The following is a 279,814-nucleotide window of genomic DNA, read 5'->3' as shown; positions in this document are numbered from 1 at the left end:
GAGTTTCTGTGCACAAACGTGTGAGTGTGTGAGGAATGAGTGTGGATAGGTGTAAAGAGTAGATCTTTGTTTTCAATAAAAGGACATATATAGATATCAAAATAGAAAAATCAGGAAATAGAAGTAAGACAGCTATTTAGACATTAAGGAAGTAAATACCAGAAGAAACAGCTGAAATTGTTGAAAGTGGCTGCCTCTGGGAATGAGGGATCAGCAATGGGGAAGAATGGGACAGATAATTGTTATTTTTCTTGATGAGCCCTGTAGAACAATTTGATTTTTTAAATCATAAACATGTATAACTGGTTTAAAAGTTAATTTTTTTTTTTAATCCTCACCCAAGGATATTTTTTCCATTGCTTTTCAGAGAGAGAGAGAGAAAGAGAAACATTGATGTGAGAGAGACACATCAATTGGTTGCCTCCTGCATGGGCCCCAACCGGGGTATGTGCCCTTGACCAGAATCAAACTTAGGACCCTTCAGTCCGCAGGCCAACCTCTAACCATGGAGCCAAACTGGGTAGGGCTAAAAGTTAAGTATTTTTAATTAAAGAAACAAAGATATGCCCAGAGTTCACCCATCATCATTGTCAGTGTCCTTCACTGGACGCTTCTCTCTACCAGGTCTCTAAATAGTAGAATGCTCAGGGCTCTAGCCCAAGTTTCTTGTCAAATTATACCCTCTCCTTTGTGGCTCTAAATACACATTTGCACTTTACTACCTCTGGTCACCATCCATTGGGAAGAAGGAGTCGGTCGCAAAACCCTGTTTATATACAAGGATGCTATGAAATGTAGTTTAACTGGATGTATAGGGAGAGGAAATGGATTTTAGTGAACATCTGGCCAATCTCTGTCCAACTTTGGTAGAATGCATTTCCATGAGGGCAGGTATATGATGATAACTGTATCCCATGGATCCCTCATCCATTTCCACAGAGCAGAGTGATCTGGATCAAGTTTTCCTGCTGCCTAAAAGCCTTTAAAAGCTTTCTACTGTACTTAACTTAAACCACCAAACCCTCAACCCAGCCTAGGATGTGCATGGTCTCGGTTCCTCAGATGTGCCAAGCTCTTCTTTGCTTCATAAGTCCTGCGCAGGTTGTTACCTCTGCTTGGAGTATTACTCAGCCTGATTTCTCTTTTCACAACCTGACATTTAGTCATCATGTTAGTCTCAGGTCAAATGTTGCTTCATCCAAAAGGCCAGTGTGGTAGGCAGAATAATGGTCCCCAAAGAAGCCTGTGTCCTAATTCCCAGAATATGTGAATATTTTAGGTTACATGACAAATGAGAATTAAGATTGCTGGTGAAATTAAGGGAGTTAATCAGCTGACTTTAGGAGGGGTTATCTTGAACTATTTAGTATGCCCAATGTAATCACAAGGGTCCTTATTAGTGGAAGAGGGAAGCAGAAAGGTCTGAGAAGAAGCTACGACTATGGAGAAAGGTTGGAGTGACTTGGCGTGACTCAACCAGTCATTGTTGGCTTTGAAGATGGGAGGCAGCCATAAGCCAAAGGATGTGGACGGCCTCTAGAAGCTGAAAACTTGAGGAAACAGATTCTCTTTTAGAGCTACTAGAAAGGAATACAGCCCTGCCGATGCCTTATTTGGGCAGAATGAGTCCCATTTCAGGCTTCTGGCCACTAGAACTGTAAGATAATAAATGTGTGCTGTTTTATGCCACCAGGTTTACAGCAACAATAGGATACTTGTCCACCCTCCCAGACTCCCTGTTTGCCCCATCTCCCAACCATGATAACTGGGTCTGCATCTAATTTTCTCTCTCAGCAAGCCCTCTATTCTCCCCTTGCAGGCCCAGAGCTCACGCAGGTCCATGTCTGGGCCTTTTGAGGCATGCTCCTGGGATTCTGACCTTCACTTCTCCCCATAAACACTCAGGAGTGTGTTGAGTTTTTCTCCCCAATTACCTGGTACCTGGTGAGTTGACGGCAGAACTGTCAGACAGAAGGGTGAACCTCTCCATGAAAATGACTGAAAGGGCTCTGCATGCCTGGCTAACTCCTCTCCCTCCACAAGAATTCAGTGTGAGGATCTTGCATCCTACTCGTAAGGACTTAAAAGTTACTTATTCTCAGTTTCCTTAAAAGTAAAATCATGGTCATACTTTCTTCAGAGGGTTTTTATAAGAATTACAGGAAATAAATGAAGTAATGAGCACAGTACTCTGCATAAAGGAAACACTATTGCCGTTGTTAGTATTACCAACATCATGATCATAATTCCAGTCTCTGTTCATGTTATATAAAAGGCCCACTGCATTTAGGTAAAACCAGCTTTGCTGAATAGGTACGAGTCTAAAATTAAAGCCTTTAATCTTTCTTAGTGGTTTTGTCCTAAGGTTTAGATTTGGCACTTTCAATTAACTTTGAGTGAATATTACAGTTTCAAAATATACAACACAAACAGCCCAACAGGATTACTTGCTTGCTTTTTGGCTAGTTAGATCTATGGAATACTAAGAAAATGAACCAAGACAAGAAATCAACAGGGAAACGCAGACCTTAAATGAATCACTAGACCTAATGGATTTAATTGACATTTACAGAACATTTCACCCCAAAGCAGCAGAATACACATTCTTCTCAAGTGCACATGGAACATTCTCAAAAATAGACCACATGTTAGGGCACAAGGCAAGTCTCTACAAATATAAGAAGGCTGAAATCATATCAAGCATCTTCTCGGATCACAATGCCATGAAACTAGAAATCAACCACTGTAAAAAAACTCAAAAATATTCAAGCACATGGAGGCTAAATAGCATGTTATTAAACAATGAATGGGTTACCAAGGAGATAAAGGAAGAAATCAAACACTTCATGGAAAGCAATGAAAATGAACAGAAAACAACCCAAAACCTAGGGACACAGCGAAAGCAGTCCTGAGAGGAAAATTCATAGCATTACAGGCCCATCTCAAGAAACAAGAAAAAGATCTAATGAACCATCTAACACAACAACTAAAAGAACTAGAACGAGAACAGCAAGAAAAGCCCCAAGGAAGCAGAAGGAAGGAAATAATAAAAATCAGAGCAGAAATTAATGACATAGAGACTAAAAAAACAATACAAAAAAATCAATGAAACCAAGAGCTGGTTCTTTGAAAAAGTAAATAAGATTGATGCACCTTTAGCCAGACTCACTAAGAAACAAAAAGAGAAGACCCAAATAAATAAAATCAGAAATGAAAGAGGCAATATAACAACGGACCCAACAGAAATACAAAGGATTGTAAGAAAATACTATGAGCAACTATATGCCAACAAATTGGACAACATGGGGGAAATGGACAAATTCCTAGAAGCATACAACCTTCCAAAGCTGAATCAAGAAGAGGCAAAAAACCTGAATAGGCCAATAACAACTAATGAAATTGAAGCAGTAATCAAAAGACTCCCAGCAAACAAAAGTCCTGGACCAGATGGATTTACAGGCGAGTTCTACCAAACATTCAAAGAAGAATTAACACGTATTCTATTCAAACTATTTCAGAAAATTCAAGAGAAGGGAAAACTCCCAAATTCTTTTTATGAGGCCAGCATCATCCTAATTCCAAAACCAGATAAAGATACTACAAAGAAAGAAAATTACAGGCCAATATCCCTGATGAACATAGATACTAAAATCCTCACTAAGATACTAGCAACCCGGATCCAGCAATACATTAAAAAGATCATACATCATGGTCAAGTAGGATTTATTCCAGGGATGCAAGGCTGGTACAACATCCGCAAATCAATAAATGTGATACACCACATAAACAAAATGAAGGACAAAAATCATATGATCATATCAATAGACACAGAAAAAGCATTCGACAAAATCCAGCACCCATTTCTGATAAAAACTCTCAGCAAAGTGGGAACAGAGGGATCACACCTCAACATAATAAAGGCCATATATGACAGACCTACAGCCAACATCATACTCAATGGGCAAAAACTAAAACAATTTCCATTGAAAACCGGAACAAGACAGGGATGTCCACTTTCACCACTCTTATTCAACATAGTACTGGAAGTCCTTGCCATAGCCATCAGACAGGAAGAAAACATAAAAGGTATCCAAATTGGAAAGGAGGAAGTAAAACTGTCATTATTTGCAGATGACATGATACTGTACATAGAAAACCCTAAAGACTCCATCAAAGTACTACTAGATTTGATAAACGAATTTGGCAAGGTAGCTGGATACAAAATCAACATCCGGAAATCAATGGCATTCTTATACACCAACCATGAACTTTCAGAGAGAGAAACTAAAAAAGCAATACCATTTACCATTGCAACTAAAAAAATAAGATACCTAGGAAGAAACTTAACCAAGGATGTAAAAGACCTGTACTCGGAAAACTACGTGACACTGAAAAAAGAAATAGAGGAAGATTTAAACAAGTGGAAGAAGATACCATGCTCATGGATTGGAAGAATTAATATCATTAAAATGTCTATACTACCCAAAGCAATTTATAAATTTAATGCAATTCCTATGAAAATACCAACAGCATATTTCACAGACCTAGAACAAACATTTCGAAAATTTATATGGTACCAAAAAAGACCCTGAATAGCTGCAGCCATCTTGAGAAAAAAGAACAGAGTGGGAGGGATCACATTACCAGACTTCAAACTGTATTACAAAGCCATTGTAATCAAAACGGCCTGGTACAACAACAGGCATATAGATCAATGGAACAGAATAGAGACCCCAGAAATAGACCCACGCCATTATGGTCAGTTAATATTTGACAAAGGAGGCAAGAGTATCCAATGGAGTAAGGACAGTCTCTTCAATAAGTGGTGCTGGGAAAATTGGACAGATACATGCAAAAGAATGAAACTAAACCACCAACTTTCACCATACACAAAAATAAGCTCAAAATGGATAAAAGATTTAAATGTAAGTCACGAAACCATAAAAATCCTGGAAAAAAACATAGGCAGTAAAGTCACAGACATCCCACGTAGTGGACTTTTCACTGAAACAACTCCTAGGGCAAGAGAAACAAAGGAAAAAATAAACATATGGGACTACATCAAACTAAAAAGCTTCTGCACAGCAAAAGAAAACAGCCTCAAAATACAAAGGAACCGCACGGTCTGGGAAAACATATTTGCCAAAGATGAACCTGATAAGGGGTTAATTTCCAAAGTGTACAAAGAACTCATAGCACTCAGCAAGAGGAAGACTAACAACCCAATTAAGAAATGGGCAAAGGACTTAAATAGACAGTTCTCCAAAGAGGACATACGGATGGCCAAGAGACACATGAGAAAATGCTCAATGTCGCTAATCATCAGAGAGATGCAAATTAAAACCACAATGAGGTATCACTTCACACCTGCCAGAATGGCTGCCATCAACAAATCAACAAACGACATGTGCTGGCGAGGGTGTGGAGAAAGGGGAACCCTAGTACACTGCTGGTGGGAATGCAGACTGGTGCAGCCACTATGGAAAACAGTATGGAGGTTCCTCAAAAAATTAAAAATGGAGCTGCCATTTGACCCAGTGATTCCACTCCTAGGAATGTATCCTAAGAATCCTGAAACATTCATCAGAAAGGATATATGCACCCCGATGTTCATAGCAGCACAGTTTACAATAGCTAAGATCTGGAAACAGTCCAAGTGCCCATCAGTAGATGAGTGGATCAAAAAGCTGTGGGACATTTACACCATGGAATACTATGCAGCTATAAAGAAGAAGAATCTTGTACCCTTTGGGACAGTATGGATGGTCCTGGAGAATATTATGCTAAGTGAAATAAGCCAGGCAGCGAAAGACAAATATCACATGATCTCACTTATACGTGGAATCTAAAGAACTTAATAAACTGAGTAGAATAGATTCAATGACATGGAAGCATAGTTGAGACTGATGAAATGTCAGAGGGAGAGGGGAGAAGGGGTGGAGGGGGAGATAGTAACCAAAGAATTAATATGCATATATGCACAACCCAAGGACACGGACAATGGTGGGGAGAGGGACTGGGAGGGGGGAGGAACGGGGGGAGGGGGAACGGGTCATTGGGGAGAAAAAGGGACATCTGTAATACTTTAAACAAAAATAAAAATTATACATATTAAAAAAAAAAGAGTTGATATAATAAAAATTTTTTCCAAATAAAAGAGAAAAAAAAGAAAATGAACCAATTCAACATGATTTTTAAAAAATCAATATGAACCTTAATTGTAATTGTCTAAATTTTTTTTAGTCAAACATTTGACTAAATATTTTACTAATTTTCTGGGTTGCCTCCATGTAAACACTGCCTAAGAAAATCACCAGACTAATTTTGCTCATGAGAAGCAAAATTAAAAAGGCAAGCTGCAATCTCCAACAGATAGAATGACTTTTTCCATGAAAAAGGATTTGGGGAACTGTAAGTGATCTGGGACACCTAATGCTGCAAGGCACAACAGGTGACTTCTGTGGGATAATTTTAGGCAGAGCGCTCTGCAGCAGGCTTCTTAGGTGTGTAAGGAGGTCAGTGCCCTGGCCTGTGGCTGTAGAAATGGCCTAGAATGTTCAAGTACATTCACAAAGCAAAGGGGCACAGCAAAGCCAGGGCTGACACTGTTTTTACCATTGGAAAGTTGAAAACTTATTACAACTTTATGAAGGCCATGTTCTCAGTTCTTGGAACTTGTCCTTGCTTAGCACAGAGACTCTGAACACAGCCATGACATTTTCATCCTGGTAACATTTGAAGGGAGTCAGGGAAGCAGGAAGGCCTGAGGTTGTCAATGTTTAAATCTGAGCAGTTCCGACAGGACCATTTATGTCCATGTCTTTCAAACTTGTTAAACTGTGACTCACATTAAGAAACATATTATTGCCTGGCCTGTGTGGCTCAGTTGTTTGAGTCCTGTCCCTTGCACCAAAGGGCCTTGGATTCGATTCCTGGTCTGGGCACATACCCCGTTTGCAGGTTTGACCCCCAGTTGGGTCGTATATGGGAATCAACCAGTTGGAGTTTCTCTCTTCTTCTCCCTTCCTCTCTCTCTAAAATTAATTTTTTAAAGTATCAAAAAAAAAGAAAGAAATATATTATTCTGCATCATGACCCAGCACACACACACACACACACACACACACACACACACTACTGAGGCAAACATTTCAGGAAAGAATACTTACTATGACTGCAATGTACTCTGATATTTATTATTCCTGTCTATTTCCTTTTTTGTTCAGACTATTCTAACCAACAGTTTGAAAAATATTGGTTATAAATGTCAAAGCAAATCATACTCTTTTTGAGCTATTTGGTTATTTGAGGGACCTAAATGGCCCTCTTTTTTTTTTAATCTCCAGAGTTAGAGAAGGCGAGTGGTAGAGAGGCAGCCAATGTTTGACTGCAACACTTTCTAAGTCTCTTATGAGACGGCAATACCTGCCTTGTGCCTTCATGGGACTGTGTGAAGAACCAGTGAGTTGAGCCTGTGACTGTGCCAAGGAAAGGTAAAGGGCTTTGCAAGTAAACGTTGCTGTTCAGGTTGAATAGTGACTGGCTATCTGATAATTCATCTTGAGGCCTTAACCTGGAAAATTCCTGTTGCAGCAGGGGGTGAATTGAAGAAATTCTGTTTTCCTGTCAGACCAAAGTCATTCACGGCCTTGTACCTGCATCAGTTTGGTCATCATCTGTTGTTTTTGTGTGAATTTAACTGCTAAGCCATAATAACATGGTTAAACTATAAATCTTCAGCAAACAAGCAGCTTCTCACTGAGCTTCTGCAGCTGAGGGACATTAGAAAGTTGGGAGAGCAGGAGGTTTCTGAGAATTGGGAGACTTGCTGGGTAACATTTAGTCAGGAAGCTATGTTTTTGTTATGTAAAGTCTACAAAGAAGTTTAGGTCCCTAAATCCATAGCTCCTGAGTGAGCCTGGCGGCTCCATCAGCAGCTTTGTCGACATGTGGGGCCAGGTTCAAGGATGCTGGTTCAAAAGCACATCTGTTGGGTCTGGACAGAGGTGATGGTTGCACAACATTGTAAATGTGCTAAATGCCAGTAAATGTGTGAATTTCATTTTTTTTAATGGGGGAAAAAATGTTGTTTCATTTGTTCTATTTTTCTGGCACTCTAGATAATCAAAGCAGAAATTTTTTTTAGAGCTTTAACTTTGAGCAAGTGAAGATAGAAAGGCAGATGACTATAAATAGTAAAACAACTGTAATTCAAAAAATTTTAAATGGCCAGTTTTACATGGCTCAGCAGATAGCCTCGAACTGAGGGTCCAGGACAAGCCATTGTTTCATTACCGCCTCTGCAATGTCTCTAAGAGCCTACGTCCCCACAACCTCACCTGAGGTTACCAGGAGTGGCAATACATAGTCCATCACCCGTCACACTCATGGACCAAAGGAGCCACTACCGGGCTGGACAGAGGTATGGAGTGGCCTTGAGCAAGCGTCTAACCCACAGAGACAGCTCCGGTGAACCATGAAGACTGTCCAACAGATGCTCTCCTGGGATGTTCCATACAAGACACAAGGAGGAAGTCTGCTGGTGACGACAGGAGCTCCTGAGGCCAAATATCTGAGTCACCATTACGGTGGAGCCCCAAAGCAGGGATTCACAATTGCGGACGCTGAGGCCTCAACTACCAGGTATTGTTGTGATGATGTGACCAGAACTGCTATTGAAGTAATGGGGCAATGACCTCATCTGGACCACCTTACAAGGCCTGACCTTGTAGCCTGAGACAACTTTCCAACTCTTGGGAGTAACCTGAGTGTCTGTGCTTTGACACCGGTAAGAATCTAATTTACATATAAGTGCCACAAAAGGAGGCAACCAAAAGGATGTGGGCTACTCCCCGCTTCCCTGACGAAGGCTGGTAGGGCTACTCTCAGGTGTTGCTAGGGCTTTGCCAGCCTCCACTGTAGAAGCTGAGACAGCGAAGTACTTCCTTCCCGGTCCTTCTGCAGCTAAGTGTGGCCAAGTTACAAGTTCTGGCCAGTGAGACAAAATGGAACTCTTGGGGTACAAGGGGAATGTCTGAGGAAATGTTTACTTCTATATAAACGTGTTACCAGCGAGATGACTAGACCTCGGTTCTTGTCCTCTAGAAGGAAAGATTTCAATCAAGAGACAAAGTGCAGCAAGGCAAGCAAGAATTTATTGACCATAGCAAAATACACTCAGGACAGTGAAACAAGGAAGGGCTTAGAAGAAGCAACAGGAGAGCCTGGGCTGGGTTGCTCTGGCTCCCTGGGAAGTCAGAGAGAAGTGGTCACAAGTTCAGGGGGTTAGCCCAGGATAAGCTGCCACTGTCCATTGCTCCCTTGGTTGTAAGTCTCCTGGGGTCCCTTAACAAATCACATGGTATTCATCCCACAGTACAATCCAATCATTCTAAATGCCTCTTATACAAACACTGGTTTTAAAAATTACTTTGGGTTTTGTTAGGGAGAGGCACACAGTGTACCCAGCCTCTGCACAAGTCAGTGCCCAGGCTCTTCCGAGGTGCCTGAAAGGGAGAGATTTCTGCTTGAATGTGCCTCCTCTTGAACAACCACCGCTGCACATGGTGTCATGCAGGAACAATGGGAAAACATTCTGTACATAATTAAGCACATTTAATCATTACTTAGGTGAAAGGGAACTATTCTAGAATCAATGCAGCCCTACATACAATTATCAGGGAATGATTCTTAGAGAAACACAATGCTACACACATATTAAACGTCTTCCCAAAATGTTCAATATATTTGTGAGCTAAAGAGTGCATACTTAGCCCATATAACATGAACTCTAAGTCAAACACTCAACAAATACTGATTAACTAATAAATTTTTCTGCAGAAGGCAGAACAAGCAGCAGCCACATTTCAATCCTTTGCTTGTGCTAGAACTGATAACAATGTTGTGTCGGATTTCTCTCATCATCACTTCCTTCCCCACAGGCCAAGACCAGTTCTTACTTGATGTTTTGAGTCACACAAACATGCCTTCCTCTTAGAGTGGATAAATGCCAAACTTGTTCGCTTAGCACCACAGAAGGGTTTTGAACTGATAGAAGTCTCTATATGATCAGGAACTCTTGGCCTTAACTTGGATTTTCCAGCAGCCTGGGAAAAATTCTGCAGCCAGAGCTACAAGGACCCACATTACACCATCACCCTTTCACCTATTTACCTTAAAAAGGTTAACTAGACCTTTACTAGGGCATATCGATCTATTCAAGAGAATGTCCTCCACACTTTGATGTCTCTTTCCCAAGTATTTTTAAAAAAATAGTCCTGCATAAGCAGGATGACCCTTTACCCAAATATGTTTCCTTTAATCAGAATTCATGGAAAAATCAAAACTAATGATTAGAGCCCTGGCTGGGTGGCTTAGTTGGTTGGAGCATTGTCCCTACACCAAAATGTTGCAGGTTCAGTTCCTGGTCAGGGCACATACCTAGGTTTCGGGTTCGATCTCCAGTCAGGGAGCCTATAGGAGGCAACGGATTGATGTTTCTCTCTCTCTCTCTCCCTTCCTTTCTCTGAAAATCAATAAAAACATATCCTCCTTTGAGGATTAAGAAAAAACTAACAATTTGACAAATTGGTTTGTGTGTGGTATCTACTGTTTTCTTTCCATTTATGCTATAAAGAAAACAAATCTTTTAAAAAATATATATATCTTTATTGATTTCTGAGAGAGGAAAGGAGAGGGAGAGAGAGATAGAAACATCAATGATGAGAGAGTCATTGATCAGCTGCCTCCTGCACACCCCCGACTGGGGATCTAGCCCGAAACCCAGGCATGTGCCCTGACCGGGAATCGAACCCTGATCACCTGGATCCTAGGCTTACTCTCAACCGCTGAGCCAAGCCTGGCTGGGCAAGAAAAAATCTTGGTGTGATGGCCAGACGGCTTTTCTAGTTGTGACATATCATGCATAGCATGATGTAAGTGCTTAATAAATGTTAGTTAAATTCTAATCAGTAAAGCCAACCTGGATATTTTGAGAATTGTCCTCTGTCCTTCATTTTCTGTGAGAATCGCATGGAAATAGCATGAGGAGTTGTTCATGAGGGATGTCTCCAAGTGTGCACTTTATACTTGCTCTCACCCACTAAGAACGCAGTACCTTACAATGAGCCGTCACGGCTGAGCCTCCAGCAAGAATAAGAGGAAGGTAAACCGTGGTATTTCCACGGCCCGCTACAGGAGGGGCAGGAGGGACGGAGCAAGACTCTCCTAATTGGGACAATGGGATTTTCTATTGCTAATTGTGTCTGACTGCAGTTTGCAAATTTCACTTCCTTTAAAGATCCATATTCATTTAATTCTCTGATCCAGAAAACTAGAATTGAATTTCCAGCCACAAGTGTGTATCCTAAATATTGAGTCTTGCTTCCTTTTGTGTTCAGTAGAGAATAAAACAGAACAAGAGAAAACATGCCCAGGAAAAAAAAATGATAAAACCTGTTCAGAGGGCCAGCTAAAAACAGAAATGCCCATATTTGACCACGAATCTTATGTGCAGCTTTGGAAAATACATATTATTTCCTCATTTTGTTCATTTATATACTCACGTATTCATGCTAACAATTACCTATTAAGTGCCATGCTGCATACAAGGGGGAAAAATGCCTTTGCCTTGACTGATTTACGGTCTGATGGAAGAAAGAAAAATAACCCCAAATTACATACCAGTCTGAATAGGCTCTTGGAAGGCTTCCTGGGGAGAGGACACTTGAGTTGCCCAAGTCTTAGAACATGAATGTAGGTTACACAGTTGAAGAGCTCGGTTAAGACAGTGATGGTGGGACTGGGAGAGCAGAGGCATGAGAGATGAAGGAGGCAAGAATCCACAGAGGGAGACTGGCTGCCTGGAGGTGGAGGTGAAGCGGTGGAGCCAAACACCTGGGTTCATGGCTTGTGTCCAAAGGTGTCTGGTGGCACCACTCCCAGATCAGAGACTGTGGGGAAAGGGGCAGGTTAGAAGTAGAGGTGATGATTCTGTTTGAGATGTGCTGGCTTAGGTGTCTAAGAGACTTTACTTGGAAGTGTCTAGGGTTTCCTTTGCTATAGGTCTAGAGCTCAGAAATTAGGTAGGCACTAGAGAAGAATGTAGAATCACTGAAGTTACACAAGCAATAGCAAAATACGTAGCTCTGGCTGAGGGCTCCTGGGGCAGTGAGAAGAGGGCAACGGGGAAGGACCCACCTCAGGAGATGCCAACTTGGAGACGTGAGCCGGAGAGCATGTGGGCAAGAGATAGTGCCCCAGGAAGGAGTGGCCGACACATCACTTACCAAAAGGACAAATGAGATCAATTTGGGGTGGAGGAATATCACCTTTTCTTATGAGAAAGATGTGAAGGACCAACATAAGATAAAGGGATGATTTGGAGAGGAAGAAAAAGGCAAATTATAGTGCCAGAGACACATTGAGGGTGAGATTACTGACAGTGTGTGTGGCACATACTCAGGAGTCTAACGGCATCACATCATGGAGGCCTGGGCAGGCTCTGTCACTAACAAGCCGGGTGTGATCTTGTGTGTTTGACCATCTTCAGCAAAGAGGTGAGCCTGGGTGACCTCTAAGTTTCTTTCTTCCTCAGAGATTGACTCCCTTCACACAGATGGAGCCCCAGCCCTCTCCCCAGGTAACCTTCTCAAAGGGTCAGGGAAGCAGATTAGAGGGTGGGATGAGGTCTATGCACAGGGGTCTTCCACCCAAAAATAATCTGGAGCTCCCGGTTTCCTGGTTAGAAGCCCTGGCCTAGCAGGGTCACTGCAGTTAGAACCCAGGGTGTGACACATCCTGACTCAGGCCCAGACCTGTCGGCTTGCAAAACTGAGGAGTGGCTGAGTTCAAGCAGAGATGCATCGGTTTCCACATCCCTCTCAGCTTCTCGTGACTGTGCCACAAGCTTGTCCCAGATCTTTATCCTGCACATTGTGCCAGGTTCCAGCACAACAGGGGGCTTTCTGACCATAAAGTGAAAGCAACTGACCTATTTTAGAGAGCTCAGGGCTGCTCTATCAAAAACTAAGCCTTTTAACATTCAGCTATTGAAGTGATCCACGCACGTCAAGCTGATCACTTTGGAAGAAGTAATTCAAATGATTTACTCACAGTCCCATACATCCATCTTGGATTTTGGTGCCTCTGTTCACACCGTCATTTCCCTCTTTCCCCCTGAGTCAGAATTGAAGGCCCAGTCCTCTAGGAAGCCTCCCCAAGTGGCTTGTTCACCATTACATCCCAGTGGCTAGGAATAGTAGGTTGTGAATGAATGTTTTGGTTGGAACTATTACTTCAGTAATTGATAGCATCAACCACCAACCTATCTTGGTACTTCTCTTGTGTTATTTAACTCTTCATAAGTTTATAGCTTATCTCTCACTTCTATTGTTGATATCTTGTCGTCCTGCTTCCCTTCAGCATCAATGAGCATAGTATTTTGTACATAATAGCTGCTCAATATTCTTGTCTGAGAATCTAGAATTTTGCTGAAGAGCTTCCTTCTCCTGAGCTCCCTCCAGATTGATCCTTACTCTGGACCTGTTGAACCTCTGCCTTTAAACACTGCCCTCCAGTAAAATTTCTCATCTCCAGAGAAACCCAGAACAGTCCAGAGAAACCAAAGATTCAGAAGGGCAGTTAAATGCAATTAAGATTCCTGGAAAAATATTCTAATAATTGAAGAAAACACACTGAAAATAATTCTTCCAAACTGGAAAAGTTCTGAGGCCAAATAATTACAGTTGACCCTTGAACAACATGGGTTTGAGTTGCGGGGTCCACTTATATGAGGATTTTTCCTTTCCTTTCCTTTCCTTTCCTTTCCTTTCCTTTCCTTTCCTTTCCTTTCCTTTCCTTTCCTTTCCTTTCCTTTCCTTTCCTTTCCTTTCCTTTCCTTTCCTTTCCTTTCGGAGGGAATGGGGAAGAGGGAGGAGAGAGAGAGAGAAACATCGATTCAAGAGAGATATATCAATTGACTGCCTCCCACACACACCCCAATCAGGGCTGGGGATCTAATCTGAAATCCAGGTATGTGCTCTTGACCAAGAATCGTATCCGCAACCCTTTGGTGCATGGGCCAAAGCTCTAACCACCTAGCCACACCTGCCAGGGTGGACCTTTTTCAATAAACATACAGTCAGCTCTTCGTATCTCAAGATTTTGCATTCTCAGATTAAACCAATAGTATTTTTGATCCACTGTTAGGAATCTGCAGCTGGGAATTCTCATATGCTGAGAGCCAACTTAAGTTATACTCGAGTTCTTTGTATTGTAAACTGAATCATTAGGTGCTATTAAGTGAGAGGTGACTTTGGTATAAGACAGAGATAGAGCTGAAAAAGGCAGTAAAATGCAAAGGCTGCAGTGGAATTCATCTACAGAGGCCATCCTTTTAAAGATTTCCAGCGAATTACTAGAAAACAAAGTAAGAGCATACAGTTTGAAAGACTGAGACTAGGAATACACACACTACACCAGGCAAAATGTGACCTGGAGGAGGATTTTATAGGACAACTTTGACAGCATTTACCACTCTGTGTCTTCTTCTGTGCGTCTTTTGTTAGATACTTCAGAATTAACCTCAGTAAGTGTTGTCGTCAGTTTGGGCTGCTATAACAAAATATCATAGACTGGGTGGTTTATAAACAACAGGCATTTATTTCTCACAGTTCTGGAGGCTGGAAGTCCAAGATCAGAGTACCAACATGGTCAAGTTCCTGTGGGAGCTGTCCTCCGGGATGCAGACTGTGTCATCACATGGCAGAAAGAGGGCACGATCGCTCTGTGGGGTCCCTTTTATTATTTATTTATTTATTTATTTATTTATTTATTTATTTTTAAAATATATATTGATTTCAGAGAGAGGAAGGGAGAGGGAGAGAGAGTTGAACATCAATGATGAGAAAGTCGTCATTGATCAGCTGCCTGCTGCACGCCCCACACTGGGGATCAAGCCCACAACCCCAGCATGTGCCCTGACCGGGAATTGAACTTCAATGTCCTGGATCCTAGGTCAATGCTCAACCGCTGGCCAGGCTATGGGTTTCCTTTTATAAGGACACTAATGCCATTCATGAGGCTTCCAACTGCATGAACTAATTAGTTCCTAAGAGTTCCACCTTCTAATACCATCACACTAGTGGTTAGGATTTCAACATATGAATGCGGGAAGAGGGGGATACAAACACTTATTCTACTGCAATAAGGATCCAATTTTTCTGACTGCTAAACTAAATAGGTCTGATTGTCAAGAATTCAGTGAACTGCCCAGCCGGGTGTGGCTCAGCAGTTGAGCATCAACCTAGGATCCAAGAGATTGTGGTTAGATTCCCAGTCAGGGCACATGCCCAGGTTGCAGGCTCGATCCCTGGTCGGGGGTGTGCAGAAGGCAGCTGGTCAATGACTCTCTCATCATTGTTGTTTCTATCTCTTCCTTCCTCTCTCTGAAATCAATAAAGATATATTTAAAAAAAAAAAAGAATTCAGTGAACTAATAAAATATGGCTATTCGTATTTTAATTAATTATAAAATACACAGTTTAAAATTTACTTCAGCAATTGACTCTTGGGCTCACAGCATATAAAATAAAGTTACACACTTTATTTTATTTAATACTTAGGCAACCCACGGGAGGCAGGAATTTATTATTTTCTAGACAGAGAAATCAAGGCTCAGGATATAAATTCACCCAGCTCCCTGATAATCACTGAACTTCCTGTGTAGCTTTGCTTTGTGGGAGAGAATGCCCTGAGCAGTGAATACAAGTTTCCCATCTACTCCATATTTTTCGTTGAACATATATGCAGTGGTATTCTGAATTTTATATATTAGACTCCTCTGAGTTTGTTTTCAAGCCTTACAAACAGAAAGTGGTGACCACATGAAAAGCCCCTGCTCCAACCACCACTCCCAACTTTTCTTCAAAAGCCTGTTAGAACTGTACAAAAAGACATCGAACCTGGACTGTGCTCAAAGGCATCAAAGGCCTTGAATAGTGGTGTCTGGGGGTTGGTGGATGGCATTAATTACTCCCATTCCCTTTCCCGAATGACACAGGAAAAGAAATTCTGATAACCCTCTTGGTATTAAACTGAACAAGAAAGGGCATCTTTCAGTCAATTGCTCCAGACCACTGCAGAGCTCTTTCATGTCTCTGAACTCCCTACTCTTTACTTATTTTCCTTAACTACTGACCATGGTACCGCATTCTCAGCCCATCATCTGGCCCGCAGTCCTGTTCCTTTATGCTGTCCAAGTCAGGCCTCTGTCCTCACCCTCACCTCCATCACCATGTCCTAATGTACCTTCCTCCTCTATATCTCCTGCACGCATCCACTGTGTCCCCCTCCCACATGTCCCGCAACCAGGCAACCATCATCCCCTACCTGCACTGCTGTAACAGGCACCCGCTGGCCCCCCACTTCCAGGCCTGCCTGATGACCTTATCCAGTCAGAGAGAAAACCTGTCCATCTCTCTCCCCTTCCTTGTTCCCTTCTGCCTTCAAAAGAAAATCCAAATGCCTGAGCATGGACCGAAGGCCCTTCTTGATCCAGCTCTTGGCTTCGGCTTCTGTTCCTCCACACCACAGCACGCTGGGCTTGGCTTTGGTAAAGGACCAGCAGTTTGCCACATGTGTGGTACTTGTGGCTCCCTGCGTTTGTGCTGGTGCTTTCTGCCTGGCCTCCGCCCACTCCTTTGTTTTGCTAACTCCCTATGGTAGGTTGTTTACAAAACTGCACCAGTCATTCCCCTCTTGATATCCAGGTCCCTTGCAAGATGCCTCTGCAGCTTCCCTCATCAAGAGATGGAGTCAATTTCCACACCTGCTAAATCTGGACTGACCTGGGACTTGCGTTTACCATCAGAATGTGCTGGAAGTGTATTGTGAGCTGGAGCCTCAAGAAGCTTCCAGCTTTGTTCACTTTCTTGGATCCTTACCCAACCAATCACTGTGTGAATGTGACCTTCACTTTTGGATATAAGTGAAACAACATAAGCTGAGGCTTGGGATATGATTTCCTATGTCGTTCCTGAGGTGTTGGATAGAATAAGCTAGAAGTTCCAGGCTTCCCAGCAGTGACAACCTCCCCACAAGAACATGCCTCTTGCAAAGGATCTCCTTCATTCCTCTCCAGAAGAGCAGAAGAAACACAGAAGCACCTGGTACATATCCCCAGTTCCTACTTTGTGGATGTGAAATGCCCAGGATGCTGTAAAATCACTTTAGCCAAGTGGTAGTTTTGTGTGCTGGCAGCTCCACTGTCCTTTGTCAGCCTACAGGAGGAAAAGCCAGGCTGCCAGAAGGAGGCTCCTGCAGAAGGAAACGGCATTAAAAGCAACCCAATGAGTGGGGAACCACCCCAATAAACACATGGATGAAACGACAAATTGGGAAGGAAAAACAGGAGGGAGCCAGACAGATACACTTTTTCCTCCTTTATGAACTACTTTGAGGAATATTCCTCTTTGCAACCCTCTTTGTGAGTGGATGTGCTGGAAGCAACCTATTGTGTCTTTTCACAGCTCACTGCAAAGCAGAGGCCAGGACAGTAACATATCTCAGAGCAAATCTAAGTATCTTTCCTTTCTTCACCCTTTATCCTTGTGATAGCAGATAATCCAGGATAATTGCCCATTTCAAGATCTTTAATCACACCTGCGAAGTCTCTTTTGCCATGCAAGTTAATATCACAAATTCCAGGAATTAGGACTTTGGTATCTGGGAGGGGCCATTATTCAGCTGACCACAGTACCTAGAGTCCTTTTGGACCCATATATATTCACCCCAAAGTGTGACGAACCAGTTACCCCTCAGAGTTCTCAGCAATAAGTTTCCACCACAGTATCAGGCCCTTATTTCATTTTTAAATGAAAAGCCAGGTTTATAATGTAATTCATTGTTAACTTGGACAGATATTCTATCCCATCCTCTCATTGTTTAATAAATGAAGCCTTTAAGAGTTCAATTTCCTTTAGTTATGACAACATGAAATAGACACTTGGCAATTACCTAAATAATTTGAGCCCTGATTTTGGATGTCACATGCTCTGATTTTATCTGAATAGGCTCTTTATTTTACCTAATCTCTATTTCCTTTTGTGCTAGCTCGGCCAACTGGTTCTGAAGCAATAACTTTCCATGGTTTTTAATTAGAAATTGGAGCTTAATACACACAATTTATATCACATTTATATTTTTTTGTTTGGTTGTTTTTTGTTTTGTTTTTTATCCTCACCAAAGGATATTTCTCTATTGCTTTTCAGAGAGAGTGGAAGGCAGGGAGGGAGAGAGAGAAACATCATCGATGTGAGAGAGACACATCGATTGGTTGCCTCCTGCAGATGCCCTGACTGGGGCCAGGGATCAAGCCTGCAACCAAGGTACGTGCCCTTGGCCGGAATCAAATTCGGGACCTTCAGTCCAAGGGCCAATGTTCTAGCCACTGAGCATTTGGTGGTATATTTTAAAAATATATTCTTTCACGCCCAGCCAGGCATGGCTCAGCGGTTGAGCATCGACCTAGGATCCAGGCGATCAGGGTTCGATTCCCGGTCAGGGCTCGTGCCCGGGTTGCGGGCTGCAGCCAATCAATGACTCTCTCATCATTGATGTTTCTATCTCTCCCTCTCCCTCTCCTTTCCTCTCTCTGAAATCAATAAAGATATATACAAAAAAAAAATTCTTAAAAAAAAATATATATATACATTCTTTCAGATAGATGAGGTGTTTGTTCATTCTGTGGACACATACTAATTTTAGTGATGGGCCAAGTACTCTACTAGTGCATGCAGCAATGAGCAAATCAAAGTCCTTACCCTCTTGGACCTTTCACTATGCTTAGGAGAGACAGATAATAAACAAAATACAGGTAAATAATGTCAGGTGAGACATGTTATAAAGAAAATAAAGACAGATAAAGAGAGATTGATGGCATGGTGGAGCGTGGAGTGCCATGCTGGATGGGTGGCCTGGAAAAGGCATATCTGAGAGGAGACTGAATGAGAGCACAAGCTTAACATCTCTGAGATAAGAGTAGAGAGAACAACACGTCTAAGAATTTCAGACACTGACAACAGAAAATGCAATGGTCCTGAAGCAAGTGTGCTTGGGCTGTTTGAGGGCTGGTGTAGCTGGAAATGGAGTGATGGCAGATGCTATAGACTGAATGTTTGTGTTTCCCCAAATTCATATGTTGAAACCCAATCCCCAATATGACATTAGGAGGTAGGGCCTTTGGGAAGTAGCATTTTCCCAAATGTCACGAGGGTGGAGCCCTTATGAATGAGATTAGTAACCTCATAAAAGAAACCCCAGAGCCTGGCCAGAGTGGTTCAGTTGGTTGAGTGTTGTCCCATGGACCAAAAGTTCACCCGTTCGATTCCCTGTCAAGACACGTGCCTTGGTTTCGGGTTCCATCCCCAGTAGGGAGCAAGCAGGAGGCAGCCAATTGATGTTTCTCTCTCATGGATGTTTGTCTCTCCCTTCCTCTCTCTCTGTAAAATCAATAAAAAACATTTTTTAAATACTATATAAAAAATAAAAAGAAAAGAAACCCCCAAGAGCTCCCTCACCCCTTCTGCCATGTGAGGACATAGTGAGATGGCCACCTCAAACTAGAAAGTGGGCTCTCACCAGATACTGAATTTGCCAGTGCCTTATGTTGGACTGCCCAGGCTTCAGAACTGTGAGAAATAAATTTCTATTGTTTATAAGCCACCCAGTCTATGGTGTTTTCTTTTTCTTTTTTTTTAAATCCTCACCCAAGGATATGTTTTTATTGATTCTAGAGAGGAAGGGAGAGGGAGAGAGAGAGAAAAAATGTATGTTTCACATTGATTGGTTGCCTCCTGTATGTGCCCTGATTGGGGATTGAACCCAAAACTTGGGTATGTGCCCTGACCAGGAATCAAACTCACGGCCCTTCAGTGCATGGGACGACACTCTAACCACTGGGCAACACCAGCTGGGGCTATGGTAGTTTCTATAGCAGCCCAAACAGACTAAGTCAGGAAACAAGGTCAGATAGCTAGGGGAAGATTCTACAGACATTTTTATTTCTGAGCCTAATACCATCCTACTCTCTCTGTTTTAAAATTCCTTTAGTTTGCTTAGATTTATTTTATCACACTCCACAATAGCAGGACATGTGTAGGGACTATGGTTGGTAACTGGTCACCATATGGTTTGGATTAGCTTTGGACCTACCTCCATTATCACGTATCTCACTACTTTGTTTTCTCTGTGCACTGAAGTTATATGTACCTGTGTCATCTCTGCTCAGCTGACCAGGACTGTGGGCTCCTTCCGGTAGGGTCATGTCTGCTTAGGTGTACACCCTCCACACATGCACCAGGCCTGTTTGTGCTAAGTAAGTCTCCACAAAACTGGCCAACTAAAAGGTGAAACAGGCTGCTCAGCTTCTCCCAGCTGTGTGTCTTCATGAACCAAATGGCAATACAGAAATGGAGTATTTGCAAGGCCCATATATATGCCATCTGCAAGAGACCCACCTTAGAATGAAAGATACACATAGACTAAAAAGTAAAGGAATGGGAAAAGACGTGTCATGCAGGTAAAAGAAAAGAAAAGGCTGGGGTAACAACACTTATATCTGACAAAATAGACTTTAAAACTAAGGCTATAGTAAGAGACAAAGAAGGACACTACATGGTGGTAAAGGGAGCAATCTAATGAGCAGATATAACCCTCGTAAACATCTGTGAACCCAACATAGGAGCACCTAAATATGTAAAGCAAATCTTGATGGACATAAAGGGGGAGATTAATAGTAATACAGTGATAGTAGGGGATTTTAACACCCCAGACATCAATGGATAGATTCCCCAGACAGAAAATCAATAAGGAAATGGCGTCCTTAAATGACACACTAGATCAGATGGATTTAATAAATATCTTCAGAGCTTTTCACCCCAAAGCAGCAGAATATACATTATCTTCAAGTGTACATGGAACATTTTCTAGGATAGACCACGTTAGGACACAAAATAAGTGCAAAATTCTTGGAATGACTTGTAGTTCTCCAACCTGCTGCTTCAAGCTGCATGCTTCTTTCTCTTGCTATTCTCTTGGTTTAGAATATGCCTTCTCCATTTCAAGTTTCTATTTGTCAGGCCTTCCAACTAGCTCAGATATCACTCCAATAGAATTACTCACGTCTATCCTTTCTACTACTATTATGTCTATGATTTCTTCAAAAACTCTTCTTCTTTTTGCTTGGAACATGATTGTTTGCTTGTTAAATTCTTCCAGGTTACTTCCTGTTTCTGGTGTTGCTTTCATTGCTGATATGTGCAAAACTGGGAATGTTATGTGTTTACTCTTCCCAGCACCTCAAAGTCTTCTGAGGTTAGGAACAATAGAAATCTACAAACATATATAAAAGCTGATATTATTATATATAATATATATATTATTTCAAGTAACTAAAGAAAAATCAAGTATTGTCATGCTGTTGCTGTCACTGAGATGGGCACAGCCCTCTCCTGCCCTCTTTAAAATTCTTTAAAATAGGCCAAACAGATAAGCTTTGCTTTTCAGTTAAAAATTAAGCAGTTCTGTTGTTCTCCTTTTTGGATGAATAAAGCAATCATTTCCCACTTCCTTCTCGAATTTCTACCCCAGGCACAAGTTCCCAGAAAGTGGGTTCAGGGTGCAGAGGTCAATATATAAACAACATAGCTACACACTAAAAATTGCCTCTTCCAACTGACACCCATCCAGGGGCTGGTATGTACTAGGGCACCAAATCTCTGCCCTTTGGGTGAGCTTCCCACAGCAGCCTGCCAAGGAGCTTTCTGCTTACCTGAATATTCATCATTCTGGACGCCCTTCATTCCATACTGAAGATCCAAGCTCCCATCTGGCATCATTTTTCCTTCAGCCTAAAGAACTTCCTTTAGCATTTCTTGTAGTGTAGGTCTGCTGGTCTTGTAGTTCAGGTCTTTTCTTTTTTTCTGAAAATGTCTTTATTTCACCTTCATTCTAGAATGTTAGTTTCTCTGGATACTGAATTCTGGGTTGACAGGTGGTTGTTTTTTCTTCTTCCAGCACCTTAAAGATATTGTTCCACTGCTCTCTGGTCTCCATTGTTTCTAATGAGAAGTCAGAGAATTTTTGGATTATTGTTCTCCTGTATGTAAGGTGACATTTTGCTCTGACTGCTTTCAAAATTTTTCTTTCTTTCTATCTTTGCAGTTTGGCTGCAATGTGCCTAGGCATAGTTTCCTTTTACTCATTCTACTGTTTCACAGATCTTTTGGTTTCTATAAATGTTTTCCACCAAACTTGGGAAATTTTCAGACACAGTTTTTTCAAATATTTTTGTTCCATTTTCTCTCTTCTCCTCCTGAGATTTCTATTACCTATATTATAGCCATATGTGCTCAGGATAGGAGCCCTAAAAACTAAACCTACCCAGTGTCAGTCCCTTTGCCTGTGAGTATTGACTCCTTTCCAGTACCATCCTGCTTTTGTTCACGCTCAGTGCTTTCAAGGTCGTTTTTCTATTCCCCAATATTTATCGCTACTGTCTACAGAGGGTCAGTCTGATGGAAGGTCACCTACCTGGCTATTATCAGAAGTGAACCCTGTTTGGGATGTTTAGAGGATAACCCCCATTCACTCCCCCTCACTTCCTTCTGGCCTCCCAGGAAGTTCATCCAGTTGGTGTGAAAACAGAGCTTCCCTACCTGAAGAGTCCTAATCCTGGCAGTGGTCATGCAGAAAAAGACTCCTGTTATTCTCATGTAAATATGATGCAAAAAATATGATGTTAAATAGCTCAGTCCTGAATCCACCCATTCTAAAGTCAAAAGGATTAAGATTCCAGAAGAGGCCTGGCCGGGTGTGGCTCAGCGATTGAGCGTCGACCTAGGATCCAGGAGATTGTGGTTCGACTCCTGGTCAGGGCACATGCCTGGGTTGTGGGCTCGATCCCCAGTCAGGGGCGTGCAGGAGGCAGACGATCAATGATTCTCTCTCATCAGGAGACCATCATACCCCCATATCCCACCTTCCTCAGAGATGGATTACAAAGATCAAATGAGGTAACACATGTGAACATGTTACAGAATGACATTATTCTACTGTGAATCCCTGAAGGTCAAAGACTTAATTCTAGCCCTAGCCAGTTTGACTCAGTGGTTAAAGCGTCAGACTGAAGGGTCCCGGGTTTAATTCTGGCCAAGGACACGTACTTCGTACCTCAATTGCACACTCAATCCCCTGCCCTGGTTGGGGTGCATGCGGAGGCATCCAACCAATGTGTTTCTCTCACATCAGTGGTTCTCTGAAAAGCAATGGAAAGAATATCCTCGGGTGAGGATAAAAATAAAAGACTTAATTGTAGTCCCTTGGGCTTGGCATGTAGCAGAGGCTTTGAAAATGTATGACTGAATGAAGTAAATCTAACCATATTCTTTCCTGCAGTGTGTAGGGAGCTCTGTGAGAGAATTAGCCCCTCAACCACATCCCAAAGGAAGGAGGGTCTGCTTTTCTGTCTTTTAGAAACCCAAAACTGAAGGCATTTATTTGTAACACCCAGAGTGAAACACAATCCTAATTGACTAGTGTCATAGGCATGCTGCCCAGGATGCTCCCCACCTCACCCCAGCAGCCCTTCAGGAAGCCTTGAAGAGGTTGCATGAGCCCACCAAGTGGGAAGCCAGATGGTGACACTTAATAAACAGGAAAGAGAAAGGGATTCAGCATAAACTATGACAGATGTTTATACAAAAGGAAACTGGGTTTTAAATTCAGTAGGAATAGGGACCTCAGAACTAGGCAGGCTACCAGTGTCCCCTTAAGAGGTCAGCACTGAGCTAGGAGAGGCTGCTGGCAGAGGAGGTGGGGCCACACCTGGGGAGGAGGGCAGGACTGGGCTAAGTGGAAGGTAAGACTCGAGTACAAATAAAAGCATGGACACAGGAAAACTAGAGGCATGGTTTGGAAGGAAATGAGATGGAAGCCTCCATTCAGCCTTCCCTGGCTTAGTGCCTCGTGTGTGAAATGAGTAAAATAATACCTACCTCTTAAAGTTATGCAGCTGTTTTCCAAAAGTCACCCTCTCCCCCTCACCCAAAGTCCTCTCCGCCTCTGTGACATTTTTCCAAAGAAGGGGAAAAGTGGCTCCCTGTTTTAAGGTAAGTCCTGGGGCAGGAGCTGGACAGTCAGGCTGAATAAGCCCAGAACTGCCCTCCTGCTTTCTCCAGGTTCATCTCCCCTCCCTCTGTTTCCAGCTTTTGTTCCTGCTACCAGCCTCCTTCCAGTTCTTTGAATGCTCATGGAGCTCCCGACTTGCTTTTTTTCCCTGCCCATATCTTGGTGGTTGGCTCTTTCTCATTGTCCAGGTCTCTGCTCAGATGCCACCTTCTTGAAGGGCCTTTCTGTACCCTCAGCCTCAGTTCCCTTGTTCCCAGTCACTTTCCAGTATATCACGGCTGTTTTTCTCAAAGTTTTTAACACTTTCTGAAATTATCTGATTTACTCATGTGATTGTTATTGTCAGTCTGTCTCAGTTCTCAGCAGAATGCAGGCTGCATGAAAGCAGGGGGCTTCTTTGTTCATTGCAGTATCCCCAGTGCCGGGACCTCTTTGAAGTCTTAATAAATATTTGATGAATGAATGAATAGGATAAGGTGAGGATTACATGAAATGTGCTTAAACACTTGGAGCGTGCCAAGCACTCTTAATGGCCTTTATTACTGTTACCATCATTTCTCTTTTGTTCCAAGTCTGATCTGTGGGATAATGCAGGAAGCACTGATTTTTTTCAAGCAAGTCCCCCTTCTCTTCTCTGGAAGACAAAGGCAAGACCTGAAGAGATTCACCACAAAACTTCCAAAGGCAGAGCTGAGTGCTATTGAGAGCACAAGCCCATGGCTTTGTGCTAACCAGCTGTGTGACCTAGGGTAAGTCTCTCAACATCTCTGAACCGGTTTCCCCATTTGAGAAATAAATGGGATTCATAGATGCTGCATAAGGTCCCTTCTAACAAAAAGTGTCCATCTCCTCATACTCTTCTTGACTGCCTCCTAGAAGAAAAGCGAATAAACTAAAGATAGGCAGAGGCAAAGGCAGCCTGGAGCTTCCAGAAGCAAATATTGTAGCCAGTTTCCAAACGACTGGAAGGGCAGTATCCTTCCTACGGACGAGGAGACCCAGGGGAGGTCTCAGAACTCTGCTCTGCCTTTGACTCAGAGCTGAGACTGCCTCGCTTTGAATACTTACGATTAGCAGCTTTACACTGGGCTATCCTTTCATCTTTAAAATAACCTTACAAGGTTGCCCTAGCCCGTTTTGCTCGGTGGTTAGAGCAGCGGCCTGCAGGACCAAAGGGTCCCCAGTTCGATTCCCAGGCAAGGACAGGTGCCTCGGTTGCAGGTTCGATCTGGCCCTCTCACATTGATGTTTCTCTTTCTCTCGCCCTCCTCCCTCCTTTCCACTCTCTCTAAAAAATCAATGGAAAAAGATATCCTTGGGTAAGGATAAAAAGCATTATAGCTCCATCTTTATTATCTCTATGTTATGGGGGGGCGGGGGTTGCCAAGGAAGGTTACACGCCCAAAAACCGGCTACAAACCAGCAGGCTTGGCAGTGGGAACCAGATTTGTCTCTTCCTCACCTCTTCTGCTCCCCGACTCACGGATGCGAATTCTCACCGAGGGATCCCAAACCTCTTGATCATCAAAATCAGCGGGAACAGCGCGAAGAGGGTACAGGGCCCAGGTCCTCCCGAACCAGAATTGTTGTGGGTGCCTCTCAGGTATCTGTATTTTTCAAAGCTCTCCAAGTCCCAATGATACTCAGCCAGATTCGGAAACCACTGCATTATACTGGGTTCCGAAGCCACGTGGCAATTGGAAAGCGTCCCGGATTGTGCTAAAACCTTGCTGCCGTCAATCCGAACGTCATTCTGCTCTCCCCGCGCCCCTCCCGGTGGAGCTGCGCCCGCGCCGAGCCCGCCAGAGGCATGTCTCTGCGGCGCCCTCTGCTGGACACGCCGTAGAACCTTAACGGCAACCAACTCTCAGCCGGGAAGCAGGGCCATCAAGCCACTGTCCCCAGCCGCTTTGTAGAATCAAAAACATGTAATACAGCGAACACCCCACTGATGTGGAGGTGGCTACTACTAATACCCGCTGACTGAGAAAATGCATAGTGATCATATTCTATTAATAAACAAGTGAATTAAGAATTTGCTTTTAGAACAGTACTAGCCACACACTTGGGGAGAAAAACACAGCATGGCTTATTTAGTAGTTTGGCGCATGCCTGGGTAAAGAGTTGCTTCCCTAGAACTTGCCCAGATTTTATTCATCTAGTCCTTTTTTTTTTTTTAAGTTTTTATTTTTATTTTATTTTTAATCCTCACCCGAGGACATGCTTAGAGAGAGGAGAGGAAAGGAGAGAGAGAAGCATCAATGTGAGAAAGAAACATTGATCATTTGCCTTCCATAAGTCCTCCTCCCGGGAATCAAACCCCTAACCCAGGTATGTGCCTTGAGCAGGAATCAAACCAGCAACCTTTCAGCCAACTGAGCCACTCTGTTTTTGTTTGTTTTTTCCCCAACACGTATTTACTGAATGCCTAGTAAGTACCAAGCAACCGTATAGGGCAGAACAAAATAAAAAACTCTCCCCTGGTGTTTATAGTCTAGTGATGGAGACAGGTATTAAATAAACAGATAAGTGTTTACTTACACATAGTAGTGAATGTCATGAAGGAAAAGAACTAGTTGTTGTTATTTTTTTAATTTAATTTGATTTTTTCATCACTATATATCCCCTCTATGCCCTCTTCCACCTCCACACCCCACCCCACAATCACCACACTGTTGTCATGTCCATGAGTTCTCTCTCTTTTTTTCTTTTTTGCTCAATCCCTCCACCACCACCACCCCAGCACCTTCCCCCCACCAGAACTGTCTGCCTGCTCTCTGTCTATGAGTCTGTCTCTATTTTGCTTGGTAAGGAACTAGGTTTTGAGAGCCCTGTTTTATGAAGGATGGTCAAGGAAGGCCTGTCTCTGGAGCTTTCTTACAGCTAACATCTGAAATTTGAGATGGAATAAATCATGGAAAGCAGAGAGGGGATCCCAGGTGGCTTAAAGAGTTCTCATCTGAGGCACTCCCAGTAAACTATCTTAAAGCTAAAATCTGAAATTTGAGATGGAATAAGCCGTGGAAAGCAGGCAGGTGATTCCAGGTGGCTTAAAGAATTCTTATTTGAGACACTCCCAGGAAGCCAGGGTGGCTGGAGCATCCTGATAAGGGGGTTGTGAATTGAGATGAGGTTAAAGAGGTCAGGTTAACAATAAGCACCTACTATGTGTTAGGCATTGTTCTACTTGCTTTATACGCATTGTCCCATTTTATCCCCACCAGTCTTACGAAGTAAATAATAGTCTCATCTTCTGAATTGTATAGATGAGAAAATTGAGGAACAGAGAGATTATTTTGTCCAAAGTTCTGTAGATAGTAAGGCAGTAAAATTAGGATTTAAACCCAGGCACTCATTAACCTCTGAGAAAAAGACACCTCCTCCTTATTTTCTCACACATGGGAGGAACTGGCCCAGCCTCATAGAGAGATTCACTGTCAAAGTCTAGGCCAGTGAGCAGGGAGCCCACACACTTAAGTCCATTACTCTACAGTAGAAAGTAGTAGGCACACCCTGAAATAGAAAGCTGTCTCAACACTTTCCCCATAACTCTTCAGCCTAAGAGTCAACAGCTGCAGATGTCCACAAACCTTTGTGAGAGGAACTCTACTCCGAGGGCGGGTGGGGCTAAGGCATTATTAGTCATATTCTTGTTGTCATTTCCTGTGGTGGCTTTCTTTTTTTATCTTTCCCTGCCACAACCTCTGATTTCACCCACTTCTCTTTCCACTTTATTATCTTCCCCCAGAAAGCATTATGATTTTAGCAATCATTTTGTCCCCATAATCACATGATAATAATATTTTCATTATTGATTAATATGCTGCTTAAAATTTTCTTTCACATCCATTTTGTGTGCTTGAGAATTGCTGCCATAAATGTTTTATGGTTTTATCTCCATAGCAGGGAGAAAGGAAAGATGAATCTTCATCCAAATGCCCAACTCACATACAGGGAGTTGCTCTTCTATACAGAGTGGTCTCCAGCTTCCAGCCTGACAGCCCAGAAAAAGGAGTAAGAGTCATTGGAGAAGGTCTATCATTGAAAAAAACTATCATCTTTTTAATTATAAAAGTATATTTTACTGTAGAATTGGGCTTCTCAATTGAGCATATGAATCACCTGGGATCTTGTTAAAATGCAGCTTCTGATTTGGGAGGTCTTGGGTAGAGAAGGAGATCATATATATATATATGTATGTATATATATATATATATATATATACACACTCATATACACACACACACACACATATATATATAGTTAAATGTTTTTTATTGGTTTTTAAAGAGAGAGGAAGGGAGAGGGATAGAGAGAGAGAAACATTGATGAGAGAGAAACAGCATCGATTAGCTGGCTGCCTCTTGCAAGCCCCCTACTGGGGACTGAGCCCACAACCTGGGCATGTGCCCTGACCTCCTGGTTCCTAGGTCAACTCAACTACTGAGCCACACTGGCTGGGCAGAGATGCTATATATATATTTTTTTAATATGTTTTTTTTTTATTTCAGAGAGGGTGAGAGAGAGAGAAACATCAATGATGACAGTCATTGATTGGCTGCCTCCTGCATGCCCCCTACTGGGGATCGAGCCCGAAACCCAGGCATGTGCCCCCACCAGGAATTGAACTACGATCTCCTGTTTCATGGGTCAACACTCAACCACTGAGCCATGCTGGCCAGGCAGAGATACCGTATTTTTAATAAACTCCCAGGTGAGGTTGCTGGCAAATGGACTACATTTTGAATGTCAAAGATTAAGCGAACTAACAAACAAAAAAAAATAACTAGAATAACACAAATCAACTGTGAATTTGTCTCCTAAAATGGCACATTCTGCTTCCCATTCATGCCTCCATGCTGAAATAGTTCCAGACTCCTGGGTTCCTCCCTAACAGCACCCAGAGAATCTAGAAAAGGAACAGATCCAAGTGATGTGTGAGAGCCTCTAGGGTGCAGGAGGCTGTTTGGAATGGTGGGTACAGGGTGGGAGAAGCGGGCAGTCTAGTCCTGCTGCTGCTTGAGATAACTCCTGCTTTGCCTCCTCAGGTGAGTCAGATGCAAGGATCCTCAGGTTCAAGGGAGAAATCTGTGCATGCCAAGAGCCTGACTGGGTGAGAAGCTGAGTCAACAGGTAGGGCAGACCACACCCAAGGATTTACTTCTCCACCCTCCCCTCCAAGGCCTAAGGGTGAGGGATTGCATTCCAAGGGATGCCTCCTCCTAAAACTCTCCTATCTACCTGGGAGCGTTAAGGGAAAGCCCTGATCTTGATTCAGGAGTGAGAAACTATAATCCTCTGTACTTAGAACTTTCCACCCTAGGGTGTATCCACCCTCCCTTATCTCCTCACCTCCACCACCAAAAAATGTACACTCACTTCAAGTGAAAAAATTAAAATGAAAAATATAATAATCATTTCCAGAGCTTCTGTATCATCCCAAACTGAAACTGTTATCTACCCTCTCTTTTAAAAACTGTATTAATTGGAACCATTTTTATAAAAAAAAACACACCAGCCCAGCCGGGCGTGGCTCAGCAGTTGAGCATCAACCTAGGATCCGGGAGATCGGGGTTCGATTCCCGGTCAGGGCACATGCCCGGATTTTGGGCTTGATCCCCAATGACTCTCTCATCATTGGTGTTTCTGTCTCTCTCCCTCTGCTGCCCTCTCTCTGAAGTCAATAAAGATATATAAAAAAATTTTTTTTAAATAAAAATAAATAAAAAAACCCCACAACACTTTGCTGCTTCTATTATTTGGAAAGGCAGGATAAGTGCTTGATGGGGATGGGGCACAAGGGGCAGCTTTGGGGCTGCTCAAACCTGTTCCATTTTTCAACTTGGGAAGTGATTACAAGGATGTTTGCAGGGCGGTGAGACTATAGGAAGCAGGGGGAGGAGGAGAAGGAGACAGGAGAGCTAAGCAAAAGAAGAAAAGAAATTTTCTACTACAAAAAAAACACATGATAACTTTATGCAGTTCCTAAAATGAATTGTGATTCTATAGTCATAGAAATAAATAATTAAAATGAAAAGGAAAAGTGTCTGCCGGTTTTTGTAGGTGGATTTAGACAGAGATCTATTTAAAAGCAGGCAGGAAAATGTGTAAAAGAACTTCTCAGAGGCCCTTCTGGAGCAAAAAGGGAGATTCTGGGGTGCTAGTGGTGATCTGTGTATAGATCTGGGTGCTGGCGGCATGAGTGTGTTCAGCTTGTGAAAAATTATTGGGTTGTACACTTACAATATGTGTGTTTTTCAGTATGTATATTTTACTTTAATAAAAACTTTCCTAAAAACTTAAAAGTCCCTTCTGCTGTTCAGACTCTACTTTAGGGAAATACCCAACCCTTATTTAGCCTGCTAGAATTATACGAATGCGTGCTGACGTGTTGAGCTGGAATTAGAGTCCTTTCCGATCATTAATTATCCATGAAATGAAATTAGACCTGACTCATCAGCCTGCTTATTGACTGGAGGAGGGAGACTGTGATGACTGCATCTCCAATGTGTTGGGCCTGGCAGTGGCTCGGCAATATCCACACTTTGGCCCACCTCACAGGACCCAAGAATAGCTGCGGCTGCTGACAGTGCTGAGTCTGCTTCCAATGAATGGATCTAAGGTGGGAGTTGACTGGATTTAAGATGGCCCACTGTGACAAGAAATAGAGAAAGGAAGAAGAGGGGAGAATGAAGAGAATCTAAATAAAAGGGCATCTACCTCATGCCTGTTGAAATAATGACCTTCGAGCTATAGGCTCCAATATTCCTACAAAGCATAAATCACACTAATTTTTATTTATCTACAAAAATGAAAAGGAATACTTAAATGAATTTCCCCTTAAACTTTCTGATCTTATTAACTGAGATTAGGCCTACATTGAAGGAGGATATATTTTTTTAATGTTTTTATTGATTTTCTTTTTTAGAGAGAGAAGAAGGGGGGAGAGAGAGATCGATGTGAGTGAGAAACATCAAGCAGTCGCCTCCTGCATGTCCCCTACTCGGGCTCGAGGCCAGGCATGTGCCCTGACCGGGAATTGAACCAGCAACCTTTTAGTACATGGAACAACACAACCAACTGAGCCTCACTGGCCAGGGCTGAAGGAGGCTATTAGAAATAAGTCATATGAAACCCATTATTAAATTTATTGTAGGAGCACTTACTGATGAGGGCCACTGGAAGAAATGCGTTATGTGTCTAATTATCGGATACTAAAAAAATTCCTAGAAAAAATGGTTTTTCTTTTATTTCCTCCTAGCCCCCGACCTTTTTTTTTCAGTTGCTAAAAGCTTCTGACCAAGTCTGGAGCCCACCTCTATGGACTGTGCAGGACTTTATGACACCGTTTGATACCTTCCTTACTACTGGCTTCATCTTACTGTCTTACTCCCATTTTCAGGTTGCACCAGTTGCCTCATTAATTTTTGAAGGTGTTATGTGCTACACAGAACTCCATAAGCTGCTACCAATAGTTTTCAAGCAAGGCAAAGTATAAGAAAAAGAAATATACTCTCCAAATTATATTATCTCTAATTGCCATACCAGCGTGCTCTTCACTTAAGAGTGGCAAGTAAAAGATAAGCTATCTTCCTCCTGCACGTCGGCGGGCATCCGCTTATCCCTCCTTCGATACCCCCTAATAAGAACTTGCTGTCATTTTTAGCAAAATAGTTTTTTAAATTTTTTAAAAATGCATAGTAGCGCGTGTGCACACGCACGCACACACACACACACACACATCCTGTGCTTACTAAGTGATCAGAAAACCCATTACCTCCCAGCCACACAATTTAGAAAGAGATCTCAGCTGCCTCCCAGAGTTAGCCACTGTTGTCAGTTTGATGCACATCCTTCTAGACTGTCTGTGCTTTTACAAATATATACACATGTCCATAGTAGTATACTGGTTTTATCATGTGTGTCTGTGCTAAATGAATGGTATGATGTATGTGTTATGCTGTTCTATAACTTGCTTTTTTCACTTAAAAACATGTCTTAGAGACCTTTTCCTGCTCCATGGGAAGAGCTCTTTTCTATGTTAACTTATACAGACAGCCTCTTCTAGTCACTAGCTTCTGGGCTTCCATCTTTATTTTTCAGTCAATAGTATGGCCAAAAATCTAAATTGCTGGTCATAAAGGAATTCAAAAATCGGATCACACAAGGATGACTACCTCATAGGCTAGCTGTGCTGGAATATGATGCTAAACCTGTATTGGTTACTATTATGAGTCTTGGTCTGCAGTTCATTCATTGAACAATTTTTGACTGTCTATTAGTCACTGTTCCAGGCACTGGGGATACACCTGTGAGCAAAAAATAAGAATCTCTACCTCCATGGTGCTTACATTGTCTTGAAGGGAGACAGAAGATAAAATAGTAAGTAAAGAAATACTACGTTGGTTGATGATAAGTGCTACACAGTAAAATTAGGGAGAAAAAAATGGGAATTTCCAAGAGGAGACCAGTGGTTGCAATATTTAACAGTGGCCATAAAGGATCTATATAGAAGGTGACAATCTCAGTGAAATTAACCTTTAGTGTGTATAGAGTTGATAGCTTCTTTTTCAGAGAGAGAGAAAAGAATTAAAGTGAGGTGTTTTCAGCAATTTCTTTCCCATCATTCAGCCCTCCGACAGTTGGCTCACTCTCCAAAACTTGACTGTTGAGCAATTCCCTTAAGAGGGGTCAGGACGATCACACTTCTGTCAGTCTACAGACAGTGCTCCAGAAAACTGTTCTTTTCTCGTTCTGGTTTCCTTTACCAGGAACTTGTGGGATTTAACCTGTGGGATCTGGGTAGCTAGCGTCAGAATTGAATTGAATCATAGGACATCCAGCTGGCGCTGTAGAATTGGTTGGTATGGGGGAAAAAGCCACACATCTGGTGTCAGAAGTATTATGCGTGAAGGTAAAGGAAAACACAATGTGTTTTTCCTTAGACACCTTCACAGAATTATCAGGAGTGAGACCACTTGGAAGTATATTTTCTTAACAACATAAAGCTATTTGTTTCAAAATGAATTCTCATCATACTGCGACAGTTTTTGAGAATGGTGTAAAACTCTACATCTATACTAAAAGGTAGGACAAAAAGGGGCCAATAAAAAATTTTATATGCATGTTCATATAAATTTTGGGTGTTCCAAAAAAATGTATATACACTTTAACAGCTGCTAGCTCAACTGATGTTTCTTTCTTTTCAGATTTAATCCATTGGAATGAATAATTATTCAAAGTGTATATACATTTTTGGGGATGCCTTGTATACTTATATTGTACATATGATATATAAGGATATACATGACATATTTATTTTTGTAATTATATTTACCTTTTTACATTATATATTTATATATTATAGATTTCAGATTATAAATTTTAAATATATACTATATATTATTTTTACATCATATATATTCTTGTATACATTTCTATAACTTTAATTCTTGGACTTTTGAACAAATTCCTACACATATGATATTTCAAATAGAATTAAAACTTTGTTCTAAAAGCCATTATAGCCCGGCCGAGCGTGGCTCAGCGATTGAGCGTCGACCTAGGATCCAGGCGATCAGGGTTCGATTCCCGGTCAGGGCACATGCCCAGGTTGCGGGCTCGATCAATGACTCTCATCATTGATGTTTCTATCTCTCTCTCTCCCTCTCCTTTCCTCTCTCTGAAATCAATAAAGATATATTTTTTAAAATAAATAAATAAATAAATAATAAAAGCCATTATACATTATGCACTAGTGTGCCCTATGAGAGCTAAAAAAAATTACTTCCTTGCCTGGCTGATGTGGCTCAGTGGTTAGAGCGCTGGCCTGTGCACCAGCGGGTCTCTGGTTCGATTCCCGGTCACGGGCACCTAACTAGGTTACAGGTTCAATCCCCGGCCGGATCAGGGCCAGTGCAGGAGGCAACCAATTGATGTGTTTCCCTCATATCAATGTTTCTCTCTCCCCCCATCTCCCTTCCACTCTCTCTGAAAAATCAATGGAAAAAAATATCCTCCAGTGAGGATTAACAACAATAACAAAAGTACTTCCTTTTCCAGTTAACATTCCAGAGACCCCCTGCTAAAGCAGCCTTGAAAAATAACTGGCCATGTAGCTGAGGTAGTTAAGAGCATAGTCCCAGTACACCAAGGTTGCGATTTGATCCCTGGCCAGGGCACATATAAGAGTCAACCAATGAATGCATAAATAAGTGGAACAACAAATTGATGTTTCTCTCTTGAAAATCAATCAATAAAATTTTTTTTTAAAATAAAGTTTTTTCTAAATCCTTTCTTTACATTAACTCCAATCACAATTTCTACTATGAATAATATATTATGAAACTTCTGAAAAAAACTGTATACATATGCAAACAGATGTATATTCTTTTCCTAAAAGGGATACTGACACTATTTATACTACTGTGTACCTTGCTTTGTTGTCATAATGAAATTTGATTATCTTCAGGACTTTTCTTTCGAAATCCTAAATTTTTTTTGATATTCTAAAATTGAATTGGGTTCCTATTATAAGCTGAATTCCATGACTGTTATGGGGAGTGGTGGGCAGACAGACAGGATGTGCCAGGAAAGGAGAGGTCATGTAGAAAAGAAGAGTAAGCCTACCAACAAGTTAGTAATCTGGAATGGTGAGTTAAAAATATAGGAAAATAACTCTACTATTCATTCATTCATTTATGTGATGAATGACAAAGTGCTTACACATCTGTTATGGGACGCAAGGGGTTCCTGGCTTGGGGTATTCAAGAACCAGATATGATAGTTATTAGGAGGTTTTATTTACTTGCAGCAAGTCACATCCAAAACTCTGTCTCCCGGAAGGAAGGCCTAGCCCTTTCCTATATACACTATTTGATTAATTACACACTGATTTCTTCGAAGTTGGCTACACTTATCTGGTTGGGTTCTTTTCAAGCTCATATTGTTTACAGCTGCTTCTGCAAAATACTGTTCCACATTTTAACATTTAGCAAGAATAGCATTTTGTAAGAAGGCCCAGACCATAAGACCCTTGTCCTATCTAACAATTTCATCCATTCATTCAACAACTGAGTCAGGCCCTGTTCGAGTGCTGAGGTACAGCAATTAACAAAACAAAGCCCCCACCTCATAGAGCTTAAATTATAAAGCTCTGCTGTCCAATAAAGTTACTAGCCATGGGAATTAAAATTTAAATTAATTAAGCCCTGGCTGGGTGGCTCACTTGGTTGGATCATCATCCTAACACCAAAAGGTTGCAGGTTTGATTTTCGGTCAAGGGACATAACTAAGTTGCGGGTTCGATCCCCAGAGTGTGTATAGGAGGCAACTGATTGCTGTTTCTCTCTCTCTCAAATCAATAAAAACATATCCTCATGTGAGGATTTAAAAATTTAATTAAAATTAAATAGAAGTAAACATTTCGTTTCATAGTCACATTTAGCTACAGTTCAAGTCCTCAATAGTCACAAGCAGCTAGTGGCTACTGTGTTGGACAAAGCAGATATAGAACATATCCTTTGTTACAGGAAGTTCTTTGAGACAGCTCTGCTGTAAAGGAAAGAATCTTGCCTTGTAATTTGACTAGAGCAATGATTTGTTATTAGAGTACGAAGGGTCTAGGAAAAAAGAGAAATGAGAATTCATTAACTGTCTCAAAATGAAGGGTTCAGATCACACACCAAGAATAGTCCAGCTTAGCTGGTTCATTCCTAATCACCTGTCACAATTATATACAGCATTCCAACTCCCTTGCCTAATTCCTTAATAATCTAACCACATTTTCTGTAACTTGGCTGACTACTTTCTACACTACATCTAACCAGTTAAGAATTTCTTATGCTACATTACTGGTATTCTGGTTTGCAAATCAGTCTAATAACTTTCAACCTGACCCCCAGTGAACAAAGTGAACACCTCTACACTGAGAACCACAGCAGGGACGTCTAGCTGCTTACATTTTTCTTTAACAACAAAGTCCTGATTTTATTTGGTATGGCAATGAGCCAGTGTCAATGAGCTAGAAGACTACAGTTTGTTACCGTCCTTGCAACTAAATGCATCCTTTTGTAATTTGTTCATTGGGGATTCTAGAATAGCTCCTCAGAAGGGAAACACACAGCTAGAACGCACCCCATTGGTCCTTCCCCTGTTGTGACTGCCTGCAAGATAGGTGTGATGAAAAAATTTAAAAAAAAGATAGATGTGATGGTTCCATTTTGACTCCTCCATCATCTCATTTTGAGACAGGCTAGTAAGTCAGGCCAAGCGGAATAGGGAAATGGAGACAGTTAAACAGCAGTTTGCGGCCATCTAGTAAATTCTATCTTCCCTAAACCAGGGACACTTAAGAGTAAATGGTTTACACTTCTCCTCCCCAACCAGAGGGTGAATAGCTTGAATCACCCTACTCAGGAAGACAGACAGCAGAAATCCCATTAGTGCCATTTGTCAACCACACCCAAGGACAGATGAATTAACCTCATTTAGGTATATCAGCATAAAGCTGATGAATATTCTATTAAGGTTCTCCCCTAAAACCTCCCCTAAACACCCAGACTTTAAAACCCCTCAAAATGTGCTCACTCCTCTCCTGGAGCACACCTGTGCCTTTCCCTACCGCCATGCATTTCCCAAACTCTAAGGGACTCCGCTAGGCTTGCAACCAGGGCAGCAATGGGCAGTGGCAATTCATCCAGGGCAAACCGTGTGAACCTTCCCCACTGTCCCCTATTCTCTGACTTTAGTGAGCCGAAGCAGCCCAGCCTAAGCTTATTTCCCCAGTCCTCCCTTCCTTGTTTCATTGTCTCCAGCTTTAATAAACATCCTCTAAAATTCACCTGTTCTGAAATTTTTCCTGCCAGGTCTCCTTTTCTGTAACAATTTCACTGTCCTGTGACCTGCTCTTTCACAAGGGATGCTCTCTCTTTGTAAAATGCTTTATTATTGGATTTAGGAAAAATTCTTAATGTGTTATAGTTGCCTGATTCTTTGATATACTAGAATGAAATTTTCTGATAGTTTAACTTGTTCACAATCAGGACCTATGTGCTGACTCTAACTTCAGCACTTTTCAATGTGGCTGTTTTTATAAAGCTTGAAGCAGTATCTTTTTTTCCTCATTCAAAGACATTTTCCCCCCCATTGCTTTTCAGACAGAGTGGACCGGGAAAAGAGAGAAACATCGATGTGAGAGACACATGCATTGGTTTTCTCCAGCACAGGCACCTGCCCTTGGACGGGATCGCACCAGGGACCCTTCAGTCCACAGGCAGACACTCTAACCACGCAGCCTAACCGGCCAGGGAGCAGCAATGTTTTCAACTGAACAGAAACTGGAGAGAAGAGCACAAAAACATACGGATGGAACGAGTTCTCAGGTTTCATATAGGCTTAAGCCCTCTAAATAGGGGAATTCAGGTTGTCTGTTTTTCTTTTAGTCCCCAGTAATTGGACCTAAAGTCCAAATACCTGGGCAGGTAGGAAGCTCCCTATTTTTGTGTTTAACCCTCTAGCGCCTGGGATGTAATTTAAACTTCATCTTCAGGTGTCAACGTACCCTTTCTTCTGACAAAGGGCATAAGTCATGACCAAGTGCAAAACAGATAAAGCTCTTCAGCTGTTTACCTGAGGAACCCGCAAGCTTTCAAACTGAGACGGGAGAGCTGCGAATACGCCCGACACCGCCGCCCTCCCGCCCCGAAGACCTTGGGCCCCGCCCCCGAGAATTCCCCGGGCGGCGGGACTCGGCTCCGCCCCACAGAGGCGTCGGAAAATTCCAGCAGGGGCAGCCCTTGGGGCAAATGTGAAAAGTTCCCCGAGGCCCTCGGAGATCTCAGAGGCTGGTCCAAAGCCTCACCCTCGGCCATCTTCCTCGCGGACAGCCTCCTGGTCCCCCAAGGCCTCAAGGGCGCGAGCCTCCACAAATGTAGCCCCTACTACGCAGCATTACAAAGTGCTCTGGAAACCTGACACTATTTGCTCTCAAAAAGGGGCAGGAACTTGCGTTGGGCGCCGCGTGGGGCGGAAGCTTGAAGACCCTTCAAGTAAGCCCCACTCAGGGGCGGCCCCGGGCCCCCTTCCTCCTCCCTCCCGGAAGCGCTCCGCGCCCCTCCCTTCCCCACTTCCTACCCCGCCAGCCCCGAGAGGCGCGGCAATGCGTCCCCAAGCCAAGTCCCCGGATGCTAGCCTCCCGCCTCCCCGCTCGGGCCCTTGCTGTGGCCCCGCCCCGACGCGGCTCTGCGTGCCACGTCACCGCTTCCGGCGCTTCCGGAGGCGCAGCGGACGATGACGTAGGGGGACTTGCCCTCTATATGAGGTTGGGGAGCGGCTGAGTCGGCCTTTTCCGCCCGCTCCCCCCTCCCCCCGAGCGCCGCTCCGGCTGCACCGCGCTCGCTCCGAGCTCCGGTCTCCTGCTAAGGCAGCGCCGCCGCCGTCGTCTCCCTCCAGCCGTCATCATGATCATCTACCGGGACCTCATCAGCCGTGAGTCTTGACTGCTCTACCCCTGCTGTCGCGCGCGCAAGGGGTGGGGGTGCTGGTGGGGGCGGGGAAGACGGACGCCGCAGCTGTCTGGAGCCTGGCGGGTGCTCGCGGCCTTTCTGGGAGCTAGGAGGGGTCGGTGCCTGGGGCACGCGCCCAGGTCTCGAGCGCCCGGGGAGGGGTGGGGACCGCGTGCGTCCGGACAGCGCGGGAAATGGCGCCGGCGCCGGGCCTCTGGGCCTCTGGTGACGGCAGGTCTGTGTCTCCGAGCAGATGATGAGATGTTCTCCGATATCTACAAGATCCGGGAGATCGCAGACGGGCTGTGCCTGGAGGTAGAGGGGAAGGTGAGTCCTCGGGCCTCGGCAGCGGGGAGGCAAGGCTGGGCAAGCTCGGGTTTCCGCCGCTCCCCCGCCCGAGATTGTGCAATTCTCTCCTTTGCCTCCTGGCGGAGGAGACGCTTTCCGGGCTCGGGTTTTTCTAGAAAAGTGGAGGCGGAGCTGAGCCTGGAAATAGGTCCGCCGCCTGGGCGCCCATCCTCCCCACGGTCTGTCCCAGGCTGGGTGCGTTTGCGGTGTGGCATCGCCAAGCCCTTTAGTGTTTGCCCTGTACGTACTTGATCATCAACCCAACAGCCTACAGAAAACTTCCACTTGGTAGTAATAACTCGTTTTCGTTCCGGTCAACAAAAAGTTCTTGGGCTGGAGGGGTCATAAATGTTTTCAACAAGAACCAAAAACAGCTGGTGGGAAGGTGATGGATACATGAACTGCTGGTGAAAATTTTTTTGGATGCGTTAATGCTGTCAGAATGTCTTGCAACTAAACTTCTGTTTCTTAATGCAGATGGTCAGTAGGACAGAGGGTAACATTGATGACTCGCTTATTGGTGGAAATGCCTCCGCTGAAGGCCCCGAGGGCGAAGGTACCGAAAGCACAGTAGTCACTGGTGTTGATATTGTCATGAACCATCATTTGCAGGAAACCAGCTTCACAAAGGAAGCCTACAAGAAGTACATCAAAGATTACATGAAATCGTAAGTGATCTTGGCACACCCAGCTAATATCTGGAATCCTATAGGATTTAGGGATTGGCTAACTTTGAGATTCTTGAGCAGCAGGCATACTTGTGGGGAGGCCTTACTGTTTTATTTTTGTTTTTTGTTCATTTTGGTTAATCCTCACCTGGGGATATTTCTTCTATTAATTTTTAGAGAGGGGGGAGACATGATTGGTTGCCTCTGCATTTACCCCTAGGGGCTGGGATTTACTGCCCTTGACTCTTAACCCTTAGGTGTGCAGGTGGAGGGCTCTAACCATTGAGCCACACCAGGCAGGGTGGGGAGGTGTTATTTTTTAACTGATAAACTCACATGGGTGTCAACTTTTCAACAAGTAAACTAATGTGAGCATACTGGAGGAGCAAGTGGTCTGGTTTTAGCTTTTTAGAATCATACTTTGGAAATAAGTTAACTGGGGTTTTGACACATCCAGTGAACTAGTTACTTTGCTCAGTGACAGCTACTTGCTGTTTTCAGTGGGTTTTTGTTTTTACTTTGGGTATTTACTTAATACAAAGTTATTTTGCTTAGAAGTCAGTACTTTAACCTATTAATAAAATATTGTTTTAGAATCAAAGGGAAACTTGAAGAACAGAGACCAGAAAGAGTAAAGCCTTTTATGACAGGGGCTGCAGAACAAATCAAGCACATCCTTGCTAATTTCAAAAATTACCAGGTAAATATATACCTTAAATATTTGGATTAAAGGATTGCATAGTTTTAACTGTGAGGGCATAAAATTAGTTAATTGATGCAAGTCTTTGTAATTAAATTGTGGATATTTTTTCTGGGCTTTTGAGCAGTTTGTAATACTTCATGGATTCAATTCCAGTAGTACAGGCTGTAGACAGTAGCTTTCCCTGCTCCCAAGTGAGTTCCCACATCTTGTCTTCTGATTTCAGAATCTCATCCCCACCCAGGTGACATTTACTAGTTCTTCCTCTCATGAATTGCTTGTCAACCTCCTGGGTGGTCTTCCAATTTCTTTATAATTCAGTGTGTCTCATTGCCACAGGAGCTTTTTCCAGTAGACTTGATCTTTTCCTGTTGGAGAACTTAAGTGACTTCCCTTACTTCTAAGACTTAATGAAAGAAAAGCTCCTCACAATCCCTGAAGTATTCCTGTATTTCTCTGTTATTTTGGTCATTATTAGTGCTTTAGTGAGATGATCAGATAGATGTTTGATTAGTGAGCATTTTCCTCCGAGGCATCAGAGCCTTGACTGCTGAAATTCTCTTGATCAAATCATGGTGTTCTGGGTCATTTTTTATTGTTTTATTTCAGTTTATTTTGATATGGCGCATCTGTATATAATGGTCTAATTCTAGATGTTATTTGCTTCCTAAGTTCTTTATTGGTGAAAACATGAATCCAGATGGCATGGTCGCTCTGCTGGACTACCGTGAGGATGGTGTGACCCCATATATGATTTTCTTTAAGGATGGTTTAGAAATGGAAAAATGTGTAAGTACACAGAAGTGGGTCAAAATCTGTAATGTAAAAATGGAGACATTTCAAGTGTGATTTTTATGTCATGCCACTTAGATAGAATGGATTCTGCTGCAGTCCTTTTAAAATGTGGGAACGGGTCTTGTTTTTCTTCAGGGGTCTAAAGAGGGTTTTATGTAAAAGAATTTTATGGTGTAGAATCTTTGTAGTCTACAGAAAACTTACTATATCAACCCTTCTCACTTGAGTTTGCTGATAATTGGCAGTTGATCATTGAAAGTGTTGATGTTACCAGCTTTTAGTAAATACTGATACGCAGATTGCTTTAGTAAAATTAAATGAATGTCTTCTATGCAAGGAACTACTGGAAGCAGTAAAGAAGTGAAGGCATTCATTATTATCCTCGCCTTCAGAGGCTTTCATGTAAATTAGGAACAAGGTAAACTTAAGGCTACACTGAACAAGATTAGAGGCAAAAAGACTGTCTTAGAGCAGTACAAATGATTTGCCAAAAGGAATTACTCAGAATATCCTAGGGTTTTGTAAGTAAACCAAAGTGTGTGAGTGGGACTTTCTTCAGAATGAGGCTTTTCTGGAAGATGTGCTGCCTCTGATCTGGTAAGAATGGTTCTGCATCCACTGATAGACCTTGAACAACCTGTTGTTCTTTTGGTTTGCACTGGGATGCGAAAGAAAAAAATCCCTGCGCTTTCTGTCTGTCTTTGTGGCGGCCCAGATTGAATAGGGGATTACATCTGCAACTTAGAAATGTTATGCGCTTTCATACTGGGAAAAGGTACTAATACAGTCTTCCTTTCTTTACAGTAACAAATTTGGCAATTTGGATCTATCACCTGTCACCATGACTGGCTGCTGCTTTTCATCCACACACCGGGACGAGGACAAATGGGACTGATGTTATCTCGAGCTCTTCGTTTATTTTGACCTTGATTTATTTGGAGCGGAGGCATTGTTTTTAAGAAAAAACATGTCATGTAGGTTGTCTAAAAATAAAATGCATTTAAACTCGTTTGAGAGAATGCCTCTTAGTTTAATACATTTTAAAACCCATCCTGTATAGCGTTCCTGGAGAAGCTAGCGCCTGGTTGTAGACCGCTACCGTAAAGCATATAGACTGTCTTCAGATAACTTCTGCAGTGGAAAATACTTCTGAGACTGGAATATAAAAAACAAGGATCTAAAGTCTTAATTCTGAGTTGAAGTAAAGGGAAAGACCATGCTCACAGCTGAGCCAACATCTGAAGTGGATTCCTTAGACATTTCATCACCTACAAACAGAAGTAGTTAACTGGAAGAGATTACCAAAAGAATAAAAAGACTAATACAGCTGGAAGCAAAGTATTGTCTGAGCTTATTTATCATGTCAAGTTAGGACCAAGTTCTGTAGAAATCTAGGTCTCCTGGAATTGTGATAAGCTTTTGTCAAACTTCATGGACTGGAGTTGGCAAGCTGGCTTATCCTGCCACCTGTTTTGTATGACTTTAAGGTGGTTATGTTTTTAAATGGGAAAAATCAATAGCTTACAGGTTTTGAAATCTAATTTGGTGTCCAGCTTTATCGGAGGACGGCCATGATTACTTGTTTATGGATTGATGGGCTGTGGCACTGCGAGAGCAGAGATGAGTGATAAGACTTTTAGGGCCTGTAAATCCTAAAATAAATGTGGACCTTTGCAGGAAAGGTTTGCTGGCCCCTGCTTTTAAAGGTGAGGTTATAGATGGAATGTGGGTTGGCTGGTGGGCAGAGGAAAAAGGAACTTGTGTCACTATCTGAGGAAGGTTGTGGGTATAGAATGAAAAGGCGTCTGATCTGGAACAGTTACTGTCTGCTAAGGTTTCATTGCAGGTGCAAGAAAAGTGTCCTCACCCTTTCTGATTATGGCCACCACCAAGATTGGGGGAATACAGTGAAATGAAGTTTTTACAGTTCAGAAATTACCTTGTAAACAGTTGGAAAGTCTTTGACTGAAAAAGAATGTAATGTGTGAGTTTACAAGAGAAGTTGGGAAATTATTCCCCTATGCCTTAGGGTTAAAACTAAAGGTAAGCCAGTGATTTTTTTTAAAACCTGGTCCTAGGACATCTGAACCCAGGGAAAATCCAGTGTTTTGGCAATCTGGAATGTGCCCTAGTGATGTGCAGTTCAGAATTTGAGACTTGTTAATAAGATTGGCAATGCCCACTGGTGACTGGAAGCAAACCAAATACTGGGAACGGGTGACACTGATTTTAAGCATTCTGATTTCTGGCATTAAAATGTAGAAAGTACCGTTCACTAGATTGGAGAGGCCACTCACCCTCTCTGAAACATACTAATGGGGAATTTTCAGGCAGTGGTCAAAGATGGTAACTCGGTGGTGGTAGAGGTCTTGAGGTAACATCTAAGCTGAAACTAGTGAGCCAGCCATGTTGAAGCTGGAAGAACAGGAATAGCAATGCAGAGGCTGTGTGTAGGAAGTGAGTTCAGGCAGTTGCCTAAGTGCTTATTTTGTATCTTTCTAGTTACTCTGTTGGTGTATACTTTGTGTAATCAGAAGGCATACATCATTTTGTCATTGATGCTAAGTGATAACAGGCATGTTGCTAGTCGCCTGTGGCTGTTAAATATATGGAACACTATTCAGAGAAAGGATTTGTTTTCACAGTGTTGTCTAGGAAAGCCTGTAATATATTTGAGGGCAAGCATTCCAGGCAAAGAATAGCAAATGCAGTCTGAAGTGGAGCGTGCTTGACATGTTCTGGGGATAAGGTGGCCAGTATGCTGGACACAAGGTGGCAAGAGAAGTGAATGCATGAGGAAAAACCAGGTCATGCAGGAAAGCCACAGAGGGCTTTGAGCAGACCTAAAAGATCATATCATGGCTGCTGGGTAGCTGGGTAAAAGCAGAGAACAAGGGTCTATCAGTATTGTTAGGCGAGGTGATGTAGTTTACTCTAGGGTGGTGGTTGTGGAAGTCATTGGAAATTAAGAATAGAATTTACCCATGTGTTAAATGAGGAGGGGGAAAAATAGATTTAAGAGTAAAGCCAAGTGTTTTGTCCTGATCATATGGAAGAAAGGAGTTAATGTTGAGATGGGGAGGACAGTGAGGATGAGAAGTCAGGAGTTTGGTGTTGGACAAGTTAATATGAGGTGCTGATTCTTTTTTTAAAAAACATTTTTATTGATTTTTAGAGAGAGGGAGAGAGAAATATCGATGTGAGAGAGGAACATCCATCTGCTGCCTCCTGCCAGGGACTGAGCCCACAATCTGGGCATGTGCCCTGACCAGGAATTGAACCAGCATCCTTTTGGTGCATGGGACAGTGCTGGACCAACTGAGCCACACTGGCCAGGGTGGGATGCCAGATCCTTTTATGTTGTTAATCCTCACCCATGGATATTTTTTTCACTGATTTTTAGAGAGCGGAAGGAAAGGGGAAAGAAAAACATTGATGTGTGAGACACTTTGATTAGTTGCCTCCCACACGTGCCCTGACCAAGGCCAGGGATTGAACCTGTAACCCAGGTATGTGCCCTTGGCCAGGAATCCAACCCATGACCCTTCTGTGCACAAGCCGATGCCCTAACCACTTGCCCACACTGGCCAGGCCAGATGCCAGATTCTTGATGCAAATGAATTGGGTAGGCAGACATAGTTGTCATGGGAGGAGAGTGGAGAGGTCTAAGCTAGAGACACTGAGATACTGGGAAGATGTCAATACATGACTCTTGAAGCCAGGACACTAGGTAAGATTACCTAGAGAGGGGATATTCTCAGCTCTCCAACTTAAAGGCTGGTTAGCGTGATAAACCAGCAAAGATTATTAAGGAACTGTCCCTGAGGTAGGAAAACCAAGGGAGTGGCCTTCTGGAAGTTCTAGTGGACAGTGTTTCAGGAAGGGAAGCAGTCAACAAGGTTACCTGTTGTGAACTGGTCAAGATGGTAAACTTTTAGAAGTGCTGAGTAGGAAAGAAAGCCTGATTAAAACAGGCTCAAGAGAATAGCAAATTCACAGGCAGCATATTGCCCATAAAATGTCATAATGCAAGTACTTTTTAAAATATAGATAGATATATATCTTTATTGATTGCAGAGAGGAGAGGGAGAGAAAAACATTGATGAGAGAGTCGTTGATCAGCTGCACGTCCCCCACTGAGGATTAAGCCCCACAGCCCGGACACGTGCCCTGACTGGGAATCAAACCACAATCCCCTGGGTCCTAGGTCGATGCTCAGCTGCTGAGCCACACTGGCCAAGCTGAATCACCTTTTTCTTATGGTCTATTTAAATCGCCAGTAAATGGCCTGACTGGCGTGGCTCAGCGGTTGAGCATCAACCTAGCATCCGGGAGATCTCGGTATGATTCCCAGCCAGGGTTGCGGGCTTAATCCCCAGTAGGGGACGTGCAGGAGGCAGCTGATCAATGACTCTCATCATTGATGTTTCTGTCTATATCCTTCTCCCTTGCTCTCTCTGATCAATAAAAACATTTTAAAAATAATAAATCACCAGTAAATGTGTTTGTGAATTCCATCATCTGACCTGCAGGGTTAACCAATAACTACAAATGAAACTGCTAATGATAGCAATAATGGTAAAATTTCAAGAAGAGCTGCAGAAACCTCAACCAACTTGAAAACACCCCGATAGCACCCTAAAGTCCTGAGCATCTGTGTGTATGAGCATGGAGCTGAATGACCTTGGCTGGCAGAACACTCAGTAAAATGGAACTCCAACCAGGAGGTCTTGAATTAATAAAGACCACATCTTAGTGATTGGTAATTTACACTTAGTAGGTCACTGCTACACAACCCTTAATTATATGGTAAAATATGGCTAACGGCCCCCTGCTGGGCTACAAACATTTCTGAAAAAAAGCTTCAGCTTTGTGACAATTAGCACATTTGCAGAGACTGCCCATAAGAACTGAGCCCAACTTGATTTCTTGGGGTATATTTATGATCCTCTGGGGCTATATTTGGACCATACTTGAAAATCACTGAATTGAAAGTCAGTTTTGATGCTGCATAAACATGTAGGCTACTTATTTGGATATTTAGTCCTTTTGGTAACATAATCCATTATTCCAGCGGAAAAGTCCTTGACTACAGTGTTAAATATACACACTAAAGAAAGGTGCTGTATACCTTCCACTGAATTACTGTTAGCTGCTATGACAGCCATCTCAATAAACAGGTTTTAAACTTGGAGTTTACAGATGAAAAATAATGCTGGCAATTTATATTGACCCCACTGAAGGTTCCTCATACACTGGCCATAAGAACCCCAGTGGCTGTCCATTCAATTCAGGGAGACTAATGTCATCTGTGAGCCTAGGGGAAGATTCTTTACAAAGTCAGTACTTTTTCAATGTTTCCCTCAATGACTTATACCCCACCCCATACACTTGACATCTCCCTGTGTTTATGCTCGTGCTTTTTTCTGAGCTTTGAGGTAGAACACTGAGACAAGAATGCCATAGGAAGGTTTTTGCATGTATGAGTCAATTTACAGATGGAGAAATGAGAATTCCAATATCAGTTGACTTACTCGAGGTGTCCTCTGACTGGGAATGGACAGACACACAGACCACAACAGCTAGTTAAGAATACAGCATTTTTTGCCCTGGCCAGGCACTTAGTTGGTTGGAGTGTCATCCTGAACACCAAAAGGTTGTGGGTTTGATCCCCATGTGAGGCAACTGATCAATGTTTTGCTTTCTGTTTCTCCCTTTCTCTCTCTCTAAAATTAATAAAAACATTTCCTCAGGTGAGGATTAAAAAACATTATAACAAAAAAGTACAGCATTTTTTAAAACATATGTTTTTATTGACTTTTTAGAGAGAGAGGGAGGGGAAGGGAGAGAAAGAGAGAAACATCAGTTGCCTGCTGTACACACCCCTACTAAGGACCAAAACAGCAACTGTGCCCCAACCAGGAATTCAACCAGCAACCTTTTGTTTCACAGGATGACACTCAACCAACTGAGCCACACTGGCCAGGGCAAGAATATAGCATTTTTAATAGTACTGTAGAGCTACTAGAGTTTCTAACATTTAGTTTGACACCAGAAATCTAATCAGGTACTTTGTGATTTTCTTCATGTGTAAAGACAGCAGATAAATCCTAGTTATCAAATGCAGCTGGCACATGACCCTATCTATAGCCCGCCAGGGTTATAAAATTATTCTACCCAGTGCATACTCTACCATTCCCTACGCAGCTAGTAAAAATTTGGCAAATCGAAGAGAAAGTTGGTATTTTGTGGACAGAAAGGAAAAATAATTTACAAGACATCCTGAGCTAGGGGTGAGGTAAGGTGCCTTGGCTTCAAAGGGTCCTTGTAGGATGATAAGAGCAGATGTTTAGAGTTAGAAGTTCGCCCTGCCCTACAGACGGGTAAAATGAGACGATCTCTAATAATTTCTTATTAGGGCAAGTCCTCTAATTCAAGCTCATGGTAGCTAGGGAGCAGAAGTACCTCTTGAGCCCACAGCTGAAGTTGCCTTTGGCTCAGTCCTCACACCACAGAAGCACATCGTGGGGTGACTTGTTCTAAACCCCCACACATGCAATTTCCTTCTAGAGTACATGAATTTGGAAGTCTCCCTCCACTGCCAATCTGTCATTTAAGTCAAATACCCGAACTAATATTCAATCTGGGGGGAAAAACTGGCAAGTGAAAGGGCGAAAATTATTGCACATGAAACTAAAAAGAAAATACCTCTTGACTACCTCACTGTGGTGGAAAAATGAGTATTAACAGATGGCGGGTATAGAATTGGAAGCTAAGTAAACTCAGCTCCTGGTGTGTGGTGCGTTCTGTCTCCTTCATTACTCCCAGCCCTCCCTTCTGCCCAGCCGCCTCCGTGTATTAACGAGAGGAATCCTCACTGATGCCATGGGCTGGGTGTCGGTGCCCTTGGTGATCTCCATAATATTAGCAGGACAGTAAATACCAACCGCTGGCATCTGCTAAGAGCAAAAGTGACCAAGCTTTTGGAAATCGGTTAAGTAGTGTGCAACCTGTTCTGCTCTGCTCCACAGATGAGGAGGAGGCCTGGCTGTGAGTGTGAGAGCAGCAGAGATTTCAGCATCACAAGAGCAACGTGGGAGAGGCAGTTACTAAAGCTATAGTTTATGGGGTGCGAGAGGTGTGCAAAACTCCTTCCAGCTATGGCTTAGCTTCCCCTGTCAGTTTCCTGTGATGATTTCGCCGAGTATTCTCTTCTAACCCGTCCGGTTGCCTGTATCTGAAGCCTCTCTCTGCTCCCCCACCCAGACTGCAGATCTGATCTTCCCCGGCACCGCACAACTCGCCTCTCCCCTTATTTCCTCCTGCTTTGGGGCTCGCACAGGGCCGGCCCCACGGGCTTGCAAGCCGAGCCACTGCCCCACACGTAGAAGGGCTGCATGCTTGGATTAATGCTCTGCTTCACTGTCTTGAAGTTCCTAATAAAAGGGCTCGTTGTTTTCATTTTGCACTGGGTCCCACAAAGTATGTGGCCAGTTTCAAGTGCGCGCAGAGCTGCATGTGAAAGGGGAGTGTGTTTTCTGTTAGAGGTTGGTACTTGGCAGGCTGGAGCAAGGTAAGGTGGTCAAGGGAAGTCGAGGCAACTTGTTGGGCAGTGAAGTTCTCTGTGCAGGTAATAGGCAGTTGACCAATAATCAAATTCACTCATATAAACTAAAAGCACAAATATAAGCTTTGAATATATGGATTTTGACATTTAGCTCTTCTCCAAGGGAGAAATACGAGAATAGCTGCAGACTCTAAAAAGGAATAGGAGAGTCCTAGGGGTTGAGCACACTCTACCAGACTGCCATCAGACAGATTTTGTTTTATATATATATATATATATATATATATATATATATATATATATATATATATATATATATATATTTAATCCTCACCCAAGGGTATTTTTTCCATTGCTTTTCAGACAGAGTGGAAGGGAGAGAGAGGCATCGATGTGAGAGGGACACATCGATTGGTTACCTCCAACACGTGCCCCAACTAGGGCTGGGGACTGGATCAAGTCTGCAACCAAGGTGAGCCCTTGACTGGAATCAAACCCGAGACCCTTCAGTCCGTGGGCCAACGCTCTAACCACTGAGCCAAACCGGCTAGGGCTTTAATATGTTTTTATTGAATTTAGAGACAGAGGAAGGGAGAGGGAAAGAGAAAGAGTAACATCAATCGGCTGCCTCTAGGCATGTGCCCTGACCGGGAATCTAACCCGCAACCTTCTGGTGCATCGGATAACACCCAACCTCCGAGCCACACCAGCCAGGGTGCTCAGACAGATTTTGTTTTTTTCTAAGTTATAGCTAAGTTCCCTGAGCACACAACTCAGGGATGACCCACCTGATGGAATTACCATTTCAATAGGGCTATTTATCAAGAGGATGTTTCCAAATTGCCAGCGGTGGCACTGGGCATTGCGCATTTAATCTTTCTACTTTGTATGTAGGTACAGAATTTGGGAGGATGCAAATGGAAAGCTATTTTTAAAAAAATATGTTTTTATTGATTTCAGAGAGAAGGGAGTGGGAGAGAGAGATCGAAACATCAATGGTGAGTCATTGATTGGCTGCCTCCCGCACACTCCCCAGTGGGGATCGAGCCCACAGCTGGGGCATGTGCCCTGACCAGGAATCGAACCGTGATCTCCTGGTTCATAGGTCAACACTCAACCACTGAGCCGCACTGGCCAGGCAAAGCTTTTTTTTTTTTTAGGAAGAAACTGACCACTTCCTTCAATATAAATTTATAATGAAACTCTCTACAAAGCCCTTCATACCTAGGCCACTGGCATACTTGTTCAAGCTTACCTGCCTCTCCTTCCCATCCACCCTCACTGCCAGTGAAACACAGACTCTGACCTGTTGCATTAGCTCTTCTCTCTCCTAAAACGCCCTCTCATTCATCGCTACACAACAGCACCATGTCTAGTTTATCGATTCCTCCAACCATCCCATTTACCTTCACCCGTCTCTGCTTTCCTGAAATCACTGAATTCCTTGTCTTTGTGTTACTGTTATTTCTGAAAGTAAGAATTTTGTCAGTCTTCCTTCTTTGCCAGGGGCATTCAGTAAGGATTTGCCGATGGAGTAAATAATGAGGTTAGGCCTGGCTGGGTACTCAGTTGGTTAGAACATTGTCCTGATTGATACACCATGGCTGTGGGTTCAATAACCAGTCAGGGTGTGTGCAAGACGCAGCCAATTGATGTTTCTCTCTCACATCAATGTTTCTCTTTCTCTCTCCCTTCCTCTCTCCAAAAATTAAAAAAAAAAAAATTAATTAATTAAAAAATAAAAAGAATGAGCTTTCACTGGTTCTTGAGATGCTTTGGGCCACAATTTTCCCTGTGTTGTTTCTGTTCTTTCTGAATGCAGTCACTAAATTTGGAAAAGTGCATAATCAGACAAGAATGTTTCACTCTGAAGAGCAGTATCTTCTACCTGAAGTGCTTTTTGCACAAGCTATTTGTCCTGGTAGTCACTAATGCAGTTAAAGGTTAAGGTACCTAATCTCAAAATAATGCAAAATGCTCCTCTTCTACCTTAATTGTGAAATTAATGTCTGCAAATACTTAGCTTCCCCTAGTGTCTAAAGTTAATTATATTGCTCTTTGCATTTGCGACTGCACAATAGGCTTTTTCTTATCCTACTCTAGATTCCAGAGTTATATCCAATGTGTGATTCCATAGTGGGAGATGTGGCCTTTTGCTGAATCTTGAAGAACATACCACCCTTGTCTCATCCCTGGCCATGCTTCAGAATTACCTGGTATGATTTTTAAAAATACAGATGGAATTCTTCGCATTCCTCATTACAGACAGAGGAGTTCCTATGTGTTAAGTCAGAAATTGTAAAGAACCTGAGATTTTACCCTATTTGCAAGCTAACAAGTTAACCTACCATAGTTTCATATACATTCTCTGAGAGATAATTCATTACTCAGCAACAACAGCAGCCACAGCAGCATCTTGCACAGATTTCCATGCTCAGCCACGGCGGGGTGATGGGAAGGCCAGGTGTCCCCTGTACATGCAGTGGGGTAGCACATAAAAAAAAACCAAGTTGGGAGACTCTGCACTTATGAAGTTGCGAACACATCTGCCCACCCTTCCATCTGGACCGGGACATTACACACCTGGAATGTAAGCAAATGTCTGGGAGGCGCAGAAGGTATCTCTAGTTTATTACCCTGAGATGTCTCTGGGGAGGTACATCTCTAAGTCCCTTTAAAGGAATACCTGTCTCTAGGAATGTTTATCTAAACCGAAAAAGGTTTGCTATTCAAATATAAACTTTGCTCAGAAGGCCCAGGCCATGCAGGAACAGGAGGGATTCCTGGAGGATTGTTTTCCAACAGCAAATCAATAAGGAAAAAGACCGGCAACCCTATAGAAAAATGGGAAAGGGTTATAATCAGTTCACAGACAAGGAACTATAAATATATAAAAAGATACTCCATCTCAGAATATAAGAGATATAAATTAAAATTGCACTATGGTACCATTTCTGACTTATCAAATTGCAAAGATAAAACATTTTGCTATCCCTCTGTTGTGGATGCTACAGAGAAACAAGCTCTCCCAGATAACACAGGTGGGGATATAAGTGGGCAACACTGTCATAAATGCACATAACCACTGCCCCAGTCCTTCCACTTCTGGGAATTTATCCTATACAGATAAACACTGTAAATGAACTGATTGTATAGAAAGCTATTCTTTGAAGCAAAAGATTGGAGATATGTGTTCATCATTGGAGGGCTGTTTGAATAAAGTATGGTTTGTCTTAACCCATTTGGGCTTATATAACAAAATATCATAGACTGGGTGGCTTAAAGAACAAACACTTATTTTATTTTTGTATTGATTGATTGACTTCTGGGGAAAGAGAGGAAGGGGGCATTCATTGGTTGATTCTCGTACGTGCCCTGACCGGGGATCAAAACCATAGCCTTGGTGTATTAGGACAGTGATGTTCCAACCAACTGGGCTACCTGGCCACAGCTAAACAACAAACTTCTGTTCCTAGCAGTTCTAGAAGTTGGAAATTGAGATCAAGGTGTCAGCATGATTGGATTCTGATGAGCGATCCACTTGCTAGTTCACAGACAGCGGTCTTCTCACTGTGTCCTTATATGGTGGAAGGGGCCAGGGAGCTCTCTGGGGTCTCCTATAAGGGCTCTAATCCCATTCATGAGTGTCCACCCTCATGACCTAATCACCTCCCCAAAGCCCACCTCTCATGCTATCACAGTGGGTGTTAAGATTTCAACATATGAATTTTGAGGGGACACAAACATTTGGTCCATAACAGGTCTTGTGTATATTGAAACATTCTGTATATTGAAATATTACGCAGCCATAACAATGAAGAGCTCTTTACGTACTGCTGTAAAATAATCACCAAAATCTATTTTTATGTGAAAAAGCAAAGTGCAGAATAGAGTGTTTAGGGGAGAACAAGAAAAAGAAACTTTTTGCTAATCTATGCACAGGATGTCTGGATACATAAGGAAAGAAAATCTCTGGAAGGAAAGAAAACACTCCAGAAAGGAGGCATTTCACTATATGTCTTCTGTCATTTTGAATCATGTGAATGTATTACCTACTCATCAAATGAATTCAGTTTTTTAAATGCCAAGCCCCACATCACACCCACTGAATCAGAAAGTCTAGTATTTTAAAAGTCCCTTTGGGGATTCTGCTGCTTGTTGGGGGTTGAGGAACCACAATTGTAGCAGGGACCATGGGCAGGAAGTGAATTTATTAGATAAGTAAACAGCCAGCAAAGCTGGTTCCTGTTTGTAGTTGCTGCCCTCTTGCTAGAACAAAATATAAAGCTCCAGAGTGGGAGTCTTAAAAGCCAACAAATGCTCCCACTCAGTGCTCAGGGCCCTCAACCTACATCCCTCTTGGCCAACGTGTCCTGAACACTGCAGTTCTCCAGGTGTGGCCTGGCCTCACTTTCCACGTGCTATAATGCAATAGTATTGAAATACACCCTAAACTTACTTTTTTTGGTCACAATACCACACAGGTGACTCTTATTGAGCTTCCTACCCACTAAACGAAGTCTTCTGTCATGACTGCTGCTGCAAACCAGGTCTGCCCCTTCTGGACACTGGTGCAGCTGGGTCTGGGACTCACACCCAGGAACTACGCTGTGACACCTTTTCTCACTGTGCACCAGGTGTTTCGGCCTCTGAACTGTGCTGTACATGTTTTCATTCTTAATTCTTTTTTCCTTTTTGAAGTTCCACTTTAAATCTGCTAAAACAAATGAAAGATGCTACCATTTTGCATCAATTTGGCAAACATAAGAAAAAAGTCATTATTTCAATTTCTGGAAGAAAGCATGTGGAATGAGTGACATTTGAAAAATCTGGGTTCTAATTAAAGCCCCAGCTGTGAGAACTTGGGAACTGTGGCATCTTAACTTCCCTAAGCTTCATCTGGAAAACAGACGCTAATGCATCCTTTGCTGGATGACTCAGTAAATGGAGGCTGTGCTAGGAGTCCCTTTACCATTGGAAATTCTTAAAATTCTGGTCTCTACTGCGAGTCAGGCATTAAGTACAGAATGTCTGTTTGCATTCTCTGGCTTATGCGTAGCTCTGAGAATATGTTTCAAGAATCTACTTAGCCCATGTGCATTACCTACTCCCTGGTTGCTGTCCTCAAACCCCACTTTCACTCAGAATCTCTTTGGCATCACACACGTAGTGGTTTGATGGACGGCTGGCAACAGGGGTCTATGGAGTAAACCCTGGATGTGGAGCCACAGGGTGCTGGCCCACACCCCCAAGGTCCCAGAGCCCTCATCCAAAATGAGATGATTGCACTGATCACCCCTAGTTTAATCTCTTGGTCCTTCCCATCTTCTATAGATGTATGTGTACTGAGCCTTTACGGCCTTTGGTTCTCTATTAAAACTCATTGGAGTCACTCTGAGATTTCTGTTCAGGACTAACAGGTGGTTAAGGTGGGAGCCTAACACCTTCCTGTACCATGGGATCTTTTTCTCTCTGTGCCCACATTCTTTTTGTTTCCAAACACGGAACATTGAACATGCAGAGTTGCTTCCAGCCTCGAAAGCTGGTGCCCTTTTCCTTCGCCCATTTCTGGAAGAAATGCTGGAAAGGTGGATGAAAGACCCACCTGAGCCGTGGCGCCTGGCCTGGCCGCAGATGCCCGACCACAGGGCTTTCAACAGGCACCAGACTGGGAAGAGGCCGGACAACACGTGCCCAAGGCCTGGATGCAGAATGAATACCTTCGGGGTTGGATGATGCTAAAGACATCCTAGGCGACGATACTGACACCCCCTCCTCTCTGAGAATCTGAGATCTAGGCCGACCCAGACTTAGAGTGCTGCAGGAACGGGAATTTATGTACAGAGAAGAACCCTACCTGCAGGCAGGGCTCTCAGGCCCCGGCACGACGATTGTCAACAGGTTTTATGGAGTAAGTAACGTGGCCAAAACGGACAGAACTGGAATGTTTTCAGGCGTCCCCTCGCAGAGGCCAGAGGCTGTGTGACAGCATGAGATGACAGGTGAGGCCTTCCAGCCTTGAGACTGGATGGCTTCTCGTGATATGGTCGCCGTGTGTCGTTTCCCTTCTTTACGCTCCGGCCTTTTTTCTCTGCTCTGACTTCACTCTGCCCTGGCGTTCTCGGATCCTGCCTCCCTGCCATTGAGATTCTGGTTCTAAGTGAAGCTAAAAACTAGACCAACCTCACTTATATCTATCACGGGCAGATTTTTTTTTTTTTTAAATAGTCATTTTTAAATGGCAAAGATGACTCCAAACTTCAATGTGGCTGGGTTGAAATGTTTTGGAGTTGGGATATGTGGTAAATGAATTAACTGAGCAAAGGCTCCCGTGGCCTACCTGTATCCCTGCCCTTTGCAAGGTGGCTTTGTAGCTTTTTCCACCAACAGGTGAAATCTGTTGCCCTCCCCTCCACCACTATCCTGTGACTTGCTTTAAGCATGAGAATAAGGCAGAAGTGTCAGTGCGATATTCCAAATTTAGGGTTCAAGAGACCTGGAGCACATCTTTCCCGCTGGGAGCATTGCCTCGGCCAGGAGAGCAATCCTGGGCTAGCGGCTGTGGAAGACGGGAGACCAAGTGGAGAAGAGATGAGGCCTGGTAGCTGAGATCATCCTAGAGCAGCCAGCACCGGACCAGGGATTGAACCCAAAACCTGGGCATGTGCCCTGACCCGGAATCAAACCGGCGACTTTTCCATGTACAAGACGATGCTCAGCCAACTGAGCCACACCAGTCAGGGCCTACGATGCTTCTTGAAAGTGATTTTCAACATAATCTGGACGTCACACAGCTATCAGTGCCCAAGAGGAGGCCAGTTTATGTAAAAGGTGCCAGGAGGTAAGGCGTGACAGACAGCAGCCCACCTCAGTTTCTCTCTGTTTCATGACTTAATGTGAAGAGACCACCTTGTTAGCACGTGGCTGCGTGTTGAGGGTCTGTGGGGAACATTGGGGAGCATTGTGGAAAGAGTATACAGAGAAGCTTCTGGGGTTAGGAAAAACCAGAATATTTTCCTCATATTTATATTATGTTTTATAGACTGAAATGCATTTTTACATAATTTATAGCATTTAACATGGGCTAAAAATCTCAAAAGAGGTTATTTGGCTGCCCTCACGGAGTAGTGAGCCTGGACCCCAGCAAAGTGGGAGACCTGTGTCATAATTTACCAGTCCTCAGGAAGATAATCTGCTCCATTAAAAGGACCATTTAAAAAATAATAATAATAATAATCAATTGTCTTTTTGCCCTGAGACTTTGTATTTGTGCGCCTTGGATGTTCTGCACTGTCACCACAGGCTGGGTATTGCTGTGCAAGGCAGCAAGGCCCAGGGGGCGGATGCGGTTATGTAACAACACAGTGCTTTGTTAGGCAGGAAGCCCAAATCCTGTGACAAGAGACAATTCTGAGATATCCTAAATTAAAGAGACAAGAGTGGTTAATCAGTTAACAGCTGTGGGCCAAAACCAACAAAAGATTACTTACATTCCCGAATGTGTGTTAAAACGTTGAATTAACTTCCAGGTGGCTATTTTCTCAACGACCAGGTGCCAACGCATCTTGCTTAAGCATGAACTTTTCAGACTGTTGCCAACAACCAGTCCAAAGAGCACACTTCTTCCTTGGGGACTATGTACCTGTTCCAGATCTAGGCCTGCTTCAACATCTCCCACCCCCTTTTTTTATAACCAGTGTAAATTCTCTCCAAACAACTTACGTGTTTCTTCCCCAAACTCATGGTATGAGAGAGTCCTGTTAATCCAGGACAGCAGACATGTTTGTCTTCTCCATCTAGCCCTGCTGCTGGTGGTTTAAACACACCCCGGGTCCCAGTTCTTTTTCTGGCTAACATGTGGCTCAATAAACTCTTTCTTTTAGAAAAGCTTGCGGCCAATGAAGGTTTTTAACATGTCACCTACCCCATATGGGAGTTATTATTACACAGTGACATTTCCCTGCAGTGTCTTGTAACAATAGACTTTCCTTTTCCTTCTTAGATTTCTTTAAAACATTTCCCTTTTGTATAAATAACTTAAAAATTCTGAAAGTAGCTACAGCCTTCCAGGTTATGGCAGAAGGTTAGCATAAGAAGAAGAAACCTTCAATTTCCCCCCCATGATTTTGTTCTTCATTTATTTAATAGCAATTTAGACTTCGACCTGAATATAGTACACGGTTCCGGGAGGACTGCAGGAGTCTGCAATCAATAGGGCTGCCATTAAATTCCCATTTTAACCCTGCTTACCCTGGCTGCTCACACTCCTTCCCTATTTCCACTCCTTGGGCAGCAAACCACATGCTTCTTAACAGTCAACTTTTAATTAGCTCGCCCACTCTTTTCCCCAATAATCTAACCTACGCTGTCAGAGAAAAATCTTGCCTTGCATTGTTCTGACTCTAGTCCAGTGCTACCCAAGCTATCTGTGGTAGAGGCTGATTTTTTAAAAATTTCCAATCTGTTGTGGACTGGTAACTTTTGTGAAATACAATAAACATGATTACTAGAAAAGTGAATTAGAAAATCAAAAGGAAAACACTCCTGTGTGTCTCCTCTACTCTTAATCCTTTACTTCACTTCTGACGCTTCTGATCACCAAATGTTGTGTAGGTTTTCTACCCACCAAGCAATTCTCTGACACCAGTTGTGTGTCCTACAATTCAACTTAATTCCGACACCATCTACCTGGAGAGAGTGTCAGTTCCCACAGGTTGGGCGCTCAGTCCTACAAGACTGACCACCCCACTTCAGATGCCAGAAGCAAGCCCAGGTTACCTGTGCTTCTGGCCCACTGGCAGTAAAATCAGAGTCCCCCCCCCCCCCTCGGGTTTGATTAATTTGCTAGAGTGGCTCAAAGACCTTGGGAAAACATGATGAGACAGGTTAATAAGAAAGGAGGAAAATTCCCAGTCAAGTGGAATAAGGAAACTGAGACAAATGGTTGAACAGAGGGCTGGGACTGCTGAGCAATCAACAGCCAGCTGATAAATCACAGGACCCTAGCCTCCCTAACCAAAGATACCTAGGAGCAGGTGGTTCAAATCTCCTTAGGGAAATAGGTAACAAAAACCAATTAGAGCCAGACTAATCCAAGATAAAGGCAAACTAACCAGAAAATGACCCCTGACCCCACTATACGCTTATTTTGATACATCAGCGTACTAAAAGGCACACCTGGCGATCTAATGCGTATTCTGTTGCGATCCTCCCCCGGGAACTCCCCTAAAATTCCCACCTACATAAAATAAATAAACCATCAGGACAAAGGATGCCAGCTGGCGCTTTTCTTTGAGCAGGTCCGCACCCCTGCCCTTAGGCCCGCACCCCTGCCCTTAGGCCCGCACCCCTGCCCTTAGGCCTGCACTTTGCTTTTTCTGTCCTAAGCTATGTAAGGCCCCCCGAGCACTGCACCCAGGGGAGCGATGGGCAGCGGCGCCTCATCTGGGTTTCCCTCCTCATCCTCCCCAAGGGCCCTTCCTTTGCCTCACTGTCACAAGCTTTAATAAAACTTACTCTCATTTTCACCTGGATTCATGTCTTGAAATTTTTCCTGCAGGAGTCAAGAACCTGAAGGTCACCTGCCACTCCAAAGGTCCCGGACTGTGCTGGGGCAGGGCCAATCCCCTTCGCAGAAGCAGTGCAGTGACAATTTTACTTCCTAGATTACCGGATTGTTATAAAAGGACAGGATTCTGTTAACAGCCAGATGGAAGAGATACAAGGCAAGGCGTGTGGGAAGGGGAGCTGAGCTTCCACGCCGTCTCTGGCGCGCCACCCTTCCAGCATGTCGATGGCATACTGACCTTTTGAATCCTCACCCTTTTGGGCTTTTTTGAGGCTTCATGAGATAGGTATGATTAATTGCATCATTGGCCATTGGTGACTGAACTCAATCTCTAGCCCTTCTCCTCTCCCCAGAGGTCTGGGGTGGTGGGCTTAAAGTTCCAATCCTCTAGTCCTGTGTTTTTCTCCCCTCCCCCACCAGCTCCTGTCACAGGTAGCTTTGGAAAAGTCAGTTCATTAATATAAATGTAGGTGTGGTTGAAAGGGGCTTGTTATGCATTAAAGAAAAACACAGTTCACCTTTATCTTCTGGAGCTATTTCAGGAGCTGTGAAAAACAGCCCCTAATGCTCTTAACACTTAGGGAAGAAATTACAAAGGTTTAAGGAGCTATGTGCTGGGTCCATGGATGAAGAACAAAATATGTATTTCTTATTATAAGCCACAATATTACAGGGGAAAAACAAAAACAAAAACATACACAATGTAGTTTTAAACATTTTTTATTATTAGATTTTTAGGTTATTAGATTTTATTTTTATATTCAACAAATATAAAATTATTCTGTCAAATGCCTTAAAAAGTTTTTAAACACTTACTCTCAATTCTGCCCCAGACTGTGGGCCACATATTGAGTAATTATGCTCTAGTCAGTACTGGCCTGAACTTTATCTAGTTTTGAATTCTGAACCTTACAACCCAATCATTCCACCCTCTTTTCAAAAACTGGCAAACTATTTGGCTTGACTTTCAAACCTGTACAAGTGTCCCCAATGTACTTTTATCAAATTTTATTGAGGTATAATAATTTACATACAACCAACTACATACATTTAAAGTGTATAAGAAAAACTAGGTCCCATAAAACCTAGATTTATCTTCAGAATATATCCAGCTGATGACCACTTCTCACTACCTTCAGGGCCAACACTGGGGCCAAGCTACTGTTATCTTTCCCCTGCCCTACCCATGGGCTAACTGCTTTGCCTTGTGTCATCTTCATTCTGCAGGCGGAGTGAGTCTTTAAAAATCTAAGTGCCATCATGTTACTTTTCTAGCACACCCTCCAACAACTCTGCATCTCACTGAGACTAGAATCCCCATGTCATACTCTGTCCTAGGAGGCCCCATGTGATCTGGCTCCTCTCCTGTGATTTCATCTCCAGCACCTTCCCTCTTGCTCACTCAGATCCAGTCGTCCCTCAAACATCCCCACACACTCCTGGCTTTCAGCTTGCTCTTCCCCAGATTTCCATGTCGCTTACACTCTTATGGTCTCAGCTCTTTTATTGTAGTCTAGCGCTCCCATTTCAGCCTTTACAAGGGCTACTTTGAAGATAAGCAAGAGCAACAAAATTTGGTAAACAATGACCTCTTCCCCTTCTCCTGGCTCTTTGTAAACTTTGTAAAAGGTTTCCGCCCGTAAAAATTCCAGGGAGTAAATTCCAGGGAACAGTTAACCTAGAAAATTAATGAACGCTTATCTTAGCTTCTTGTCTGCCGCTTCACTAGCCCCCCACCTGCCCCCTTAGCCAAACAGAATGTGGTTTTTGCCTTTATATTCTCCCTGCGAAGCCTGTTCGGGACTGTGAGTCTGTTTAAGGAAGGAGCCTCTCGTAGCTGCCGGCTTAATAAATTCCAAAGGCTCAATTCAGTCTCTGTGAATTAATCTCGCAAAACCTGGGTATAACACTATCAGAGAGGCCTTTCCTCACCAATCATCTAACCTAGTAACCCCATCACTCTCTATCCCTTATCCTGCTTGATGTAAACAAAACAAAGCTGAGGCTTTGGCTAAAAATAAATGATAAAGATTTCACCAAGGGTCTTAGGGTTTGCAACTATGAAAACATAGTAGGCAGAAGTGGTCAAAAAAGGAAGAAAAGTTAAGAGTCCTTATAGTAACAAACAATAAAAATGACCCCTGAATGTACAGTCTGAAGAGTCTTTATAGTAAAAAGTGCATTTTTGAGAATAATCAGTTCTGCATTCTTAGCCCCGGACAGTTATCAGTCAGATGTGGGACAGTCGGGATGATGGATGTCAGGTGGGGGGTGTGAGCAGAGCGGATCAAAGGGGTATCTGGAGGTTTGGTTTATATCTAGGCATTGATTCAGGACTGGAAAGTTTAAATCCCCAGTCTAGTTAAAACAGGAATAGAATCGTTTCCGTCTGCCTTAATCTACTTAATTTTAGTAATTTAGCAGCTTGCCTATAGTGGCTCCATTTCATTTCTTCACTCCATTCCTCAGATATTACCTCTAGACGTGTTATATATGTATGTGCTACTGTTTATCCCTGTCCTGTACTCGTTAGAATATAAGTCCCACAAAAACAGGGACATGGCCTTAGCGTCTAGAACACTCTCTGGTGGACACTTCATGGCGGGCACTTAATAAATATTTGCTGAATAAAGTACAAAACAAGAACTGAGATCTGAAAAGAATACGGGCTTATATTAACAAGAGTGGTGACCTTATGGAAAATTTACTTTGTCTAAAAAGACGAAATGCCAGGAAAGGCCTAAAATCCATATTTCTGTATAGCAGATGGGCTTAAGCTCCGCCCACCCCCAACTTTCTCCAGGAGTGAAGGGCCTCACTCGCCCACTGCTGCCCGCCTCTAGGAGGCGCTCATTTCAACACATTTGTCTGGAAAACAACCTTAATTGTGACATTTAAAGGTATCTATCTGCGTGCTTTTTGGTGTAGTGTCTTCTGGGAACATTCAGTGAACACACGCAGACTGTGCGGAGTGGCCTGTGGTCTGTAAACCCGCCCCCAGCCCCTCGATCACCTTCGAGAAAATGCGAAGATCGCTGCTCGGACCCCCGCCCGCAGCCTGGGAGCGGAGGGTTTCCGTCCGCGACCGGCGCCCGCGCGCCGCCAGGGGGCGCCAGAGCCCCGTCTCCTCCCCGCCCGCCCGCCGCGGGGCCCCGCGCGGGCCGCCCCCGCCGGCCGCGGAGAGGAGCCGGCGCCCGCACACACCGGGCACCCCCGGGAGAGGAGGGGCTCGGCGCCGCCCCACTGACAAGGTGGTTTCTTGGCCAAAGCGGGCGCTGGGCCAGCCCGGACGCCGGGGTGCGGCCCGCTGCCGGGGGCTCCGGGACGGCCGTCGGCCCCAGGCCACTGCCTTCAAGAAGGCAAGTGCTGCTCAGCGGGCGCCTCCGTCTTCCTAGCCTCGCCTCCGCCGCCTTTTCCTAGCAGAAGGTACCGAAACTTGTCACAGAAGAAAAAAAGGCACCTGATCAGCATGCCCATCTCCCCCCCCCCATCCCCCCGTCACGGGACGACGACAAGCAGCAGCGCGCCCTCCCCAGGGCGCGGGCCCCGCGGCTGCAGCGACTGTATGAGCGGTGGCGGGGGACAGAGGACACGAGTCCCTAACGGTGGACAGCGCGGGCGCTCGAAGGGTCCCGCTCCGGCCCCGCCCGCAGTCCGTGGGTGTCAGATGCCGCCCCGAGGGCGCGCCTGCTGCGCGGCGGCGGCTTGGAGACTCGGAAGCGTCAATATATCCATTTTGGGAGCAGTTCAGGGAAAGAAAAGGGGAGAGGGCCAGGAGAAAACAACTATAAAGAGCATCTTTCTGGGATAGTGAAGTTTCCTTCCTAACCGGGAGGACTGAACAGACATTCTTAGAGCCTGTGGAGAAGAGCCCAGACTTGGCGTGTTGCTTAGCAACATAAAGTGTTAATAAAACCATTAAGGTGAAAACTTACAATAAAAGAGGTGGTACAAAGCTCATTATTGAATGCTTGATGGCTAACTGGGGAGAGAAGTAGTCTTGCTTCCAAATAAATCTGCAGAAAGATACCAACCATTCCTTTCAGAATGAATGGAAACGGAGCCCTTGGTACATTAAGTTCAGTCTGATTCTGCCACCAGTTCGGGCCTGGGCACTCGGAGATGGCCACAGTGATTAGCATGAGCTTATTACGAACTTACTCTTTCTGAAGATATTAAGTACCCACTGTGCAAAGCACAGAACTGCCTTTATTTATATGAAGCTCTTCATACATACATCCGCTACCACCTTTTTGTACCTTGTTGTTTTGCCCTCTCTATTCCTGCCCTTCCCTACCCCGGAGAAAGGCAACGGCAGGGAAGGTGATGCCATGGGGGGGGGGCATGGGGAGGGTAACGAAACTGAGAGTTAATGCCTGAAATCTTGTCCTAGGTGGCTTCTGAAACTAGCAAACATGAAAATATAAAAGGAGTTGAGTCAGTCATGAATATGCTAGCTCTCAAGAAAAATTTAACAAACTTTGCAAGCACTTCTCCAAGACTTCCCAGGAGAATTAGGCTAGACGATGAGAGTTATGATTTTATTAAAATTTCTACAACCAATAACCACAACCTATTAGTTATATCACCAAGGTATAGATAAATGGGGGAAGAAATGGAAAATATCTGCAAATGCTTTAAAAAAAAGTATGGTGGTAAAGCTTTCCTTTTTGGAAATCATACTCCCAGCTGCTGTATCTATAGTATATGTATAGAAAAAGAACTTAAATTAAATATGGTCACGTACTTAAAATGGTCCTGGTAATACTGGTTTGTAGTTCACTGGGAGGTCAGCAGAGGGTGCACAAGTTTGCTTCCTACAAAACTCCAAGGTAAGCTGCCCTTCAAGACAGTGAGACTCAGCCAGTGGTGGTTTCAACACTCGGAGGTCTCCTTCCTGGAAGGTGGCGTGGAGACACAGGACCGACAACCTCCCTACCACCGGTATGAATTAGAAAGTGGCTGGGCTAATGCTCGTGTTGGATTAGGAAAATCTTGTTTTCAGTTGTGATTTGTTGCTTCTTTTCTCTCTCAACTTGTCCACATCCAAGGGTTCTCACAGTGCTGGGACACAATGACAATCCCTGGAAAGGTGTAATTACAGCCTAAGGAATATACAGGTCTAAGTGGGGGGATGTGTACACCCACATAAGAGCACAATAAGTAAAATCAGCCCTACCTAATCACAGGAAGTTTGTCATATATTCTACAAGTTACAAGCTCTGAATATACTCAAATTCCTTTTTATTTTCAAATACATATCTGAATCTCTTTCACCTTGTTTACTGTGACTCACTGTATTATCTATTTCTGTGTTAGAAATAAGCCTCTAATTTAGTGGTTTAAAATAACAATCAACATTTATCTTGCAGTTTCTGTAGGTCAAGAATTCAAGCACCACTCAGCCAGGTGGTTTTTGCTTGGGGCCTCTAATTATGAGCTTGCCGTCAAAATGTCAGCTGAGTCTGCAATCATCTGAATGTCTGATTGGGCCAGAAGATTGACTTCCAAGCTGCTCACTCACATGACTGTTGGTAGAAAGCCTCAATTCCTCGCCATGCGGACCTCATCATAGGGCTGTTTGAGTGTCTCCACAATATAGCAGTTGGTTTTCTCCAGAGTGAGCCAACAGAAAGCAAGGTAGAAGCCACACTATCTTTGATGACCCAGCTTTGGAAGCCACACACCACCATTTCCTCAATATCCTAATGGTTACATAGGTCACCCCAATTCAATGCGGGAGGAGACTGACTACCCCAGGGTGTGAATACCAGGGGGTGGGGAATCTCAGGAGACCCTTTTGGAGGTTGGTTACCACTCACCTTTTTTCAAAATGCAAATTTAAACCTCCTTTCAAATGTACATTTTACCTTGTTTCATATTTTTCTTCCTGTTTTAAAAATGTATATTTGAGCCACTTTAAAAATGTATAGCAGAAGTTTATTTTCCTATGAGTAAAGGCCTCCCTCTTCTGCAGATCAGAAAACAGTTTCTGAAGAGGTATGTGTTGGGATTTATGTCCTATCTTTAAAGTTGTCCACTTTCTGCCCTAGCTGGTGTGGCTCAGTTGGCTGGAGTGTTGTCCTGTACACTGAGAAGCTGCGGGTTTGATTTCCAGTCAGGGCACACACCTGGGTTGTGGGTTCATTCCCCGGCTGGGGCACGTATGAAAAGCAACGAATTGATGTTTCTCCCTCTCCCTTCCTCAAAAAACACATCCTTGGGTGACGATTAAAAAAAAAAAAGTAAAACTGTCTACTTTCTGATGGGGAATGTTTTTGTTTCTTTCTGCATGCAGAAATCACATTCTAGGACATGACAAGTTATATTAAACAATACAATTCAATAGAAGTCATTCAGGAGTTACTGGTCACTTTGCTTCATAATTAACAATCCCAAGACTTTTTTGTGTGTGACCTGACACTAGCCATCCCTTGAAAGGTCACAGGAATGATTCTTATATTATCTTTTGATAATACAAATGAGGGCTTCTAAGGCAGAGAGGTTTTAAGCAACCTCAGAATGGGAGAAAGGCTGGAAACTCAACACTTCTAACTCACAGTGACCTTGGATGACATTAAAAAGTTAAGAGAAGCCCTGGCTGGGAAGGTCAGTTGGTTAGAGCATCGTCCTGATACACCAAGGTTGCAGGTTTGATCCCTGGTCAGGGCACATACAAGAATCAGCCAATGAATACATAAATAAGTGGAACAACAAATTGATGTTTCTCTTTCTCCTTTCCTCTGTCTCTCTAAAATCAATTTTTTAAAAAAGTTAAAAGAGAAGGGCTGACAGTCATTCAGCAGAGAACCTCCACTTTTGCAAACAGCAGAGGCAGTGCCCAGGCATCAAATAGCTATGTCACCGATCTCAACACAGAATGGATGCTCCAACAATCACCAGGAGAGTTGCCCTTGGCTTCAGAAACACACCAGAGTATGATGTCCTTTGTAATGACCTTCAGTGGGAAAGGGCCTGAAAGGATAATGTCAAATTTCTTGACACAAAGAGAAGCTTAACAAACTTCCAGGGAATCCAGCTGTTTCTTTTGAGGATGAATGGAGGCTAAAAGCAAAGGTACTCTCCCAGCACTAAGGCTCCACAATTTCTATACAAGACCACTAACAAAGATCCTTCGGTGGAGAATGAGGGTGCGTTGGGGGTATGCCAAGTTCCACCAAATCTATCTGTCGACATAAGAAACATCCAAACCTGTAAGAATTTTATGAGCTTATCTGAGCAAAACTGACAATTGCTGGGAAGCAAAATCTCAACAAATTGAGAAAATGCTCTGGAAAATGTCAGTTTTACCATTTATTTTGTTTATTTTCTTTTTTTCTAAGAAATTACCTGGGGGAGATAAGGGAGGCAGGGGCTGTGAGTGCAGCATAGCAACTGTGGCAGGATCTAGTTTACAGGTAAAGCATAGCTTAGGGTGATCCCTGAGAGCCATAAAGGCTGAATGTATGGGAACTCCGCCCATTTCCCTCCCTTGGGAACAGCAAAACAGGTCTAGCTGCAAGACAGTGTTAAAATTAATGGTGCCAATGACTCACCAAAACCTCACCATTGCCCAATTTATACTGGGGCCAGGTCATGTTGCAAAAGATTAGCCTCCTTTTCTTTCTTTTTTAAAAAAATATAGTTTTATTTTTACCTTTTTAACAATATATTTTTATTGGTTTCAGAGAGAGGAAGGGAGAGGGGGAGATAGAAACGTCAATGATGAGGGAGTCATTGATCGGCTGCCCCCTGCTGGGGATCGAGCCGATACCCAGGCATGTGCCCTGACCTGGAATCTAACCACGCTCTCCTGGATCACAGGTCAATGCTCAACCGCTGAGCCACGCCGGCTGGGCTAAAAATATATTCTTATTGATTTTAGAGAGAGGAAGAAAGAGGAATAGAGATAGAAACATCGATGTTTTATGAGAGAAACATTGATCGCTGCCTCTTGCACGCCCCCTACTGGGGGATCGAGCCCAAAACTCAGGCATGTGCTCTAGCCCGGGATTGAACCATGACCTTCTGCTTCATCCACCAAAGTTCAACCACTCAGCCCCACTGAACGGGCTAGCCTCCTCTTCTTGGGGGATTCAGGGTCAAATTTCTCCCAGTTGGTGGGTATGTACCCCATTTGGGTATTCTGAAGCACTGTGAACTAGTTCCCCATCGAGAATGGCAAGAAGGACAATGCGAGTCATAGTACCATATGCTAGCGGCGGAAAAACGGCACCAGGTGTTAACCTTGGTTCAGCAGCCTCAGCTCCTGAGTTCTGGCTAAGAGAAGAATTCAGAACCAAGACTCAGGTTATAAGAGAAGTTTAATTAGAAAGTCACAGAGGTAGAAGTGAGCCATAGAAGAAATGGGCTCAGGAAACTAGTTAGAGAGGCAAAGAAAAGGCCCTTGGAGTTTAGGAGAAAGAGAAAGAAGGAAAACGTGCCCAGGGGAAGAGAGTGGGCAATGGTGTGGGCCTGCTCCATAAAGAAAGCTGCACTGGGTTTTCCATCTTGAGGGTGTTTATCTGGAGGTCTCAGGAGGATCCCGATAGAATATTCATCAGCTTTCCAGTTGTGTCCTTTCAGGGTCATGGTCTCTATGGATTGGTCAGTGCCAGAGAGGTGGTGGTGGGGGGTAAAGGGATGTCATTAGTCAATGCAGCTGGTCCTGATTTCAACCATGGGGTCCCTTATCTGGTTTTGCTGCTTTTCTGGGCCTGGAGCTGAAACACAACTGACACCTCTATGTATTTGAACCTTGTCCTGCAGGCTTAATGCTTAAGGGCTATTTTCTGGCCCCCTTCTTCATTGGCCCTCTAAGTGGGGGGGGGGGGGTCTAACTTACATGACTAGTGACATCCAAGAGGAGGAAATGTCAGGGGAGGATCGGAACTGCATGGTCAGCCATATGCTAGGGGAGGAAAGGTCACCCTTGGGTCTAGGTCCCAGCCCTTTTGCCCACTGCTAGTACCTGGGGCTTTCCACCCTGGTGACCTTCCGTACCTGGCCTATCGTCCTTGCTCCGCTCATGCCTGTTTAGATGTTGCTGGTGGAAGTGGGGTGCTTCCTGTATCCTGAGAAAAGCATTTTCAGACACTCACAAGGGAGGATGAGGTCTGGTGGTAAGATTTATTTGGGAGAAAACAGACACGGGCCTCAGGTTTCCAACATCCCATCTCTGTCCGTCCCACCTGGGAAAAGTCCAGTCTTGTCTTCATCAAGCCCAATACAAAGACCAGCGTCCAGGGAGGGATTCTCTGCCATACGAAAGCTCAGTCCAGTTCCGCTGTGCCCGGGCCAGCTGGTGCTGCTGTACCCAGTACCCAGGGCTGGCCTGGCGCCTGCTTGAGGCCTGTGTGCTGGCTGCGTGGAGAGAGCGGTGCAAGCACGTGGGGGCGAGTACGCATCACCGGGCAAGAGAGAAAGGCTTGCCTGTCAGGCTCGGGGTATGCTCTCTGAAGCTCGGGGCAGACCAGACAGCTTCTTCAGACTAACCCATCAGCCTTCCAGGCTTTCCCAGGCTTCTGACGGGGTCCCTTATCCAATCCAGCTCTTTTCCCAGGCTACACCGCCAGGCTGCCCTGGCCACCACCTGGGCACCTACGGCGCATGTGCCCACCTCCCCACTCTGGGCGAGTAGACTCAGAGGCTGGGAAGGGTCCTTCCTCCCTATACAGGGCAGGGAGGGGTGTTAACCCCCTTTCTGGGCCAAGGCTGTGATCCCCTGGGGGGTGTGAAGCTGTAGCTTCCTGGTTAGGCAGGCTACGCTCCCTGGTTGATTCTACTTAATAATGTCTGATTCCCTTTGCTCCCTTTATTAATATCTAACTATGTACACTAACACAACTGCCTACCACATAGCTACCTCTCTGAAGCATAGCATGGCATTACACGGTACTTTTCTCTTTAAAAAATTGGATACACTCTCTGGGAAAAATTAGGGCAGTAAGAATGTGTGATTCCCCCAAATTTAGATCCTCCACATGCTGGCATTTCAGATCCCCAGGACCAGGGCCAGGTTCCCACCTGCTCGCAGTAAAGCCAAGTCTGCCAGCTGACAAGCCCTGCCCACGCACAGAGGGCTCCTCATCAAGTATCAGCTCCCTCACTTAGAGAACACGAATAGGTAAGAATCATCAAGGCAATCTTCAGCACAAGAGAGAAAGACCAAGATGAAGAACCAGAGAACAGGCACAATTCAGAGGCAAGAGAGAGGGGTAACAACAAACAACAACAAAACCTCTAATTAGTAGAGAACGAAATTCACAAAGGTAGAGCGACTATAAAAGATGAACATGATGCCATGAAACAAAAATCAAAGGACAGAGCTTTCGGAGATGAAAAACTTTTAATTACATTTCTTAATTGAGGGGGATGGGGGCAAGGGGAAAAAAGGGGGAGGCAGAGCATCTGTAATACTCTCAACAATAAAGATAAAAAAATAAAAATCAGGGCTGCTAAGGAAAAAAAACGTAATTGAAGGAAAATAATTGGAAAATGAAGATGTGGAAGTCTTTCAGAACAAATTTTTATTTACTTACTTTAAAAATTGCTTTTAGAGAGAGGACGGGAGAGAGAGAGAAAAAAAGATTGATTGGTTTCCTCTCGCATGTGCGACTGTGGATTGAACCCGAAACCTTCATATGTGCCCTGACCAGGAATCTAACCCACCACCTTTTGGTGTATGGGACGACGCTCCAACCAACTGAGCCACACTGGCCAGAGCGAGAACAAATTATTTTTAAAAATATTTTTATTCATTTTTAGAGAGAGAGGGAGAAAGAGGAACACCCAAGTGAGAGCAGAACATCAATTGCTGCCTCCTTCATGCCCCTCACCAGGGAGTGAGCCCACAACCTGGGCATGTGCCCTGTCCAGGAATGGAACCAGCAAGCCTTTGGTGCACGGGATGATACCTAGCCCACTGAGCCATGCTGGCCAGCGCAGAACAGAACAAATTTTTTAAAAGGCAAAGGAGGGAGTTGAGAGAAAAGATTAGATAGTTAAAGAATCGATCTAGGAACCAACTTCTGACTAATAGTAGTTACAAAAAGGGAGAACCGAGAAAATGGAAAAGAAATTATAAAATAAACATAACAAATAAAGATTTCTTTTCATCTTCAAAAGAAATGCAATATTGAGTGTCCAGCCTATTATATGTAAGAAGACCCATGCTAGGATACATGCATCTTAGTATGGGTCACATTTAGTGAAATGTCAGAACACTAAAGAAAAATAAAAAGCTCCAAGGAAGCCCTGGCTGGTGTGGTTCAGCTGGTTGAGTGTCATCCCCTGCACTGGGAGGTTGCCAGTCTGATTCCCAGGGAGGGTACATGCCTGGGTTACAGGCTTGATGCCCAATAGGGGGCATACAGGAGGCAGTCAATCAGTGTTTCAATGTTTCACTCTCACATTGTTTCTGTTTTTCTCTCTTTTCCTTCCTCTTTCTAAAATAACAAATCAATAAAAAATAAAATAGTAATATTAGTCCCATGTATCGGTATTCTTCTAGGCACTATTGCACTATTAAATCGTTTAATCCTTACAACAGCCCTATGAGTGGGTATTATCATTCCTATTTCACAGACAAGAAAACTGAGGTGGTCACAGCCAGTAGATAGTAGTAGAGCCAGGGCTGAAACTCAGGCATTCTAGTTCTAGAGCCTGCGCTCTTTTTAGAGCCTTCTCCAGCAATTTTGGATGGTTAAACAAAATGGCTCAATGCCTTAGTATTTCTGAAGAAAATGACTTCAACATGGAATTCTATGCCCAGCCAAATTATCAATGAAGTATGAGGGAGAATAAAAACATTTTCAGACATTTCACACTGAGAACACTTCTATATATCCTTCTTAGGAAGTAATTTGAGAATGTAATCCCTAAAAATGAGGGAGAAAACAAACAAAAGATAATAATAGAAGTTCCAGGATGAGAGATGTGCAATTCAGTTTGGAGAAAGATGTCTAAAGGTTCTGGATGAGAAAGAGGAAACCGATGGAATTATTTGGCATTGTTGAGAACTTAAAAAAACTTGAACGTATGGTAAACATACAGAAAGGGGAAAAGGCAATTTTAAACTCCGGGAAAACAAAAGCTATAAAAGAATGTCATGGTCTAGATAAAAAGAGGTTGAAAAGGAGGATGGCTGTCATTTTGTTAAGCCCTACTATGTGCTACAAGTATTAGCTCATTTTATCCCCAGACAATGCTACTAGATGCAAATATCACTATCATGCAGACAAGTTTAGAGAGGTAGGTAACTGGCTTTGGGTCACACAGCTGTAGTAAGAAGCAGAGCTGAGAATCAGACACCAGATGTTAACCTCTATGAAAAGACTTAACCACCCCATGGATGATTTTTTTCTGCCTCTCTAATACTTTCCCAATTTTCTACAAGGGACAGGCATTCTTCATTGGCAGGGTTGGAGAATCAAATTAAAAATTAAACAAATTGCCCTGGCCGGGTGGCTCAGTTGGTTGGAGCATTGTCCAGCACACCAAAAGGTGGCGGGTTTGATTGCCGGTCAGGGCACACACCTAAGTGGTGGGTTCAATACCTGGTTGGGGTGCGTACGGGAGGCAGCTGTTTTCTCACATCCATGTCTGTCTGTCCCTCTCTCCCCCTTCCTCTCTCTAAAATCAATGAAAGATATCCTTAGGTGAGAATTAAATGAAAAAAATTTAAATTACATCCTGGCACATTCCTATAGGAAGGTTCTAGGTGGGAAGTTTCTCCATGCAGCTGCGCATAGGGACTAGCCTGGTGCTGGGGAGGGGCCAGAGACCCGTGGGAAGGTGGGGGCTGGGGCTGGGGAGACAATGGAGCATAGTAGTAGAAGTTGGGGACAGACAGGGAAAAAAAAAGCTCTGAGGACCCAGATACAAACACAAGGACCATGGAAGGGTGAAGGGAGAAAGGAAGGGGCTCTGTCCAGGCCCTGAGTCCAGCTTGATGTGGGATCGTGGCCAGTGGCTGCTCACTGATGCCTAACTCAGACCCTCTGCCCCAGGCCGCCCACTGCCTGCTGGCTGGATTCCTTCCGTTCAGGGACTGAAGGGCAGGCACCTGGAAAGGACTCATCTCCCTCTGTAAGGCCCATTTCCTCCAACAGAGGGAAGAACTAACCTTCTACAAGAGCTGCTCGGCATGAGTACAACAGCTAGATCAGATTAATTTTTTAACCTGCCCAAGACTCCCTCAGCCAGGAAACAGCAGGCCCCAATTCCCCAAACTGAATTAAGGGAGACAAAGGTTTGCTCTTCCCAGAAGCCCATCCAGAGCGCTCTGGGGCTGAGGTGGGTATGTGTGCCCATGACTCCTGTGTAGTTTTGGCACGTTAGTGTGAAGCGGGGAAGTCATCCTAGGGGGGCCATTTCAGAAGGGGGCATATTTCAGAAGGGGATATGGGGGGATGTTTTCACACTATTTCCACCATGCCTAGGCTTTCTGCATCTCTCAATAAAAATATCGTCATCAGCAGCATCTACCACCACCACCATCTATCTGATGATTTCAGTTCACTGCCAAACTCTTCCAATCTCACTCTTCTGGCCCATCTCTCCCAGTTCCCAGAACTCTCACCTCCACGTCACTGACTCCAGATCTCTAGTTCCACATCTTGAACTTTTGTGCTGACTGCAGTTCAGACTTGTCGAATTCAAATGGAATTTGTCAGTGATTTTCTATATTAATCCATAGTAAATAAATAAAAACCCATCATCAGCATTTCACTTTGGACCTTCATTCCCCATATGTTACTGATTATCTTTTTCTTCAGAACATCTTAGTTCTCAACTTTGTTACTTATCACTTTATTCACTGAAGAAGTATTCATTAAATGTCTTGTGTGTCAAACACTGTGCTAGAATGGTCAAACACTAATTCCAAATTCTAATTTGGTAGGTGGTCACATTTCAGTGGGAGGCAATATACATGTGGCCTTCATACATGGCAGCATGGTGTCTCCCCCTTCACCTATCCCCTCTTACACCCCTGCTGACGGCCAGGCCAGGCCAGGCAGTCTGAGCTTCCAGAGCAGTTCCAATCACACAAAGTCTCCCCTAGGGTGTATGAATCCTAACAGTGCCACCACTGCCTAATTCTCACATCTCCCTATAACCTGTTACTCTAGCACCATTTTTTGAAGAGGGGAATTTAAAGTATCACCAAGAATTCTCACTAGTCCCCTTGATCGTGTTTGCTAGCAGGGTGACACCACCAAGGAGGAAGACAGGGCTCTAAAAGCATGGAGATTTTAGACAATGTAGAGGGCATACTAACACTAGTCCGGTAGGTTTTGTAAGCTCAGTACTTGTATTAAACCAGTCTCAGAATGTGTTCCGGAGAGCATGGCTTAGTTCCTTACTGGCAAGCCTTCAATACATTATAACACTGTAGAATGAGTGTGCTCAGAGAAATGGGCCTATAAACTCCACCACTGCACTTTTATCCCTTATATTAGGTCCATGGGGGCGGACTGTTTTTGCTTAAGCCAGTTTGAATTTCTGTAATTTGCAACTCAAAGGGCCCACACCAATAAAATAACACTTGCATATTATTTTACAGATTTAATGTACTGTTTTATTCTTACAATAAACAATGTAAGGTAGGCACTTTAGTAGTACCATTTATAAGGAAGAAGAAATGAAAATGCAGAGAAACAGAGGCTGTCCCCAGACAGCTAAAATGTGAGCCAGCATTCCTGCCCTAGAACCTTGCTCTTTTACTCAAACTCCCTTCACCTGTACAGGAAGTTTTAAGTGATCTCAATTTTTCTGAGTGGGCGTGGTTCACCTTGTTTGTACATGATAAACTGAAGTAGTTAGGAGTTATGTTTTCAATAGTCATTAACTTGAGTATTTCCACAGCCTAACTTCTTTAAGTCTTTCTTTCAAATTCTGGAATGGGCCTGAGCTAAACATTTTGTGAGACTCCCAACTTCCCTTTACACAAGTAGTCAAAAGCCTCCAGGTAACTGCTAACTTCTCAGCCCAGCACAGCCTCCCTCCCTCCTTTCCTTCTTCCTTCCCCACTCTAGAGGAATGAGCTGTTTCTTCATCTATTAACATCTCTCTGTAGCCAAGTGTGGGGACTGTGCCAGGTGCCAGGAAAACTAAATGAAGCGCCTGCAGGTCTGACTGATGGGGCTTCTAAATTTCCTTTGTCAGGTCCTGGAAAAGACACTTAGAAAACAGTCCCCAGGCTGATCCCACTACTTGCTCTCCACTGTATAATGCTGTTTTCACCATCTCCAGCTCCAGGTCAGTGTGTTTTCAGCCCGCATACTGGAATTGCTATTCACACCAATTTAAATTAACTTGGCAAGTCCGTCTTCATGAGCTGCGGCATTACCACCCTCTCCAAGCCCAAAAGTAGATCCTGTGTAGGTGTAGTCTCTACTTTGATAAATAACAAAGCTGTGCACTCATTGCAGCTGAGGATGGGAGGCAGCAAATTGTTTGCAAAATAAGATTTAGTTATCATTAAAAAAAAAAAGACCTGGAACAGTCCTCAGAGCAAGCTGGTCTAAGGTATAAGAAAACAACTGTTACACCAAAAAAATGTGCCCTCTTATCCAGTGAGGTGAGTGTCTAACCAGTTCAATGTCTACTTCTTGTATCACAAAAGCAAACAAGGCAAAAACCCAGTAAGAACTCTGAGCATCACATGCCCTTCTAATTTTCACCCTGTGTACCCCAAAGCGAGGACTTGCGGTACGATTCAAAGTGCCTGCCTTCCAAGGAGTTGACCATGAAGAAGCGTTTTCTCCATCTATTCTTCATGTTCTTATTGTCTCAAATGTAGAAGTCAAACCTTGAAGGGAAAGGAAATTGGAGTAGACCCTAAGAATGGAGACCTAAAATCCCAGATGACAGGGCTGGTATTTTCAAGGGTAAGTTTATGCTCACAGGGTGAAAAGTACTCCCTCCTCTCAGTTTACATTGGGACACTCACCCTAATGAGGAACCTAATCAGGAACTGACGGGGGGGGGGGGGGGGAATCCAGGACTGGCTATGTGGACGTGGACAGAACTGGCTTGTCGGCTCTGGTGGCCCTTGGGTGGGTGGGCTGAAGGGGGTGGGGGTGGGGAGGGGAGAAAGACCTGGTCTTGGGGCACCTGCACCCACAGGGTTCTAAACCAGTTAGCAAGGGCTTTAGGACCAGCCAATATTTACATTTGTTTTATGCCAAACTGGAGTTACTATTTGGTCTGTTTGATTACAACAATGGCCATTAGCCAATATTGGATTTCCTAGGTCCTAAATTTTTCATCCCTGTTAATGGCTTTTAGCCATTTCCTGTGAAATAGCCAGAAATAAAAGATGTGAAATGCAAGTTACCTTTATCATTAGTGACAGTAGCTCTAGAAAGAACGTCAACAATAAACATTTATTAAACGTGTACTATGTGGCAGGAGCTGAGCCACTTTACAAACTCTTCTCACAGCACCCTCCCAGTCCCAGCTGGGGATAAATACTCACATCTTTGGGCTTCAGATGAGGGCAGGGACTCCTCACAAGGAGTCCAGGTCACACTGTTAACATGGATTCATTCTGAGTTCTCAGTGCAGGCTATGGGGTGTGATATGTAAAAGGAACATACCACCGTGTTTTCCAGAAAAGCCTGAAAATTTCCTACAGGCTGTTCATGGCCAGAAAAACACACCCACTCTTTATTAGTTTCTGGTTGAAAATTTGGTAAGTGCAATTGTTTCCAGATCTGGCTGATCATCAGAAGTAACTGTGGAGCTTTATAAAAATATAGAGGTAGGGCCCCCTCGCAAGGGATATGTTTCCGTTCTGTCAGGTAGTGCCTAGCAGTCTGCACTTTACCACCCCACCCACATGGTTCTGAGAACCAGACAGGCCGAGAACCCTGAGGCTAGAGAGGGCGCTGGCTGGGAGTGCGCGCACCATCCTGCTCTGCACGAGCAGGCGGCGCGGTGTGAACGGTTTACCTTTTCTGCGCCTGTAGAATAGGGACAGAAATCACTATAAAGTTCTCTGAGATGCCAGAAGTGCTTTTTCAGTACACATTAGCAAAGCGTAAGTTTTAATACATCACCTCAACCTTGTTAGAACTGGGAATCAAATACTTTTATATTGTTGCCGATAATATGTGTATAATGGTAGATTACTGTTGCTTTTACTGCAATTTAGTCTTTCTCATCTTATTATGCACCCAACACATGAGTCCTTTATATGATGAACTTGTATATAAGCATGTTACTCTTTTCTTCCACTGGTTGAGCATTCTCTGTTCTTCTGTATCTACCTGGGAATCACTAGAGGACCTTTTCCTCATAGTTTTTACTATTTCCTTGAAATTCACTGGTGAACCTTTTCCCAGTACTTTTTTTAAAATGTTTTTATTGATTTTTTTATTGAGAGAGGAAGGGAGAGGGATAGAGAGACAGAAACATAGATGAGAGAAACATTGATCGGCTGCCTCCTGCATGCTCCCTGTTGGGGATCAAGTCCACAACCCAGGCATGTGCTCTGACCAGGAAATGAACTAGTGAACTCTTGGTTCCTGGGTAAACGCTCAACCACTGAGACACACGGGCTGGGTCCCAGTACTCTTACTATCTCTTTAGTTGTGTGTCTCTAGGCACAGACTCTTAACTAGAGAGGAATACAATGGAACGATGCCCTGATGGTTAACAAAATGTGATTTAAGAATATTTATATTCCCAGATATGCATTTCTGAGTAACTGGCTCAGTTGGAGGGCGCTGTGGTCACTTTCTGGAATGCTCCTTAGACCTAAGCCCTTCCTTGGGAACCACTTCTGCCCCCTACAGCTATAGCACCACTGGAGGGGGCCTCTGTGGCCATAGGTACTTTTCTCCACTGGTCAGATTAGGGGTAGACACCTGACCTAAAACAGAAAGCAAACAGATTCTTCTGGGAAATCTGTAGATGAAATCCAGAATTAGTCAGCTGTGGGAAGCTGAGCTGAAAAGTGATACAAAATTGAAGGCAGAGCTGGCACCGTTTCAAGGCAAAGCAAAGTGCATGCTGAAGTTATGGGGGAACACGAACCTTGCAGAGCAAGGGAAGCCAATCTGCAGAGAACAATAAGAAGCAGGTGCACAGAGGCAGGCCAATGACAAGGATCAAGCGGTCCCTGAGAGAGGCAGGGAGCAGGGGCTAGAACCTGCGAAGGCTGTCCTTCCTGCCTCTGAGCCAACCAGAGTGGATTTCTCCTTCTTACAACTGAAAACCTTGAGTAGGATGGAGCTGGGTAGAGATTGGGTGATAGACAAATATTTCTGGGTGCACATAAGAGTGTGTGGAAGCAGGTGGGAGCACAGCAGGGGGCAGGTGATGTTATGGAGTCAAGTAGTGAATGTTTTTTTCTGGAATACACATGCCTGTCTAGTGCCTGCCATCCTGCCCACAGTGGGATGCTGATGCGTATGACTCAGCGTGAGTTGTAGCTGGGCCCTGTGCCATGTGTAGAAGCCCCCGACTGAGAAAATGAAGCAAACCTCTTTCCAGTCTCAGGATGGGCAAGACTGACAGGCAAGCCTGGGCAGGTCTACGGATTAGAATTATAGAATCTTAAAAAAATTTTTAAAAAATATTTTTATTGATTTGAGAGAGAGAGCGAGCAACATTGATGGGCTGCCTCCTGCACACCCCTACTGGGGATCAAGCCGGCAACCTGGGCATGTGCCCTGACTGGGAATCGAACTGGCGACCTCTTGGTTCATGGGTCAACACTCAACCAACTGAGCCGGGACAAATTACAGAATCTTAGAACCAGAAGGATATTAAAGATCATCTTCACCAGCCTCTCAGCAAGTACTGATACTCTTTCCTGCTGAACAGCCCCTCTCCAGCCACTTCCCCTAAACCACAAATTTCTCCATCCCAGATTACCGGTGATAGAAGCTGACTAAAAAATCTGGCAAACGTAAATACATATTCAACATGATGGAGAATGGGAACCCCAGTTCTAACTTCCTGGCTTCTTCACTTGTCTTTTTTAGTACATGTGATGCTCTAGCCTTGATCAACATACTCCAGTTTTTCCATGATGAAATCAACCAATCAGACCCAACTGAAAAGTGCTTTAAAAAAAGGTACTTAAAATAATCCTGTTTTTCTCTTCTGGCCTTTCCCAGTTGATTATTTGGTATTCATTTGCCACTGTATGCTATGTGAGACTCCACACGCAGTGGTGTTTTCATTTCAATATACTAAGTTTGCAGGCTGAGGTCTATGGACTTTCAGATGAATCTCTGTGTAGGTGGTAACAAAATGTGATTTCAGAGCTGACTGTTTGACATTTTTAAGGTTTCACCTGCCAATGCTGTCTGAAGGTGATTAAGGGTTTTATTTTCTAAGAGGATATAAAGCTTGGTGAGTAATAAGGACTCACTACCTCCAAAAGCTGCAGTTGAACAGGCCCATCTGCCTGCGTTCACTGCAAGGCTGGCCCAGTTGCTCTCTCAGATCCTGGGCTCCATGTCAAGATAAGGCAGGAGACCTGAAAGAGTGAATGCCGTTGGGCTAGCAAAGCTAGCAAACGCTTCGTCTCAGGCTGACTTGAGTTCTAGCTTTAGTTCTCTGCAGTTCCACTGTGACAGGGTCAAGAACTTACCTTGATTTTCTCTGCTTTGAAAACAGCAGATCTCTTACTTCTCTACTACTGTAGGAAATAATTATTCAAAATTGCTTTTTCAAACATTTAGCAAATCAAAGAAGTGATATTCGTTTCCCCAATTTATTGTGGCAGTATGACTCACTCCATTTTTGGCTTTGTGGACCCTCTCCCAGTGGCTGTAATTCAAGGCCTCCATCTCTATACACATCAGGCACTTTCTTCCCTTTTGGAGATGGAATGTACCTGTTAATCCTAGAATTTCTCAAGGCAACAGAACAGGCTTCTAACACTGTGAACAGGCCCTGACTGGTATCTCACCTTGTTCCCTGACAAGCAATCTGCAGACACCTAGGCAGTGTGGTGCAGGAGGAGGACGGAGTCTCACCCGGCACCCCTGGCTTCCCCACCCAGCACCTAGGGTGGCGCCTAGGATGCAGCAGGGTGAAATTCAATAAAGGTCTGATGGAGTGCAGTCTATCCTCTCAGCTTACATTTTCTCTAGGGAAAGGTTCTTTCTTAATGGCAGGACATTAGGTATTCCCTAACCCTCACGCCCAATGGGGTAGACATGGAGCAATAAGTGTCATTGGAAATGAAGAAGCATGTTGCCAGTAGGGGAATAATAGAATTATGTGCATCATTTTGAACTTGTGTATACAACTGAAGGAGGTTAACCCTGCCTATTAGCTCCTCATCTATTCCACCTGGGCCCATGGTAAAATTACCTGACCTCCAAGTTGTTCCATTAGACTGTGAGTCTAGCCACACTCCTTTACTACCGAGCTCTATCTGTAAATATACCGAAAGTGTGTGTGGACTCTCACTCCAACTACCGTGTGAAGTAAGGCTGCTCCCTAATGCCCTTGCACTTGTTCTTTCTGTAATTCTTGCCTCTTAGTGAAATTTTTAGGTCCTTTCAAACCCCACTTCAGATACCAACTCCTCTAAGAAGGCTTTCCTGATTCCCCAAAGATGGAATTAAGCATTTCATTCTCTGTGCTAGTTCCATATTTTACAGTTTGTATATGTTAAAGCTAATACTGATAAAGTAGTTTCGATGTGTCATGGTGTTCTAAGAGCATTACATATATTGACTTATTTAATTTTCACCACAATTCTATGAGACACATACTCTTAATATTCCCATTTTGCAGATGAGGAAACTAAGGCACAGATGGTAAACAACCTGCTCTAAATCACAGGCTTTCAATTCAGGTAGATCTTAAAACATTTGGCCATCATGTATTTCTACTGCTGCACTTAACACACTATGCCGCCATTTATCTGTTTCAAAGTCCTCTTCAATACTGTGAGTTTTATTTGTTCAGCTCTATGTTCCCACACTTGGCAGTCCCAAGCTAATGGACTTCCTGTGTGCTCACTAAGCCATAGCAGATACCCTCAACTATGACCAGCCAAGTCAGTAACTTTCTCATGAGCCTGGGATTAAATATTCACTGGCTGGTCTAGGATGTAAGTAAATCAAGTACATTGGCCATCTGCAATCATTTCTGGGAAATAGCTCATCTGAAATCTAGAGCAAAAAAAAGGAACATCATTCCACAAGTAAGAAACTCCAGAACCGGAACAAGAATTAGAAACCAAATCTCTAAAGTCAAAACAACACAGGTAGAATCCAGAATCAATTCTTTTTGATTCAAGAATGGTAACTCTTGAGATTCTGCTATCCATTAGTTAGTAAGGAGAAGTCAAATGTGAGAGAGATATGTAAATTATATCTCAATAATAATAACAACTAAAACAACAACAACAAACCCAAACATGAGAGACTCTGGGCAGGTAAATTACAGCTGTGGAAAATCAGCAGCTAGCGCCCATGACCTACAGACACATAGGTAACAAGTGCCAGCACTCCAAAGTGCTGTTCTGGGATCTGAATCTTGCTCTGACCCTGACTACTATATGACCTTGGTTTTTTAACCTCTTAGCACCTGAATCTCTATAAAACAAGGATAAAAAGAGAACCTATGTCGTAGGGTTGCTGTGAGGATTAAATGAGTTATATGAGTCAAATCCTTAGCATAGTGCCTGGCACACAGCAAGGGTCCAATAAACACAAGCTATTATTCTTCCTGATTACTAATAAAGTAGGCAAAGAGCTGGTAGCATGTAAGGTACATTACCAGAAACACCCATAACCTTTATCCTTGCTGCCTGGCACACAGTGGACATTTCAGTGGATGAATTAATGGCCAAAGTGTTTTTGTTCAAGGGAGAAACTAGAATGGCAATCAGAAGTAAGGCTTAAATGTCACGAGGACTAGCCCAGCAAACTCAAAATTTAGCATTCTATTAATGATATCAATGTATTATAGACAGCCACTATATGTATTCATAATAGCAATTCTTAGGCATTATATAAATCCTTTTGTGTCTTATAAATTATCAATAGTCAAATTATATTCAAGGAAGTTTAAAAATTAAGTATATATTACTGCATTCAAACACTTTAAAAACTGGAAATCTATGTAGAGTCTAAATGGCAACAATGAATTAACTGGGATATTTTGACTGATTGCAACACTAAGTTCACACTTAATTACTCATATGGTATTGATACCCATCTGCCTTCTGTATTTCCCACTAGACTGTGAACGCCTCTTATGCCTCCTGCTTTAGTATGCACTGTGCCTGGAACATATTCATGGTCAATAAATACCTGCGAAATAAACAGCCATAGTGTCCCATGACCATACCACACCAAAGTTTTTAGTCTAGCAACATATTCTTTTGGTGTACTTACATTTCCACAAAATGATAAAAAATTTGTATCTTCCTAAGGCCTTATAAATACAAATTTCAACATTTAAAAATATGGTATGCTTTACATGGAACAGACTGATAAATCTCAGCTCAGCAGGAAGGCAGGATGCGGGAGTGGTTGGGGAGAGATTAATCAAAGAATTTATACGCTTATATGCATAACTCATGGACACAGTCAATACTGTGGTGAAGGCGGGGAGGGGGAGTATCAATGGGGAAAAAAAGGGAGGAAAATTGTAATACTTTCAACAATTAAGATAAATTAAAAAAAAATGGGCCCGGCTAGGTGTGGCTCAGGGGTTGAGCATCGACCTAGGATCCAGGAGATCTTGGTTTGATCCCCAGTGAGGGGCGTGCAGGAGGCAGCCAATCAATGACTCTCCCATTGTTGACGTTTCTATCTCTCTCTCTCCTCTCTCTCTCCCTTCCTCTCTCTGAAATTAATAAAGATATATTAAAAAATAAACATTAAAATAAAAAAATTTAAAAAATGGTATGCTTTAAGAAAATCATTCTTTAAAACCCTAAAATTTAAGACTAAGTGACTTTACAAAATCTTCTTTAAACTGTAAGCTAAAACATCTAAAAAGTCCTTAATTTAGATGATTTCTAACAAAATCAGATAAAAGCTGTTAATTTTTTTAAAAGATTAGTTTATTAGTTTTTAGAGAAAGAGGAGGGTATAGGGATAGAGAAACATCGATGTGAGATGTAACATTGATCAGCTGCTTCCTACACGCCCCCTACTGGGAATCAAACCGGTAACCTCTCGGCACATAGGACAAACGCCCAACTAACTGAGCCACACTGCCAGGGCAAAGCTGTTAATTTTTTAATAATAAACCACTAAAGGCTTATACTGCTCATCTATCAGATGTTACATCATACTATTGTTGGGGATGGTGGTACCTGCTCAAAGGAAAAGTAGTAGGAAGAAGAACGAATTGGAGTATGTGAAGAAAAACCAGGTTCAAAAGCAATCTCTGACACTTTCTCTTACACATTATGAAAATGGTATTAGGCTCAGGAACCAGCTCTGGACACATCAGAATGAAAGCTCAATCAAAAAGAGAAGCAGCTTATCATTTCCTGGACTCTTACACAAATGATAGGGAAGATGGCCAGTGTACTGAAATGAAAGGAGTGTCTGCAGTAAGTGAAGTCTAAACATAAGGCAGCTTCCCTTTAGCTCAGTGCCCCACCCCGCTGTCACATTCCACTGGGCTCCTTAAGTCCTATGGGAGTCTAAAAGAGTCCACTCTAAAGTCACACACCCTACCCAGGTACCTGAAGTATAAAAGGAATTCAAATTTTAGCAAAAGGATCTTGACTTTAAAGGGGGGAGGTTAATCTTCATCTGGTGGGATGTCTAGATGTCTGAATTCAAGTAGGGATGCCAAAGACAAACTCCCTCTCTTACACAACTCTGTCTGGGGTCTGCACCATTTTCCTGGTTTGGAAGTGAGACTGGGTGCCAGGGGAGGGCAGATTCTGGGAAAGTACACTCTGGTGCTCACTTTGCTCCAAGGGTAGAATCCTCGAAAGGGGGATCATTACTTATGAAGGTAGGTATGTTGGGTAGGGAATGGTTGTATAAAATGGATATCATCTCTCAGCACTATTTCTGAGGATTCAATGAGATATTTAACACACTGTCAGGCACACAGGACCTGAAAAGTGTTTACTTTTATTTCACTGATATGTACCAACGACAATATGCTTTAAAAAAAAAATTTGTTCGCATACCATTAAGAACTTCAACTCTGCTGAAATCCAAAAGAGCTGCTTACGATACAACAGAACAAACCCTGTTTTCTTTTTTAAGATATATCACTTTAGAAGTTACTGTGGTAACATGTAATTTCAAATCTTTCCAATGCCCAGCAACCATAATCTTACTACATTTTGACAGTTAAAACATCCCATGTGCTGGTTGAGTTGAACAATCTCATCTATTAAATATGGCCTTCCTGTCCTCTTATGATGTGTCATCTTACCAAATGTATATCAGCCTTCCTCTCAATCCCACAGAGGTTTACAGGGTTTAGGATTTCTAATTCCTGATTTTTGGCCGTCAAAAGCACGTTTATCAGAGCAAGAGAGTCCTGAATTAAAAGAATATGGAAACCCAGGTGGAACGGAGTCTCTTCCATGACCAACAGCCATATTTTAGTACTAAGAAAGCTGTTCCAAAAAATTAATCAGGAATGACACCAGTCTACCACATAGATTAGCTATCCTATTGAAAAGGTAACAGGTGTTTAAGAGATTCAAACTAAGTGTTTAAGACGCAAGCAGATACTGTCAGGTGTGATGAGGAAAAGGTGAAAAAACCCCCAGGTTTGTAGAAATACCAAAGCATAGCTTTAAATGACATATAGCTCTGCCCTGGAAATGCTCCATCTGGCAGGCACTGTCACCACAAAAACAAAAGGCAGGGGTAGAAGACACAGGTGTGTTTCAGGGATGTCCATACATAAAAAGACAAGATATATGCTACAAATCAAGCATGAGGGGCATCCAGAATTCCCAGTTCTATACAGATTTACCACACCATTATCCATCTGCTTCTTGACACCGAGTCTCAAATAATTAGGAACTGGAAGGAAATGGGAAAACAGATTTTGTTCCTGTACCAGAATAATGTAGGATAAGACAACTAGAGGCAGGGCTGCGAATGGGATCACCTTTCTTAATCAGCATGTTACTTTATAACAGGAATGCAAGGGTAAAAATTTTCCTAGTGCAATGGTACTCAACCTCAGCATTCTGGTGTTCTGTTAAAAAAATCAAATAATACAGAAAAATATTTATCTCAATGAAGTTTTTTCCTTGATTTGCTTTAATTACAGAATCTCTTAATTCCCAACTCCTAATCCCATCATGAATAATCTGGTTTAATACAAGTCTATAAATAAATTTGTTATTTCTTCTCAAAAAAACACTTAAGTAACTTTTTAAGAATTATTGTTTAAAAAATCTACCTAGAGAAATTAAAGTATCAGTCATTTTACCCCTATAACAGATGGTGCTCAAGTTCAAGTATCAATGCTGTATGCTTAACACATCACCCTTAGTTGTTCTGTTAGCAAGCTGGCTTAGTCTTCTTAATCACTCTTTTCTTCTCCTTGATAATGTCTGTACTCTGGCTTCAGCTCCCATGTGTTTTTGTGGATCCCTTTTACATTTTGAATACCAATTTCTTTTAAGATTTCCTTCAGGTACACCTAAACAAACAAAACCCAAAACAAAAATTTTAATCAACATAAAACATAATTTTAATCAAGATGAAATTATGAAGGCAGAAAACAAAATTTAACATAATACACCAAACCACATTTATAAGAAAAATTATGATCCTGAAAGTGTGACATTTCTCTATAAAGAGGTCCAATAAACTGCCTTTTAATTCTACACATGCAATATAATGATAACTGTATTCAATATATGATCATCTGCATTAAAGGGGTTGGAGGTCCTAAATGCCACCAACCTGAGAGCTAAAAAAGTCTAGATGAAACTACACTAGAAAATTACTGGTGCCCAATGTTTATTAAGATGACACTGAACACCAAGTGTAATCTGCCCCTGAATTCAGTGGCCTCACTCAAGCACTTATTTCAGTCAGAAAGGGTTATCCTTAAACCAGTCATTTCAGAAGCATATATAAAAAGTGACAAATATTTTTGGAATAATAATATTCTATGAGGCAAACATATGATAGGTATCCAGAATTCTGTTTTGAGGTGAGTTTTCAAACTTGCTATCAGGACACTTATTTTTCCTGTGTAATAAGAAAAGTCATTATTTGTGTTTACTACTATATCTTGGCCAAGCTTGTCAAGATAGGGTAAGGGACAAGAAGTGTAACAGTGTGGTGATTGCCCAGGGTGGGTTGGGGGGGCTGGAAGGGGGTTCCAGGAAGAATGGAGGGAGTTGGAGGAGGGTATAGGAGGGATAAATGAAGATGGACAGAGGCTTGATTGGGGATGGTGAACACACAATAATAGTATAGAGATGATGTGTTGTAGAGTTGTGCACCTGAAACTTGTATAATTTTGTTAAGCAGAATCATCCCAATAAATTCAATAAAAAGGAGAAAAAAAAAGTGATAATAAGACATGTTAAAAACCATGAGGGCTGCAGCTTTCCTGTGCTTGGCTCCTCTGAAGGAAAGAGGTAAGTGATAATGTAGGGCAGAACTCTCAATAAACTCAATAGATATTAATCAAATGATTACTATATTCATGGAAATGATCGCTATGATAAATGTAATACTAAAGCCTACCTCTGCTTGCCAATGCCTAAGACCAAAAAGTACCAATTATAAACCGACCAGTATAAATTATAGTACTGTACCTCTTTCTTGGAGAAGTTAATTATTTAAAAGTGATTTTTTTCTGCTACAGAACCAATCCAACAATTTTTGTGTGTATACTTCAAAGAACCAGTTACAGTATTATAGTGACTCATCCCATTGATGAAAGATGTCATACTTTTTTATTGAAATGAGGCACTAATTAGAAAAATGGCTGACAAGCTCTTACCTAGATAATGTTTAAGGCAGTGCCCTTCTGGAGTGTGGTGCTATAGTACCTGCATCAGGACCTCATGGGAAGCCTGTTAAATAAACCTAATTTTAGGCCTAGTGAATCAAAATCTCTGTGCCCAGGCCTGGGAATCTGCATTTTCAAAAGCCCCTAAGAGACTGATTTAACCTAAGTTCCACAGGACCTGCTTCAAGGATTCTCTCAGCTCTAATACTCTAGGATATTTGAGTCCCTAAAGTGTTCTCCGGAGCCTCACCACTGCTGGAGACTGTGTTAACCAACATAATCTAACAACACCCTACACTGGTATAATGCTCTATAGTTTATAAAGTCCTTTCATTTAGGGATAGGATGTTACCTAGAACTAATAGCTGATTAGCACTGGAACCACACACGGGTTCCTTATCGGGCCCTGGACAGGCTTAGTTCTCTACGGCTTGAGCAACCTTCCCATTCCAGTGGCCAGGCCCCAGCAGGTGGCAGCAATGAACCAAATGAGGCCCGGGTTTCTGGGGAGGAGGCCTGCTTGCCTCCCACACCTGCAGTTGGCTTTACCAAAGGACCCGTGTGCATGAGTAAGCAAAAAGGCTTGAGACATCCAGGTCATGTGCAGGTCTGCCATCTGCCACTTCAAATTACATTTAAAAAATGGGACACTTCATAAACTACTTTCTAATTAAACAGGATTCATAAATGAAAAATAATGGGTGGGCACAAATGATTTTCAGTTTAGATGCCAAGGATGACATCTTTGTAAAATTCCAAAGAATGGTTTATTGTGAGACTGGCTAAGACCCTGTGCACAAACAATCATACAACTGTGGATGCTTTGCAATAGGCCAAAAGTAAAAAAAAACAATCACCAGGAGCATTGTGGTTGCCTGATAGAAGTTCTTTTTAAAAAAAAAAAAAAAAGTTTTTATATATATTTTAGAAAGAGAGGAAGGGGGGGAGAGAGAGAGAGAGAGAGAGAAACATTGCTGTGAGAGTGAAACATCTATCAGTTGCCTCCAGCACACATCCTGACCAGGGACTGAACACACAATCTGGGCACGTGCCCTGATTGGGAATCTTACCAGCGACCTTTTGGTGCACAGGGCAACTGAGTCACACTGGCCAGGGGTGACAGAAGCTCTCTTGACTTCAAGTCTAGTGCACCCATTTATAATCTAGATATAGAACGAAAAGCCTAAAAAGGGTTACACACAAAATATTAAGTAAAAATTCAGTTGTTTTCATGTGTAGTCCACCTTCATTTTGCTAAACTAGTATATTAAAAGGTTATGGAGTATTTTGTTTTTTATGAAAATGTCACTCTTCCTTTTTTACAGTAAGAAAGGAATGAGATATTCAGTCTGTCAATTTGTTAGGTAACAAGACAGGATTAGGGTCACATTATCTAGCCATGGTACAGAATTCTTTTTTTGGGGGGTAGGGGGAACAAAAAACTCTGGAGTTTTAGAATGTTCCCAAATGCAACCTAAGACCATTTAACTCTAACTAAATGAATTAACTTGCACAAAACATTGGCAGAAAAGTAGTAGTAAAGTCAGGAAAAACAAGGACAGAAAATCCCTGAAGGGAAGACACAAAGGAGAACAGTGAGATCGTATCATTCCTCTGTTTAAAAACTTTCTGTAATATTTTAAACAAAAATAAAATTAAAAAACAAAAAATAAAAATAAAAAACAAAAACAAAACATGTGTTCTAAGACAAGAAAAAAAAAAAATTTCAATGACTTCCCCCTTGGCCTACAGGCTAAACTCCAAACTTTTTAGAGGAACCTAGTCAGCTCTGCCTTTTACCTTTGGCCTCATCTTCTAATCCTTCCCTTTATACATACTTGCCATTTCTGTGTCTGCTGGCTTCTAGTTTCTACCATATGCTGTTCCCTTTTCCTGTAATGCTTATCCCCTTCCCTCAAATCTAAACTCCTCTTTCAAGTTCGGCAGAAAGGTCACTTTCTCCGAGAAACTTTCCCTAACAGTCCCAGCTCGCAACAACATAGCCCTCATAATATATTATAATCCATTATTTACATGTCTCTCTTTCCCATCAAACCATGTTCCTGTTATAGTACCTGCCTGCACATTACAGAGGCTCAGCCACTTATGCTGAATGGACAGGGTGTGCTAAGAGCAAACAAGGGAGCTAAGAGAACTGGAGAAGGAGGTGGTTGAGGGGACATCACTTAGAAGGTATAGAATAAACTAAGCTAGCTCTAGTTCTGTTTTCATTTTTAGAATTCAGGCTCTAATTAACTTATAAAGCAATGACCCAGTTTGAGAAAAGGTGACTGATTAAATTGTATCACCTGAATTTGAATGACATTTATTACTAAAATTTGTATTACAGTGCTAAAATATTGTTTGAGACAAAGCTAACTGAGGAGGAAATTTTAAAGGTTCTAACAGGATTGAAGATTAACTTTCCTTTTTAAAAATTCACATATTCACACAAATACTTATTTTAGCACTTACTATATGCCAGGTAGAGAAGTACAGTCAGTTTTTATCCTCACAGAGTTCACAGTTTAAGATAAGGATATGTGGGGTGGGAGACTGAGGCATATAAACAGGCAATCAAATAAAACAGGTGCACAGTAATAAGGACGTGCACATGGGACATTATGGGAGCACTGAGAAGGGGCACCTAACTGAGTCAAGATGGTAGGTTCTTTGAGAGTGTATATTTGACCATTTGAATTGAAAGGCAATTCTGTGCAGGGATCAGGAGAAACTGTTCTCCTCTCACTTACTCTAAACATTGACTTTTCAATTTAATCTTTTGACTGACTACTTCTATCTTAAACAAAGAATTCCAGAACTGAGTAGATCACCACTACATCACATAGGGTCGGAGAGATTTCACACTGCTGGCTCCACAGTGCTGCAGAACAAGATTTGAATAAACTGGCTGAGGTCCAGCAGTTCTTCATCAAAGGGATGTGTGGGAGAGTATTTACAGTAAGTCCGCATGCAGAGAAAAAGGGATAGAATATTACCGCTTTCTTGGAAGGAAAAGGCAAAGGACATGCTGAACCAAAGAAGTCAAGTGACAGGATGTGGTTTGCATTTGTGAGTCAAGATACAATTGTGGCGGCGAAAAAGGCAGAAATACACAGATCGAATCCCTAATTCCCCGCCCCCCCCAAGATCAAGACAAACCTATGCAGAGTCACAAGGCATAGGAGCCTATTTCGGTGTCTCTTTCTCCTTCCTTCCCTTCCTCCACCCTGGCCACTTCTTGTATCATGTTTTCCTCTACTGCTCTGCCAACCAAATGGAGGATTTATCTGAATTTCATTTTGTGAGGAATTTCAGAGTTAATTTAAGCATTGCATAAATAATAATAAATTTACTATATCTAAATTCTTAGAAGTTGATAAAAAAGATATAACTTTGATAGGAAGCTGATCACCAAGTAATACTGCTTTAGGTAGTAAGCCAATAACATGACCTTACTAGACTTCTAGTCACAAAATGTTCCCAAGAAGGTTGGACTGAATATGCGATAGACAAATCTACACCAAAGACAGCACATGTTAATACAGTCACAAAGGGCCTGGCCAGGCGTGGCTCAGCGGGTGAGCGTCGACCTAGGATCCAGGCCATCGGGGTTCGATTCCCGGTCATGGCACATGCCCGGGTTGTGGGCTTGATCCCCAGGAGGCAGCTGATCAATGACTCTCTCATCATTGATGTTTCTATCTCTCTCTCCCTCTCTTTTCCTCTCTCTGTAATCAATAAAGATATATTAAAAAAAAAAAAAAATACAGTCACAAAGGGAAACCACCATACACTTCTTATAAAGTGACCCAAGGGCACAAAGGGCGTTGCCAGCTAGTTCTGTGATAATGTCAAAGTATCAGTTCATGCTTATATGATTTTTGTGTGACTGACTATGACCCTTTTAAGCAAGGTCAACAGAACAGAGAACTTACTGATGAAGGTGTTAGTGGCTCCAAGGCACAAAATTCTTTCATTAAAAAATAAACTACACTTTAGGCATAAGCTGTGAAGAAAGACAACATAGGTTTTCACTCCTGTAAATATAGAAAATTGTGAAGAGGAGAGGGAAGGTGATACTGGGGACGTCTCTGGAATATGAGTCACCTTAGCATTTTTCTCCTCTTTTCCTTCTTTTGGCTTCACCTCTGCTTTCTTACTAGATCCTGCTCCCTGTCTTCCTCTCAGGGTCCCACTGGCTGCATTCCTTTCTTTGTAACACTCTTAAGAAACAGACAGATGATGGGTAATAAAATGGTCAAGGTACAAACCCTATCAACTCCTGCCATACTTTATGGCTTAATCCAAGTTCTGAGAAAACAATGATTTCATTAGTATTTGTATGCTGGTAAATCATCTTTCTTTTGTTGTTGTTAATCCTCACATGAAGATATTTTTCCATTGATTTTTTAGAGAGTAGAAGGGAGAGGGAGAGGCAGAGAGAGAGAAACACTGATGTGAGACACATCGACTGGTTGCTTCCCACACTCACCCTGATGGGCTGGGGATTGAGCCTGCAACCGAGGTACATGCCCTTGACCGGAATCAAACTCGAGACCCTTCAGTCCTCAGGCCGATGCTCCAACCACTGAGCCAAACTGGCTAGGGCAATCATCTTACTTTTAGTAACACTTCATCTATCTGGAATCGGCAAAGTTGTTTGCATATTTCAAATACATAAAGTTTACTTCCTTTGAGCCAAAACTTTTAATTTTAACTATATTGCTTAATGACATGCTTTCTAAATTATATTAGTTTATTTATATGCTGAACATAATATAACCTTAGAATAATGTAAGGTATTCCAAAGCTGGGATATGATGGCTTCTGAGAAAAAAAATAGTTAATATTGAAACAGTTAACAGGGAAAATACAAAAAGAGATATCCAAAACTTAATAGATGAAGAAAAAAAAATATAAAAAGCTCCTTTTGGAATTTAAAGATGATTTCTTGCATTTAGAACCATGGCAACTATCTATTATTACATTTGGTGTGACGTATAGTTTTAAATGTACAAAATATCTTTTCATAGTTATTACTATCTATTTGAAATGTTGATAGAAACTAAATGGCAAGCAAAGAGATTCTGTAGGTATAGATTTTATCAAGAGAGAATTTTCAGTAAATTACCTAGCACTCCCAATGATGAAGCATTATTCACCTTAAAATATTTGGAATAGGGAGTAAAGATTTATTTTAGGGCAATAGTAGATAAAAGTTTTTGCTGGCTAAGGATTAAAGAAGGACTGATGACCATCTGGCAGTCCCTCAGGTTAAAAAGAGTTACCAAAATGATCCAGCAATTCTACTCCCAAGAGAAATAAAAACATATGTTCACACAAAAACTTGTATATGAATTGTCAGAGGAGCTTATCATAATAGTGAAAAAGTGAAAACAGGTCAAATGTCCAGCCATGGGTGAATGGATAAATAAAATGTTACATATCCATATAATGGTATATACTAATTGGAAATAAAAAAGAATGAAATACTGGCACATGCCACAACATGGGTAAAACTTGAAACATTATGTCTAAATGAGAGAAGCCAGTCATAAGAGAGCATATATTATATAGTTCCATTTACATGAAACATCCAGAATAGGCAAATCTATAGGGACAGAAAGTAGACTAGTGGTTGCCTAGTTGACTAGTAGAATAAGAGGAAAAGGGGAGTGATTGCTAATTGGTACGGGGTTTCTTTCTGGAGTGAAGAAAATGCTTGTGGTTGATAGTTATACAACTCTGTGAATATAATAAATCCACTGAAATATAACTTTAAGAAAGTATAACTAGCCTTGGCCAGTTAAGCTCAGTGGTGAGAGTGTCGGCCCATAGACCGAAGGGTCGGGGGTTTGATTCCTGGTCAAGGGCACGTACCTGGATTGCAGGTTCAATCCCCGGGCCCAGTCAGGGTGTGGGCAGAAGGCAACCAATCAATGTGTCTCTCTCACATCGATGCTTCTCTCCCCCCCACACCCCGAAAAGCAATGGGAAAAATATCCTTGGGTGAGGATTAAAAATAATAATAATGATAGTTTAGTTTCTAGACCAGTGGTTCACAAGCTCTTTGAGAGTCCTAGGCCCTCTATGAGAACCTGATATAAACTATGGATCTGTTCCCCAGAAAAACCCATACCTTTTTGCATATATTCAAGAGGTTACTACAACCCATAAATTAAAGAAAGCTCTATTATAAGAGATTCAGTGAGTAACACCACATAAAAATGATCTGAAGAACCAAAATTGAGAGCATTACTAGTTATTCCTTTTCTTTGATGCAAGATGAATAATAAACTTTAAAAACATGCCACTGCATGTCAAGGCAAAGGAATTCTTTCACTAGTCCTTTCTGAATGTCCCTCTACCGATGTCTATTTTCATATATATATATATATATATATATATGAATATATATATTTCATATATAAATATCATATATGTACATATATATGCATGTGTGTTATTCATGAGAATATATTGTTTGCACTCAGAGTTTCTGGATTGACTTTTTCATATTTACATAAAACACAAGGATAAACTTCATTAAAATCAGAAGAAACACAGCTTAGCTAATAAATTATTCTATTTCAATTTTTTTTTCTAGCTTGGAATGCCGTTTCTGAGGCTTTGATGCTAAAGGGAGTGAAGTCATTAAGATGAGTTGATAATACTGCAGCATGAGCACTTTCCTGCTGTTTATTAAAAGAAACTGTATCTTTTGGAATTTAAATTAATTCCTTAATGAAAGAGTAAAAGGTTGAAGTACATGAGTAGAGAAATCTCTGCAGAAATGGGAAACTGCACAATCAATACTGAAGTTTCATAAATCATTTGCTATAGCTTTGAATAAATTGGAAAAAAATGTACCAACCCTTTGATAAGTCATGATTTGGTTATGTTAAAAAGTTTTTGCCTGGCTGGTGCAGCTCAGCCGTTGAGCATTGACTTATGATCCAGGAGATCTCGGTTTGATTCCGGTCAAGGCACATGCCCGGGTTTTGGGCTCAATTCCCAGCAGGGGGCGTGCAGGAGGCAGCTGATCAATGACTCATCATTGATGTTTCAATCTCTCTCCCCCTCTCCCTGAAAAAAAAATATTTTTTAAAAAGTTTTAAAAAATGATTATTTATAGAACAAACAAGATTTTGAAAATATCAATTTATTAAATTTTCCCTTAAAAAAATGGAGAACAGGCAAACCTACCTACGGTCTCAACAAGCATCACGAGGCAGTACTGCCAGTTTAAAAGGACCTAATGCTAGTGCTAGGTAGATTCTGATTTTTAAAAATCCACTGGAGAATAGCCCGCAAGGTGGAAATAAACTCTCTCACTGTGACAAACCAGTATGATTAAAAGAATATGATTCTTCTGAGACACATTTGTTTTTCCAATTAAAAAAAGGAATTGAGCTTTTCTGGAGGCAGCTAGGAGAACAAAAGAAAGACCAGAAATGATATAAACAAAGACTTCAGGCTTAATGTTAAGAATCAGTCAAAAGGATGGTAAATCCACCTTTTCTTTATATGAAACTATTGATATTAGATACTTAAAATTCAAAACAATAAAACTCATGTTCTAAACAAGAGAAGCTGCATCAAGACATCTTTTCAGCCATTAGCATAGGTGCATAGGAACTCACAGATGACATACCTCTCTTCAGTGATGCTTTGTTAATGAAGCAGGACACATTTAAAGGATCAATGTGAGCATATACATACCACAGGCTGTTTTGTGATGTCCACCAAGTCCTTAAGATTATAATACTGATGTTTCTCAAAAGCCGAAAATAGCATGTCTAAAACATATTGTTTATCAGCTCGAGCTCGTTTTCCATCTTCTTTCTTTTTCCTTTCATATTCAATCTATGTGCAAAAAGCAAAAGAAATAAAAGCATCAATTCAACATGCTCACTCTGAAACACAGGCATTTTCTTTTTAGCCATCAAAATAACTGTTAGATTTTAAACTGCAAGGTAGCAGGTTTAAGAGCAGTGGTTCAGAACCTAGGGTCCTCATTGCTCCCAGGGCGCCTCAGATCTTTAAGGCTCTAAGAAGTCTTAGATCAGTATTAATGCTGACCTATAAACCATTTTCACTATTTACTATATTTAGCTTTATGTAATGTGTCCATTTCTCCCCAAAAAGGCTTTCTTTGCCAAAATTCTATCAATTCAGTGTGGCTACTGGTTAGCTCATATCAATCAGAAAGTCTAACTTGAAGTTGTTCTGTTTTTGATTACCCAAAATACATGAAGTATATCCAACAAATGCAGTTTAGTACGTGACATCTTTCAAAACTGAGGGTCTTAGGGGCAGGAAGAAGGTTAAGAGGCTGGCAGATCATAGAACAGGTTCTCTAGGAAGTGACAAGTTTGTGAAGCATTGGTAAAAAACCAAGAGCGTGGGCAGTGACAGGAGGCCATTTCTCACCCCAACTGTGTGACCTCCCTGAACTTGTTTCTTCTATAAAATGAAGTAAACAATGGCACTAAGGGAATGTATGGACTTACTTCTAGTGTTACCATCCAGGGACTTGTTCATTTGTAAAAATTATTCTTTTATTGAAAACATGCAGACTTTCAGTTGATTAAGCTTTAGTTTTCTTAGAAACACTTCATTTTGATAAGGCACCAGGAACTTGTCAGAAGAACTATATATAAACTACAGCAGCCCACCTGGTAAATAAAGCATTGGCAGGTGACAGCTGCGAGAGAGCAATCTGCTATGCATCCACTGGAATAACTATAATCTAGGTGCTAGCTTCCAAAGTCATGAAATGCAGTTCAAAACTTATAATAAATTACTGCATAAATTCCAGCCTCATACAGTTAGGCAGGCTTACTCTCTCTATTTTAGCAATAGCGATTTGTTATCAAAATGATAAAATTTAGTTCCTACTGATGTTAAGACTAAAAATTTATCTTATAATCAGAAATTTTCAAATTAGTGGCAAGAGATAAGCATGACAACAAAGAATATCTGTCTTTCAATTAAATAAAGTTAGAAACTAGACAAAGAAAAAGGTCTAACAATTGTCTTAATTTTTTTAATATGTAGACCTTGAGGGCAAAAAAAATCTATTCATCTCAGGAGGTAGGGAGATAAGACTGAGGGTTTTTAAATATACAAACTTGCAACAAGTAGTAAATAAGCTACAGAGATCTAGTGCACAGTGTAATGAATATACACAATATTGTACTATAATTATGTAATATGATAAATATCACTAGGCCAATCACATTACAATATATAAATTTATCAAAGTAACACACTGTATATCTTAAATTAAAAAGAAATACATCATCTCTTTAAAATATTAAGCATGGACCGTGTATGGGCTTTGCACTGCACTAAGATACAGAACAAATAAGATAGCCTCTTATAAAATTATCCCTTTCTTGGGGATCATATATTAAAATGTATATAGAGGACCTTGAGCATTTTAAATGTAGTAATAGATCACAGAGCTACCTATGACAAGATCATGATGCTGAAAAAAAAATGCACATGCATGACACAGACTGTATGGCTGGAGAGGAATGAAATCAAGCCAGTCTCTACATTTTCTGGGTGGAAAGAGCATAAAAGAAAACAACTCTGGGCAGCTAAAAAGGATTTATTAGAGAAGAACAGAGGAACGAGAAAAGCTAGAAGCAAGACTAGAGAGAAGAGATCACATAAACCTATGACCAGAAAGAAAATCCAGTCTTCCCAGTGTGGGAAAGATGAAGAAATAGATGAAAAAAAAATGCATTTAAGGGCAAAGGCAGAAATACAGAGTCTGCCCCAATTCAGCAAGAAAGGAAGCTGCAAGGGGCCCAGAAGGGATAGACCTAAGGTCCATTCAAGAAAGAATTATCTTTCTCTAGGATCAAAAGAAGGATAGAACTAAGAGAATGGCTGTATGATGGAGAAAGAAAGCGTGATAGACAGGACAAAACCCGTAAGTCCAAGCACGAGGGTCTTTGGATATCATGGAATGCTTAAGGGATTAATATTTTAAGCCTGGTTTTACAGACCAATGACTAAAATATATCTATTTTCCCTGGTTACAATTGTACTTAGTTTACACCCTGAAATCCCCTTCCACTGTTGCACTGCACTTGAATGGGTTTACGTTTTATATTGTGATGGACAGTCTAGAAAGGGAGCCTGCTAAAAAAGTAGGAACAAGTCTGGACCAGGGGATGAAGCTGTTATAACCCTTTATTCTGGTCAAGTGTGGGAGAAGGAAAACTTAACTTGGGATCAAGAAAACAGAGGGTGAGAGAATCAGACTAAAGAGGGCAAGCCTATTCCTTTCTCACAGGCTTGAGTGGGACGTGGAATTTCACTTAGCCAAAGGCCATTAGTTCTCAGGAAAAACAGAAAGGAAGAGGGGACCTAGCAAAAGACCAGTGTTAGGCTTTTGTATTCTCTGTTTGGAGGCACAGTTGCGTGATATTGTCTGCCCTCCCTTCCCAGCTTTAATTTATGCTGAAAGAAGAAAGAGTTAAATTCAGGAAACATGAAAGAGAAGTGATGATATATTCAGCTTCCACCCTAAGAAGTCTCTGTCTTATGTAAAATGACTGGGGAAGCTAGGAAGATTAATAGAAAAAAAATGTTTTCAAATGAAGAAACCTGCTAATAAAGCAAGAGGGCCCACTTCAGAGAGGGCTGACATGCTACTTGGCAGCAGAGAGAAACACTTTTAAGTGTTTGTTATTAAGTTGTCTCAAACCTAGAGCCACATGTCAGACCCAAGAAGGCCTGAATCAAAGGTAAGAATTTAAAATAAGTTAGAAAGAAACATTAAAATCAGCCCGGCTGGGCATGGCTCAGCGGTTGAGCATCGACCTGGGATCCAGGCGACTGGGGTTCGATTCCCGGTCAGGGCACATGCCCGGGTTGCGGGCTTGATCAATGACTCTCTCATCATTGATGTTTCTATCTCTCTCCCTCTCCTTTCCTCTCTCGGAAATCAATAAAGATATATATATATATAAAAACAACAACAACAAATAAATTGGTCTCAAACCTATAAAAAAAAAAAATCAAAGCTGAAAAGATAAGATTAAGGGTCAGGTTAAGCTGTGATTAGCAAGGTTAATAAGTAGTGAGAAAAGTACCAAATTCTACCCAGATCTTTATTCTTTTAATCTTGGTTTACATGCTTCAATCTCAAAAATACTGCATTAATGTTGGTGTTTTCCTACTTTAAATTAGGGAAAAACAGGTCAATACCTAAGGGCAGTGCAGCCTAACTTTACTTTGACTAGTGAAATTAAAACACTTAAAAGTATAATCTGAAAACCCAGACATATTAAATAATAACAGCAATGACAAAATGGAAATTTTCCTCATTAGAGAAATGTAAGTACTAGAAATTTAACCTTATGTTTATTTGAAAACAAAAGTGAAGTAGAACATCTCTTTAATGCTTTCAGGGCCTACACTATGCAATAACCTAGAAAAGATTGTTTTACAACAAACTTTTTGTACTACAGCATTAGCTAAATCTTTTTTGATAATTTCCAAGACAGGCTCATAATCCAAATTCTGCTCTGTGGTATCAGGTAGTTCCAATGTATATGTAATTATAAAAGGGACTTAAATGACTTCCATAATCATTAAATTACTAAGTTTATACTCGGGACAAAACTAATGTTCCTGAGGTAACTTTTCTTTTAAAATCTAAACATAGTAGAAATGATAATATTTTAAAAAAATTTTTTTATTTACTGATTTGAGAGAGGAAGTGTGTGTGTGTGTGTGGGGGGGGGGGGGGACTTGGTGTATAGGGATGGCATTCTAATCAACTGAGCTACCTAGCCGGGGCAGAAATAATAATCTTAATATTGTACTTACAACTTTGTACTACAAATAAAATTGATTCTATAAATAAACTACAAATGATATGAACTATTTAGAAGGCTACAGTTTGAGAATGTTATTTCTTCTCTTTAGCTCTTTTCCCTTTGGGCATTCTGTTTTGTACTGGTGCACTGGGACACTGGCATTGTAAGAAAATAGTACTCAAAGCAGTCAGATATCTAACTTGTTAGCAGCCACCACAAAATATTAGGACAGTTATTAGACTAGAAAAAACTTTTATGTGACTTTCATCACCAAGATTTTATCTGCCCTTAATGACGACAGATCACTGTATAACCAGCTGTATAGAAATGTCAATTAAGAAAGAAATTTAAATGTCTCCAGTTACAAATTTTTATAATCCAAAAACCCATCATACACAATTTTACTTTCACAAGAGAAAACAAATTATTCAAGACTAAAATGCAACTAAATGTTTAAAATCCATTGTGGATGTGGTATACAGATGTTCAATAGTCATTACTGAAACCTCAATCACTAAAATTATAAATGCCACTCACTGCCAATTCACTGCCAATTACAATATTATAATACAAATGTCTGTAAATTCTAGATTGTTGTTTGCAGAAATACTTTGATTGCTTTGTCAAGACAGTCTTTGTGCAGGCTTTTAACTTTTGAAGCAAACATGACAGCCTTAATTATCATGATTTGCATTTTAAATCCTTATGAAAGATCCCTACCCCCAATGCTTCTATTTCTACCTAGTGTGTGAAAATTAATTCTTTTTAAGAGTCGGTCAATCCTTGGTGCACAAATTCAAATGGACAAAAGCATGTAGTTTACTTATACTATAGTACAAAAGGCAAATACTGCTGAAAGGCCTTTATGATATAGTCCTCCAGGCATCTATTTTAATCAGCAAAACTCCATATTAATACATATAACTAAAAGTAAATAAATAATAAATCTCCCAAGCCCTCCAATAACCTTAATTCTGAAGACTAAGTTGGTTGCCACATTAAAGGAACTAGAGTATACATAAAAATGAATTTTCTCTCTAGTTTCCGGGTACTTGCCTCAAGATTTTATGTAATAATTCTATTCCTTCCAACAATAATTTTCTAGTTAATATTTTCTAGGAGAGATAAATCTTTGTTTCAAGCTAAGGCAGGGGTGGCATGAAGGGCAAGATAAAGACAAGAAAATATTCCTTTTTCTTTTCTTTTTTAAAATATATCTTTATTGATTTCAGAGAGAGGAAAGGAGAGGGAGAGAGAGAGAGAAACATCAATGATGAGAGAGTCATTGATCGGCTGCAGCCCGCAACCCGGGCATGTGCCCTGACCGGGAATCGAACCCTGATCGCCTGGATCCTAGGTCGACGCTCAACCGCTGAGCCACGCCCGGCCGGGCAAGACAAGAAAATATTCTTTTTAAAAGCCTCAGGTTTGGAGGAAAGAAACTTCCTGGTATCCCCCTAGGTATCATTTTTGCCCCCACCCCCAACAGGAGATGGCATACAGAACTATAAAAAGTCCCTGTCTCACCCTGGCCGGTGTGGCAAGCTTCCTAACAACAAGAGCTAATATAATTAAGGTCACACACACACACACACACACACACACACACACACACACACACACACACACACACGCCAAGGGTCTCTATGTCAGTTATTTTCGACAAGTCTTCAGCTCCAGGCCTTGGGGGATGGTGGCAGTGGGGAACTGCAGGCTACACTTCCAAGACTCCCTTGCCAGCTGGTTTCCAGCTGGGGTTCTGCCAATGGGAGAAGGAAGGCAGGAAGCAGAGAGATTTTTTTTTCTTTCTTTGTGCTTGCGGGAGCACCTCCAGTAGCAATAGCTTCCTGATCTCTAGTAACCAACCCTTTTTCAACTCCACCCTTTCGATTCTGTACTGATTGGCATACCATTTATAACCGATCCCCTACATTAAATCCTTTTCTCCTTGAAATATTTAGTTGTTTTTGTTTCTATGATAGACGCTAACTGAATCATCACTGAAGACAGAAATGACAAGCCAAATTTAAAATGGTATTGATATTTTCCTTTTGGAAGGGCCAAGTTCTTGTCAGACTGGATTACATCATAAAGTGACTGACAAAGAGATCATTTTAGAAGTAAAAGAATGTCAGTTTTTCTACTTTCTTGTTTACATATATGTGCTTTATAAGTATTGTCTTTAATCTATAGTTTCTTTGCAGAAATCTTTTAAAACCATTTGTTCGTTTTTTAGGTTGAGTTTAGCTAATAAAAGATATTACAATCTGTAAATTCCTGAATTTAGCGTCAAAATAAAAAGTTGAAAGCAAATGTAAATGTGAGCTGCTGAAAGCACCACTATGTGGTACAATTTCTACCCTTCTGCTGAAAACTGACTAGCACAGGGACTGCATATGGATGCCAGGGTCACTTCACATAGTAAATATTTCTAAAACTCAACTTCTTTCCTTTATTAGGTGAAAAACAAGATAAATACAAGTTTAAATATTTCCCACTCCAGCACTCAATGGGTCCTCTTGTAAATCCTACTTAGACAATGTATTATTTCCCAAAGTTTGTTTTCATTACTTCAAATAATGGGGGGGGAGGGATTTAATATTAAAATGTTTGCCAAGTGCAGGATTAAACAAATACGTAAAGGTTCCAAACATTAATATATTAAATGCAATGTCAATTTTGAAAAGGGGCAGGGGAATGTATAACCAGAATCTACAAATTCCTTTAACAAAAAATCCTTTTCACACAACTTTTTCCCTTTAAAGAGATTCAAATAAAATTAATGTTTCTTTTTGACCCAATAAATGTTTTCCAAATGGCAAGTATGTAGGTATTATATCCCACAGAGTTCATGAACTAAAGAGATGAATTTAAATGTAATGCTTAGAACAGCTCCATGTACAAATGGGTACATATATACCCATATGTGTCACAGGTGGGCGGAAAGTTTCTGGGGGTGAATGCAAGGTGGTTTCTTTCTGATCGAATGTAGAGATATAGCTTTACAAATACATATAACATTTTCCACCCCCCCTTTTATTTTTGGCACTCATTTTCCCTCTTATTTTTATCCTGAAAATGTATTCAAAGAACATCAACTGTTAAAATAAAACACTGGGATTCATGTTTACATAGAGTTTAAATTTTTTAATTGAATGTCTTAATTATACAACTTCTAAATCATTCTTGTTGAACTATGTTGATGTTTCACAATCTTTTAGAAAAATAAATATCCCTTTGTGTTAAGAATAACAAAAAGTTTTATACTCTTCCTACAGCTGGTATTATACTGTAATACTAAATATGCTTTTAAAAGCTATGCAGGTACCTCCATCCACTCTAATACACTCCCATGGAAAAAATTACTAAACATTCAAATAATGCAATGTGGCAGGGTACAGTCTTTGTTTTTGTGTAAAGAAAATTTTAATAAAAATTACTATATGACCCATTACTATAATTACATTAGCATAATGACTCATCTACACTATGACAACCTTAACAAAGGTTGATGTCATGAACTGAAAAGTCACTTAATGTTTAAAAGTCTTTAAAGTGGATGTTTCAGCTTTATATCCTAACAAGGAGTTCAGAATACAATGCATTCATATTTTATTAAAGAAAAAAAAAGGAGAAAAGGAAAGTAAAAACATTCTCAAAATATGACATCTGGAACCTATCTTCTATGCCTGCCAGGTAAAGTTATAGTGCCAGTGTCACTAAGAATATAAACTAGGGAAAAGGTCAGAGACTTCATACTAGCAAGGTGCCAGCTTTGACTGACCTAAGAGATTTTTCTTTTGCTTCAGAAATTATGGTCTATAGCAGTATAACAAAAGTGATTCTTGCAGTGGAATTTAAAAGAAGAAGATTATAGCAGAGACATACCCTACTGGGGTCTGAAGAGGCACTTAAAAAACATCTGTTGTTGAGAGAACACAAATCTTAGATAATTGTGGCAGGATACTGTCATGGCTAGGTACTAAAATGCTTCCACAGCTTTCTTCCCTTCCCCAGTGTAATAGGCAGTTAGACAGACATGAGCAGAGCAAGGACGATGGACCAGGTACAGAAAGTCACCAGAGTGGAAAGAAAGCCTTGGCTGCCTAGCAACAGGCAGAAGTGAGAAAACACGGACCTCGCCCCCAGGCTGATCTTTCCTTCCCTAGCATATCCCTGGTCATGTGGTTTGGACCTTTCATATCGCTGGTCATGCAAATTAGACTTCCTGACGTTTCCTCCTTAAAGATAACATCTAGGCCTCAGTTGTATTTCAGCTCTAGGCCCAGAACAGCAGCAAAACCAGACAAGTGACCCTGTGGCAGCCTCAGGAACAACTGCACTGACTAATGACCCCCTGCCCTGGCAATGACCAATCACTGGAGACCAAGACCCTGAAAGAGCATACCTGGAAAGCTGATGAATATTCTATTGAGACTCTCCCCAGAGACCTCCAGAGAGAGAGAGAGAGAGAGAGAGAGAGAGAGAGAGAGAGAGAGAGAGAGAGAGAGAGAGAGAGAGAGAAAGAGAAAGAGAGAGGAATACTTTCATGCAAAGAACCCAGCGTACCCTCTGGAGAGCAAGCCTGTGACATTCTCTTCTCCTTCTCTTTCCCTCTAAGGGACCCGACATGGCTGGCAACCAAGAGAGCAATGGGTAGGGGCAGCTCCTCCTGGGCTAACCCCCTGAACCTGTCTCCAAGGCCCCTTTTCTGACCCAGCCTAGGCTCTCCTTGTTGCTTCTTCTAAGCCCTTCCTTGTTTCACTGTCCTGAGTGTATTCTGCTGTGGTCAGTAAATTCTTGCTTGCTTTGCTACACTTTGTCTCTTGATTGAAATCTTTCCTTCAAGAAAACAAGAACCAAGGTCTTGTCATCTCACCAGTAACACCATCCAACAGAAAAGCTTTACTGCCCACTGTAACAATTCAAACAGTGTATATTCACTGTGTCAATTCAAAACATTTTATAAAGAAGAAAATTAGGATAAAAACGGTCTAGTCCTATCATGCAAAAATAATGACTGTTAAAGTATTTAACTAATCTTCATTTTTGAACATTTGTTTCCAACCTTTTCCTATCTTAAATAGAAATAAATACTTTTGCATATCCATCTTTGGGTACTTGTCTTTCTTACTAAACTTCTTTTGTGAAAGGTTCTCTCTCTTTATAGCTTATGGAAAGTAAGGTCTTTATTGTCCTCACTGTGATAAAAACATACAGGAGTGGAAACTGTATATAGAAGGTTGGCCCATAAATGGAAAAAAAAGCACAGTCAGGGGCCACAGGAGAAGCACACTAACAAAGAAAGGTAAAGACAATTAAGACCTATAATATTTTACACTTCTCTATGTTCACTTGGCTTCAGAAAATTGCATGTATTCACACTGAAGAGTAGAAAAGATGAGAGGACAAAAAAGTAGATTTTTATCTACTTGTCTCAATCAAGAGATAACAGAAAAATACATCTCTTGGATAATCTGACAGTTCTGTCTCCACTTATCTTTGCCTCTCCTTTTCTTTAGTTTACATTTCTCCTAAAGCATAACCAGAGGCTATAAAATTAAAGTTTGGTTGGACACAATTGAACTTTGATTTGCTTTATTTAATCTACACAGTGTAGCAATTTTTAAAATTTGAATGTGTTTAGAAGGGGCATGTGCACTCCAGTTCATCACAGTCCCTAGGATTTTACCTTCTTAAATTTCAGCATTCTGCTCATTGAGGATGCTTACCTGGCCCTGCAGGCATTTGCCACCTCTCATATAAAATAACTGTAAGAAATTCAACTATCGCCCGGCCAGCATAGCTCAGTGGTTGAGTATTGACCTATGATCCAGGAGATCGTGATTCGACTCCCAGTCAGGGCACATGCCTGGGCTTCAGGCTCCACCCCCAGTAGGGGGCATAGAGGAGGCAGCCGATCAATGACTCTCTCATCATTGATGTTTCTATCTCTCTCCCCCTCTCCCTTCCTCTCTCTGAAATCAATAAAGATATATTTTAAAAAGAAAAAAAGAAAGAAATTCAACTATCATAAAGTAGTGGTTCAAAAACTAAATAAATAATAAAGAAAAATAAAAACAAAAGAAAAAAATAAAGTAGTGGTTTGGGCCACTCTTAAGAAGTTTATTATTTCCTAAACTTAGTTTTAAGAAGATCTTAAGCAACAAAGTAGGACACAAGATATCAACTGTTCATTGCTATTTGATTTAACTTAGGCTTCATTTTATTTTCAGAGAATCATAACATTTTTCCTTACATTACAGGTACTTCAAGACCCAAAACCCTTAGCTCTGTTAGCATTGCTAATAACCTGCAGCAACACAGCATGCTGGTTAATTGAGAGTAAGGCTCCTATAACAGGCTAGGGTTCAACAGCTGGACTGATTAATTACCAGCTGTGTGTCCTCAAGTAAGCTAACCTCTGTGTGTCTCAGTAACTTCATCTATAAAATGATAATACCAGTAGTTACTTCACAGGGTAATGTGTCACTATTTATGAGACACTCAGAACAGTGCCTGGCACAAAGTATACATATGTATACAATATATGTGTGTACTGTACATTATAAAAAAAAATACATATCGTATATATGATATGCTTCAATAAAAAAGGTTTAAAAAACATTAGGCAGTCCTCACTGTACATGGTAGTGTGAGACTGTAAAAATGCCTGTGAGCCCGGCTGGGCGTGGCTCAGTGGTTGAGCATCGACCTAGGATCCAGGAGATCAGGGTTCAATGCCAGGTCAGGGCACATGCCCAGGTTGCAGGCTTGATCTCCAGTGGGGTACGTGCAGGAGGCAGGCAGGCAATGACTCTCTCATCATTGATGTTTCTATCTCTCCCTCTCCCTTCCTCTCTCTGAAATCAATAAAGGTATATTTAAAAAAAAAAAAAAAAATGCCTGTAAAAGCTGAAACTATGCAAAGCAATCTTAATAATCAATGAGAAAAATTACCATTGCTTTGTGACCTTTAAATTTTTGGTCAAAATGTTAAAAACTCTGTTATAAAGGTACATAAAAATGAAAAAAAGTAAAACTATTATTTATTAAGGACACCATTATTTAAAACATTGGAAACACTGAAAAATAAAGTGTTTTATTTCTTTGAAAAACTTATCAAGAGGAGTTTAAACAGTATAACTGAGGATACAGAGTGAACATCATTTCTAAGCTTAACAAACTGTCATATGCCTTACTAAGTCTGGATAACTCAAGCACCTGATAGCAAGGTCTATGATATAGAAAAGAATAAAGATATAACATAATGAAGAAAGACAGACTTACATTGTATTGATGATTGGCAACAGGTTTGTAATTGGTTGTCACAACTTTGTCCAGTTGTTGTGATAGCCGTACAGGTTTAGAAGATTCTTCTATCTGCAATCTGAAAAACGGAAGGCACTATTAACAAATTCACTTGTTTATTAGAGTGAAACCTGAAGAGTTATTCCTAGAATTCTTCTTACTCAAGAACTAACACTTTATAAAAAGTAACCTCAGAAGATCTACCAACCTTAATGTAGTACTTCAAAACACACTGAATATATGACTATAATGTAGAAACCAAACCGTAAGCTAAATATACAATCTCATATGGTTTTATAACTTTCTTCTAATCCTATACTGTATAGTCAAACCTTTACTAAAACAAAGAAGCTAATCACCTTTAAATTTCTGGGGGAAAATATCATGTAAAAATGAATTACCTTAAATGATATGGCCTAAAACTAATCAAGTTATTATTTCAAAACTTCTATTCACTCGGTAAGAGATAAAGAGATAATAAATACATTGCACCACTCAGGGTCTAGTGGCTGCTTTATTAGACAGTGCAGATATAGAACATTTCCGTCATCAAAGTAATTTCTATAGGACAGCACTGGTCTATTGTAGGAGTCCATCTAAATTAAAATATAACTCAAAATATCACTTTGAAAACAAGCCAAAAATAAACATATGACACTGTACAGCATATTACAAAACTTAACACTTAACCACTATATATATTCAAGTAGCAATCTTAGGTGATTTTGTTTTGGAATTTCATGACTCCCAACTTTACCATTTACTTCTTATTTTTAAAATTACATTAATTCATTTGGTGTATCAGCACAGTCAATCTAAAAAATGTTTTAAGGGGGAAAAGTACAGTTTTCCAAGGTGACTATGTTTAAAAAACAACAACAAAATGTATCATTGTACCTTTAGATTTCTCATCAGTAAGATATCAGAATACAAGAATATATATAAAGTAGTATAAGAAAAAAATTGTCAAACATATTTAGCTAAATTATAATTGAAGAGTAAGAATGAAATAAAAAGTATTTGTGGACAAAAAAGAAGTCTATCACTAATAGATCCTCACTGAGAGAATTACTCAAGGATTTCTTTTAGTAAGGAAAATGAACCCAAAAGAAACGAGTGGGATGCAATGGTCAGAGCAAAGAAATGGTGAATCATGTCAAAAATTGACTACTCAATAAATACCAAAAAAGTAGGTGTTTTTTTATTTGTTTGTTTGTTTTTATTAATCCTCACTTGAGGATATTTTTCCATGGATTTTAGAGAGTGGAAGGGAGGGAGGGGGAGAGAGAAAAACACTGATGTGAGAGACACATCAATTGGTTGCCTCCTGCACAAGCCTTAACCAGGCCAGGATAGAACCTGCAACCCAGGTACGTGCCCTTGACTCAAAATCGAACCCATGACCCTTCCGTGCTCGGCTGATGCTCTAACCACTCAGCAACGCCACCCAAGGCAGAAGGTGATTTTTTAAAAAAAAGAAAATGATACTAACATGAAAGTTGGGAAGGAAGAGATTAGAATAAATGCATTTTAAGATTTCTATATGTTTTCTAAATTTTCACCAATAAGCATCTCTTACATTTATACTCAGAAAAGGAACTTTACTTTCTTAAAGAAAAAAAATTAGTTCTTGAAAGGTTAGCTTAAAACTATAAAAATGTTGGTCCCTTAAAAGCAATGCATGTTCAGTGTGGCTCAGCAGTTGAGTTGACCTAGGAACCAGGAGGTCAGAGCACATGCCTGGGTTTCAGGCTCAAACCCCAGTAGGGGGCATGCAGGAGGCAGCTGATCCATGTTTCTTTCTCACTGATGTTTCTATCTCTCTGTCCCTCTCCCTCCTTCTCTCTCCAAAAAATCAATAAAGACATATTCTTTAAACAAATAAAAATAAAAGCAATGAATGTCCCAAGATCCAAGATGGCAGAAGAGGAGAGGAAATTTGGACACTGACATGTACAGAGGAAAGACAATGTGAAGACACAGAGAGAATGACTATCCACAAGACAAGGAGACAGGCCTAGAACAGATTCTTTCCTCATGGCCCTCAAAAGGAATCAATCCTGCAGACACCCTAATCTTGGATCCAGAACTGTGAGAAAATAAATTTCTGTTGCTTAAGCCAAATAAATAAATAAATAAATAAATAAATAAATTAATAAATAAATAAATAAATAAATAAAATACATGTTTAACATCATATATTATTTTAGTTGAGTGGGACTTTAAATTCTTTTTTTTTTTTTTTTTAAATATATCTTTATTGATTTCAGAGAGAGGAAAGGAGAGGGAGAGAGAGATAGAAACATCAATGATGAGAGAGTCATTGATCAGCTGCAGCCCGCAACCTGGGCATGTGCCCTGACCGGGAATCAAACCCCGATCGCCTGGATCCTAGGTCGATGCTCAACAGCTGAGCCACAGCCGGCCGGGCAAGGGACTTTAAATTCTTTAGTTCAATAGAATAAGAACTGAAAATAATTTTCATTTAAAATTCCTTCAAAAGCACAACTTGCAGCTTTTATAAAATTCTTATTACTTAATTCCTTGGATGAAGGTTATTATTGATTTGCTTCTGCCTAGTCTTAGGTATATCAAATTACTCAGGAGATATTAGATATCTACCAATTGCTTTTTAAATTTGAAATTTACTATAGGTTTTGTTTTTACTTCAAACCCAAATTCATATAATCATTTCTGCATTGAAATATAAATATTTTAACTCTTCTATTTATAAATCCATACCTATCCTTTAAATACATAAAATGATTATTTTATAAAGTAGAAGTCTGCAAATGTCGATAAAAACTTACTGTATATATAACCATAGGTCAAATGTAACTTTGCTTTTCATGTGACAAATACACTTTCTATGATCCAAGAGGAAAGCCAGAGGTCTAGAAGGGAGATGTCCACTCTAAGATAGACTTGGACTTACAATCCTTCAATGGCCTCTTAATTGTTCTCAGATGAAACAAGCTTCTTCACATGACTTGATGTCCCTCTGGGATCTAGTCCCTGCTTATCTCCCACATCTGCATCAGGCTGCAGCTGTGGCATTACCAGATTTTAGAAGAAGCCTCCTGCTGGCAATGATCCAACAGGTGTTTCCTGGGTGCCTATCTCTGCCAGGTACTGGGTTAGAGGTTGGGAATGCTGAAGTGAAGAAAAGATTTGTTCTAGTGGAAGACGAACATTAAACAAATGCTTATCTATAACCAATTAATTGCAGTACTGAAGAGAGAGGGCAGTGGGATGATGACAGCTGATTGCATGCTGCCATGAGATAAAAATTGATGCTAAGGTGTGTGTGCACTTGAAGGCAAGCTGCACCAGGACTACTCATGCTTATAAGATGTCAGGCAAGAAGACTGGGTGAAAATAACTCCTCTAAGCTGATAGGATGTCTCAAAGTGACTAAGAGAAACCTCTAGAGAGAAAAAAGTGGAAACATAAAGGAATGTTTAAGAAGTGTTAGAACTAACATCTATAACTCCTTAAGAAAAAACATTTGAAAAACATATATAGCTAAGTGGCAGCCTTTTCCTGAACACCACTTTGTGTTCTAACCTTAGCCCTATCCCCTAATGCAATCAGTTCTCAGGGGTGTGGCCTCTCTAAATGGTAGTCTATCTGTTATGCTGCCACTAAATCATCTTCCCTGTTTCAATCATCTCACTCCACAATTTAATATTATGAGATATTTAAAGAGGGAAGCATATACTAACTAGCTCCTTCCTTCCACATTAAATGATTGTTCCCATTACTTCACAATTTGAAAATTCCTCAGGGTTTCTGTATGTTTAGGTGTGTCTTTATAAATGGCAGCTTATTCTTGTCATACTCTTACACTTGAATTTACCTGCAGCCACTGCATCCTGACTTCAGGTTCATGTGGCATACTTTCAATTCTAATGCAACCGTTTTAAAAGCCAATGCCATCATCCAGAGTGTCATGCCATTTTTATCCTCAAAGTATTTATTAATCTTTAAAGTATATAAAGAAATACACTGAATTAACTTTTGAAAAATAAAGAGCTCATATAAAAATTTAACCTTTTTACTATACATTATACATTTGTTTTAATTAAAAGAGGATATCTTATGATTCAAAACTCAAAAGGTTAATCTATGGACTGAAAATATGACATATTTTTAAAGAATTAAACCTTAAAATACTTTAACTAACCTTGAATAGTTTAAAATAATTTAGCAGGTTTCTTTACTTAACACTAAATAATTCATTTAACATTATTTCATGAAGTGTCAGAACAAGTTGCAACTCTATTTCACCACTGAACAATGCACTAAAGAAAACATCACTGACCTCAACAAGCCTTCAAAGTGAAAATAAGGTTTAGCTGGGCTTGTACAAAATAATATAATTTGGAAATATTTGGTTGAACAGCAAACTACATAGTGGGTTGTACAGGCTGGACTGGGAGCACGTGAAAAGTTTCACTGTTCTGGCCATTTAAAAAATGGGTCTTAACTTTTTCAGAAAAATTTGAAGTGTGGTGTTATTTTCAAGAAACAGTAATAGAGACCCTGGCCCAGTATCTCAGTTGGTTAGAGCATTGTCCCAATATGCCAAGCTTGTGGGTCAATCCCCAGTGAGGGCACATACAGAATACAGCAATGAATGCGTAAGTAAGTGGAACAACAAATCGATGTTTCTCTCTCTCTTTCCCTCTTATCAACAAATAAAAAAAAAAGGAAAAAAAAAAAGCAGTAATAGAAAAATAATATTCTGTGATTATTTAGGTGCAGCCAGGCCTGTTTTACCTTTGTTTTATAAACCACTTAAAAAAAAAAAAAATCATTTGTGCCCGGCCGGGTGTGGCTCAGAGGTTGAGCATCGACCTAGGATCCAGGAGATCGCGGTTCAATTCCTGGTTGGGGCACATGCCCGGGTTGCAGGCTCGATCCCCAGTCAGGGGCGTGTAGGAGGCAGCCGATCAATGACTCTCATCATTGATGTTTCTGTCTCTCTCTCTCCCTCTCCCTTCCTCTCTCTGAAATCAATAAAGACATATTTAAAAAAAAAAAAATCACTTGTAATTACCACTACCACTTCAGGACAATTTATAGTATTATAATATACTTCCACATTCTTAGAAGGTTAGGACTCATTGAATTAATAGTCTTTCTAGAATTATTATTTAAAGAGTCAGTTTATCTCTTCTTCTCAACAAAGAAAAAGCTCAAGGGCTACATAACTAAGAGCTTTCTGAAACACTACTAAAATGACAACTATTACAAATAACAACAGAGGTTTAAAGAGCACTTACTATGTGCTAGAAACTGTGTCAAAAGCTTTACCCACCATCTCAATTTTACCCTTTCCTCATATTAAGCAAAAACAGAACTGGAATTCAAATCTTTGTTTAACCTCAAGTTCAAGCAGTTAATCTAGACAGTCCCTAAAAGTATACAGCCCCTTCTATACAGTTTTAAAAGACCAAAGAACACAATAAAATCTCTACTTAAAATCTCATTGAGTTTAGTTCAAAATAAGTAATTGTCCTCAACACTCGTCAGCCTGCCACAATTAGCCCAATTCTACACACACACACACACACACACACACACACACACACACACACATACACATGAGCACATTCTCTTTTACAATACTGAAAAAAAGATTCCTATTCCGTCAGTGTCACTAGTCATCAGGCTTTAATCACGGTCCATAATACCTTTATCAAAATTACTTAAAGGTCTTCATTATACTTTAAAATTTATATACTATACTGGGAATTCAAATTATTTAGTATATTTTGGAAATATAAAATTCCTGTAAAAAAATAAAAAGTAAAATTCATGTTAAAAAAAAAAAGGAAGAGTATCATAGTATCCCCCAAATATTTTAAAGGATGAACACTGGTAAGATCTAACAAAATGGAAAAAAAGCCAAATTCTATTGCTCTAAGCTATTGGCAGACTGAGAAAGAGAAGTCTACGAACTTTAGCCAACAGATTTTTCATTTATCTCATTGGCACAGACAGTACCTCTCATGTAAAAGTAATTCAACAGATATTTGTTAAGCAAAACGACTGATACCTTTTTTTACTGGACAATTAGATTACAAGGGAAAAGGCCGATTCCCGATTTTATACAAGTAGACTATTTTCATGCCTAAGCAGAAAACCCTAAGTAATACTACCTTGCTAATCTGATTATCAACTATAGAATTAAACAACTATAAAAAACACCAAACAACAAATGTTTCCATGAGCAACTGCCAATGCAGGAGTTACTCTGAATGTAAATATCATTATTTTAACATTCATCTATCCTTTGTGCTATAGCTTTGATTGCAATATAAGCTATTCTTAAAATGACATGCTTCACAAAAGACTGTATTGTCTTAAGACTCTGATTTCATTTTTGAAAGGGAGAGAGTAAAGCAACTGAGGAGGTAAACAGTGCCTCCCAAGGGGGAGAAAGGAGCTGATATCTGAGGGTGAGAGAAAGAGAAAAGTTTCATGGCAAAGAGAAGCAGGAACACAGTAGAGCACTGGGGCTGTCTGTGAGAGAGAGCAAATACACACGGCCCAAGATCAGATAACCAAAAAGAAAATTTCAGAAGACCCAGCTTGAGAGCAGGTGGAAAGAAAGCTTAGAGAAAGGCCAAGTGAGGTAATAACCAGGCGCACACTGAGCTGATTTACTAATATGAAAAGGTTCTGATGGTGCCTAGTTTAAAACAGTGAATTCAGCCCAGGCGGCGGGGCTCAGTGATTGAGCATCAACCTATGATCCAGGAGATTACAGTTCAATTCCAGGTCAGGGCACATGCCTGGGTTTCGGGCCTGACACCCAGTAACTGTGGGCTTGCAGGAGGCAGCCAATCAATGACTCTCTCAGCATTGATGTTTCTATCTCTCTCCCTCTCTCTTCCTTTCTCTGAAATCAATAAAGACATATTTAAAAACAGACAAACAAAACAAACCCAATGAATTTATAGAAAGTTTCAAGATTTGGGGACTAGGACAAAGAGAGCTTCTCAGAGGAATTGTAACAGTATTTTAACCTATTAGAATGTGGATTTAAGTGGCAATAAAAAAATTTAGGGCTTGCAACTGATAAGTAATCAAATTATATCCTTATCTGGCAGAGCTACTGGAAGGATTACAGACAGTAAATATTAAGTTTCTTGGACAACAGTTTCTTACAAATATTTATTGTTTATAGGCTTCATGAAAACAGAGACCTTCCCTATATCCCCAGGGCATGTGATATAAAGTGTTGAATAAGGGGGTGGGGAAGGACCAGAAGAAAAGTTTTAGGCTGTATATAATAAGAGATGGTAATTTGGTTGTCAAATTTTATGATTTACAGTAATATATGTTAACATTTACATTTGACATTTAAAAAAAGAAAGTGTAAAATGTATTAAGGTTTAATTTTCACTTTGTAAGAAATACTCAATAAAGAAAAATACTCCATTATCTCCTTGCACTGTTCAATATGGTAGCCACTAGCAAAATGCAACTATTTAAATTAATAAAATTAATAAAATTAAAAACTCAGTTCCTCAGGCACACCAGCCACATTTTAAGTGCTCAAGAGCTACACGTGGCTAGCTGTTACCATATTGGACAATACAAATGAAGAACACTTGTATCACCACACAAAGTCCTATTGGACAGTGCAAGAGAATCGCAAACTCAAATGTCTACAGAGACCTGTCAAGTAAAGCAGAATGTAACAGTGAGAGGTAAGGGCTGTGTTCAACTGGAAATGGAGTACCAACTAATAGTTATTCAGTCCTATTTTTAGGTGAAATAATTTATTAAATACTGCCAACTAATTCAATTTAAAAAACAGGCAACTCCCCCCCCCCCCAAACCAAATCCCCTCAAAACTAAAAACATACACCAGCTATACCAGGTCACTAGGTGGCGTCCCTCTGATCTGTATATCTACATCTCAGGAGTTTTGTTCGTTTTTTGTTTTAAGCAAAGCAGCAGCAAAGAATAAAGAATTATTACTAAAAGTAGGAAAGTCACGACACAATTGTGCTATACCCACTGGCACCGAAACTACAGTTTTGTTGAAGGACCAACAATTCCCTCCACTTCCAATCTCATGCTCCCAATCCAGAGGAGAATCCATGCTCTGGCTGACAAACTCTCCTAGATCGCGCTCAGACTAAGAATTGAAAAATACCTTCTATATAACACAGAAATGTGATCGTTTTTTACTTTTTATAGAACTAGCAATTTCATGTGATTCAACCTGATAACTCCCTCTTAATGAAAGACTTAATACTGAGTTGAATTCTTCTATATGAAAGTAATATAATTTAGATAGGTAATTAAGTTCCCTGTAATGGTGACTTACCCATGATCATATACTTTGTCAGGGACAGAGAGGGAAAAATATTCAAGATTCCTTGTCCACTGCTCTTCACTGTAATTGCATCTTAAATATAATGAAGCAATTCAGACATCTTCTCAAGTTGGTAAATGTAAGTATCCCAATTTAAAATATTTATAGCTATTTAAGGAGACATTATGTCCAAAATATGTCCATTACAATAGCTGACAAGGTGTTCAGAAGGGGTTTACACCCAGCAAGGGAATGAATATTCACAATGGACTTGATTTTCTCCCAGATTTTTGTTAGAAAAATTTTGGTTAGTTTTTGTTAGCCCCCCACAAGTTTTTGGTATGTGTTGAGTAAGGTGAAGTAAATGACAGTGTAATGAAGACTTTTATGTGTTTTGTTTTTGTTTTTCTAATTACTGCCTAACTTCTGATTTTCATTGAAACAATGTAAGATTCAATCCTTTATCAAATTTTCTCTTCTTCGGGAAGAGTACATTGCCAGCATTCCAGAGAATTTACCTCCATCAGCTAAACAACAAAAACTCTACTCGACAGTCCAAATAAGTATCTGATTTCATAGCCAGAATACTTTTACTATCTTATGTAATTTCCTTTTCTTATATTCTTTCCTTATGTAATCTAATTATGATCTTGAACTCTTAGTGGGTATCTTTAACTGAAGCAGTAGCAGTACTTCTAAGTCACCAGCATTCTGGTTGCATGCAAGTACAATAGATGCCCAATTGGAGGAAGGAGACAAGGAAGGGCATACACAACAATTGGTTCTTGTGATCTGGGAAGCAGCAGGATATCTAAGGTTTGCATTGCCTGAAGTTTTGGGTCAAATAATTATAAATTTTGGTCACCTGTAACTTATTCATTGCATATTTTTTTTCTTTAGTCCAGTCAGACATGATTTCTTGTATCATTTCATAAAAGCAAACTGTTTTTCACCTTGCAAAGTTTGGATTCCAATATAAGTGTGTGAGTGACAGGGAAGGGGAAGTATGAGGGGGGCAGGAAAGAGATGGAAGAAACCCTTTGCTGATTATGCTTTTTGTGTTAATAAAATACTCTAGTCACTATTTTAGTACAGGCATAAATAAATACATAAGGAAAAAATGTTTAGTTGATCAGGGACCAATTACTACTTCTCAATACATGACCAAGTAGCTAGCTATTCTTTATATGCTAGAACTGACATTACCCTAAACTCCAATGGATGATGAATGACAAAAAATACTTAAGTTTCCTTCTTTAAGAACCTTTCATTTTATTTCCATCCTCCAAACTCCAACAAAAGTAAAAAGCCTAAATAATATGGTTCCCAGGGATGAAAACAAAAGCATATCTATCAAAAGAGTCAGGAGCCCTGGCCAATGTGGCTCAGTTGGTTGGGTGTCGTCCTGTGCACTGAAAAGTTGCTGGTTTGATCCTGGGTGGGGGGCGTGCAGGGGACAGCCAATCGATCACACTGATGTTTCTCACCCTCCTTCTTTCTCTCCCTTCACCCTCCTCTCTCTTCCTCTTCCTTCCCCTCTCTCTCAAAATCAATAAAAAAATCTCTAAAAAAAAAAAAAAAAGGACCAGTAATATTCATAACAAAAGAGGAACAAATAAATATCTTTTATATTCAGATTCATGCCGATAAATTTACATTTTAAAAAATCAGAGACAAAAGCAAACCTATGGCATACAGAATGACCTTGAATAATGCTTAGTCTATAAAGAATGTACCTACGGCAGGATCTGAAACCAGCCTCTGGTTTTAAGTTCCAGTTCTACCACTAGGTATGACCTTGGTCAAGTTAATCTATCTCTTTAACACCTTGGTGCCCTCAAGGGAAAAAATGAGGATTAGAACAACAGAAATAGGTGAGATAATCTTTATAAAACACTTAATGAATGGCCTGTCCCATAATATGCATTCAGTACATTTTAGCTATCACTGTAGTTATTGTTATCACTCAAGTAGCCACACTGAACAGAAATGGATGGGAATTATTTAAATAAACATAACTTTTATTAAATATCTGATTTAATAATTAAATTTTAAAACCAAGATTTATAGAATCTGTGTTTTAAGATTCTGCTGGGGGACATTTGGCTACAACAGATTAAAAGCACTTTCTTTGAGCCCTGGCCAGTGTGCCTCAATTGGCTGGGTGTTGTCCCATGCACTAAAAGGTTGCCAGTTCAATTCCTGGTCAGAGTCATGCCTGGATTGGGGGCTTGATCCCCAGTAGGGGGTGTGCAGGAGGCAGCCAATCAATGTTTCTCTCTCCCTTTCCCTTCCTCTCTAAAATCAATAAAAACATTTTGTTTTATTTTTATTTTTTAAAAAGCCCTTTGGATTTCTTCTGATGTTTTCAAGAATACAAAAATTTATTTCTAAATGCCATTCAGCTTCAGATAAGGCATATAATGCTCATGGAAGTGCTAATTAGAACTAATTAAATTAACTACAGCACCAAAAGACACAAAAACATTGTAGCTTACAGTTTTGGGTAAACTATATATATCTAATTTAAAAAATTTACTGAATTTGAGATGTAGGCAAAATATTTTTGGATTAATACTTAGGGCATTCAAATCAATATCTCAAATATGACTTTCAACCAGTAGCGACTAGAACATGCACCTGAATTTAACAAAAGTAGAAAAATGCACTTGAGCAGAACATGTCCTTAAGTTATACAGATAACTCATAACCATTTTTAAGCAGTCTCAAAAATGACCTTTCCCTATCTTCCTCATCATATTAATATATGATTAAAGGAGGTTATATAATTTTCTTAGGATACAGGGTCACCTTCACACAAATTGCATGGTGGGTGCAACTGAATCAAGTAATTTTTATTCCTCTCCTTTCCTTTAATGTGAACATCTATTTTACTTTGTCTAGTGTCCCTATTTTTCACCTCCTGATCTTTTTAGTTGATTTTCTCTAGATTTTCTATAAAGCTCTGGATTATTTCATATGCATTATTTTTCCTCAATGGCCAAATAAACTAATGCCTCCAGGGAACATTAAACAAAACCACTTAGGCCCATTTCCACCCAAATCCCTAAAGATTAGTTTAGATTTTTACATCCTCTAAATAGTTTGCCCAACACTTACCTATACCAACTCTCAAAAGCTTCTGTGTGTGTAGTGAGGTAGAAGGGTCAATGTTGACAGCATTTAGAGATCTTCTTGATACCACCATTTCACTTCATGTAACTCAGATTTCATCATCTATTTTTTCTCCCAGATTACTTTCATAAGTAGAAAATAAGTTTTACCTAAGTAATAATTCTAGGGTCTCCCACCCAGCTAAGTAACTGGCCTCCTCCTGCTTTCTAGCTGGTTCCCCATGTACAACAAAATCCCACAATGATGTGTGGCTCAGAGGAAAGACTGCATGAGAGAATTGCAAGCTAAGTAATAATCACTGTGGCAGTTCAGTGTGACATATGGGGACTGCCAAGCTCTTGAATATTCTCAAATCACATCATATATGTCTTGATCAAAAATATTTAAGAATTGGCTAATTTCTGTAAAAAGAGTTAAACAAAAATCTAGATAGTGTCATTAGATATAAGACTGTTCCTTTCAGTACCATTTTTCTATTTTTGTAATTTTTAGCTTTATAATTTTTATGGTAAACAGTAAGATAAATATTATAGCAAAGGCATGAGGCAGATAAAGAAATTAAAGTATATGAACATAATTTCATAAAATTCCCATTCAACTTGCTGATTTCACTAGCATTTAAAACTGCTAATAACACATTAGAAATAAAACCAGCCTGACTGGTGTGGCTCAGTTGGTTGAGCGTCGTCCCATACACCAGGTCACTGGTTTGATTCCCAGTCAGGGCACATGTCCAGGTTGCGGGCTCAATCCCCAGTGTGGGGTGTGCAGGAGGCAACAGACTGATGTTTCTGTCTCTCTTTTCCTCTCCCGCCCTCTCTCTAAAATCAATTTAAACACAACATATATAAAAAATAAGAGAAATAAAGATAGGGACCCTTTTTCCCCCTCCTATGTCTGTCCTAAGAAACCAAGAAGGAAACTCAAGTTAGGCCTTTTACTATGCCAAAGTGATGAACTCTAGTGCAAGGCTTGTAAGATAAATAGAATGCAAAAATCTTTTCTTTACATTAAGAACTAAAATGCATTCATAATTTAAAGCTGAAATTTGGTTTTGAGAGTTAAAGTCTCACACAGATTTTACATTTATGGATAAAATTCTTTCAAATTAAAAAAAAAGTTCTAGAAATAACCATTAATATAATAAAATTAACAGTTTTGTAACAGCAATACTAATGCTTATAGGTTCATCATATTGATAAAATGCAGAGGATAATTATTACACTAAGATTTTATTGTTTTACAATTTTGTCAGTTCATGTTGCCAGTCCCCTCAATAACATTCAACTGTAACTACTTTTTTGTAAGCTCCCCAAAGTGCTTATCCACTGACTTATTGATAAACAGGCTTCTGGTGTGATATCATTTGTTGCAGCATTGTGCAACAGTGACATGAAGTTACCAGGCCAACATGCAAATTTTCTCTTATACAGAGCCTATGGATAGATTTATTAATAACTGAATATATCGCTTTATCAATTTAATAATATAATTTTCTTGCTATTAGTAGAGGGAAGAAGGCATTATAGAACTGTTTCAGTTTGATTTAAGTATATAAAATATTACCTGGTTCAATTTGAACCTAGGTTTTTTATACTGGTCTTAGTATAAAAACAATAAACTTAGCATGTAGAAAAAGGGTTTCTAAACAAGATCTTGGTATAAACAGCCCTGATGCTTTATAGATTTAGATTCTGTGTTACTTTATTTGCATTGCTAGCGCTACTTAAAAGCAGCTTTATCTTTTATTCACTTACTTAATAGCCTGTAACTCCTGTAAAATGTTGGGGATATCAGGCTATTCTTCATGTACCTCTGGTTAGTCACAGAATGACTTTTATTATGGGCAAAAGAAATATATAAAAATGTATTCTGCATCATCAACATGCATGAATGGTACAAACTGTTATATAGGCTACTTACAGCCATGATGCATTTTCGAAGAGTGATGGACAAAATCTATTTTATTCTGCTAAGCTGTTGATATGATATGGATCATTTATCTTTGTGCATGCTGCTTCTGTAGACATCTTTAATGAGGCTGAATACCAGAAGGAAGATGAGATTGAATACCACTAAGAAAGCAGGAACTCCTATATTATTTTTTCAAAAGCTGTGGTAATGGTTTTACACCAAGCTCCTTCCCTCAGTTCCTGCTAGTATGCTAGCTGAAGGCAAAGGCAAAGTCTGTGCCTATGGAACAGTCCGAAGTAACATGCTCAAATGGCAACTGGCCGTACAACTTTTCTTCTAGCACAACCCATTCAACTGCTTAGTTAGGCGGGAGCAAATGAGAAATTATGTATATGTACGTATATACACTTGAATAAGCACGTACTATCTAAAACATGCCCGTTTTTCCTGGTTCAGTATTTAGAGCCGAGGAAGAAATGAGTAAGGATCAGAATGAAAATCTAGATGACTAACCGGAAGTGGGCTGTGGGTGTAATGTACAGGAAGGGGTTAAAAGCATGGAGTGTTTGATAAAAGCAATTTAGGTATAAAATAAACTTGGTGGTTTAAAGTGAGTCTTTACATGTTTAAAACAGATGGTACAGAAGTAAATAGTCTTTACATCACTTAAGACTAGATCAGATTCTTGAAACCGAACTCTATCACCATAAAAAGACCATCTTCTCCAAATAATGCATATTAGAAGATGGTTATACTTACTATATATTATCTGAAGAAAACACATTTTAAAAAATGAAAAAAGATTCATGTAACTGTTAGTTTAAGTAGTGAATAAAGGAATTTAAAGTGAGTGTGTAGGAGGGGAAATGAATGCCATAATATAGGTCAAGGAGGCTAACCTAGCAGAAATTAGACAATAAAAGACTAGAAAAATTACCGTGATGAGAAGTACTTTGCAATTTTCATATTTATTATATTATAAATCAAAGGCTTATAATCAGAATTATTTACAATGGTTTAAAGCTAAGCACCTAAGATTATTAAGTAGCCCCAACTGCTAACCTTCTCATTAATTTCTCTTACTCCTAGAAATATTTAGGTTAGTATTAGGAGGACATGAGCGGAGCAAGGAGGATGGCCAGGTACAAAAACCCACCAGGGCAGGAAGCCCCGGATGCCCAGCAAGGGGCAAAACTGGGAAAACAAGAACCTTGCCCCCAGGGGAACCTATCCTCCCCTAGCATATTACTGGTCATGCAGCTTAGACCCCCTGAGTGTTTCCTCCCTAAAGATAACATCTAGGCCTCAGCTATATTTTAGTTCCAGGCCCAGAAAAGCAGCAAAACCAGACAAGTGGTGCTGTGGCTGCCTCAGGACCAGCTATAGTGATTAATTAGGCCCCCTGGCACCAAACAGTCAGTGGACCCTGAAAGAGCACACCTGGAAAGCTGGTGTATATTCTATTGAGACACTCCCCTGAGACCTCCCCTAAGATTTCCACCTGCAAGAAAGAGATAAATACGCTCAGGACAAAGGGGAGTGGGCTGTGGGTTTAATGCACAGGAAGGGGTTAAAAGCATGGACAAAGGACCCACTGTGCACTTTCCACCAGGAGAACACACCAGCATCATCTCCTTTTCCCTTCTTCCCTCCAAGAGGACCCCAGGAATCTTGCAACCAGGGAAGCAATGGGTAGTAGCAACTCATCCCAAGCTTACCCTCTGAACCTGTCTCCAAGGGCCCCTTCTCTCTCTGACTTCTCAGTGAGCCAGAACAGTCCAGCCTGGGCTCTCCTGTTACTTCTTTTATGTTCTTCCTTGTTTCACCGTCCTAAGTATATTTTTGCTGCCATCATGGACCTAATACCCTTTGACTCAGTGCTGTGTAGCTCTTCAATTTGGATATCCCAATCCCCCTTTCCTTAAATAGATTTAATTTCTCTTTATTTACCGTCTGAGATGGCTGTTTAGGCTGCCTGCTCACCACTGACCTAACCCTGTCAGCTAGAGATTAAATAAACTGTGTATGGTGATAGCAACAATGTTCCCCTAGTCACCACTGTGATATATACTGCAAGTATAAATCATTTTTCCAAATTAAAATTTCTTTCATCCTATGACTATGTGATGGGTGGGAACAAAATACAACAGTGGGATCAAACAACTTCTAGTCAACAAATTTAAAAATACCATTCTGCAAAATTCCAGTTGCCTCTGAGTAGAAATCAGAATTATTAGCTGCATATCATGTCCAACTGTAGGAAGCTACTTAAAGGTACACTAACCAAAGACACTGTTGCTACGGTAACTAAGCAAATACAGCAAATGGCTACTTCATTAGTGACTCCATGAAACTATAAATGCTGAATAGATGGGAATAATCTGGCAGTACGTGGCCACCAATGTGCACTAAGATTCAGAGAGAATTTCTGAAAAGATAAGGTAAATTTTAATAAGTTGTTTTAGCAACCTTCAAAAATTAAGAAGAGAGGTTCTGGTGCTAACTAGAACCAAATCAAGCTGGAGGAAAAACTTAGAGGAGTGGTTAGGCTCAAGGGAGAGTGCCCTGCTTAGGAGCAGGTGCTGTGGTGCTGATATTGATATTAAAGATGGAAAGTCATTTAGATTGTCATTTAGAATGGTGAAGAGAGAAAGAAGGACTCCCTACTGATTCACTGCTTCAGACTTTCCACTGTAAATAGGCTTTCAGGCCATATGGTCTTGATTTTTCTCCATCAAGAGGGGTGAGAAAGATTTCTGCATGTTTCAAACTGGAAGAATTTAAACTTGATATTCAAAAAGAAAAATAAAAGTTGGACATAAACTTCTCTGATAGAGACAAAAAAATTAATGCTAGAATTAGAAGACGGAGGAGGAGGAGGAGAGGAAAGGAGAGAGGGGGGAAGGCAAAAAGGGGAGGGCAGGGGAGAGGGAGGAGAGGTGAAGAATAAGTGGTAAAAAGATTGTTACTCAGGCTATAAAAGCTCATGTATGCCAAACTAGGCTATTAGGGGTCAGCTGTTAAAACAGGAACTACAAGAAAGAGTTCACTTTAATATAAAGATTAAGTCAGCAGCAATAAGGAGACTGAACCAGGGTGGGGAGAGACTAGTGTCGGGGAACAATAAAAGTGGGGTGAAGAGAAGCTACGCAGCACAGCTGAAGGGCAGAATGGCGAGTTCTGTATGTAGGGCAATGAACTCGAAAGGGCTCTGGACCTAATATAAGACAGACCTAGTGTCAGGTACTGTGGGAGAAACCAAAATGAAAAAGCTACAAGCTGGTGGAGGAGTGGGCAAGAAAAACAGCTTCTTGAACTTCTGAGGATTCCTCATCATTTCTGGAATTTGTCACTTTCCTTTCTAGCTCTCACCCCGCCTTTTTCTGCAAGGTAAACTCCTCCCTGGGCCATCACCTCCCCAGCAAAGCCATTCCTTACTCCCTAGGTGGTTGCTCCATTTCCCACCTGCCTCACTCATCTAGAGGACTACAGTACTCCCACAGCTACCTATAAAGTCAGTGCTGCAAGCACCATGTTAAAAACGAAATATGTTACTCAATTACATTCCACCTAATACATTTTATTATCTGTCAAGGACTGTATTAACAACTGATTTACACTTTCAAAGTCCATTAGCAAACACTATAATGGAAATCTTCAATGAAAGCAAATGAAGGCAAGACTATTAGAGAGAAAACATAACTCAAGCAAAAGTTTTGTTATACTGTTTTCTTAAAGCAGTTTTATTGAGGTATAACTGAGGATACTTAAAGTGTACAATTTGGTAGGTTTTCATATATATCTGTGAAACTCTGTTATATTTGTTTTAGAAAAACAGCCCAGACTTACAATCTAGATTCTTCTGCAGAATTTTGTTTTCCCTGTGGAGAAATCAATAAGCCCAAACTGAATATATATATTTTAAAGTTATTCTCGATCTTCGATAAATAATCTCAGGAATTTAAGGACACAGAAGTTTTATTTTACATTTTTCACAGAATGGTAACTATGAATATATATATATTTATATCAAACTGCTGCCAGTGGAAATCCTGTTCACGGGATCACAAGAAAAGCATTCCACAGACCCACACATGGGAGGTTATGGTGTGGCAAGATTTATTGTGATGTAAACAGAAGGCTGCCCCTGTGTGCCATCTCTGCCTGTCCCACCATGGAAAAAAATTCCATCTTGTCCTCAAGTCCAAAACAAAGGCCAGTGTCCAGAGTCTGTTTCACATTAAAGCTTAGTCCTTTGGAGCTTGCACGGTCTGCTGTGGGCCCCAGGTGGCCACTAGACCTACATGGTTGCACAAGTTACTGGGCGAGAAAGAGAAAGGTTTTGTTCCCTGGGATTGTATTATCTTGGGCTTAGGAAGGACCAGGTACTTTTTCAAAATAACCAATCAACTTCACAAGCTTTGGGGGGCTTCTAATGGGTCTATCCCCTAACAAATTCGTTCTTTCCCAGACTACACTGAGAGGCTTCTATGGTCACCACTTTGGCGCTCTTATTAAGCATGCCCCATAGAAACACCTCCCTCTTTATTATTCCATCTCTTGCCCCAGAGATCTGCGGGGATCAGACGGGTAGTTCCCTGGAGAGTGTGTAAAGCTGTAATTTCCTGGTGAAGAAAGCAGGCTCATGCTCCCTAGCTGATTATGCTTAATAATGTCTGATTCACTTTGCTTTCTTCCTTTACTACTATCTAGCTACCTACACTAATAAAACTCTTCTAAATTTCACAAGCTAATGAAGCATTTTATTTATTTATTTTTAAATATATCTTTATTGATTTCAGAGAGAGGAAAGGAGAGGGAGAGAAATAGAAACATCAATGATAAGAGTCATTGATCAGCTGCCTCCTGCACGCCCATGACTAGGGATTGATCCCGCAACCCAGGAATGTGCCCTGGCCGGGAATCGAAGCCCAATCACCTCAATCCTAGGTCGATGCTCAACCGCTGAGCCACGCCCAGCCGGGCTAAGGAAGCATTTTAAAAGTCAATATACATTTTCAAGCAACATAATAATATACTTAAAAAAAGAGAAACAACTGAATAATAAGACTAGAAAGTGCAAATACACAAAAATAGCTTTCCTATATTCTAGCGATATAATACTTTTTAAAGAAAAACTTTGCAATAGCAATAAAAATATAAACACATAAAGCAACCCTTACCAAAAATGTTCAACCCTATATGAAGAAAACTACACATTGTTAGTAAAAGATATAAAAGAAGACTTGAGTAAATGGAGATAACACTGCTTCTGAGTGAGAAGATTAAATATGCTAAGAAGCTAATTAATCCTTCCCAAATAATTTTATTGAAAATTTTTTACTGAAATATTTTTAATTAAAAAAATTTGTTCTAAAATTGACATGGAAGACTAAACAGGTAAGAAGAATTAAGAAAAAAAATTAAACAACAATAATAATGGGGATCATAATATTCTAGGCATTAAAATATGTTATTAAGCCACAGTAATTAAAACAGTACGTTTTAGAAACAAACCCTATAATGTGCAAGAATGAAATTTATAATGAAGTGGTATCACAAACCTCTGAACAAGGGAAGAGAGATTCAAATACTGTGCTTACAAGAGGAAAAGTTCCACCATCTAGAATATGCTGATAGGGAAAGGTGCCAAAAAGTAAGGCAGGTTTAAGAGACATCTGAGTGAACAGTAACTAGTAGTATACTTTTAGAGCTATGGTTACAACATGACATACATTCACAAGTTGACTTTTGATTAGGTAATGTAGTCACATGGTATAGAATTTGTAAGGTACAAAAGAATACATTATTAAAAATGTTTTCCCCAGACATCCAGATCCTCTCCTTGGAGGTAACCAGTGACATAATTTCTTGTGTACACTTCAAGATGCATTCGATGACATTTTATTTTTAAAAAGTCATTGGGTAAAAAAGTTTACCTTTACTCTAGCTCTCTAATAACTGCTGTCTTTGGGAGACAGTTGGTCATAGGCCAATGTTGTTCTTATGAAAAAGAATAACTGTTGGTGGGGATAGGTATTTGAGAGTTAAGAAATTACCATACTTAGATTTAATCATCGTTTGCAGGCATTTTATCTTCACATAAAGGTAATAAGTGGAAACATAAGCCAATGATTTAAAAAAAAGACTTTTGAGATAGTTTTGATGACAGATGAAATAGCAATCAGGTTAAATATAGCATTATATTATTCTTGTCCATAAATTATTTGAAAACTGCACTTCCTTATTAAGAATTCTTTATCAGCCAGATTAGGATTTCTCAAAATGTGCACTGAGGAACACTTATATCAGAATTATTGGGTTGCCTGTTAACTGCATATTTCTAGTCCAAACTCAAGACCTACTGAGTCAAAAAAACTGGGTCCTGGCCTTGGAATCAACATTTTTAATAAAGTTCCGAGATGATCTGTATACATATATAAAAGTTTGAGAATGAAGGGGTACTATATAAGCCCCATAAACATAAAAACCCTGTGTTTTCTTATTCATTGTAGGCACAGTTCCTAGCACAATGCTTGACGAAGAAGGTATTCCATAATATATGTTGAAGATTTAATGAATGTACACTGAGACTGACTGAAGAATATCTTGATATGTTGTCAACATTCAACTGATTTTGAAACTACAGGCTTCACCCATGATAGAAATCTGAATAAAGAGCAGAGAAACAAGTTTGGCAATCAACAGTTTAACAGAGTTCATTTCGTTGTATGACTCAGTTTCACAGCAAAGCACTTGGAAAGATGTCAGGGAATTTAATTAGTAATACTTGATTATGTACCTAAGTTTCAGATAGATGATAGAAGTGTATCATTTTAACAAGGACGATGTGACGCAAGGAAAGGTTCCAAAATGAGATATTCTACATATTTTCTATTTTGTGACACACTTACATCTGCCCTAACCAGAACCAGGAAATTAGCAAAAAAGAGCATCTCAGCAACCAAAACAGATGCCACAAGGCCAAGCACGACAGCTGTGGGCACTTGACTCATGGGCGAGCCCATTAGACCTTCACTCAGTCTGTTTAGTCTTCTTCTATGCACGTTATTCATTCTAATAGAATTCTGAAACTGGTTTTCTAGTTCACAGGAAATTAAAAACACTAAATCAGAACAGAGAGAGCTGCAAAAGACAGTAACACAATCAACGTGACAAAATGACAGCTGCTAAGAGGGGAGTGAAGAACCATATAAAACAATCAAAAGAACTCACATAGGACAATAATCCGTGGATATCTTGTGAAAGGGTAAATAACCCTACACTTCTTGATAGTATCTGAAGGCATCTACCACATAATTTAAAAATAGGCGTACACAAGAAAAACCAAGTTATAGAAAAGGCTAAATCATGTTCCCAATAAATTTTGTACATGAGGTATGTATATAGGCACAATACGTAATCCATTTCAGAAAGACTTTCATTCATTAAAGCCAATTACAATTTTTTAAATTTATAAACTTTTAGAAAGAATTTAGTAGCAGCTCTTTGGAAGACTATTAGAAACAACTCATTCCTCTAGAGTTCCAGGAAGGAAAAAGAGACTAATGTACCAAACCAATAGAGGTAATTTTCAAAACAAAATGTACTTGGAAAAAAATAATTTCAGCTATTTCTTCGTTGACATGGTGGCAACAGTTATTCTTATTTTCTATATTTGAAGGACTATATAGCATATATACTATCATGTAGTCACCATTTAATCTGCACGTGGATTATTTCCGGAAAAGTCAGGGTGCTGTATTCCATGAATTATTTCCATCTTAAAGGATAATTTTTTATGAAAAATATCTAAAGTTTCTATAACAGAAAAGAGTGCTACTGAAATGCACTAAGAACAACAAAAATATAAGTATAAACACTTAGTAACTTAATGAGCTGCAATAAAATGCCATATGGCATTCAATGCAATTATGTAATAAGTACTGAAAATTCTGTGAATAGCAGCATTTGGCCATCACAATCCCACCCCCTCGAAAATTGGTGTGTGTACCAGACAGTACTGGTAAACAACAGATTTGTAATTTAATTTTAAATATTTCACACTCATGGTAATCTCATAAAGTGTATGCATGTGTGTCTCTCCTATACAAATGCATCATTTTGGACTATGTAGTAAAGGCTTAAAAGCTAAAAGATCAAGTGTAGTTCATGAAGCAGATTTAGTATTTTTGTTCTTGAAACTACACAGAATGTTGCCTATCAAAGAACAAATTATAAACAATGAGCAACTCAAGGGCAGGAAAATGTCCCCTTTTTGTTCTTGAGTGTCCGGTACATAATAGGTGTTCAATGTTTACCGAATGAATGGGTTTATATAAATTTGTGAAGCTTGGGCTGTGAAATCTTTGGTATTATGGTGTAAAATATTGATTCTGAGGGGAAAACTCTGCTAACCCTACACGGTAATAGCATATTTAATTCCTTGTCCAACCTATAATACATGTAGTGTATGTCATGCTAAAATGGCATTATCTTTTTATGATTTCTCTGAGATTTTAAAATTAAGTTCCGAATATTTACAAATTAAATATAAGTTAATTCAATTTTATGAGAATTCAACAAATAAAAAATGACTAGAATTTAAAAAAGGAAAAAACCCTGTTAGTCTTCAGATAAATCTCCAAAGTATAAGAGGCTAAAAAGATTATAAAAAACATTCACTCAAGCAACAAATATTATTAAGCATTATCATGTAGCAGGTGCTATGCTAGGTGACAGGGATACTGTCACTATGCCATAATTAATAATTAATTAGTAATATGTGCTAATACAATAAAACCATATAATGGCTTAGCAAGTAGCTAGATGGTGGTGGTGAGGCTATACTACTTCAGCCAGGAGTGGTCAGGCAGAGCCTATCTGAGGAGGTGACATATGGCTTGAGAACTGCATAATGAACAGCAGGATGAAACTTTTACATCTTGTGCTAAGGTTAAAGGAAGAACCCTGAGATGCATCTGTTCTTGTTCTATCTGAGGGGCAAAACAGTGGCCATTCTGGCTGCTACCTAGGGAATGAGAGAGGACTGTGTGGAAGGAGAGGAAGAAGCTTCTGGGTTAAATCACATAAAGTTTGGAGGCCAGATCATGCAGGATCTTGGAAATTCTAAGCAGGGAGTGGTATGATCTGATCTACACTAATGACTGCTATGTGAAGAATGGTCTATTGTAGAGGTAGGACCAGCTTCACAGAGGCACCCTGGGCAGTCACATTGCACCTGCACTTGGAAGGGCCTTGCACCTGATTTAGTGCAATGCTATTACCATTTTGAAATTCTTAATAATTCATGAATAAGGGCTCTGTATTTTTGCTTTTCAATAGGCCCAGCAAATTACACAGTTGGTCCTAAATATAGGTGAATGAAGAATGCAGCTTAGACTAGTGTCATAGCAGAGAGAGGTCAAAGTAGGCCAGAGTGTGTAGGAGTACAGCTGACAGAACTTGAAGACAGATTGGATGTGTCTCAAGAAAAGAGGAATTATGGATAACTCCAAGGTTTTTACCTGAGTGAGTGGAAATGGGGGAAACCAGGGGAAGAACTGCATTAGGGCTGGGAGAGGGTGGGTAACAATCAAGAATTCAATTTCAGGCATGTGAGGTTAGGATGTTGTGAGACATCCCAGTGTAGCTATCAAGGGGAATGTCGTGTATAATTTATGTGTGTATGTGTATATACGTATGTGTGTGTAGTGTACATACATATATATATATATATATATATATATATATATATATATATATATATATGTATGAAGGTCAGGACAGAGGTCTGAGCTGCAAATACTAATTCTAGAGTTACTATATATATATATTTTAAAAGTAAATGGGATCACTTAGTAAGACAATACATGGGGAAAGAGTTCAAGAGATAAGCAGGAGCTACAAAGAATACCAAGGCAAGATGAAAATTAAAGAGGGTCGCAGTAACTAAAAGAGGAGAGTGTATCAAGAACAGAGCCCTGAAGAAGACCTTAGGAACCTCCTCCGAGTGAAATATGCTCAATCAATAGCGAAATGGATCATCTGTCTTTTTGGTCTAACACTGAAATACCTATAATCAGCCCTCTTTTTACTCACTTACTAGGCTGATCTACATTTCTAAAATACTCCTAGCGTGCCCAGATGGTGTGGCTCAGTGGTTGAGCATCGACCTATGATCCAGGAGATTGGGTTTGATTCCCGGTCAGGGCACATGCCCAGGCTGAGTGCTTGGTCCCCAATGGGGGGCGTGCAGGAGGCAGCTGATCAACGTCTCTCTCTTCATTGATGTTTCTCTCTCTCTCTCTCTCTTCCTCCCTCTGAAATCAATAAAGACAAATTTAAAAAAATAAAATAGAATACTCCTAGTGCCCCAGCCGGTTTTACTCAGTGGTTAGAGCATCGGCCCGCTGACTGAAGGGTCCTGAGTTCGATTCCAGCCAAGGGCACATACCTCAGTTGCAGGCTCGGCGCATGTGTGGGAGGCAATCAATTGATGTGTCTTTCTCACATTGATGTTTCTCTTTCTCCATGCCCCCCACCCCCTTCCACTCTCTCTGAAAAGCAATGAAAAAATATCCTCAGGTGATATTTAAAAAAATAAAATACTCCTAGTTATTTATCTCAGATTATGCTGTGCCATTCCTCCCAGAATTCCTTCCTTCCCTCTTTATCTATTGAAAGTCTTTGACTCCTTTCTCTGATTTCACCAAATAAGCATTTTCGGAAACCAGGTATTTACTGCATTTGCCAACCTCTCATATTGCATATAACAATATAATATCCTAAATTATTATTTAATACCATGTATGATCCATTTCTCAAAACAGATAAGCTTTAGCTACTTTTTAATGTTGCACTGCCTAGAATATATTAGATACTCAAAAAAATATCTGTTGAACAAATGAGTAATAAATGATACTCTGAAGCTATGAAATATGGGGAAGTAACAGAAGTAGATAAATCAACTTGGCAAGCAACAGTTTAAAAAAAAAAAAAAAAAAGACTCATTGTGATCAAAGTCCTGAGTATCCTGTAAGACAAAAAGCAATACTTCTCATTCCTTCCTTTCTTCACTCAACTTCTCATTCCTTCCTTTCTTCACTCAACATACTTCTCATTCCTTCCTGTCTCATACTTCTCATTCCTTTCTTTCTTCACTCAACAAATATTTATTGTATACCTACTAGATGCCAAGCCTTCTTCCAGTCATTAGAGAAACACCGGTGAATAAAGTAGACAAAAAGTCTGGCCTTCGGGGAGCTGCCTTTGGGAATACCATTTATTAGCATACTTTGTTTTGCATAAACTCACTAAGCCCATACCTTTTCTCTCCTATTTTTCCCAATGTCTACTATTTTTCAGTCTGAAAATTCTGTTTTAACATCATCATCATCATTATTATTATTATTGTTAATTCCATCCTTTCAGTTTTCCTCAAATATATAACATTACAAGAAAAGGGTTTTAGACGTTCTGGGGCCTTAAAAGTCACACAAGAAAAAACTCAGTACAGTATGTGACAACTATAATATACTAGGGTCTATTAAAGAGAAGCAGATCTTCAAAATGGTTCAAGTACTAGTTCATCAAAACTACCCAAAGCATTACAGATTTCACATAAATACAAAAATAAAACAATATACTCCATAAGCATGTAAAATCACTTTATATTCTACCTTTCTCCTGTAGATATATGGAGCTTTGAAATTTAATTAAGTTACTATATCCAAGTTCATTTTTAAGTTGTAGGATCTGAAATGTGATACAAAATCCTAAACTGAAACAATGAAGCAGTTATATATCTTACATAAATTCTGTGTTATCCTGTTTATTTTGTAATGTAACAGAATCACGGTATTATTAGGTGATACTAGTTTAAGTTGTGGGGTGTTAGGGTATGGATTATGCAATACAGGAGAGAGGAGGAAGAGAATAAGTTCCTTTCCCTTTTCCTACAGATAAGCCAGGCAACCTTTAAAACTATTAAGGCCTGAAGAAGCAGCCCGCTGTCCATCTAACACACTGGAATCAATCAGGGCTAGGTCCAAATTCTAGCTTTGCCATTTACAAATTGTGAGCTTGGGCAAAGCATTAACTTCTCTATGACTCAATTTTCTCATGTGAAAATGGAAATACAATTTTTTGAAAAGAAAGTAACTAAAATGAACATCTAATTAATATAATATGAAGCCATTTGCCTAAGCAGTCTATAAAAATTTTTAAACATCTTTCACTACTTATAAACTGAAGGATTATTTTTTACAACTCAATTTCTTTATAATACATCCCATGGTAATTGTATTAGTCTCAAGCAAGGGGGACAGTATAGAAGACATCTATGAGTCAGGACTTCTTGTTCTTCTTGTACTTTTGACTAAATTAGTTCCTCCTAGTAATAAGTTAGAGATTTGATGATCATCATTCCTACTGATTCAATATACTAAATGGGACCCTTGTTCCCCAATAAAGGAGCATGTGGTATCTTCCCTTATTCTTCAAGTGCTTTAGGGAATCATAGACCAAAGGTTGAAAAATTCCAGAGCCTGCAAGGAGCAGGCAAGCAAGTTATATTTTAAGCTAATTGGTAAGAAAATAGGACATGTAGGCCTGCAGCAAACTGGAGAATGCATCAACTTCTCAATTTTGCCCATTTTGCAGTGCACAATCGTGCCATACTGAAGGGGCACATCATATCAGAGACAGTACAGATCTGTATAATTATTGTGACAGTTTTCTGAAAGATAGTAGTAGTAGTATCTTAACAAAATCTGTAAATTACCATGATTTTCTGAAAGATAAAAATAAAAATACTTGAGGAAGGGTCACTTTTAAAAAATTTGTACAACCACCAGACAGACTAGTAGTGATGGTCCTGATACTGCCTAAGGGAATTTGGCCACTTCTGTGGGTCACATTCAGTAGCAAGTTTTAATCCTCCCAACAGATCTCCAACAAATGCAGGTAGGCCAGATCTACCCACTTGGCCCAGGAAGCAAAGATGGTCGTCTTGGTGACAAGTCCTCCCAAAACTAAAAGGATAACTCAATTTTGTATTGGGGCAATCTATAAATGGTATAATTTCAATGACTTTTCTTCCTTTCCCATAAAAAAAAAATTCTGCCTACTCAAATACCTTGAACAGGTAATCTAATGGCTCTTACTTCGCATTAAGTAATAAAAGGCTTAAAATCAAACGTCCAATTTGACTTATGCCCATTCATTCTTAAAATGCACTCAGAATTGATAGAATTAAAAGAATCAGAATGAGATAAAAAAGTAGATGCCTAAAGATAGATAATACTAAGGGGGGGGGGGGGAGTGAAAACAGGAGATACTTAGATAATAAAGGTAAACTTTCCATACTTCACAGTTTTGCCTAAGGTGAGCCCTGTTGATTTTCAGCTGTGAGTGAACAAAGAGAAATTGTGTACCGAAGTATTTTTATCCTACGAAGCTGTGAGACTTTGTAGAAATACCACCACATGCCAATACTGCTATTCAGGACTTATAATTTGAATCTTAAGCACAGCTAAATGCATTTTTTAAAGAGTATTAAGTCAGAAGAGATGTACTCATAACAGTATAACTGTAAATCCTTAACTTTAAAATGCTGACTTTTGGTCAATTAATTTACTAGCATTTATTGAACATCAAGCTGTTAGAAAGCTAAATGAGATACAGTCCCTATAGACAAAAACTAAAGTAATGAAAGTAAAATAAAGAGCAAAATGTAATTAATTAGTAGGCTATTAGAAAAAGGGTAGCAGGAGCTTGGTGGAGATGAAGACTATTCTGTGTGGAAGAGAAAAAGACTGGGGCGATTTCACATTTGAGGTGAATCTTACGGGATGCACTGGAGCTCAGCGAGCAGAAAAGACAGGAAAGAACACTGCAGACAGTGAGACATGACAGCTCATGATGCATTTGGGAAAAGTGAAAATGATTGGTTTTGACACAGTGCACACTTGAGTTGGAATGGCAGCAGAGTAAGAGGCCAGAACCCTGAGGAACACCAAAAAGAGTGGGCAGAAGGTGGGGAATTCCAAATATGAGAAGTTTAGGGTGAGACGGCACCCAGATACAGAAAAAACTCCTCTCTCCTCCTACCTTAAATTCTTTATATAGACTCCCAGTAGCCTCTTACAGTCATTTGGAAATCCTTATTTCACCAGAACAGTAAACCTTCAGGGGCAGTGTATGGCTCAAGGGCTGTGGGGACAGCTGCTATGGTCATAAAGAGGGCAACCTTGACCTGCCCATCTCCCTAAGAAGTCTTCCTGCATTCCCTATGAGAACCTGTTTATCTTTTAAAAAACACTGGGTAGAACACCTTGCCTCACTTTTTATGGTAGTTTTATCCCAGTGGTATTTTTGTACTTTTACTACAGCTGTCCATTTATAATACATTTTTAAGTGTTGTATTTTACTGAAGATATCCAGCTTCTTTCACATAAAAAGGAGCAGTTCAAGGGAAAGGGATATGAAAGCAAGAGAGCGCTTATGGCAGAGAAGACTAGCTGCCTCTTGGTTAGCTCTTCAGAAGGACTCCCTGTTCCCAGGCCTTTACAAAATCTTGGATTAAAAAAGACTTACATTTCACATAGCATGATATTCTCAAGATCCATCCATGTTGTCACAAATGACAGCATTTCATCTTTTCTTATGACTGAGGAGTAGGATTCCATTGCATATAGGTACCACATCTTATATAACTTTATAAACCATTGTCACCCCAATAAATTTAATTTTAAAAAAGACTTATAGCCCCACTTTTTCAAAATCACACATCTGTGTACCTCAGAAGAGTCATCAAAGTATCACGGCAAGGATAAGACTGTTTACAAGGACAACTTGGGGAAATTTTGAGATTATTATCCTTTACTTTCCAGAAAGATTCTGAACATTCAGTAGATTTATAAACTAAAAATCCATGTTGGTTTTATTGTTTTGTTTTTTAATATATACATGCAATTGATGGTGACCACATCAAGGAGTCCTTGAGGACCGAGAACAGAGTGGATGGAAAGACTAAAGAGAGATTAACTCAGCTCCCCAGGTCTCACTGTGGATAATATCTAGGTGGTTCTAAACTACCGTTTTAGGATTTCTGTTTTGAAGAGAGATTACCATGGACTCTATAACAAAATCTTCAGATTCTTTCTGTATTTATCTTTCTGTTCTATTTCTAATTTAAGCTTTACTAAATTAATGTATCTACCTTAGGGCAGGGATTCAAAAAGACTTGTGTGCAAGTCTTTTCTACCATGAGAACTGGACGGGGTTGGGAATATCTCCAGGAGAGTTTTAGGACAGGAATTCTTACTCAGGTAATTGTCACAAGCATATTTACTTAGTGTTTATTTATTGGGTATCTACTCTGTGTCAGATACTTCATGTATTATATAGTATTATTTTATTTAATCTTTATTATAACACTGAGATAAATAAAAGCACAGAGAGGTCATGTACTTTGCCTAAGATCATAGAGTTGGTAAATGGGGAAGCCAGTCTTTGAACCCAGGCAGTATGACTCCAGAGCCCAACCTCTTAACTACCTCAACATATTATCAAAGCATCTTCATAGATCCAGAACTGATTTCTAATAAAAGTCTTGACCCTCTATACAGGGAAGCGATCAAGGGTGCGAATGTCCCTGATGAGTATTTCCTATTCCTAAGGTGCTTTCTGGAATGAAGGTTTTGCTGTAGATCTTGTGATTGCCTCCCTAGCATCCACTCCACCCCTTCCCTACTGAGGAAGAGTCACATGCTTTGGATGGGATGGACCCTACCTCCTATTTCGACAGATGGGCCCTAATCAGTCCATGTATCCCATCTCCACTGATTCATTTATTGGTTCAGGGATAGACTCAGAACCCATGTTAGCCCACTGAACAAAGTGAAGGGTTCTGTTTAATGGCTAAAGACAAGGTCAGTTAACTCCTGGGGCTTCATATGAATAAAGAGGCAGATAATTCTGAGAGCTGCATATAGCTATCTTATTACCAAGAGATAAGTCAGTCTGAGGATAGTCAAGCTAGAGAAAGACAGACCCAAGAAAATTAGAAACAGAGCTAGAGCACTGAGGACATTGAGAACTTCCAGATAAAGCCATGGCTAAAGCCCAAAGTACGACTGGATCCGATTTATGTGAGTCAATGAATTCTTTTTATTTTTAAGTCATTTTTGGGTTTTCTGATACTTGAAAATGAAAGCATCCTGACACTGAGATATTAACCCTTAAGCTCAACATTGCCCCAAAATTCTGTTAAATAAAAACTGTTTCAAATAAGATCATCAGGAAGCTAAAATCTCTATTTTGAGTTTATTATGCATTTTGCTGTTTAATAAATTTGATATAAAAATTTACATAAAAGCCCTAGCTGGTTTGGCTCAGTGGTTAGAGCATTGGCCTGTGGACTGAGGTCCTGGGTTCGATTCCGGCCAGGGGCATGTACCTGGGTTGCAGGCTCAATCCCCGGCCCCCAGGTCAGGGTGCATGCGGGAGGCAGCCAATCGACGGGTCTCTCTCTCTCCACCCACCCCCTTCCACTCTCTCTGAAAAGCAATGGAAAAAATATCCCCAAATGAGGATTAAAAAAGAAAAGGAGATGGCAAATCCTCTCTGGAGCAGGGAGTGGAAGCTACGAGGTTTCCTTGAGTGACGACTGGGTTGATTTCAAAGGATCAGAAGGATCTTGGCAGAAGGCAGACAGACGTTCTAGGTAGAATGCACAGCATGTAATAAACACGTAAGATGTAAAAGCACCTAGCACATCTGGGACAACAACTTCTAGTGTGATACAGCTATCTGCTGTCTATGTAAAGACAACCTGAAAGTGAAATCAGAAAATAGGAAGAGTCAGATTATAAAGAACTTGAATGACATTAGAAATAGGAAGTCAGAAGGAGGTCCCTGAAAAATTTAGAGCATATGTGTGAAATATCTAGGTACAGGATATCTCAAGTACCGAATTGCCAATTCTGTCCTCAAAAACACTTCTATTTTGACGTCACCTACATCTAAAAATCTGCCACCATGTTTCCATCCTCACTCCCACCCCCACTATACTGTCAGTAAATAGGTTTTTTAGATAATCCTGTGTGCCTCTTCAGGTTCATTCAAAGACTTAACTCTCTGAGCAAGAATTTACCCACTGGTACTCTTTTAGCAGTTTAAGTACTTTCTCCTTTAAGTTTTTATGTAAATTGCCAACCAGAATTTAAATTTACACAGACATGGGCATTAAAATAACTTCCCTCTCCCTTCATCAGTGTAAACTGTCCTGTGCAATGCACAGAATGGTATGGAGCCAATCTGGGGATTCACAGCAGGAAGTACACCCAGGCTACAACACAAGAGCCATCACCATCTGTCTGATCCTAGAGCAGGTCGCGTGTCTCACAACCACTGAAGTCTGAGAGGAGTTCATCAAGTTCCACCAACTCTTAACTCCAAATATCCTCAAAACCTAGTCCCTCATTTCCCTTCTAATGAGAACCAGTTTGTTTAATCATTCAGACATTTTGTACCTGGGTTATTACATCAGCCTCTTAGCTTATCTCCCTGCTTTCAGTCTTTATACTACGGCCAGGATGATCTATCTAAAACACAAATCCCTTTACCTTTCATCCAGCTTAAAATTTTTCAGTGCCTTCCTAATAGCTGTAGCACACACAAGTCCAAATTTCTTACCACATAAGATGCTTTAGCAGGTCCTTTAAGGATATATATTTCAAACCTTATCTCCTGTCATTCATTTACTCCACAAATATGTACTGACTACCTACATACTTATAATGAGTTATTCCAGACCTTTGGTGTGTGTGTATTAGCGAACAAAACAGATACATACACACACAAAGACAAAGCAAAAAACAAACTATGAGAGCTTAAACTGCACTAGAGCAAAGATGGCAATAAATACAAATTATATTGGACATACATTAGAAAGTGTTATGTGCTATGTAGAAAATACAAGTATACAAGAAAGAAGGATGATCAGGGTAGGCCTTATTAAAGTAAAACCTGAGAAGAGACTTGAAAGAGATGAGGAGATGAGCCATGCAGTTATCTGGAGAAAGTATGTTGCAGGCAGAAAAGGGCATCCGGTACAAAGGCCCTAATACAGAAGTGTGCCTGCAGTGCTCATGGACTATTAGGAGACCAATGCGGTTGAAGCAGAGTAAAGGAAGAGGGGAGATGGAGATGAGGATGGGGAGAAAGGGGAGGGGACGGCAGAGTGATCATGCAGGCAATAGTAAGGGCTCGAATTTTATTCTGAGTAATAGAGCAAGCAGTGAGAGTGACATGTGAGCAGAGGAATGGCACAATTTGACAGATTTTAAAAGAACTGCTCTGGCTACTGTGCTGACAAAGGACTGCCATGAGGCAAAGGTGGAAGCAGGAACTCTGCTAGGAGGCTACCGCAGTGATCTAGGTGAGAAATGATGACAGATCATGTGGGTGATGAGAAATGGTCAGACTCTAGATGTGTAATATTTTAAAGGTAGTGTTAATCAGATTTTGCTTACACAATGGATGTGGGGTATGAGGGAGGAGTCAGGAATGTGATCAAGGTTTCTGGACTGACAAAATGGGAGGACACAGTTAACTCAATGAGAAAGATGCTGGTGGAGCAGGTTTTGGGGGAAAGACTGGAAGTTCAGTTTTTGACATATCTAAAATGTCTACTGGACACTGAACCAGGCTCTTGGGTATATAAGTTTAGAGTTCAAAGAAAAAAGTCTGGGCTGGAGTTTCTGTTTGTTCTGCCTCAAACAAATCCTGCATTGCAGGCCTGGAGAACTCTAAGCAGGTCTCTAAAGTATTCCCAAGTCTTTGTGCCTGCAAGTCTCTGTTTATAGTGTTCTCACTCCTGTGTCTTCCCACTTGGTCAAAAACTCTCAGTCTTCAAGACTTTGGTATCATCTGCTTTATGAAACTCAGATGATTATCATCTCCTGAAGCACCCTGTTTCCTTAAGTGACTTAAGTAACTGAAATATGCATTAACTGGTCTTTTAGCATACTCCAAACACTAAACAAGTTTAATTTCTTTTTTGTTAAGAAAAAAGCAGCCATTTCATAAACGCAGGTGACTTGCCTGCTCATTGTCAGAAATCTTTAAAAACCTTTAAAGAAAATTAAAGACCACAGAAAAAATTCTTGGCAAGCAGCTCAGTAACCAGATTTTGCATTTTCCAATTTCAGTAGTTATTTGAAGACAGATCTTCAAAAAGACTTTACAGGCTAAAACAAAAAAGAGAAACATCTTCTGCTTAAGTTCCAAAGCTATTTTCTGTTACAAAAAATTTTTTATTTTGATTGTCACACTTTTACTTGCTCTGGGGAGGCACTTAAATTAGAGGAATTATTGAACAAGAAAACCAGTCTCTTTGTTTCATTCTCAAGGGACAAACTTTAATCTAATTGAGAAAAGGGGGAAAAATTAAAAAGATGATGTGCAATTTAGAGATGATCCAGCTCAACCACTCTCTTTGATAGATGAGAACATTGAAATCCGAGAGGATGCTGCTACCACTTGACTAGGTATTCTCAACTACCAGCTCTGTGCAGCTAGACTGCTAAAATGTAAACTCTATGAGGGCAGAGATTTTTGTCTGTTTTTTTTTTCCCAAAGTAAATATCGAAATGAACAAATTTATAATTCTAAACTAATGAGGTTGAAATACATTCAAGATAAACTATAAAACAAGTATAATACATTTCTTTAGGGTTTAAAAATTACTGACTCTTTGAAAATCATAAAATTTAGAGTATCAAGAATTTGCAATCATCATCTTTAAATATTAATCACAAAATGTTAGCCACATACAAAAGTGTGGAAGGGATGACCCAGAAGCAACAGCTCTAAAAAGTAATAAGTTTATAAAATGTTCTCTGCAGATCAAGAGAAAAGGATGATATTCTAGTAATATACTTGCTTTATATAGTATTTTAGATATTCATTATGGGAAAATTATAACCTTTGAAAATAAAATAGTACAACGATATTATTACATAGCTGGTAGAACACCAAGATTTATTAGGACAACTAGAAAAAGAAGTTTAAAAAGTTTGATTCCAGGTTATATTAACACAGTAGCTTAAAGTACCCCAAGTAAGCAGCACAGGTTCTGAAAGTTTCCCTGCCAAAGAAACTCTTACTTGGGCTTTTTAAAAACTGAAGTATAATTGACATATAACATATTTTTTGGTGTAGTTTTAGGTGTTCAACATAATGACTTGATAATCATATACACTGCAAAATGGTCACAATACGTGGTTAATATTAGTCACCATACATAGTTACAAAATTTTTTTTCTTATGATCAGAATTTTTAAGGTCTACTCTCTTAGCAACTTTCAAATATGCAATAAAGTATTATTAACTGTAGTCACCCTTCTGTACACTACATCCCTATGACTTTATAACTGGAAGTTTGTTCTTACTTGGTCTTAAAACCAAACAGCTTTTGAAAAAACGCTTCCAATAATAACATAGTTGCAATCAATAGGCAATCTAACATATGTATTTCAATCCCCAAAAGGAAATGTCAGGTATTATTTTTAAGTTAAGAAACACCAACCTCTTTAATCTCATGTAGTTTTCACTTGCAGCAGGTCGGCATTCAGCTCTTTGTACCACTATTCCTTCCAATGAAAGCTTATCTTGAATGGAAAGAAAAAATTAACAAATGTATTCAGGGCTAACATTTATCATTTTCAAAATTGTATTCTGATACATTAACTACAGTAGTAAAGATTACAATAAAATATAATAATAAAAATCAAAGAAACAAAAGGAATATGTTTTTAAATTTTGCAATTACAGTTTATATTCAATATTAGTCTGTATTAGTTTCAGGTGTACAGCGTAGTGGTTAGGCATTCATATAATTCATGAAGTGATACCCCCGATAAATCTAGTACCCACCTGGCCTCATACATAGTTATTATGATATTATTGACTATATTCCCTACGCTGTAATGTACATCTCTGTGACTATTCTGTAACTACCAATTTTTATTTTTATTTCCTTTTTTTTTTTTTTAAATATGTCTTTATTGATTTCAGAGAGGAAGGGAAAGGGAGAGAGAGGTAGAAACATCAATGGTGAGAGAGTCATTGGTAGGCTGCCTCCTGCACATCCCCAACTGGGGATCGAGCCCACAACCTGAGCATGTGCCCTGACCGGGAATCAAACCCCAATCTCCTGGATCATAGGTCGATGCTCAACCACTGAGCCACGCCCAGCTGGGCCCAATTTGTATTTCTTAATCCCTTCACCTTTTTCACCCAGTCCCCCAACCCCTCTTCCCTCTGTTAACCATCAGACTACTCTGTATCTGAGTCTGTTTCTATCTTGTTTATTTTTTCAAAAGGAGTATTTTTAAGTTTATAGAATTATTGGTCAGAAGAAAGAAAAACCTTATTCTTGGCTGGTAAAAAACTGGGCTTCTGTCAGGTTTCTTTATTGGGCTGTTGCAGTCCCTTGCCAATAAACAGCTTTATGCACTTAGCTCTTTCCAAAGAAGGTGGCTTAGGCTTCCAGTGAAGATGGTGGCGAAGGTAAACGCAGTACTTGCTGCCTCCTACAACCACATCAAAATTACAACTAAAATACAGAACCACCATTATTCAGAACCATCTGACATCTAGCTAAATAGAAGTCCTACAATTAAGGAATTAAAGAAGCAGCACATCGAGACTGGTAGGAGGGGTGGAGGCACAGGGCAGAATCCAGGAATAGACTGGTCCCATAGCCACCCACATGAGGCGGTTTAAAATCAGGAGGGATATCTTGGCTCTGGAGATCCCAGACCCACATCAGGCCCCCCAGCCCAGGGTTCCATTGCCAGGAAGAGAAGTCCCCTTAAATTCTGGCTATAAAAACCAGTAGGGATTGAGGCTGAGGGAGGCTGACGCTATTGGAGTCCCAGCCTCTTAAAGGGCCAGAGCACGAATTTAATTGGACTTATTCCCTCTGAGCTCCAGGGCTGGGGCAGCAGCTTGAAAGGAGCCTGGGACATTCAGGGAGAAACTAACTTGCCTGGAATCAGGAAGAAAGCTGGAGGGGGCACTTTTCTCCCAGAAAGAAATGCTGGAAGAGGCCACTGTTCCTTTGACCAGCCCTCCCTGCACAGAACCGGCAGGCAGGCGCCATTTCTGAATCTCCATCAACCTGGCTCACACTTTTCACCCTGCCCTGGTGATTCCCTGAGACCCTGATCCTCCCTACTTGCAGGATCATCAAAGCCATTTCCAGAGGCTTTTCTATACAATTGGGCTCTCTTGCCTCATGCTTCGGACTTTCCTAAAATCTCTCAAACAAATAGCAGCTGGCCTCAGGGTGCCCCATACTTCTTGGTAACTGGCCCCAGGCCGGCACTAGTGGCAGCCCATTTGGTTAATAGCTTGGCCTCTCCTGGGCACCTCCAAGCCCAATACAAGTAGCAGCCACCTACAGATTGCTGTGTAGCTCATGCTGGGTAGCCCTGGGTAGGACACAGGCAGAGGCTGATTTTGCACCTCCCAGGAGGCCCCAGAGACAGTGCAACCAGTGGTCAGCTTCAACCACAATGGATTACAACCCTACCACCTCCACAAGTGACATACTCAAAGGGTAGACTCAGTGAGCACCAAAGCCCCATTGAAGCAAGTCCTGCTCCATAGAGTCAGCTCCTACACAGCAGCTCTTCCACTGTACTCGCAGCTGATTCTTGCAACTGACTGGCCTGGGGGCCAATCCCTCCCAGTGACGCCAACATCAACCAAGGCTCAACTACAATAGGTCAGTACTCACAGCTCACACAGGGGCATACTTGGAGTGCTCAGCTCAGGTGACTGGGGAGGCTGAGCCGCTGGGCCCTACAGGACACCTACTACATAAGGCCACTCTACCAAGCCCAGGAGACATAGCAGATCTACCTAATACATAGAAACAAACACAGGGAAGCAGCCAAAATGCAGATACAAAGAAAGTAACAAATGAAAGAACAGGAGAAATCTCTGGAAAAAGAACTAAATGAAATAAAAGCAAGAAAACTGCCAGATACAGAGTTCAAAACAATGGTACACCCAATCAGAAGAGCAAAAAGAAAAAAGAATCCAAAAAATATGAAGACAGTATAAGAAGCCTCTGGACTTCTTAGCATACCAACTTCAAGCATACCAACATTCGAATAATGGAGATACTGGAAGGAGAAAAGAGGGAGCAAGAAATTGAAAACCTATTTGAAAAAATAATTACAGAAAACTTCCCCTACCTGGGGAAAGAAATAGACTTATAATTCCGGGAAGCAAAGAGAGTCCCAAACAAGATCAACCCAAAAAGGCTCACACCAAGACACATCATAATTAACCTTTATCGGACGAAAGGGAACTTCGGTTCCTGGCAAGGAGTGGGTCCCGCTGGCCGAATGGGAACTTTTGTTCCCACTTCATTTTGAGTTATTTCTCGTTCCTTCTATGATGATAAGATAGAGGCAAAAAAGTAAATGCCTGCAGAGCTGAATTTAAATGCCCAAAAAAGCTCCGGCCGGGAGACCCCACTACAGGAATTTAAATGCTATCTTTTAAAGGTTAAAATGCCAAAGGTTAAAGACAAAAATAGAATCTTAAAAGCAGCAAGAGAAAAGCAGTTAGTTACCTATGAGGAAGCATGCATACGACTGTCAGCTGACTTCTCAACAAACTTTGCAGGCCAGAAGGGAGTGGCAAGAAATAGTCAAAGTGATGAAAAGCAAGGACCTACAACCAAAATTACTCTACCTTGCAAAGCTATCATTTAGAATTGAAGGTCAGATAAAGAGCTTCCCAGATAAGAAAAAGCTAAAGGAGTTCATCACCACCAAACCAGAATTACATGAAATGCTGAAGGGTCTTCTTTAAGACAAAGCTAATGAACAAAGTAAACTGACGAACAAAATAGACCCTGAGATACTGGAGCATGCAACAGACTGATGTATTTCACAAGGAAGGGGTGGTGGTGGAAGAGATTAACTAAAGAACTTATATGGATATATGTAAAACCCATGGACACAGACAACAATGGGGTGAAAGGCTGGGAAGGGGGTGGAAGTGGGGTGGCAGGGGTCAATGGGAGGAGAAAGAAATTAATTAAATAAATGAAAGTTAAAAAAATAAAGAAGGTGGCTTAGAAGGACAAAATAAAATAAATTGAATATATACATGCATGTGTACACATACACATATATGTAAATAAAATTCTAGGATACACTGTGACTAGAACAGCCAGTGTAGAAAATATTGTGAAACTGGGCAGGTCCATTATCTAGGTTATTCTGTGTACCTGTTCTGCCTGCCAGTTGCTCTGACTTCTTTCCAGCAGAATCATTAACTTGGGTGTGTCCAAACTAGATCTTGAAAAACTATGAATAATTGTTCGAACAGAAGGACAATTTTTCCTACCATTAGAAAGAATTTTCTTGGTGGCCCTGATACAAAATTTAAGAGAAAGAGAAAAAGCAAATGAAAGTTAGCATCTACTGTGTGCCTACTAGGCACCAAGAACTGTGGTGAGGTCACTTAACAGGCCTTTCTTATTTGATAATGTATATCACTATCCCATGACAGTATCAGCTTTTTTACAGTCTGGAAATGACTGTAGTTAGGAACAGCTACGGCTCAGTCATATTTCTGTGAGAATTCACCCAGTTTTTGAGAAGAGAGTCAGGAAATCTTTTGGCTCATCAGCAAGCAATGCATTTATGATGCAGCTCGTCAGGGTGAATGCCTTCATGCATTCCTCTAACATAAACTAAATGCCTACTCTGTGAAGGGCATCATCTAGGCATTGTGGAATCAAAGATGATTAAGATACAGTACTGTCTTCAGGAAGCATGTAGTTCACAGGGGGAGAGAGATAAATTGACCAAATTGTAGAGTGCAGACAGAACCACACCTCCACGATTTATACTAGAAAATCTTTCACAGGGCAACCTTTCTTAATTTTGTCTTCAACATTGACAGGACTCCCTATTGTAGCTCCTATGTTCACAACTGTGAATATACTATGTGTAATTCAATGGTTCAAGAATCCCTTAGTGCAACATATGCAAGCAACAAATCTCAAGAGCAAGATGTCATCATATGACAGAAAGAGCAATGATGAGAAGCATGCCTACTATACACCAAAATATGCCAGGAAGGAAATAATAGTAAGTCCCTAATTATTTTATATTAAATTTAAATTTAAACATATAAAAATAATTTCGTATCATTAATGAATTTAATAAGATTAAGATTAGAAGTTCAATTTTCTTAAAACAAAAACAAATCTTATATTCAATTTTGCTTCTCACTGAAGCTGAAAGTTCTATCTAAAAAACTGTCTTAACAATAAGATTTGGGGAAATTTCAATGTATAAAGTATCGTAAATACATTAGAAAATTCCACTATTAAAGCACATATTAATACTTTTTTAATAACAAAATACATCTAGAATACTGTCCCTGAAAAATTTTTATTTACAGATCCATGTGTTTATTAATGTTGAATACCAAAAGAGATATACCTAATATCGACTGTGAATGTTCCTCACTTAATTTAGTAGTAACTACTGCACATGAACAGGTTAATATTTTTAGTTTCAACGTTCTCCATATAACACTGGAATGGGTAAAAAGTGTCCAAAGCACTTGGCCCATTTCAACGTGGCCACCACTCTCACCACTATTCTTTAATCAAGGTCACCAACACAAAGCAATAAAATTCACTTTCCAAACTATAGTTTTTTTGTCCATCATATCCCATTTTCAAACCTAAAATGGCTTTAAATGCTTCTCAAGTGAAAGGATAAGTCTTTCCACCAACTGGCTGCTCTTAAATAAGGTCCCTTCTCTGTTCACATGTTCTCCTCCCTTCTCTCTTCTCCTCTTAAATACATTTTTAAAAGCCAATTTATATATGATACAGCTCGCTAAGCAAAATTTAAAGCCTTACACACCTTAAAGCCTCGCAGGAACATGTTTTCATATTCTTTCCACTAAACCATGCTTCTTTCCTTCCTCAAGACATTGCTTAAGGTTTCAGGGGAAAGGGATTAAATATTACATTTCATTATTTAAAGCATTTGCACACCACCGATGTTAATTATAGAGCATATTAATTGATACAGGAACCCTTCCTTGACACTACTTTGTTAACTCATTTTTAAAGACCATAAATACTTGAAAAATAATCCATTATTTTGCTCGTACATGTACTGAGTGCCTTTTAAGTAAAAGATAATGCAAAAACATATCAGGAATAACAAAGATAAATGAAACATGGCTCCTGCCCTCAAGGAGCGGAGTCCAGTGCAGCCACTCACAAATGGTCTATGGCATATATTCTTAAAAAGTATTGAGGACCACTGAAGAGTTTTCATTTATGTGGGTTTTACCTACCAATATTTACCATATTAGACACTAAAACTAAGAAATGTTTAAATCAAAGTGAAAAGGCCAAAAAGGCCAGGTATTATTATGAAAGTAGTTCCGATTTCACAGACCCCTTGAAACGGTTTCAGGATCCTGTCCCCAGCAGTCTCCAGATCACATATTGAGAGCTGCTAGTCTAGTTGGATGATAAGACAGGTATACAAATCATTGTAATACACTAGAAGCACTTTTGATAAACCTTATGAAAAGACAAAGACATCCACTTAACACACTTCCAGATTACCAAGACTCTCAACTCCCCTCTTTAAATATGACAGGTACCCACAGCTTACTATACCTTAGTGGACAGGTTAATCTCCAGTACTCACACACACTTCTGCTCCAACTATGCTAGAACCTGCCTATGCTAGTTTTACTGTCAGTAATTATGCAATCTGATTATATACTGCATAATCCCTTTAATTATGAGTATGGGGGAGGGAGATGCTTCTATGAAAACTTGCTTTTTTAAAAATATGTTTTTATTGATTTCAGAGAGAGGAAGAGAGAGGGATAAAGATAAGGGAGAGGGAAAAGGACAGAAACATTGATGGAGAATCATCGATCAGCTGCCTCCTTCACACCCATGTGGGGGATAGAGCCTGAAACCCAGGCATGTGCCCTGACCGGGAATTGAACTGTGACCTACAGGTTCACGGGTCGATGCTCAACCACTGAGCCACACTGGCTGGGCTATGAAAACTAGACGTAATGTTTTGGTAAGACTTCATATAAAGATAAGTTGCTAAAAAACTACTGTTAAATTATATACTGCTTGTATGTCAAATTACGTAGAGACGAGATTAGCAGAGAAACATAAAAGTCTAGAAGGATTCTGCATTCATGTTGTTTCACAGTGTCTAAGTTCTTTTTTTTAAAAAAATAAAATGTTTTTATTGATTGCAGAGAGAGAGAGGAAGGGAGAGGGAGAGAGAAACATCAATGAGTGAGAACCATCTATTGGCTGCCTCCTGCACTGCCCTTTGCCCCCTACTGGGGATCAAGCCTGCAACCCAGGCATGTGCCCTGACTGGGAATCGAACCAGTGACCTCTCAGTGCATGGGACAACATTCAACCAACTGAGCCACACTGGCCAGGGCCACAGTGTCTAGGTTCTTACTCCTTTTTAAAGAAACCAAAACAGAAAACCTAACTCAATTGTGGGTTTAATTTTCACAAGAAAGAGAGCGCAGATGTTCAATCAGCATCCTATACCAAATCAATGACCTACATGAACAACGGTAACAAATGTACATATATAAGTTTTAAGATATAATGTTTAAAGCAGTAGGAATGCCTATTAACATCATTTTATGATTCCCTACCTTTGAATTTAATTGACCGAGTACAGGTCCTTCCATATGGGCTGTGGGATTCTACTGTACAAAAGTAGATTTGTTAATAGTTATAAGGGCTATAAGACAAAGACATACACAGAGTACTGGAATAAACACAAACACACAGATTATGTCTAGAAGGGGATCAAAAAGAGCAGTAACAGAGAAATCAATGTTTGTGCTAGAGCTTGAAAAATGAGTAGAATTTAGACTGGGAGGCAAGTCAGAAGGGCACTGAATGTTGTGGGAACAGTGTGTGCAATGGCTTTCATCTCTCTCTGTTTCTCTCTCACTTGGAATTTTAAACTAAGGGACCCATACCAGAAATTGCTGGAAGGACATGGTCATGACAGCACTCTCAACAGAAGCCACATAAGCTCATTCTACTGAAAGCCTTGGAATGGCTGTTCCTACCTTTGCCTAGGCTTGGCCATTTGTTCAAATCTTCTTTGGATTCTGGGAAATACTCCAAATCCATTCTAAATTCTCACCCCAACCCCCCCACCCCCTTTTTTCTAGATTAGTTTATTAATTGGTTTCTGCTAATTGCAACCAAAAGAATCTTAATGAGTATGAGCACACTTTTGGTGATGGTATTTTATTTATCCATAAAAACGTGAAGGAAAATTTTTAAAAGCATACAAAGCACATACTATAAAAAGAACTGAAGGCTTCTAGTTCAGATGCTGTAATAAATACTAGTGTTACTTTGGAGACATTATTTCACATTTCTGAGCCTCACCAATGAAGTTATTGGGATCTCTGAGATCTCTTTTAAAAAGAAAAAACCCCAACATAACTGGCCTTTCTCTTTAATTAGGGAAGTTTTATTATTTCAGTAGTGTTTATTTTGTTTGCTTTAATACTTTCTAAAAGACCTAAATTTAAATACACTTAAATTTTCTTTTGAGTAAAAATTAGAGAGAAAATGTTTCTTAGAATGACAAAATATTGAGCAGCTGCCCAATGTTGAAAAGCTGCCCAAGACCTGATAATACACAAACTTCTGCTCTAACTCTAACCTTCCTACTCTATCTTAATTTGAGATATACTCTGTGTGGAAGGACTCAAGAGAAGTAAGTGACTGGCACTTTTTTACAAGTTAAAGGCATTCCTAGTTTGAACAAGTTAAAGTAATAAGTGCGCAGGAAGGGTGCTTATTAGCATTGGCATGTAAATAATTAGAGCAGGTATGTTAGGAAGACGTTAGGCATCAGGAAGTTACAGGCATTTATTTCCACAAGACTACTCTGGATCCAGTTCAATGTGGAGGCCTTAAGAGCACTTACAACTCAAGTTAAAACACAGATGAGTGGGCTAGTAACCAAGATTTTGGACTGATCTGCGAGACTTTTGAAGCTACTATCCTGATTCACACTTGCATCACATCTGTCTACCCTGTCTGAAAAAGTAATGAAGAGCAGTTGCATTTAAAAGGTAAATCATTTTCATATTCCTGGTAGTCTCCATTTTCCTCATGTAAAATCTTTTCCTGGCAGATTTGTCTGTGGTTCACAGGTAGGTCTATTAACACAAGCTACTTGGCATCTTAACAAACCAGTTAGGCAAACATGCAATCCCTCTACTTTAAGAAGGTAATCTTTATTCTCTTCAAACTTGTGAATTGATGCTCTGATTTCTATTTAATCTTCAGAAATTTTAGGAATAAAAGATCATGCTCAGATTTCAGTAAACTTACAGAGTCAGGATTTGATTACTTACCTTGAAAGTCATATAAATATTCCCAAAAGTTATCTGTTAATGTAATGTTTTCTTAAAATAATATTCAAATTATAAATATGCCTAATGCTCTTGGAATTCCTAACTTTAAACCAAATATTGAAACCACAGTTTGAGAACTAGATTTAGGGTTTAGAAAATATTTCAACTTCTTCACTCACAGTACTGCTCTTCAACTTTTCCCCTACAGACTGGAAGAAAGAAGGTCGGGTGTACATTTCTTTACAAGGGATGTTGTAATGCTAATCAAAGGGTACCTATGAATATTAAGACTGCCTAGGAATAAAAAGGAAAGTGGCTAGCTAAGATACAAAATCAAAGAAGGTGGCCATAAATATGTGAAGGGGTTTGTTCTATGAGTTTACAGAAACCACAACAGACTTTTGATCAAAGAAATAACTTAGTGACTGAGCATTTTAAAAACAAAAATTTGTATGTTTTAATACTTTCAAAGCAAATTCACAAGTTATCCTTCCTCCTATACTTCAGACTAGTCTCCTTTTCTCTTGTTACACCACATGTATAATTAATCAATATAAAAAGCTCTTAAGTACAGATGTGGGCAAGATGTTGTATAAACAAACATAATCTCTCATCTCAAAGTTGCTTTAAAGAATAAGAAGCTGAATAAAGCCTAGAAATAAAATACAGCTTTATAAAAAATATGAATGCTGTAATGTAATAATAAATGCAAAGCTGCAGGAAAATCGTAGTACTGTAATAGTTTGTTTTAGTTAGACCTTCATCAAACGGTGCAATCCAGCTTTGGCTGCTGCACTTAAAATGAGAAAGAATTGAAAAACAGCAAAGTGATTAAATAGATGGGGGGAAAATCATTCAGGGAAAGATTAAGTCTCCTAGAGAAAAGACTCTCACTATAGATATATTTTAGTTAAATAGTGCCAAACACTGTGCTAGTTGTGGTAGGGTAAAAGGAAGAAAAATACAGATACCCGTGCTTAGAAAGATAACAACAAAGGTAAGGGATACAATATTATTAATGAAATACTTAAGGACGACCGCTGGCTTATTTTTAAATCACTGACTATGATCCAAGTTTTATTACTTTCATCCTGTTCTCTTCATATGTTTAATTAGCGATAGAAGTAATACCATACACTAGTTTAGTTCTTTATGATTTTCAATATACTTTAATAGTGAGTGATCCTCACAACTACAGGGTAGAAACTATACCCCCATCAAGAACTCCTTTGAGATGGAACAAGTTCCCTTTCCTGAGCTCATCAACCTTTAATAAAGTAGTCCTTCAACTCTGACCATTAGAATCACCTGCAGAGGTTTAAAAAAAAAAAAGATACTGGGCTCAATCCTAGAAGGCAAGAGGTAGTGGTATTTTAATAGCCTCCCTATATAATTCTAATATGCAGAATTATACTTCCTACTTTTTTTTTTATACTCCCCCCTTCCTACTTTTCCTCTCCCCGTATCTCTGTTAGTTTTATTTTCTAGGGTAATAGTTCACAGAACTGCTCAAATATTTCATCAAATCTAAGATACTGTCAACTGTAATATTCACCATTATTTTATGTGTCACTAAGAAAGGCAAAATACTGCCATGAAACTTTTACAAGCCAATAACTAACTAACACATACCTGGAATGTCTTAATGTTTCAGAAATGTTAAATGTAAAAAATGTGCAATATAATAGAGTTCCCCATTCCTAATTTCCAATCACTCTACTCTCTCTGAGTAAGAAACTGCATTTGCTCCTATGAACCATCATATCCTGTTCTGCTATTCAGGTCCCTTCTCTCTCCTCCACACCATCTCACCACTAAAGATACAAGAGGATCTAAAGATAAGAGGATAACAGAAGGAACAGTGGTAGGGGACAGCATTTGGGAGCAGAGGCCCATTTGGTCGCTGATTTCAAAGTAATAGTATTTTCATAAATTTAAGTCATGTCCCCCACTTTGAGAATGTAGATAATGGTTATTAACTTATAATATCCCCTTTTCAAAGAGAAGGCAAAATTCTGTTTTGCCATAGAACTATAAAAATGAGTTCAAAACAATTTCAATGTTCATTTCGTGGTTATAGAAGTGCTTGGCTGGTTACAATAAAATTTCCCAGTGAATAATAATGCATAGGCTACACTTCAAAAAAGAGATAACTCATTTTAAAAAACTTAAATGACTCCTACTTACAGAATTATAAAACACAGGTTTCCCTGAAATACTAATCTCCCAAAGTACATTTAAAACATTAGTTAATATGATTTGTAAATTGTTTTCAAGATTACCTCTGAAATGAAAGCAAAGAAATACGGATGGATTTTTGCTGGAATTTATCATTTAGTCTGTCATTTTTATTTGTGCTCCTTTTGACACATAGTGCTTTATTCTTCTCTACACTCCTCAACTGAGGCTAAAAATTTGCCGATATAGCAGAGTTTCCTGGGCTTCTTTGAAGACCCAGTTCAACACTGTAAAACACAAGTGTATTCATTTGACTGGAACTATCCACCCATAATCACCTTCGTGCCAAAGGTTATATTTAGTGAGTCCCAGGAGGACACAAGCATGCCGCATAGTTGGTTAGACACTGTGGTCAATCAGCAACATAAGGTAGGTGAGGTAGTATGCACCTGTATTAGTACAATCCCAGTATCAGACAACATCTAACGCAGACAAATTTTATATTTCAAAACAAAACAAAACAAAACAAAACAAAAGTTTGGACTTTCAAACAGATTTAGATTAAAATAAATAAATTCTTGATTCTTTAAATATGTTAATACATTACTCTGAAATTTATTTTTTAACACACAGAAAGACACTAAAGTAAAACAGTCATAGCTGAATATCAAAATGAATGTTTCTCGTATTCAATTATGGTGATGACAGTGACATCATTTCCCATCAGGAGTTGGTAGATAAGATGGGAATGCCTCCCACTGGCCTGGAATAAGTTCTGCCTAAAGCAGAAAATGGAAGATTAGCATCACGATATACTGAAAGATTTAGCTGGAATTTGGTTAGGAATTGGGCCTAACAAATGGATATACTCATATCACGAACCTGACAATGGCATTGTTTAAATCCTCAAAGTTGGCTAAAGAGCCCTGTATATGTGTGATATACAGATGTCTAAGATAGACATCTTATCTAACTCCAATAAAGGGATAAGGTACTGAGTAGAAAACAGGGTCCTGCCCTAGCTGGTTTGGCTCAGTGGTTAGTGTTGGCCCTCGGACTGAAGGATTCCCGGGTTTCACTCCAGCCAAGGGCACATACCTTGGCTGCAGGCTCAATACCCAGCCCTGGTCCAGGTGCTTTCGGGAGGCAACCAATCAGTGTGTCCCTCTCACACTGATGTTTCTCTCTCTCTCTTTCTCTAGAAAGCAATGGAAAAAATATCCTCAGGTGAGGATTTAAAAAAAAAAGAAAGAAAAAAGAGAAAATAGGGTCCTTACTTGTAAAACAAAATAAAAATCTTCCTGCCTGCAAAGCAGATGAAATTGTCAAGTCTAGTGAATCTATGTGATCTAATCATTGATGTGTGGGTTAAGCTCTTCTGCCAAAACGACTGAACTGATTAATTCCAGGTAGTATCTGTAGTAAGGCAGAGAAATGTAGTCACATAAACCATGGATATTTCCCTTGGCTTTGGTCCTGAAGCACCATTTTCATAGTTAGGGTTGTGTGGACCCCACTGACATTACCTAGCACAAGCTTACCCCCAGCATATCTTCTCCCCACCCCCATCCCCCATCAAGCAGGTAAATATAAATTTAGAACAAACCAAAAAAAAAGACAGCTGGCTTTCTCCTAAGGGGCATGTGGACCACAACAGGCAGCAATGATGAACAACCCCCTGCAATTTCTGTAAACTGCAATCATCTTGTTTTAATGGGGATACCATGGAGTGATGAGAGTAAGGTGGGGCCTACTGCATGCCATTTCCCTTTATTAAGACTCAAAGTGGGGGCAACAGGACACAGAAAAAGAGTCCTATGCTTTCCTATCAGATTCTAGTCAGGGTCTTAGACAAGGCTTCCATCACACTGTTGGTGCCAGGCCACAGGCGGCAAACAAATCATACACAACAAGTTTGCAGAAGCCAAGAACACCAGAGTGAAGTCTAGAGTTAGAAAAAGTGACCAGGTTTAGAGGTACATGATGGGGTGGTTCAGTCTGTCAAAACAAACAACAGAAACAAAGAACAAGCATCAGTTTTAAAAAACAGGCAGCAAAACCCAGAAGTGAGTTAGCAAATGTAAGGCAGCCACGGAGTGATGGTTGAAGAGGTCAGCCATCCAACTTCTGTTGCCTCACCTTCCCACCCCATGGAAGCCCATCCTCTAGCAGCACGAGCTTTACTTCCCCATGAAGAGCATCTACAAATGGGCCTAACAGGGTGTAAGGAAGCAGACCTAGCATTACATAGTATCCAATCACATCACTTTAAACATACAAAGAAAATGCTAGCAGTTTCTACCACTATATTACAGTTATGTTCTATTGATTCTGATGTCCCATAACATTTATAAAAAGAACTTTTGTTGACTTTACCTTTATATGGTGTTACTAATGTGCAGTAATGATTAACATAAGAATTCCATGAATATATTTCCAAAGTTGTACCCAAAAACCCCAATCTATTCACTACGTCTTAAAAAGTCATACCCATAGAAGAGGCTTGATTCCAAAAAAGGAAGTTAACATACATGTGAAACTGTCAAAATATAACAGTAAACTCTTTTTAAATGATGCAGGACTGAGAGGAAGCTTTAGTATAAGTGTTGGTCATTAATAAGCTATAAAGTTCAAGATAAAACACAAAAATTCTCTAGATTGCAGTTTTATTTTTAATAAAATGAAGAGGTTAAATTTCATGGTCTTTAAGCAAAACTCAGCTCTAAAAAATGTTATGCCTTAGATTTCTAGTTTGATTTCAATGGACTTTTTATATTCTCAATGATGTATAAATGTTAAATTACAAATCTTTATAATTGCCCTGGCTGGTGTGGCTCAGTGGTTGGAGAGTCAGACTGAGCACCTCAGGGTCACGGGCTTGATTCCCGGTCAAGGGCATGTATCTGGGTTGCAGGTTCAATTCCCAGCCCTGTTGGGGGCATGTACAGAAGGAAACCGACCAATATGTCTCTCCCACATCGATGTCTGTCTGTCTGCCTATCTGTCTGTCTGTCTCTCTTTCTCTCCCTCCCTTCCACTCTCTCTAAAAATTAATGTAAAAAATATCCTTGGGTAAGGATTAAAAAAACTTTATAATTAATATAAAATTTTAAAAATAGGACTTTATTTTATTGATCTCAGAGAGAGGGAGGGAGGGAGAAAAGGGAGGGGACACAGAAAAATATCGATTAGTTGCTTCTCACACACTTCCTAACTGGGGATCAGACCCACAACGTGGTTATGTGCCCTGACCATAAATCAAACCCGCCACCTTCTGGTGTACAGGATGATGCTCCAACCAACAGCCACACCAGCTAGAGCTAATATAATTTTTTTTTGTAACTAAAAAAAATCTAACATTGAGAGAAAATATAAAGTAAACATGTTTAGAAGAATCTGCTCCAATATTTCTATCAACATACAGCTGAAGAATTTAAAAATACCTATTTTAATGTAAAAGAAATATAAATCAATGTAATATAAAATCTAGTCCTATGATTCTGAAAACAATGTAGTTGCCCAGAATAATTTAGCAGTGAGACCAGTCAGATAATAGTGCTGAGGACACCGTTCACATTTCTTACCATGGGCCTTTAAATTCTAGAATTGAAAGCTCAGATCATTAAAGTGCTTTGGAAGGCAAGTTACAGGGGAAGAAGGGAAAAAAAGAAAAGAGAAAAACACCATACACACATGTTGTTCCTGCTCCCAAGTTTTAAAAAAAAAAACAGCTTAAGTTTTGGTTCTTTCTCTCATCCTTTTTGAACACTGAAAACAACAGCAACAAAAACCAGCTTTCCCATGACAATATTTTATAGTAGGTGTTTTGAATCTGTCTTTTATCTTCACAAACACAAGTGTGTGTGCGCGCGCACACACACACACACACACACACATACACAGAGTTATATTTTCTACATCAGTCCAAGTCTTTTGTTCAGCACTGAAGAAGGTTTAGGGTGAAACAAGCTTATACATATTCCATAGGAAATCTTAACCAAAAAAAATGTAAATAATTATTGCAAAGCTTGTGTATTTAATTTTTTACCTTTAGGGTAAAAAAACAAAAAAAGCAGGACCTTTTATTAAAGGATATTAAGAAAATTTCTTCTCACTTGCTGAAGATACCAAAAAAAAAAAATCACATATAAATCCAATTAAATTCAAGTGCAATGTCACAAGTAATAGGTTTAAATGGTCTCATTTAGGTTTCGAAAATGACTATACCACTGAAATGTGCGGCTTTTTATAGGAGAGAAAATCCTACACACCTAGTTCATTTCTCTTTAGGTTTTCTATTTATAATTTACTTTAAAAATGAGACTAATTCATTATATAGTATTCTCCAAAAGATGACAGTATGATTCAATATTAAGCCTACCTTATTAAGTAATATCTTAGTAGACATTTAGAAATGGATAAAAACTCACACTTAGCTGGAGAATTAAACAGTTGTAATTGCTTAACTGCCAAGAATAAATTTAATTTATTCTGAGTAATTTTTATTACTGCAGAAAATATACATGAAAATCTTTTCACAACAAACTCCTTCCCTGATACAGTTAAATGCAAATTATCTTTTCCCCCCCTCGTCTTACTCCAGAAAGCTCCTGCATACATAGCTGATACGCCACCTACTGCAAAACCGAGCTGACAGAGCAAGCAATGCTGCCAGCATTTCCATTCCATCACCAGGCTGGAGCTGAATAAAGGCGTGTTTGTGTGGCAGTTTCTGTTGTAAAAATCTCAAATCCAAGAAGAACAAGCTGAAATAGCATTTTCAAAAATGGAGCGTAAAATAAACAGAAGAGAAAAAGAAAAGGAATATGAAGGGAAACACAACACCCTGGAAGATGCTGAGCAAGGAAAAAACTGCACATCCTCACTGATGACCCTCAACGTTGGTGGATATTTATACATTACTCAAAAGCAAACACTGACCAAGTACCCAGACACTTTCCTTGAAGGTATAGTAAATGGAAAAATCCTCTGCCCGTCTGATGCTGATGGTCATTATTTCATAGACAGGGATGGGCTCCTCTTCAGGCATGTCCTAAACTTCCTACGAAATGGAGAACTTCTACTGCCCGAAGGGTTTCGAGAAAATCAACTTCTTGCACAAGAAGCAGAATTCTTTCAGCTCAAGGGACTGGCGGAGGAAGTGAAATCCAGATGGGAGAAAGAACAGCTAACATCCAGAGAGACTACTTTCTTGGAAATAACAGATAACCATGATCGCTCACAAGGACTGAGAATCTTCTGCAATGCTCCTGATTTCATAACAAAAATCAAATCTCGCATTGTTCTGGTGTCCAAAAGCAGGCTGGATGGTTTTCCAGAGGAGTTTTCAGTATCGTCAAATATCATTCAATTTAAATACTTCATAAAGTCTGAAAATGGCACTCGACTTGTCCTAAAGGAAGACAACACCTTTGTCTGTACCTTGGAAACTCTTAAGTTTGAGGCTATAATGATGGCTTTAAAGTGTGGTTTTAGACTGTTGACCAGCCTGGACTGTTCCAAAGGGTCAATTGTTCACAGCGATGCACTTCATTTTATCAAGTAATTATCTGTGTCACGAACAAAGGCAACAAGCATGCAGCCAGCAAGCTTCGGAAAACCACGGCATCAAAGGCATCCCAAATAATGTGCCCAGCTAGCTCTGTACTCAGAGCCCTGCTGCTAATCAATTACTGTGAGCTAACGGTATGTAAATTCTATTGCTAAAGATGTCCTTCTCTAGTGTTGCCTGCTCATCAGACTCTTACACTTAAATTGAAAACAGTGATCTTCTATACATTGTAAATAAAGACTGAATGCTTTTGCTATTTGCTTATTTTTCCTTAAGCTGTCCTTTTAATCAGAATGCCTTGGTACTTTCACAATAAATATGTACATTATCGTTCATTTAAGTAAATGGTAATATAATAAAATATTTGAAGGGGCTACAAGATTTAAAATCCTTTTTACTTTATGGCAAAAATCTACAAAGAAACTGAACTGGTAAAATTAACCAAGGAGAGCAAAATAAATATGTAGATCTACCAAAACAGAACATAGTGAAACCAAATAGAGTGTAAGAAGGTATGAAAGCTATTGATTTAATTTTTAATGGGAGGCATCAAAAGCTTAGTTACAGTTTCTGTATTGCATACTTGAATTACAGCTGAATTGATATACTGCTGAAAATTCCTAGAAAAATGCTTAAAATGAAAATAAAAAATAAAAGCACTACTAGCTTCTTTGCTTAATCATTATAATAAAAAGTTACATGTGTCACTTTTAAAACAAATAGTACCACTTGATGATTTCACACAATATTATGCACTGATATAGTCAACTGGCAGGCTACAGTAACCCTGGCTGGTCTTGCAAGTGACAAAAATTAGCAAATTTATTTCTTTGCAGGCTGAGCTCCAACACAGCAAGAATAACTTAGTCTCAACAGAGTATGGTATTAGAATAATACAGGAGTTCATTTTCAGAATTACCCTAAATATTTATTCATTTTTCAAGCTCAAAAATATTAAATAAACATCACTAAACAGTATTCTTTTATTCTTACTGAGTTGTGTTTAATTTCTTTACTTCATGCTAAACAAGAAGTTAATTTTTAAAATTAAGTTTTATATACAGCTGTCTCAATGAAATAATCTAGAAGCTTACCTTTAAATGTGAGTGTATTTTTTTTCTCCGAAATAACACCTAATTATTTCTACGCTACTTATTTCTTTGGAGTCTAAGAACAAATTACATCTTAAATTTCTTACAAACTTAACCATTAAAACTTGTATCTAAATCTTAATTTTAATAAGTTTCAACAAAAGATTTCTGAAAATCTTTACTGAGGTTACATAAATTAGCATATATACCAGAAGTTGGCTTATACATATAAGTTTAGAAAAAATTAGCAGCAAAGCTAATATTCTCAGAACTATAACTGTCATACAGTTACAACATCTAAGGTGACACAAAAGGTGGCTGTACGTACTAGGAAAAATATTTAAAAATGTATTATACAAAGAAGTCCTTTAAAAATCCACATTAAAAAAACACTCCACATCAATCATACAATCTTCTTTTATGTACAATACGAAAAAAATGCATCTACTAAAACATCAACTTTTCTCTTATGTACTTGAAAATGGCTTAATCAGAATTTAAAGAAACTATGAAAATAAAAAAATAGTGAAATCTATTTTAGCGGTTTAGAAATTGAACTCTTTGTATACCTACTCAGCTTATGAGGTGACTTTTCCTTGGCATTTGGACTTTGGTAATAAAAGACACGGTAGTGATTTAATGTCAAAGCAAGATTTTCTCTAAGAGTATTTCATTACAGATAATAAAAATGGTCCTGACATGTCTTTTAACAGGAGATAATTGAACAAATCTCCTTAGAAATTTTAAAAGGTTTTGCATCAAATCACAATAGAGAATTTAACTATTATATATAACAAATTACTACTGATAGAAACCACTGCTTAAAGAAACTTGTCATTCATTTTTATGTCTGTCTCTAAAAAAACTGTATCTGGATGCATTTTTAAAAGTTTTTTTAATCCTCATCCAAGGATATGTGTTTACTGATTTTTAGAGAGACAGGAAGGGAGAGAGAGAAACACCAATTGGTTGCCCCCTGTACATGCCCCGACCCTGGCTCGAATCCACAACCTTCTGGTGTATGGGATGACACTCCAACCAACTGAACCACCCCACTAGGGGTGTATTTAGATGTATTTACTCCTCAAGCTTCTGATAAATCATGATATCCTAAAACAATTTAATAATCTAAAAGTAAATCTGACTAGATTGATTACTCTTGTGTAACTTTTCATAAATGTATCTTTTAAAATTTAAAATTACTTGCTCTTGGATTTACAAAATCATATTGTAAGTGTATAGAAAATATCTACTTTTAAATGTTACTGTTTTCTAAAAATATCTGGAAACACTTCCCATTCAAAAAAACTCAAGAAGTCATGCAAAATGCCATTGCAAGTCAGAATGAAGCTGTCTTAATAATTTTGTTTGCAGTCACTGAAGAATTTCTTCCTCAAATCTTTTCTCCAAAGAATAAATCACAAAGTGACTATCTTCTTTTTCAGAAAAAAGGTAATAAAAAATAGGTTACTATACCTGCCATGAGTCAAACATATGTACTCTTGTATTTGGAATTTTCCCACAGTGATTGTAGCACTGTCTTAAAATATGAAAAATAAAATATAGCTATGGTATACTATTATTTCTAAAATGTATATGACAGCACACAGAACAAATGAAACACTTATGAGACTTCAAATAATACAAGAAAGATGACTACTATCCCAGACTGAAGATGATACTGATTAATCTTGTTTGGTTATTTTTTTAAAAAGAATATTACTTATACTTTAAATGCTATTTTTAAGATAATATAAAAGGTAACATTTACCGTTTTATCACATGCCAGATACCAGGCTATGAACATATATTATCTCAATTAATCCTCAGTTGACCCTAAGAAAGGTCAATTCCTTTTTACAGATGAAACAGAGACTTAGAAGGCTAAGAACCCTGCTGAGATCATACAGTTATTAGGAAGTAAAGGTGGAACCAAGATTTGAAACCCAGGTACACTAGTTCCAGAGCCAGCAGGAACCATGTCTGCTTTCTGCAGGCCACGTATATCTCTAACACCTAGAAACTGGCATGAAGTATGTGCTGGATATAGAATATGAAAATACGGGTTTGCCTCACTTCATAAAATCTCATCATGCAGGTGCTCTTTTGTTTGTTTGTGTTGTTAATCGTCACCCAAGGACATTTTTCCCATTGATTTTTAGAGAGTGGAAGGGAAGGAGGGAGGGGGAAGAGAGAGAGAGAGAGAGAGAGAGAAAGATCGATGGGAGAGACCCATCAATTGGTTGCCTCCTGCACAAGCTCTGACCAGGGCCAGGACTGACCTGCAACCCAGGTACATGCCTTTGACAGGAAATCAAACCGTGACCCTTCAGTGCCAAGGATGGGGGTGGGTGGGGTGTTTTGCTCTAACCACTGAGCCACATTGGCCAGGGCACAATGCAGGTACTCTTAAAACTTGAGTGAAAAGCTGAATTTTGGGAAAGCAAGTAATATTTTTAATGTCATGTCATTTAAAGAACATGATGTGAATCATCTAACAAGAGCAAAGAATATCCCAAGTCTGTCTATTGGTTCATCAAGATTTTCATATATCAAGTTAACTGAAAAGGAGGTTAACTTTTTATGACTTATACAGTCCACAGAAATGACATGTTATGAAGAAAAAATATGTCACAGTGAAACACATATGAGTACCGGAGTCAGACTTGGGTTTAAATACAATTAACTTCCACTAACTTGCTTACACGACTGTAATCAAGATTCTTGACATCCTTATAGTGAAATAGAAATAATGATTAGTTGATAGAGTTTTTATAAGGCTTAAATTAAATTCTAAATTATTCGTAAAGTGCCTCACCCATCACAGACTTTCAATAAGCACTGGTTATTACCCTGTGTAATGCTATCTTCATGGCATAACCATGAATAATAGGCACAAAAATGCACATTCACATGAATTAGACTTTCAACATAAACAGAATGGATAACTTTTAACAAACACAGGCTTAATACGGTGACGAATACTACAAGATACAGAATATACTTTAAACTGCTATAGGCAAATACAGTTTTCATTTGTATTAGTTTAAAATTACATATGAAGTTTCTTGGGACTTTGATTTTCTAGCTTCAGGTCTAAAAATTATAAAAACAAAATAATCATTGCAGCTGCTTCATCAGCAATTTAAAATCAGTAAGCAGTGCCTGGCTGGGCATGGCTCAGTGGCTGAGCATCGACCTAGGATTCAGGAGATCGAGGTTCGATTCCCAGTCAGGGCACATGCCCGGGTTGCGGGCTCATCCCCACTTGGGGGTGTGCAGGAGGCAGCTGATCAATGACTCTCTTATCATTGATGTTTCTATCTCTCTCTCTCTCTCCCTCTCCCTGAAATCAATATATATTTTTTTAAAAATTAAAATCAGTAAGCAGTAATATATGTGATAACACAATCTTAAAGATACACCTATCTACTAAATTGTGATTAAGTGTCTTAAATTGTAATGATGTCAGTCAAGGTTAAAATTAAGAGTATCTGAATCATAATTATCCTTGATAAGCAGAGATGTACTATGGACTATCCAAAACAGAATACAACTTAGAAATTACTTGTATTTCATTTTGAAATATATAATGACTACTTCTATAGCAGACTGATCTTCCTAATCATATTTTGCTTAAGCTAATATTGAAATTAATTTGCTTCTGTGAACAAACACCAAGGGAATAGTACTAAAGAAAAGTATATGAGCGGAGAGAAATATCTAAGGTGAAGTTTAAAATTTGCCTAAAATAATTTATAAAGAGGTGACTGTATTCCTAATCCTCTTGACAAAAATATACAATAGCTCAAGAGTTTCTATTAAATGAAAATCACTGATATAATTATAAACTATTATAAGTTACCTACATTTAACCAAATTTTCCAACAATGCAAAAAATGTACAATATTAAGCCTTTTGTATATAAAATGTGGAAACTGGTTTTATTTCAGTCAATGGTTATTTGAGAAAAGTGCTGAATTGGATATTAAAGAGTGAAACAATAATACATATCTTTATTATAGATCTTTAAAAACTGTTCCCTAGCATAAAACATAAATTCATCAAATGGTACAATACCTAAAGTGTCATATAAAGTTAACTTAATAGTATGACAAGTTTTTCCAAACCCAGATTCCACAGTATTCAGTGACATGTAAAAGCAAGTTTTAGTGGTTATATATATACATTTTTTAAAAGATCTAGTTGAGTTCTGAAAATTCCATTTTGAAGACAGGCCCAACTTTTCAAAAGTGATTTTGATCACTGTCCTCTAGGATGTTTAGCACATATTTTCCCACATCATTAAAATAAAACTGAACAAGTGTACTTATTTTTTCTTAATTCCACCCCCACTTTGCCTCATTACAACAGATGTTTATTAACTAATTTTTAAGGTTAAGAATTTCTGAATGATACTAACTTTAATCACAATGGTTGCTTGAATTTGATAACCTTCTACAACTTAATATGGTTTAATAAAGAAACTAGAGCATTTAGTATTTACTTTAGGTATCATGCCATTTGATAAATTTTTATTTATATTTATTTTAAAAAACATTAAAAATAAGTATAAATGCAGACACTCACAATCTTATATCCTAACAAAAAATTTTTTGCATATTTTTCTATCCATGTATAGATAGTTTTAAAGAAACACTTATAGAAAGAAAAAGGAAAGCTATATTTAGCTGTATGCACAAATAATTATTAATAAAGGTTTGATGATTATGGAAGAGAAACAGCAAACAAAGGAATCTAAGTGCCATAGGTAACTGATTTATAAAACAAACCAAAAAAAATGCAAGCACAGACATTCATGATAAATATGTTTACTTGTTACAACACAGCCAAAAAAATAATACATTGGGATTCAGTATATAAATATTCAGCTACCCTGAAAACTGAAAGCAGGCTTTATTTATTAAATGTCACTCTGGTTCCCAGTTATATTTACTTCCCCTCTTCTTTCTATCTTACCAACATTTAGATTATTTGTATATGAGGCTGACTGTACTTAAGAGGCAAGAAAAGAGGTTCAACTATATCTATTCTAATATAGAACAAAAGTTATATATTGTAAAATTTACTATCTGATGGGTTTACAGAAAAATAACAAAGCCAGATATAAAAATTTAACAGTTAACACTGAGATGTTTGGTGACGCCAACACTATGCATTAAGTAAAATCATTCCCAGTCTTCATTCAGTATCATATTAAGACTTTAATTTTAATTATCTTTATCTTTTAAAAAGCAAATACATACCAAAACAATGGCCTTTTTGGTTTAAGACAGTGGGAAAGAAAAGGGGCTGAGAATTTAAAAATCAAAGTAAAAAGAGACATATCAACTCCACCATTAAGAATTGCTAATGAAGTAAAAAAGCTTTGAAACCTCTTCTACAGGAATGAATGATTTTCCAACAAGGAAACAACTACTACTTGTATACCTCTTCCCTTCAAGGAAATCATCTATGGTTGTTCCTGTAAGTTTCAGGGATTATAAAAGTCACTTCCCCAGGAAAGAATATGAATGGGTAGAAAATAATAAGAAAAAGTGGGATTTGCTGGTAATCTGACCTTTTAGCAGATATCATAAAAATGCTTGCCATTCACTGAGGTGTTACTAAGTATCAGGCACAGTACTAAGCACTTTACATGCATTATCTCCTTTAAAGCGAGGTACAGAGACTGCCAATTACTCCAATATCCATTCTTCTCTTCTTTTTTAGTAACTGAACCCTGATCCAGTGTAGCAACTGTACCCAGATAAAAGCCTGTATTTCCCAGTGTTCTGTGGTTGCTAGGTGTGGCCAAGTTATCAAGTTCTGACCAGGGGAGTATAAGCCAAACTCATAGGGTGGGACTTTGGGATATGGCCCTGTGAAGGGTTATAAAGCCAGGTGAACCTTTTACTTTGCCCTAGTGCCTCCATTTTGCTGCCTGGGATGTGACATGATGTTTAAATCGCAGAAGTCATTCTGTATCACCTTCAGGATGGAAGCTACAAACTAATGATGGCAGGCAGTTGTTGATGACCGTGGAACCACCATCCCAGACCTGGACTTCTAACATCAGAATTTCCTTTACAAAGAAAAATGTTTAATCACTGTTATTTTGCGATGTCTGCTAATCCTAAATGATAGAGGTGGGCAGAACCCCTGCTTTATAGATGAGAAAATAGACCCAGAGTAAAGCAACCTCCAAAGTGCTAAGCAAGCACTGTGCGATAGCTCCTTCAGAAGAGACACCGGCAACTCGGTGAGAGACTCAGCAGAGAACATGAGTCTTGAAAAAAGCAAGACAATCTTAAACAAAGGTTAGCAGTACCACTCATTAGACTAGGTCAAGACTTAGCTTAAAATTCTGGAATATGCCAAAGTTAACCAAGAGGAAATCCAGTCAGTATGGTGAGTTTGAAACGAGAAAAAAATGGAGACATGTGGGAGCTCCAACCACAGAAAGGAAAGGGGGTGAATGATAGGTCAGGGAACATATCTAATCAAGAAAGAAACCTCTGTGAGCCAGGCAGATTTTCCTCATTCAGGTACAGAACCACTACTGGATTAAATTCAGAAGAATAGCTACCTGGGAATTACCACCAAACTGATTTCTAAAAATGAACTAAAAATTATTCCCTGGGACCATCTAAGGAAAAGTAGAGTATCTTTAAGCAAATGGGGAGTGGGGAGGGTATTTATATGTCAGGTATGCAAAGGAACAACTTTACAGAGTTCTGTTTTGTCCTATATTGCCCTCCTTCGCTTTGGGGATGGAGGAGGAGTACGAGGGTGGATGGAGAAGGGCACAATCCTCCTGTTTCCCTGTAGTATCAAGAGATTGAAAACTGCTTAGTATCAAAAGCATCTGGTATGCTGTTTTTAGAGTCCTCTGGGAGGGAGTGAAGTAAACTAGGAAAGAGAAATGTAGTCTGAAAAACTGAACTGGTGGAAGCTGACAGACATGGACAATTTTTCAGAAACAGTAAGGGATGAATGAAGAAAGCCACCTCCAGACAAAGAGAAGGGTCTGGGGCGTTAACCAGCAGGGCAGCCACTGTTCCCTAAGTAGCTAGTATTATCATCTTTGGGTTTCTAAATTAATAAGTTTGTGGTAAACTACTCAAATAATTAGACAAAAATTTTCCCCCAGGAACATGTCAACAGAAGGATCAAGAAAAGCTACTGCTTGCCTTTTTACACTTAAGTTAAAATAATGGGACACTAATGCTAAAGCTCACATACTTTTTAAAAAAAATCAAATAAATAGTGACTCAAAGGAAGATGGTGATTTTTGTTATATCACCCGAATTTGATGATGCTTTAAGAGGCAATACCCACTTATTCACAAACATATTTTACATTTACTTCTGAAGATAAAATATAACATTATTGCTGCTTAAGCCTTATTTTACACAGCTACCTGGGAGGCAAGTTATTTATAAATCATTACAAGGCTTAAACACGAGAACACACATGTAAAAGAGTCCGTTGAAAGGAAAAAGTATTTTGAAAACTGGCAAACTACTAAATGAAAGCTGTCAACTAAGACCAATATAGTAAAAAAAGCCCTGATTGTTGCCTTGGAACCCAGACATCTTTTAGTTTCTAGTCATTTATGAGGAGAGTATTAAATAATCAAACAGGATAAAGACAGAGAAATGTTCTTCTCCTAAGGCACTCAAGGAAGATGCCTGCTAACCTACTTCCTACCAATCTTTTACAAAATCAAAAAGAGGATTAGAGGAAAAATGGCAGTGCTTGGTCAGCCTTTCTGGATTAAACACACACCTCACTAAAGTTGCTAATAATATGTTCTGCTTGGATTCATATTAATGATAGGTTTCTTTTAAATAATATTATAAGTTGATACAGGCCAACGCAATTCATTTTCTTAGACCAATAGTTTAAAAACATGTTTATATTGGACAATTATTTAAAACTATCTTTGTAGCCTAAGACCCTTAACTTTAAGTCAATTGCTCGTCTCTGTTCAAAATCCTATCCCTCACAATAAGAGGACTATACATACAGAATAATAAAAAAAATATGGATAATAAATACAAAATAAAGAAGAATAAAAGGTCACTATTTACTGAGCATTACCTAGTGCTGGGCACTTTTGTGATTGATATGTATAATTTACAAATAGAGAAACTGAAGCTTGGCAAAGAAATGTATCTTAGGTTTTAGAGCCCCTGAGAGACTGAGGAGGGTTTTAATTCAGCAGTAAAGTTCTAGAATTCACTCTCAAATACTACAGCATACATTTGTCAACTTAAATTCTACCCTTAGCTTTGAAAAGTAGAAAATTGTGGTTTTTTTCCTCCATGAAAAGCAGTGTTCAAATAACTGTATAATGTAAACATGATTCTGCTTTTAAGAACATCAGAAAAAAATGTTTATATATATGTAAGAAGTTGACACATTTAAAACATTCTTGGCTATTCATTCAAGGATTCTCCCCAAACCTCTCTGTGCCAAGCTTTTTTTTACTCCGATTTATTATTTTGTAGTAACAATGTTACTTTAAAAACTACTATGAATAGGAAAATAAATTCCAAATTCCCATTAGTTGAAATGCATGATCCTTTCATTTTGAGGCAGCCAGTGAAAAGGGAGGGAGGTGTATAAGACAATTGATGCCATAGTATCTGAATATCATTTTTATTTTTTGAAGACTATATACAGCAAGGACCACTTAGGACAATTTACCAGTAGAAAAATATACTTCTTCTAAAGGAAAAGCCATGCCTTCTGCATGTCACTATACCCTTATGAAGAAAACATTAAGACATACATAAAACATTAATTTTAATGAATAAAAATTAAATAAAAATTTGTTAAAGCAATGCATTAAGGTAATTAACAGGCCTCCATTATATAAGCCTACAGAACTAACAGTTCAATCGATTTTACTACAAACGTATGCAACTAGAGAAAAGTAAAATGAGCTTCTATACATGATCCAAGCAAAATAAGACAAAACATACTTATTAAAAATTAGATTTTGACATTAGAGAAAATAAAGACAGAAGTGTGGAAAGGAGAGAAAAGGAAAAGTGTGGTTCAATAAGTAAATCAATTCTTCTACAGAAGCATTTAGTGTATAGTCAGCTTACATATTTATTAATTACCTAGTATTCTGAGGAATAAAAGAGATATCTATATATAAGATATATTATTTGTTTTTCTCTTATATGTGTTTCATATATAAAATTATGACTATATATCTAAAGTAGACACAAAATATTGAGTCTAAAATGGAGACTAAAATTCTATAATGGAGCTGAAAAGAAAAAGAAACTATGCATATTTTGTAAAAGTCACCCATGAACCCTCCGCCTTTTTAAAAGGGATATAATGTTGAAATCTAGACAATAAAGAGATAAATGAAAATCAATTTATTCAGAAATAAGATGACATTATCAGAAGACTTGAAGAAAGTACAAATCTATTTAAAATTAATACTAAGGTTAAACAGCAAAGGAATTAGTTGCAGAACAGAATATTAATCTTTAATCCTTGATACAGTGAAAATACAACAAAAAAAAATTGAGAAGCTGTGTTTTGGGAAAAATAATTCCCTTATTTTTTATAACAGAGAATCAACAGATTATAAAAAAATGTGCAACCTGTAGTTAAAAAAAAGAAAACACTGACTCCAATCCCTTAATTCCTCCCCTTCACATCCACAACACACCCTCCACCAACTTGGAAACTCTTTACCTTGTGGAAAAGCAGCATTTACTTGATATTCAATTCTTTCTGTTCTCTTTCTTCTGTTACTTCAAATGAATTAACTATACTTGTTCTTATTCTCTATAATAGTGGGCTGTGTTATTTAGATCACATCTCCCACTGAAAACAATTATAAAAGCTGAATAAAATCTTAAAAGTATCAAAAAGGCCACAAAATAATAACTAATCACCAAGCTCCAAATACAGGGAAAACAAGAATCCCTGAGGTTATGGGCCAACCCAGAGAAAACAAGACGCTTTGATTAAAGTCTCTCAAGGCTTTGGGAGATGGGGTGTCGAGCAACAATCAGTCCAGCACCTACACAGGTGGAAAGCCTAACAGGAGTTCCCTACCAAAAAAAAAAAAAAAAAAGATGAAAATCCCAAAGGACTATACCCTCTGAGGGTACACAAGACATGGAAAAGTCCCTGGTGAACTGGGACTTGGTCCTAGTTTCCCGACTCAGCATATAGTTTATAACACTCCTTTTTACTCTCAAAAACGTTTAAGTTTGGATAGTAAGTTACACAGTCACCCTAACATCACCATTTCAAACCTCTGGCTATCCTATCTGAGAAATGTCAAGCCTTGAACATGGTTTAACGTGAATGTGGTAGATTGTCTCCAAAGATGACTACCAACAATTCCTCTATCCCTGTATAAGGAAAATTGTGATAAATGGAAAAAAGAATCAAAGAGGGCATCTAAAATAAAAAGTATTTAACAGGTAAAATTTAAACATCACTGGATGAGTTTAAATAGATTAAATATAACTGAAGAAAGCTTTAGTGAGCTGTTACACAGGAAAAATAAACTTCCCAGAATATAATATAGAAAGAAAAGTGAAAAAATAAGAAGACAGATAATATTAATTCTCTTTTCCCCTCATTTCTCCAGACCTTTATTCTAGAATCTGAACCCCGAGGATGCTGTTAACCTTCAACACTCTCAAAGCATTTGCACCAAGGTTCACAGGCATGCAGAGCTACCATTTTCTGTTAGTGCAGCTGGATTCACTCTCTGATATGTATAAACATCTAGTCCCATGTCTCCTCACCCCATGCATCATCCTTTACACTCTGGCAATGATCCAAATCCTTCACACTCTCAAAACTTCTACACATGATGTTTCAGTATACATGCATGTTTTGCTTGCTTATGGCAGACCCTTAACTAATACCTCAGGTCATAACTCAAATGCTAGATTCTCAGTGAATCTCCCTCACCCACCCAGGATATTTGGTTGCTTCTTCTCTCTTGCTCCCAGTTAACCCCTTCTCCTTCTACAACTCCTTTAAACACTAACTCTTTGAGGACAGGAACCGTGTATGTCTTCAAAATACTTGGTTCTCAGGGCTTAACATAAGAACAATCTGATAATAGGTGGTCAAACTAAATCTGCTCAAACCACCTCATGTTATTTATTTTTTCTCCCAGAATTCTTGTGATAGAACTGCAACAGAATCTGTAAAGCACTGTACAAATGATGGATTTTTATAGGCTGTACTTATTTTTTAGATAGTGAATCACAGTGCTTTTCATCCTAAATTACAGTTGGGAAATATAAACACCCCATTAGTCAATACTGCTGAATTTCTTATTCCCCTAACCAAATAAACTATATGATTACATTCCTATTTTTTTAAAAATTTCTCCTAACTTCAGGTGGAAAGGAAAACCTACAGTGTTCCAGTATGATTCCTTATTATCCTCTCCAGAAGTGCTGAATAAATGTCAGAATGCTTTGCCAAAGTCACACAGGATCCCCAAAGTACTTAAACCTGTTAACTTGAAAGTTTTTTTCTGGACTCCTAAAACAAGATCTACACAACACATTATTGTTCTATTCTGTGTCCAAAGAGGTATAACTTGGCTTTTTACTCATCTCTTCACTTCTTTCATATTCTTTCCATGGCAGGAAGGACAAGGACACAGGATAAAGAAACTAGTCTCTGATTCTGTTTCTCAAAATCATTTAAAATAATTCTGCTACCTCAAGAAAGGAGACTTGGACTAAAATAAGACAGTATCAAATCCAAATGCTTTCAGGAATGATACAGGTAAAATAAGTATGTGAAAAAACTGGGCAGAAAATAGGAAATAATGGTTACTCTTCTGGACATTAGAGAATGAATGTCCTGCCTAAAATCACATTCATTATAAACAAAACAAAAAGCAAGCCAAATAAAATAGGCTTGCAGATTGGATTCAGTTTCTTGCCTCAGCAGTATTTTAGTAACCATAACACTCATAAACTCGTGAGTTATATTCATGAGTTCACCGCTGAGCCTGATCATATTTAAGCACTTCCTCTTCTACCTTTAAATTTTAACTCAAAGAAAAGGGCCACAAGAGTCATGTTTTCCAAATTACAGAATACTACATCCACCAGATATCAGTTTCAAAAGGCCAGAGTTTGCTGGCCTTTCTTTTACTCTAATAATGAACCAATATATTTTAAGGTCATGTCCTAAAACATCTTTGGTCTACTACTTAAAACTCCACTTTCAGTCAATGACTTTATTCTCTCAATATATTTTCCTTCTATCTGAGCAGCAAAGCCACTATCTGTAATGTCAGAATTTACCTTTTTAGCAAAATGAATTCTTTCAATCAATATCCACACACACACACACACACACACTCTCTCTCTCTCTCTCTCTTTCTCTCTCTCTCTCTTCCTCCCTCCCTCTCTCTCTCCCCTCCTATTAAGAAATGGTTTGGTCCTGGCCAGTGTTGCTCAACAGTTAGAGCACTGGCACACATAACCCAGGATCATGGGTTCAATTCTAGGTCAAGGGCATGCACCTGGGTTGCAGGTTTGATCCCTGGCCCCAGTCGGGGCTCGTGAGGAAGGAAATCAATCGATGTGTCTCTCTCACACCCATGTTTCTGTTTCTGTTTCTCTCTCTCTCTCTCTCTCTCTCCCTTCCTCCCTCCCTTCTATTTTCTCTAAGAAAATCAATGGAAAAAGTACCCTCGGTGAGGAGGGGAAAAAAAGAAAACAGCATTCCTTCTAATTCTATAAACTTAGCGAATATGATTCTATTGGCTGCATGTACTACTTTCCAATGATGCATAAACTATGGGACAGACATAACCTTGTGCTGCAGATTCATTCTCAGGTCCCCAACCAAATGTCATAATATTATAACCCACAGCATCAGCTTTAGGAGAAACACTAACCAATGCAGAAATAGCAAACTAACTCTACAGTTAGGGTAGGCCCTAATCCAAATTTCTTCTTATAAAGACATCACTTAATGCTTGTGTCCTTATAAGAAGAAACTTGGTCAAACAGAGACATACCAGGCGTACATGGACACAGAGGAACCACCATGTAAAGAGGCAGCAAGAGGGTGGCCATCTGCATGCCCAGGAGAGACGCCTCAGAAAAAAACAAACATGCTGGCACCTTGATCTTAGACTTTTAGTTTCCAGAACTTTGAGAAAATATTTGTTGTTTAAGCCACTCAGTCTGTGGTATTTTGTTAAGGAAGACCTAGCAAACTAATACAGTACGATTTAATACCTGTGATCTAATTTTTTGAACCAATTAAGAGATCTGGTTGATGGGTTTTTAGAAAAATGTGTGTTCCTCTTGTGCTTTGCTTTCTTTATTAATATTTCTATTGAAATACAACCTACATTTAAGAAAAGTACACAAATCATAAATTTACAGCTTTGATGAATTTTCATAAAGTGAACACATCCATGTAACCACTCCTATCAAAATATAGTACACTGGTAGCTTTGCTTTGATTTTTAAGTCATGGACTCAATATTGAATTGTCTGTACTAATCTCTTACATATCCTGAGTAACTTTGGTTCCTTCCTAATATTTTTAACTTTCAAGCAAAAGTCGTACAGTGGACACAAACAGTACTGTTTAGAAATTTTGCAATATTAGAAACGTTAAACTTCTTAAAGACTAACAAGTTAAAAACCAACCAACCAGTCATGGTTCCAGCATTTAAAACATTCATTTTTCTTTTCTTCTTTTTTTTTTTTTTAACAGGGAGAGACCATGGTTATCTTTGTGAGACACACAGTTAGGTAAACTTATTACATAGGTTCCAATTAACTTTTCTTTCTCCCACTTAATGTCTTTTAATATTTTTTTCTGACAAAAGTAAAGGCTTCTGTGGAAAGTGAATGTCAGTTGAATCAGTGATGCAGTTAATTTATCTGAATTACTTTTCATGTATTTTATAATCTTGAAATGAAACTGTTTCCAAAAAATGATAGTTTACTGTGCACACAGAACATCTTTCCCTTGCAAGTGTCTTCCTGAGTAAATGATATTCTAATGGCTTTTCAGTAATTATTTCAAAAAAGCTGGAGAATATAGACAATCTGCATATATAAAAGACTAGGGGCTGAAGTAGAAACAGGGATCAGAGGTGGTATCTGAGAGAACCTTCTGGAGACCACAATGATTGTTCATGGCAGAATGAAAGAAGCTCAAATGAAGAGAGGGGTAGGAATGTTTACGCAGCGGGACTGAGGAGAGGAGATTGTCATGAAGCCCAGTGAAGGCATTAGCAGTGTGGTCGGGGTAGGAGCAGAGATAGCTGAGGAAGATGACAGTGGTCAGGTGGAATGGTAAATGGATCTGACTGGGACAGAAATAGGCAGCAATTAGAGGGGAGAAAGCAATGTTGGCAGTGACATAGCCATAAAAAAATGGTGTGCTCCAAAACTACATGTTAGCTTCCTATTTAAAATCTATCTGAACCTCAGTCTTAGGATATCTGGGTCTATTAGAGTATGCTTGACCTGCAGTATCCCTAGGTATCACATTCGGTGTTAAATCATTTGGATGACAGACACTCAGAGAGAGAAGGCTGAGGATCATAGAACACATCAGTTCTCTCAAGAAAAGACAGAAGCCAACTCTGACACAAGGTTTTAAAGTTCAGGCAGTTTATTTTCGAGGTGATCCCAGAAGACTGAAAGAGAAGCGGGGGAGAGACAGGAAGAGGAAAGAATTCAATAAAGAGAAGAGGTTGGAGCACTGAGACCAGCTGTGTACCACAGTGGAAACTGTTAATGAATCCTGCTGCAGAACTCTGGAAGACAGGTTAAGACTGTGCCTGGAGTGATCCCACCCGAGGTGAAGGGAGCTGGGTGTTCACACATCAGCTCCTGTCAGATACCGGTTGAGGGCCACTCCCAGAGAGTGTGTTAATTAACATACTGGCAGTTCAGACCTGCCCTCCAGGTGGGCAGAGGCACTGCCAGCACAGAAAGCTTTCAGGGAAAGACACAAATGCTGACAGAAGCTGGCCAGTGTGCACAGAAATAAAAGGGGCTGAGGAACTCTGAGCAGGCAGTGAGAGCATCTGAGGCATTTATACCACAGTCCCTAATGCATGGGAGTCTGTCCCTAACTTGGGAATGTAAGAAACATCACTCTTTACCTCAGGGGTGGGGAACATTTGGACAGCAGGCCGCATAGGGCCCACGAAATCACTTGGTCTGGCCCTGCCAAGGCAACCCCAGGCGGGACTTGAAATTCAATAAATCTAGGAGCTTTTTTCATAGCTAATTTTTAGGTTGATAATTTTGTATGGCCCTCGAATGATGTTATAATTAATTATCCTAATGGCCCTTGGCAGAAAAAAGGTTCCCCAGCCCTGCTTTACCTAGAAGCTGTAAAAAAAAGGACTGAGAACTGCTCTAAGTCCTCAGACATTTTCCTTTGCTAAAGAGTATAGGTGTTCCTCTCAAGAAACTGCTTAACTAAGACACATAACAAGTTATATAGTAAAAAAAAAGTAAAATCTGCCAAATCCTCAGAGTCATTAAGTTCTGCATAGCTATACAAAAGAAACCAATGTGATCAACAGCCCTGGGTGGTATGCTTTTTTTCTGAGAAGGCCAGAAGGGAAGGCCACAACTTCCAACCATAAAATATTTTCAAGAAAGGTTCTTATATTTTTATTTTTTTGAAGTTTCTCTCCACATGAAAACATTGTGTGCTTTTTTTTTTTTAAATCCTCACCCACGGATATTTTTTCCAGTGCTCTTTCAGAGAGGGAGGGAGAGAGAAACATCAATTTAAGAGAGACACAATGACCGGTTGCCTCTCACATGCTCCCCGACTGGGGCTGGGAATCGAGCCTGCAACTGAGGTACATGCCCCTGGCCGGAATCAGACACAGGACCCTTCAGTCTGCAGGTTGACACTCCGACCACTAAGCCAAATTGGCTAGGGCAAGAAAGGCTCTTTTAGAGGGAATCAAATATATATCTATATGAAAACAGTATGTGTCTGTAGAGTTTTTTCCCCCCTCTTCTTTTGGAATAGCTAATGATACAATATAAGCAAGAAAATGTGGACTGATGCATATACACAGAGTTCTTAAAAAAAAAAGAGACTTCAGCTGAATTTCTTTTCAAATACAGCAGCCTTTTAGAGCACGCTGGCTCTCTATCAGTGCTTCGCATCTGGCCAGGCCACAGCTGCCTATTTTTAACAGTGATAAAAACATGTAAGAATGAGGCTTTATTTCAGAACTTAAAAAAATGTCTACTAAGTCATTTTGCATCAAAGACATAAGTTGACCTAACTTTAAAGAGATTTATTTTAAATTTAACTTAGATAAAATTGGTTTCTCTATTCTTGATCAATTTTATATTCCCAGTAAGAAAGTAATGTTCTAAATTGAGGTTTGTATACAAATTGTATATAATGTCCCTATTGTTTATATTGAGATATACTGATACATCCCCTATCTATATTAAATATATTAAGTTTAATAACATTTTTATCCCATTCATCATATAAATTCTTATATTACCTGCTTCTTTGGTCATACTGCACTGACAAGATTTTATTTCTAAATGTATCCGTTTGTTAACTTAAACTTTATGCAATCTGAAAATAATGCGTGTCATTCAGTAAACACAACTTAAATACCCCCTGCCCTCCCCTGCCAATAAGTTTGACATCAGTGCCTTGGTACAGCTCTAGAAATGATTTTCTATTCTGTCACTTTATCGGCTAACTTCTTCAAACAGTTCTGCAAAAAGATTGCTTCATGCCTTCATGAACTGTATTTTCTCCAGTGGTACCTTTACAAGTGGATACTGTAAGCTACACAATTGCAAACAACTGTGACTTCAGATAGAGTTGGACCATAAATCAGAAAACGGAACAGATTTAGAGGGGGGGTGTCAAGAACCATTGGAATCTGAGTATTAAATAGTTTCCACTGACTAGATCTAGGATGATACTTTGGAATTACTGTTCATTTTTTAAGATATCAGAATGGTATGGCGGTTACATATTTTTAATAAAAGAATCTCGATGGAAACATGTACTGAGGAATTTAAGGATGGAATGATGAGTTGTGTGAGATTTTCTTTAAACTAATCCTGTGAAGTACAAAGGACAGGGCTGGGGTATAGCTGAAACAAGAATGACCATATGTTGATAACCTGAAGTTGGATGACAGGTACACGAAAGTTCACTATACTATTTCTCTACTTTTATATAAGCTTAAAAATTTTCCACAATAAAAAGTTAAAAAGAAAGCAGGTGAGGGGATGGGAAAGAAAATAAAGTTTATTTTCCTTCCCTGGTAAGCTTTTTATTTTTCATGAAAAGTCCTATAAAAAATTCTTCTCTACTAATACATAGGTGAGAAATCAGCCGCAGTTCAATTTTTTAAATTGATTTTTAGAGAGAGAGGAAGAAGGAGAGCAAGAAACATCAATGTGAGAGCAAACCACTGTGCTCATGCACACCCCCTACCAGGTGATCAAGCCCACAACGAAGGCATGTACCCTGACCAGGAATTGAACGGGCAATCTTTCGGTGCACAGGATGACGCCCAACCAACTGAGCCACACTGGCCAGGGCAGCCACAGTTCAATTTTTACATTGTCTTTTTTTCTTTACAATGTATTAATCTTTAAGCTTAAAATTAAAGAATTAAATCAAGCTTGAATTAAAGTGAGTGAGATAGAAGCAGAGAAGACATATCTTTCTAAATGTAGAATTTTTTTCAAAAGCAGTAAAATGTTTAAAACACCATATTTATTGCTCAACAAATTTTCTTCAGTCAGGACTTGTAAAGAATAAGAAAAATGTGCTTTTACGATCATGGTAAACACCCAAAATTGATTTAATGGAGCATTACAACAAATAATGGCTAGTGAAAAAACAGGATGCTTAATATTTAGATATTTTTAAAAAACAGTATAAAGGTGAAACCTCAAGAACAGTTTCCTGTAAGTACATAAATTTCTTCTGATGTAACAAAAGAAGTAAAAAGGCAGAAGGAGGAAAACAACAACAAAAACGACCACTGGGGAGGTAAGCAAGTTCTGGTCACTCCTGTTGGTTCCTTCAGAAAGAACAACACAGTAGTCCCCCCGCTTATCCGCAGTTTTGCTTTCTGTGGTTTCAGTCATCCACAGTCAACTGCAGTCCAGAAATATTAAATGAAAAATTTCCAGAGGTGCACAACTCATAAATTTTAAATTGCATGTTCTGAATAGCATGATGAATCTTGAGACCTTCTTCACCTGGGACCTGAATCATCCCTTCGTCCGGTGCATCCACACTGTACATGATCCCTGCCCATCAGTCAGCAGCCACCTAGGTGATCAGATCAACTGTTGCAGCATCACAGTGCTTGTGTTCACGTAACTCTTATTTTACTTAGTAACAGCCCCAAAGCCATTCACATAACTTGTATTGCAGTATATGGCTATAATTGTTCTATTTTATTATTAGTTGCTGTTGTTAATCTCTTACTGTATCTAATTATAAATTAAACTTTATCACAGGTATGTATGTATAGGGAAAAACAGTACATATAGCGTTTGGTACTACTTGTGGTTTCAGACATCCACTGGGGGTCTTGGAACGTTACCCCTATAGATGGGGGTGGGAGAGGGAGACTACTATATTTTATAACTTTAGTATCATCAGCAGTTATATCAACTTGCATGTCCACTAAAAATAACGTAGTTTCTCTTATATTAACCAGGATTTCTCATCCTTGGCACTATTGACTTTTTGGCCTGAATAATTCTTTGTTGTGAGGCTGCCCTGTGTATAGTAGGATGTCCTGATCATTAGATGCCAGTAACACACACTAAGTTGTGACAATAAAAAATGTCTCCTGATGCTGCCAAAGTTGCCCTCAGGTGAGAGCCACTACTCTAGATAACATAGAAATACATCTAGAAAGTGGCCGGTTAAAAATATAGTCAATCTGCAGACAATGATCAGACAGATTATTTTCATTTCTGCAGAACCCAATAGAGAATTTAAGAAGGAATGAAAGTTTATATGTGAAACGATGTATTACAGTGAAATACATCCTTGTAGAGACTTGGGAATAAAATTCAACTGGGCAATGAGGGGTACAAATATATATGAATAAAGTAAAATTATATCTTTTTATAAAAGTAACTTACTCTTAATCACTACAGCACATTAAAGAAACCTACCATCGATCCCTAAAGCCGGGTGCGGGTGTACAGGGTTTGCGATATTATTCTCTTCAGGCATGTTTGAAATATTCAAAAATAAAAGACTAAGTTTTTCCATTCTATTTCTCTTTCTGTTTTCAGTGCTGCCTACTACTCATGAAATTGTGCATCCACACTCTGAAAACCTCTAGTATAATGATTTAGGTCACAGGCTTACAAAGTGCATGATGTTGGTCAAATTATATCCTATGTAAACCCCATTCCTCTCATCAATAACATTAAGTTACAACGGTTCCTACCTCACAGGCTTCTTGTATGAAATAAATGAAATAATTCATGTGAAGTGCTCACCATAGTGAACAAAATAAGTGCTCAACAGATTACCTATTTGTTAACTATCACTGCTTAATAGTAAGAAAAAGATGTAAATGTGGTAAATTTATATGGCTGTATAAAAAGTTTCTTTAATTCTTCCAAACCCGAAGTTAGGAGAACATAAAATGATAGAAGGCAGAAGAATATAGTTCAAGGGTAGGCTTCAAACTCATTTTGGTAGCCTCTCCTATACTGCTGTGACGTAGCTTTTCATCGCAGAACCTTTTGTCAGCATTGGGTGCCCCAAAAGTGGGACTAGTGAGGCTGTGGGAGAAAGGGCTGCTACTTTTTCACATAAAAACCTTCCATATTCTTTTTTTTTTTTTTTAAATATATCTTTATTGATTTCAGAGAGAGGAAAGGAGAGGGAGAGAGAGAGACAGAAACATCAATGATGAGAGAGTCATTGATCGAACCCATGACCTGGGCATGTGCCCTGACCGGGAATCGAACCCCGATCGCCTGGATCCTAGGTCGACGCTCAACCGCTGAGCCACGCCCGGCCGGGCAAACCTTCCATATTCTGTGCATGCTTTTTAAAGTAATGAACCAATTTTAAAGTCTTAGCTTCTTTTTCCCACAGGGAATTACTGTATTGGTACTATCATCATATCAACAGAATACGGTTTCAAGCAACAAAAATATAAAGCCAACCCAGTAGCGTGTCTTGTATTTCTATAATGAGAGGCTATGTGGCAGAAAAAGGAAAATCAGTTACATGGCATTTTCTCCATTTCAAATTTTGATATAAGAACAATATACTTATGCCTGAAGAACTACAGAAGAGGCCAGGCCCATGGGCAACCAAAACCTTGAATGAGGTGTTTTTCCTCCTTTTTTTTTTTTAAAAAAAAAAAAACATACCACCACCACAAAGCCATACGGTTATTCGGAAAAGCCAAAGAAAATGAGTTTTTAAAAATTAAAATATTTAAAAATTTAAACAATTTACATTGTAAAATTGATTTTATTAAGCTGAGTTTGGTTTGTAAAGATGCCAGGTTCTTTTGAAGACCTTCAGCATACATGAATCAAAACAAATACCCAGCTTTACAACCTGGAAACTATAGAAAATCAAAGGGGAAAAAAAGAAATGTGTTTGTACTGCCTGTCATTTCCTCCAGGTATGATAAAACATCCTAAGCTCTTCTCAACTGCTTGACAAAACAGGAAATGGACCGATTTGGTAATAAAAGCTGAGCACTGCAGAATGTTAGGGATAAGCAAATACAATATACAATAAAGGCAAGCACCTTCAGGATGTTTTCTGACATGCTCCATAAAAATCATATACAAGGATATACAGAAAACAGAGGCCCAAAATAAAGTTAATAGATATCACCACTCAAACTTCAGTAAATTTTCTGCAATAATATTTAAGTGGAATTCATGAGTACTGGAATTGGAATTTTAGGTTATATTAATAAATTCATAGCAATGACTAAAACTAAAGAAAAACAAATGTGCCAATATTCCTTGCATAAATTACAGAGCAATCCTTCTGAGGAATAATACTATAAATATTATCTAATTCATACACTGTCAGTGTGATTTTTACAGTACAGATATAGAAGGACTACATTATCAAAATAAAAAAATGCATGGTGCCAAGGCTAAAACAGAATTCAAACAATTATAAAATATGGCTATTTTATAGCCATAAAACCTTCTTATAGCCAAAGGTTACACTACTCTCTACACTTCCATAGGCTTGAAATACAGGGTATTCCCCCCCCCAAAAATGTATACACACATTTTGAATAATTATAAAGGCAGTGTTTATTAAAATACATTTCACTTTTAAAATTGAGCTATGAGCTGTTAAAGTGTGTATACATTTGGAGGGACACCCTGTATTTCATTATTAAAAAAGTGAAGAGTAAATCATAAGTTTTAATGAATTTAACTTGTGATCCCAAACCTTGATATTATCCTTATACTCGTTTTTTTCTTTTTCTCCTCCCCACCCTTATCCCCAGATTACTAACGCTGCTGTGTGCACACCAACCACGTGTTTATGTATGCATACCCGAATATGAAAGCATATAAAACATGCCTTTTATTCTTTCTAGTCACTCAGTAAGAAACATTTGCTACTATTAGGCTTAATTCTTCAGAGCAGACATGGCTTAGGCAGCTGGCAGTAACACTGAACGATGAACCTCTATAATCAGCCACAAACCTTGGTATCAGTTCAGGAACTATACAAAACACTAAAGTCAGACATTTTTCAGTTTGTTATTCCTCACAAGCATAAGATTCTCAAAAACTGGTATGATTCCAAACGTTCAGTAGCATGGCTGTTACTCAGAGTAAGCAAAAAATAGAGCTTCCTTATTCCTTCCACAGGGGCCTTTACATGTAACTCACTGGAAGAGTCGAAAAGCCCGGATGGGATTCAGAGACGGCTGCCACGGAAGTCAGGGAGGTGAGTGGCAACCTGGAGTTGCTAAAGAATTCATCAGAGCTCAGTAAGCAGGCATGTACTCAGGCAGACATAGCAGCATTTCTGCTACCTATATTAAAGAGCTTGCTTTAAAATTTTATTTCTAAATATAAGGAAATACAGTGGGACTAGTCACACAATCTCTTAGAGCTTTTATTCTCTCATCTACATAATGAAGATTTAATTTAAAAGTGATATCCTTGCCCAGCCAGCGTGGCTTAGTGGTTGATCGTCGACCTATGAACAAGGAGGTCACAGTCTGATTCCCGGTCAGGGCACATGCCCGGGGTTTCCAGCTTGATCCCCAGGAGAGGGCATGCAGAAGGCAGCCAATCAATGACTCACTCATTGATGTTTCTATCTCTCTCTTCCTCTCCCTTCCTCTCTCTGAAATCAATAAAAATATAAAAATAAAAAGTAAAAATAAAAGTGATACCCTCTTGGGATTGTGGGGAGAATTAAATAATATAGTATATGTGAAGGCAAGTTATAACATATAAGTGTAATACATAAGTCATTAAAGGAAACAGCTTAACAGGCGCTCATATCCAGTCAAAAATATGATCTAAACTCTTAATATAGCCAACAACAAGCATTGAAACAGGCATGCAGTTCATTGTTATGAATGGTGCTGCTCTAAGCAGCATTGGAGGAAGGAGGTGTCTCCATTAGGTTACAGCCAATAAAAAAAATTCAACACATAACAAGATACCTTAAAATGGAACCAGCAACTTTTCTCATTACAGTACACTAAATCAGCATTCCTGAGAGTATAGTCTATGTAGGGGTCCTAAACATCATCTGGGTGTCCACAAAGTCTAAACTATTTTCATTAAAATACCCAATTGCCCTTTCCACTGTTATCTGCACTAATGGTGCAAAAGCAATCATCTGGGGCCACTACAAATCAAGGCAAAGGTATCAAACTGAACTACTGTATTCTTTACCACCTCCCATTTGCTGTTTAAAAAAAAAAAGGCAAATTTCACTTAAGAATGTTCTTGACGAACAGTCAAAATTGTTTTATTCAGTTTTGACCCTTGATACACATCCTTTAATATTCTGTGACACCAAACGGAAAGTACACATAAAGCACTTTTGCTGGATACCAACAAAGGATGCCTGTGTCAAAGAAAAGCATTTGTGTGATTGAGACTTTAAGTAGCTTCTTTTTTATTTAAAAGAATGACTGAGCCCTGGCCAGTGGCTCAGTTGGTTGGAGCGTCATCCCATACACCAAATGGTTGCAGGTTTGATTACTAGTCAGGGCACATATATAGGTTGCAGGTTCAATCCTTGGTTGGGTCGAGTCTGGGAGGCAACTGATCAATATTTCTTTCTCACATCAATGTGTCTCTCTCTTCCTCTCTCTCTCTCTCTCTCATCAATAAAAACATATCCTCAAGTGGGGATTTAAAAAAAAAAAAAAAGGATTGAGAGACAAACTGCCAAGAGATCAGACTTACAGAGTGCACCACAGAAAGAAATATGGACAGATGGAGAATAAAGGAATAAAGAATCTTATTTCTATCTTCTGGGTTCAGGTGATAAAAAATTCAAGTGGATTGTGTTTAGTCAGCTAAAGATGGTACTGGACATCAGATGAGAGACTAGGTTTTTGTCACTGCTACCACCCTGGTCCAGGTTTCTGTCTTCTCTCTCCTGGATTACTGCAATAGTCCCCAGCTTCCACCCTTGCCCCCAATGTCTCTTGTCAACCTGCCAGCCAGAGTGAGCCTGTATAATGTAAGTCAGATCAAATCACTATTCTGTTCAGAACCCTACAGTGCCTCCCCATTTCACTCAGAGTAAAATCCAAAATCTTTATAATGGTTTACAAATCCCTTTATGATCTGCCACCACCAAGCCCCTTCCTTTCCAGCCTAGTAGCCTACTGTTCTTCCCGCTTACCCATCTATCCCACCCACAATGACCTCCTTGCTACCCCTGAACATGCCAGGCTTGCTTCTACCTTATGGTAAATGTGTTCCCTTTGTCTTAAAAACTTCTGTTTGGCTAACTCCACATGGCTAACTCCTTTAAAGGAGTTCAAGAATTTGTTTAAATCCCATCTTCTCAATGGACCCACACTAACCACACTATTAAAAATTGCAACCCCCACCCCAGTACTCCTGATCCCACTTCCCATTTTCCCAGAGAACTTACACCTTATAGCCGGTGACAGAATTTACTTATTATATGTTTGTTGCTGTTTCCTCTTACTAAAATGAAAGCACCATGAAAGCTGAAATTCTGCTCACTAACCCTAACACTTAACTCTAACTGGAACTATTTAATAGATTTTAGACAGATATGGCAGTATGACAGGTGAGAAAGTAAAGTGAAGAATATGAATTTTATCTTCACTTTCTTTCCTCCTATTCACGCACACTTATTCACATACTTCAAGGTCCAGCTTAAATTTTATCTCCACTTTTGAAGCCGTTTGCAATTCCTTCAGGTTAAGTGCATACTTTTTTTTCTCTCTGTACAAAACTCCACTAGAGCACTTTCTGCGGCAATTATTTTTTCACATATCAGTTGCCTAACTGAACAGGAGTCTAGTCTTATTCTAGCACAGGGCCTAGCACTGAAAATATCTGTTGAGCCTGGCCAGCATGGCTCAGTGGTTGAGTATCGACCTATGATCCAGGAGATTGAGGTTCGAATTCCCGGTCAGGGCACATGTCTGGGTTTTGGGCTTCAGCCCAGGCGGGGTCATGCAGGAGGCAGCTGATCAATGACTCATCATTGATGTTTCTATCTCTCTCTCTTCCTCTCTCTGAAATCTATAAAGATATATAAAAAAAATTTTTTAATGTATCTGTTGAACAGATGAATGAACAACAACTTTTAGTCCAGAACTGGCAATTATAAGAAAACCTAAGTTTGAACAAAAGTAAGGGTGAAAAGGGCAAAAGAAATACAAGTTATCTAGTTACCAATAAACAGCAGATAAAAGTATTAAACTGAAGACTAAAGGGGGGGTGGGGGACTAACACATGAAGCATTTCCACCTAGATAAGGTTAGAGAGATAAGGGTACTAAGCTAATAGAATCCCCATGAAAATATTTAATAGAGAAATACATTATTTAGAATTCGACAGAGAAATGTGGAGATGGAAGAAGGGCTAACCCCAAATAGCCCTTAAAAATAAAACATGTTACCCTGGCCGAGTGGCTCAGGTGGTTGGAGCATTGTTCCGTACACCAAAAGGTTGCAGGTTCAATTTCCAGTTAAAGCATATACCTAGGTTGTGGGTATGATCCCCAGTTGGGGTGAGAAACAACAGATGTTTCTCTCTCAGATCCATGTTTCTCTCCCTCTCTCTCCCTTCCTCTCTCTAAATTCAATGGAAAAAACATATCCTTGGGTGAAGATTAAAAACAAAAACAAAAACAAAATGTCCTCTAAAAACATGTCCTTGAGGTAGGAATACTCAAGTAGATACAAATTAATTGTATTCATAAAATTCTCAAGAAATATAGATTGTTTGAATTAAGAAGCATTGTAAAATATATCATCATTCCCTTCTAATCCCATCCCCCAAAGACACTTAAATATGTAGACACTCAATCATTAGAAAAATTGGCTGAAAAGGGATCTCTCAAAAACTAGCAAAAGTATGACAACAGAAGGAATGACGTTATTAAAATTAAATTAAACTCAACACAAATGGGTGCTCACCCTCCCGGGAGCACAGCTGCACATTTCCCCTCCCCCTCCCCTTTCTCCCAGGCCTATTACCTTTAGCTTTCTCTCTTCTAAGCTCCAAGGGCCCTTTCTTTTGCCTCTGTAACTTTTTCCCTGAGCCCATTTCTTCTACCACTCACTCCTTCTACCTATGTGACTTTCAGAATAAAATTTCTCTTATTAAAAAAACACACAACTCAATACAATGAACTCAAATAGGTTTTAATTTTTCTTAGAAAATTCTGTTTTATAGACGTGTTGTACTATTAAAAAGAAATAAAGAGCCTAAAAAGTAATTTTTTTATAAGTACACTCGTATGCTTGAGAGAAAACATAAAAATATTCAAGATAATGCCTGCCTCATGTATATTTCGATGTAAAATAAATGCTTAATGTAAAATGGCTCAATTACTTATACTCTGGCAGGTTCATAACCAACCAAGTTAACACTACAGTGGTGGCCCTAAAGCTTTTTTGGGTCACAGACTTCTCTGAGACTCCAATGAGAGCTATGTTCCTGTCCTATAGAAAAACATGCACATATACATACATATCTAGCATTTTAAATATGTCATGGCAGTCAAAGAGCCATGGAACCCAGTTGTAGAACTGATGCCTTAATGAGCAGAAACAGTAAATGACGTAAGACTCCTCAGAAAAGAAAATAAACTGTTAATAACAATTCTAGAAATTTCTTTCTCGGACATCCAATCAAAAACACTGAACATAAAAATCTCTATTGGCTGAATTTTATCAAGTGATATACACCGGATAGAGTTAAAATGCATGCACATGCCTTAAAATAAACTTGAAACCTAAAGTATTTAAAATGCATGCACATGCCCTAATATAAACTTGAAACCTAAAATGTTTAAAAATAAGATTTAATGTTAATATTAGTAGTAACAGTTATTGAGCATTTACTATATATCGTATCATTCTGTTATAAATATACTTATATTTATACATACATGTAAATAATTATAACAATTATTTCACTAATAAGGAAATTAAAGCACAGAAAAGTACAGAGTGTCAAAGAACAATGACACAAAACAGAAATGATTAATGAGATTAAGAAGGAAAAATTCCCTTATAGTGTATACCATCTAATAGCAACTTAGACCTGTATTTGTATTAGCACAGTTCTACAAAGCAGAACATATTGTCCAAACTCCAGAATAAGGATGACAATCTTGATCCCTTCCCATTCCTGCCAAGATAATCCTTATACCATATTTACTTTGAAGTACACTGTAACCAGAAATGTGAACACAAAATGTTCAAAAAGAGTACAACACTAACTAAAGGATTTACAAGATTAACAATGGAAGATTAATTTTGAGGATAATAAATCTTAGCTTTCTAAATTACTGTCTTTTGTATAAGTACCAGTAATAAATCATGCTTTGGAAAAACCAGCAATATAATATGATGTAAAAATTCTGAAACAGGGTACCTTATCCTACAGGGAAATTCAAGCTCCCCTACCTCAAACTTTCTTCCAGGCTCTGTCTCCCTTTTACCATCTTGGTTCCACGCCTCTTCCAGTCCAGGACAATCACAAAATTTTGTAGAGAAAACCTCACAGGTTCAATAGGTCTTGCTAAAGCCCGTCGATCACAGGGCAAATTTCAGGTTCCCTAGATATGCCTATGCTATGCTCTGTACAACTTTGACACAATAAACATCTATTGAATGGTTGAATCTTCTCCACAAGAAAATGTGTATTTTTTTTTAAATATATGTTTTTATTGATTTTGAGAGAGGAAGGGACAGGGAGAGAAAAACATCAACCAACTGCCTTGAGCACTCCAACTAGGGATGGAACCAAAATCCACAACCTAGGTGTGTGCCCTAACTGGGAATCGAACTGGTGACCTTTTGGTGCACAGGATGATGCTCAACCAACTGAGCCACATAGACCAGGCAGAAAATGCATGTGTTTAACATTTTCTACCTCCCATAAATACTAAATTATAAATTATTCAAAACATTATAGCATCAGAATGCAATAAAATAATTCTTTAACATTAAATCACATGACTGAAAAGTTCTAGTTTACCATTTTTTAGTTTCTTTATTTATGGGGGGGAAAAGAAAAGGACTAATTTTTAAAACCCGATTTATGCAGCTACTGGTAAACCAAGATACCACAAAAATTTTATCTGAGCATATTCCATTCTTTAAACAATGATGTTCTTAACAAAGTACTATAATTTTTTGAAAATATTTTTATTGATTTTAACGAGAGAAGAAGGGAGAGGGAGGGAGAGACAGAAACATGGATGAAAGAGAAACAACTACTGGCTGCCTCCTACACGCACGCCCCCTACTGTGGATCGAGTCTGCAACCCAAGCATGTGTTCCGGCTGGGAATCGAACCAGTGACCTCTTGGTGCATGGGACAATGCTCTATCTACTAAGCCACACTGGCCGGGCTATACTATAGCTTTCTTTGTAGTGTTTAATGAAGATAAAACAAAATTATGGATCTTTTATACCACCAAAAACCTTTTTGAATTATATATGAGAAATTAGCTCCACTAAAATAGGTGGCTTGCTGCTTCAATAGCAATATTCTAAATTCAGTGGTTAAAAACCAAGAAACAATGAAAATAAACATAAATTCATATACATATGCAGCAAAAAAGTTCTCTATGTATTTAATTCACAAGCTGAAACACTTGTTCCTGAGTCATTGAATACACAAACACACAAAATTGAACTATATTTTACACAGAGCTTCCTGGAAGTCAAAACCAATTTTAAAGAGTTAATCTCTGCATTACATAGGCCCTTAGTAATAGAAACCATATGAGAGCAAAAATTCAGACTAAAATATTCCCTAATATCAAGCATCTTTTTTTCAAAAAACAACAACTTATAGTTGCTGCATATCAATTCATCAAAACAGGCAAGGATGACCTTATCTTGGCAAAACTCAGAATACTGTTTCTTCAACATCCTAGGAGACAGCTTGGTGCACCACTTTTCCATCTGCTTTGTTCTATTTCTTTATGCCCCAAATGGAAATTAAATGATTCAAGTAACAGCCAAAATTTCATCAATCACAGTAAAGAGAGCACGATATGAATAACAGAGGTAGAACAATAGGTGGAACAGCCTTGGTAATGACCTTAGAGTGCAGGTTGAGACAGAAAATCTATTCAACATGTATAGGAATCACATTAAGTAATTCTATTCTCACTTACCTGATGAGCTCTCAGTAAATACTGTTAATGTTTGTCCTCCAACACTTTGCAAGACAAATGGATGTTCTCTAGGAGCACTGACTGAAGCTGGTTTTCCGCCAATATCATGAATATTTGCAAGATCCTCATTCAAAGTAAATGACACCTAATAGACACATTAAGCAGAGCTCATTACAATAAAATTTTGTATTCAGGAGTACAAAAACTCTGATTATAAATCAAATAATTTTTTTAATGTGAATCTCTTCCAGTCATTTAAGCATTTTTTAAACTTTATCCATAATTCTTTCAATACTCAGTCATAAAAAGACAGATTCTATTCCCATTTGTCAGAATAATGGGGCTAATCTACCATTATAAATAGAAATATCTTTCAAATGTTTTCTCTGATCTATGGCTGAAGAAATTCTATTTCCAAAATAAGGATACAAGTTTTACCCCTAAGTTCTTTGAGGTCAAGAGACCATGCCTTGTTATATTTATATCCTTAAATAAATAAATATAAATATACATATGTTATACATATCTATCTCCTAGAACGTACCTGGCACATAGAAGGGAAATAGTATTTGCTGAATGAGTGTATTAATAAAGTGACTGTACTTGAAGGGGGAAAGAAAGCTATTCAGAAAGCTTAAACATTCCCATAAGCAGAGGATACATTTCTGTTTTAGTTCTTAACGATTACTGTATGTGTACAAGGTGCTGTTTAATTTTTGACTATTTTCATAAATACAACTAAATATTTACAAGGATAACTCAGCATTGAGGTTTAGAATAAAAAGATATAGCAGGCATTCTTTCAAAATGATTTTTACTATATACTAGATTTCCCCAAAAGAATATCAAATTTTAGTCCTAGCCAGTTTTGCTCAGTGGTTAGAGTGTGAGCCCTCGCACTGAAGGGTCCCGAGTTCAATTTTGACCAAGGGGACTTCCTCAGCGCACCCGAGATTGCTATCGCGCTCTCTGTCTCTCTCTCTCTCCCCCTCTCTCTCCCTCTCCCTCCCAGTCTCTCTGAAAAGCAATGGAAAAATATCCTCAGATTAGGATTAAAAATATATATATATATCACATTTTACATCGAAGGGATTTAGGAAGATTATGAAGTATTTATTTAATATCTCTCTATTGTGTGCCAGGTACCATAAATTATGTCCTGAACTTAATGAGTCAAGATCTAAAGCCCTCAAAAATCCAAATCAAATGCCTCTACTACAATAAATAATGTTAAAATATTACTGAAGTAATATTAAGTTTCATAAGTACTGAGAGAGGGGATATTTTAGGTCAAAGTAGAAAAATGCTAAGAATGAACTAGAAAGAAGTCCATTCATTCACACGAGAGTGGTGTTTATACTATTATGTGTTCTTCACCATTAGCTACTAGTTTGATGTGGAGTTTTCCAGAATACAAACACCACCCTCTCTTTACTATCACTAATGCATAGTAAAATAATCTCATGTTTTAAATAAAATTTAAATGGAAATAATCTTACCTCAGTCCTTCCTTGATTCCTTAAAGAGAAAAGGAAAAAATTTTAATTAGATTTCATGTTGTTTTTTCAAATTTATGCTGAGAATTAAAAGAACACTACTACATATTTACATAAACTATTATATTTACAGAGCTTAATATTTACCTGTGGCTCTCCTCAACTATCCTATCTGTAATCTTGTAGGAAAAACAAGTCACAATAATCCCATATGAGTATTTTATTACAAGTTTATTGTCACTTAACAGTATTACAACCTGTCCTAATAATATTTTATCCAAATAATGATCTTATTACAATTCTTATCTTTATTTCTGAGCATTTTTAGCATTCAGCAGCATGTGAATGCATATTTAATACAGATATACAGTATTCAGAAAATTTTACTATTTATTTTGTCTGGCTGAAGATGTTTCATTTACCTAACAAAATCTTAAAAATAAAAATTAAATTGAACAATATTTTTAAATTATAGGCAATTTTCTACACTATAAAAACAATATATGCCTATACATAACGATACAGACAAGTCAAAAGAAGTTTTAAAATAGTTATAATTCCACTGTTAACATCTTGTACAGTAAATATCCTTCCAGACTATTTCTATATACTTGAATTACATGTTTTTAAATCATTTTTTTACAAATATAGAATCAATGCAGACTTTATATAATAGCCTAATCTTAAAAAACATGTATTAAATACCTACTATATGCAAAGTACTAAGTGTAATGTCCCTGTCCGGAGCAGCAGAAGATATGAAAGCTATTAATTAAGAGACCACAATGTGCCAGGATCAGATGAATTGAGTGAGGAATGAGGTCAAGAGTATGGGAGCATTACAGGCTAAGAGAATAAGCCAACTAAACACCAGAAATGAGAGGGTATCTAGCACATTCTTTCTAGCATCAACATGCAGGATGGAGTCAGTTGGTAAAAAGTCTCTTAGGCCAGACCAAGTAGTCCAGAATCTTAAACAAATTTTACTGTAGGACTTCTCAGTCTTTAATATATTAAAATGCAATGTCAAACTTCTTTTTGTGGGAGAAGTATCGAGAACAGAGGTGAAGAAATGTTAAGATTTCACATAAAAATATGAATTTCCACCTTCTCTTAAAGATTTGAAAAGTGTGGCAATAATGCACCCTTAATTCAGCTCTCAGTAAATACACAGATAGGCAGGCACTGAATTCACTACAGTACCTTCCCTATCACTCCTGAACTTGGCTTCTAGAGGCATTTAATTTAGCTACCTGTAAGAGAGAGGCACTGTAGGAAACCCAAGGCAAAGATGCAGAAGGTACTTGCATAATGTTTACTGAAATGAATTGAGGTAAATGCAAAAACCCACATAAAAAGTAATGAAAGCTTGAACTGGGTAATGGGAGAATGCAAGGAGTGTATGGCAGGATATTTAAACTGTCAGAACTGACAGAAGAGAAAATAACTAGAAGTGGGCAGCAAGAAAAAAAGGATAGATTAAACATCATGCTGACATTTCTAGTCGGGGTGACTAAAAAATCACCCAGATGCAATTAGGAACACTTGATGGGAGGACAACTTCATTTTCATACAAAAAAATAAAATCATAATGGCATCTTAACTGAAATGATAAGAGATTGGTGAACTCTAAATGAGTTAATTTTCTAAAATAAAGATTAATCCTTGAAAACTTAAAAGGTACTTTTAAAAGGATTACATATTCTTTTGTCTTGGTGTGTGAATATATGAAGCACATAACCTTTGGTAGTTCTACAATGCAATTAAAATACGCCCTTTCCATGATGGGCTGTGGTTAAAATTATAAATATCGACTACTCAAACACAGTAATATCTTCAGAAATGATTGAAATAAACATCTACCTTATACTTTTACTGCCCACCCCATGATGCTGTAGTTTCTCTTTCATTACTTGAGTCCATTTCTCAATAACAGCTAGTTCTTTAGATTCCAGTCGTTATTCTTGCTTTTTTAATTAATCATTTGTCTTTCCTTTTTCTCACACTTTTTATTTTTTAAAATTTATCTTTATTGTTGAAAGTATGATAGATGTCCCCATTTTTCCCTCACTGACCCCCTCCACCCCACATCCACCCCCCACCCCCCCAGGCCTTCCCCATACCAATGTCTGTGACCATGGATTATGCTTATAAACATACAAATTCTTTGATTAATCTCTCCCCACCCACTCTCCCATCTCCACCTTCCCTCTGAGATCCCTCAGTCTGATTAAAGCTTCTATGTCTCTGAATCTGTTTTGTGCATCAGTTTATTAGGTTTATTACATTCCACATATGAGTGAGATCACGTGGTACTTGTCTTTTTCTGACTGGCTTATTTTGCTTAGCATAATACTCTCCAGTTCCCTCCATGATGTCCCAAAGGATAAGAGATCCATCTTTACAGCTACATAATAATTAATCCATGATGTAAATGGACCACAGCTTTTTTTATCCACTCATCTACTGATGGGCACTTGGGCTGTTTCCAGATCTTAGCTATTGTAAACTGTGATGCTAGGAACATAGGGGTGCATAAGTTCTTTCTGATTAGTGTTTTGGGTTTCTTAGGGTATATTCCCAGAAGCGAGATCACCGGGTTAAATGGCAGTTCAATTTTTAATTTGAGGAAACTCCATACTGCTTTCCATAATGACTGCACCAGTCTGCATTCCCATCAGGAATGTAGTAAGTTTGAGCATTTTTTCATGTCTCTTGGCTATCTGTATGTCCTCTATGGAGAAGTCTCTATTTAGGTCCCTTGCCCATTTTTTAATTGGATTTTCTTCCTTTTGTTAAGTTGTATGAGTTCCTTATAAATTTTGGATATTAACCCTTTATCAGATGTGCCTTTGGCAAATATGTTCCCCCATAGAGTGGGCTCTGTTTTCATTTTGTTCATGGCTTCTTTTGTTGTGCAGAAGCTTTTTATTTTTATGTAGTCCAATTTATTTTCTCCTTTGTTTCTCTTGCCCTAGGAGATGAATTGGCAAATATGTTGCTACATGAGATGTCTGAGGTTTTGCTGCCTATGTTTTCCAATACTTATCTATTGTCATTTTAATTATTTATGCCTGTTTATCTCTCTATTTCTACTTCTAATTACAGTAGTTCCTTTACCATTTCCTGCATTGCTAGTTTGGTGGTGATAAATTCCTTTTGCCTTTTTTGGTTCTCGGAAGCTCTTTATTTCACCATCTGTTTTGAATGAAGCCTTGCGCTGGAAAGAGTATTCTTGGTTTCAGATCCCTGTTTTCAGTTACTTTGAACACTGCATGCCATTCCTTTCTGGCCTGTAGAGTTTCTGATGAGAAGTCAACTGACAGCCTTACTGGAGCTCCTTTGTAGGTAACAGATTGCTTTTCTCTTGCTGCCTTTAAGATTCTCCCTTTGTCTTGGATTCTTGGCATTTTAATTATGATGTGTCTGGGCGTGGGCCTCTGGATTCTTCTTGCGTGGGACTCTCTGTGCCTCCTGAACTTGTGTGATTTTTTCCTTCACCAGGTTAGGGAAGTTTTCTGCCATTATTTCTTCAAACAGGTTCTCTAACTCTTGCTTACTTTCAACCTCTTCTGGTACGCCTGTAAAGCGAATACTATTACATTTCATGTTGTCCCACAGCTCCCTTAGACTGTGGTCCTGTTTTCTAATTGTTTTTTCTTTTTGGATCTCTGACTGAATGATTTTTTTCTACCTTGTCTTCTAATTCACTGATCTGATCTTCAACTTCCTCTAATCTGCGTTTATTCCTTCCAATATATTCTTTATTTCTGCTTTGTCATTCTTGATTTCCTTCATAGTTTCCATATCCTTTTTCATGCTGTAGGAGGTTCTCACTGAGGACTCTGAGGCCTAAACCCCAGGCTGATCTCCCCAGCCAAGAGCACCAGAACTGAGAAAGGTGCCCACATAACAACTGACTGTGAAAAGCAGAAGGATTTTTTGAGCATTCTTACAATCAGAATTCTGAACTCTATATCCACTAGATTACTTATCTCCATTTCATTTAGCTCTTTTTCTGGAGACTTCTCTTGTTCTTTCATTTGGGGCTTATTTTTTGTCTCCCCATTTTGGCTGCCTGTTTGGGTTTGTTTCTATGTATTAGGTAGATCTGCTAGGATTCTTAGTCTTTTTGGAGGGTCTCTGGTGCAGGCCAATGTCAGACGCTGATTGTAACTGGCCCCAAGTACCCTGTTGGGGCTATCAATAACCCTAGGCTGAGGTCTCCTCTGCTGGGGCTGGGTGCAGTTGGACAGGACCAAGATGCACACCAAAGTCTGCTTTTCCAAGGCCTGGGTCCTGAAGCAGATCAGGCAAAGACTCAAAGCACTCTGAAGCCTGACTCTACTTGTAGGCTGATTAATCTGATTCTCTTAATGAGCCTCAGGCTGTAGAAACTCCTCTGGGTAGGGTGAGAGATTTTCCAGCAAGGTGGTATAATTGCTTACCCCCCGACCCTTCCACAAAAGCAGCAAACTGCTTGAGAAAGATGTCGTCTGCAGTATGGGGAAATGACTCGGCACAGGAATCCAGAGGGGTGCCATTTGAGCTCTATCTCCAGACCCCACAACCCTAGACTCTCCTCACACAGCTCCAGTCCACTCTGCCCTCCCTCCCTCTGCCTGACCCCAAGGTGAGTGGCTGTACACGAAACTTTGTGCGTTGGCTCTTCAAGAGGGTGCCTGGAGTTCCAGCTGTCTCTCCCTGGCAGACAAAAACTCTGATGCTTTTCACAGTCCGTTGTTATGTGGGCACCCTTCTCAGTTCTGGTGCTCTTGGTAGGCCCCAGAGTCCTCAGTGAGAACCCCCCACAGCTGAGCTATCCTATCGCTCTGGACCTTCAGCTGCTGCCTGTGGGAGCTCAGCCAACCCTCTCGGGCCTCCACACTTCCTACCATTCTCTATGTGGTCTTTACTTTTCCTCCTTGGTTATAAGGGTGCTCTCCAGCTCGTCTTCAGTTGCAGTTGATTATTCAGGATGGCTTTTCTATATTTTAGTTATAATTCCAGTTTGGCAACGGGAGAGTGTCAGTGTAGCTTCCACTGTCTGCTGCAACGTTTAATCTCTTTCTTACACTTCTTAAATACGTTTTAGATTTGACACCTCTGGTGCCAGACTTTGCACTAAGCACCTCCTTCTCCAGGGTAAGAAAACCAACCAAATACTAACTGTGCTACAGGGCTGTTTTGTTTTGAGTTCCTATTTACACATTCCCTTCTTGGACAAGTCAGCTCAAAACTCATTAAGGGAGGCCAAGCAAGGTGGATTGCAGAGTGAGTTGAGCAGGGTAGGGTAGTCACAGCCCAAATAGGGACAAAGGAAGTGCCTGAGGTGGAGAAGACAGCAGGCAGCAAAGTGCCAGAGCCCAGCAGGGTAAGGAGGGCATCCACATAAAATTAGGATGGCTCAACAAGAAGAGTGTCAGAAGCCAGCAGGGTGAGGGCAACCACATGGGAGAACAATGGGAAACAGGCTGTTGGAGCCCTAGAGAGGTAAAGGGGCATGCCTACGAGAGTGCAGCCTCAGAACAGGGGATAGAAGCTTGAATGTACTGTGTACTTTAGTGATCAAAGTAGTATTTAGGGTTTGCCTAGCTTCCCCAGAGCCCTGGTTCCTTTTTCTCTACTTCTCATAACAGCCCCCTCCTCCCCACACCAAAAGGACAATTTTACATTCCTCAAGCAGGCACTTTTTTACACAAAAGTTTCAGAAATGCAATATTCACAGTAAAAAATAAATAAAAGTAGCCTAGCCAGCATGGCTCAGCAGTTGGGCATCGACCTAGGATCCAGGAGCGCAAGGTTCGATTCCTGGTCAGGGACAAGCCCAGGTTGCAGGCTCAATCCCCAGTGGGGGGCATACAGGAGGCTGCCAGTCAATGACTCTCTCATCATTGATTTTTTTTCTCTCTCTCTCCCTCTGCCTTCCTCTCTGAAATCAATAAAGACACATTAAAAAGATAAGTAAAAGTAAATAATAATAATAATAATAATAATAATAATAATTTTAAAAGACAGATCACTGGATTTTACAAAGCATTTTAACAAACCCTAAGTCATTTCTTTTGTCTCATAAACACTCTGTGGGCTGGCTGGGAAGGCATTATTATCCACATTTTACAAACAAGAATATTAAGACTTAGATACTAAGGCCCAAGGCCAAACACAACTATCAATAGCCACTTAGGACTAGAACCCAGTCTTGAGTTCTAGTGTGGTCATTCTACAATACTATGGGTTCATCATTTAAATAACTTTTTCCTTTAGAATGCCCTTTTTCAGTGACATACAATCCTGAGATTTTATTGTGTGGCTCCCATTTCCAGTAAAACCCATTATAAAATATTCTTGCCCAGCCAGGCGTGGCTCAGGGGTTGAGCATCAACCTAGGATCCAGAAGACTGCAGTTCGATTGCTGGTCAAGGCACATGCTCGGTTGCAGGCTCAATCCCCAGTCAGGGGCATGCAGGAGGCAGTCGATCAATGACGACTCTCTCATCATTGATGTTTCAACTCTCTCTCCCTCTCCCTTCCTCTCTCTGAAATCAATAAAGATATATTAAAAAGAAATACTCTTAAGTCCATAACAGAAAAAGTAGGTAATTATCTGCATTACCAAGGATTTCAGAAAAAAGACCACCACAGGTTTTGTTTCAAAGTATACATTACTTTTTCTTTCAATAAAAAACGTGATTTAACTCACGTTAACTAACATGATTTAACTCACGTTAACTAACCATAAAAAATGTGATTTATCTACAACTTTCCAGGAATATGTTCACTTTAAAAAGTTAAATATACAAATAAATTACAACTATTTCCATATTATCTCACTGGATTCACATAAAAGGCCTGCAAAACAGGCAACTTTAGGGAAGAGGATCTAAACACAGATTAAGTGACTTGTATAAAGTAAGTTATAGAGCTGGAACTAGAACCTGCTGGAATTTTCTTACCACTCAAAGGCCTGAATTCAAGCCTGGTTCTGCTATTAAATGTGTAGTTACTTTTTTTATTTTTTTAAAAATATATCTTTATTGATTTCAGAGAGAGGAAAGGAGAGTGAGAGAGTGAGATAGAAACATCAATGATGAGAGAGTCAATGATTGAGCCCGCAACCCGGGCATGTGCCCTGACCGGGAATACAACCCCGATCACCTGGATCCTAGCTCAACGCTCAACTGCTGAGCCACGCCCAGCCAGGCTGTAGTTATTTTTTAAGAAAAGAAGATATTGCCTGAGTCTACCTAACTTTAAGAACTTTGGATATATGGGGACATTTGTAATACTTTCAACAATAAAGATAAATTTTAAAAAACAAAAAAACCCCACTTTGGATGTAAAAGCATGCCTGTTTCCAATCCATATCTTGTTAAAACAAAATGAGAGAAAGAAACATCAATGTGAGAGAGAAATATCAATTGGCTGCCTCCTGCACACTCCCTACCAGAGACTGAGCCAGCAACCCAGGTATGTGCCCTGACCAGGAATCAAACCAGGGACCTCTTGGTGCATGGGACAACATTTAACCAACTGAGCCACACTGGCCAGGGCTTAAAGTATATGTTTTAAACAAAGGTAAGTAAGATAAAGAACAAAATACTTAGGGTATAAACACATGAAGTATCAAAGTTTCTTAAAAACATGATATCATCCAAAAATACAGCATTACTCCTCCAAAGAACAAAATCCAAGGGTGTCCACTAAATCCAAACTCCACAGCTGACTGGCTTTAATGAGGAAACTTTAAAATGACACCCCACTCCAACTCCCCAAAAAGTATAACCTTTGCATAGAGAGTGGGTATTTTAGGCACAAAAAAGAAGTCTAGGTTATATCCTTTGGGACAAATAGCAGGAAAAATTTATGCCTTAAAAATGTTCACATTCTCCCCTGGATGGGTAGCTCAGTTGGTTAGTGTCGTCTCGATATGCCAAGGTTGTGGGTTCGATCCCTGGTCAGGGCACATATGAGAAACAACCAATGAATGCATAAATAAGTGGAGGAATAAATTGATATTTCTCACTCTCCCTTCCCCTACCTCCCCTTTTCTACCCCTCTCTCTCAAGTCAATCAATAACTTTTTTTAAAAATTAGAAAAAAAGTTCACATTCTGATTTTTTAACTACCTCACTTTTGGGACTAAAGAATAAAAAGCTATTATTACTAAATTTGTCATAGCAGTTTTCATTTATTGAATCAACAAAATTTTTACTAAGTGTCTACTATGCTAGGCACTGTTCTAAACCCTGGAGATATACAGCAGTCAATAGGACAGAAATCCTGACCTTGTGGAGTGGAATTTATACTCTAGCAGGACTGATGAACAACACATAAACAGAAATACATTGCAGAAGCTGAAAGAATGGTGGTAAGTTCTACGCGGGGGAGGAGTAAGGGAAATAGACTACTGGGTGTTATTTTATATAGGATGGCTAGAAAAGGCCTCAATGAGTTAATATTAGCCATGGGGGTATCTAAAGGAAGAGTGTTCCAGAAAGAAGGAACAGAGGAAGAGCGATTATTAAGTTTGAGATGCTTCTGAGACATCGAAGGGGAAACACTGAAGAGGTGGTCAGATAAACGAGTCTTGGAGATCGGGGGAGAGGACATACTTGAGATATATCTTTAAATACAGCCTGATATGCCATGACACCAAATGAGACCACCTAGGAAGTCAGTCAATGAAAGAGAAGAAAAGAACTAAAAACTGAGCCCTACGGTCATATAACATTTAGAGACTGAGAAGATTAGAAGGAACTAGCAACAGAGACTGAGAAGAAACAGCCAGTGAGGGAAGAGGTAGTGGTGTTTCAGAAGTGAAGTAAAAAAAGGGTTTGGGGACAGAAGTGATCATCTATGTTAAATTCTGCTACAGGTCCATTAAGAGGGCTGCTAGCCGACTGTTAGATTTAGGAATGCAGATGTGGTAGACTGCAAAAATGGACCACAAATTCTCACACCAAGAGGTAGAGCCTATTGCTCCACCCTTAAAATTGGGCTTGTCTATGGGAATTGCATTGGTGAATAGAACTTCGGCAAACAAAATGCAAGAATAGGCTTGCAAAGTGTTGTGCATTGGGATGTCCCCTCTTTTGCTACTAGAAATTCTTTCACCATGATGTGAATAAGCATGCTGAAATGAAAATACACATGGCCATTGCTCCAGCTGACAGAAAGCCAATGCCTAGACACATGAGTGAGGCCATTCTAGTCAGGAAGACCAGCCAGGTCAGTGCTAACCAGAGGGGCCCCATAGAATTATAACAAATAAAATGGTTTATGTTCTAAGCCACTGAATTTTGGGGTGGTTTGTTTTGAAGCAAAAGCTTGATAAAGACGAGGAGAATGGTGACAGACAAGAGCTATTTCAATGGAGTAGAAGGCATGGAAATCTGGTTAGAGTTGGATTAAGAATGAATGGACAGAAAGAATGGAACACAAGGCCTCTGACTAATCCTCCAGAGGATTCACTTTCTAACAAGGCCATTTCCTCCACCAGGAAACTACACTGTTACATGGTTTACCAGGTGTTCCCTACCTCCTTCCAACAGTGGCACAATGGCAAAATCCTTCTACTGAAGCACTTAACTTAATACATCCAGTTATGATGTTCCAAACACACCTCCTCACAAGATGTGGAGAGGATGGAGGGGTAAGGGAACTACCTATTCTCCTGCTTTACTACCAATAAGTTTTACCAATAAATTTGACTTTATATTTACACCTTCAGAAGGTGAGCAGTATGAGTGTATTTGTATGTATCCACATGAGCACATATGGCTCCCTACAGGGCACCTAACCATCTCTTGACTAGCTTTTACATGCTCATTACTTCTCATTCTCCAGGTAAAATTCTGAAAAAGACTACAATTCCATTTAAAAGCATTTATACAAATATTTAAAACAGCTTTTTAAAATACAAAATATACAAATAACTTACTTGGCAATCCGCAGTTTCCCGACTTCACCTCTTCCAGGGGCTTTAGCCCATTGCTGTGACAAATATTTAGGAACCTAAAACAAAGCAAAGGATTAATAAGACTATGTTTTGAATATTAACAAATCTTTTTAAACATAAAATGATATACTGCTTCTATTTTACTTTCCGCCTATAATAAATAATCATTAATATCAACCTCTCATTATATGTTTTGCACTAGAAGGATATTAAGATATGTAAGAAATGATTTTAGTTCTCAAAGAGCTCGAAGTCAATCAAGTTGGTGACACAAAACTAACACAGGTCAAACAACAATAATGAAGTATTAACTTAGAATTAACTTATGTTCCCAACTAAGTCCAATATAAGTTCAGAGATGAGAAAGGCTACCAGAAAAGACTTCTCAGAGTAGCATAACACTCTGATATAATAATATTTAAGACACCACTGAGTTTAAGATGATTTCAAAAGTTAAGTTTTATGATGGATAAGACTGTAACTCTTACCAATATGCATGATCTGCTGAAATAAAAGAAATTATTAAGTAGCTAACATTTATATAAATACTACTTTTCTGACACTGTTATAGCACTTTCCATATATTTACGTATTTAATGCTCACATTTCTTAGGAATGTACTATTGATTATCCCCATCTGACAGATGGATCTGAACCACCCAGGGATTATATAATTCAGTCAAGGTTATATAATGCAAATGATGGAGCCAGAATTCAAACCCAGGTAATCTGGTTCCAGTATCTATGTAACCAATACACTATATTGTGTCTGTAATTAGATATATGCAATCAGAAAGGTTGTAATTCTAAAATAGTTAAGAAAATGTATGTTGAATCCCTACTGTGTACCTTAACTCACTTCTTCTAAGAAGTAGTTTGAACTCTGGAATCATCACATACCTTTACAGTTATCCTATCGTGAAGAGTAAGATAATATATTAGAGCATGAAGCACAATGCCTTACACAAACAAGTACTCAATGAGTGTCAAGTGTCATTATTTCCCACAATAATCCTGGACTGATTACATGAACATGAATGCATAAATGAGTCAGAGAGAGCTTCCAAAGATAGAAAGGAAAAAAATATCTATTTAGCAAAATTACATTTGCAAAAAGAAACACCTATTAGTAAAATTACAGTCCTTTGGATATAGCAAAAATTCAGGAAATAAAGGGTCAAAAGGAGACTCTCATTTGTCTAATTATGTATATGTATTCTTTGTAATAAAATTTATTAAACAACTATTGTCAGACAATGTGCTAAAAGTTTGGAAAGAGGGAAGGAAGCCAACAGCATCAGGTACCACCCTAGGCATTTTACATCCATTATCCCAATTAACCCTTCAATCACCCCACAAAATCCACGATCATTCACCTCATTCTATAGGTAAAGAAAACTGAGGCTCAAAGGGTTGTAGTAACACATTTAGCTAGTATCAGACACAAAGCTTGACTCCAGATTGGTCTGGTGTCCTCTTCCCTACACCACTAAAGAAGAATATTTAAAAGATCAAAGGGAAATGAGGTTTTGGAGATGCTACATCTTAACAAAATTTCAACACCACTGCACTCCACTTATTCATACAAGCTTAGAGGACTAGGCAAACTCCTTATGGTAACTGTATCTACCTATTTGGTCTCTTTTGATTACGGGTGAGAAGAAAACCCATTAAAGCACACAGAGGATTTACTGACCAGGTAACTGAAAACTCCAGAGGTAGCTTTAAGGTGGCTTGATTAAGGGCTCAAAGATGTCATCAGGACTCTTTCACAATCTTTTACTTCTCTCACTCATGTTGACTCACTTCTGTGTCAGCCTTCCCCTTGTGTAACAAGACAGCTAAAGTAGCTCCAGAAGAACAGGAGTCCTCCTTCTCAAAAGTCCCCAGCAAAAATGTGATTGTCTCTCATGGCTCTGAGTAGGTCATGTGTCCTTCGTTGAGCCGATCATTGAACCCAGAGATGAGATCCCTTCACTGGCAGTTCCCTTTGGGGAGCTGCAGTCACCCCATTAGAATCACACAGAGTGAAAAGGGGATCAGTAATATCCACAAAGTAAAATCAGGGTGCTGTTACAATGTCAGAGTACAGGGTGCTGGTTAATTAAAGAAGTAGGTGTCCACAACATTGCTTGTCAGAATTAAATATAAGATCTAAAATTAATTTGCACAAATACTGTTACAACAAATAAAACATTGAATTCTTGCCTCAATCTTGAAATACTGCCTAACATTAGCTTTTATTTCTTACTTTGTCTTTTTGATTTTTAACTCCATTTAAACTTTGTGTCAATTACCCTAATGCAAAGAAAATGCTACCTTTTGCAGATAGCGGCCTGCTTTACATATAAATCATAAGCTATACAGCCTAATAAAGTTCTTAGGGGGAAGACAGTATCTTTTCATCATATTCCAAGTTACTAGTTCAAATGAGTCCTATATTTAGATGCCCTAAGGCTTCCTCAATAAGTCTCCCTTCCACAATCTGTATTTCAAGCAACCATTCTGGCCACCATTTCCTAACTTCCTGGCTCTCTCCTCAGTACTCAGACTCCAACAATTGTTCCATCACTTCAAATCACTGACTCTAATGTCTTTACACTGTCCCCTATCTGCCAGTCCTCACTTCTCTCTTTAAAGGAACTACATTTCATAGTCCATCATTATAATAATTCCACTGCCCTAATCTCCATCACACTGGCCTGGCCAAACCTTAATCCTGATTAAAGCCAATCTGTAGTACTGTTTATTTATTAATTCATTTATCTATTGATTATTTGATTTGAGTATATTCCTCCTCTTCCACACTTGCACTGATAAGCTGAAGAAAAACTCACAATCATGGTCTCCCCTGAAATATATGGCTACTAACATCAAGTAAGCCCTTTAAGATGCCTGGCAATTTAACTGCACCTACCTAATCAATTCACTCTCCCACTGCAGATGGTCACATGTTCTCTTCACTCCTCAAATCTATATTACCTCTTCCTTCCTCCTCCCTCTGTGCTAATAACCTGATTTCCTCTCTTCCACTGAGGAAAGACAGCAAAGAGAACCGTGCCTAGCCAGACTGGCTCAGCTGTTTGAATGTCGACCCATGCACCAAAATGCTGCTGGTTGGATTCCTGGTCAGGGCACATACGTGGGTTGTGGGTTTGATCCCCAGTCAGAGAGCTTACGGAGGACAACCATTCCAGTCTATGTTTCTCTCTCACATCAATGTCTATGTGTGTGTGTCGGTCTGCCTGTCTGTCTCCCTTCCTCTCTCTAAGCATATCCTCAGGTGAGGATTTAAAAAAAGAGAGCGAGAACGTCTGATGCCACTGAGACAAACCTGCGGCCTTTTACTCTGCTTTCCTCTCTTAAAACAATATGTAAAATATGGCCAATCCCTCAACTTGTACACAAATTTAATTTCTTTCCCTGTAGTCTAAACATCTTTCTTTCAATTCTACCCTTTATCACCCTGGCCAGCGTGGATCAGTGGTTAGAGTGTCTGCTGGGCAACAGAAGGGTCGGGAGTTCAATTCCCAGTCAAGGGCACATACCTGGGTTGCAGGTTCAATTCCTGGCCCCAGCTGGGGCTCGTGTGGAGGCAACCAATCACTGTATCTCTCACACTGATATTTTTTTTCTCTCCCCCCCTTCTACTCTCTAAAAATCAATGAAAAAAGGATTAAAGATGGTGGCAGACTAAGTGAAAGCTACACTGACACTCTCCCGAGACCAACTGTGATTACAACTAAAATACAGAAAAACCATCCTGAATAATCAACTGCAACTGAAGACGAGCTGGAGAGCATTCTCACAACCAAGGAGGAAAAGTGGAGACCAAATAGAGACTGGCAGGAAGTGAGGAGGCCTGAGAGGGCTGGCTGGGCTCCCACAGGCAGCAGCTGAAGGTCCAGAGGGATATCTCAGCTGAGGGGGTTCCCACTGAGGACTCTGGGGCCTACATCCCAGGCTGGGTTTCCCAGCCAAGAGCACCAGAACTGAGAAAGGTGCCCACATAATAACTGACTGTGAAAAGCAGCAGGGTTTTTGTCTGCCAGGGAGAGACAGCTGGAACTCCAGGAACCCTCTTGAAGAGCCAACGCACAAAGTTTTGTGTACAGCCACTCACCTTGGGGTCAGGCAGAGGGAGGGAGGGCAGAGTGGACTGGAGCTGTGTGAGGAGAGTCTAGGGTTGTCGGGTCTGGAGATAGAGCTCAAATGGCACCCCTCTGGATTCCTGTGCCAAGTCATTCCCCCATACTGCAGAGGACATCTTTCACAGGCACACATTTATCTTCCAAGCAGCTTTTGCCTGAGGGGGAAGCAATTGCTCAACCCTACGGAGCTTCTACAGCCTGAGGCTCATTAAGAGAATCAGATTAATCAGCCTGCAGGCAGAGGCAGGCTTCAGAGTGCTTTGAGTCTTTGCCTGATCTGCTTCAGGATCCAGGCCTTGGAAAAGCAGACTTTGGTGTACATCTTGGTCCTGTCTAACTGCACCCAGCCCAGCAGAGGTGACCTCAAGCCAAGGGTTGTTGATAGCTCAAAACAGGGTACTCGGAGCCAGTCACAAACAGCGTCTGACATTGGCCTGCACCAGAGAGACGGGTGAGACTCCAGTCTCTTCCAAAAGACTGAGAGTTCTAGCAAATCTACCTAATACATAGAAACAAACCCAAAAAGGCAGCCAAAATGGGGAGACAGAAAAACAAGCCCCAAATGAAAGAACAAGAGAAGTCTCCAGAAAAAGAGCTAAATGAAATAAACATAAACAATCTAACAGATATAGAGTTCAGAATACTGATTGTAAGGATGCTCAACAGCATGAAAAAAGATATGGAAACTATGAAGGAAATTAAGAATGACATAGCAGAAATAAAGAATATATTGGAAGGAACACACAGCAGATTAGAGGAAGCTGAAGATCAGATCAGTGAATTAGAAGACAGGGTAGAAAAAAATCACTTAGAGATCCAAAAAGAAAAAACAATTAGAAAACAGGACCACAGTCTAAGGGTGCTATGGGACAACATGAAACATAATATTTGCATTATAGGAGTGACAGAAGGGGAAAAGAAAAAGCAAGGGTTAGAGAACCTGTTTGAAGAAATAATGGCAGAAAACTTCCCTAACCTGGTGAAGGAAAAAGTCACACAAGTTCAGGAGGCACAGAGAGTCCCACGCAAGAAGAATCCAAAGAGGCCCGCGCCCAGAGGCCCACATCATAATTAAACTGCCAAAAATTCAAGTCAAAGAGAGAATATTAAAGGCAGCAAGAGAAAAGCAATTTATTACCTACAAAGGAGCTCCAGTAAGGCTGTCAGCTGACTTCTCATCAGAAACTCTACAGGCCAGAAGGGAATGGCATGAAGTATTCAAGATAATGCAAAACAAGGATCTGAAACTAAGACTACTCTATCCAGCAAGGCTATCATTCAAAATAGATGGTGAAATAAAGAGCTTCCCAGACCAAAAAAAAAGGCTAAAGGAGCTTATCACCACCAAACCAGCATTGCAAGAAATGTTAAAGGGACTGCTGTAATAGTAAAAAATAGAGGGAAACATAGTCATAAATAATTAAAATGGCAATAAATAAGGACCTATTAATAATAATCTTAAGGACTTTAAGGCAGCAATCAACAGCAATAGTCACAGTTGTGGACTTTAACACCCCACTGACTTCACTGGATAGATCTCCTAGACAAAAAGGCAACACAGAAACAGTGACTAAATGGCATACTAGATCAGATGGATTTAATTGATATTTACAGAACAGTTCACCCCAAAGCTGCAGAATATACATTCCTCTCAAGTGCACATGGGTCATTCTCAAAGATAAACCATATGTTAGGACACAAAACCAGTCTCTACAAGTTCAAGAAGAGTGAAATCATAGCAAGCATCTCAGATCACAAGAGCATGAAATTAGAAATCAACTACAGTAAAAATACTCAAAAACATTCAAACAGATGGAGGCTAAATAACATGTCATTAAACAATGAATGGGTTACCAATAAGATCAAGAAAGAAATCAAAAACTTGCTGGAAACAAATGAAAATGAACACACAATAACCCAATACCTAGGGGACACAACAAAAGCAGTCCAAAGGGGAAGTTCACGGCACTACAGACCTACCTCAAAAAGCAAGAAAAACTTTTAGTAAACTATCTAACCCTACAACTTAAAAAATTTGAAAGCTCCCCTGTGAAGCCATCTGGACCAGGACTTTTGTTTGCTGCTTCGATTTCATCAGTTGTTATTAACCTATTCAGGTTTTCTGATTCTTCCTGATTCGGTTTTACACAATTTCACTCATATGTGGAATCTAATGAACAAAATAGATCCAGAGACACAGATGCATGGAACAGACTGATGAATCTCAGTAGGAAGGCAGGGGTGGGGAAGTGGGTGTGGAGAGAGTAATCAAAGAACTTATATGCATATATATGCAGAACCCATGGACACAGACAATAGTGTGGTGAAGGCCTGGGGGTGTGCAGGCCGATGGGGGTAGAGGGGATCAATGGGGGGGGAAAGGGAGGAGATCTGTAATACAATAAATATAATTTTTAAAAAGAAAAAATTCAATGGAAAAATATCCTCAGGTGAAGATTAACAACAAAACATTCTACCCTTTCTCTCTTCCATCTCCTTCTCTACTTACTCATTCCCCCACCAGAAAAATGACGAGGAGGAGGAGGAGAGCAGCTAACACTCAGAGTGCTTACTAAATGTGGCAGGGAGACTCTAAGATGTCCCGCAATATCCCCCACCTCCTGATAGTCGCACCATTGCGTAATCTCTCCTTCAATGAGAACAGAACCTGTGACTTACTTCTTTCTATTCAATACAATATGGCAAAGGTGGTGGGATGCTACTTCTGTGATTAGGTGACTTCAGTCTTGCTTCTGATTGTTTTCTAAATTTGCATGCTTTGATGTAGTAAGCTGTCAAGATATACAGGTCCATGTGGCAGGAAACTCAGGGTAGGCTCCAGCCGACAGTCAGCTAGGAATTTAGGCCCTCAGTCCAACAACCCCAGAAGGTTGTTCTGCCAGCCACCAAAGCTTGGAAACAATCCTTCCCCAGTCACAACTTCAGATGAGAATCCAGCCCTGGCTAACACCTTGACTGCAGGCTGTGAGAAACTATGAAGCAGAGGACCCAACTAAGCCATGCTAGGACTCCTGATCAACAAAAACAATGAAATAATAAATGTGTGTTGTTTTAAGCTACTGAGTCTGTGGAAACATTATACAGCAATAGATAAACATTAATGACAAGTACTCTTCTAAATGTTTTCAATATATTAACCATTTAATCCTTATACAATCCTATTATTTTTTCTATTTTACAGATGAGGAAACTGTGGCACAGAGAGGTTAGCAAAGTTGCTCAAGATTACATACCTAGTAAGGCCAGACTAATTCCTTCTGTCCACTAATCCATTTCTCTGCCTCTCTTTTTTTTTTCTCTTAAACTTTTTATTTGAAAAATGTATTTAGAAGTCCAACAAATTTTCAATATAAATTATGACTCTCAAACCCATTCCCATCACTCTAAATATTGTTAAAGTGATGGTAGCACACACATTAGAGAAGGTAGCTACAGGAGAGAAAACCAAGGAAAAAACTGTTCAAAGCATTGGCATAAGAATAAGGCTAACAATCAGGGTGACCAGAGATTTCAGGAGCCCCCATCTTTCCACCCTAGCCTGTCAACCCTTCAGATCTAGTAAAACCCCACGCTACTGAGATACTTTAGGGCAACAAGATGAGCTATTTTCAGAGCAACTGGTTTGACTGGAACAGAGTAAATTGGGAATATTATCTCTATGAGCAACCTTAGACCCTGAAGAACTTTAGGAAATAGACTGAAACTTGAAAAAATTCGAACCTCAGTCACTGTAGGTGGGGGCAAACTGCATGGATGGTGGCATCAGCAGAGTGGATCCTCATTCCCACATTCCTGCCGCCCACTATCACCAAACAGAATGCTTCCGGTTACTGAGTTACTGAGACCCCTGCCTTCCGGACACAGAGCAGGCAGGAGCTCATCTGTCCTACCTTCCTAATCTCCCTATAAGGAAGGGGCCAGAACAAAAAACACCTGAGAAAACTGAAAGTGTCTAAAGACCCTGCTCCTCCATTACTTTCCCACCTAAAGCAGACTCTTCGGCCAGGTGGAGAGTGGGACCTGTTCTTCAGACAAAACTCCCTGAGTCTTATTTGTGTCTGGTTCCAGGACTAGGGAATAGGAATAGAGCTTAAAATTTGGGGAGGACAGCACTGGGGTGTCTGCGACTCTACTGCTTTTCTCTCCTTCCTTCCCCAGTCCCACCATTGCAGGAACCTCTCCACTGAGCAAGGGAGAAGCATTGTACTTGTTCACCACAGAAACAACCCATTCAAGCACGAGCAACACAACGAATAAAGGATTGCTTGGAGACTATGTGCAGCCCTATGAAGCCTACTTTACAGGGGGTCTAGTTCATCAAGCCTCAGACTTAGGATAAATAATGGGATGGGGGTAAGGTGGGGGATAGAAATCATTTAAGAGAAAAATATGTTGACTCCAGAGCACTCGCTCTCACCTGGGGGTGCTTTGCCCCCTGGGAGGCACTTGGCAACATCTGGGGACATTTTTGATTGTCATAACTAGGGTGGGTCAGGGACACTGTTAAACACTCTATAATGCACAGGACAGTCCCCCATTACTAAGAATTATCCAGCCCAAAATGTGAAAAGTCTCCAGACTGAGAAACCTTGCTCTGAGTGTCTCCCTACTCCCAGGTTGTGAGGATCATAAGATTCCTAAACTCACAGATGATCGTTTTCAACCAATTTATCTCCCTACCTTCCATCCTCAATGGTTAGGAAGTCCACTCTGAGACATAACTCCTAGTTTTGCTACATTCTGGGCTTCTCTCCAGATCCTTCTTCCTCCTCTCACCTGGGCCAGCAGGGAGGTTGGCAGAGGGCAGGCCAGGTCCCTAAGACCTAACTGGAATGTCATCAGGTTAAGATCCATCTCTTACCTTAGGTCTTACTCAATGGGAAACAGTAAGTTTCTAACAGGGATGAGGTTAAGGACAGAGGTAGTAGTGGGGTGAGCGTAATTAAGAGAACTCATCATAAACTTTTAATTTAAGAAAAGATACTGGGGAGTTAGCAATGCTACAAAAACAGGGCTAGAGGCCTAACTAGAGAAAGATGCTGGTATTGGCAGAGAGATTAAAAAGTTGTAAGCTTAAGGTCTGAGATTTAAAGAGAATAGACTAGGCAGTGGTCAACCTCCCAGGCCCTGCTTGACGTCCGCTTCAGGTCATTCCAGGAGGAAGGAGAAGGGCAGGGAGGTAGGGAGCTTTTCAGCAAAGCCAGCTTCAGCTTGGTAACCTCACCCACCTGCCAGATAAGGAGTTCCAGGTTAATAGTTTAAAAAAGGTGGCACCCAGACCGTCATTCAGGAGAAGGGAACTCATTCCAGGTTTCCAGAAACTCCTATTTCAGATCTGAGAGTGTCCAGGGCTTCAGCTGAGCTCCTCTGGCCAACCAGTAGTCATTTGGTCAGTCCTGCTGCCTTGACCCCATCTCCAGGAGGGGCTATAGCCAGAGGGAGTAGAGGGAGTCCAGCCCCCAAGCCTTTTGAGGCACTATCAGGCAGATAAGGAAAAAAAGGGCCCTGGGGACACTGGTTCTAGGAGGGTTCTCGTGGGGGTAGCATCTCTTCTGGGCTGGGCACAGAATGGAGACTTCATACAGCAGAACCATTCCTGTTGGAGCTACAAGCCCCTAGAATTGCTCCATGGCCTGTCTCGGTTTCCCTTGGATCTCATCTGCTCCTGAACTGCACCTGTCATGGCAAGTCCATCTCCGGCCTCCATCTCCCCAGAGCCAATGTGAGTCAGGTGGACAAAATTCATTGGTTCCCCAATCATGGTCCGGTCGATCCGTCTCCTCTTCTTCTACGGCTGGGGTTTCTCTACCACGCAGCAGCCCAGTCTGTGCCAAAATTCACTCATGTTCCCTGATGGTTCCAGTTTCACTCCTCTGCCAGAGGCCCCAGAGGGCTCTTGCTCTGGTGCCTTGACCGCCCACTCTTCACTCCCTTCAGGCGTTACAATACCCTGGGTTCACTCAGCAAGGCGGGGCTAGAGAAAGTAGAGTCCTCAGAACCCTTGGCTGAGCAGTAAAGGTCAATGTCTCACACCCTGAGAAGCTGGCAGGGACAGAGAATGAAGCGGGCAGGCAGGCACAAGGTTACGTCTTCCTCAGGCTTGGAACCCTGCTCTGCTCCGGCATCGAGGCGCCCGGCTGCAGCTTGTGGGGGGCTCCCGGACTCGCTACTCGGTGCGGTGGGGAGCCGAGGGCGGGCCGGCCTCTGCCTCTCTTAACAGTAAAGGTCTTTGAAAGAGTTGTCTCTGCTGGCTGACTAGAGTTTCTCCTCTGCCATTTGCTATACTCTGCACAGGCTTTCCTCTGCTACTCCACTTCAGTGTGAAATGGATGACCATGGCTAACAAAGATCTCTATATTGCCAAGTCAATGTTTAGTCCTCATCTTACACACCTATCAATCGACCACATCTGAGAACTGTTTCCTCCTCCTTCAAACACTTCCTTCACTAGGCTTCAAGTCACCACAATCTCTCCTGATTCTCCTGCTACTTCTCTGGACTCCCTTTTTTAGTTTCCACACATCTAGATTCTAACCTCTTAACTTCAGAGGGCTCTAGTTTCAGTCCTCGGGACTCTCTTCTCTAGCCACACTCAATTCTATGGAGTCTCATCCAGTCTCATGGCTTTAAATACCATCACTCTCCTCCAAAGTCCCAACTTACATATCTAACTGCCTACTCAAACTCTCCATATGAATATTCAGTTGACATTTAAAACTTAAAATCTACACCAGAAATCCTATTTCTCCCTCATAAACCCGCTCCTCCAAGTTTCCATATCTCAGTAAAAGTCAACTCCATTCTTCTGGGCTCTCAGTCTGAAACCTTGGGAGTTACTCTGAATAGCTCCTTTTTTTTTCTTCTTCTTCTCACATTCCACATCCAGTCAACTGACACACCTATCAGCAATACCTTCAAATTATATCCAGACTCCAGCCCCCTCTCATCAATTCCAAGGTTACAATCCCAGTCCAAACCACCATCATCTCTTGTTACTGTAATAGCTTCCTGATTTCCTTCCTTCTATTCCTGTACATGTCCAGTTTATTCTCAATACAGCAGCCAGAATAACCATCTTAAAACATGAGTCAGATAGATGATGGTGTTCTGCTCAAAGCCTTATGATTTATTTGACATCTACATAGTACTAACTATGTGCCAGATACTTTCTAAGCACTCTACAAATATTACTTCACTTGATCCTCATAACAACTCTATTATTATCCCACTTGCAGATGAAATAATGGAGGCATCAAAGAGTTATTTGCCCAAGGTCTCACAATTACTAGTGATGAAACCAGGATTCTAACTTAACCAGTGTAGCTCCATAATCACCATGCCATGTTGCCTCTCTATGGCTACTGGCTTCCCATGTCACTCAGGGTAAAATCCTGTAAAGTCTTAGATGACTCAGCCCCCTGCTATGCATTGGCCTCATCTCCTATTACTGTCTCACTCACTTGATTATAACTATACAGATCTGTGAACATTCCCAACACCATACATCTGAGAACCTTTGATTTGCTGTTAATTCTGTCTGGAATACTCTTTCCCCCAATATCTGCAAGGCATGGCACCTAATTTCCTTTAGATCCACGTTATTAGTGAGGCCCTTCCTCACCCTATTTAACAGAGAATAGTTTTATATCTTTTATCTTGATTTATTTCTTTAGCACACTTATCACCTGCTATATATATATATTTGTTTACTGTCTATTGTCTAGTAGAATGTAATCTGCATGAGGCAGATATTTTGTGTTTTGTTTACTGCTGTATCCCTATCATCTACAATAGCCTGGTACATAGTAAAAGCAGAGCTGTTATTTTAATGACTGGATATTGTTGAAGAAACATTAGCTAATGTTAACATAATAACAATGATAGTATTATTGGGATATACCTAGGATACAGAATTTAATTTTAATAAACCTCACTGCATTCTCAGAGGGAAACTTATTTCAAGATCTACCTTAAAGTAAGGGGAGGATTAGGGGAAATGCCAGCAGTGGAGGGGCACATACATTTTCTAACCCGCCACTGTCCCCTCATTGCTGGTTCCTTGAAATGCTGTTAAGATAAAGGGAAGACAAGAATGTTTCAGAGCATTGGAACTCTTTTTTTTTTCCATCTTCACCTGAGGATATGCTTTTATTGATTTTTAGAGAGAGGAAGGGAGAGGGAGAAACATTGATCAGTTGCCTCCTGTATGTGCTCCAACGAGGACTGAACCCCCAACCTAGGTATGTGTCATGACCAGAAATCAAAACCACAACCTTTTGGAGTATGGGAGGACGCTCCAACCAACTGAGCCACCCCGCCAGGGCTGAGCCTTGGAACTCTTGGATGACACCACACTTCTTCAATACATTAACCAGCTCAGGAGACTATAATCAAACTGCTGGGGACTACAATCTAGGCATCAAACAAGAAAAGGAGTATAATAACCATATAGCATAAACTGAAACAAATTTAAGAATTAAATTCAGTAAATTGTACCCAATATAAACAATTGCCAACTTAAAAAAAAAAGATGATGTTCCAGAAGTTAATAAAAACAAGTTTGGAACTCATACTACATTGTAATCATTATTATAATAGAATTGTAGATTCCCAGGTAAACCCACCAGTTTATTTAATTCAAAAGGTTGCCAAAATCCTACACCTTTGCAATGAAAAACAGAAAAAAATGAGGATAGTGTGTCAATCATACATAACACTCTATACTGTGATATGATACCCATTTCCCCATTTAGGACTGAAGGACTATTCCCCCAGCTGTGGTGAGTGTGGTCAAATAGCTTTTAGCCCTCTTTGGAATTGCCTCCACTGAGGAGAGGCACCTTGGCCAAGATCACACATTCTTTGCAAACCACATGCAAAGACTGGTAGACACAGGGTATAGCTCGCCCCAACTCAGGACAGCTGGAGAGCTGCCTGTAGAATTGTCCTCAGCTTTCCTTGAGCTGCATCATACCCTCTGCTCAATCCTGCTTAAGTCCTTTTTCCTCCGCAGATGGTGATCTCAAGAGCACTCCCTAATAAACCCCTGCATGTTAATCTCCATATCAGAACCAGCTTCCCAGGGAGCCCAATCTATAACAGGTAACTCCCATGTTTTCCTAAAAGTCAACAGATGGAGCCGATGAGACCCAAGTTCATAGAAATGAAGTTCCTACCTCACCTCTGTTCTACAGGGAAATCACTTAATAGAGAGACCCAAGAGGGGGAAAAAACATTTTCTATTCCTGGTATAAGCTTTGTAGCCAAAGAGACTTAGATCTGAATCACATTCTAGGTTTGGACAAGATAATTAACCTCCCTAAGCCTTAATTTTACCATCTGAAAAATATAATTAATACCTACTTCACAGGTTTGCTTTGGCTTTGTAAAATACTTAATACATAAGAAATTTAAGTTCCTTTTTATCCTGCTAGGCTTTGGGATGTCACCCATCCCAGTTTCATGTCTCCCTGGTATAAAGCTTTCTCTTTGGCAGCTAATGTCCAACTGCTTACCTGTCTGTGAAATAACAAAAACTGAGCTTGGTGACATTTGAGTTGTTGACAAAGCACATAATATTTCTAGGGGATGCTGTCCATCCCTCCTGTCCTGATCCTCTCCTCCAACAAATATTAGTCAAAATGCTTGTAAGAGGAAGATTAATTGGGCTAGAAACATCTTTTTGCTGGCTAAAAAGTTGTTGATTAGACCTCCTACAGTTCTTGTTAATACTTCCACCCGTCCATTCCCAAAAAAGAGAAAGCATTTCTTATATCTCTGGCCCCACCACTCCTAGTAACCTTGCCAGCTTTATCTCCTCTTCTTCCTCATCATGTACTTTACACTCCAGCTAACTATACTAGAGAAGATGATTTTTCCAAAAGTCTAAACATTGGAAGCCAAACAAAAGAACTATGCTAAAATATTTTTAAACATCACCCAACACTGGAGGGTGGAGTAGACACGTTTTCTCCCTACCACTGTTATTTCATTTTCAGTTACAGTTGACATACATTATCATATTAGCTTCAGGTGTACACTCCAGTGATCAGATATTACATAACTTAATAAGTGATCATCCCAATAAATCTCATACCCATCTGACTACAGTTACTAGATTATTGACTCTATTCCTTATGCTGTACTCTACATCCCCATGACTATTCTGTAATAATCGATTTGTACTTCTTAATCCCCTCACCTTTTTCACCCATCCCCCCCATAACCACCCTCCCATCTGGCAACCCTCAAAACAGTTTGTGTATCATAAGTCTGTTTCTGTTCTCCTTGTGCATTTATTTTGTTTTTCAGATTCAATTGTTGATAGATATGTATTTATTGCCATTTTATTGTTCATATTTTTTACCTTTTTCTTCTTCTTAAAGAAGACTCTTTAACACTGCATATAATACTGGTTTGGGGGTGATGAACTCCTTTAGATTTTTCTTGTCTGGGAAGCTCTTTATCTGTCCTTCAGTTCTAAATGACAGCTTTGCAGGGTAGAGTAATATTGGTTGTAGGTCCTTGCTTTTCATCACTTTTAATAGTTCTTGCCACTCCCTTCTGTCTTGCAAAGTTTCTGTTGAGAAATCAGCTGACAGTCTTATGGGAAGTTCCCTTGTAGGTAACTAACTGCTTTTCTCTTGTGGCTTTTACGATTTTCTCTGTATTTAACCTGTGGCATTTTAATTATGCTGTGTCTTGGTGTGGACCTCTTTGGGTTCATCTTGTTTGGAACTCTCTGTGCTTCCTGGATGTGTATGTCTATTTCCAGGTTAGGGAAGTTTTCTGTCATTATTTTTCAAATAGGTTTTCAATTTCTTGCTCTCTTTCTCCTCCTTATGGTATCCCCATGATGCAAATGTTGGTACCCTTGAAATTGTCCCAGAGGCTCCTTACACAATCCTCATTTTTCTGGCTTATTTTTTCTTTATGCTGTTCTGATTGGCCGTTTTTTTCTTCCTTATATTCCAAATCACTGATTTGATTCTTGGTTTCATCTACTTTACTGTTGATTCCATGTAAATTATTCTTTATTTCAGTTAGTGTATCCTTCTTTTCTGACTGGTCCTTTTTAATGCTGTTGAGGTTCTCACTAAATTCATTGAGCATCCTTATAACCAGTGTTTTGAACTTTGCCTCTAGTAGAGTTCTAAATAACTAAATAAAATGGAGACAAGCAGTCTCCATTTTATTTAGTTATTTTTCTAGTTTTGTTCTGTTCTTTCATTTGGGCCATGTTTGTCTCCTCATGTCTGCCCACAGCCTCCCTATGTTTGTTTCTATGTATTAAGTAGAGCTGCTATGTCTCCCAGGCTTGGTAGTGTGGCCTAATATAGTAGGTGTTCTGTAGGGTCAGTGGCACAACCTCCCTGATGACCCCAGCTGAGCACTTGAGGTGCACCCCCCCCCATGTGGGCTTTACTCTCCTATTGTAGTTGAACCTTGATTGATGTTGGCTCATCAATGGGAGGGATTTACCCAGGCTTATCAGCTGCAAGGACTGACTCTGACTATGACCACTGACCACTGACCACTGACCTCCACCACAGTGAAAGATCAACTGTGCAGGGGACCACTACACGGAGCAGGACTTACTTCAGCAGGGCTCTGACATCCACTGAGTCCAACCCTTGAGTATATTGCTTGTGCAGGTGTTTGGGTGGTGGTGCTTCGACATGACCTGAAGTTCTCCACTGGGTGTGCTGGCTCTGTGGCCTCCTGGGAGGTGCAGGTCAAGGTCAACCACCACCTGTGTTCTGCCCCAGGGCCACCTGGCATGAGGTACAAAGTGTTCTGCAGATGGCTGCTTCTTGTGCTGGGCTTGGAGGTGGCCAAGCTGTGAACCAAGGCTGGCTCTGCTAGTGCCAGGCCTGGGGCCACTTAGTGAGATATATAGGGTTCCCTGAGGCCAGATGCTGCTTGTTTCTGAGATCTTACGAAAATCAGAAGCAAGAACCAAGACAGGCATTTGTATGAAAAAGCCCCTGGAAACAGCTTGGATGGGCCTAAAAGTTGGGTGAGGTGGGGCCTCAGGGAATCACAGAGTGGGGCCAACAGCATAGCCTGGTTGATGGAGTCTCAGGGTTGATGGAGTCTCAATATGGGACCCATCTGCTGGCTTTGTGGGGGAGGGGATCATCAAAGGAATAATGGTTTTTGCTAGCACTTCTGTCTGAGAGAAAGCTGCCCCTCCAGCTCTTGCCTTGATGCCAAACAATTAAGTTCCTCCCTGTATGTCTCTGGTGCCTTTCACGCTGCTGCCCCTCCACTGTAACTCACCTAATTTGCAACAAATTATCCAGAAAGATCAGAACTCAGGTGTTATTTATAAATGAGAAATATTAATGTGTATAGAGCAGCAATTTTCAACCTTTTCCATATCTCATGGCACACATAAACTAATTACTAAAATTCTGTGGCACACTAAAAAAATATATTTTTTGCTAATCTGACAAAAAATAGGTATAATTTAAAAAATAAATAAATAAAATATGATCACAAAAAAAGGTATAATTTCAAATGATTTTTTAAAAAAAATTGACGATAATAGTAATTACCTACCTTTTTTGCTCCCAAGTGACTTTTTAAAAAATCAGGTCCTACCCTGGCTGATTTGGCTCAGTGGTAAGAGCATCAGCTCTCAGACCACAAGGTTGCAGTTTGATTCCCGGTCAAGGGCACATGCATTGGTTTCAGGTTCAATCCTGGCCCCAGTGAGGGCTCTGTGGGAGCCGATCCATGTTTCTCTCTCTGTCTGTTTCATTCCCTTCCTCTCACTCTAGAAATCAATGGAAAAAATATCCTCAGGTGAGGATTAAAAAAAAAAGAAAAAATCAGGTGCCCAGCCCTGCTGGTTTGGCTCAGTGGTTGAGTATCAACCCATGAACCAAGAGGTCACCAGTTCGATTCCAGGTCAGGGCACATGCCTGGGTTGTGGGCTTGATCCCCAGTGGGGGGTGTGCAGGAGGGAGTCTCTCAATGTGATGTTTCTCTCTCATCGATGTTTCCCCCTTTCTTCTCCCCCTTTCTTCCTCTCTCTCTAAAATCAATAAAAACATGTTTTTAAAAATCAGGTGCATATACTTATATATAAGGATTTCTGGTAACAAGAATTAACCAATCAGAAGCAAACTTATTATGCAACATGACCAATAAGATGCAACTCTACTGCATGACCTATATATTTATGGTTCAAGACAGGGTATTCACACCAGACAGCTACTGTTGTATTGGCTGTTGTCACTTTTTTCTTTGACAATCTAAGGGAAAAGAGGTCAGTGCCCCTGACTAAACAGACAGGTATTGAATGTTTTAAAAATTCTTTCGGGCCCAGCAGGCGTGGCTCAGTGGTTGAGCGTCAACCTATGAACTGGGAGGTCACAGTTTGATTCCCAGTCAGGGCACATACCTGGGTTTTGGGCTCGATCCCCAGTAGGGGGTGTGCAGGAAGCAGCAGATCAATGACTCTCTCTCATCATTTTTGTTTCTATCTTTCTCTCCCTCTCTCTTCCTCTCTCTAAAGTCAATAAAAACATATTTTAAAAAATTCTTGCAACACACTGGTTGAAAATCATTGGTATAGAGAAAAGACTGAAATCGGTATGTAGTTCTATTCGCAAATTCTGACTGGATAAGAATAAAGATACACTTTCTAAGCAAATATTATATTTTAATATCACACAAAGGAAGCTGAAAATGAAATTCACCATTTCAATTTGATTCACTCATATAAATTATTCCTATAATTCAGAGATGAAAATCCAAGTATGCTCAAGATACAGGCATGAAAATCACAGTGGATATTAACACTAGCGCAAATAAAACAAGTACAAACTATGTAACAGGTGTGCAAATCAAACCCATTGTCTATTAGAACTCCTTTAACTAGAGCAGAAATAAAAGTTGTCAAATAAAGGGGGAACAAGAATGGATTTTAGAAGAAAAAGTGTTTGCTAGCAATTCCTGTCCTCTTAGAGATAAGGTTGAAAGAGGACAAGAACTGATAAGCAAGTCCTTTCACACCCTGGAAAGATTTGCAATCCTGTTATGTATTTTCTCTGATACATAAGATTAGAAAAAGAAATGCTGAATGCCAAGTTGATGTGAGGAAACAATGATAGTGCAAAGAATAAATAATGAAACATTACAATTACCTTTATAAAACAAGAACAAATCACTGGCTCGAGTTCTTTTTAAAGAGATAAAATGTTTTCAAATGGCTATATGAGATCTTTTTTTAACTTCTTCATTTTAGATTCATTACATTCTTTCACATTCTCATCAATCACCAAATCCTAACAACTTACTGAAAAAATTTCCCTAACTTCTCAGGCTTCACTGTCACATACCTATGAGCCTATGATAATTTCCTGATTTTGTCTCTGCTTATCTTCCCCTCAAGTTTAATTTTTTTCCTGAAACATTTGCATCCCTGCCTTACTCAAAACCCTCCAAAAGGTTCCTCACTTTCTATAGATTAAAGATATTCCCATTTCACAATATGAGTATGTGGTCCCAACCTTTTTTTACACAGCCCCTCTGCTCTAGGCATAATAATCTCCTCTTTGTTTTCCAGGACACACCATGTTAATATGCATTTCAGTGTTGTATCTTTGTTCCACTCTCCATGGTATACTATGCTATGCCTCTGTCTGCCCATGCAAATCCTGTAAGTCAAACATTTACTGAGCATTTATTGTGCTCCAATCACAAATGCATCATCTCAAGTTCTACCATTTTTTCAAGCTCTTTCTTTCAGTCTGCAAGGGAGATCTCCTCCCTAATGTTTCTCCTCCATTTAGCACAGAGGAGAAATGTTCATTTGCTCCATCTTTTCAAGTCATACTGATATAGCTGTGATAAGCCAAGTGAGTACCAGAAACTAAGGCTACAGTTGAAGAGTAAGACATTCCATTCATTCATTCATTCAACACATACCTGTTGAGCAATCACCATGTGCCAAACACAATTCTGGGTTTGACAGGTGCTCATGGAATGTGACTGCGTATGCCCGTAGGTGTGCAAGCACTGGGGAGAGGGAGGTAACCAACTGAACACATGAACACAGAATCACTTCAGACTGTGAAAAGTGCTTTGAAGAATAATTTAAGGCAGGTTTGACATAGTAGTGAATGATGAGCTATTTTAGAGAGGTGGAAAGGAAGGGCCTTTCAGATTTACTTCATAACCCAGCCATGTGATAAAAGTTTTTCAAAATTTAACAAACCATTTTACTTAAGGTTCAAAGGCTCATAATCACATTTTGAACAAGCATATATTTTATGTAACTCATAAGAAACAACAATCGGCGATATGAAAACAGTAAGACACAAATACTGTGCTAAGAGCTAACCAAGACTGCTCTCTTTACAAAAAAACTTTCTTTTGACAGTCTGTTTCAGGAGACCCAGTCGTGTTCTAAAAGAACACTCCAATCCAATGGCCTCTTCTTCCATGAGCTCAGAGCTTTCTCAGCTCTCCTGAGACCCACGAAGGGCCATCAACCCAAGAGAGCGCTTCAAGGGTACGCAGCGATCAGTTCTACTTTCTGGCGGAGAAATTGTACAGGAAGCAGACACTCTCCACTTCCTTTACAGGCTCATGACTAAAATCAGTTTTACCAAAGGAAATTCTGCAGTCTGGAGCAAAATGCACCGCTCAAATGGGGACACCAAGACAGGGCCCCACAAAAAACAGGTCGTGGGGAATGGAAATCCACTCCAGGCAGGTTCGGACTCTGGCTGAAATACACTGTGGTTCCCTGAACTAATTTCCTCGTCTGCAAATAAGCATAACAATGAGTCATGCCTCTCAAGATATTGGAAGGTGACGGTAAAGAAATTTAAAAGGTACACGAAGCGTGGAGGTCTCAAGTAACGTAAACTACTAATATAAGAGGAGCGCAAGTGAGAGGAGAGCGAACATACCTTGACCAGCCACACTCCGGTGTTCTGTTTGGCGCCGGTCAGGTCAAGTTCCCCACGCTCGGCCATGGGTCTGTCGCCGGTGGAGGCGTGCGACCCACAGCAGCAGCTCCGGGAGCTGGGGGGGCTGCGGGGCGAGCGTCCGGGGGCACAAGGAAAGCCGCGGTGAGAGGCGGACGGTGGAGCGCCGGCACCCACCTACCCGGAAGCTGGGAACCCCGCGAAACAGTAACACGCCGCTGGGAGCCGGAAACTGCGCTTGCGCGCTACTACGGTCGGTACGGCTCGCTGGTGGAGACAAACTTCCCAGATGCGCAACTTCTTGAGTGGGTGTGGCTACTGGTGCTGTCCTGGTCTGAGTGTTTAAACGTAGAATGGGATGGGCCAAAACGTCAGCAGTGCGTTTAAGGACTCGGTGAACAAAACTAAAAAAAGGAAGTCTCAAAACAGAAAAATAAGGTTCAAAGAGACAAAGACTGTCAGTGTATGTCCAATCCTGGCTAAGGAGAGACAGCATTTGGAGGACAGTGTTGCAGTAATAAACAGAGTAAGTGAGTTAGCACAAGTGGGCACTGGGATCAGACTTAGTAGCCCTGGGTATACTCAAAACACGCTGTTTCTAGACCTGGAAAAAAAGCAATGTCTCTACTGAGAGGCTACCCTGAGCACCTCTGATTAAGCATGCAGAGCACACCCCTTTCAGACTCCAAAACATGAGTCCATGTGACTAGGTTAGTGATAGCAGACATGTAAGAGACAAACTTGATTGTTAAACTCCCCTGATTAAAGTCCCCCCCCGCCTCTAAAATAAAATTCAGTCCTCTCTACTTCGATCTCTGCCACTCAGTCCAACACACATCCAACTACACTGAACCCATCAGATCTTCCCAAACATGTCAGTATCTTCCTCAATATTTTCAGAGCCTCTGCATACTCAATTTTCTTAGATGCTCTATTCTGCCCTTACCCTCACTCTCACCCTGTCCTCTGATTGGCAAACTCCTACTTAGATCTCAAGATTAATAGAAATGTCACATCCTCTGAGACCTTTTATCAACTCCCCCAGACGAAGTTTGTTTTGCTTCACATTGAGTTATAATATACATGTTTACATACTGCCTGTGCTTTCTAGTCTATGAGCTCCTCCTAGGTTGAAATAGTACTTTATTCCTTTTATATCCACATCATATAGCACAGTGCTATTGACTAATTTCAATAGGTTTTGGCTGAATGAACATTTGTTGAAGAAAAACAAACAGTAAGATGTTGTAAGAATAGCAAGTAATGTATTGAGTCATGCATCCAATCCATGCACATAATTGAAGAAATTCCATGTCTGTGAGCATAGGGCCAGGAAATCCATTAGGTCTCTGAGATCATCTGGGAAAACTAATAGGAAAGATGGAAGACCATGTGTTGAAAAGAAAGTTTGCATTCTTGTATCACAGCTTGAGGGTGGGCCTTAAAACATATAAAGGACAAGTGGGAGAAGAGAGCTGCTTAGCTTTGATCAAACACAAGGAATAAATTTAAATATGAGACCATGAAAGAAGGAAATTAAACTAGCCTGGAGCACCCTGGTAATGGACTGTAGAGTGAAGGACTAAGACCTTGGCCTTGATCTATGGGTCATGGGTGTGTGTGTGCGCACATGCATTTGTGTACAGGGATTAGGGGGAAACAAATAGCTAAAGAAGAAGAGATGGCTAGAGAAGAAGAAAAAAGGTGAATATTGAAAAATGATTATATAGAAAAAAAGAAAAAAATCCAATAATTTACTGAGTACCTCATCTTTACCCACTGTTGAATAAAGAACAAACTTCCCCTATCTGTCCTTTTCAAATCCCCTTCCTGCTTAAGGGGGGATACTTACTAGCGGTGAGAGGAAAAAAGAACATGGGCTCTTTGAATCAGGGTTCCAGATTTACTCTGGAGACTGACAGTGTAACAGATATTGCAGCCAGATCCTTCCCCTCCTAGGGGCCTATAATATGCCAGACATTGATAATTTTGGCCTGATCCAACTTTATGTTTCTTCCACAATGATCCCACACTCTTAATATCCATTCTCACACATGTACCCTGGATTTCTGTTTATATAAATATAAAACTTAAGTCGTTCTTTTGAAGTGTAGCACACCTCCTTGTTCTGGGGGGACCTGCAGCAGACGATCACCAGAGTTTGTGTTTGAATTTTGGAGCTTTATTAGCTGGCCAGCAGCTACAGTTGCGGCGTCTCACCCACGTAAGAGCCGAACTGCAGCCCTGACCCTCAGTTCTTCTCTCACTTTATGCTCAGTAACGACAAAGGCACTGCAGTAAAGGGGTTTCCAATAATTTGAAAGGCTGTCAGCTTTTGGTATAGGAAACAAGGGGGGACCTTTAGCAACACAAAAGGAACGATTTAAACACAATGTCTTACAATGAGTAATGGGGTTATGCTTGAGTAATGGGGTTATGCTTGGCCGGAGTGTGACTGGTTTGTTCTTTCTATGGGAACTCGGGGGGGGGGGGGGGGGGGGGGGGGGGGGAGGGATGATTATTGGGCTAGCTTGTTGGGCCTTGTCCTGTACAGTAGGGATCTTGTTCTACCTTTACTGTTAGTTCCTTAGGTATATTCTTCTGACTATGGTGCCCAGAACACTCCTCATAGGTCACACTTTCTACCTCACCCCTACAGGTATGCCAGATTTTTGAGTCTACTTATATAGGTCTTGAAGCAAAGGGAGTGGTGAGTGGTGGGTCCTGAGGAGAATTAGCATTGTCATGGGAGGCAACAGCCCTAGGGGAAGCCATTACTTTCCTCAGACAAGTAGAGGTAATTTCCTCCAAGTGGAGTAAGAGGTGGAAGGTTTGCTACCACTGAAGGTGGGGAGTGTAAGGACAGGAAAAAGTCCTCTCTTCTTCTTTTCTGTGGCTTTCCACAATTTATGAGAAACACCTGGTAATTAAACCCCAAGATTGTTGACTTCTCTGTTCAAACTGCGAGACAAGATAAGCTACTCTCAAGGCTACATTCTTGCATCCCCCTCCTCCCTGCTGCTTTCACAACTCAGGGATAATTCACACCAAGGAGTCTCTAGTTAGTAGAAAGTTCCCTTCCCTCCTCCCCTTCAAACAAGACTCTTGAATTCTTCATAACTTTTGCTCTACGTATGTTTTACAGGCTGGGGGAAAATACTGATAAGACACCTCCTTAGGACATCTGCTGAACTATCTCCTGGAAAGCAAACAGACTGTAACTTTTCAAGACAGGCCCTGATATCTGCTCAATTGCAACACAAACCCCTCCCTTCCCTGTTGCTTAGTAACAGCCATGGCTTAAAAGTAGAAGCTGCCTTTTGCTTCCTGCCCTGTATTGATTAGCAATACACCGGCCCTTTCCCCTTGTGGAAAGTAAAATAAACTTCCTCTTTGTATTTCTTCTTTTAGTTGTGAATTCTTTCACAGCCCATGTCACTGGCCAAACCCTAACTGGTTCTACTGGGGAAGACCACTTCCACTGACAAAGAAGATTCATCCCAATTTAGGAGCTCATTTGCCCAGTTTATCAGGATCTTCACTAATCCAATGTAACAGGATCCCATTCTTCCCTAATCAATGCTCTCACTTTAACAGCAGACACCCTATGGAGCTGGGAGTTCAATTTGTGTTGTAATTCAGCAAGTCACAGGATAAGAGTTTGTATTTGATTTTTAGCAATCTTAGCCCCAAGGCCACAGGAGACAAGGGCAAACATTGAAGCTTTCAGGTCATTTATTCGGTGCTTGAGCTGGGAATTCAAATCCCTGAGCTCATCCTTTTCTTTCATCACTTTGTCCAGCAACATTAGAAGCAACCAGAGATCTCATTATATTAGTCTTCAAAAATGTTCAAAAGTATCATATAATAGTTACTCAGATCCTTGCTTCTTATAAGTGGTTGATTATGTGTATCTAATGCAGTTCTTTTATGGATTTCTATTGTCCAATCACGTCATGGACTTTCAATGCTCTCTTTCCTACTGGAAACAGAATCATTAGCACCTTTAATCAGATTAGAGAGCAATTCAGAAAATTTATCCTTAACATTCTGTTCCTCTAGAACCACTCTCAGTACCAAAATCTGTTTTGGGGTGAGAGGAGAAGAGGGAAGGGGAGGGGAGGAGTAGGAAGGGGAGAGGAGAGAAAGGGAAAGAGGAAGGGGAGAAGATAGATTGATTTTAAGAAACTGGCTCATGCCCTGGCTGGTGTGGCACAGTGGTTAGAGAGTCCGCCCATGCAATGAAGCGTCGGGGGTTAGATTCTGGGTCAAGAGCACATACCTGGGTTGCATTTTTGATCCCACCCCCATGCAGGAGGCAACCAATCAATGTGTCTACTCACATCTATGTTTCTCTCCCCCCACATACCTCTTCACTCTCTCTAAAAATCAATAGGAGAAAAAAAAAGGAATTGATTCATACTCTGGCCAGGTGGCTCAGTTGGTTGGAGTGTCATCAGGTACACCAAAAGGTTTCTGGTTGGATTCTGGTCAGGGCACATACCCAAGTTACCGAGGAGGGGCATGTCTGTCTTCCTCTCTCTCTCTTTCTCTCTCACTCTCTCTCTCAAAATAAAAAGAAAAAATACCCTCGGGTGAGGATTAAAAATAATAATAATAATAATAATAATAATAATAAAAAGAAATTGGCTCATGGAGGCTGAGAAGTCCTAATTTTTCAGTTGGCAAGCTAAAGATTCAGGAGAGTTTATGGTTTGCTTCCAGTCTGAGTCTAAAGTCCTGAAAAGCAGAAGAGTCCAAGATGTAAATTCCAGTTCAAGTCCTCATCCAAAGGCAGGAGAAGATAGGTGTCCCAGCTTGAAGACAGTCAGGTGGAGAGAGTGAATTCTCCCTTGGTGAACCTTTTTTCTGTTTCAGGCTTCAATGAAATGGAGCACATCAAGAATAATGTTGAACTAAATATTTGGGCAACCTGAGGCTCAGTCAAGTTGACACATAAAATTAACCATCACAGATGGTCTTTACTCTCCCAGATGATTGACTAGTCAAGTTCTTATTAAGTCTTTTAAGGCACAAATGCAAGTCAAGCAGGGATGGCTCAAGTACTTACTGCTGACTGAAAATTTTCCAAGAAGTCTAGTTAGTAGTGCTTAGACCAGCGATTTTCAACCCATGTGCCAAAAGAATTTTTAAAACATGCAATACCTGACTATTTAGTCAGGGGCACTGACCTCTTTTCCCTTAGATTGTCAAATTAAAAAAATGACAACAGCCAATACAACAATAACTGTCCGGTGTGAATGTCCTGTCTTAACCCATAAATATATAGGTCATGCAATAGGGTTGCACCTTACTGGTCGTGTTGCATAATAAGGTTGCACCTGATGGTTAATTCTTGGTATCAGAAATCCTTATATAAAAGTATAGGCACCTGATTTTTTAAAAAGCAAAAAGGGTAGGTAATTACTATGGTTATTTATTTATTTATTTTTGTAAATCAATCAAAATTATACCTATTTTTTGTCAGATCAGCAAAAAAATGTATTATAATTTTTGGTGTGCTGCAGAATGTTAGTAATTAGTTTATGTGTGCTATGAGATGACAAAGGTTGAAAAGCACTGGCTTAGACCAACCTGTGACTCTACCTTTATTTAGGGTTTGAATTCTGGTTCAACCTCAAGGCAGCCCTGCCTGCTTCACAGGCAGAACTATGTTGTCTTTGTGGGTCTTCTAGACCAGCTGCAACAGAAACAAATACCCCAACCACCACCAAACATGCCTCTTTTAAGATGAATGTTCTCAGTGCCTGGACCCTGGACAAGCTTATTAGGGTCTTCTGAGGGATGTGCTAAAAATTCAGACACCTGAGCCCAATCCACATGAACAAAATCAGAATTTCTGGAAGTGGGTCAGGAAACTGACATTTTAGAAAGCTCCCTGGTATTTCTTAGGCACACCGAAATCTGAGAATCATTGTTCTAATTTCACATTGATAGAGTATATTAGAACCAGGCCAGATTCCAAGGTCTGAGGCACAAGAAAAATTTTACCAGACAATGTTCTCTTTTTCATTTGTCTTACAGCTAGAATTCCCCCATGCCCTGTAAATTCAGAACACTACAATTCTATCTTGAAAACCATTACAGTTACAAGCAGCAAAGCCATTAGAGGAGATGTTACAAGTGAGTTGAAAGAATTAGAATGATATTAACAGGTAGCTGAGTCTACTCTCAAATTTTGTCCTTGACTATCATACATGGACCCAGAGCCTCTCCAGGCCAGAGATTCTCTTTGTTCACACTCACTCAGAAACATTCTAGCAAGTGGAACTGTTACCTTCAGGAGAGTTCACATAGGCAAAAACACCATCACAAACGCCTTCTTAGTAATCCAAGCTTACTAATTATTGGTTCCTAATATAAAGATTTTCATTCACAAATTACAAGTGAATATGGCAGTGTGTTAATGAATTAGATTTCACCTACATTGGTGATACCATAGATAGATAATTTTGCTTTGACATCATACCAGGGTTATAACACCCATCTCTCAATTCTCCCTTCCTTTCCCTTCACCTCACTAGTCCTCTCTTGCATAGAATACCTGCCTTCCTTGAGAGAGTCTTTGTTTCCCCAGCCATACACAAACAGAAAGAAATTTTCCCTAAAATTGTTTCCATATTGTTTAGTATAGAAAGCATGAGCTTTTGCCCTAGCTGATTTTGCTCAGTGGTTAGAGCATCAGCCTGTAGACTGAAGGGTCCTGGAATCGATTCCGGCCAAGGGCATGTACCTTGGTTGCAGGCTCGATTCCTGGCCCTAGGTCAGGGCGAGTGCAGGAGGCAACCAAACATCTCTCACATCGATGTTTCTCTCTCTCTTTCTCCCCCCCCCCATTCCACTTTCTTTGAAAAGCAATGGAAAAAATATCCTCAGGTGAGGATTAAAAAAAAAGAAAAAGAAAGCATGAGCTTTGGAGTCCAACAAATTTTTGAAGTCCCAGCTCTTCTGCGTACTGGCCTAGTTATTTTAACATCTCTGCACCTATTTCCTTGCTTATAAAGTGGGATTATTATATCTACCTCATAGAGTTCTTACATGAATATATGAGAAAGCAAATCAAAAGGATTTAACACTAGTTACATATTTATATGGTGGCTGCATTAATTATATTAAGTCAAATAATTAAAAGAAAGCACAAAAAATTTATTGTAGTCAGTGAAGTGCTAGTAAATATTTAACAATTGGCTTTCCTAACATCACAGCCCCTCCACCAAAAAAATCTGTTTTGGAGTGTTTGTCGATTTCTGTGGTGTATATACTTCTATCATAGCCCATTTTAAGCTACCCATTTCAACATGATATCACCAAACAGAATTGGAAGAGGTGCATATGTAGCCATTGTATAGTAATGTCATCACATGGATATATTAGATGTAAATAACTTCAAGAGCATAGATAATAGTAAAATATAGTAAAACAATTAGGAAGTGATGAGTTTTTAGTCTTTATTACCTCTGTGTTTAATATAATTTATTGAATCATTAGTGTTCTGGAAAAAGGGAATAGCATCTGCAAACCCCAAAGGGAGAAGAACCTTGTGTGTTAGTGTCTGTGGAACAGAGAGGATGCCAGTGGTAGGGCACAGTGAGTAAGTGGGGAAGTAGTGACAGTGCCACCAGTTAGAGAGGGATTGGGAGGCCAGACCACGAAGGGCCTTGGAAGCCTTGTTCAGAGCAAATGTAAGCTTGAAGAAGAGTTTTAAGCTTGAGTATGAAATAATCAGATTTACATTTTTAAAAATATCCCTCTAAAAAACACACAAAGGATTGGAAGGGGACAGAATGGAAATCAAGAGACTAGCTCAGACATTATTGGACTAATCCAAGTGGGAGAGGACAGTGGTTTGGATTAGGAACGTGGTAGTGGAGATGAAAAGAAGTGGATGAATTGGAAGCATATAGCTTTAGCAGGTAAAATTGACAAGGTTTGGTGATGCTTTGCTCTGTAGCAAAATACTATTTACTAAGTCATAATTCAGTACAAGAAAATAAAACAGGGGCATTTGAGATCTTGCTTTCCAGCATATGCCATCAGTTTTGGCTCAATTAAACTCTTGTAACAATTTAAAAAATAAAACAAAACAAAACACAACACACAGCACTGCTCCTTCTGGGAGATCAGATAAGACTCTGCATATACTTTGCCTGATGGATGACATAATTAAGTTGAATTGCTTTGGGTAAGTGCCCTATGTCTGACGTTACATATGGCTGCTGTGGCCTGCAAAAAGCCTTCACTCTCAGTAAGTCAGTTTAATTGCACATTAGGGATTACTCTGGGAATAAAGTGTTAAATAAAGCATAAGAAAATTTAATTTGTCATTGTTGTAATAAAATCCAATTTGTTTTCATATATAATTTACCAAAATATTTATATCATACCTAATATATTAAATAAAATTATAGTTAGGAAACAGCACTGAAATACTTAATCTAAGTGCCCAGATAAAAATCACAATTACAGTAAGTCCTGAAATTCCATATTAAACAGATGGCTCTTTACTAGTGTTCAGATTTCAAAGCCAAAGAAGTCATACGTGCTGAATATCAATGAGGAATTATGTCCACATTACTGCTAAGAGCAAGAGCTAGGAGTTTCCATATTAACAGATCAGACTTCCTACCCAAATACACAAAACTTAAGGGCAGAATAGTTTTTGCATGCAAGGTTAGGTGAGAATATTAGCTAAAGCAAGGACGTGCCTCCCCCATCAATGGATAGTCAAGAAAAAATGAGTTTAAGACTCCTTTCTATAAGTAAAGCTCTTGCCATAACTTTGTAAATGCAATTTTTATTTCTTTCTCATGAGTCGGTGATGGCTCTGTTCCAAGAAGTTGTTGGGTGCCCAGGATCCTTCCCTCTTATTATTTCACCATCTCTGGGGTGTTGTTCTTGTCTGTATGGTGGGCCAGAATATCTCCATTTTCCAGCCAGCAGGAGTAGAGAAAGGGGAAAGGATTATACATCACTTTGGCCAGAGCTTGAAAAAAAATTGTTTTTGCAGCAGCATTACTTACAATAAGCAAAAGGTGGAAGCAACTCAAGTGTCCGTTGATGGATGGATAAGCAAAATGTGGTGTATACACACAATGAAATATTATTCAGCCTTAAAAAAGAACGAAATTCTGACACATGCTACAATATGGATGAAGCTTTAGGAAATTATGCAAAATGAAATAAACTAGTCACCAAAGGATGAATTGTGTGATTCCACTTATATGAGGTTTTTAGAGTAGCCAAATTCATAAAAAATAATAGAAAACAGAGAATGGTGGTTGCCAGGGGCTGGGGGAGTGGGGAATAGGGAGTTGCTGTTTAATGAGCACAGAGTTTCCATTTTGCAAGATGAAAGAGCTCTGGAGATGCCTGGTGGTGATGGTTGCATAACAGTTTGGATGTACTAAATGCCACTGAAGTGTGGGGTTAAAAATGGGTAAGATGGTAAAGTTTACAGGGTGGGGCAAAAGTGGGTTTATAGTTGTTTGTGTGGAAAATAATACACTAATGAATAAATAATAACACAAGAATAAACTGTGTTTCATGTTCTCACAACTGTAAACCTACTTTTGCCCCACCCTGCATATTATTATGTGTATTACCACAATTTTTAAAAACACCTAAATAAATAAAAATTATAGCCTGGATTGTGATCTAAATACAGTCCATATATTGTGATTATTTGAGATATCTCTTTGTTCTCTTTCTCTCATTGTTTAAAAAAAACTAGATTACAATAGTTATTATTGAGCATTTTTTATTTAACTCTAATGCAAATTTGTTATCAATAGATTTTTTCCTCTTCTCCTAATATCTTCTAAATAAAATAATTACTGTGAATCTTTACACTCAGCTTATTCATTATCTTCCATAACTGTTAAGTTCCCAGAATCTTTTCCCTCAATGACTAAAACGTCTCTCTCTCTCCCTCTCCCTCTCCCTCTCTCTCTCTCTCTCTTTCTCTCTCTGTCTCTCTCTCCAGCATAAAGCGTGGGTCACTGATGATTTACAAAGTGTACCTTATAGTCCTGATTTTCTGTATTGATTGTGGTGGTGGGGTTGACAAGTAGAGAGACAAATGCTAGGATAAGAATCCCTCTCCATATGCAAACAGATTCCACCAATATCCTCTTGTGTGGAGAGGCAGACTAGAGCAATATGTTGCACCTGCTACAGTACTATTGAATTTATGTAACCTTTTATGTATTACTCAAATTCCACCAGGCAAGAAAAATGAAAACTATAATACTTATGTTGAGACGATGCTAAAACAAGCTATTATTGTTACTGCCTATCTTCTTGGGCAATTCCAGCTGCTGCCATTGACTATGATTCTCAGTGGTTTTAAAATATATCCTAATTCTTTGACACTCCTTTCTTCAAACTGTGAAGCCTAGTACTCCTCCCCTTTGATAGAGGCCAGACCTAGAGACTCACTTCAGACAGTAGAATGTGATGAGAGGGAAGTTATGTGATTTCCAGGACTAGATGGTAACAAGGATAGCCCTCCACCTGTTTCCATTCTCTCTCTCAATCTCTCTCTCATTCTCTCCCTCCCTCAAGGATTTTATTTTAGTAAGGCTATTATAATAGGGGGAATGCCCTAGATCTGAAGATCATAGTGTCTCAGCAAAGTGGTTTTTATCTTAGACTTTTGTAGGTAGGAGTTAAGTTACAGATGGGGTCATCTATAGTTTGCATCTTTGCGAACAGGAGTCTCAATCAGTGATCTGAAGAGAAAGGTTTTTCGCTGTGGTGAGCTGGGTTCAGGGAGCCAAACAGTGAAATCGATCACGAGACAAAGAACAGGACGTTGAAGAATCAAGTTGGAGGGTCTGCCTTGTCAGCAGGTTCAGGCAAAAGGGGAAAGGTGTGTGTTTGTCTTTGTCAGCTCACTCAGTCTGGGGGAAGCAAACCACCATATTGACTCTCCAGCAGCCCTGTGGAGATGTCCCTTTGCAGAGATGTTCATCTATAAAGAGGACTCTGTGGAGAGAAACCAACTTGCTGGCACCAAGCAGACAGCTATATGAGTCCCTTGGAAGCATCTCCTGCCTCAGTAAAGGCTTTAGATGGTTTCAGCCCGCTGGTCTTTGAATCCTCCAGCTGAGGTGCCAGCCATTACAGCGGAGAGACAAGCAATAGATAACTAACACAGGTTCCTCCTCTCAATGTGTAGGTGTACTAAGGATAGTAGAGCCCCAACCCCACACCCATGCTCCTTCAAAATCTCTTCTTAAAATTCAAGAGGCAAATAGGATAGCATCTAGGAAAGTAAGTGTGCTTCCTCTAGGGATATCCACCCAGAGAGACCTGAATCAGTCAAAATTTTGTTGTATATGAAAGAAAAGACAATTTCATAAATAAACACAGATTTAAAACTCTTCTTTTAGGACATATAGATGACCAATAGACGTATGAAAAGGTGCTCAACATCATCAGGGAAATGCAAATTAAAACCACAAAGTGATATCACCTCAAACCTATCAGAATGGCTATCAACAAATGAACAGACAGCAAGTGTTAGCAAGGATGTGGAAAAAAGGGGACCTTTGTGCACTGTTGGTAGGATTGTAAAGTGGTGCAGCCACTATGTAAAACCGTATAGATATTCCTCAAAAAAAATTAAGAAATAGAACTACCGCCCTCGCCGGTTTGGCTTAGTGGTTAGAGCATGGACTGAAGGGTCTCAGTTCAATTCTGGTCAAGGGCACGTACCCAGGTCCAGGCCCATGCGGGAGGCAACCAATCAATGTGTCTCTCACATTGATGTTTGTCTTTCTCTCTTTCTCTGTCTCTCCCCCTTCCACTCTCTCTGAAAAGCAATGGAAAAAAATATCCTGAGGGGAGGATTAAAAAGTAAATAAAAATAGAACTACCATGTAACCCAGCAATTCCATTTCTGGGTTATCTATCTGAAGAAATCTGAAAGTTAAGGTTGGTGGTGCTCAGGCAGGCTAAATAGTCATCTCAGACGGGTGAATAAAAATTTAAATTTATTTAATTAAAAGGGATGTGGATATCCAAAGGGAAGGGCTACACAGCACTGAGCCAAAGGGTATTTGGTCCATGATGGGAACAAAAATATATTTGGGACAGTGAAATAAGGAAGAGCATAGAAGAAACAGCAGGAGAACCTAGGCTGGGCTGCTTTGGCTCACTGAAAAGTCAGAGAGAGAAGGGGGCCTTGGAGACAGGTTCAGACGGTTAGCCCGGGATGAGCTACCACTGCCCATTGCTCCCCTGGTTGCCAGTCTCGTGGGGTCCCCTCGAGGAAAGAAGGAGGAAGGAGATAGCACTGGTGTGTTCCCCTGGTGGGGAGCATTCACTGTGTCCTTTGTCCTGAGCATATTTATCTTTCTTGCCGGTGGAAATCTTAGGGGGAAGGCCTCAGGGGAGTGTTTCAATAGAATATTCATTAGCTTTCCTGGTGTGCTCTTTCAGGATCAGGGTCTCCACTGATTGGTCAGTGCCAGGGCAGGGGGTCATTATTCAACATAGCTGGTCTTGAGGCAGCTATGGCTACACTTGTCTGGTTTTGCTGCTTCTCTGGGCTTAGAGCTGAAATATAACAGGCCTAGATGTTATCTTTTGGGAGGAAACACTCAGGGGGCCTAAACCACATAACCAGTGATATTCTAGGGAAGGATACTTTACCCTGGGAACAAGGTTGTTGTTTTCCCAGTTTTGCCCCTTGAGAGGCAGCCAGGGCTTCCTGTGTTGGTGAGCTTCTGTACCCGAGTTTCTGTGCCTGGGTTTCTGTACCTGGCCCATCTAACAAAATCAAAACACTAATTCGTAAGATATATGCACCCCTATGTTCATTGCAGCGTTGTTTACAATAGCCAAGATATGGAAGCAACCTAAGTATCCATTGATGGGTAAAGAAGATGTGTTACACATATACAATAGAATATTACTCAGCCATAAAAAAGAATGAAATCTTGCACTGGCTGGTGTGGCTAAATTGGTTGGAGCATTGTCCTGTACACCAAGGGGTGGTAGCTTCGATTCCCAGTCAGTGCACATGCCCAGGTTGCAGGTTCGATCTCTGGATGGGGCACATGCAGGAGGCAGCTGATTGATGTTTCTCTCTCACAAAGATGTTTCTCTCTTCTCTCCCTCTCTTCCTCTGTCTAAGATCAATAAAAAAGAAAAAAAAAATTATTTAAAAAAAAGAATGAAATTTTGCCATTTTGACAACATGGATGGACCTAGGGGATATTATGTTAAGTGAAATAAGTCAAAGAAAGACAAATACCATATTATTTCACTTTTATTGATTAAAACAAAATTAAAAAAAAAAACACTCATAGATACAGAGAATCAGTCTATGGTCACCAGATGGGAGGGGATTTGGAGGGAATGGTGGAAAAGGTGAAAGGGATTAAGAAGTACAAATTGCCGGTTATAAAAGTAGTCACGGGGATGTAAAGTACAGCATAAGGAATATAGTCAATAATATTGTAATAACTATGTATGGTGTCAGATGGGTATCAAACTTATTGGGTGATTACTTCATAATTTATATAAATGTCTAATCACTATGCTGTATAACTGAAACTAATATAATATTGTCAACTGTAATTGGAAAAATAAATTTAAAATAATAAGAAAAAGAAAAAAAATCTCTTAACCATGCCTCTTTGCAACTAGATAAATCAGTTTATTTAGTATACTGTCCTCAAATACTCATTTGTAATGCAACAGGGCCAATTATACCACGACCTGATTTTAAAATTGCTAGTTTAAAGAAAAAAACAAAATAGCCACTACCATAGGAAAACTGAGTTGTGTATGTTTTAGGATGGAAATACTAATGAGGAATTTGAAATCTGTGGTTTAGAACCTATTTAAAGTGTGGTCCCTACCTGGAGAATATTATGCTAAGTGAAATAAGCCAGGCAGAGAAAGACAAACATCACATGATCTCGCTTATACGTGGAATCTAAAGAACTTAAAAAACTGATGAACAGAATAGATTCAATGACATGGAAGCATAGACAAGACTGATGAATGTCAGAGGGATGGAGGAGGGTGGGTGGGTGGAGGGGGAGAGAGTAACCAAAGAATTTATATGCATATATGCACAACTCGAGGACATGGACAATGGTGGGAAGAGGGACTGGGGAGGGGGATGGGATGGGGTGGAATGGGTCACTGGGGAGAAAAAGGGACATCTGTAATATTTTAAACAAAAATAAAATTAAAAGAAAAAAAAGAATGTACCAGCAAAGCTGAGTTAAAATAAAAATAAAAATAAAATAAAGTGTGGTCCCTAGACTAACAATATGTGATCACTTTAGAGCTTTGTTAGAAATGCAGAATTAGAGCCTTCTCGGACCTACTGAATCAGAATCTGCATTTTAACAACTTCTCCAGGTGATTCATATGCACAGGAAACTCTGAGAATGGGGGTGGGAATGGGGATGGCTAATTCATACATTCGTTTATTCAATAGAAATTCCTTGAATATTCATTGCAGTGAAGAAGGCAAATCAGAAACTTTCAGTTCCTTCCCACCTGTAAAGTTTTATATTTTAAAAATCAAATTCCTTGACAGGTAGAATTATTTTTCTCTGGCTTTCCTCCTACCATCATGCAAGTGCACAGGAAGACAGGTATCAGAGAAAGTGGAGGGAAAACTCCCTCAAGATTAGAGCTCTACTTACCTAAAACTGGAGTGGAAGTGTGTGCACATACATTAAAACGCCACTGCTGATGCTGACAGCTTGCTACAAATCGCCTCCATAAGGATTCCAAGTTCCCTGACTTGACTTTCAAAATTGCTCCACAAATCTCTGTGAAATTTCACAGTATTTTGGAAACAGTGAGATTCTGACAGCGTGTCAAGCATCCACTGTTGTGTCTTCTGAAGTTGTATCTCCTACTGTAACCCATGGGGCATGCCATGAAAAGTGGAAAGGTTCCTTTATAATGAGAAAGCCCAAACTTGCTTATATTCGCCACCAGCCATGGACTAGAAACCTTTTCATCTTTAAAATTCCATTAACAAGCCCTTAGGCAAGAAAAATGAAGATGGAAAGGAGAATAAAAGGACAGAAAAAAGGAAAATAAGATGAAAGAGGGGAGTACAATACCATCAAAACTAACCTCCGCCCTATTCAGTTCCCAGGTGCCTCTGGCTGCCTGCCTTTGGTCCAGCTCCTTCATGTAGCAGCCAGTAAAGAAAAAGCCAAAGCTATTATTTTAAAATGTGATTTCCTTTCCCTTACAGGCCAGATTTCCAAAGCAATTCTTTTTAAAAATTGAAAATTGATTTATGAGACAAGATACTTTTCAATTTCATAAAATCGCTCCCTTTTTGACCCTTCTAAATAGTGTTACTCCTCTTATGCCATGAGAAACAGGGTGCTACCTTGCTGCAACATCTCTAGTGCTATAAATTTACACGAATGTGATTAAACAAGATGGTTCAGATTATTTGTTGGAGTAATTTTGTTAAACTAATTATGCTGCTGTATATCAGTACTTTTCAGTCTTAATGAATGCCTGACATATATCCATCTCAAGAACACATCAATAAATATTTGTTAAAGAAATATTAGAGTTCAGAAAGGCAACAGAAAATGTAATTTAAAGCCCCATCTGTCAAGGACTCAGCAATTGGTTATATGACCTCCTACCACCTGCTACCTCAGCAAGGCTATTTTAGAAAAAGGGATAACATTGATTTCTATCCTTTAGTTTCAGTTGGACTCCAGGATTGCTCAACATTATGGTCTTCTGGGAGGCAAGATTGTTAAAAGTAATGGTGGATGAGGCAAACAAATAATGGTCAATTACCTATGTAACCGAAAAATCCTCCCAAAGCAAACATTCACGTAATGAGCTCGGTTTGTGAGTTTAGAATTGTAATGAAGAGAAGGCAGTGTTTGAAGCCCTAAGGATTGTGTGTGCGTGTGTGTGTGTGTGTGTGTGTGTGTGTGTGTGTGAGAGCTTGGCTTCTGAAGCACATTTTATAAAAGTACATGCTTCAAAGAAGGTAGCTGAATGTTTTATGTCCACTACATGCTCATTAGTAACTGCTCTCATTTCTCCTGTTTACTTCTTTGCTTACTGATCTTAGGATGCAATTAAAATCCCAGAGATGTGTGGTTTCTGCTAGAGAAATAAACACGGCCTGACCCCGTGTGATCTGCTGCATGAATAGAGACCAGGATTTCATCTTCTAGCAACTCGATTTGGGGTGGTTGCCAAGGAGACTATTTGTATCTGTGTCCTAGGTGCCATATTGCTTGGAAAGAGTTACAGCAGCTTCGCCTGCTACTTTCCGGGAGAGAACACCTGAAAACTCCTTAGGACAGCTAACGTTTTAAGATTTTGCCGGTCTCTTTAATGTTTTGAGTGCTTCTCGCTTTTGAGTTTAACTTGTGAACATGTTGGCATCTAAATAAGTACATTCTCAGAAATGCCAGTGCAGTTTTGTTAGAAAATAGAGGCCTGAGTCGTCAGACTCTGGGCACCAAATTCTCTGACCAGACCTGTGGTACAGGCCTGCTTTGTTGTTTGTTTCTTTGTGTTTTTTTGTTTGTTTGTTTGTTTTTCAGAGCTACTCACCCTGCTAAAGGTTAAAGTCCAGAGACCACAACTAAATTCCAGCCTTGTTCCTTGCCCTGGCCAGATACCCTCTCTGACCCTCAGTTTTCTTATCCTTAAAGCAGAGACATAGTTACCCCTCACAATGCTGTTCATGGGGATTAGAGAAGGTAATGAGAACATGTGGTCAAAATCTAGTTGTAAATGGCAAAGTGAATGTAAGATATTGTTCCAGGGGAGGTTCCCCTGGCTAACTTTAGGAGTTTAGCCACCAGCGTGTTTATTACGGAGCCCTTAGGATCAGCACATGGGGAAAGAAGCAGGCTGAGTAGAGGGAGAAGTTGAGTTGTGAATGGATGCAGGCCCAGCAACAGCCTCAGCCAGCCCTATGGTGAGCTCTGAAGCTAGAATGGTCTTTCAGGATTGTCCGAAATAGGGCTAAGATGGCCAGGCCTTTCCCCCCTCATTTATGGACAGAATGTGTATCCTCAAATTCATATGTTGAAGCCCTACCCCCCAATGCGCTGGCATTTGGAGGTGAAGCCTTTGAATGGTGATTAGGTTTAGATGTGGTCATGAGGATGGGCCCTATGATGAAATTAGTGTCTCCTTATAATAAGAAGAAAAGACCAGAGCTCTCTCTCCTCAACATATGAGGACACAGTGAGAAGGTGGCCATCTGCAAGGCAGGAAGAGAGCCCAAAAACTCAACCATGTTGGCACTTGATCTTGGACTTTCAGCTTTCAGAACTGTAAGAAAAGAAATGTCTGTTGTTTAAGTCACCCAGTCTAAGGTACTTTGTTATAGCAGTCCAAGCTGACTAAGGCAGTGTTCATCAGTTATTGGGTATGAGCTGCCCAGGAAGGAGCATAACCTTTGCCTGTAGAGCTCAGGTAGTGCTTGAAGAGGCTGATTTAATGAAGGCTATCTGTGGGTAACACACCACAGTAGACATTACAACACCATTATTATGTATCACTCCTCCCTAACAAGAAACCTCACTCTGTCCAGATATTTTATGTCATGCAAAAAGAACAAGCTTATTACTGACTTCATGTTTCACTCATTCACCTCTATTTGGCTCCACTCCTTTCCCTTTTTGCACAAATCTCTGTAAACAGTGGTTCTTAATTACCTTTCCACCTTCCGAGACATCCAGGGATACAACACATGTTTATTATCAATGGTGGCTTTTTGTACCTGTGGTTTTCCCCAAGTGGGAATGGTGAGATGATGGGCTCATTCTTCCTCTCAGGACAATATACTAGGGTCTTGGAACAAATAGATAATTATATCCATTCCCTGTGGAATTTAACTCTTACTTTCAAGTTTGGGGAAAACTCCCAGCTACTCTTTTTTATTTTTAATTTAAAAATTTTGTATTTATTGATTTTAGAGAGAAGCAAGGGAGAGCGAGAGAGAAAGAGAGAGAGGGAGGGAGAAAGAGAAACATCATTTTGTTGTTCCACCTATTTATGCATTCACTGGTTACTTCTTGTATGTGTCCTGACCGGAGATCGAACCTGCAACCTTGGTGGAAGGGGGTGACGCTCTAACCAACTGACCTATCCTGCCAGGGCCCCTGTTACTTTTATGTAACAAAAACAAATGGATTTAAGCAGATGAGTACCATGGTAAGATTTGCAACTTAGAGAGATTTCTGAAGCTAGAATATGGACCAGTTGGGGAAGACTAAGAGCAGGGAAGTTATTGAAGGACTTCCAGCTAAACACTGTAGCTTAACTGCACATTTATTTCCTATTGCTTCTTCCCCCAAGTTCCCACTAAAAGGTTGCTACTTGTATTTTTTTAAAAGTACAAATAGAATAGTGGAGGAGACAACAAATGAGGAAAGGGTTCAGCACCATTTTGGAAGATAAAGAATAGCTGAAAGAGTGGAAATGGACTCAGCTGCCGGGAGAGAGGTACAATTTCAGTGCTTGGGCAAAGAGACCTCTGCATCAGGTAGGCATGTGTTCAGCTGCAAGCAATGGAATGTGTAACAAGCAGAGGTTTCAATATATAGGGCTTATTTTTCTCATATCACAAGAGGTCCTGAGGAAAGTGGTTGCCAGCATTGGTTCAGCCATTCACCTAGGCCAGCCTCTATCTTTCTGTTCAGCAATCCTTAGTTTGTTGACTTTTGTTGGCCTCACGGTCACAAGTTGGTCCCTGCAGCTTCAGCTATTATGTCTGCTCCAAAGAAAGAATAGACAAAGGGGAAGCTGCATGGCAGTCACAACTGTCCCTTTTTATTCTAAGTCTCTCAACAGATTTCTGCCTACAACAAAAGTGGTTATATGTGGTCTTTTGAGGCTACAAGGGAGGCTGGGAAAGTAAGGACCTCACCGGAGACCAGGCATCTGGTTATCTAAAAGGTCACTGATGTACTGTTAGCAAGGAACAAGAAGGCACTAGAGCCCTAGCTGTTTTTTGCTCAGTGGTTAGAATGTTGGCATGTAGACTAAAGGGTCCCAGGTTTGATTCTGCTCAAGGGCATGTACTTCAGTTGCAGGCTTGGCCCCTATAGGAGCTCATGCAGGAGCCAACCAATTGATGTGTCTCTCTCACATCGATGTTTCTCTCTCTCTCTCTCTCCCTCTTCCTTTCACTCTCTCTGAAAAGCAATGGAAAAAATATCCTCTGGTGAGGATTAAATAAAAAAAAAAAAGGCACTAGATATGGAGTAGGTGTCTGACAGTGTTGGCCACTTACTCATAGTAGGTGAATGATTTTCCTAAAAGGCATCAGGTCCTGTGGAAGGGGTGAAGAGCAGGCTGAAACCCTTGGAATGTGTTATTTCATATTTGTGATGTGATGGTAAATGGTATTGTTTTTAAATTTCAACTTATGAGTTTAGCTAGTATATATAAATACAGCTGGTTTTAGTACTGAACTTGTGACATTGCTACACCCAATAAGCTGGGACAGTTGTAGGACTTGTGTTATTTGTTTTTCCCATTCTCAGGAATCATTGTCCCAGTGTTGCCTGAGGCTGAATGTCTGAAAACCATTGTTTTATATAGTTTTTTTCTGATTTTTGTTTGTTTGTTTCAAATAGAAGAGTAAATCTGTTCATTGATATTCAATTGTCATTGGAAGCAGAGGAAGCCAATCAGATTTTTAGTGCCTTGCTCTTTAATGTGATTGGACAGCTTGGGATCACTAAGTATTTGATTAAGGCCTCCAGCGTGAAAGACAGAGACCTAAACAAATACTTAAAAAAAAGAAGAATTTAAGAGAAACTTTAAATATTTTAATTAATATTCTCAGATTACCCAGCAAAATAAATGTAAAAAGGTACATACCAAGAATAAATTCTAAGAGATTCTGGGGCAGGGCAGAGGATGGGAAATATGCCTCAGATAAAACATAAGAAATAAAAATGTTCTCTCCCTCTTCAACAACCACATTGGAAACAGAAGACAATGGAGCATTGCTTTCAACATTTAGCAAGGACACAGTTTTCAACCCAGAGTTCTATTCCTAGCCGAATTATCAATAAGATTTGAAGATGAAATTAAAAATTTTTCAGCCATGTAAAATCTCAAAAAGTAACCTCCCATGTACTTTTTCTCAGGAAGCTATTGGAGAATATTCTCCAAAATTGTCTAGTAATACACCAATAAGAGGAAACACATAAGATTAGGTAAGAGGGACCCAGTACAGGAAACAGTGTTGAAAGTCAGACAAGGACAACTCAACATGTGGTTTGAGAGACTAGTCCATATTGGAGCAAGAGGGTAGAAGGCTGCTAGAGGGAAGAATCTAAGAGAAAAAAATGCTTTTGGGGAGCATTGGCTCAATCTCCCTTCCCATTTCCTGAATCTCTGCAAAGTCCTTTATTCCACTCCCTTTCCCAGTAGTACATCCCCAGCCTCTGCTTGTAGGGTCACCTTGCCCCATCATTACAGCCCCATAGAAGACCACTGCCTCACAACTTATGTTCTTGCTGCATCATACTAATGGAAACTCAGTGCAACCAATGGTGAGACTAGCAAGGTGCTCGGGGCTCAAAATTTAAGGAGGCACTTAGTCTCAAGCACAGCCTCAGCACTGTATGCTTTCTAAAATCTAGTTCCCCAGCTACGACTCCCAAGCCTGCCTCGCTGTCTTCTGGTTGTCTTTGATTGCTCTTTCTCATGTTCCGTTCTATAATGGGCTGGAGTGTAATGGCAGGCAGATGTATTTAAGAATTTATATAATTTTTTGTGTCGTTAATTAAGTTTAGGTCGTGGGCTTATTTTTATTTTAAAAAGTCTATTAGATGTTTCTTCACATTTTGTAAGGCTGAATTTTAATTTTAAAGTAGAATATCAACTTTGAGATTTTTCACAAAGTAACAAAACCTCCAAAATCATGTGGAGTATGCCAGTTGTTTGAAATCCAAGGAGAGAAGGAAGTGGAGAAAACAGAAGTGTCCAGAACATGTTTTGTTCTCACTAGTCAAGCAAATTATACGGCCCACTAAAAAATTTCTACTTCCAAGATGTAAGAACACAATTTTCACAAGTGATTGAAGCTGAAAGTACATGCTAAAATATTAGAAGTGTAAGAACACAAATCACTACTGCAGTCTTAAGTCTACCTGTACAAATGCGCAGAAAGCATTTCCAAGCCCTGCACAGAGCTTCAGTCTGTGAGACTGCGTCAGTGAAACTGCATTATCATGATTTACTGATCTTCAAGATAAGTCTTTACTTTAGTCAACTCTAATTAGGGAAGAGGGAAATCTTTATGCTACAGTGGTAATTTCCCCACCAAAGACTATTGGCAGAGCTAAGAAAAAAGTCTTGCTTCTCTTTCAACTTCAGTTGAAAGTAAGTGGTAATTTAGTATTCCTAATGTGCAGTATTGTGACCATGATGAGAGTAACCCAGGGACTGAGAATGTTGTTCTGCACTGTAATAACTTTTAAGTAGGCCACTGAAGTTTATAATAATAATTTAAACATTGTAATAACATTTTAGATTTATTCATATATCCTGAAAGTCCATCCTATGATGGTCATATTTATTTTTGGTCTTGCCTTTGTCAAAGTACTTATTTTAACATATGACCACTAAGCATTCAGCCAATAGTATCTATTAACTATTTCTGTTAGGTATATATTTTTATATGTATTAACATGGTTTTTCCTCTCCTGCCCTGCCCTATTTTTTCTCTCTCTCTCTCTCTGCCAAGTTTCCATATTATTTTACATGTGTTTTGGTTTTGGTTAAACTTTATTTTGGTCCACAGGTTACAGGGTATCAAGACAGGATGTGATTAATCTAGAAGATGAATAAAAATGCCTTAGAGATAGATGCAGGGACTCATGTGGCTTTGGGCCACATTTTAGGGAGAAGGGGAGGGATTTAGGTTAAAGCAGGTGTTTTGTTTTTCAGAAATTTATGTATAGGAAAGTTCAGAGGTTGAGTAGCTACAGTGTGGACTGTTTGCAGATTTTGACACTCCACGCCCATTCCCACCACCTGCTTACATGACCATCTGCACTGCAAAGCCTGAGAAACTAAAAACTACATTCCCAGAATCCTTTGCAGTTAGGATCTACAGTTGACCCTACCTTTGAACAACTTGGGGCTTAGGGGCGCTGACCTCTCATGCAGTGGAAAATACCTGTATAACTAATAGATATATTTTAGGCTTCCCTGATTAGATGAACACACGTGAAATGTTGACTTGGAATGAAGACTGTAGAGAAAGAGACAGGCTATGAATCATCTCTTGCTGTTTTGGATGATGCTGGAGGCAGTATAGTCAGGCAGCAGCTGTGCTTGCAGCTTCTTGAGTCTCCAGCTTCCTAATAGAGGCAAGGGAAGCAGCCATCTCGGCAGACCAATTCTTTGGTTAATGTGGTTTGGTTTGTGAGTCTAGATTTTTTAGTTTTTCTTCTCCACCCCCCCCCCCAACAGTTTTGTGAGCTCTTTATACTCCTTAATAAATCCATTTGTACTTACCTAGCTAGAGAGGATTCAATTCTCAACTATTTGGTAAGTTGACAGTTCAATGTTTGTTTTGTAATATTGCTAAACCCTTTACCTACCTTATCTAATTTAATCACCCTTCAACCAAGAGATGGACATACTATTATTTATTTCTATTAGCAGATGAAGAAGCAACTTTTCCAATCTCTTCTGAAAGTAGAGAAGGGATTTTGGAGGTAACTTGATTACAGAAATTTGCAAGAATAGTATAAAGAACTCTTTGTACTCTTTACCCAGATTCCCCCATTGTTAATATTTTACCACATTAGCAGTATCTCCTTTCTCTCTTTTTCTTCATACACACAGTATTTTTTTTCCTTCTAAATCATTTAAGAGTAAGTTGTAGACATGATGACACTTCAGTATGTACTTTCCAAGAACAAGGACATTCACTTATATAACAACAGTACAATGATCATAATCAGGAACTTAACACTGATATACTATCCTCTGATCTACAGACTTCCTATTTTGCCTATTGTTCCAATTATGTCCTTTATAGCAAAAATAAAATTAATATATATATATTTTTCTGTTCCAGGATGCAATTTAGACTCACAAGTTGCATTTAGTTGTCAAGTCAGTTTAGTTTCCCTGAACTGGAACAGTTCCTCAGTCTGTCTTTGTCTTTCATAACCTTAACATTTTTTAAGTATACAAGCCAGGATTTATCTGGTGTTTCTTTTTTTTTTTGTAAATTAAATTTATCAGGTAGGTGTTTCTTGAAGATATAGTTTTAAATATATATATATATTACACATATTGCAAAGAATTTGAACAGACAAGTGTGTAAACTAGAAGGTAAAAATTGCCTCTTTTCCAACCTAAAGGACATGAATAATTGTTGTTAACAATTTCACTTCCAGAATTTCAAAATGTTGCTTAATTTTTTTTAAATTTCAGTATGCATTGCTGAAAGTTTAGAAACATTTTGGTACGTGACTGAAATAATGAGTGTCTTAAAATTAATAATAATTCCTTCATAATGTCTAACACTTAGTCAACCTTCAGTTTCCTCCAGTTGTTCCAGAAATGACCTTTGCAGTTAATTTGTCTATACCAAGATTCAATTCAGAAGCAGACATTTGTAAGTGGCTGCTATGTCCTCTAACTCTCTTTTAATCCCAAAGAATTTATAATGTTGAATAGTAAGAAATGCTATTGTAAGAAAGCACCAATCTTTAACATTGACCTCGGGAGTCAATCAGGAAGAAATATTTGGCTGAGTTTCCAAGACACAAGAGGTCATTGTTATGCCAATGGTGAGAGCCCTCACTCCAGCTAGGTCACACCAGCCAAGTTCTAGCCAAGGCACAATCTATCTCTATGCTTTGATTTTCTCCTTTGCAATGCAAATAAGAAAGTACCTGGCCCTTAGGGTTTGTAAGAAAAAACTCATCATTGATCAAATATAAAGTATTAAATACAAATATACTTGCCATAAAACATTACATCTAAAGCAAACAAGAGGAAAGCTCAAACCACAAGGAATTCAATAATGAATACTTAACTCATACAAAGCAAGAAAAGTCTATAACCTGGAGATGTTCTGTCTTTTGATTTATTTTTCAATTTTTTCTTTCAATATTTTCTTTTTATGTCACATTGGCAGTAGGTGAGAGTTCCTTAGACCATGTATATTAATAGGGCACAATGGAATAACATTATATTTATAGATCTGAGTATAGTGGGAGTAAATTTACAGCCATGACACAGGAGAACACACATTCTTTCAAGCCAGCAAAACATGGCTATGTAAAGATTCTTTCGTAAACATTCTTTCATGCCAGCAAAATGCTATGGCTATTTCTTCTAAAGGAGAGTTCAGTTTGGTTGGGGTTTATTCCAGAACTGTGTCATCTCCTATTATCTCACATGTATTGGGCCTAGAGAAAGGAATCCTTTGCTTATCACTCCTTTGTAAGCATGTTAATAAACGTACAGAGGCATATTTCATGATGATTTATGGAAATATTTAATGAGATTTGGACATAAACACACGGGGAGAATGCCATGTGATGATGAAGCAGAGATTGGAGTGATTCGTCTTCAAGCCAAAGAACGCCAATGGTTGCTGGGAACCACCAGGAGTTAGGAAAAGGCAAGAAAGGATCCTTCCTGAGAGCCTTCAGAGAGAGCATGTCCTTGCTGATACCTTGATTTTAGACTTCAACCTCCAGCACTGTGAGAGAATAAATGTGCTAAGTCATCCAAGTTTGTGGTAATTTGTTACAATGGCCCCAGGAAACTAATACAACATTGCAGTGTCCTATGGCTTTGGGGAGCTGACTCATTCTAATCAAAATTTACCAACTCCTTTATAAACTCAAATTTCAACTTATTAATCCACAGTGGGAAATAGCTGGCAGGATAATAGGCATTCCCTGACGGCCCAGCACATGGCACATAGTCTTAAATTACAAATCAGGAAGGACAAGGAGAAACTAATACTCATGAAGCATATGATATGTTTTGGGTGTCACAAATAAATATAAAGTTACAACTGTGATAAGGGCTTTGAAGAGAGATATACTGTGGCAGGTAACTGGGAGAACTGCGAACACCAAGGAGATCAAGGAAGGTGAACTTGAGGAAAGGATCTGGAGGAACAACTGGAATGAACAAGGGAAGGGGACATGGGAGGATGGCAGGTACAAAAGCTTTGCATGTTCAAGGGACTGAAATCAGGGCCTTGCGCACTGAGGTGGGGGTGGGGTTGTTCAGGTTGAGGCAGGACAGAAAGTGAGGGGTGACGCATGCTAGGGTTCCCAGATGAAGTTCAGGTTTGTGTCTTCCTCCTAAGGGCAGGGAGGAGTGTTAAGGTTTGTTTTACAGAGGAGTGACAGGATTAGATTTGCAGTTTTGAAAAGCTCACTCTGCTTGCAATGAGGTACAGGTTGGAGAAAGGGGGAGAGTGTGATGGGAGCAGAGGGCCCAGGGATTAGGACTGGACACACCACATGGCAGCACATACTCTGAAATCCCAGCAGAGCCAGCAGGGAGCCAAGCGCTTTCCCCCAGTGCCAGGAGGTCACTCCAACCACATCTCTCCCCACAGACCCAGGCCTCCTCTTGGAGAGCTAGGCAGAAGTGTTTGTCTGGGTTGTCCAAGCACAAAAAGTCACTGAAATGGTTATTGTGATCATTGAACTGGGTTGAGATTTTGGTTTTGAACTAGACTTTTACCCTCGCTACCTGAAATGATGAGAATTCATAAGGTCAGATCTGCAATGGGATATAATGGCGTAACATTCTATTTATACACCTGAATGTAATGTGAATAAATTCACAAACCTGCCCCAGGTAAAGAGTAAGCTCTTGACAAGGTACCATAAATATCAATGTACCATAAATATATACATCGAAAGCATTCTTGGAAATGGCTGGGGCACTCCTTGTGTAAATGCACTGTTATTTACTTAACTATTTTCTTATTTATTGGTAAATAATTTTCTCTCTGGTATTTGCTATTACACTGGCATCTTAGAGGTATATCCAAGTACACTTCTGAGAGATATTTTTCATGGCATAGAGTCTTAGGAGGAGGATTTCTAAGTCTAAGAGCAAGCATATTCAACACTGATAGATCTTGGCAAACTTCCTAAAAGGTTGTTCTGATACCATAATTTTATCAACAGTCAGGCTATGTCTTAACAACACTTATTTCTGCCTGGGTACAATACACATTACACTTTTACACACATTGTCTAGTTGTTTGAAAAGGTGTTTGTTTGTTTTTTCTGATTATAAAAGTTATATAAGTTCCTAGAGATGGAGAAATTTTTTTCACTTGACCTGTCAAGGAAAGCACTGCACATGCTTGAATGAAATATGCGAATGAGCTGCTCAGGTGAGGAGTGGTTCTCACCTGAGTTGTTCCAGTGAGTAACTCCCCACAGGAAGGGTGGGTGTTGCTGAACTTGCATTGCAGAATAAGCCCTGAACTGTCTGCATCACAGAGGGGAGAATTTGAAGTTGCACATAGATGGGGGACTCTGAGAAGAAGCCAATGAAAATGAGCCTGAGACGGGGAAAGAGAGGGAGGTAAACCCAGACGCAGTGCAAGTAGAAAGGGATTTTGGAAGCTAATGTACCATTTCCTAGAGTTCATAAAATTCCCTTTTGTTTGTGTCAGTCATACCTCAAATTATGTATTTAGCCTCTTATTAGAGATTTTGTGAGTTGATTAGTTCTGGCCTTCCTCCCAGGAAGGCAGCTGTGCAGCTTTCATGAGTTGTTTCAACACAGCGAAGAGAAGCCAGGAGAGCCAATTTCTGATGGCAAGAGCAAAGGTGAGGTGAGGTTGCACTGATGGGTAAGAATGCAAATCAGAAGGGTTGCTCTTGGTACTGTTTTAGGTAACAGATCTAAATCTGTTTTTAGTCTCATTTCAAAACCCATGTGAGCAGGTAAAGGGGAAGGAGGGGACCACTGACATCCAAGGTCTCTTCAGAAAGGGGCCTGGGAATCTCTGCAGGCAGACCCTGAAGGATTGAGGCATTGTGTCACTGTGCTAAAGAGAAGACCAAGGACAGGCAGAAACTAAAATAAGAGCAATGGGAGAAACAACATGGGCAGTGTGATAGCCACTGTGAAAGCCTAGGGAAGCCAAGAACAGGAAGGGCCCAACTCCACCTGGGCTGGTTGGGGAAGTTTGAAATATGAGTAGCAGATCACCATGAAGACCAGACTGGAAGGGTGTTTCTGCTTCCTAGTGCTGCAGTAACAAATGACCACAAACCAGGTGGCTTATCACAACAGAAATTTTTTATTTCACAGTCTGGAGGCCAGAAAACTGAAATCAAGGAATTGGCAGGGTTCCACTTTCTCTGGAGGTTCTGGGGCAAGAGTCCAGTCCTTGCCTCTTCCACCTCTTGTGGTTGCCAGCTTCCTTGGCTTGTGGCCATATCACTTCGAATCTCCGCTTCCCTCTTCACGTGGCTTTCTCCTTTTTGTCACTCATAAGGAAGGACGCTTGTCATTGGACTTAGGATAACCCAGCATGGTCTCATCTCAAGATCCTTAAATCAATTACATCAACAAAGACCCTTTTATCAAATAAGGTAACACTCACAGATTCCAGGGATTAGGATATGGACATATTTTGGGAGAGCACCATTTAACTCATAACAGAGGGCACCTCCTTCAGAGGAACCCTGGGAGAGAACACAAACTTCTTAACAAAAGCCCTTTGATGATCATGCCTCTACTATTTTTCAAGTCCCATAAGTCCACTATTCCCCTGACTTCAAGCTGTGCTAAATTGCTTTCATTTCCACAGATGAAGGTTTCTCCATGCCTCCAGGCTTTTGTGTATGCACTTCTCCCTTTCAGTTTTAATTAACCAAGTTGGTTGTTGGAACGAGAATCGATAGGATGAAGTGGTTGTGGGAGCAGGTTTAGGGGATGAGACAAACAGGCTCTCTGGTTCCAAATGTTCACATTTCATCAAAAAAAGGTTTTTTTGGACAATCTGGCTATATCCTGGAAGTCCCTCTATCATTTTGCCTGGCTTTATATCAGTGGCAGTTGAAAGGTTTCTTTGTGTGAAATGTAGAAATTTCCTCTCTGAAATTTGATTTCATATTTACTCAAGAATAGCAGCTGCTTGCAAAAGTCTTTCACTTTTGGGGAAAATTGTAAGTTTTCCTTTGAGCACATAAATATTCTAGAGGTTTGTTTTGTTTTGTGTCTCAGGAAAAGTGGGACAGAGTGAGCCAGATAGTCATAAGGCTGCAGATAACTTATTTTGGATGCTCTCAGTAGACCGAGAAACAGCAGCTGAGAAAGAGAAATGCTTGAATTTCAATGGGATTAGTCAACACGCAGTGAATGACAAACCTGCCAGCCACAAAATCAATGTATTCATATCTCTCTTTTATTGCTTCATTGTAATCAAAGCCTAAAGTGGATTATGCAAATATACAAACAAACATCAAACATCTTGCACCTTGGATGGATGCCTGGCATGCTGTGAAATTGTAGTGGGATATGATGGCCTATGCATTATGCACATTATACCATAATGAAGGACTTTAATATGTAATATGGAGTTCCCATGCGATAAAAATGTAAGTCTATTAACACAAAGGCAGATGAAAAGGGTATCGCTTATTAAAGATCATAGATAAACTAGGAGGAATTAAGGGGCAGGGAGGAAAAAGAGGCCGCTGTGGCCAGACACAGAGAAGGTGTAGACTATATGGTGCATAGTGAAGGGGTGATTGGGAAGCAGATCAAAGGAGGAGCCTAATCTACTGCTATTCACCCACAAATTATTTTTTACTTAAATAAAACATGTTCACTGTCCACTCTCACCCCATAATCTTTCGTAGAGATTCCCAGGAGTCTTGCCTTTCTGTGGCCTGGACACCACTGTTCACATCCCATTCCCATCAGAGCAAGGGGCACAGCTTATTAAGCCTCTGAAAGGGAGGAGGGAGTGGACAGACATGGCTCACCAGCTTTCCCATCTGCATCCTGGGAGCGTGTTGGAGCAAAGAGAACCTACTGGGCCAAGGTCTAGGCAGAACCTCCAGGTAGGAGCAAGCTGATCCTTGCTCTCCCTCAGTGTTCAGAAGACCTGGCATAGCCGGGACAGATCTCTGGAGCCTGTTGGGTGGCCCAGTGCCTGGAGATTACATCTGTGTGAGGGATAAAAGTGACCTGGCCCCTTGGGCCTCTGCCTCCACCTCACATCCTGCCCTAGCCAGAACAGAGAGGCCAGACCTGCTCTGGCCAGAGACATGGTGGCAGGACTGAGGTTTAAGAGAGACGCAGACAGACTTCAGTCATTTGCTGCCTCAGATTGAATGTCTATCCCTACAAGTTGCAGATGATAGTACCAACACCCTGGGGTTATTGCGAAGACAAATGGGATGCATCCCTTCATTCCTTCTTTTAGGCATTTACTCAACCAGGATTTTGGGGTGCTGTGGTGGGCAAAATTCTAAGGTGACTCCCCAAAGACCCATGCCCTTGCATAAATGCCTCCCTTTGAGTTTGGGCAGGATCTGTGAATGTGATGGGTGTCGCTCCTGTGATGAGGCTATGTATTATGGCAAAGGTTAGAGAACTTTATTCATCAGTTGATTTTGAGTTAACCAAAAGGGAAATTATTCTGGATCAGTCTGCATCAAATGAAAGCTTTGAGAGTGTCAGAAAGATTCCCCTGCTGGCCTTGAACAAGCCACCATGAATTCTGTAACTGCAAGGAAAGGAATTCTGCCAACAACCGTGGCAGGTTAGAAGAGGAACCGGAGCCTCAGAGGGGACCTCATTCATGGTGATGACACTTTGATTATAGCTTTGTGAGACCCTGAACTATGCCGTGCCAGGACTCCTGATCCATGGAAACCAAGAGATAATAAAATGTGTGTCATTTTTAGCCACTGCATCCCAGGTAATTTGTTATGCAGCATCTTGCTAAGTGCTGGGTCGTGGTCCACAATGCAAGCACAAGCCTGCTGGCAAGGAACACAAGCAAGGGGCTGGGTAACTAACTACTGCCTGATGAGTGAGTGAAGTAATACTTTTGAATTAACTCTTCTTGTCACTCCTTCATCAGTGAGTGTGATTCTTTCACTGCCGCCCTTCTGCCCTAATGGGAAGGGAAACAGAGAATGGAGGAAGGAGGAGATAACATGTAATCCTTTCTAGGCCGGCAGAGAAGGAAAAGCAAATCCCTCTTGGTTCTTAGAGGGAAGGCAGAGGAAGAGGAAGGCAGAGGGGCTTGTCTTCCTCCCCAAAGTTGGGGGAGGGAGAGAGGTTTTAAATAACCAGAAAGGTTTTGGGGAGATCTCTGAGTAGGAGATACTGTCCCTCTGTTCTTTGGGTAAATACTGAGAAATTTTCAAGTGAGCTTAGAAAACTGCTGAATTTGACTTGGCCTAGCTTAGGCAGGAAGTTGTAAATGGATCTAGGCAGAGGGAGGGCCAGAAATAGGGTCCCTTTCTCTCCTCTCCCCCCACTGCCCAGCCCTCCTATTTGCAAATTTGTCAACACTCAGTGCATTCAGTCCCACTTACTTCTCCAGAGACACAAAACAAAATAAACCTTTAGGATATTTATGTAATCAGAGGCAAACTTATAATTTACCCCAAATGAACAACTTCTGAGTAAACATGAAATCAAATTTCGCAGACCTTTTAACACTTCACACAATGAAAGAGATGGTTTTCAAACAGAAGAACAGGGTAACCTTAATTAGCAAGATCGAGGGTTTTCTCTCACTAGTGTGACGGTGGCTCTAATACAAGGTCAGACCACTATTTGTGAATAAAGAAAGCAGCTGCTTCTCCCTTCCCTCCCCCTCTTCTCCCTCCCCTCCCTTCCCCCCTCTTCTCCCTCCTGTCCCCCTCCCTCCCCCTCCCTTTCCCCCTCCATCCCTCCTCCCTCTTCTCCCTCCCCTCCCCCTCCTCCCCTCCCCTCCCTCTCCTCCCTCTCCTCTCCCCCTCCTCCCCCCTCCCGTCCCCCCTCCTCTTCCTTTCTTCTCTTTTTTCTTCAGCATCTGAATGTATCTGCAGTATAATTGGCCCCATATAAGCAGTACCTTGGGATGGTGGTTTTCAACGGGTGCAGTTTTGCTCCCCACCAGACATCTGGTAGTGTCAGGAGATGTTTTTGGTTGTCAGAGCTAGAGGTGGGTACTACTGGCATCTAGTTGATAGAGGCCATCCATGTTGCTAAACGCCCTGCAGTACACAGGACAGCCTTCTACAGTGAAAACACCAACTGTCAGTGGTGCTGCTGAGAAATGCTGCCTTGGGAAAGCACAGGTGGCTAAGGGAGGGAGCATTTAGGAGGAGTACTCACCCATATAAGGGTGAAAGGAGGAGCAGTGAGGGAGAGTGCAGACAAGGACTGGCCTGAACGAAGACTCATGGGGTACCTGCCTGTGAGGGGCCTAACCAGTGAAGCCTAGAGTGGGAGGTGGCTAATAAACAGGGTACGCCTGCAGAGGTGAGCCCAGGTCAGGAAGACACTTTAAGTGGTGCACAGACTAGACTTCATTCCAAGGTCCTCACGGAAACATTGGGGGGTGTTACGCAAGGCTGTGGCAGGTGCAGGTTGGCCTTTACAGCCTACAAAGGAATTTCAACTACTCTCATCAGATCTTTGCAATAACTCAGTGAGGAACGAAGGGCATCTGTTATTATTTCTATTTTAAAATCCATCTGTTTTTCATGACTTCCTCACTGTGTAAAGGGACAATAAACTTCCCTCCTGCCTATGACAAGGGGAAATGCCAGAGGAAAGAGAAAGGGAGAGGTGCTCTTTGGCCTTCTACATGCAGAAGTGGCGAAGCTGTGCATAAACGAGTCTTCATTGCCTTATTTGTCCAATGGCCAGCTATGTGTTGTTCTTGCTCCTGTTTTCCCTTTGGCAAACCATGACCACGCATCAGCTACTTAGAATTGCACAATTCGATCAAGTTGTGCTCCAGCAAGGGTCACATATGAATTGTTGTGGTATTAGTTGAAGTAAAAATGGACTGTCAGAAGAATTCATATATGTATGCATAGGTAGTATTATCACTATAGGAATGTAATTAGTTAGTCAAAGTCATTGGGAAAATACAAAAACTTATTGAAACCAGATGTTGGCTTAATACATTAGTGTGGAAAGACGAGCAGCACAGAGAAGACAGGTTACCTTTATCCATGGGTTAGGCTGCAATACTGGCATTCAGATAGAAGTACAGCACACTTAGAGCACCTCACTTAAAGTTTGGCTCGTTTACATCACTTCATTTAGAGCATTTCCTACTCATCACCCATAAGTGGTCTGTCCTGAATTTGCAGTGTGCTCACTTTTCCTGAAAGGCACAATGAACCTTCTCCATGGACTTGATTGACAATGTCCATGCTGCGAGTGGAGGTGCAGTGTTTTGCCTTCTGTTCTGCACGTGGTAAGGAGGAGGATTCTGAGAGTAAACTGCATTATTTGCTGGTCCAGGGCAAGGGCTGCTGAATGACTTCTCTGATTTATCTGGGAAATATCTGCCAGAAAATACAAATTAAGTAAAAACCAGAATCAATTTAAAAATAATTTCCACTAGTAACCATGTTTGTTTCTAATGGTTTAACATTACTGACTATGCACATGCTTCTACCTTTGCATTTCTTTTTCTTAACTATAGATGACATATGGCAATCTTGTGCTCTAGAACCTTCCATGGCTCCCTCTATTTTAAAATTATGTCCAAATGTTTGGCATCCAAAATCTTTCACAATCTGATTCCACCTCCTCTACCTGCCCCCCCCCCCCAGTTTGGAATCCCAATATGGAATCGGTACAGTAATCACATCATGGGCTCAGCCACTCATCTAGGAGGCCCATTTTGATGTCTCCTTGTTCCTAACAATGTTGTTTCCTCTGTCTAGACTCCCTACCACTCAACCTGGAAACTCCTCTGAATCTTTTAAGATTCACTTCAAGTGATGCATTGGTTGTTTGGGGGTATAGACAAAAAGACTGTGCTTAGAAACCCAGATATGGGGAGTCAGAGCCAATCTCCTTGTCCTTTGCTGTACCTGAATGTCAGTTTGATTCTTGCATTGGTATTTGCAAGTAGATACATGCCCAGCTCACAAGGATTCCTGCTTTTGGGAATTGCCACCCTGATCTACAGGTCTCAGGAATGGACCTCTGGCAGCTGTACTTGTATCATAGGACCCACAGTTTTTAGGTCAGTGCTTGACAACCTGTAAGATTCTATTTTCACATTCCTGTTCGTATAGTCCACAAAATAACACCTTATCCTTATAATAAAGCCTTGCTTTTTAATTTTTTTTACTGCTCGGTTGCAGTCACAGCACACTAGGCACATTTGATGATGTAAATCCCCTCTCCTGGTTTTAATTACTTTTCCTCTTTCATCTTCAACCCTTCAACTCCCACCTTCTTACTTGCAACGCCGTTGCTGAATTGAGCAGTCCACTGTCATTATAACATAGACATTTCCATTTTCCTATGGATGAACATTTAGGTTACCCTTTTTTTTTTTTTCCATTTCCTTTCTTGCTATTTCAAAGAAAGCCACTAAGAGTTTTCTTCTATATGTCTACAAATGCACATAAGTAAGAATCTTTAGGGTATACTTTAGGAGTGGAACTGCTGAGTTGGAGGTGCACATGTTCACCTTTACAAGATAATATGAAATTGTTTTCTAAAATCATTGATCTAGTTTATACTCCCACCATCTTTAATAGCCAACAAATAACTAATACTGAGCACTTGGCTTATGCCAGATACTCACTGATAGAAGTTTAGTGTTGTTCTGTTCTTTTATTCTTAGGATAAACTCTACTTGGTTGTAATGTATCTTATTTGTAATAAAATGCTGGATTCAGATGGCTAACATTTTATGTAGATTTTTGCATCATGCTCAGAAGAACAAAAGACCCTTAATTTCCTTTCTTGTCCTGACACTGACTTGGTTTGAAATCAAAGTTGTACCAGCCTCAAGAAAAAGAGGTTATCCAACTCTTTTTTTATTTTCTGGAATGATTTAAATAAATGTTTAAATAAATGTTTATTTTCTGTCCCTTGAAAATGGTCAGAACTCAATAATAAAACCCTTTTGTTGATTAGGTTGGGGATGTAGTTGGTAATCATGTTAATTTCATTAAATATTATGATTTTTTTCAAATCTTTTCTTCTTGTATCAATTGTGGCATTTATGTTTTTTATTTTTTTTCTGAATGTATTTCTTGTATCTAGGTTGCCAAATAGTTACTCATTTTATTATTATTTTAAACTCTATTTTGTTGGCAGTTATTTTTCACTTTCTATTTTGTGATTTAGTTGTCTCTTATCTACTGATTCTTTTTGTTGTTGTTTTTTATCAGTTTTGCCAGTTCTTTTTTAAAAAACAGCTTTTTGGATGGTTGATGTTCTCTGTTTAATTTTTGCTCTTATTTTTATTGATTTCTTCCATCTGATTTCTTTGGATGTGACCTGTTGCTTGTTTTCTGATATCTTAAGCTAATTCACTTTTAGCATTTTGATTTTTGAGTCTTTGTTTGTTTCCTTATTTTTCTGCTTGGAACATCTCCCAGGTAGCTCCACAAATCTCACTCCCCCTCCTTCCAAGTGTCATTTAAATGACATCTCTCAGTGCCCTGGCCAGTGTGGCTCAGTTGGTTGGGCATTGTCTGTATACCCAAAGGTTGCTAGTTCAATTCCCAATCAGGGCACATACCCAGGTTGTGGGCTCAATGCCTGGTAGGGGGCGAATAAGAGGCAGCCAATTGATGTTTCTCTCTCACATTGATGTTACTCTCTCTTTCCCTCCCCTTCATCTCTTTCTAAAAAATCAATAAATGGCATCTCTCAGCTGGCTTTCCTTGCCTATTCCATTTAAGCTTGCATTTCCAAGGGGGCACACCTCTAGTGCCCAGCTTGGGTGATTGGGGACACTGTGCCACTGGACCCTACAGAACACCTACTACAACAGGCCACTCTACCCAGCCTGGGAGACATAGCAGCTCTACCTAATACATAGAAACAAATGCAAGGAGGCTGCCAAAATGAGAAGACAAAGAAACATGGCCCAAATGAAAGAACAGAACAAAACTCCAGAAAAAGAACTAAATAAAATGGAGACAAGCAATCTACTAGATGCAGAGTTCAAAACACTGGTTATAAGGAAGGTCAATGAACTTAACAAGAACCTCAAGAGCATGAAAAAGGACCACTAAGAAATAAAGGATACACAAACTGAAATGAAGAATAATTTACAAGAAATTAACATTAGAGTAGATGAAACCAAGAATAAAATCAGTGATTTGGAATATAAGGAAGAAAAAACAGCCAATCAGAACAACAAAAAGAAAAAAGAATCTAAAAAAATGAGCATACTGTAAAGAGCCTATGGGACAATTTCAAGAGTACTAACATTTGCATCATGGGGGTACCAGAAGGAGAAGAGAGAGAACAAGAAAGAACTTATATGCATATATACATAACCCCTGGACACAGACAATAGTGTGGTGATGGCTTGGGGTGGGAGGTGGGGTGGGGGGGCAGAGGGTATCAATGGGGGAAAAAAGGAGGACATCTGTAATACTTTCACAATAAAGATAAATAATAAAAAAAGAAGAAGCACAATTGGTACAAAAAAGAAGAAGCACAAAATAGTCACAGGAATATAAAGTTCAGCATAGGGAATATACTCAATAATACTGTAATAACTATGTATAGTGCCAGGCAGGTACTAGACTTATTGAGGGGATCACTTTGTAAATTATATAACTGTCTAACCACTATGTTGTATACCTGAAACTAATATAAAATAATATTGAAAGTAAAAAAAAAAAGAAGAAAAGAAAAAGAAAACCTAATGATAGGAAACCTCCCTAACTTGGTGAAGAAAATAAACATACAAGTCCAGGAAGTTCAGAGAGTCCCAAACAAGATGAGCCCAAAGAGGGCCACACCAAGACACAGTATAATTAAAATGCTACAGGTTAAATCAAAGGGAGGATCTTGAAAGCAGCAAGAGAAAAGCAATTAGTTACTTACAAGGGAGCTCCCATAAGACTGTTAGCTGATTTCTCAACAGAAACTTTGTAGGACAGAAGGGAGTGGCAAGAAATATTCAAAGCGATGAAAAGCAAGGACCTACAACCAAGATTACTCTACCCTGCAAAACTATCATTTAGAATTGAAGGACAGATAGAGAGCTTCCCAGATAAGAAAAAACTAAAGGAGTTCATCACCCCCAAACCAGTATTATATGCAATATTAAATGGTCTTCGTTAAGAAGAAGAAAAGCCTGGCCAGCATGGCTCAGTGATTGAGTGTTGACTCATGAGCCAGGAGATCACGGTTTGATTCCTGGTAAGGGCACATGCCTGGGTTGCGGGCTCAATTTCCAGTGTGGGGTGTGCAGGAGGCAGCCAATCAACGACTCTCTCTTATTATTGATGTTCCTATCTCTCTCTCCCTCTCCCTTCTTTTCTCTGAAATAAATAAAAACATACTTTTACAAAAGAAGAAAAAAAAGATAAAAAATGTGAACAATAAAATGGCAACAAATATGTATCTATCAACAATTGAATCTGAAAAACAAAATAAACAAACAAGCAGAACAGAAACAGACTCATAGATACAGAGAACATTTTGACAGTTGCCAGATGGTAGGGGGATGAAGGAATGGGTGAAAAAGGTGAAGGGATTAAGAAGTACAGAATAGTCATGGGAATATAAAGTACAGCGTAGAGAATATAGTCAATAATATTCTAATAACTATGTATGGTGTCAGATGGGTGTGAGATTTATCAGAATGATCACTTAGTAAGTTATGTAATGTCTAATCACTGGGGTTTACATCTGAAACTAATATAATAATGTATATCAACTTAACTGAAAAATAAAAATAATATAAAAATGGGGGTGGGAGGAACCCTTGGAGCTCCTTCTCCCCCTCCATTCCCCTTCCCTGCTTTATTTTTCTCTGTAGCATTTATTTATTACCATCAAACACAGTATATACTTTACTTCTTTATTATTTATTGTCTATTTCCTCCATTAGAATATGAGTTCTTTTAATTTTGGTAAATTTATAGAATTGTTCAATCATCATTATGTCTAGAATTTTTTCATCACCCCAAAAAGTTTCCTTGTGCCCCTTTATAGTTAATTTCTACTCCACTCCAGTCCTAGACAACCACTGATCTGCTTCTGTTTTTGTAAATTTGGAATATAGGAATTTTGACTGCTTTGTTCACTGATACATCCCCAATATCTAAAGCACCTGGTCCATAACAGGTGTTCAATAAATATTTTTTAAAGAAAATTTTCAAATATTAATTTTTCTTTGTATGATCTATCAGTTTCTAGAGGTGTGTTAAAAATCTTCAAAAATATTTGCTGACACATCCGCTTCTCTCTGGGATTCTGTTCATTGAAGCTTTATATATTTTGGAATTATTGTTGCTATAAATAATATGTTCATGATCATTATAGCTTTTTGGTCTATTGTTCCTTTTTTTGATATGTAACATTCCACTTTAAGGTATTTTTTTTTTATCTTCACCTGAGGATATTTTTTCCATTGCTTTTCAGAGAGAGTGGAAGAGAGAGAGAGGAACATTGATGTGAGAGAGACACATCAATTGGTTGCCTCCCACACTTGCTCCGACCAGGACAGGGATCAAAACTACCACTGAGGTATGTGCCCTTGGCTGGAATCAAACCTGGGAACCTTCAGTCTGCAAGCCAATGCTCCAACCTCTGAGCCAAACTGGCTAGGGCTGTAACATCCCTCTTTATTTTCTATGATATTTTAACTTTGTAACCTATTTTTACTAATATTTAAATTGCTATCTTGGTTATCTTTTAGTTCCCATGCTTTAATTTTTCCACTTTTTTGTTTTACCTGTGTATATCCTTTTTGTTTTAAGTGTGCCTCTTATTGTGGTTAAAGCATTACTACTGGATCTTGTTAGTTTTTTTAAGACTCTGAGAGTCTTTATCTTCTGAATGCTGAGTTTGACATTTACATTTATTCTTCTGGGTTGTTGTGGGTTTTTTTTTTTTTTTGCCATTTTATCTTCTTCTTCTTCTTCTTCTTCTTCTTCTTCTTCTTCTTGTTATTATTATTATTATTATTATTATTATTATTATTATTTTAATCCTCACCTGAGGATATTTTTTCCATTTTCAGAGAGAGTGGAAAGGAGAGAGACAGAGGGAGAGAGAGAGGAACATTAATGTGAGAGAGACACATTGATTGGTTGCTGCATGTGCCCTGACCGGGGCCAGGGATTGAACCTGCAACTGAGGTTCTTGCCCTTAGCCAGAATCGAACCTCAGACCCTTCAGTCCACAGGCCAATGCTCTAATTACTGAGCCAAACTGGCTAGGGCTAGCTGTTTATTCTTATTCAGTGATTTTCATGGACTCCTTCTTCCACTCACCCACTAAATGTCAATGTCTTTGTCATTCTTCTGCAGGACAGAAATAGATGGGAGTCCCCAAGAATCAAGATGAAATTGAAGATATCCACCTAGGTTTCAATCTGAGCAAAGTGCTGCTGTGAAAGGAAGTGACCATGGTTCAAGGACAACATGAGGCCTGGCACAAGGCAATGCCCACAGAGCTGAGAGTTTGGAAATCTGGTTCTAGGCCCAAGTGGACCTCTATCCTTTGTGAGAAAGCACAGTGGGCTTCTTGTGCTGTGTCTATGAAAGGGGGAGGTGGAACTAGGTCAGCATGGCAGGTGCAAAGGAGAGGTATGAGCCTAATAAATGGTGACTTCCCAGTGTACTGGAGGACATTCAACGGAACCACAAAAGCCAGGCCCATTTCCCCTCTTGAGTACTACTGTAGTCACAGTGTTCCTTAGCAAATTATAGGCTCTGAGATACCCTGTTTTAACTTTGTTTAACTCAGTTATTTATTACATTTATTTGATGGCCAACCCTTCTGTCAGGAAATATATTATCATCCAGGAGAACAATTTCTGGGAGTTTATTTTAAGAAACACAGGTAGAGACAATTTCTTCATTCATTCAACAAATATGAGCACCCACTATATATGGCAGATACTCTGCTGGGTGTTCATAGGAAGAGTCAGGAATCCAGTTTCTCCACACACCAGTGGGGAAGCCAGACAACACACAAGTAATCATCAAACATATTATTAAAAACTGTGACATGCTATGAAGGAGACTTGTAAGGACTATGAAAGAATATCATTTAGACGGGGAGAGGGTTAGGGAAGGCCTCTTTGACAAAGTGACATTTAAGCTCAAGCCTGAAAGATAAGTCAGGTAAGGGGTGGAGAGAAGCTGTCTACGCAGGAAGGATAGCGTGTGTAAATGCCTTCCAGAGTTTAGAAGCAGCAATGAGGGAGATTGATAATATTTATCAATTTGGGGAAGATTAAGATTTCACTTTTTGGACACAATTACCTTGAGATGCTGTGACATAATTAGAAATATACATTGGGTTTCTGTTTTCAGTTCTTGGCATAGAGCTTCTCCTACCCTTGCAACTTTCTGAGTGATGGGGGTGAGAGGAGTATCCTTTGTTATTCATAATAAGCCCTTTCCAGCTATATCTTATTTTATTCTAGTGAGGTGGCTCTTGGAGTGTGGGGCTGGTTACTAGAGGAAATGACCATGTGACTAGAGGGTTCAACCTTTAGCCTGCCCCCCCCCTACACACACTCTGGCCTCTGGGGAGAGGAGAAGGGCTGAAATTGACTTAATCACCAATGGCCAATCAATCAATAATGCCTATGTAATGAAGCCTCCATAAAAACCCTAAACAATAGGGTTTGGAGAGTTTCCAAGATGGTGAAAACATGGAGGTGACAGGAGGGTGGCACACCCAAAAAGGGCATGGAGCTCTGCACAAATACGTCCCTCCTCCCATACCTTGCCCTAAGCATCTCTTCTATTTGGCTATTCCCGAGTTGTGTCCTTTATAATAAACTGGAAATGGTAAGTAAAATGTTTCTTTGAGTTTTGTGAGCCCTCCTAGCAAATTATCAAACCTGAGAAGGGTGTCGTGAGAATCCTTGATTTATAACCAGTTGGCAATCTGGGACTTGTGATTGGTGTCTGAAGTGGAGGTAGTCATGTGGGACTGACCCCTTAACTTGTGACATCTGACACTATCTCCAGGTAGACAGCGTCAGAATTAAAATGAATTGTAGAACACCTAGTCGGTGCCCACAGAGAATTAGAAAATTTCTTGGTGTGGGAAAACCCCACACATTTGGTATCAGAAGCATTGTGAATCTAAAAACTTTTTTTTTTTCTTTTTTTCTTTTTAGATCCCATGAGGTATTTAAGGGAAATGTAGTAAGCAATTGGATGTGAGTTTGGCGCTTAGAAAACAGATTTAGGTTAACCAGTTAAATTATAATTTGCTTACATTTCAATAAAATTTTAGTAAAATTATAGCAAAATCAGTGGTGGGTGCATGAGAAATAAATCACCAAGTTTTGTGTCTATTCTAACCAAGAGGAAAATACCTGAGAGTGCCTTTAATTCAGTCCTATTTTCCTTAATAAGAACAAAGCTCATTCTGGTGATTAAAGCTCTTAAATCCCCCAGGAGCCCCAGCTGGCAGCCTACTAGCTGTTCCAAGGCCAAAGAGGAAAAGTGTTTGTGTCTGCTTAAAAGTGGAGTAATTAATGACGTGGGGAAACTGTTTTTCCTTTGTTTGCTTCTCAACATGATGGCTCTGTATGATGAAGGATAGATGCTAGGATTGAATATGAATACTGCAAGACAAAATTATGTGAGCTGATATGTCTGTGTTGTATGAAGAATGCTCGGATGTTTAGCAGATATGCTGCGAAGATCAAAATGGCATCTTAAAACATCTAGACAATTCTCAGTGTAAAACTCCTAGAACATGACGACATCCACATGGAGCTTTGGGCATCTCAAGGATACTACTAAGGGAGGGGTGGAGGTAGAAGAGGGTACGGGGGATAAATGATGATAAAAAAAAAATACTAATAAGAATTGGTTATGGCAAGGACACGTGCTGGACAGGTTTTCCTGGTAACAAAGCAACGGTGAGAATATTTTGGGGGGAGAGAGGACATGGGAACATTGGGGGCTAGCCGCGTTGGAGGTAAGACGTGACTGCTTGTTCCACGTCCTTTGTCAAGATGCTTCCTACTCATCCTTAATATCTCAGCTCTAATCCAAGGAAGCCAAACCTGAGCACCTGCCACTCCCTTCCCCCCACCCGGGCAGATCCCTGTCCTAGGCCCTCTTAGAAACCAGCCCTCCATTCACAGCATGTGATGCATTGTACCGAAACCATTCATTGTGTGGAGTAGAGATCGCAGTCTTCAGCTCAGGTGAACGAGAAATATAACTTAATTTATACTTCAAGATCTCATTCAGCCGTGGTGGTAGAAATATAATTTCAGTCCATTTGGGGTCTCAAAGAGTTCTGTAGTTCCGCAGCATAAGCTTCTATAATTAAAGAGGGAGAGGAGGAAAGGAAGGTGTTGGGAGTGGCCTCTTCGTCTTGACTGCTGTGTGTCTGTGAAGCTGTGTGTTAAGGACGGGAGTCCTGTCTGGTTCTGTTTCCTTAAGCTCCTAGGCTGCTGGACAGTAGCGGCCCGGGAAACCCTCGGCAAAGCTTTTTACTGCCATGCTTCCTCTGGCGCAAAGAGCACAGCTTCACTATTTCAACAGGGAGAAAGCAGAAGAGGAAAGGAAATAGCTAGAGAGAGAAAACTCGGGTTAACATTTTACACAAAACAGTAGTTAAAACATACATTTACTCTGTTTGGGACTGTGTAGTGGAAGAAAAAAATGTGCCAGTCTTTACCAGCTCTGGAAGTCTAGTGTAGAAGCTTAAACCTCTTAAAAAAAAAAAAAAAAAAGAAAGGAAACATTTTTAAAAAATATTATCCAAAAAGTGAAAGCAACCCAAGTGTCCACTGATGAATAGATAAATAAAATATGGTCTATATACATACAATAAGATATTGCTCGTTCTTAAAAAGGGAGGAAATCCTGCCACATGCTACAACATGGATGAACCTTGAGGACATTATGATAAGTGAAAAAAGTCAGTCACAAAAAGACATACTGTGTGATTCCACTTACATACGTGGAGCCAAATCCATAGAGACAGAAAGCAGAATGGTGGCTACTAGGGGCAGGGGAAGAAGGGAATGGAGTTGTTCAATGGGTATAGAGTTTCAGTTTTGCAAGGTGAAGAGTTGTGGAGATGGCTGGTGGTGATGGTTACACAGCAGTGTGGATATAGTTAGTGCCCCTGAACTGCACACTTAAAATGTTTAAATCTGCATTCACTGGATAGAGGCTGCTTTAATGAGAGACACAGTATAGCAGCTTAAACAAGTTTTATGTTATATATATATTATCACAATAGAAATGTTATTCAATCACATGTGTAATTAGTTGTTCAGTATCTTTCCCATCAGCTAGAATATAAGCTTTAAGAGTGGGACCTTGTTTATCTTATTTATTCATCTTATTTTCTGCTATATGCCCACCACCTCTAGTGCAGTGCCAAGCACATACCAGTAACTCCATAAATATTTGTCAAGGGAACAGTCCTAGGAGTGAGATTTGGGGGGCAGAGTATGCTCAGGAAATGTGTCCCATATTATAAATTACTTAGGAAAATTGGCAGGGGATTGCATAATTTGCTGCTGATAATATTCAGTTGCCATAGTGCTTGGGTGTTTGTGAACATAGATTTTGATTAAATATAGAAAGAGAGGAAAAATAGGTATCCTGTTACATACTCATAGTCATATTCTTAATCACCTGGTCCCCTGCAGAAGAGGGCTTCTAGTGTTGAGCCTTTTAAAATGAAGATTTAAAAAATCTTTAAATATTATATTTTCATAGATTCACACAAATAACTTACAGTTTAGCCTATAAAATTAGACTTAAGATAAACATAGCAAGAGTTTAATTACAAAAAATAAAAGAGAGAAAGGATGTAGCAGGGAAGTGGGGAAAGAAAATTGCAGGGAGCAAAGGGGGAAAAAAGGATGGCTCCAGGGAAGCAAGCAAGTGCAATGGACCATAATATATATTAAGATTAAATATTAATGTGCCTTTGACTCAGCAAGCTCACACCTGGGAATCTATCCCACAGAGATAAAACCACTATTCATTAAAACACAAATACATGGATGCTATTGCAGCATTATTTATTGTGACAAAAAGCTGGAAACAAAGCCCAAGGCTGAATAATGTATGGCATACCAGCACCATGAATTATTATTCAGCCATTAAAAAGACTGAATTAAATCTAAACCAATTGACTTGGAGAGATTTCCATGAGGTATTGTTGAATGAGAAGAGGAAGATGCAGAAAAGTGTATATAACGTGAGCTAACTTTTTAAAAATATATGTTTTTATTGATTTCAGACAGAGGAAGGGAGAGAGAGACAGAAACATCAATGAGAGAGAAGCATCGATTGACTGCCTCCTGCAAGCCCTCTATTGGGGATCGAGCCTGCAACCTGGGCATGTGCCCTGACCGGGAATCGAACCAGCAACATCCTAGTGCATGAGACGACACTCAACCAACTGAGCTACACAGGCCAGGCATGATCTAAATTTTGTAAAGCAAAGAAAGAAAGGAAAAAAAGAGCCACGAAACCCCCCAAATCTCTATACATGATTTTGCGAGCATGGAGAAAAATATGGGAGAGTGCATAGTTGGTGACCTGGCTCACGTGTGTGTTGGTGTGGGAATGGCTGGTGGTGGAAGGGGGAAAAAAGAAAAAGAAAGGAAGAAACCAAGTAGAAAAGAAAAAAGAAATTTTCACTAAAATAATAAGAGCACATATAACATGGATTTACATAAAATTATATCAATTTTGAAGTGTAGAAAAAGTGTTTAAAAATTGTGCAGAAAACGTTAACTACTTATTTCCTCAAGTCAAGGGGCTGCTCTTCAGTTGTGATTCCATTGTCTCTGAAACACTCCTTTTAATGGCAGAGGAATGAGACAGCCTTAAGCAATATTGACCTCTAAGATCAATACTCTTGATCATGGTTGGCTTTCCTGTCTTCTGACTGACAGGGGAAGAGCCTTCTGCCTGGAATGTGGGGAGCCAAATTACTTGTTTATAATAATAGAATAGGACCTTACAAGAGGCTCCCAGGGGTAAAAGCATATATGAATATCGAGTTTCGAGAAGGAAGAAATGTGAAAAAAACTTTTGGAAGGTACTATTTTTAATTCACTCTGGAATTTATAGCTTTATAAACTGTGATAAAACTTACAAAGAGAACTCTGAAAGCATAAAAAGGAGCCCTGCTCTAGTCTCGGGGTAGGGGATTGATTTCTTCCTGGGGAAATGATTTTGAGAGAGATCTAAAGGAGTTAATCAGATGAAGCAAGAAAGATGTTCCAGGAGGAGGGAACAGCACACATGAAGGCCCCAAAATGGGAGGGGCAAGGCACGTTTGAGGAATCAAAAAGGTTTAACTTAAGCAAATATGTAAATTTGTTCCCTCCCAAGGACCTGATCCTTATGGCTAGTGAAATATATTCTAACTTTGCACCAGCTCTGAAAGACACCATTTATTTTCTGTTCTTGGAAATATCCACTGTGGTTTGTCTGGCAGCCCAGAGAAAGCTGACATTGGTTTGGGAAGGTCTAATTTTCCTTCAGGTAAGACCTGGGTAAATGAGTAAAGTCTTTATGTGTGTAGCCTTAGAAGAATTTGGCAAAGTTGAGTGCCTTGTTTGTGTCCTTCACAATTTTAAATAACATTAAGAAACAGTTCATCAGGGAAGGGAAGAGGGACAGACTGAGGCAAAGGTGCAAATGGTGTGGATTTTTCCTTTGGGTTTAGAATATATACCTACTACTCAGATGTTTTATTTCACAGTCAACTCACTGGTTAAGCTTGGGGATTGAATGAAAATACCAACCCATCACTATTTTAAAGGACTAGCACAACGTCTTGCACATAGTAGGGACTAGAAATTGCTGAATAAAGAAAAAAAGGAGTGAGGGAAAAAAAGAAATAGTTCAATAGTTTTTGTCTATAATGTATTGAAATGCAGTGGTTTTGAAAACCATTTGCCTTTTTACATTAAAGGAACAAACTGGCAGCTGGATAATGGATCCACCCTGCCACATGTGAGGTAAGAGCGACAGTAATTATTGACTCACTGAGACCCATTTTCATACACCACACATGAAAATCAGTTTCATTACTTTATATTTTCACCTCTTTTTTAAGCCCTGTGAAGTGTGAGTCATAGTAAACTTGAGGTCTGAGAATTTGAGAGAGAGCCTAGTACTAAAAATTCATGAAATATTTCTGTACTGTTTACTTTACTTTTTCCTATTGCAACTGGGTAATTGGTTTTTAAAATTTTAATGTGCTTTTCTCCTTTGCTTTCCCAAAGATATAACCTTCACTTCTGTTGGCTCTAGGCATATATCTGATATGGAGGAGATAAAAATCTGTAATGGAAGAAAGCAAAGAGAAAGAGTGGATAGTTTCCGATTTTTGGTATTCAAAACCAGGATTAGGCCGCTAGGCTATTGCCTTGAATATAAATTTTGCACAGTAGCATCTTTAGCATACCCAGCAACAGGCCCTGGTATATGTAAAAAAGTATAGTGTAATAGGGAAAAGATACTTCTAAGGAGGGTTGTCAGATAAAACACAGGATGCCCAGTTAAATTTGATTTTCAGATAAACAATAATTTTTAGTATAAGTACATTCCAAATATAGGATATATACTAAAAAGTTATTTGCTGCTTATCTGAAATTCAGATTTAACTGGGCATGTTGTATTTTTATTTGCTAAACCTGGCAATCTTACCCTTAAGGTGTAGAACAGCTAGGCAGGTACCACTCTGTAGTAGGAAGACAAGGCTTAAAAGGAAAATAGAGCATGCTAATCACCCAAATGCTGAAGCCTTTTTCTCTATTTGAGCAGAGCCTGCAGTCACTGTAGAATCAGAAAGTACCAAACACTTGTTTTCTCAGCCTTCCTTGAATATAAATGAGGGTATGTGCCAGTCAGATACATTTACCCTGACTGACTAGAAAGCTGGTATTTGGAAGAAAAGGTGCTGGACAGAGCCTATTTTGGTGAAGGGTAAGGACAATGACCTTGGCAGCATCCAATGTCCAGTGTTGTTTTCAGTGGAGGGAACTGTGGTGTCCAGTGTCCATAGCAACAGCATTGTTTCCAAGGCTTTATTGTGGGCATTGTTCTTGGCTGCATAGAGTTGGGGCCTGGTTCTGGTTCAGGGACTCTGCAAGCTATCCAACGATGAGTTCCTTTGCTTCTTAACTCCATCAGAATCGGTTCTGTTTCTTGCACCTAAAAACTATGAGTGGTAAATGAAATGAAGCCTTCTCAGGCGTGAGGAACTGTGGGGAGAAAAAGAGGAGTGGGAGGCAGAACAGAGTGAGCAAGAATGTGCCAGAAAGGAGAGGAGTTGGGGCGGATGGAGACCTTCTTAGAGGCTGCTCCTGGGCCAGTGCGGTTTGTGACCCTGCTGCATGTATTTCCCCAGTTCCCACTCAACACCATGTGCTCCTGCCACACGGGGCTGCTCACCACTCCCCCAAACCATGCATGCTCAGACTCTGGAATACCCTCTGGAGTTCCGAGCACATAGCTTGCTGTTCCCATATGTGTCCTGGAGAAAATCAGTGGTTTCCAAGATGCCTCAGCTTTGAACCCTATGTGCTTCTGTTCATTCTGTTCCCTCAGTGTGGAGCTCTCCCTTCTCCACTTGAAAAAAACTCATTAGCAGCCTCAAAAGCCAGACCAAATCTCCCACGACTGGGAGACTTATAGTGACCTGAGCTCCATTTTGTGTTCCCTCTTTTGGCAGAATTAGTCACAGCACGTTCCCCCTGCCTTTGGGGTGGATGGTTGCGTTGCCTGTCTCCCTTGCTGGGCCAGGAGCATACCGAAGGCAGAGAACACATGGTTTCATTGTTATATCCCAGCTGTGACACACTGCCTGGCAAAATGCTGGGCCCTGACACAGGTTAGCCAAACAAAATGAATGAGTACAATCCTTTGTCTCCCCCTATTTAACTACTACAATCGCATGTCTAAATGGCCTTTAATTATATTCATCTTTGATCTAAATACTGGTAAGTGTTCATTCCTACCCATTCATTACAGCATTTAGTGAAATAGCTTGCACATAATAGGCACTCATATGGTGGCTGATTTGATTGGATGTTTGGTTTAATGCCTTCATTCACACAGCTTCAGAGTTTGAAGAGACCCGTGACCCCTCACCTGGTGTGTGAATAGGTGATGTCTGCATTCCAATGAATTTATGTCATACATATTGGTGTCACCGGACAGGGATAGGGCCAAGTCTGCTTCGGGCCGGCTGGTAGTGTGTGGGTTCTTGACTTTGTGCAGAGAAGATTTCACAGAAGTCCAGGTGATTTTAAAAGAGTGTGTGTGTGTGTGTGTGTGTGTATAAAATATATATTTTTATTGATTTCAGAGAGAGGAAGGAAGGAGAGAGAGATAGAAACATCAATGATGAGGGAGAACCATTGATTGGCTGCCTCCTGCACAATCCCCAGGGCTGGGGATTGAGCCTGCAACCCAGGCATGTGCCCTGACTGAGAATCGAATTGCAATCTCCTGGATCATAGGTCAATGCTCAACTGCTGAGCCATGCCAGCTGGGCAAGAGTGTATACAGTATATTAAAGCTGGGGACAGTGAGAGTTTAGGAGAAATAAAATAGTAAGTTTACTCCTAAGATAAGGCATGAGCATGCTCCAGAGAGAGCCCCTCCATGGTTGAAGGGTTTTATCTGTTTCCAAAGGCTGGGTTTTTTATGGGAGGTCTCAGGGGAGATCTTGATAGAATACTCATCAGCTTTCCAGGTATGCCCTTTCAGGGTCGTGGTCTCCACTGATTGGTCAGCGCCAGGGCAGGGGTCATTAGTGATTGCAGTTGGTCCTGGGGTCACCAGCCTGGTTTTGCTGCTTTTCTGGGCCTGGAGCTGAAATATAACTGAGGCCTAGATGTTATCTCTAAGGAGGAAAGGTCAGGGTGGCATTCTAAACCACATGACCATCGATGTGAAAGGTCACCCTGGGGTCCAGTGCCAGTTTTGCCTGTTGGTAGGCACCGGGGCCTTTCGCCCTAATGACCTTCTGTATCTGGCTGTCAATTGCTCGGCCAGTTTGCTCAGCTCTCTCAGTTTCTCCATTCCACTTGCCAAGGAATTTTCCTAGCTTTTGACTCTTCTGCTCCATAGGTTTCCATACCAACACATCCCTCTGGCTCTTTGCTGCTGCATGATCAACTCTCTTTGTTCAGTTATCATCAGCATTTCATGTGTGCTTTCTTTCTTTTTGTTTTTATGAAATTTATTGAGGTAGCATTGGTCAATAACATCATATAAATTTCAGGTGTACAACTTTACAATATGACATCTGTATATTCTATTGTGTGTTCACCATCCAAGGTCTAGTCTCCTTCAGTTACTACACATTGTGTGTGCTTTCTAATGTTGATAATGATGATGATGGAAAGTGTTAGCTGCCAAGAGAATTTCTCTGCCATCCTCTTGATAACAATATTAGTATCTAATATTTAATAATGTCTTCTATTATGAAGATATTTTGCTGGGCACCAGCAGGACAAAAACACCAGGCAAAAAATAAATAGTACTTGCCTTTAAGGAACTAGTAAGTCTAGGAAGGGGGATGGACCCAACAGTTATAGAACAATAATTGCTGGATGGGAATATGCAGAGGGCACAAGGGAGGCCAGGTTGTGAGGGGACAGGGAAGGCGATGAGGGGTGACAAAGCGGAAGTAGAGGAGACTGATGAGGAGGGGTCTGCCTGATGGACAAGCTGGGGAAGCAGTCCCAGAAAGAAGGGATGGGATGTGCCAAGTGAGGAATTCTTGGGGCCATTACATCCAGGCCGGCATTGTAGCCACAGAGCTGGGAAGGTAGTGATTGTGGAGGTGGAGAGGCAACCGCTGAGGCTGGGTTGTTGGGGCAGCAGTCAGATCCTCAAGGGCCTTTCTCGTTAGGCAAAGAAATTCGTTTTCTTTATGTTGGAACTGAGGACCTTTGGGGAATTTTGAGCAATGGGTTAATATGCATATTAGAAAGACCTTGCTGGTATCATTATGGTTGACAGAGGTTGAGGCTTAGGGTAGAGGGAGACTGGTCAGGAGGTGATTTTAATATTTTTAGGAAAGGATGAGAGCTTAGACTAAGGCAGTGGTGGAAGGGATGGGATACGGAACAGAGAGAAGATATTTAAGATGTGCATATGCGAGTGAGCAGGCAGGACTGGAGGGTGACTTCTGGTTTGGTGACTTGGGCTCCTGGTTTGATGGCGGTGACAAGTTGAGGATGAGGAGCCCATGGACCCTCAAGTCAAGACAGTTAATAGTTATTTTTTAAAATTTTTACTTTTCGCCTGGTAGGGCGTGGCTCAGCGATTGAGCGTCGACCTAGGATCCAGGCGATCAGGGTTGGATTCCCTGTCAGGGCACATGCCCCGGTTGCGGGCTTGATCCCCAGTCGGGGGCATGCAGGAGGCAGCCGATCAATGACTCTCTCATCATTGATGTTTCTATCTCTCTCTCTCCCTCTCCTTTCCTCTCTCTAAAATCAATAAAGATATATTTTAAAAAAAAATTTACTTTCAATTAGTTTACATTCAATATTATTTTGTATTAGTTTCAGGTGTACAGCATAGTGGTTAGACAGTCATATACTTTACGAAGTGGTCCCCTGGTATTTCCAGTACCCAACTAGCACCATACATAGTTATATTACTGACTAGATTCCCTATGCTGTACTTTACCTTCCCCTTACTATATTGTAGCTACCTATTTGTACTTCTTAATCCCCTCACCTTTTTTCACCCAGTCCCTCAACACCCCTTCCTGCCCTTGCCTCTGGCAACTGCCAGTCTGTTCTCTGTATCTGTGGGTCTGTTTCTGTTTTGTTTGTTCATTTGTTCTTTAGATTCCACATAAAAGTGAAATCCTTTGGTATTTGTTTTTCTCTGACTGTGGTTAAGTCATTGTTACCTACTGCTCTGAAGCTCAGAAGAAATTTTCTGGCTAAAGATACAGACGTGGCGCTGAGAGTCCCCAGAGAGAGGAGACACAGGTTCAGGATCTCCAGGGACACCCACATGTAAGGAACAGACGCACAGGAGAAACCAGCAGAGGGGATGGAGGAGGAAAAGCCAGAGAGCGGAAGGCCAGGAGAAGGCCATGGCAAGGTGAACGTGTCATAGAGAAGGGAGTGATCAATAGCATTAAATGCTGCAGAGAGGAGCAGGATCAGGACCGTTTATTTTAACATCTCCGAGGGGCCGCTGGGAGAGCACCGCAGCGGAGTGGTGTCAGGAAGCCCAAAGACAACGGTAGAGAACTTTTTAGAGGCTTGGCTGTGAAAAAGGAGACAGAGGATGACAAAGTCACTTTTCAAAAAATTTTTTAATAAGATAGGACAAACTTGAGCCTACTTATACACTGACAGGAAGGTGCCCAATGAGAGGAAAGATTGAGGATCAGGAAGAAAGGGGATGATGAAGGGAGCAAAGAACTTGAAGTGGGCTGGGGTGGGGAACGGGGGATTGGAGCAAGGCTGATCCTTTCTTCTGAAGCGTGGGGGAGGGCCCCAGGGGAAGGTGCTGATGAGGATGCTGTTCGGCAGTGGTGAGCGAAGGGGTTAAACAGGAGGCCCGTGAGGGAGGCAGTGCCTGTGGACTCCACTCAGCGCGCGAGGAAACAGCTGCTTGATGCTGATTCAGGGGTGGAGAGGGCAGTTTCCGGGGGCACCGCCGGGGTTCACATTCTCTTTCCATCATTCACCAGCTTATGACCTTGGGAAATTTATCTAAACACCACGTGCCTCAGTTTCCTCCTCTGTACAAGGGATTTGAGGATAATCCTCAATGGATTGTCATGAGATTTATTTATTTACTTTAAATATATCTTTATTGATTTCAGAGAGAGGAAAGGAGAGGGAGAGAGAGAGATAGAAACATCAATGATGAGAGAGTCATTGATTGAGCCCGCAACCCGGGCATGTGCCCTGACTGGGGAATCGAACCCCGATCGACTGGATCCTAGGTCGACGCTCAACCGCTGAGCCACGCCCGGCCGGGCTGTCGTAAGATTTAAAGGAGTGAAAATGTGTGAAGGGCGTGGGCCAGGGCCTGGTGTATAACAAGCGCCGCCTAACACCGCTGTTCCTGCCATCATCTCCACCAGTTATCTGCTGAGCCAGAGGGTTTCAGGCGCAGAGTTTGAGGTTGTAAAGATTTGAACCAGCTGTTGAAAAAAAAAGGAGAAGGGACTAAGAACATGAAAGATTGCTGACTGATACTGGCGGATACAGATCACACCAGAAGATAAAAATTTGGAGCGTGTAAATCTGCGCAGCCAGGTGAAGTTATCACTGAATAACCTGAAGAGATAGGTGTTATTTCCCTTTTCCAGATGAGGAAAGTTGCAAGGGGTCACACAAGGGTAAGTGGCAGATGCAAGTGACTTGACCCCAGGGCTCTGCCTTTTAGCCACACTGGTGCACACACACACCGCAGAGCAGCTCACACACCAGCCACCAGGCTGTCAGTTGCAAGAGTGAGGATGGGGTTGTACCACGGCCCGGGAAAGACCAAAAGAAATGGGATAAACAGACTAATCTGATTTTGTGAAGCACTTCTATGACACTGGCTAGTAAAGTTTTCATCAAAATGAAAAAAGGCTACTTCACATCTCACATACTGGAAACACAAGGCCAAATTCTGATGGATTCTGGTAAAGAAGCCTTTTGATGAATTGACTTTTTATTCAGGGACTTGCCTCAGCATTAAAGCTGATGGGACAGATGATGTGTATTGTCTGGAACACATATCTGGTGGGTCCAGCAGAGTTCCCGGCATGCCAGGTGATTAATGTGTTTGTTGAATGACTAAGCGATGGCTCTGGAGATGTGCTAAGAAAGTGAGGGAAAATGACTTGGAGGATTCTTAAGAAATTGGTTTAACAGAGGAAGTCCTATTAAAAGGCTTCATCTCTAATATTTTAAAGTATAGGCAATTCCCAGAAATTACCTAAATGTCTGTAAGACACTCACCTAAACAACTGAAATCACCCAGTCATATTAACCGTCCTTCTGACAGCCATACCCCTACCAGTTTCTAGATGGAAATGGCATAGCTGGATTAAGTGGGTCTCCATGGTTACAGGCATGCTTTAGTTTCCATGGTTACATTTCCCAGTCTCTCACAGGATACACACACACACACACACATGAGATTGCAAAGAATTTTTTCTTTCTCCTCAGCTTACAAATATCTGGAGTTCGAAGGTCTGGGATGAAAGTTTCAGTGATCTCTTGGGAAGAAAAGGGGAAAATAGTAATATTTGTGACAGCTCTATCTATTAATGAATGCGGAAGAGAGAATCCAATGAGAAAATGTGGCAGTGGAATGAAATCCCTATACTGTGAGTCTGAGTATTTTGCTTAATTAGTGGAGAAGGAAAACTGGGGTGAGGGAACAACATGCTATTATTGGTGTGGCTCCCAGGGGCAGGGGCGGATGTTGTCCAGAGGTGGAAGGGGGACCTGTGTTAGAGTCCCTTTAAAGTGATCTTTCCTCTCTGCGATAGCAGCGCTGTGGCCTCATTGCAGTAATTTCCCCCACGGTCTTCATTACAAATCCTCTCTCTTGGCTCATTTTGGCTCACCCAGGCATCTGTTCTGAGGCACCAGTCCAGGTCAAGACACTTCTGTGGCTCTGGCTTTTCTTGGCAGAGGGAACCCATGTGGAATTCTAGTGCCTCCTTGTGGCGTCTCTCACATTTTCAGCTTTACTTCACCCTCTAGAAAAAAATAAGTTTTTTCCTACTAGTATTTAGGAAACAAAAACAGTCTTTCCCCGTGAATTAATGTACCCATCCACCCACCCCTCTCTCCCTTCCTCCCAGAAATTTTACTGAGTATCTATTAATTTCATCTAGGCCCTAGAAATAACACTAACAGAAAAGATGAGACACTGCCTTCAAAGAGTTCACAATCTGGGTGTGGGGAAAGGAGAAAACAAATGAACAGTTCCTAACAGTACAAAGAGTTCACACGAGGACAGAGGGAAGGACCCGTTGGCTGGGGAAGCTGTGTAAACCACCCCAAGGAATTTATTTCCTAGAAGAGAAAACATTTTAAAATTTCAATACACAGCTGTAGCATTCACATACCCTGGGCTGGGGACAGAGTGGGGTGTACTTAGTTTGTCCTGTCCCCAGGGAGGGGGGAAATAGCTGAGTCACCTTTCACTCCCAGCATAGACCCTTAGAAGGCCCAGATCCGAGCTTCAACCGTCAGGATCCAGACATCAGGGCTCACTCTGCTCCAAAGAAGTGCAAACAACCTGTTCCCAGGAGGGCAACCATCTGCTCCTTTGTCTCCTTCCCACCCTTAACACAGGAAGCCCTTCTGTCTGGCCAGGTGGGTATGTCTGTTGGTGAACCCCAGGAGAATGCATCCATCTCCCCATAGGGTCTTTGACACTCCATTTTGGAGCACCCATGAGGTCAATTTCTGGAGGTGTCCCTGATGCACAGGGGGTAATGGGATACAGCTCAAAGGCCTCTGGGAGGGTGAAACTGGGAAGCCTGCAGTGGAGGAGGTGCTGCCAGAGATCCCCCTCTGCCAGCAGCCAAGGGCTATGCGGCATCTCCCACAGGCAACCTCTACTTCGTCTGAGGTCTTTGGGTCCCAGGCGAAGATGAAGTAGTTGACATGAGCCACAGCCAGAGCACAGAGTGTGGAGCACCAGCATGGACCGAGGGCACCAGTAACCAGGGCCCAGGGTAGAGCTGAAGAAGGGCCAGGCTGTCTTCCCTGGGGAATTTCATGCCAAAATGGAATTTTCGTCTTGGTGTGCCTGAAGTTGTAAGATGCCAAGTTCAAAGTTATTAATGGTCATGTCCTCTACCATGTGGAGATTACCAGTCTTCAGGGACTGAGACGGATGACACACAAACTTGAAGGAGAGCAGAATTGCAACAGAAAAGTCCTGAGGGCTCTGGACACCGATTCCAGTGGCTCCTGAAGCCCAGAGGCACCTTCCGCCTTCCTGAGCTCTGCGTTCACTTCTTCCTTCCACCCTCTGAAAGGACCCGGGTTTCTCTAACAATTGGGTTTTGCGCCTTGCCAACAAGAGTACTAATTAATGCTGTAAAGAGAGTTAGACCAAGCATAGCCAGTGGGAGACAAAGCTGGAGAGTGGGGTCATGGGAGTGAAAGAGTTTCAAGAAGGGAGTAATCATGCCAAAAATGTTGCAGAAAAGGTGGAAAAGACTTAGAGTTACCCCCCAAAAGGTCACTGAAAACCTCACTGACAACACTTTTAATGGACTGATTAGGAATGACAAATTGAAGCAAATTTTGTTTTTATTTTAACATTATGAAAGGTTTATGAGAGTACAGGGCTCATTAACTAAGGATATATATATTTTTTAAATTGTATTTTAAAAATCATGAAATTAAAAAGGAACCAACACATTTGTCTCTCTCTTTTTATTACCCCAGTTATTCAATTTTTTTTCCTTAGAGGCCCCGAAGCAATCACCTTTATGGGTTTCTTGATTATGCTTACAGAGATATTCTACATCACACACACACACACACACTCTCTCTCATTTTCATTTTTCCCTCCCTCCTTACCTTCCTTCCTTATTATTATATATTTTTTGGTAACACATTACTATGCACTTCAGTATTTTCATTTAGTATATCTTACAGATTATATTTCATATATATATATATATATATATATATATATATATATATATATATATATATCCATATCAGGATATATAGAACTGACTCATTTTTTTTGAACAGCAGGTTGAAGTCCATAGAATGGAGACAAACATTTACTTAACCAGTCTCCCATTGATGGGCATTAAGGTTACTCCCAATCTCTTACTATTACAAATAATGCTCAATTAAAAATGACATGTCATTTTATATCTGCTCAAGTATATTTGTGGGATAAATTACTCCCAGTGGAACTATAGTTCTGTTGTATGTAATTTTTACAGATATTGGTAAATTGCCCTCCATAGAGGCGCACCAACTTACATCCCTAACAGCATGTATGGGAGAATGAACTTCCCACCACCCTTGTCAACAGTGTTTTAACATTTTTTTACTTTGGCTAATCTATTAGGTGAAAAATGACTTCCCATTGTAGTTGTAGTTTGCATTTCTTTTTCATGAGTAAAGCTGAGTTTCTTTTCATATGTTTAAAATCCATTTTGTTTTTGTGAATCTTGTTTATAAACTTTGCTTATTTATCTATTGGTTTGCAGATTTTTTCTTGCTGAGTTTTTCTTAGTGACTTTTATCAGCTATTCAAATGCTGAGGCAAGTAGCCTTTGTCTGTGATGTCAGCTGCAAATATTCATTTGCCTTTGACTGTGCTTTTTATGCAGAATTGCTTTTTTTTAGAGTTTCTGGATGTTATGTCATCCTTAGGCAGTTCTTGCCCATTCTGAGATAATAAAAGCAAATTATCCCATTTTCTTTTATTTTTATGGTTTCATTATTTTTTTTTACACTTAAAAAATTTAATCTATCTGGAATTTATTTTGCTCCACAGTGTGAGACAGAGATCCAACCTATTTCCCTCCCATATGTACCCAGGAGTGTCAACACCATTTATTGAGTAATCTATTCTCCTTCCCTCCCCCTCTACACAGTGATTTGAAATGCCTTCTTTGCATTTGTGTCTGTTTTAGAACTTTCTGTAAGATGAGTTTTACTTCCATTCCTGACCTTGTCCTTGAAGGAAAGTTTGTTGTTATTGTTGTTTTCTTTTTCATTATGGGAGACACTTGAGTATGTTTGTATGCGGAGGAGAAGAGCAAGTGGCAAAGTGGCAAGTGGCAGAGGAAGCACAAGTGGGGCCACGAAGGGAAGACAGATTAGGACGATTTATGAAAGATCCGAAAGCTGATCGCTGTGCCTCCCTCCAGCAAGGGTCTTTTAGCTTTTCAAGCACGGGGTTTTTTGAGTAGTGCGAGGCAGCTTCCCTTAGGGCTCATGCAGCCCTCCTCCCAGGATGAATCTCCTCCTGGCCTCTCTTCTTCCCCACCCAGCCTGGAATGTGGGTTAATCACTTGTGTTCCCTCACAGGCCCTCCACTTCTCTCGACGCCCCAACCTGGATTAACCCGACAACTCATCTCTCCTCCGAGCGTCTCTGTTCAGGTCCCTCTTCCCTGCTCTTCGATGTTTATTCTAAACCTTCCAGCCTCTGACCCCTTCCTCTGGGCAAATGACCTGTGTCTGCGAGCTCCCTACCTGGAGTTCATGGTTGGGATTCAGGAGGTTGGGAAACTGAAATTATATGTAAAAATTTGGTTAATGTGCATTTTCGAGAGGTGAAACATCCATAGTTTTCTTCAGATTCTCAACACCCAAAAGGTTAAAAAAATCTCTACCTCGGCAAATTAAGTATGCTAGGTATACTCTCCCTTAACTTTTTGAACTTGACCTAAAAATTTATCTATACCAATAACCATTCTCATTTCCTTTCTCTATTTTTGGAGGATATGGGATTCCTCTTCCAATTTATTCAAGGCCCGCCCCTGGACACTGTCCTTTAACCCCAGCCTCTGGGCTGGATTGTTTTCTCTTAGCTGCCCCAGCTCTCCCCTCCACCGCTCCTTCTTTCCACACTGGTCCCTCTCACTCCTAAACATACACATACAGCAACCCCACCGCCCCTTTGTTGCCTTCTCTGTTTTGTTCTCAACTAACCCTTTGGCAGGCCTGGGGCTCCTGTGTGATCTGATGGGGTCCTCCTGTGCCTCCCCGTCCTGTGCCTGCCGCACGTGCTGTTCCTGCTCTCTCTGTACCTGCTTCTCCCACTAGACTGTGGAGTGGAGGACCACGACTTTGTTATTTTCATATCCCTAAACCAGTGTCTCCCACATCGTGGGAGGTGGGTAAATATTTGTAGACAGGAGCTAACCAGTTTCGCTCTCCTCTAGACCTCCTTATTCTCTATTATATCTTTCCTTGAGGTATTGAAATGAGAACAGTAAACTGTTTTCCAGGTAGACACACCATAGATTGGTCCAAATGTAGCACAACTTCTTTTTCTTGTATGTCTTTCTCTTTTATTTTTTATGTCTTTATTGACTTCAGAAAGGGAGAGGGAGAGAGAGAGATAGAAACATCAATGGTGAGAGAGTCATTGATCGCCTGCCTCCTGCCCCGCACTGGGGATGGAGCCTGCAACCCGGGCATGAATCAAATCGTGATCTCCTGGATCATAGGTCGATGCTCAACTGCTGAGCCACTCTGGCCGGGCTCTTGTGTTTCTTTTCTTTTATATTAAGGAATACTTTACTAGCTTTTTTGGGGGGGTAGGGGGAGGGGAGGCTATAGCTACATACTGAGTTGATCTAAATGATTCCTGGATGCTTTTCTGCATTACAATTGAGAACTCAAAGCTCATACTCTAATAAGTGTAATTTGTATTATTAATGCTAAATTAATGTCATTAATGCCCACACTGAAGCTCAGTTGCTTGCAAGGAAGCATAAACAAAGCTCATTTAGCAGTAGTTATCTATGTAAGGGAACCTCCCCACCCCCACCTTTAATTCTCTTTAGAATGATACATCTACAAATTATCTAATTGTCATGTGCAGAAAGCCAGCAGCATTATGGCAACATTTGATCGCGAATTATAAACAACTATTCATTATGGCAACATTTGATCGCGAATTATAAACAACTATTTATTAAAGAACTACCTCTGCCTGAAAACACTTTAAAATGTCCATTTTTGCCCTAGCATCAGCCCGTGGACTGAAGGGTCCCAGGTTTGATTCCAGCCAAGGGCGCATGCCTTGATTGCAGGCTGGATCCTGGGGTGCTGGAGGCAACCAATCGATGTGGCTCTCTCACATTGGATGTTTCTCCACTCCCCTCCTCTCCCTCTTCCTCTTCCACTCTCTGAAAAGCAATGGGAAAAATACTCTCTGTTAAGCATTAAAAAAAAAAAAGTCCAGTTTTAACTGCTCCATGTCAGGTTTTTTACTAATTATAGTTTTTTTGTTTTCAAATTTTTGTCTGATCAGAATATGTTACCTTTTTTGATAACAATACCTCGTTTCCTTTAGAAAATCATTATTGCAGAGACTAGAAACCTGCAGAGCGCCTGACCAATCTAGTGGCCCACCCATGCCCTCAATGATCATGGTTAACTAGAAGTTGCTAACACCAGGCCCTATCTTGGGCTTGAAGAAGTGAAGGCGAATTTGGTTTCTGTCTTGTTATATATTAGTTTCCTAGGCCTGCTGCAAAAAAACCCACTACAAACTTGGTAGCTTAAAACCACATAATGTATTCCTCACAGTTCTGGAGGTAAGTCTGAAATCAAGGTGTCAGCCCTGCCTCCGAAGGCTCTCAGGGAGAATCCTTCCTCTCCTCTTCCAGCTTCTGGTGGCTGTAGAGTTGTCCGGCTCGTGGCAACAGAACCCCAGTCTCTGCCTCCATCTTCACCTGACCTTCTGCCGGGTGCATTTTTGTGTCTCAGACTCCCTTTTTTTTCTCTTATAAGGATACCAGTCTTTGGATGTTAGGCCCACCCTGCATCAAGGATGATCTCATCTTGAAATCCTTAATTACATCTGCAAAGACCCTATTTCAAATAAGGTCTCATTCTGAGGTCCCAGGTGGACATGCCTTCTGAGGGCCACTCCTCCAGACCCAGACTTCCAGGTGCTCCTGAGATGAACCTGAGAATCTCCCCTTCCCCCTCCTGCTTCCACCCAGTTTTGTGATTTGGGGGTGTTCGGCCCCAACTTTGGTTAATCTCTCTCTCGAGTGCTGCCTCAGACATCGGACCCCTTCTGTCCAAGATACATGATTAATTGGCAGTAGCAGGCAAGCTTCCTTGCTATTGATTGGGTTGAAGCTAGTATGTTTTCAATTCCCTTTCTTGTTATTTCTTGTTTTGTTTGTAAATGGAAAGGTAAAATAAATCATTTTGAATTGTATTGTGATTTATAAACTGAAGAAGAATGTGATGCATAAGCTGTGACAGCCTCATTTCTCATCTACTTTGTGCTAAATGTAACTTTTGATGTCCAGGGATTTGATGGAGGCAAGTAAGTAGGGGACAAGCAGCACCATCTTATTGGCCAGAACCTACCCTGGCTAAGTCATCTCTGAAGCACCTCAGTGTGTGCATGCGCCCTCCCTAGACCCTTCCACACAGTCATAACCATGAGAACTGGACTAGAAGATTCCTAGGGAAAAGGGGATACACAGTGGCAGACACTAACATTGCTAAATCTGGGGTGAACTGACAGGCAGGTGGGTGATATCCTATTTTGGTAAACAAAATATGGGTACTGTTCTTATTAGAAAATTGGTGGGAATAAAAAATAAGATATTTTTGCCTTTGTAGTATGTCCTACCTTGTTTCCAATTATAGCACTTTCACTTTCTTTTAGGGAACTACCCTGCCAAATTCTTAGTCTATGTGGTTTAGATAGGGTTTAACCCACCCTTTGGCTCCATAAGTAGACACAAGAACCAGCCAGGGCTATTGGGTCTCTTGACCACATAACCGATTCAGGGGTGAACGGGTAACCAAAGCTGGTCCTTCGAGCCAATAAGCATCAGTCCTTGGGCTTTGGCTGGAACTGGTGGGAAAGGGCAGCTCTCTTTTCATTGGGTTGCTAAGCAGGTAGGATGACACTTTGGGGGTGCTGCTATCCACATTTGCCATCACCTGGAAAGCCCACCTGATGATTAAGTCCACACAAAGGAAAGTGGGCTGGGGCACAGACAGGATTCTGATGACATAATTTGGGCATCCAGGGACAGTTGTACCTAAAGCCAGGGATACCTTCTGAACTTTTTATTGCCTGAGTGAATAATTTATCTTTTTTTGTTTAAGCCATTTTGAGTTAGGTTTCTATCACTTGCTTCCAAGAGTCCTGATAAGGAATTTTTTTTTTTTTTTACTTAAACTTAACTATATTTAATTACATTCAATATTATTTTATATTAGTATTAGGTGCACAGCATAGTAGCTAGACAATTATATAATTTACAAAGTGATCCCCCCAATAACTTAAGTACCCATCTGGCACCACATAGTTACTACTATTGCCTATATTCCCAATGTTGTACTTTATATTCCCATGACTATTTCGTAACTACCAACTTGTCCTTTTTAATCACTTCATCTTTTTATCCAACCCTTCCAACCTCCCTCCCATCTGACAATCGTCAGTTCATTTTTTGCATTTATGAGCCAGTTTCTGTTTCGTTTGTCCATTTATTTTGTTCTTTAGATTCCACATATAAGTGAAATCATATGGTATTTGTGTTTCTCTGACTTATTTCACTTAGCATAATACCCTCTCGGTCTATCCATGCTGTTGCAAACGGTAAAATTTCATTCTTTTTTATGGCTGAGTAATGTTCCATTGTATATGTGTACCACCGGTTTTTATCCACTTGTCTATTGATCAGCACTTAGGCTGCTTCCATATCTTGGCTATTGTAAACAATGCTGCAATGAACATAAGAATGTATATATCTTTTCAAATAAGTGTTTTGGGTTTCTTCAGATATATACCCAGAAGTGGAATTGCTGGTTCAGGAATTTTCTGAGGTCCTAAGAAATGTGTGTGTCTGTCTACAAAACTTGTGGGCCTGTTATCCAGTGGTCTACCATAATGACAAGCATCATTTATTGCTGGATTCTGTGCTAATTGCCTAAATGTGTCATCTCATGTAATCTTCCTAACACCCTGTAAGGTATTATTGCCCCCATTTTAAGACAAATTATGGCTGAGATAGGTTAAGAAACTTTCTCAAGTTTATACAGCTAGTGGCAGGACCAAGATTTGATTCCAGGCTGCTGTCTCCAAAGTTTATGCTTTTAACTAGTATAACTACCTTATGCTAGTCAGGGCTCTTAGTTGCGAACAAAATAATATATCTGGCTAGATAAAGCAGGCCCAGAAGCTATATAACCAGGGATCTGTCCACCTAAACTGCAGTGTTCCTCCAGTGAAGCATGGGTGTCCCCACTCCACACCACATCATGAGTCTCCAACATGTGGCTCACACCAGTGATGCTTGGGACTGGGGACCAGAAGTACCACCTCTGCTGCTGTTGAAGATCTGACAACCTCCACCACTGTGCCCACCAGATGATTCTGGAATGTGTTTCCTCACTTTCCTCCCCTTGGACTTCCAGTTCCATGTGGCCACACTTGATTGGCAGAGCCTAGGCCACGTACCTGTGCTCTAGCAGCAAGGGAGGCTGGGAAATGAGTTTGCCTTCTACCCTTTGAATCAGAAGGCTCAGTGGCTGCAGCCTGACCTGACAGTAATCTGACTTTTCGGATCCTAGAAATCTCAATATGCCATGTTTAGACCAAACCAAGTTCTCATACTTTGGAGTACATTAGAATTACCTGGGGAGCTTGACAAGAATAGATGCCTGGGTCCAACCTCAAACCTAAGAATCAAAATCTCTGATAATAAGGCTAGGACATCTATGTATTTAGTAAGCTCATGGGGGATTCCGATGAACACCAAACTTTAAAAAACAATTACTTTGAGGTTTTTTGACTAGGTTGGTCCACACCATATTTGTCCAACTGTGGTCCCGTATCCCTCTAAACCTAGGTATTACTCAGTTTTGGTAAACGCTGAAGTAAAGATGCAATCCTTCTGGGTGCTGCTATGCACATTCTAAGGGGTATGTGGTTTTTAAAGAAGCTCTTTATGATTAGATGGTAAAAGGAAATCTCTGAATCCATCTTTTCATGTTATTTTCTTAGAAGCATCACAGTATGATGAGTCAACTAACATCTCATATATTGACAGGTGAGTTCTAATCTTGTCTTTACTGATAAACTGGTTTGATTGGCAAACATTTTTAACTCTAAAAATCTGTTTTCAAATATGACAATCTTATTAACCAGTATACAAGGCTATTGGGGGAAAAAAGAGCAATTTAAAATACCATAAAATATCCAATTTAAATGAAGACTGAAGAATGGCCACAATTTTTAGATTTATTTTCTCAGCAATATCAAATTAATTATGTCTCTGTACCTGTTGTAAAAAAGTAGCAACCTTAGGTTATTAAATCGCTTTCTTTAAGTGTGTAGTGTGAATGAGGTATAGTACGTATTCTTAGCTGAGCTGAGCAAAATGTGTTGCTTTAAGACATTACCTCAAAAGATAAAAACCATCAAAAGTTATATACATAGGCAACTCTATTTCTTCTTTTGTGTCCAGTGATAAAAGGAGCACGTTTATTTGTATCTCAGAGAAGCACTGATTGTATGAAGAGAAAATTTTAGGACTAAATACCTTATCACATAGCCTTCCCGGCCAACATTACCCCATCCTAAAGAAACCGAATGGAATTTCTATAAAGGGCTGGACAGTAGCGAGGTGAGACTTCATCAGAGAGACTTGAAAATGGGATCTGAAATCCTTTTCAATATTCTAGCAGAGGTCCTTGAAAATTTTCAGTCTTAAAACGATCACGTACCTTTGCTTTTTGACATTTTAAATCGTTATCTTTATTTTATTAGTAAACACAGACATTGAGATCTGAAAGTCAACTCACGAGCTTTTAAAGTTTTTCAAAGGAGTACCACAGCTGCCAAAGCACAGGTATCTAAGACCTCAAAGTACTTCAGTGACATTAACTGATTAACTCCCCCAAGGAAAATGGCCGTAAGGCAGAGAACACCCTTGGAGTTCATCTTTAGCATCTCATTGTGGTCCTCACCCTTTCAATACTCTGTACTTCTAGGGTGTACATTAATCTCATGGGGCCCCAGTCAGCCAGGGACAAGGATCTTGTAACCTAACTAATCTTCCTAGAGACTTTTCTATTTTAAAAGGTGCCTTAGAAGAGGCAAAGTGTAATGAAATTGAATTACTGCTGATAGTAGAATCTTGAGCCCTGTAGTAGCTGTTTGGTAAAAATGTTCAAAGGATGGA

General features: G+C 40.1%; 3 protein-coding genes and 2 pseudogenes across 5 annotated transcripts; 3 read left to right on the top strand and 2 right to left on the bottom strand.

The window, feature by feature from the left end:
- The first annotated feature begins 17,103 nt into the window (after positions 1-17,103).
- Positions 17,104-17,338, top strand: LOC308553364 (small ribosomal subunit protein eS27 pseudogene; annotated as a pseudogene). Its single transcript has one exon. The product of its transcript is annotated as a small ribosomal subunit protein eS27 pseudogene (transcript).
- A 21,052-nt stretch (positions 17,339-38,390) lies between these two features.
- On the top strand, positions 38,391-42,210 carry TPT1 (tumor protein, translationally-controlled 1). The gene is made up of 6 exons (XM_081127369.1): positions 38,391-38,673; positions 38,944-39,017; positions 39,516-39,706; positions 40,301-40,406; positions 41,079-41,195; positions 42,006-42,210. The coding sequence occupies exons 1-6, from the start codon at positions 38,646-38,648 to the stop codon at positions 42,006-42,008; spliced, it is 519 nt and encodes a 172-aa protein (XP_080983495.1). The 5' UTR covers positions 38,391-38,645; the 3' UTR covers positions 42,009-42,210.
- A 39,168-nt stretch (positions 42,211-81,378) lies between these two features.
- Positions 81,379-216,941, bottom strand: GTF2F2 (general transcription factor IIF subunit 2). The gene is made up of 8 exons (XM_081124600.1): positions 216,675-216,941; positions 196,556-196,629; positions 186,616-186,634; positions 185,117-185,261; positions 138,432-138,513; positions 104,428-104,527; positions 93,017-93,160; positions 81,379-83,962 (listed from the first exon to the last, which is right to left on the bottom strand). The coding sequence occupies exons 1-8, from the start codon at positions 216,738-216,740 to the stop codon at positions 83,843-83,845; spliced, it is 750 nt and encodes a 249-aa protein (XP_080980726.1). The 5' UTR covers positions 216,741-216,941; the 3' UTR covers positions 81,379-83,842.
- Positions 154,233-156,695, top strand: KCTD4 (potassium channel tetramerization domain containing 4). The gene has a single exon (XM_081124554.1). The coding sequence runs from the start codon at positions 154,314-154,316 to the stop codon at positions 155,091-155,093; it is 780 nt and encodes a 259-aa protein (XP_080980680.1). The 5' UTR covers positions 154,233-154,313; the 3' UTR covers positions 155,094-156,695.
- Positions 206,087-206,731, bottom strand: LOC308552384 (CDC42 small effector protein 1 pseudogene; annotated as a pseudogene). Its single transcript has one exon. The product of its transcript is annotated as a CDC42 small effector protein 1 pseudogene (transcript).
- Positions 216,942-279,814: the final 62,873 nt, after the last annotated feature.

The sequence above is a fragment of the Miniopterus schreibersii genome (assembly GCF_964146895.1).
Source record: "Miniopterus schreibersii genome assembly, chromosome: 2".
Classification (NCBI taxonomy): Eukaryota; Metazoa; Chordata; class Mammalia; order Chiroptera; family Miniopteridae; genus Miniopterus; species Miniopterus schreibersii.
Note: the sequence above shows the minus strand (reverse complement) of the source record. Positions and strands in the feature narration are given on the sequence as shown.

Bases quoted from the DNA above. Each gene is read 5' to 3' on its own strand.
- KCTD4 (XM_081124554.1), top strand. From the start codon at position 154,314: ATGGAGCGTAAAATAAACAGAAGAGAAAAAGAAAAGGAATATGAAGGG.
- GTF2F2 (XM_081124600.1), bottom strand. From the start codon at position 216,740: ATGGCCGAGCGTGGGGAACTTGACCTGACCGGCGCCAAACAGAACACC. The intron at 93,161-104,427 runs GTAAGTCTGTCT...TTTTGCACATAG, and splicing joins TTGCCAATCATCAATACAAT to ATTGAATATGAAAGGAAAAA. The intron at 83,963-93,016 runs GTATGTATATGC...TTGTTTGTTTAG, and splicing joins ACATCACAAAACAGCCTGTG to GTGTACCTGAAGGAAATCTT.
- TPT1 (XM_081127369.1), top strand. From the start codon at position 38,646: ATGATCATCTACCGGGACCTCATCAGCC. The intron at 38,674-38,943 runs GTGAGTCTTGAC...GTCTCCGAGCAG, and splicing joins CTACCGGGACCTCATCAGCC to ATGATGAGATGTTCTCCGAT. The intron at 39,707-40,300 runs GTAAGTGATCTT...ATATTGTTTTAG, and splicing joins ATCAAAGATTACATGAAATC to AATCAAAGGGAAACTTGAAG.